The 288,358-nt window shown below is 40.0% G+C and overlaps 11 protein-coding genes and 1 pseudogene across 19 annotated transcripts; 5 read left to right on the forward strand and 7 right to left on the reverse strand.

Annotated features, from left to right (window-relative positions):
• The first annotated feature begins 36,681 nt into the window (after window positions 1-36,681).
• asic4a (acid-sensing (proton-gated) ion channel family member 4a) lies at window positions 36,682-112,347 on the forward strand. Its single transcript, XM_029458610.1, is given in 11 exon segments — window positions 36,682-37,332; window positions 37,334-37,457; window positions 96,399-96,543; window positions 96,914-97,041; window positions 97,155-97,308; window positions 100,958-101,011; window positions 103,368-103,521; window positions 105,430-105,521; window positions 105,687-105,766; window positions 106,304-106,414; window positions 107,933-112,347. Coding segments are annotated over 11 exon segments (1,626 nt in total). The 5' UTR covers window positions 36,682-36,880; the 3' UTR covers window positions 108,065-112,347.
• Window positions 112,348-113,161: 814 nt separating this feature from the next.
• chpfa (chondroitin polymerizing factor a) lies at window positions 113,162-121,508 on the reverse strand. The gene is made up of 4 exons (XM_029459373.1): window positions 121,005-121,508; window positions 119,050-119,614; window positions 117,318-117,500; window positions 113,162-117,198 (listed from the first exon to the last, which is right to left on the reverse strand). Exons 1-4 carry the CDS (start codon window positions 121,292-121,294, stop codon window positions 115,936-115,938), a joined length of 2,301 nt encoding a protein of 766 aa, XP_029315233.1. The 5' UTR covers window positions 121,295-121,508; the 3' UTR covers window positions 113,162-115,935.
• A 2,687-nt stretch (window positions 121,509-124,195) lies between these two features.
• LOC115026705 (pyridoxal kinase-like) lies at window positions 124,196-131,811 on the forward strand. The gene is made up of 11 exons (XM_029459635.1): window positions 124,196-124,469; window positions 125,164-125,218; window positions 127,428-127,532; window positions 127,855-127,938; window positions 128,339-128,373; window positions 128,702-128,787; window positions 128,932-128,977; window positions 129,076-129,187; window positions 129,680-129,816; window positions 129,933-129,999; window positions 130,459-131,811. The coding sequence occupies exons 1-11, from the start codon at window positions 124,389-124,391 to the stop codon at window positions 130,584-130,586; spliced, it is 936 nt and encodes a 311-aa protein (XP_029315495.1). The 5' UTR covers window positions 124,196-124,388; the 3' UTR covers window positions 130,587-131,811.
• A 1,540-nt stretch (window positions 131,812-133,351) lies between these two features.
• agpat3 (1-acylglycerol-3-phosphate O-acyltransferase 3) lies at window positions 133,352-151,940 on the forward strand. 2 transcript variants are annotated; one of them, XM_029458894.1, is made up of 10 exons: window positions 133,352-133,573; window positions 142,454-142,511; window positions 142,726-142,956; window positions 143,619-143,788; window positions 143,935-144,096; window positions 145,596-145,749; window positions 145,834-145,936; window positions 148,380-148,455; window positions 148,794-148,992; window positions 149,173-151,940. In XM_029458894.1, the coding sequence occupies exons 3-10, from the start codon at window positions 142,779-142,781 to the stop codon at window positions 149,262-149,264; spliced, it is 1,134 nt and encodes a 377-aa protein (XP_029314754.1). In that variant the 5' UTR covers window positions 133,352-133,573; window positions 142,454-142,511; window positions 142,726-142,778; the 3' UTR covers window positions 149,265-151,940. The 2 variants fall into 2 exon arrangements, with proteins under 2 accessions (XP_029314754.1, XP_029314755.1); XM_029458895.1 differs by lacking the exon at window positions 133,352-133,573 and adding an exon at window positions 134,463-134,482.
• Window positions 151,941-159,442: 7,502 nt separating this feature from the next.
• Window positions 159,443-160,569, reverse strand: LOC115026440 (olfactory receptor 11H6-like). The gene has a single exon (XM_029459286.1). It carries the CDS (start codon window positions 160,370-160,372, stop codon window positions 159,443-159,445), a length of 930 nt encoding a protein of 309 aa, XP_029315146.1. The 5' UTR covers window positions 160,373-160,569.
• A 2,410-nt stretch (window positions 160,570-162,979) lies between these two features.
• LOC115026459 (olfactory receptor 6N2-like) lies at window positions 162,980-164,170 on the reverse strand (annotated as a pseudogene).
• A 2,068-nt stretch (window positions 164,171-166,238) lies between these two features.
• On the reverse strand, window positions 166,239-167,162 carry LOC115026510 (olfactory receptor 4P4-like). The gene has a single exon (XM_029459359.1). The coding sequence runs from the start codon at window positions 167,160-167,162 to the stop codon at window positions 166,239-166,241; it is 924 nt and encodes a 307-aa protein (XP_029315219.1).
• Window positions 167,163-175,005: 7,843 nt separating this feature from the next.
• Window positions 175,006-175,941, reverse strand: LOC115026550 (olfactory receptor 10J4-like). Its single transcript, XM_029459406.1, has one exon. The coding sequence runs from the start codon at window positions 175,939-175,941 to the stop codon at window positions 175,006-175,008; it is 936 nt and encodes a 311-aa protein (XP_029315266.1).
• A 10,744-nt stretch (window positions 175,942-186,685) lies between these two features.
• Window positions 186,686-187,690, reverse strand: LOC115026512 (olfactory receptor 10J5-like). The gene has a single exon (XM_029459363.1). It carries the CDS (start codon window positions 187,631-187,633, stop codon window positions 186,686-186,688), a length of 948 nt encoding a protein of 315 aa, XP_029315223.1. The 5' UTR covers window positions 187,634-187,690.
• Window positions 187,691-201,060: 13,370 nt separating this feature from the next.
• Window positions 201,061-201,938, forward strand: LOC115026513 (olfactory receptor 10A6-like). The gene is given in 3 exon segments (XM_029459364.1): window positions 201,061-201,333; window positions 201,335-201,843; window positions 201,895-201,938. Coding segments are annotated over 3 exon segments (729 nt in total). The 5' UTR covers window positions 201,061-201,157.
• Window positions 201,939-211,744: 9,806 nt separating this feature from the next.
• Window positions 211,745-216,614, reverse strand: LOC115026234 (frizzled-7-A-like). The gene has a single exon (XM_029458954.1). The coding sequence runs from the start codon at window positions 216,016-216,018 to the stop codon at window positions 214,321-214,323; it is 1,698 nt and encodes a 565-aa protein (XP_029314814.1). The 5' UTR covers window positions 216,019-216,614; the 3' UTR covers window positions 211,745-214,320.
• A 13,367-nt stretch (window positions 216,615-229,981) lies between these two features.
• LOC115026305 (alsin-like) lies at window positions 229,982-266,070 on the forward strand. 8 transcript variants are annotated; one of them, XR_003834283.1, is made up of 42 exons: window positions 229,982-230,145; window positions 231,180-231,373; window positions 231,869-232,029; window positions 232,288-232,512; window positions 232,749-232,939; window positions 233,154-233,186; window positions 233,285-233,479; window positions 233,652-233,776; window positions 233,911-234,125; window positions 234,477-234,564; window positions 234,871-235,055; window positions 236,327-236,495; window positions 237,440-237,536; window positions 237,775-237,852; window positions 239,856-240,065; window positions 240,476-240,647; window positions 240,832-241,027; window positions 241,640-241,705; window positions 242,082-242,241; window positions 243,290-243,421; window positions 243,846-243,974; window positions 244,722-244,745; window positions 246,701-246,771; window positions 246,902-246,968; window positions 247,690-247,868; window positions 248,304-248,369; window positions 248,678-248,776; window positions 249,398-249,562; window positions 249,875-249,986; window positions 250,476-250,553; window positions 250,808-250,944; window positions 251,248-251,403; window positions 251,494-251,608; window positions 252,477-252,634; window positions 253,298-253,396; window positions 253,623-253,805; window positions 253,911-253,956; window positions 254,133-254,194; window positions 254,919-255,068; window positions 255,400-255,496; window positions 256,142-258,415; window positions 265,987-266,070. XR_003834283.1 is itself a non-coding variant. In XM_029459067.1 (41 exons), the coding sequence occupies exons 2-41, from the start codon at window positions 231,351-231,353 to the stop codon at window positions 256,178-256,180; spliced, it is 4,953 nt and encodes a 1,650-aa protein (XP_029314927.1). In that variant the 5' UTR covers window positions 229,982-230,145; window positions 231,180-231,350; the 3' UTR covers window positions 256,181-259,142. The 8 variants fall into 8 exon arrangements, 7 of the variants coding, with proteins under 7 accessions (XP_029314927.1, XP_029314928.1, XP_029314929.1 ...); XM_029459067.1 differs by lacking the exon at window positions 265,987-266,070 and having other exon boundaries at window positions 256,142-259,142; XM_029459068.1 differs by lacking the exon at window positions 265,987-266,070 and having other exon boundaries at window positions 253,626-253,805; window positions 256,142-259,142.
• Window positions 266,071-288,358: the final 22,288 nt, after the last annotated feature.

Below are 288,358 nucleotides of genomic sequence, written 5' to 3' on the forward strand. Positions count from 1 at the left end.
GCCCCCACCCCCTCTATGTATTTTTATGTGATTATGATTATAGTTATTTTTTCAGTTACACAGATGGAATACATTTCAGGGTTAGCACAAATTGCTTTCTCTCACTGTGTCTTTTTTAATACAAGCTGTAGGAGACGGGAGATGTTTTTAAAACCTGCACATACTGTATGCACATTAATATGGGAATTATCCTATGAATTTCAAAATGTCTACACAAAAATGTACATGGCATATTTTTCTTTCTTTTGACAGGGTTGCATTAAAAGTAGCACAAAGGCAAATAACAACTGCAGCTGCCACCCCTTCCCCACAATGTATCAGTTTCTGTAAAGAATGCAATTTGTTAAATACATTAACACCTCAGTGAAGGATCCGATGAGGAAATTCATCATTCTGCCAGATGCTGAAGGAGCACCTGATTACTTCTCTGTGTCTTGGAAAGGAGATATTATTTAGTCATGCATCCCAAATGCATAGCCAAATATTTTCACTGAGGAAAATGCATTTATCTTTCAACATCTGCTTTACCAGATCCCAGGTTCTGAATTGTGTGTCTACAGTAGAGAAAACTGTAGTTTTTTTTATCCTGAAATGTTGCATTTCAACTTGCCATATTTGAATATGAAATCATTTTCCAGTACAATAGTGAGCTGCTGCCTCAGCTTGTGTCACTCACTTGGCAGGGACACAGCATTTCACAGTCAATTTAATGCTAAATGCCACTTTTAAATGGCTATGCTGGCAGCTAAAACATAACGACAATAATAGATTATTGTGCTTCAGAACTCAGTTCTTGATGAGAAGAAATCAAGAAATCTTTGTTTCCTTCATATCTTTGGGTAAAGATTCAATACTTGGAAATACAGGACTGTTGCAGCTTCTGTGTTACACATTACAGCTTTTAAAATGGATTCAAAGCCTAATTATTGGTACAGATTGATGACTAAGATATATTAATCTCCGCTGAATAAAAAAGATAAACACAATGTTACTGTTGAGTTTTGTTGGTTGATCTGAATGAAACCCAAATGAACACATGATACTTGTACTCCCACAAACAATCAGGAGGACCCCCCCCCTCCCGCGATACACTATATGAAAGTGACTTTGAGTGATATCATTCACAGGCACAAACAAAGTTAATTTAGTTCCTGCCTTATTTTGCTTGTTTTAGTGTAACCCAAGGCTATTTAGAATGGATCTATCCAAGTCCCCTAACTTAATCTGCCATTTATAGGCTGAGTGGTGAGGGGTGAGGACAGGCATCCAGCTTTGTGATTGGGCAAAAAAGTAACCAAGGAAACCATACTGCTTTAAGTGTTGTAAATTGGTTAAAACTCGTTTATCCGTAATGTGAGTTGCGAGATGGGTGAGGTAAACATGATCAATCAGCAAGTGTGTCACAACTCAATTTGTTTAGACACCAAAGTCTGTTCTCCCGATTGCTGCGTTAGGCATGTGTTTTCAGGATGTTTTCTGTGGACTGCACAAGTTCTATATGTAAATTTGAGACATAATTAAGGAAAGCATTTCAAAGGTAGCCTCATAAATAATGCAAATTCTGTGTTAAATGTCCCTGACAGCCAATGCTGGCGCTGCAGTACGTGAACCTCAAGAAAGGCTGAGCTGGTCATCAGGTGCCTCCCTTGGAGTGCTATAAATTGACAGAAATGGGAGACAGTGCAGAATAGATGAGATAGCTCAAATGAGCAACACTCACTATTAATAACATTCTTAACGTTACACTACGAGACTCCAAATTGGGACATAAATACTTAGTGCAACACAAAACACATGAGGCTTAGCCAACACTACTTTGTATCGCCTGAAGCAAATCCACAATGCTACATTTATGAGATTTATTTGGAAAAGATATTTTTGAATCTATATTCCTCTACCTACAAAAACACTATACCAGCAGCCAATATGTCTTAGGCTCCGCCGTATACTACTAAGTTGCTTAATTCGCCGTTGCTGTTGCGGCTGTAGAACTGTGGATAAATAGTTTTGATCCCCTGCAAAATTACTTGTTTTATTAATATTGGCCGTATTCAGCTTTAGGCATCAAAAACACGGTCGTGGTGGAGCAGCAGTTACCTCAGCAGATGATGTCTGGTCTGGACTCAGCCTTTCAGTGCCGTGTGAGGTGTAACAGCCACTGCAGCATTTTTATATTCATACAATCAATAGCTCTCTTTATTTTGAATTACATTTATTCTTTAAGGTTGTGATGTTGATTGATGATTTTCACACATGCACACATGCCCTTTTGTCCGTGTGCGGGCGGGTGAAACAAATAACGCTACACACAAACACCCATAGACACAGACCTGCTAGATGTCACGCCCAACGGTGCGACCATTGAAAATATTTAGTCTCAGTCGACAGATTTTTGGTCGCATGTGTGTCTGGAGCCCTGATGGAAACTACCATTTAGATACAATACAGTGTTTTTAAGAATCGATACAGCATCGTAACACATAATATCGTGATACTCAAGTGTATCGGTCGTTGATTAGTCATTCACTCACAGAATGCACAAAGTAGACAGTCACTGATTACATAATTACCTGCTGCCTTACTTAATCACCACTAATTTCATGCAGACGGTGAGCACAAGTTGAATGAGAGGGCACAGCACTGATTGGGCCCAGGGTAGTGGTGTGGTGCCTACGTACATATACAGCTAGTAAAAGAGATCATTGTTGTCATTTTTCGTGCCCTGCTCTGGACTGGGTTGCGGCGTATTTGTCCGAGACTCCTTAGTTTTATAGCAACCATTTTTTAATTTATATCCATCACACAATGACCTTAAGTTAGGACGGCCACTAACAGTCTGAGATTTTACTCTAGAGTGTGGTTCAGCCTCTCCAATAGTTGGTTTAGCCCAGAGGTGTGTGACGGATGTGGGTGATGTCTCTGCCCCAGATCTCCAGGACTGTGTCCCCTTTGATATTCCTTGACTTCAGGGCTTGCATAAGCACATTGAGGGAGAAGTCAAGGTCACTCCCACTCTGTCGCTGGAGCCTCATGAATATTATGATTAATCAGAGTCTTTTGGCACAAATTAATAACAAACCCAGCATTGTTGTGCACGGCCAATAAATTCAAGGCTATCTGTTGAGGAACTGTTTGTGTTGTCCTCCCCAACTCACCCTCATCCCTTTTTACCCACACGCCCACCCAACACTCCCTGATGACACTTCTTACTCAAAACAAAAAAACGAACTGTAGCATTGCCCTTTGTCTAGGAATAATGTTAGATGTAACACAACAAGTGTTGGGATGCATTACTTATGAAATACAGTCTTGCCATGAAGCAAACAAAACCAGCGTGATTTTCAAAATGCCAAAACATAGAGCGATGCTTTCAAGTTTTGTAAATTCGTCTTTGTTGGTTGTAACTGAATATAACAAAGAACAAGATCAAATTGTGACATTTGTACACAGGGGTGTTTGATTATATGCATATTCATGTGGCCCATGTTTTGAATATACATTTTTCAAGTATGACATGTATATAGTGGCCCAGACATGAGACAGTGCAACCAAATGCTATGCTTCATGCACCAATTGGTAAGATCATCTAACAAGTCATTAGAGCTGTGAAACTGTTTGGTTTGCTCTAATACAGGATTGTTTTGTTTTACTTCCTGTTTGTTCACATGACTGTTGCAACTGTTACAGGTTATGGATGTGTGGATTTCTTCCCGTTTCTTCTTGAAGCTAACATATCACCTTGTCTGCCATGATGTGGCCAGATGAGAAGGTCTTGCTCTGCAGATAGATGCCACCCCCCTCTTTTTCTGTCACCATGTTACTGGAGTGGAAACAAGTGTTTCATTTGATGTTCTCTAGGCCTTCACTGACTTTACCGCGTTTATTTATTTCTTCAATGCTGCACATTGGCCCACTTAAAAGGAGTTGTTCCTCCCACCGGTGCTCTCTGCTGAGTGGCTGACAGCTCCTGAGATGTCAGGGGAAAAGCTAGATGGGCAGTGGAAAGACACACATACAGTAGCCCGCATTAATGTACTCAGAAGGTCACCATCACAAATTGATCAAATAGTTCACATGCAGTTTTTCACTGTTGATATGCAAGTTGAAAAGTGTGGAGAAAAAAGGCCCTTGCATGTGGCTTGAGACTTAAAATTATTAAAATACATAGTACAATTGGTGCATTCTCATTCTTAGCTACATCTTCTATTAGTATTCATTTCCTCTGCTCTGTGGACTGTGTTATGTGTCAAACCACGAGAATATACAGCTAATCTTAAAATTAGTATCTATTGCACCCCCACTTATACTTTCTCAAGTCTTGCCGGAATGCAGACCTTCACCTCTAATCTTAGATTGTTTTTGGTCCATTCTCTCAGTGTGAGAAAAAGCAAATGGAAAAATGGAATAGTTTGAAAAAAAACAACAGCTTTATCACAAATGCTGACCTTTAATTACAAAACCTTTGTAGCGGGAGACCTGAGCTTTTACTTAAGTTGACATTTATAAATACAGAAATGTCCCCGTGAATTGCTTTTTGTTAAAGTCAATGTATTGTTGAGCGAGATAGCATCAGTCCATTTGTCAAATATTGTAACTGTTGGCTCAGGGGGCTGGCAGGGTGTGTGTAGAGGACAATGTATCGCTGGTCTGAACTGTCCATGTATGTAGAGGACAGGCCTGTTAGCAAAGGGCCTCTCCTATCAGTCACAGCAGCGATGGAAAGTCAAGATAGAGATGGTACTCTACCCTGCTACTGTGTTTGTGTGCCCGGGACAAGAAATCGATACAGCTGGTTTCAGAGACTGCTTTACAGTCAGGACACCGCTCAGCTTAAATGTTTGTCTGTTTTATTCAATGACACTTCTGTGCAAACTATTATCCACAGGGAGCGGAGAACAAACGTGAAACAAATAAACTAGCGTCCGACCCATCTCGGCATTGTTTGCGCTTACAGATGGAACCTTGATAGTGTGGAAATGTTCTTTACACAGTGTCACAGCAAAATCTATCACAGCTAAGATCCAAGCCATTATATTACAGCCTCGGAGGAAATATTACTTCTCGTTTTATCCCTGATCTTTCTGTCCACCCATCATCATAGCGATATGGAGGCATCTGTGGGGACATGCGCCTTCCGTTGCCTCTCCCCTGATGAAAGAGGATTTCCCGTCTGATATGCAGTAAAGGTTATCTGGTTTGCGGTCATGTTGCTGTATAACATGCACCGCCAAGCAAAAACAGGAAAACATTTCTTTCCCAAAACTCATTTCAGCTTTGCTTTTCCTTATTACCACCACGAACCTACTGCACTTATGTGACCATAATGCTCTTCTCAGTGAGCACAACTCTGATGCCTTTTGGTCTGAAATGAAAACAAAATCTCTCGGTGATTCCAAGAAACCTTTAGGGTACCCCCCCCCCCCCCCCAACACACCATGAAGCCAGTACTATATAGAGCAACATTAGCTGGAAAAGAAATGATAATAATTGGAAGCCTGCACAAACCTGCAGATTATTGCCTTTTCACAACAGAACACTTTCACAGACTTACCAGAGCGAGAGTGGAACAGGATGAATACAAAATTAAATAGGACGCTATTTTGCAAGACATCGATGTGCTTTTGCACTTAAGCAATTATTTTTTAAAATTATTTTATGCAATTTCTCAAGCAAAAGCTTTTGCTTCTGACAATAGGCCTTATTTGGTAATTCAGTGTAAAGAAAAAAAAGGAAGTAGAAAATGGTGCCTGAGGCTGAGTAGAGCAGACAAGCAACAGCTTCACATCACTCACCTGGATTCAAAAAGCACAGAAATAGCACTAAAAGCACCCACTCTCACTTTGTAACAGCTCCTTTGTTTCGCTGTCTCTTGCATTAGGCTACCTTCATGGCAGCCTGTACAGCCTGTGTCTCATTTCCCAAAGGACTATTCACCATCACATTACAGCCAGAGGTCATTTATTCATTTAAACTGCTCAGACAAAATTTGCAAAAATTCTAATCTTGCAGGTTCACAGTTCAATAAATCCACTGTGTATATATATATATATATATATATATATATATATATAATCCACCCTTCGTTGTGTATAATGTACACTGTTGCATGTATACATATTTATATATTTTTCAGTTACAATATATAATTTAAGTTCAGTTCAGACAAACGTGTGCTTATGGGCTGCATATATAGGACTTGACTTCTCCACTTTCTGACAATGTAACACATTGTACATTATACACAACAAAGGGTGGATTAGATGATATACAGCTTGTGAGCCAAATTCAACCCACATTGTATAAAGGATCTATGACGAGCAGGTTTGTCAGTTTTACACATCCAGCCAGCATTCCCACACTTGCGGTGCAGATGCTGGCTGGATGTCTTCAACACTTTAAGTTTGTGAGTAGGTATTGGTATTCATATTGTATTTTTGGAATTAAATGGATTTATACATCAGCAATATTATAGACTTAAGAGATCTGACTGATGTGAATGGAAATTCATGACATTTTTCCATTAAGATGAAAGTCAGCACCTTTAGATAAAAGACGTCTCATTCAAAACCATGAAAATGAAAGGTAGCTAATAAAAACCTTGTACTGTCTGTTGTAGAGCTTCTTAAATAGCCAGCATGTGGTGCAGGAAGCATAGTCTCTGAAAAAGATTTATTCTTCCATAATTGTTCACGGTAATAAGGGCTGTCAAATTAATTAGTTGATTTTGATTAATTCATTATAAATATAATACAATGTTTTTAAAAAAAACAAATCATGTTATTTAATGTTTATGTTAATACATTGTACCAATGTTACTGTAAAATTCTGCATGAAAAATAACACTACCTATATTGCTCAATACCCGACTATTACATTTTGCAACAGTCAGGCACTCTGACAAACCGCCCTGCAGCTGCAGCGGGCGGCTCTGCCTCTGAGAGCAGCGCTATTCAATTCCAAACGACAAGAGAGCACTGACAACACATTAAGGAATATATAAACGAAACCCCTCTGACACTGTGCTGCATACAATTCCAACCGGTCAGTTATGCATGTAAATGGTATGTTAAATAGTTAAAAAAAGACTGTTATGGCCACATAACACATGTCCGGCTTCGATTTACTCATGTGCCATGATAATGTAATGTTTTTGAGTTTAAATATCTTCATTTGGGGGCTTTTCCAAACAAATATTGATATATGGGATAAATATATTTAATTAATCAGCATATCATGTAATTCATTTGATAACATTTTTTAAATCGATTTACAGCCCTAACAGTTGCGTAATTTTAATTGAGATTTACATTAGTTTTATATGTATATTGTTATATGTATGATTATGAAAATTGCTGAAAAGTTTGAAGGTGATCTGGATCTGATTTAATTGGCCTAAGCACAACCAGTACGTTGGGTTTTTACATGGTGTGGAATTGGTATCGAGAATCATAGAATTTCACTGGTATTGCTATGAACTAGAACATTTCTGGTCTCTTGACATCCCTAATATGCTGTGGGGAAAATAAAGGTGATAAGAGAGATAAATATACTGTCTGTAGGTAAAACATCTAAACTTGAAAAGACGGGGTTGAATTCAGACTGACACTGATGATTACGTATGTTAGTTGCAAAAGTGACTGTTAAAGCAACAATAAAACCGAACACGATCCTCACTGTGATAGTTTATACCATCTTAAGTTTCTCTCGGTTGAGTTGCAAACCATGCTTTTTATTTAATGTGCTAATATCCTAAAACATTATTTAAAAATGCCACTTTGTTCACACAAATGAATTCATACAATGAAGTCAAATATCGGGTGCTATATTTTTCATTCAGCTCCATACCTGCATCTGCTGAGACAGTTTTGTCAGGTAAGGACGATTATGAGCTGCTGAGAGCTTGACGTTCTGCTGTTACTGCAGCCGAGGCAATCACTTGTTGTGACAGGGACAAGGAAGCTCCCTCTCCCTGCAGGAGGCTGATTGATTGGGCAGTCAGGAAGAGGGAAATGTCCTTCACAATGGGCAGGGAAGGACGGCAGGCCTGGGATGCTCTCACTCTCCTCCAAGAACTTTGCGTTTTAGCGAAACTGATCCTCACTGATGACATCTAAGAACCGCCGCTGACGTGGGAATGAGCTCTACTGGAAATGCTTCTGTCAAACGAGATAGATGCAAGTGGTCCAGATTCATAAAGTAGTGCGTCCTGCTTTGACTGCACTTTTTTTTATCCTCATCCAAAACTGCCAAAATGCAAGGCCTTTGCATCAGAGTGTGTTTCTGCAAATCCAAACGGAGAGAATGCTGCAGAGCAAATACTGGATGCACATTGCACCGTGGGGTGGCAAGATTATGTCAATCCATGTATGTTATCCACTTTCTAATTCTTTCCCCACTGATTTAACACAATGCTATGCAATGCTTTGTAGACTCCAATACTGCCATGCATTCTACACCTTTATCCTCCTTATTGCTGCTGTTATATTACACAATTGTGTGTAATGTTGATAACCTGAACACAGCAATTTCCCTTACATCAGCTCTCAATATAAAGAATATTATATACTGCTGTAATTTATTTTTTGTACTCTTTACACTGACTGATCAATCTTTTTGTATTGTTGTATTCTGTAATGTTTTCATTTATTTTTCTTATTTCATTTTACTGGTACATTTACTCCTCAGGGCTTTTATTAAAACCTAACTCTTAACAGGAATTCATTATTGGATGATTGTATGTAGCTCCCAATTTTCCCAATGTGTTATAACTTGAATGCTACCATTACAACCATTAATACTTGTTGCCAGAAAGAATGTAATATCTACCATGCTGTAGCATGTCTCTTTATCATCATTTTAGCATCTCTCTAAAAACAATACTTTTTCTACGATATAAACAAGTGAAACGCAGACACAGCATTTCTTCTATGACATGAAATTCTATCACCTTCATTTTATTCATCCATTTCAGTGAGGACCTAGTTAAATGTTTGCACTGTGGCAAGTCATACAGAGCCACGGCACCATGGCCATTACCAATGAGGAAGGCTCCGCTTTTAAATGTTAATTGCCGATCCTCACACTTTCCCATTACACTCATTCTAAGTTATGTGATGTGAGCTCCATTGAAAGTGTTCCCATTTATTCTGAAATGTTTTTTATGATCCACACAGTCATATTGCATTCACATACTATATTTACCATGAAGTGAAAAATAATTGTTTCTGCTTCATTTTGTGTGTAATTCAGATTGGAGATATTGGACTATTCTGTGAAACAACGGTCAAGTCTTTATTCCGCTCAGTAGAGTGCATTAATAGAGTGAATAATAGCCACATGCACGAATGTGGATGTGGTTCGATCTTGTAGGTCTCCAAGGATACTGTCCATGCTGCTACTCAGCTTGTGCAAAATGAAGTGGACAGCGATATTAAATTGATATTGTATTTTTAGAAAAAAAGATGTAATACTCAGTATTTAGAAATAATTAAAAAATGCCTAATAAAATCTCACACCAACTAACCAATGATGATAGATACTCATCATAAAGACAGAAGGACACAAAGATGATTTACAATGTAAAGATAATAGGCGAGGTGGTGCAGAACATGTAACATGTCAAACTACAAATATGCCAAAAACAGATCCACATAGAAGTGTTTAATATAAAATAACCTCCCAAATAAACAATGTTGTTGATGGACATCAAATACTTACAAAAATAAATATGCCATAACTTTCAGTTTTTTCAGGTATTCAGTTTGTGAGTGTGCTCCACCAGTCGCCTCCTATCCTTCTGCGATGGAGCTGGTGTTACAGAATGACTCGGCCTCTCTCTGTCAGTGCTTTTATTAATAATAGTCACCTTCACAATTTCCTCTAAATCCCAATTATATATATATATATTTTTAATAAATCTGTAGTGTAAATCACTACCAAAACCATCTTTGTGGCCACTTCGTATGTGCTGTCTTGCATAATGTCTGAACAAGGCAATGAATACATAGCCAAATGTGCATTTAGACTAGGACGGGATTTACATAAACTAGGCATAATGTAACATAACGAAAAACTGAATAACATATAGATATGTTTTCTTTATGTATTGACTGTGACATTACATTTATTTAGATTGCAAATTTAATTGAAATAGTCTATTTACTATTGCGGGGCAAAGGACAATACAATGAGGATTTCCCCGTGGCTTGGTTTGTATTGTATTCCTACTGACTAATTAAACCGTGTGCGAGTATAATATTTTAATAGTGTCTACTAATAATCACCTCATGAATAAGTATTATTGAAATGTTTAAAATAGCTGTTATTTCTCCTAGCGTGTAACTTAAGTCTGTGGATAGACAGACCAGGAAAGATATCTGTGTGCAAATCCATCCGGGGGGTGCCTCGTGTCAAAGTCTTTGCAGAGAGGAAGATTAGTGTGGCAGTCACCAGGGACTGAGGCCGTGCACCCTCGTCATCCAACGTGGCTGAAACTCCACGTACTGTAACACCAACTAGCAGAAAGGTCATACCAACCTCATCCTCAATTTAAGATGCTGTTCACGCTAATGCTTTGGCTTTGTCTCTCTGTTTTACTTGATGGGTACCAACAGCATCACACTTTGTGAATCTAGTTCCTGGAAATTGTTGTTTGAATTTTGTTTAGACTTTTTAGAGTAGAGCAAAAGGCAAGTAGAGGAGGAATTTTCAGCAGGGTCCCATGCTGAGGAGGGGTTGTCTGCCACTTAGTGAAACCAGTTTGCATCATCTCCAAGTGTCATATCAGCTCTGAATGAGCTAGCTGAAGATCCCTTGCCTGAGGGAGATCCCCACAGCAGCACCGAGGTCAGCAGCACAGAAAGTGCCATACACTGACACCTCCTGTGATCTTTCTGAGATGGCATAGAGAGAGCTATGATTGGACATACTGCCTACCAGGTAGTACAGTCAAAGGTTTGACGCATGCATATTTATAGGGTGCACACTCACGTGCAAGGTAAGAATAATGAGGTTTTTTCACAGGAATCCACCCACTTCTCACTACATGTCTTGACCATGTTAGTCTGCACCTTTTTACATCTTTAATAAGTAATTAACCTGACTGAAATGCTCGAGTTGTGAAATGGCCTGAAATGGCAAAGCGCCAGCATCTAGCATGATGCCTTGTTGCCGTGGAAACATTGGATTGGAAACACCAAGCAGTGGGAAAGATAATGTTGGAAGGAGCATCAGCTCAGTGAGGAGAAGAAAAAAGTTAATTGGTTTTGCGATTCAACCATAACTGACCAACTGCAGCTTTTGTAAACACAGGACGGGAACAGAAATATTGAAAAAAGTTCCATCATCTGAACTCACCGGAAATAAGGATTGGTTCATGCCACGGACAGGAATATGCTGCCTTAGCCTGCGAAGGCTATTTGGAGCGGGAGCTTAAGCTTGACACAATGTGCCTATACAATGGGTGGATCTGAGGTCTTGAGGATCTGCGAAAGGAAGCGCAGCCATAACAGAAATCCCCACTACAAAGAGAAGAGGTGAAAAGGCAGTTATTTAACCAGATGCCCCACTCAGCAAAGAGAGGATTAAAATGCACTAGTGCTTATCTGGCATAAAGACTTTGACTTTAAAACTGCAGGTTCCTCAAAAACATGGTGTGAAGGTCAGCCTTTTATTAGATGCCTTTTGTGTGCTAATGAGGGATTTATGTGTCATTCCTCTGTTCTCCCACTCACTTCAAGTTGTAATGTAGAGAAGAACGAATTACAAGGCTGGGAGCAAGTGCTTTTTGTTTTCAACCATTTTGTAGCATAAAGTAGATTCTGATTGCAAAGCAAACACGTTAAAGCGTAGGTAACTGTCCAAGGTTGAAGTGAGCAGTTCAAAGTGTTATACAAGTGGTTCAGATATTGTATTCGGATTAAAACAAAATCAAATACATTGTTTTTCAGTAAAACTACACTTTTGTGTGATTGTAAAAAAAACTGGAACTTGAGATATCTTCTAAATAATACTGCCATGACAGGATTTGTGTCTATTTTTAGCACAGAACCAGTGCAGCTTGGCATTTTACCCAGAGCAGTGGCTTAGCTCACAACAGTTGTTATAACCACAATGCATCAGTTGATCCGTTCTGGAGCGTTTGTTTTACTTGTTTAGTTTAATACACCTGCGTGTCCCAGTTGTACAAAATGCAATTCCTAATGCAAACAACACATGTGCACACTTATTGATCACAGTTTCTCTAAAGATAGCTATCAGGTGTTGAATGAAGTGACGTGGGCAGCAGCCGAGAGGGCAGACAGCCTGATTTTGCAACCCTTGAAATTTACATTTAACCAAAAACTTAATATTTTCCTGTCCTTAACCACAGAGCTTTTGTTGTCCAAACTTAACCAAACACTCGCATGCTAATTATGGTCTTAGGAGCCAACATTTCTGTGTTTTGTAAGCCGATCATTTACGGGCGGTACAGAAACGTAGCCCATCCTCCGTTAAAATAAAAAGTTGCAACTGAACATAAGCCAGCCAAGAGCAATTACATTTCCTTCCAAAAATAATACACATAAATGTAATTTCTAGGAGACAGGTTTGGTTTGTTACTGAAAGTTTGCAAATTGTCAGAAAAGTGAAACTGATGAATGTTCTCCCCTCCGCAACAATTACTTTAAAGGATCCTTAGAGCAGAGGACTCTTCCCCAAATGCAGCAGTGAATGCTCTCTGTGTTCGGAGGTTTTACTGGGAAGCTCTCAGTAGACAAATAGCAGCAGACTATTTTTCACTGGCTGATTATATATGTTCCTTTTTACATTCCAAACATTCTGCAGCATCTGTTTTTCACCTCTCGCCTTTATATATAACATGCTATAGTCATTATGGAACCTCGTGACACTGGAAACAAATGTGCTATATCAGACCCGAAGCAGCCTCTTCAATTATATAGCCCCAGCGCTCGTGTTATTGAGGGTTGCAAGCTCCTGATCCTATGATTCAATGTGACCGTCAGCTATGTCACTCATCACTTTGCATTAGATACGATCCTATAGCCATAGCACAGAATCTGGAGAGGCTGGATTTACTGGCACTTAATTTAGGTAATCTCACCATTTTATCACAATTTTGCCTTTTGTCGAAACATCAAACATTACTGAATTATCAAGTACCAGCAACAACCTGGAAAATTAGTAATACTATTTTACAATCACTTTTCTCAACAAAATAAGTAACATATCAAAAAGTGGTAAAACACGTCCCTTTAGATTGGAGGCTGTAATTACCCTGTTAATTGTAGTGATTACAGATGTTCCTCTGACATGTTATCTTCCCAATACTGATTCTGACACCTGCATTTGTAAATGTATATAATGGGATTAAAATACAATGTTTACTTCTTTTAAACCGTATTTAATATGTACCAAATGTGTTTCTGTTTCTGTCTTAATGAAGCCTTTTGCATTTCCCTCAGCTTCTCAGCAGACGTCAGGTCTTTACAATGCCCTTAGTATTCCGCTCACATGCACAATAGCCTGTAAGCAATGGACATTGAATTAGAGGAGAGTTTTATGCTTAAGGTATGGCTCAGAACACATTCATCTTTTATTTTCCGTCAATAATGTGGCACAACTAATGATGAGGGAAACATCAAGCGCAGCAAACACAACATGTTGTACAGTATATAACGGCCACACAGCTGTGCTGCTGGGTTTATGGGTTGGTGCGGGTTACGATTATTTACAGACTCATTCTGTTGCAGTGCCGAAGATCTATACACTAATAATATATTGTATGCAGTCTATACTTATATTCTGTATTTAAGGAACACAGTATTTATAATTCATTACATCCTGCTTTACTATAGCAGTAGATGTTTCACATTACAATAAAGAAACTCAAGCAATAAACACTATTACATTGTGTTTGGTCACACCCATCTGTGGCGTGCAATCCGTACAGAGACCCTCTAAGGGACGGGTGAAAAGAAAAATGCATGGTTAGGGTCATCTGGCCCTCTCAAGTTCCCTTCTGCTGTGACATTAGGGTATACATTAAGCATGAAGGTGTGCGATTAGAGCATATACTAACTGGAGAAAGGTATTAAGATAAGGAAACTTTGGCACACAGCTCAAAGGGCAGGAGCACTCGCCCTCATGCTAGTGATGGCATAATTCTTTGAATGGAAATCAGCACAGTCTTGACCCAAGACAGCCTTTTGTTCAAGTTTAAGTGTGAGCCCTTGAACATAATCATCGAGTCCAGTAGAACATTTCTTTCAGAGGACTGTTTTGAGTGGAAATCTACTTAATGTGTTCTTGTTTGCTTCTAAATAGCAGATTAACCCCTCAGGCTTAGCCTGCAGCTGGTGTAGAGTATTGTGACAAGGTGTCTGCACTGAGCCTTCTTTCTGTCTTTATCTTGTTCTTTTTAGTCCAATCTGAGTTACCAGAAAGAGAGGTTTCACTTAAAAGGTCAGCAAAACTGAAGTTCAGAGGAAAAACATACAACGGCTTAAGAGAAGAGACACTTTTATATCATGGCAATGTTCATTTTAGGAGCCCATGTTGAATGTTGACAAGTTCATACTGATGATTAAGAGCTACAACATGTTTAATGTGAAACCAGAAAAGCTTTGTATATTTCAACATTTTTGAAAATTCAGAGATGAGATGGAACCATTCCCATGTCTATACGGTAAATAAAGCTGCAGACGGTTAGCTTAGCTTAGCATAAAGACTGGAAACACGGGGAAACCTACCAGCACCTCTAAAACCCACTAATTAATACACACACCAAAGCATAAAACAACATGTTGTTACAGGGGTTAGGTGCCGGACTATATTACTGTTTACAATTTCATCATGTGGTTTTATGTATATATATATATATATATATATATATATATATATATATATATATATATATATATATATTATATATAGGGCTGTCAGCCATTAAAAACATTAATCTAATTAATTACATGCTTTGTGATTAATTAATCTAAATGAATCGCATATATCAATATTTGCTGTGAGATACATTTCAGAATATTCAAATGGATTTTGGAAGATGAGTGAATCAATTAACTATTTCAATACTCTTTCTCCAATATCTTGTTTGCTACAATTATCTTAGCCAACACAGACTAACAGTTTGACATAAAGTGCAATTTCAAATATGGCATAACATCTTTCATTACACAATAAACCATATCTTTAGAAGTTGTGTGCGGTGCTAGCCAGCTCCGAGCTAGCTGCTACGTGCTAAGGGAGTTCATTAAATGTAAACTTTCCATTCACTGGGCCAAGTAACGTTTTCTCATCTGGGGGGGGGCGCGATACATTTTTTCTGTGTTAATTAATAGAAATTAACGCACTAATTTGACAGTCCTAATTATATATAGACACTCTTTAGAAAGTCATCAAGGTTTGTCTACTTTTGTTTAGCTTTGTTGTCCTGTATGTACAGAGCAACAAAAAAACAGTCAAATTTCTTGTATGAGTACACACTTAATTTACCATTTAAGTGGATTCTGATTCTATTACCTGGAAGTCACTGCACCTGGCCAAGAAACAGTCCCGCATATAACCCTTTGTAAAACCAGCGTAGCTGTTTCCTCTTGTCTTTATGCTAACTGGACAACTGGCTACATATATGCTCTACAGACCTGTGACTTGTATCAATCTTCTCATTTAACTATTGGCAAGTAAGCATACTGTGTATTCCTAAAATGTGGAACTATTCCTTTAACTATCACTAAATAGCTCTCAATCAGCATTTACAGTAACAATAAAGCTTCTACTCGTACAAGAGCCACTTCAAGATGTACACGATAACAGAAGCAGCTATATCCCAGTGGTAGGTCTGTGTTGATAATGATCAGATAAGGGGATTGTGATGTTGTTTTTGCTGTTAATGATAATAGCAGTGCTCTTCTTATTTACACAGTGATGTGCTTGAAAGGGTCAAAAGCAGCCTCATTTTGCCCGAAAAACCTAATTAAGATTCATTAGGATCTGTACACTGACTGCTGTCAGCCTCCGGGCAAGTCATTTATTTATAAACATGTTTACAGTAGGTGGTATGCGCTTTGTTGTACAGTTAAATGTTGAATACCCTTGGGTTACTGCAGAGTATTGGGAAGGCTTCTGTAAACATGGTTGGCGTAATTGTCTGAATATGACGAGGCTCACTGCAACATCTGAAACAAGTTTTTCAACATCAATTTATTCTTTGTCACAAAGCCTGTGGTGGTGTTCTTTTTACTCTTCAGGTGCTGTTTTTCTGATAGATCTTCTTTCATATGGTCCTTTTTACTAGAAATGCACTCCCTACAGTGAGAGCTCTAAAGTCCTGCAATGTGTCTTATAAGAGCACGAAGCATATGGGGGAGTATTAGAGGCCTTCCGAGGTTGGAGAGAAAATTGGCCATTTGTCTGTCACATTCGGCCCATTCTCCCATTACCTGTACAGACCCATTACAAGCTACAACCATAATAACTCCTCATGATCTATGACTGCGATGTGGCAACCAGCGAGACATGTGAACCCTGTGCACGACTATATGTGCAGGCTTATGTGAATGTATATTTTCCCGATGTGGGTTTAAAGCTTTGTTTATTTTCCTTTTAAAAGTGCAGCCCGTGGAGGGTTTTCGTGCGTGATCCCCAAATGACTTAAATTTGAACGTCATTGTTTTCGGCCGTACTGTAGTCTTACCTCCTGAGATTATAACGCAAATGACATATTCAAAACCCCAGAACTCATTCCTTCTGCTTCAACTTCTTGCCACAGAAGGGCAACTCATGCAGAAAGGATTTTCCCTATCCGAGTATTGTACCTGCTGTAAATGATAGATTTAGAGAGAGGCTGGAAAACGGCAAAAAAAATAATAATCTCTTTGACGTAGGACATGACAAGTGAACAGACATAAAAAAGAAACCAAGCACACAGAAAATTGGATTTTCAAGAGTGCCTTGTCTCAGAAAAAATGACCAGTCAGAGGGTGTTATTGAGGTAGACTGACTTTCATTAGTCTAGTCATTTGGCATCACTGAACCATGAAGATGGTTAAGTGATATTATGTTAACCTCCTGTTTTACATCTAAAGTCGAGATTAAATGTAATTAGGTAGCTTTTGTACTTCCCACATAGTCTTCTGGGTAATTGATGACTTGACTGAAGTCATTTACTGACTGTCTGCTCTATTGTTCTGATCTCAGCCCTGCCAGTTTAACAATGATTGACCAAGAACACAGACATCAGCGACTTTGCTAAGGCTTTGACTTTCACTGTGGCCCAGGAAAAGGGAAAAGTGTGTCCCGTTTAGCAATTTATGCTATCTATTTTTAGCACAGGATTGAATGAAAAGATGTGATGGATGTTAAATGTCTCTATACTGGTGAAAATCATCAAATACATACAAAGAAAAGAGGAGCCGAAAACTGTGCCCGACAGTATGTATGTGTATGTTTGACCTTTAAAATATAATTGATGGACCTGATTCTGATTCTGGTGGCTTTTTTATATCAGAAACATTTACTATGGCAACAGGAAATTTGTCACACATTTCAGAAAGGCTTCACATTATACCGTTGCTTGTGTCCAGTTTGTGGACTACGGTTTTGAAGCCTCGCGTCTGGCATTTTGGCAGTCGCCATCTTGTTTTTTTGGAACCAGAAGTGACACAAGAGGATAGAGTTAAGTACACCCGGATGCTGAGAAAGGTATTTTTAGGCGACCAAAATGTTCCAACTAACTTTCATGAACTAAAAACACCATATGAAGGGGGTTTCCACAATTTACAAAAATAACTTAATGCTGTATTGAAGAAGACTTAAAACTAGCGATTGAGAGCATGACCAGATGCATTTTCTAATAGACTTATTTACGATCAGACTTCTTTTGCAACCAGTGGAGTCGCCCCCTGCTGGTCATTTGCAATAATGCACATTTAAGGCATCGGCTTCACTTTTCAGGCACTGCCGGTTGCTCACTAGGCTGGAAGACTGAAAGCGATTCAGTAACATTTTAGTTGATTTGTCTGGTAAAGTTGTTTTTTAAATCCCTACAGTTCTATATAAGAAGTCCCTTTTTAACCCTAGAGAGGCAAGAAAAATATTCTTGTCCTTTTTGTCTCAACACAGAAACACAGAAAGTCCGGTACACAAATGCCAGGCCACACCATGCAGAGAGAGCTACTGTACCAATACTGGTTTATGAGACAAGTGAAATAAATAGGTTGGTTAAGCAAATGTGTGCAATTCCCAAAATCAAATCTGAATGCTATAAAGCAATTATTCACACAAAAGACTTGAAATCACATTCACACAGTAGAACCATTGTGTTTTGGGGTTAAGTTGTCACACTAGGGTCAGAAGTTATTTATAGATGGGCCAGGTAAATTAAACCTGAAATGAACAGTTTTGAAGTGGTACAAATGTTGAAATGCACATCTGTGTCGTCTTCAGTTATTACGTTACGCTCAAAGCAAAAGGCTTAATGAGCAATCTTAGTGATGCAAGATATTTTTTTGGGCCTGTGTTTTGCCTCTCAGGCTACATACACTTTGCTGCATACTGCCTGAAAGTAAGTGAATAAAGTTGAATCTATGTTTTGATTCATGGTTATGTTGTCCTAAAAAGAAGCAATAATAGGACATAAATCAAAGATAAGGCAGCAAAGCTTTGTGTTCTTTGTAGCAAAGGTGCAAATATATCATTATCCAGTAAACTAAACATGATTTGAAGTACCATTATAACAGCAATGTCATCATAATTTCATTTAATGTATATTCAATGTAACAATTATATACACAGACATATAGTTATGCTACACAAGGAGCTGTGGAACTTAATGCACTAACAGATGTTATTTTAAAGGTTTATTACGCATTTAAAATGTATCCATCAGTATATCAAATGCATGACATTCACAATCTTGTTATCCAAACTGTACATACTGTTTATAACCTACGATATTTATTAAATAGTTGCTGTGCTTGTTGAAGCAATTTCTCACTATATAGCTCAGCCAATAAAAAAACAAGGATTAAATAATTGAATGGAAAATGTTTAAAAGTGACAGTGCTATACATGTCTAGTTATGGCACTGTTGGTCGGATCTATCACTCGGATGAAGATTACCAGGAACTTTTGTACAGACATTCATGGTTTCCAGTAATAAACCTTAATGACTTTGGTGATCCTTATGACTTCTCCTTAAGCGCCACCATGAGGTTGACATTTATGGTTATGAGGATGGATGGATTGCCATGAAATGTGGTTCAAACATTCACGTTCCCCTCAGGATGAACTGTACTCACTTTGGTGATCCTTTAACTCTAAAGTGCCATCGTCAGGTCAATGTATTGTTTGTCCAATACTTTAGTTAAATACCTACAGAACAAATAACATTCCCATCACCTTCAACTGTACTTTGTGTTTAGTGATAATTATTCAATGTTAGCATGCTAACAGGCTAAGCTAAGATGGTGAAGAAGGTAAGCATTAGGCCTACACCTGGTTCTGCATGTTAGCATTATCATGCTGAGCAAGTTAGCAGGCTGATGTTAGCATTTAGCTGAAAGCACCACTCTGCCTGAGTACAGCCTCACAGATGGCAGCAAAGATTCGACACAGTTGTAGGAACATACAGCATTTTCAGAGGTTGCTGGCTAACCTTTCATCCAATGTTTCTGCCCTGCTGGATGATGATGATGATGATGATGATGATGATGAGAGTAGCTTTAGGGATAGAGGGGCAGATGGGCCCTCATCCTCCCTCCCCCCGCCGCTGGTCTGACCTCCACATCCCTTGAAAGCATGATACCTGTGAATACCGTGATTATGACCGGGTCAGACTGCATAGGCCCACGACCCCTCACTGTGCAGGTTGAGGCAGTAGAGTGGACTTGATTGACTCTCACGTCAAACCCTGTCGGAGAGGTGCATTCCGACAGGAAAAGACAGAGATGAAGGGAAAAGAGAGAAGGGGGGGAAACAGAAAGGTCGCCCTGCATTCTCTGGCTAATTAAGTGTTATTATCCTGCACAACAGGAGGTACCTGAGAAATAATTGGCCACAGCGACAGCTAAATGTTCCAATCTGGAGGTGAACCCAAAAGCACTATAAAAGGTCATATGCCATTATGCATTGTGCTGATCTTATTAGCGCTGCGGTCTGTCAAAAGACCCTCCATTAATTCATAGGCATAATATTTCCTAGATTAAAAATATTCTACTTCCTTTGATTTAAAGCCATTCTTGTTTAGGTGAGAAAATTAGATTTTTTTTGTGTGATTTTTGACCTCTTAGTCAAAGAGACAGTCCTCTCAAATGTCTTAACAAGTAAAGATTATGTCTCTTTTGTAGTGCTAATACCAAATTGGAAAAGAGAAGTTGTATCAGAGAAAGCATATAAAATTAATCTTAATAATAACCAAATTATGAAGTATAATATATCCTCACTAATACGTGAAATGTGATTAATTTTCTCCTATGTACAGACATTATCTACTGCAGCCGGGATAGCCAACATGCTGTACCAATATGACTTTTCACGAATTAACACCTCAAACTAGAGACGAGGAAGGAATCAGTGACATCAGCTGCTTTGTTCAGTAGCTGTATTTGTGTATTTGGCACTATAGTCAAGAAGTTCTATACTCTTTTTTAATTTAAGTACACGAGAATGCTGCATGTGGTACTTGGCATCAACAAGGATGAGTATTTATATGGGGGGGGGGGGGGCACTAAGGGTGGGCGAGAAAACAGCGGACAGGAGAATGAGGCTGGCAGGTCACTGCCAGAGACACAGCAAACTTGTGCTGTGGGAGCCAACACACGGGCACCGATCACGAGGGCGTCCCGCAATAACATACCTGGACGTACTCAGGAAAGATGCGGGAGCAGAATATACTGGCGAGCTAGCCAGATGCATGGAGGATCGGGATGACTGGAAGCACCGATGGAGGGCCCGTCTGAGGACGACCTAGTTGTAGTATAATGAAGTCCACTTCAGTAGTATTTAGGTCAGCTTTCAGTTGCTTGATTTATAAAGTTTTGAAAAAAAGGTAATTTTGATTAACAGCAACCTCCAGATTGCAAAGAACAGAGCTGAATATATGGCTCAATGTACGAGCCTGCAGCTGTTTATTTCATTTAGTTTTCATGCTAGAATGACTGCTTACAGTCCAGCTGTGTGGCAGAAATGTGTTGGAATAAATGTCAACAAAGCACAGACGGGCACAAACCTCAAACCAGCCAAACAACTGAACAACGCTCAGTAATTACCTCATATCAGAAATTAATAATTATGACTATGCACCATTAAGAATTGATGAAGTGTTTCTATTATTATTGTTTTATTTATTTTTTAATACAATTGAATATTAGAAAATCAGAGTAAAAGAGAGAATATTCGTCATTACAGATTGTGAGGCTGTCGCCAGATAAAACTGCATTCGTCATTTGATTTGTTTGTTGTCTGAAGTGGCACAACGTTCACATTTTCTGAGACTAAATGTTTACTGGGGAATCCATTTCTTTCTGGTTGATCTTCTGGACTGCTGTTCTTCTCTCCATATATTCAGGAATTGGAGTCAAAGCCTCAGGATTAGTGCAAATGTTTTCCTCAACTTGAGAATGTTTCAACTTTGGGTAAAGTTGTATCTCTGCATTGACTTTATATGTAATGAGAAAAGACTTAAAAATGTAAATTAGTTATAACATAATACCGCTGGATTTCATACATGCATCCTTTCCTGTTAATCCCTCCAGTTTGTGAGGCAATTTGAATCCAGTGCAGGAATGGCAGACTCCGCTACAAACAACAATAACTCCTCTGTAGAGAGGAAATGCAAATGGAAAGACTATTGCCATAGTAACAATTGGGTTTCTTAAGGATTATAACTTTATGTATGGACAACGCTGGCACATGTGTGAGGACTTTTCGAGAAATCCACAGTAGTAATTTTGAATCCAGTCTTCCTGGGAAAAATATTTTACTCTATTTTCAATTGTATAAAGGACCAAAACATGCCACTGTTGAGCCACAACATATTGAGTGAACAAGATTAGTAGACAGTGTTGTTGTGCATGCGTCCCTCTGTGATGGTGATGCGTCAGGAGTGTTGTTCTATTGATGCATCAAGGCAGGGTGCTTTGAGACACACATTATTCCCGACCATATGCGATTTCTGAATGCCTTTATCGGAAATCAAACTTTAACCCTTGACAACTAGCCCACCCTAGCATTTAATGTAGTCCGCATTCACTTCTTCACCGAGCCACATTTTCATATCAGAAAGTCAGATATTTCAAGAAAATAACCCAAGTGTGAGAGCTGTCATGGAAACTCTTTGATGCCGAAGCTTGATAAATGTAATGTAAGTCAGTGGTCTGCTATGGTGTAGACGTTTGCATAGCATTACTGTCAGCGTTAAGCAATACTGAAGCAATATTTCTAATGTTTTTTCCCAAACTCCGATCAGAATAAACAATAATAAATTGCAAGTCGGGTCTCAAACTACAGTAGAGACCGACTCACTATAGCATTTAACAAAAACACATGCTGTTTGCTAATCATTGTTGTTGTTTCTTGCATTGATGAAGTCGCTGTAGTTCTAGGTTTCCTCTAATGTTTCATCATTGCTCTGTATTGTATTTACCTGCTGCTAACTGAAGGAGTGGCTTTTCCTCGGTGGTGTATTTATGTTTTCAGGTTGCTTAACCAACATTTATATGGATTATAGAAATGTTTTTGTATCGAAGTTGTTAATTTGTTAAGTGTCAGGCTTGCTCATCCATCCCTATAGTCCATTTTCCACACAGTTTGGGAGTTCCCAACAACTGTCCACCCTAACCCTGAATACTCGCCTGCATTCAAAAGCTATTGGCTTATACATGGTATTCATCCTTTATTCATTTTATTACTTACCCGTGCTTTTCCTCCTGTGACGTGTCAAAATGTCTTTCATGTGTAAAGGTGTTAGTGAAAAACATGGCTCAGTTTTGAAATGAACCAATATGAGGCGATTAAAAATGTTAATTTTGTAAACCAAAGCTGAGTTAAATTTCACAAGTGATAACTGATGTGCCACCAACATATAGGGATTTGTTAATATGTCAATTAGACTCTAATAACAGAAAACATTTGCTGAAACACAAACATTAAAGTGATGCTGCCTCGAAAGTGAGCCAAATATGCAGTATTGCAAAATAAATACAAAATGATACACAGTGAAGTTCAGATGTTCCCTAATGAGGAAATAAGTACCTGTGAGATTGTAGAGTGAGACTCTTTGTTCGTTCTGTGAGCAAGTGTTTACATGAAATAATCAGCAACTAGTAGCACGGTGTGTTGTTATTTTACTGCTTTGATCAACTGAGGGATACTTTTTAATACAAAGGATTATTGCTTTCTTTATCTTTGCACCACACAACAAAATAAGAATCGACGTGCATTCATGAACTGACTGAACAGTATGAGGTGTTGTCAGATAACTGAACATCATGCTGTGAATAGCCAGATTTTGTTATGAACAGCTGACCCAGAGTAGGTTATTATCCAAAATAAATAATAAACAGTACCCATCTCTAGAGTTTTCACAGAGCAGATGGCAGATGTGAAGCTTACAAAATAATGTACAATTGATCTGTCTCTATTTGCGATTGCAAGAATCCTATTATTGGGAGAGCGTTTTGCAATATTTATGCTTTTCACCCCTCGCAGCCCCTGCTATAATTGCCCCCCATGCCCCTGCCGAGTCTCTTTGTCAGCCAATCATTCACCTGATGCTAATGAGCAGTTTCCAGCACTACTGTCCCTCAGATATCATGACCAAAGACGATGTATTGATCAGGCGAGATTGATCAGGGCAGGGATGATACAGCAACATTACATGATTTATTCATGTCCTAATATCTTGCGTCAGGACTTCCCGCTGGGACTTGGCTGTCTATGCCCCGTGTCATTTTTATCATCCATCCAAGTATCAGACCTTATTTACAGACTACAGCCTCAGTTTCTCCAAAAGCAAGAGGCAGTGAGAGTCTCCACTTAGTAGTGAGACTGACTATTTAAACAAATCCTAAAAAGTTTGAAAATTGGGGCTTTGTATTTTCATGATGTTGTCGGTAGAAGATTGTTTTTGCTTTCACTTTTCTTAACAGCCACATGATTTGCGTTCTGTGGATGGAATTTTTTTAAAGAAATCAAATAAGTAGTTTTCTATTATTCAAAAACAAGCCTTAACCAAAACAAGACAGTCTTCCCTTAAAATACCATATTAATATTCAGTTTCGAAAAACAAATTTGTGATGTATTAGACATACTTAGAGTACTGCCGTTTGTTTAGATAATCTTACAATCCTGACATGCAAAATCACAGTCAAACTGTGTTTCAGTGGCGAGCAGAGCATTTGTTCAGGCTTCAGTGAGGCAGTAAAGCAGGCTGTTCTGCACAGCTGACAGTAAATAGTTTCAGGTTTGCACAAAAAAAAGAGCCTATCATGCCAATGGCTCTTCAGTCAATTTAATGAGCAGCTGACACAAGTATAAACGTTTTAGCCTGTGACCTTCGTCAGTGCACTAGGATATACCTTTTATTCCCGCCACTAAATCACCTCCCTGGAACTCTACACATCAACACACTTTATACACACACATTAGAATTGACACTGCAGTTATATCAAAGTTTAAACCATAGATAAATAGAGAATATAACAACATAGGCTCCTTTCTGGAACCTTCCCAAATTTAAACAAAAACTCCCATTCTTACACATAAAGTTAATTTAGTTCTCAAACTACTCAACCTGTGGAAACAGTTGTGCAATGTCTTCTTTAGCTGAGGAAGAGTTTTATAATGATAACAGAAAAGGCTAGGGCCTGTGTTGCAAAGGGGATGTGTGGATCTTGAAAGATGTGGCTGTTTACCAGGCAAGGAGAGTAATGAAAAACGCGATTGAGTTGCATCATGGGAAATGTAGGCTTGAAGTTTGCCCCATGCTTGAGACCAAAAGTCAGGTTATCTCATTTAGTTGCTTCAATTTATTTCTATTTTTAATCTGTCTCTTGTGAGTCTCCCAACAATATGGACGTGCAATATTAACATTAGTAAAGTACCCCTTTAACCTCATATACCAGGCTTTAAATAAATGATTTGCATACAACTGTAAATTCTGCTTCTGTACTTTGCTGGATGTTGTTGTTTTTTTGTAAAAACATAAAAATAATATATATATATATATATATATATATATATATATATATATATATATATTATAATTTATTATTTAATTATATATATATATATATAAAACCATATTGAAAAGCTCATCCACAAACCTAACCCTAAACTTGTCAGATGTTAAAATGCACCTTTAAATGATATTGTGTATTCTCAGTTCGGCACATTCAGTAGCTTCCTTTGAATATCTTCTTAAAACTCACTTTATTGTATGACGTTTCATGAATTGATGGCATTTGTTGTTAAATGATTTGATCTTGTTTACATCAAAAAGAAACTTAATTACTTTTGTCATATGTTTTATAACAAAGCACTTTGTAACTTTGTTTTTGAAAGGTGCTATATAAATAAAGTTGTTATTATGATTAATATCATTATTATTACCAAGGATCATCTCAGTACCTGGCGTCTATCATTGCCTTTTTATTTCTCTCCCAGTCCTCTGAACATTTTCTTCCCCAACATTATTTATTCATGTCATTGTTTAGAAAATGTCACAGCCCTAATGAACAAGAAGTGTCCCAGTTGCTGGGGGAGAATTTGTTCAGGCTTCAGGAGGCCAGTGGTGCAGGCTGTTAGACACAGCTGGCAGGGGAGCGCTCCTTGTTGTTCTGGGGGGCTTGAGGGCAGGTGAGCTTCTGTCAGAGCAGAGGATGGGTCGGGCCCATGATGCGTGTGGCATGTTGTTGGTACAGCTGATGGGGAGGGGAAGAGGGTCAGCGCTACCTCCCAGGCTACCCATCCCGTCCCCACATCCCATCTGTCCTGCACTGACAGGCTGTGAGCAGAATAACAAGTCTGCATCTGTCCAGTAATGAGGTCCCCCGCTCAGCATCAAGATATCAAATGCTAACAGGTAGATGATGATAATAGTGTAGCCTCATCAGTTCACTCACTGTAATCACATGCTCCTCTACAAAGCACTCCAAACAATATTTACTGGACAGTTTTGCAATGCTAATGCAAAGACAGCAAAGATCTGTACTCTTCAGCTTTCCGTCATATTCTGTAATTCTCTCAAGACAGTCAGCGTTCACGAAAGAAATTATTATTCATAAAATTGACTAAATGTGAGCATGAGTGTTGTGCATGTGTATCCATCCAAGTTCAGGCCAACTTTCAGTTTCATTATAGGAATAGTTCAGCATTTTGAGATGCACTATATAGAGGCTTTTTTTTTTTTTTTTTAGTTAAAGGCTACCACTCTCTAAGCATTAAGTACAGAGAGGATGCACGTACTGTATTTACGTAGGTAAGTATTCACGTACGTATTCCGTATTCACGTATGTCTAACGTCACGTAACGTCTGCATATCTTATGAAGCACACGTCGGGTACGTCCGGTAATTTTGAACATGCTCAAAACATCAGCGTTCAACAACGCACCCCAGCGTAACACAGTGAGCTCTTAACGAATACTACTTATATCAACGTACACCAGCTGTGTTGCCGATATTTTGTATACTCCATATTTTTGTATATCTTATGCATTCGTTGGGTATTCATCTGATACATTTTGTATCAGTAAGTGATGCTCTATCAATAGGTTGGACATGCGTATCTGTATATGATCACTTTTCCGATCCGATGAAAAGTTGAACGTATTTGGACTCTGACAAATGTTCATATACGCCGGCATACGTTTCTGCCATACGTGTGATGTGTGTGACAGGGCCTTAAGGAAGCTAGCCTAGCCTAAAAAATATATTTTCCAACTCTAAAATTCACAGAACCTAACCTCTCGAAAAAACATTACATTTCTCTTAATGGACGGTTTCAACACACACAATAGAATACTTTAGAGCTTTAGAGGTGCTAGTCGGCTTGTTTCTGATTGGACAAAGCCAGACTGGCTGTTTTGCCTCTACTCATTATGGTAAGCTACTGTAGGTAATAACAATGTGACTGCAGGTCTGTACGCACAGACAGGAGATTTGTATCAATCTTTTAATCTCACTCTCAAAACGAAAATATATACGTATATTTACCAAAACTGTTTAACCATTCTTTTAATCTCAAAGTTTCAAAGAAAACACCCTCACAGCCTCCTTCCTGACTGCAAGATGAAAACATGTAGTTAATCACTGTGTGTCATTCTGTGGGTTTCTAAAAGTCTTCAGGTCTGTTCCCCGCTTCAGTCGACTCTTAAAAGTCTTTATCTCTCCTCATTCGTATCACAGCCCGTCCACAAAACCTGACCACATGAACTCTGAGAAGTGAGAGTGTGTTTTTATTAAGAGGCTGTAAGAAAGTAAGCTTGTTTATTATTTATATTAAACTACATTTATTCTAGATGTTTCCCATGAATGTTTTTTTGCTGAGAAAAGATTCAACTGGTGACATTTAGCTTTTGTTTTACTTGCTTATAGGAAAAATGGAAACGATTTCATTTTTCATGCAGGGGTCAGTTTAGAGAACTACAAAGTGCACTTTAGAAAGAAGCAACGGCTCGCCTCAGTTACCTGCTCTGCTGCTGTGACCTTCAGCTGTAAATGCAGATCCTTGCTATTTTGCAAGTCGATTATTGGGTGCCCTTTGTAAAAAGCCACCTTTTTTGAGTTTGGATCAATAATTACAGTTTTTGTTGTTCCCGTGGGAGTATAGCTGCAAGTTATTCTGTAGAAATCTTTAATCAACAGGTGACAGGAACAACACAAGTTAATGCCAAATTCAGCCCTCTTCATGTTCTGACACATATTTATTTAAAGCCTCTGGAGAGATTATGGCATATGCACAATTATTTTACCCCAAGCAAGTGACACAGTGGTCACGTTCATTGTTTAACTTTTTTCTCTGTTTTGCATACACATATTTAGGGTGTGTATGAGTAATATGTTGCACCGCCACATAAAACAGCGTGTGTGTGTGGACTTGAGGAGAAGTGATCCTCAGGGCCAAAAAACGAAAAGAATCACTGAACCCTGCTCTTTGCGCTCATGTGCAAAGCATGGCAATTCTTCAGTCCACTGCACAAGCTTCCCATATTTTTCTCTTCCCTTTGGGCAGTGTGTTCTTACATATACAGAAAAATGTGTAGCCATATGGGCCTTCAGAAGATAGTACAACCTTTAATAATGAGAGCTCTCATTGGGCAGTGGAACCTCTGACTTTCATCTCCTATTATAACATGCTAGCAGAATTTGTGCTCGCAAAGGCTGAACTAAGCTACTCAACCATACCATGTCCAATCTCAGCATTAATGCAAGCTGATATGATACCTAGCAAGCTACACCAGTCATTTCAGCATTTTCATAGTGATTAAAGCTACTGTAAAACTCAAGTGTTCTGAATTTGCAATGAAGTGAATGCCTCCACATCCCCCCCTGTAGTTTCACAGTAGAATCAGCCTAATCCCAAATCCCAGATGAACAGACATTTAGAGTGTGTGGGTTTGCATTAGGGATGCACAATAGTGATGTTTTTTTCAGCCGATACCGATAACCAATCATTCCCGTCCAATTTCCACTACACTAAGGTGTAGTGAGCAAAGATGGATGATTTCATATTCCATAGCTCTGACTTAATAACCACATCTAACAGGCATCACTATTGTTTACAACAAAAACAAACAACAGTTCTGACTCTTCAAATGTTCATTTAGTTTTTATTGTCCTCTGAGTGGTCCTCACCGGCGACAACATGTTTGGCTCTCTTGTGCTTAGCTTCTTCTTCTCTGTGTTAATTAGCGGAAACCAACTTATAAAGTAAGTAAGCATACCACCACCTACTGTGTCTCAGTGTGTAGATGCTGCGCTTGTTATGTCAATAAAAGCTCATTTGGCGTTGTATGATTGGCTGATAATCGGCTATAATTTAATTATCTGAATAATACATAATAAAATAAGTTTCCCATTTATCGGCCTGATATATGTCACACATGAGCACTTTGATAGTCAAGTCTCACCATGTGTGTAGTCAAGTCTTTTCACCAGGCATTATTATTTGATATAAACAAAATGTTCTATTTGCTTATGGACTTTATTATCTTTATTCTACTTATTTCCTCAACTATTCAACCACCTCATTTATAATAGATGGAATGCATTTTGAATTTGCACTCAGTTTGCCACACAAACTACTACCTTTTGTTGAAGTTTAAATATCGACAGATAGATGGATACTCGCAGCAGTACACAGAGCACATATATACACACTAACATCACGCACACACTACACTGCAAATACACATTACAGTGGACGTAAAGTACCTTGATAATTGAAGTTGAGGGATTTTAGTCATGTACAGTGAAGCCAGCCCTCCTGATTGTCCTGTACGTTCAGCTGAAGGGAGAGACAGTCGAGCGGCAGTAGACCAGGTGGTCGGAGTCCGATACTGCAGTGCACGCTCCCCGTGTTAGGGTTCAGGAGGTGAGTTTAAACAAATTAGGATATTGAGAGAGCGTGAGAACAATGATTTTGGCAGATGTATGTGAAATGTTGGGGGCTGTGTTTTGACTAGAACAAGCAGATAGTTTCATCGAACAGAGCCAACAGAGAGCTGCAGGAAATGAGTTTGCATTGTTGCACTTCCTTTTCCCTCGTCTCAAAGTCCATGCGTATTTTGAATGTTTTTAGAGGCCGTTAATAAGGTCTGTGGTTAGCACCAGTTTAAGAGATTTTAACGCTTTGTTCTACGACATAAAATTCATCAGTAAATACATCACTGAAATGTGAAGCTTTTACGTGTCTTAAAGAAGGCGGTTGCTACCAAGTAGCTGAACTAAATGTCCTCACGCTGAACACTAGTCCTCGTTTGGCTTCTCATTGGTGACGTTGAACTCATGCAACCGTGGTGTAGTTCGTTTATAGCCTAACGTTAGCTTTGTATTTCTGCCTATTGCATTTATGCTTCAAAATAATCAAAGTGGTGTTGATTTGTGAAGATTATCCTGCTGAATAAAATGTAGGTATTATAAACGTTTGTCTGTCACAGAGTTTATTTTCTGCAATAATACAAAATGGAAATAATCCAATGGAAAAATCTCATTAACTTTTTGTCGAGGGAACCAGTGCGACGATAACTTTTGTGTTGGCCTCCAGAAATATGTTATCCTTGCAGCGCTCCATACAGAGCAAATAAGATGTGACCAAAAATTATCAACCTGTCAATATGCAAGCTGACTGGAAATGTGACTGGCAGTTGTGCGGTGAGAATGGCTGTCATCACTGAAAGTCTGATCGTTTTGTGATGTTGTTTAGATAGGACCATTAAAGAGAGCGAGGAGGTCAGTGGGAGAGTGTCGCTAGGGCACTACCGTGTCATACATGGAGGTTAGAGAGGCCAGATATTATAAACGGTTTTCAGGGGGCATGAATGCAATCCCCTGTGAATTCAATTTACAGTTTACACGGTGATGAAGATGGCTTCTTGCATGTGCAGCGCTCTTTGTCATGGCTTATTTATGCACATCTTGGTGTGCATACATATCTTGTGAACAAAACAAAATTGCTTTGCTTTTAGCTCTAGTAACTGAGGCTCAGAAACGGCACACCATAACTATACTGAATTCAGTGTACAAAGCTATTCTCAGAGCGGCTACATACAAACAAAAGCAATGATGTTGATTAAAGTGAAACTATTACAATATTTTAGTGAACGGAGAAGTTGCGTATGAAACAGAGGGCACTGTTTAAACATGGGCTTTCTACATGCGACTTATAACATGCAAAAGTGGGCTCTATGTATCTGATAGAGACACAGAAAAGAAGAACACTACAATGAAACGCTTTGTGAACACAGACTGTGACTTAATTCACTCAATTACCCTTCAATACATTTTCTCATTAGAGGGCAACAGTTCAATCTAAAGTCTCCTCTCACTGAGCTGAGATCTCTTGTGTTAGCTCAAGGAAAACAAGAGCAAATAGCAGCCTGCTGCAGTTTCCATAATTCAAACCTTCAAATATGAAACATCGAGAAAAACAAGAAATACAATATTTTGTGGCTTTTATGCAAATTTGACATTTCCCCTGCCGGTTGCACAGAGCCAGGTGCTCTGTTGACCACAGATATCTGCCTGTGTTACTGCTGAGGTAGCAACAGCCTCTGTGGCATTAAGTCTTCAATATTTGTTATCAACACATTAATACCTGTCAAATAAACATTACACACATGCTAGTCTAAAAGTTGGGCTGCCTTTAACAAATCTGTATGTCAAATCTATTAGTGGACAGGCCTATCTCGTGAATGCACCTTTGTCATAGAATTGCAGTGCATAGATAGCTCGACTAATAATTGACTGCTGACAGTTTTCATTTCATTTGTTAAACACATTTAAAGTGGGAACTGCAGTGTTCCCTTGATGCTTTAAAATATCCCTGCCAGCAGCTTTTTGAAGGACATTTGCAAGAATGTAAGTAAATAGTAAATATTGATAGATATTTTCCAGCATTTTATCATAACAGTAACAGGTCAGAGCGAACCCGTAACCAGCACATCATCACTAAGTAATTTGCTCAGTTTAAGGTTCATTGTGTAATTCTGAGCCAGCTCCTCCAAAGAGATAGGGGGAGTATTTCACCTCCACATTGGGTCCATAACATCTCTAATGTTTATATTTTAGTTGTAATAGTTTGGCATATTTATTGTATTATAATTTATTCTTTATTTTGTTTATTGCTTTTATTCCTGTGTAATGCCTGTCAGTCAGTCAGTGAGCAAGAATATCAAAAGTCGACCAAACTGCTGAAACTTTAAGAGCCGATCAGAAAACCCTGCTGTTTTATAATCTTCACGTGGAGCTGATCATCTGTGTTTACTGAGGCACTGATGTTACCGGGGCTGTAGTCAGTGTGAACGTTACGTTAGTTTGTTTATTGGACTCAATCCAAAGTGGCAGAAACTAGAAAACGACCCTCATATTCATCTCATTTTAGCGCTGGCGGCGCAGCCAGGAGAGCAGCCCGCCGGGGGAGGAGAGAGGTCGGCAGAGCCGGCACTCGGCAGCCGCCTCTCTCAGACGGATCCCCAGTCAGCAGGCCGAGGAGACTTGAGCTCAGCCAGAACAAGCCCCAGCACCAGCAGTCAAGGGGGCTGCTGGACCTGTGTAACGGCAGCAATGGGGAGTTTGTAGTTCCCCGGTGCTGTGGCTGAACTCAAGCTAACTGCTAACTGAAGCTACGTCTCCCGGAGCTGCCGACAGCTAAACACTCAGAGAAACAGCCTCCTGGCTGCTGTGAGGACGAAGCGAGGTGATGCAGGTGGTTTTCTTGTTTCTGCCACTTTGAATGTAATCCAATAAACAAACTATATAACAGACATTATTATTATTATTATTATTATTATTATTATTATTATTGTTGTTGTTATTATTGTTGTTATTATTGTTATTATTATTCTGGCTGTAATATTTACATGCGAGTCAGGCAACTGTACTTCTTCTCCCTCTGTACTGAAGGCAGACTGCAGCTACACTGACTCACTATCACCTCTAGAGGAACAAGTGGTATTACAGAGTGGACAGAGCGGCGCTAGTCAGTTAGCATGCTAACTTCAGGAGATATCTCTGCAACACAACACATAGATGTCTTTGACAGAACGTCAACACTGTTACCTCTTCACATTCTGTTGATAATGTTAGTTCATTGTTTTAATGTTTTAAGTTTATGTTCTGGCATATCTTACACATTGAACCTTTAAAGCTGCATTTGTGATAATACATGTTTTACCTGTGACTAAATTACTGTGTTTGATTAATAATCCACTAAATGTACAAAACTGCCTTCAGCAGCACACATATCTTTAAAGATGATTGAATACATTTTCATTTGAGGAACACTGTCGAGATGATTCCCTTTGGACATCATTTATTCTTGTCTAACACAAAAACGTACTACGCTTGTTCAAGTTCTGCTTAAATTTACCTAAACATTCAATCCATGTTTGTTGACAAAGCTTGTTGGAATAAATATTTAGTCATTTAAATGATGTCAAGTTAAATTTAGGTTGTTCCGGAGCCTTCAACTGCACGTCACAATCTTCCTCAGCAGAGAGCACGATCAGATGCCGTTTAAAGATAGTAAGCAAACCTTGAGTCAAGATTTTATTCTGCTAGTGAGGCTCTAGTCTTCGGGTCTACTGTTTGATTATTAGTGTGCTCGCTTGCAGAGTGAGAAGCTGTGTTTTTTAGCCGTAGATATATATGGAAAGTGTCCCTAGTACTGCAGCTTTCACAGTCACAAACATCCATCAAAACGTTGCCACAAGCACCCTTTCTCTCATAATGTAAAAATCTAACTCACAGGAAATACACTTTTCACTCTTAATTGCCATAGAAAGTGAAGTCTGAATCCTTCTTTACTTTCCCTCTTCTTACTTAAAGTTTAAAGTTTACTCCTTTCATTGATTTTAAACACTGCGTACACATTATCCATTAAGTACCGCTGCTGCCCCTCACAGTGCACAAATACTAAAGTAATCAATTTTAGGCATTTACTTTCTATGTTTCTCTCACAACTTTTTACTCACAAAAGATTATCCAGCTTACATTGATGTATGGTGTTTGGCATCTAGTATTTAGGAGTCCTGTGAAAAGCAGCTGCGAGCCGTCTCATGAAGGCACAGGTTCAGACCGCGACAGTTCGCCTCCGTGTTTGATTTTTTCTGTGATTCCCTTCAATCGTCACTCTAAAATACTAAAGTATAAACTCCAGGTGTGTGGTCCTGCGTCTTGAATGAATCATCTGCTGTGTGCGTTCTTACGATTACAAAATTGGTTAAATGTGTCGTTATGTATGTGGTCTCCCACGTTTGTAAAACCAGCTAAGGTTTGAAAATCCTCTGGTGTGCACCAGGCATAAGAGACTGGCCTCACAATTGGAGCTAGTTAATAAACAAAGTAAATAAAGTGTCAGAAAGTTGTGCCTTTACTACTATAAATGACTTTTGCTTACCAATGAGGGGACATGAAAACACTGTATTGATTTTGATTAATAGTTCAAGATATAGTGTTTGCTCTTAGATAGCCCTGTTGAAAACAGAAACGTTTGGCAAGAAACCCGCATAATAGTTTGTTTCCACTGCAACTTTTCCAGAAGCTCAGGAACCTTTACTGTGTCCCTATTAGAGGAGCCAGGGTCTACATTTAGTCCCTTTGCTATAGTCCCTGGACCCAAAAAAGTCCCTGTTCCAGGGGGTATAACCTCTGTTAGAACTATCCGGACAGAGTTTTCAGGGCTCGGTAGCTTTTTATTACCAAAAATAAATAAATGTCAAGCTTTGTAGTTTCCATCTATTGTTCCGATCTAGGAAATGTAAGAAAATAACACCACAGGGGGAGTTACTCAGTAGATTCAGGTTTAATATGTATTGAATTTTGAAATCTGAAAATATCTACAAACAAAGAACATTGATTCATCATACTCACTTCATTTTGATTATGATAGGAGCATCTCTTCCCTAAACCATCTTCCTTGCATTTTTTAACAGTGAGCTGATTGTGTCTTAAACTTCCACAGTTTACATTAAAGCAACAATGACCACAGACATGTCCAATAGGTGGAGCTTTTGGACGAGATGATGAAACTGTCAGGCTGTTCTCTCAGGGAGGACATCACCCGGCTCCATCTTCCAGTTCTTCCAACTACTTATCCCCTTTTAAACCCTCAAACATTTGCATTCACAGAGGAGACTTGTATTCGGAAAGGATAAAAGCAATAATAAACTGTATTTTTTTTTAATTCATAGTATTTATAGTTGTGTTACAAGTTACCTTGAAAACCTTGCTAATACATTTGTACTGTAAACATCCCTGCTAAATTATTGTCAGTGTGGAAAATAACTTAAAGGTCAGCGACATTTAATCCATTGAATCTCATTTTTAGGGCATCAAACACAAAACAGGCCTGGGATTTGGAGTGTTATTGGCTCTGACAAACAAACATAATGCCATGCACTCCTTGAATGGTTTTCATGTGCCAGATGTGCCTGCGTGTTTTTTATTCACATTTGGTATTTAGTCATGGCGTGGACTGTGAGCTTTCATTTCCTCTGTGAGACTGTAAATAAGCCCAGCATCCTCTGGGAGTGTCTACATAAAACACTCTGTGGTTACCAGACCTCAGTGCCTGCCAGAGGCATAGCTAAACCATGGGCGCTTCACTTCCATCAAGTAAAGGCAATATCCTAGATATCTCTGTTTATCTAGCAGAAGAACACACCATCAAAAACACAGACCAATAAAAACAAATTTAAAGAAAAGATATAAACATCTGATGTCTGAGTCACTGCAATGACAGACAAATACATATAAAGGAAACAAAAATATGAATTACACAATTTCAATCTGATTTAGATCAGATTATTCTTTTATTATACATTATTCTCATACTGTATTTAGTGAGTGATTATTTCCCTTTTATTTACAGCATCATCATGCTGAGATTTTTGAGGGTAAGAAAAAGCTTCTTTTTAAAAACAAATCTTCAACTATACGTTCTGCGGTCTTCTGAGTAATCTCGCAGTTCTGATGTTCTCTCGCACTTGACTTGTCACGTGTGAGAGCGGTTGAATTCACTTTTAAATATGCCTTTTCTCTGGAGGTCCCAGCCCCTTGTGATGAGAATGTGACCCGCATGACTAATTCCATTTAAAGGGGAATAACATGCATTAGGGCTCTCACTTTTCTGCCTTGCATTTGCATAATTGTGTTTGGCAACTTGGAAAAGAGCCATTAACGGCACTAAAACGCACACGGTAAAGCATAGGGACGTAGGCAGATCAATACTTTATTTCAACATCTTTAGCAGCCTCGGGGTCCAGATCAAGAGGCATTCACTAATTCAAATGTGTGCAGGAGTCCTGTGATGCTACCATTAGTTCCTGATAAGAAAACACCGTTGTACTGCCTCTCTTAATCTCTGACAGACACGTTCATTCGATCAATAGTCTTCTACTTTTTTGTTGCAAAGACAAGATTGATTGCCAGGAGTCCCTTGTGCTCAAATCCACTTCTAGCTTGCCTCATTATTGTTTCAATTAGGCATTCTCTAGAGACCTTATTGGGGTTGGCATTTAAAAGCACTGACCCCCTGCGATGCACATCAAACACCGGATGTTCAGCAGAACAACCTTTGACACCAACTTTATTCAGGTCAAGAAGTGAAAGTCCAAACAAGTGGATTATGCAGGAGGGGCATGTCTGCGGGAAGCGCTGGGATGACCGGGGGAAGTTGCGACTCGCGCCAGTGAGGAGGAAATAATCACAATGTTACCTTCTCATGAATTATTAAGTACCATATGCCTATTTTAGTCCGACTGAAAATGCTGCATTTTCATCTGTGGGTCTGAGGCAGTGTGCAAGGGTGTTTTTTTTATTTGACAGCTGTATTACTGCTGATAAGCGAGACTGTGTGAGCTGATCAAGTAGTGAGACAAGCGTTCAGAGCAGTAGCAGCACAGCAGCAGCAGCAGCGCTCTAGTCACTAGGAGCCGTGGCGGCAGAAGAAGCAGCAGCAGCACAATCAGTCACAGCAGAGGCAGCAGCGGCAGCAGCAGCAACAAACTATCTCCTGTCTTTTTCTCTTCTTTCTGGAGTTGTTCCCTGCTCAGAGGACAAAAGCCAAGGAAGTAGGAGGGAAGTGATCCAGGGCTTGATAGCTGCCATCAAAAACAAAACCAAAACGCAGACCTGGCTGCCCCCATGCCTATCGAATTTGTTTGCAAAATCAAATTTGCAGAGGAGGATGAGAAGCAGAAAAGCAAGCAGGATGGGGACAAGGAGAGCCTGATCGAGGAGAGCTGCACACCTCCGGCTAAGGACTTGGCTGGGTTTGCTAACTCCTGCTCTCTTCATGGGATTAATCACATCTTTGTCTCTGGTCGCCTGGGCATCCGGCAGACTCTCTGGGCTCTTGCCTTTTTGACTTCACTGGCGCTGTTTCTATACCATGCGGCTAAGTGTGCCATCTCTTACCTGGAGCACCCTCATGTCACGTCTCTGAATGAAGAGGCGACCCCAGAGATGGTTTTTCCCGCTGTGACCATCTGCAACATCAACCGCTTTCGCTTCTCCGCGCTCACCGATGGCGACATCTACCACCTGGCTAACTTGACAGGTCTGCCCCCCAAAAACAAGGATGGGCACAAAGCCCACTGATTTAATGTATCCTGCCCCTGACATGCAGGACATCTTCAACAGGACAGGACATCAGTTAGAAGAGATGCTCAAGAGCTGCAATTTCAGTGGACAGAACTGTTCAGTCGAGGACTTCTCTGTGGTGAGTGAAAAAGTTTCTCAAAGTTCTGTCTATGCCGGACTCATATTACATTACTTCATCGTGATTTATTCGCCTTATCAAAACTTTTTGTATGAAACAAGTTCAGTAAAAGTAACATTTTCACATTTTAAACATTCCGAGGAATCATACAAAAGTAACTTTACGACACTCGTCTTGTTCGTACAAAACTATGAACTAAACTAATAAGCATGAAAGCAAAATTAATACTTTAAGCTGATAGGAATTGGAATTATCTTTGTGCGTGTACTCATCTCCAGGGGCCATGTGGTTCCCACAATACATATCTGCATGCAAGATTCTCGACTGTGCTCAGTCATCGAGCAGTATTTCTTCTCACTAAGTTCCAAGCAGCAACACTGCTTCTCTCCAGCCGTGCGTTTGAGCCTGTAGCAGAATCTGTTATGTCAAAGAACAAAGGCTGCTCCCGAAGAAGAGAAATAGAGAGCTGTCATATGTGGTTGTATACTTTTCCAAAGCCAACTGTGCTTTAATGTTGCCTCTAACTGCGGTAGCTGAGAGTGCATGGCAACAAAATTGTAATCGGAAAAAAACAAGTCTCTTCTCTCTTTTCCATCTCTCCCTGTCGCTCCCGCTCTCTTTCTGACATTGCAGAGCAGCTGCCTCTCTCTCTCTCTCGCCCTCTCTTTGAGCTCTTGTAGCTTTCAGGATGGAGGGAGTAATGCTTCTTCAATGTTGTATTTCAATCTTGCTGCTGTTAAGATTAAATATTTAAAGACAGACATACATGATTTTTGCATTAGCCAGATTGACTAAAAGGAATAAAACAATTTTCATGAGAGAGGGAAGCGTGTGTGTGTGTGTGTGTGTGTTTGTGTGTGTGTGTGTGTGGTGTGTGTTGTGTGTGTGTGTGTGTGTGTGTGTGTGTGTGTGTGTGAGTGTGTGTGTGAGAAAGAGGGAGAGTTTGTGCCTGTGTTCTGTGCACTATTTATTAAAGGCACTGTCCTTGCAAGAGATGGATTTCCCCATCTCTCCTGCAGGAATAGGAATATGCAATTGCTATAGTGATGATAAAGTGCGGGTGTCAAGTCTTAATAGGGTATGTTGAACATTGATATGCTCACCTTCCTGAGACCTAAAGATTCTGTGTTATCACAGAGATGGTGCTACATTACCTCTGATGTGCCAAATTACACCAAAGAAATAATAACATTTCCCAGCTTCTCATTTGGTTTCTCTTACAGCGTATTGAGGTTTTTCTTTAAGGCAGTCTCTCAGATGGAGACGCAAAATGTCCTGTGATATCCGAATGGATTTCTCAGTTCTATCAGGAAAAATAAAATGTCATGCTCCTCGGGAGCTGAAAAGTTTGCCAAAAAGGACTCTCAAAGTGTATAATGTGCTTCGAGCACGTTTGATGGCGATGTCGTCTGACACTTTGACGCTCAGTCCTCCCGGAGTACATTAATTAGCAGACAATTCTCACATCCAGGAAATGTCTGTCCCTTGTCAGTGTATGACGCGTCCTGTAGCTCTGTTTGGACACTGGGTGACTTCCTCACAGATTAAGATCCCGTTGAAAGTTCCCGAAGCTGCTGTTTCCTCTCTGTCGGCTATGTGATCTGCATTTTCGGGGGCTGTCAGTTAGATTTGTTACAGGCTACTTGCTGCCTCCACGCATGACAAATCACTTACTCCGAGTCCTGGTGGGGAACAAAACTGGAAGTGTATAGAGAGCAAGGTATGGGAGCTGTGGGACCAGGCAGGAGAGCAGAATGGAAAAGTAACTAACTCAGTCACACGCATTGCTCGTGTTAATGTCAGTGTGTATTTTGTAACTACAAATCGCACATCATCTGTTGCAGCAAGGAAAGCCATTATTACAGGTGGAGTGCTATTAATCACGCACAAGAATGTACAAAGCCACATGCACGTGCACGCATCGGCCATTATTCGTCCTCTCATGGGGCCCTCGTTCAGGTTCGGCTTCTTGTCATTTGTTTTCATTCGATTGATCATTCTGGGAGCTCCAGATGTTTCATTTTGGTAATAACTACTTGGACGCTGGGGTCTCTTTGGCAAAATTGCATGATGAAATATAATTGAAATATTTTCTGACATTTTATCTTCTTCTGTAATAGACCCCTGCTAGCATTGTGTTTTATTCCACAAAGATGAATAGATTAAAAGGTCATTTAGTTCATCAATGCAATTGAATGGTACATTTAGGTAAAACTCACAATCTAAAATTTGTGAATACTTGATACTTGAATCACATAAAAAAAAATCGGCTGCGAGTATTTCTTTCTCTCCATTTTAAGTCATTAGTTTATTGCAGAAAATCATTAATTGGCTTCTGTGCATTCACTGCTCAAAAGATTTAGATAAGTACAAGTCTCAGGGCCCAAACAAAATTGTCTGGCTGTTCTAATTTATGGCAAGAAAATACATAATCACGTAGCAGAGAAATTTGTTTTCCCATTCCCAGCATCGTGGACCAGCGTGATTATTTGACGTATGTAATGAGGCCATTCTTTATAATTAAAGATTACATTATTGACTTGGATTAATCACAGAAGATAAAGCTGATTCAACAAGCCATGAATAAATAGATTATTTCTCTTCCAGCCTAACTCTGAATAATTGTTCATCTATTGTGTTGTGCTGTTGCACAGATGAGCAGCGAGCCCTTTGGCTTTTTTTAAACTGAGCTCTGAATTGGCTTGCTCTGACGCTCAGCTGTGTTTGCTGCTGCATTATCAGATTTTGCTCTCAGCAAGGACAGATTCCTTCTGCATATATTCATTGAAATAACTAAACAGCTATAGGGTGGTATCCAAGGTGAGCTATAAAAAACAGGGTTAACGGGACAACACTGAAGACCTCTCCATCTGCGAGCTGTCATTACTCTGACTGAAGCCCCGTTTGTGTGTTTTATAGATAATTGAAAGTTTAATAGCTTAAGCCATAGATGATGTTCATCCCCCCTTCGTTCGTCCTCTCCTTATACTGGGATGAAATATTAAACTACATTAAATCATTACTGTGAACAAATGGCACACAATAGACATGATTGTGAGTTGATCTCAATAAGTGTACTGCCCTTGTGTGGAGATGGGCAGTGGATCAGGAGGAAAATAAAAGTTTTTACAGCGTAATTAGGAAGAGCAAGTTGATGTCAACAAGCGGCTACAGCATGAGCTTAAACCAGAAGATTGCATATAGAGTAGGGCAGCATTTGAGTGTGGTGTGTGTGAATTTTTCCTATGGGGTTTGTACCAGCAATGTACAGTATAAGACTTTGAGGTGCAATCATACAGAGATGATTTACCAAACCTAACATGTCTGATACAGAGACTTTCTTCTATTGCGAAACAAGTTCTACATTTCCCTGCCGTGCTGAAGCCATGCACAAAAGTTATTTTTAACTTTCAGGTGCAAGGTCGCACCACTTGTCGGTCTCATCCTCTGTGTGGTTTTGAGCAACTGTGGAAAACAGAGATACTTGAGTGTGATTGCCCCTGTAACAACAATAAATATATCCCCTGGCGTTGGCGTTGGCAGTGAGTCCTATGGAAGGGTATCATTCTCAGTTCCATATATGTTTGCGTGTGTATGTGTGAAAATGTGCTGTCTACATGTACGGATGACTGTGAGAGTGACACATACTTCCCTCCTGGGTCTAACGTCTGCACACACCTCTTAACAGCACACCCACCCACGCAGACACTCATACACACGTCTCGCTGAGCTTACCCGCCTTCCCCCTGGTGGAGAGCTTGGAGTGTGGGAGCGTGAAAGTGACTGGCTATCTGCACCGGCTTCGGCTCCAACAGCCTGTCAATTAGTCGTCTACAGTTCCACTGCTGTGGGTGTCCCTGCAGCTTAGCATGCTGTCTGATATCAGATCCACACACCCAACTCTGGAGACCATCTTTACACCCCCATAACCCAGAAACAAACAAATACACGCTCTGTCTTTTTCTCTTCATTTTACCATTCTTGCAAAATGCAAAAACAAATAACTGAACATTGATCCCATATCTTTCGAGGCTAAAGGGAGGACTGCTGCTTTTGCAACCCACTTCAGTTCGCTGCACTCCTTCCCCACCTTGTCCTCCTCCTCCTCCTCCTCCTCCTCCTATCAGAGGAAGATGAATTACGGTGCAATTGGTCGGCTGCACCTTCTGATATGCATCACCACTGTCTAATCAGATGAAACCCACCTGTGACCAGCCACTGGATAACACCAATATGCAAACAGTTTATATTTGGCAAGATTTACCTCTTCTATCACCCCCTGAGCCGGTTTTAAAAGCTCTCACTGTGCCACGGTTTGGAGCACTCGGTTTGATGGGGAGAAATCTCCGACTCCGGGATGGCTTTTAACTCAACGATAAAGGCTTCCGATGTTCTGGTACTGCTAAACCCCCCTCCTCTAACCCCTGGGAGTCTTTTACTCACACAGACATTTGTCTCTTTCTGACAAGTCATACACCAAGCTGTTGGTAGTGTTAATGTGTCTGCACACACACAAACATGTGTATTTAGAGTGTGTATAGTGTAGATATAATGCTTCCCTGTACAAACACACACAGGTTTCATCACAGATTGAGAGAGTTGGCCCGCAAGATTGATCATGACTCCTGACTGGGTGCCTCTCCCTCTCTGCAGGATCAATACATCCTTCAGTCAGATTGCTTCCCGGCCCTTCCTACTCCAAGCTTGGTGTGACTAATTATCTTGTGCCTGTGTTTCGGGGCCAATCTCAGCTGCATTTGGTAATGCTCCGAGTAGTTAAATAATTTAATCTTCAGAACAAGATATCTGTTTGTTTTAGCCTATATACAGCCCAAATCAATCAATATACACTGTCTACCTTTTGCCTAAAGGGCGCTGAAATTATCGAGCAACACGGGATGACTCACAGCGTGGGGATGGGGAGGATTGAGCGTTTAGATGAAGTGAAATCAAATTTAAAGTCGATCCAAAAGTCAAAATAGAAGTTTTTCAGATGTAGTTGATTGATGTTGAAGTTCTACAAAACAGAATCATCTGAATTAGGATCCACCTAATAAAGAGCAAGAGGGTATTTTGATGGAGATTGCACCCTTGGGCCTGATTAGATTAATTCAACAAACTCAGAGATGACTGAATTTGAATTAGTTCTTGCAAATGAAAAGTGTGTGTCTAGATGTTTCAGGATCGTGGGGGTAATGTAAGGTTCTTTCTCTCTTCTCGATTTCCATATTGAATGTTCTCCACATTAACAGGGCTAATACATTGTTTTGGCATTTTCCAAGCTGGGTTTATCTAAATCGTATTACCAGTTCACTTCAATGACCCTATAAGACAAATGCATTACACCCCATACACTGCTCACAATACCAGTACCATTCCCCAGGATCATTTTAAAAAAGAACTCACTAACATAATCACCTAAATACTTTGGTCTCTGTTTGAATAAAGCTATTAAATTATTTAAGTAGTGAGTAAGCATTTTTCTTAAAGAAATATAGTAGACAAACTCTATTTTGATTAATGAAGCATTCCAGCTCTCCTGCACATCGGTCACATTTGTATTTATTTTTTAACAATTTACATTGATGATGAATATCATTCACCGTACAAGATAACTATGATTACAAAAGCCTTTGGCCGAGCACACTTTAGTTGCACACTTATCTTCTTAGCTGCCAATGTGAGCTTTTTGTTTTGTCATGTTTCCCAGTCTCTGAATACATTAGTGGAAATACCTCTGAAATATTAACCAAGCTTGCTTTTAGGACACCGCCACATAATGGGTTTGTGCGTCTTCATTCCCCTCGCTCATACGGTTTAATTACTTTGAGAAAGATAGCACATTCAAGAGGTGAACAAAAAAATAGAGACACCTTACAGTGTCGGTTCAATGCAATAGTGTTATTGTTGTAAAGGAAAGCTGAACTAAAATTTCAGTTTAAACAACATTAAAGCCTTTTTAAATGTATGATGAAAACTGAAACGCTACAGTACAGTAAAATGGACCGATACAAAACAAAATGTGTTTCATTTCTAAATGCCTATGTCCAACTTCAATATGTATCACATCACTGCACATTTGAGATCATGGACTTGAGCAACCAAAGTAGAGGTTCCAAAAGCATTTGGGATCATTTTGAGTTCATACCAGAGAATGTCAAACTTAAGTGCTTAATGTTTTCTGCCAGCCCTTTGTGGATTTGAACTAAAAGGGAAAACCAGAAAAAACTCAAAACATACCTCTATTGTCGCAATAAACATTTATTAAAACATTGGATAAAGGCCAAAAGGATAGCTAACAATACCAGAGCTAGCATGAATGAGAGAAAAGCGGTTCGCCAATAGTGTAGCGTCTGTGGTCACTTTATATGTAAAGTCAGGGATGTCTACCACATTTTGTTAAACTTTTCAAAGACATATTAAGCCAAGCTTGGAGTTTATAATGTAAAGTGGTCAGCCCGTTTTTTGTTACTTGTTTAAATACAATTTGAGGTAATACTAAACTAAATTAAAATAAGACGAATAAACTCAAATACATATGGTCAAAAGTCTAGAAAGATGAACTCAAACTCTGAGGCAAAGACTCTGTCAGAGAGGTGTTGTATCAGCTCTTCGTTTCAAGAACACACCTTATAATCTAATGTTCCTACTCACTGTGTATATTTCATATTTTAAACACATTTGAAATGTAGAAATCATGGCCAGCGTGACCGGGATGAAAATGTCAGTCGGCTACAATTCAGCCGAAATAGCATATTAGAAATAGCGTACAGCACAAATGTCAGACTGAATATTTACCCCTGGCATAGTCTGAACATGAAGGCCTCGTCTGTCCGCTTGGCTGGACACTTGGCCCTTATTCTGAATTATGTCTAATGTCACACACTTGCTTGTGCCTCTTGCTGCTTTTTTCTACTTCGTTACCACACACACACACTGCACGTAACAAACATGCTTTTTAACATCCTTTTCGGTCTCTTTTTCCCTCTCTGGCTACATTACTGTTAGCTACAGTTACGCAAACAAGGTTTGAACTGCAGTACATAACCACTAAGGTGTCATGACAGGTGTGATATTTTGTCACAATCTATATGACTTTGTGGTGTAAGGGCCTTCCTGTATGATGACATTTGGCATACCTTGTAGCTGCCTCTCGGGAAATGCATGCAATGATTCGTCAAATGGCTTCGAGGTTGGATCAGCAGCAAATACACCAAACGTGTTTTTTCTCCTGTTTAATGTTCATACCAGCTGAAAATCCCTGACATTATATATATTATATTACTTAATATTGTACACCAAAGTTCTGGAACAATATGCTATGATAGGGAATGCTGAACAATAATAAAGTGAATGCCCTCCTAATGTCAGGAGCTACTGACTATCAGAGGGAACCCGGTTATGTCTTTACTCTGTTTTATAAAGACACGAGTCCCCAAACCTACAACATGGCAGATTTAACGTTTTCAGATCATTTAAATGTAGGTTTCCTTTTTTACTGTTGCTGTTCAAGAGCAATTGCACTGTTGCAGATGAAGCCAAGAACAGCGTAGGCAGAACAATGGAAGAGAGAAAAAGAAAAATTACATTTTCAGTCCGTGAGCTTCAGGTCCTGACCGACGAGGTGCGGAGGCGTTCCTCAAATCTTCAGGCAAGGAATAGAGAGAAACCATATTCGGGACGTAATATCCCAGTCTGTCAGTGCTGTTGGCATTTTTCAAACACACACCTTCAGACTCTAAAAGAAGATGGCATGATTTGAAATGGAGGACAAACGAAAACATATCATTCAGTGCTGCCAAGACTACTGGATAGTCTGGGCGTGACGCCACTTATTAGGTAAAGAAAGTTAAAAAACTAGTCCATTAATTGCGCAACATATATCATGTATATTTTTTCACCCAAATAACTGAAGGCGGGGCCCGCCAATGATGCATTTATGAATCTGATCGGACTAAACCCAGCAGGGTTCCCCCCTGAGTGTACTGACCAGACAACTCTTAGATTTATTGTTTGTTGAGTTGAATTGAATAAACTTTATTCCAAACATAAAAAAAAACACCACAAATAGCGTTGAACAACAGACTTTCAAACAAGCAACACAAATGAACATTTCATGTCCGAAATGGAGTAGGAAGAATCGTATTCCCTTTTCTCTGCACTTTCTACCATCTTTACAATAATATATACTTTTTCAATTATTCCTCTGTTTCACACTTTACAAACTCCCTTCATAACCCCACACGCGTCCACGTCTTGTTTGGGTAGCATGTGGACTGTAAATCTTTCAGCTGATGTTGGCAGCTTGGTCGTCAGGCTCTGTCCATGTTGACAAAACACTTGACCTTCAGGTGGAGCAAAATGTCATCTAGCACAGCCAGTTTGAATTGCCACCACTCATTTTGTCATCCAAGCGCTGCTTTTTGGTTAGACATTGTCAGAGCAAATGCATTACAGTATAATGATCATGCTTAAAGCAGGATAATCACACCCGTCATGAGTCCCAATACCATTTGGGCGTAGAATTTGCATATCTCTGTGTATTTCAGAGTAAATATAAAGAATATGAAAAAGGATAAACATCTAGACCTCTTTTGTCCTGCGTAACAGAGATACTACATGTATGCACTACAACTCTTTGAAGTGGCATTCATGCTGAAAACAATGACTTTATCCAAAATGACAGTAAGCGAAGCCATGATACTCTGAGGTCTTGCAACATTAAAGATAGTTTTGTGGATTGCTTTTATTATACATGTATATTGCAATGTTTAATTCATTTTCTAGAAAAAAATACACTGGTGTCTCTGCTCATCCCTTTTCTTCTTCATTTATGCTTCTTCTTAAGTTAGCTCAGTAGCTTTGTGTCCAGTGTTTAACGTCTGTCAGGCTGTATTTACCTACATTCCTCCTCATGTCCCCTGCTCACACGATACCGAGTCACTGTTAGGCGTGTTTGTTTAAACAAGCGTGTAACTCTGGTCATGTTCCGCAATGGTGTTGTCAAGATTAATTCCGTGTTTTCCTAATGCATGCTAATGAGAAAGTTGTGTGCATTTGATTGTCAATAATGTGAAATACGGCCCTGCTCCCTAAATGCTGGCTCCGTTCAATAACCTATTAAAGTTGAATCACAGATAACTTGGCGCACATCAGGAAAGCAATCTGAAATTTGTGCTGACATTGATCCAGCAGGAAGGAGACCTATTGCTCCGATTAACACTGTTGCCCCAGGAGAGGAGTCCCTTGGCCATTAATAGCCCACTGTCCTAGATTTTACTTAGACCATATGAAATGCTTATATTTATGAGACACGTAGGGGTAAAGCATCCTGGACATAGATGAATAGTACCGACCTTTTTAACTATCTCTGGGAGCTCTTCATCACAGTGTTTGTCTAATTCCAGGTAATATTCATACTACAGTTTGATGTGTCCGTGTAACATACTTTGCAGATTGTACTATGCACATACGACTGCAGTCAGTGTACATGGGTACATCTAAACTGTTCTACTTATTACACAGCAGCGCCAAGTGATGCACTATGAGATGTGTGTAAATGCTGAGACATTGGTTCTCACAGTGACGTGTTGTCGCTAACAGTCGATGTTATTGCACCAAATGATTTGAAAGAAACACTGTTAAACAGCTACTAAAGTAAGTGTGCACTGTGTGGCACAAAACGCCTGTTCTCTAAAACATTTAATAAAAATTAAACTCCCATTCAACTTAAATCTCTTTCTTTGTTGTTGTTGTTGTTGTTGTTGTTGTTGTTGATATTTTTGAAAACTACCTTTCAGGATCTTGAAGATGTGACATTTAAGGTGTCCTTAACACCAGAAGGCGCATTTAAAGTTAGGAGGTTTGAATTCCTAGCCACAGTTTCTTGCACTTTGGGTGTCATCTCAGAAGCAGCTAATGGGTGTCCTGACACATTTTAAACAGTGCACAGGAACATCTGTAAAATGCCATGGACCCTTTCTAAGTGTGCCAATTATTTGAATACCAGATGTCTGCGTGCTTCTGTAGTTTAATGCCAACTCATGGGAGGCTGCTATAATTAGAGCCACTCAAAGTGTGATTGTCTGATCTTAGCACGAGATGAAAAGCATATAACATGCATCATGGCTGGAACAGACAACTTAATCCATTAAACACCCCCTACTAAGAACTAAGAAGGAGAAAATGACAGATATTTTCAAAATTGCAGTCGCCTCCATTTAATTATAAACACTGTGATAAGGGCATCTCTTTAGAATAAATATGACCAGTAATGAGGTATGGCATTGCTGTTTACGCCTGTCCTTGACATTCACTTTGAGAATAAGGAAAGGGTGTAACGGCATCTTTCTAAACAGATCTTGAAAGTCCATGCGAAGGGATAAATGTCAGTGGGCTTCACTCACAAATCACTGTGCTTTTTTCTTCCTCTCTGACCTTCACTTTGTCTCCTCTAAAAAGAATTAGCAGGATATTAATAAATAATTGGTATGTATACTAAGATGAAAGTGATCCCCAGAGACAGATTGAATATGTCTTTCACAAAAGCATGCCCTTAAACTGACAGTTAATTAGTGCGTTTAGGTAATGATAAATAATTAATTAGCATGACATTGAGGGACTTCTGGGACGAAGCGACAACTGGATAAATTACCAACCCTCACCGTAAGCCAAGTAAGTCTGAGACTGTCGCCCACGCCACATACATCAATTGTGTATTTGAATAACAGTGTAATCTAATTGGTGTCATCATATCTCTTCTGGCAAGAGCTTCGCCTGAGGATACCATTTGGCTGCTCCAGTGGAAGTGTACTGTGAGCAGATCAATAGATGTAGTGGGCATGATTATGTTGCGATTATAACCGGAGAGAGCCTTGTAAAGCCTGGAGAAAGGTGATTTGAAGAGAGGCACCGCACCTCTTGGCACAGTTCCTTCAGCTGAAACAGCTCAGTGGGAGACAGAGCGGTCACTGAGATTGGCTGCAGCCCTGCTTTTGGACCAGCTGGCTTGAGAGCAGAATTAGAGCCTCCCCCTTGTTTCCACATGCCGTACGCTGCTCAAGTGTTCCAAATCAAGCCATTATTTGCTTCATTTCCTTGCTGAATGACTCAGCTTGCGAGTTACTCAGCTGCTCTCCCCTATAGCATGACTTCTCCCCGCTTAGGAACAAATCTAAGTTCCACATTCCAGATCATTATTAGTATGAGAATTAACTTTTACCAGCATAACAATAGAAAAAAGTGTCAACAGGAATTTTGCTTTACTTTAATATGACCACAACAAAGCCGGTTCTCTTTCGTAAACCTTTGAATAATTTAACTTAGCACTCTTAGAATTCAGTTTCAATGTAAATAAATTAATCAGACCGGATCCTTCCAGAGTTTATGATGATACTCGGAAGAGGTCACCTTTAACGTGCCTCTTTGTAATGCAGGTTATGCAGGACTACGGCCTGATCTCACCAGACATCGCCTGTATACAGAGTAGATGCCACTGAATAAATAAAACCCTCACCCCTCCAAACACCAGCGTAAGATGCCAGGATTAGCATCTCATTAGACACTACTTTCGCTGGTGGTTTGTGGACAAAAGAGTGCGAAGCCGAGCAAAAGAGGGACTGTTTGTGGTCCTTTCCCTGTATGTGGAAGAGATTTATGCCTTCCCAGTTATAAAGGTAGAGTGCAGCCTTATTTTTCTTGAAAAAGATCTCCTTCTTTTGTGCGTACTGTGAGCTTGTTGTGAGGCATGATCGCCTGCTCTGTTACACAGGCTGCATCATTACAGAATGCTGTGGCAGAGATGTTGGTTGAAGGTACGGACAAGTTCACGGAGGCAAAATTGTAGATTATTGCTGAAATCCGTACACCCAGGAAGACAGTGTAATCTAGAGAATACTCGCACTGAAAAACTTGGTGACAGTTTGCTTCTGAGATAAATTGGCCTCAGCAAAAGTGTGTCCTGCTGGTGGCCAGGCTGTGTTATCTGTGCCATGAACATGCAATTTCCCCTTGATTGTGCTCCCCACGGATAAGTAAACACGCTCAGCAGAGCAGTAAACTACAAAGGACAAGAGCCCAAAAGACAGTGGTAATAATCTGCCTGCAGGAGACAAATTCAAACCCTAATCCACAGAGATTGTGAAGATTTTATATATTCAGATTGTCAGCCTGAAGTAAACATGTGGTCTCTTTTGGAGCATCCATTTATTCAGATAAAACTTGGACGTCAGTTTGTTCTTCCTCCACAATACGAAGCAAAAAATACTTTATATCCACTCTGATTTCCTTGATGTCTCAGTGAGATGTACTGTAACTGACAGATATGAATGAAATATGAAACGCCTCTATTGCCTGGACAGCCCCAACTATCCCACACCATCACCTCTATTTTGCCGTACAAACAGCACTTTGCTGGATTTCTAGATTAATGTAGCAGACTTGCATGGAACGAAGTAAAAAAAAAAAAGGTTGCTGTTGGTATTTCAATGGCATTCGCAGGTATGCTTTGTGGCAAGTTGAACTAGAACTTTTTTTCCCATATGGACTATGAAACATATATTTAGTCTAAATGTTGATTGAAATGGCAGTAGTGTGTTTATTTCTGGATGTTGAAAGTACCATCCGACTCTGAGGACTGTTCCTTGTTACTGTGCAGCAGTAAGTGACTATGAGCAGAGCAAGAAATCATACTGTGAACTTTACTAAAGTTAAACTGCCTTTGCTCTGCCTCGACATCGTGACATGTAGGCAGTGTCTGAAATTAACTTATTAGCTCACTGCCAAGGGCTGTAAACTAAAGAATTACCTGTGAAGAATACCGCCCCTTATCAGCCAAACATTATTACTATATATATATTTCATAGAAAAATGTCACACTACACGTTCAAAGGCTTCTCTGAAGAGAGTCAGTACTGCATGTGGATTAGTTTTAATACTTATATTGCCTCTGTTTCAGAGTGGATACGTGCGGTGGAATCACAGTGGAATAAGGGTTAAACTAGAGATTACACTGATTTAATTAACCATCCACACAGTTGTACTCTATGGTTTGCTGAACAAGTGGCTTTCAGATAGTTGGATTTGCTGAAATGTTTCACAAGTTGATTTCACAGCAAGAAATATTGAGCCTCTATTCCTGCTGAAAAGGTTAGAAAGGTTTTGTTTTTTATCAGGCACATAGTGAACAGTCCATGAAAGGTTTTTGAAGCTGATACAAAAGGGCATAGACACGAGCAAAACCACAAAAAAAAAAAACTGTAGCAGAAATAGACTACAGCATGTGCACCGTCGTGTGTGTTAATACAACTATATGTTGCGTTATTTAAGGTGGCATATATACTAAAGTGGTATATATACTTTTAACAGTAAAGAAATAACAAAGACATTGAAATCATGTAAGTTGTAAACCTTAATATAGTTGTTTTTAACAGGAAATAGATTTAAACACTCCCCAGAGACGACAGTGTGAACACCACATCACCTGCTCTGTCCACAGTACAGGAGGCAACAGCTGTGACTTGCATTTTACATCTGTTTGCTTCCTTTAGTCTGGAACAAAGAATACAAAACATTGATGTCCTTCAGTTCTTGATCGTTTTGTGGTCACAGTGACTTATTAGACACCAAGTGAGGTAAACATGTAGTCACATGGACTGACAGGTAACTCATTCATTGGACAGTTTTGGTGACCTGTCATCCTGCATCATCAGCACCACACAAACCTGCAGGGGGAAGTCAAAACAAGGTTTATTTTGGTAACTGATAGAAGGTGTTGCTGCGCTTCACTGGGCTCTATGGCTTTTTTCATCGTCTAGGATTTCATAATAAAGCTCACAAAGAAATTGTTGGTCATAGGTGTTATTGTAGCAGACTACAACTGGACGTCATACTTCAGAAGTAATGACAGAAACTAGAATCAAAAAGTAACTCAATTCATCTCGATAAGAACTAGATTTTACCATCTAGTCATCATGCATTAGCTTCCAAAAATGAATACAACTAGTGCAGATACACGTCCTTTGTTTAAACGACCTACTGTTTGGTTCTTGTTGTTGTCTGAGTCGTCTCTCAGAGTCAATGGTGAAGTAACATGATGGTGATATAGCACCACAAAACCTCTGTAGCAAAGCTTGTGACTTTGACAGCTGCTGGCATCCCATGTCCCATGTTTAACCATGACCACAACTGTTCCTTAACAAAACAGTTTTCAGTTGAACCTAACCAAACCATATTAATAGCAGCGGCAGGTCAGAATGGGTTGTATGAACGTCCCCTATGGTTAAGGCATTGTCTCCCCTTCCTACGACTTTGCAGTAGTTTAACGTTATACTACTGTTCTTCTGATTTTGCCATTGAATGTATCCATCCATGATTTGTTTCAACAAATAGTTCATTAAGAAATGACACATAATTAGTAATCGAGTCGTTGGAACAAATGACCAAGGCTGTTGTGGACAGTCTTGGTTATCTCAATGTTTTTAATATCTGCCATCAGCAAATAACCAATGAACGGGAAGCTTTTTGATCGTGTGCACTAGTTCTCCCATCATAGGTCCTCTGACAGCAGTCGCCCTGTGTTCTGTTTATTGTCAGACCTGACAAATGTATCTATCTTTTTACATACATTATGTTTTACATTTGACAGTGATGCATTTAAAGCAAGTTTGATTACCGTCAACATGGTATGTTTGTGGGAAATAATTTGAACACTGTTTCATCTTTTCAATTCTCTACAGAGACAAGCCATGAGGAAAACCTCACACTTATTGTGTTTGTGGTACACATACTCATGAAGGAGCAGATGCATCAATGTGCAAACATGGATATAATTGCCATCTCAGATAAGAATCTAGCAAGTTGCCAGCCTTCTATTCGTAACTTAGCTGGTATTTTTATCATCGGAGATGTGCAGAATATGATTGAGTTCCTCGCTTGTTTACGCTGTTACGATTAGCAAAGAGGATGTTAGCAGTGTGATGTATTATTGTCATAATTTAAAAAGGAAAGAGTAAGAGCATGATCTTGTCAAGGAAAAGTGGTAGGAGGCACCATCATTCTCTCGTGTAATTTATTTTTCAAATTCAAAGGCACAGAGCCAATTGTTCAAACACAGCAGAAGTGAAACTAAAACGCTGCAGTTGCTCAGAACCACCAGGCAGCGCAAAAACAGAAGTCTGCAGCTTTGTGTGGCCTGAATAATATGAAGTTAATCAGAGCCAGTGCCTTTCTTTTATGTAACAGTGTGTGGAGGCCAGCACTGACAACAAGTTAGAAACAAGGCCCTCAAATGTTTCGATCTTTAATACCAGACAGTAATAAAGCCACCATATCATATTTATTATCATATCATAATTGCCTCTTTCTGATAGAAAATGACCGTTTTGGATAAAAATGCAACAAAGACAATGCTAGCTGTTTTTGTTTTCTGTATTTGACTTAAATTATTGTGTGCTTGTCTGTTAGAGGACACTTACAGAGTGTGATGTTTTGTCAAGGACAGGTATCAATAAAGAATTTACATTCAATTGATCAACTATACTGGAGGAAAATAATTACATGGAATATTTCACTCAAATAAAACAATCAATATCTGCATCTGCCTAAATTGGATATGAGTTCAAATTTAAATACGTTTCTATCAAGTTTTGCCATCATTTATAGTGAGGTTGGAAATGCACATTGAACATATTACTTCAGATGTTCTTCCCCAGACACATCATAAAGCACGATTCCGTGTTCATCAATGTGATTCAAACAATCCTGAATCTGTTAACTCCTCTTGTGAAATATTGATAAGTGTGTCTGGGAACTACGACTCCAACAGTCCTCCCCATGCTGGAAAGTTAAGATCATTTGATCACCCACCTCTGAGACATCCACAGCAGTGATTTACTCCCTGTATTTTATTTTATATTTTATCTGGCTGATCATCTATCTTGGCCCAGCCCATGGAGCCTGGATTTGCCCTCTGTATTCTGTCTTCCAGATTACAACAGGTTCAACAGCCTGTCCACAGCCCACCACTCAGCTGAAGCCTTTTGTGGGGCCTGTGGGACGTGGCTCTGTGCCGATGATCCTGAGATGTTGCTGCAAGTTTAATCCCTACACTGTGAGAAATGAGGTTCTCCTGCTCTCCCTCTTGCTCTTGCAACTTTGATCAAGCCCTAATGTGATTAGGCAGTGACCCTGGCATGACTGGCCCAGGAACTTGTAAAAGAAGCCTGGGGAGGGGGGATGGGAGAGGGTCTGATCTGACCAGTAAACCAAGAGAAGAAAGGAATTATTCTGAAGGTGTCTTGCCTCTGTTGCTGCTCTGCCTTGTGGGTAATAAAGGTTTCATGTATTCGTTTTACCCCGGCAAAAATTGCAATCTATAATGACCTGACATTTCTTTTTTTTAAACTAGCCAAGAGGCTCATGATTTGAATGTTAACCAGGACGCTACTTGATGTAAAGTGCAGTCTACTGGGAAGGAGGTTTCCTTTGATTTCTACAGGATCTAGGCTCCTTCAGTCTTCATTAATGTAAATGTAGCGCTGTAATATATGTATATGTATATGTATATAATGTGTGTGTGCATATCCCGTCATTGCAGTAGATCTGCGCACATAAGATATTTCAGTTATTCGCATGAGACTGTGGCTTGACTTTACTCATCTCAGACATCTCTTGTTCAGAATCATGCACTGAGCCTGTTTACTGTGTCGTGTACTGGACTGCTCCCTGCTCCCATATGTGCTGCACATTATTCTTGCCGTCAACTCACTGATGATGTGTGGGGGGGAGGAATGTGGTGCCTTAACTTGAGAGGCCAAATGTGTCAAGTCTCGATATATTAACTTCACTCTAATGGACTTTATCAGCCATAGTGCAGGAAGTCATGGAGATTAGAGCGAGAGGGAGTGGATGTTTGATTATTTTTGCATTCTGTTTGGTTCTCCGCAGCATGCCAGCAGTTGCATGACGATACTTAAAATGCCCTTTAGAATCCGTTGAATATGGCATTATACTTCATATTCAGGTACCTGCATGTCCTCTAGTGATACAGAGGCTGGCTGCATCCCTGTAACCCTCACTTGTAATGAGTTCACAGTAATTTAGGGCTATGTTTTCTCACTTTAGTGCCCCAAGATTTCATGTTCATGTTTCAACAATTTATGATGCTCTCAAGTTATGTGCAAATGTACAAAGTACAACATTGTTATTCATATAAATTAGAGAAATATATCTGACATGTACACCATGTTTTTAATAAGTATTCCAGTCAGATACTAGTATGAAGATCCACTTATGTATTGTGTATTCCTTGCTTGCTTTGGCAACCCAAAGGGGACAATGTCAAAGGAGAGACAGAATGTGAAAGATGTCCTGTACAATTGGCAGTGAGATGGAAAAAGATGCCGCACCACAAGGGATCGTTTGCCATTAGTCTAGAATCAGGGAGCTGGCGTAGAATGGGAATAGGCTGATTTACAGACATGATGGGACTTTGGATCAAGAAAGATGTGTGGAATCACTCACATTGTTGATTGCAATGAACGTTTACTTTTGATCAAATATGAGGGAAATGAGCTGATGTATTTATTGTGTTACAGGCATTTAAAACATGGATGTGCGCCTAATAAAGCAACATCATTTCCTGACAGCACATAACCATTATCACATTTGTTGAAGTTTGAGTTACTGCAGTGTGACTCACTCTATCATCACGGTTTGAGTCGGTTCAATTTAAATCTTAAATTGCATATCTATGACTCATATTAACGACAACCAATATAGGAACACTGACAGGTACCATCAGGTCTCAACATGCTACAACAGAGCACTCTCGACTGGCAGCCCAAACAGTCCCTCCACATTCAACAGCGTCATTCAAGGCTGTGTGGGGCCAGACAGGAACATAAACTAACATAGATGCCTGCATGGTGGCCTTGATAGATCGGGCAATAAACATATCATTTGAGCAAGGTTCATGTCTTTGCCTCGCCTATCTCAGAATTGTTTTTTTCTGGTCGGTATATGTAAGGAATACGGATTGAGTCAAATAGTGAAGGTCACCAGTTCAATCTAAGTATCTCTAGCACTAAGATCAACTCATTGTGGTGTTGTGTTTTGCAATGCACTTCCCAGAGTTCACTTGTCAGCTGTTTAGGCCAGTACTGCGTGCAGAGGCTATTTTTGTAACATGTTCTGCATTGCTTGCTAGTGGCTGGTAGCTCCTAGATAGAAACAACTGAACCATCATCCTGTAAACGGCAGATGGAGGAGGTAACGGCAGATTTCAAACTTGCTTGAATTACTCAATAACGCCACCAGAGCTTCAGCTGCTGGGCATTAAGTTATGGTGACCATGAGGTAATCAGCTTTTCAGTTGGAGGATCTTAGCATCTTATATTCAGATTTGACTGAGCTATGATTCCAAGAAGGTGTACATATACAGAATTTGCCAAACTGGAGTGTTAATGAATTAGTAATTAAGCAGTTAATTGCCTCCATATGCAACTGTAAAATCAGTGGACATAACTACAATAACTAGCTTCCTGTTGTTTTTTTACCAGCATGCACTCGGCCCTTTCACGTCACACTGGCATTGTTGCCTCAGGTCACTGCATTATAGTGTTCCCATATTTGAAGAGAGTTAAGGTGCCTTAGTTATTGAGTAAATTAAAATATAGTGGCTTATTATAGGCAAGTTAATTTGTAAAACTTGTATTGCATGGGATCTTAACCTCCGTGCGTATGTCATCTCTTTACCCTGTACACACTTGGATCTCTAGACATGTACTGCCTTACTGCTACGTTTATACTTCTCTCGTTGGAGCTCTGTCTTCAAAAATGAAATACAAAGCAGCTTTCCACTCCACCTATAATAGGAAAACATAGTTTACATCCCACACAGAGTGGGCCAGACATCCCACCTGTTGGCCTTTTGTTTCTCCTGTTCAACATTGCACACTCACACACACCTGCTGTTTTTTCTGCTGCATTGTGGACTAGTATATCAACAAAGACCTCAAAGTAGATCTAAGGCAGTGTTCCCCCCCAAGGAAAGTCAATCAAAGCCTCCCAGCGGTGAGCCATTTTTCCAGACCTAGCTGATCATTTCCCCCCTAATATCCTGAGTCCCGGCAGCTCAGAGGCTGATCAATGTTGTTGAAAACAGAAAACTGTTCATTCTGTCTGGGAGCGGTAGGGGAAGTGAAAAACCCACTAAATTGATGACTTTGTAAATGGAAGCTGGGGTGGACTTTGTGACACCCATGGTTTCCCCCCCCCTCTAAATGCGTTCCCGGTCGTCCTCATCACAAATGAATTAGCAATTCAGAGCGTGGCCCTGGGGTTGCAGAATGTTTATGTGGATGCCCAGTGTGATGAAGGCTCACATTTGTTTCCTGTCACTGTCCTGTCACTCACTCTGCCATTAAAGCCGAAGTCAACTCTGATTTTAACCTCAAATGGTAGCAAAGACGTAAACTGTGACCAAAGAAAGAGGGGCAGAAAGAAAGGAAAAAGAGAGGAGAAATGTTTACCAACCACACACACACACACACACACACACACACACACACACACACACACACACACACACACACACACACACACACCAAACAAAGCAAACGTTATACCATCAAAGCTTTCAGCGAGAAATGCCCTTCACAAAAGTGGCGAGCTGGCACCCTCAGTCTCACAGTAGATTACACAGTGAGAGACAGGCTCTCTGTTTTTAAACATTATTATATGGGATCATAATTCCTCATTAGCACTTCTAAAGCAGACTAAAGTATTTGTCAGATGTTCTGATTATATTTTCCAATGCATGTATCTATTATCTGTTTGAAGTGTCATCTCAATTGCTACAGTAGTTCTCACCTTCTGCAGCCTGACACAAATGCTCCTCTGCCTTCTTGGGACGTGGATGTACACCTATAGTCTTACAACTAACAGTAACTTTATATCGGGTTTGAGCTGGAAGATGCACACACACCTCACATTTTGTAATGTAGATCAGCGGCAGAGTACATTCAATTTAAATAGCATTTAATGCTGTACATCACGCTGATCCAAAATACTAACAGCAAGTGTTAAATGAGATTCAGTGAGATGAATGCTAGTGAATTGATCAAGGTGGAAATAACGCCTTGTGTTATGAGGGGGTTATTTTATATTCAGTACTCACAGATACTGGTGGCATTCAGTGTTACAGTAGCTGCTACAGTGAATGCATGCGGCTATAATGAGGCGTTTTAGTTTGTAGTGAAGTGTTTTGTAGACAACTTTGTTTAGATCCGGTTTATTCTCACTGAAACACATTTGAGTGTATTCTTGAGTCCTGATAAACACGTTAAATTCATTTCCTTCCTGATAAAACATTTGCAAAGCTGATTTTTGAAACCTAAATTTTACATTTAAATTGTTTTACATCCATGTGTGACTGCTAGCAGTCTTGTCTATAGTAGTCATGCCTATATTGACACATTGCTACAGTTCTTGGCATGGTACCACCACCAGCTGTCAATCGGCAGCGAAACCATCTGCAGAACTTTGCATTAGTGTGGATGAGTGGGTGCACGAGAACAAAACAATCCTCCATAGTGCTACCTGTCAGCGTACCTTTAGGTCTGCTTTACCTGCATTTTTCACAAGCATTATTTTTGGCCACATGGGTGCAGCAGAATCAGCTTTAAATAAAACATTGACTTATACCTTTATAAACATAGTTAAACATCCAGCAAATAACATTAGCAATCATTTGGAATACTAATATCCAATATTCAATCTTCTTTTCCTTTCCACTCGTATGCTTCTGAAAGACTAATAAATGAGAACTACTGGTGAATTATTGTTATAATGCATAACTATTACAACTGCACTCCTTTTAACATGCATTTGTATATGAATGGCATTCAGTGCATGTGGGCTATTATAAAACACAGAAGCTTGCCGCATAAAACAGACTAATCAGCGCGTTATTTACTGCCACATTCTTATCCACCGGTTCCATATAGGATGACAGCTCATTGTGGCTGCACAGTCTTATTAAATTCAATAGCGGTCATGTCGGCTCAGGTTTTATATATGTGGTGTTTGTCCATTTCTGACCCTAATTATTTAAACGTAGCATTAATCCTCCGAATCCGGGGGATTGTGAAGCTGAATTAGGGTCAGGCAGAGGTTAATGATGGTCAGAATTACCTGGGTGGTTCTCAACACAGTCTTTTTAAAAACCTGCCTTTAATGTGGCTGCTGCGTGATCATAGCTCGTAGACTCAGTTTTGCCTACCTTGTTCATGTCCTGTTTCGTTCCTGTTTGTAGATGTGGAAGCAGTTTTAACCTTTACTCTGTTGAAATATGAGTTGCATATTTAGGCCCACTGCCAAATGTCTTTTTTGTTGGTATTTGTCAAATGTTTTCAACTAATCGAGTGGTCCATCACACAGAGCTGTTTAATAGTACCGATCCCAGTGGGATGAGTGTCAAGCTTCCACTGCTTTTGATTTCTGTCAAAAGATAGTGAATGTCTGATCTTTCAGTGTGCTATAGCCTAATCAATAAGAACTTGGGTGGCCACTTACATGTTCTGCATAAAAGCCTTCACTCTGGTACAGTTCAGCACAAACAAAGCATCAAGGAAATTGAGGGAAATGAATAGTGAATAACCAATCGAGCTACTATAGGTGAAAGAATGTCAGGAATGCTAATTCAATACTTCTTGAAAGCTTTTGTTGTGATTTTGACGCAATATTTTCTCCAGGCTGCACTACAATCTTTATACATCAACAACTCAAAGTGTTACCGGAAGGTGTGGAGATGGGAAATGCTCTTAATGATAATAATCAGTCAGTAAAAATCCGTCCTTACAGGTATGTTTCTAAAGGCTGTTGACAGGTAAAATCACTGGTTGTCTCCTCTTCCTCAGAGTTTAACTCTCTGTGGTGGGAGGACAGTATATGCCTGCATGTTGGACCAATCACTGCAAGACATAATGATGATGATGATGATGATGATGATGATGATGATGATGATGATGATGATGATAATGGACACATTTGTATTAGTCTGTTATGCAGATAAACATAACCAGATGCCTGAGATTAAAACACTAATGAAAGTAAACCAAATCCAGACTGCAGTGCACACATATCCAAATAGTATTAAAGAAAACAATAAATCACAAATGAGATTCATGTCCATATTAATACTGTAATGAATACCTACAAGTACATTCTAACTAAAGACGGGAAAATCAATATCATTATCCTTCAAGTGGGATTTCAGCATACATCCTGCCTGCACAAAAGAAATGTATATAATTACTTTTCTAAATGCAACACAAACAATAATTGTATGGCTCATATATGCAGAACAAAATAGAGATCATGGAATTATTATAGCAACATGAAAATGTCGCTTGTGAATACATTTAAACATTTCTGGAAAACATCCAAATCGTTATCTCATTGCACACTCGACATGCTCAGAATGGCTGAGGAGCCTGAAGCCTCACCTGTTTGTGATCCTAATAAGGAGATCAGGCAGCCTGACAAGGAGGGCTTTAACATAATTAATATCGTGTCATGGCTTAGCTGGCATACATATAGTATCAGATGCCCTACGGCTCGCATAAGGTCTAACATGGCGGCACTGGTAGCCGTGACTTGGCATAAGCAGTATCTAAGGAGGAGAGCATGGGGCCCACTGGGTGCACTTGATTTGGTCATCAACATAATGAGGTAATTTTAAACAGATTGCCGCTGAGACAGATAATAAGCACATCATCAATGTGGCGGCCTGACCTTTACTAACAAAGCATAAAACTGCTCTGCTCTGGCTTGATGTGCATGTTCTCAGGGCTCTATTGTATTAAGCCTGCATATCATAGTTTTATACTTTTTACTCTTTTAGAATGGATGTTAATGAATAAGGATATATTGATTAATACATGCTTTCAAGATATCACATATTATTATTTGTGTGTTACTTGGGCAATAAATTGCTTATCCAAATATAAAGAAAAGGGTACCACTGTACGACCGAAATGGAAACCACTTTGAAACCCAGTTACCATTTCCCAATTTAATGCAAGGACTAACAATACACACTGTATGTCATGATTACTTTCTCATGTTGTTAAAGTGAAGCAGGCCTATATATTCAATTGTGTTGTGCTGATAAACACACAACATTATTATTTTAAATCTTTTGCATCATCTAAAAATCACACCCTTCAATTATAGAATAAAAGAAACTTTAATATAATGCTCTCAAATCATTAAACAACAGGCAAAGGCCGTCCTGGAAAGGTTAGAAATGATCTTCAAGGGTTTTAGGGCTTTGTATAAAATGTTCAGAATAACATTAATATTAATAGTTCGAGTTCTTCTTAAGTCAAACTGTATTAAGCGCCAACATTAAATCAAAATTGAATTTTATGGCTATTTATCCAAGATATTTCTGTCAAGAGCCAAATACAATACATTTCTCAAATAAAGCAGTTTTAAAAGATTGATTCCAGTTCCACAGAGAATCTATGAATATATCTCTTGATTTTTTATTTATTGTAAATGCTCCCATATTCAATATGGGGAAGGGTCCACTTTGCATTGAAGCTGCATCACATTAAATGGTGGAACAGTGTGAGCCTGTTATTTACTTCGTACAAATTGACAACCTCTAATAGAATCTCTGTTCTGACCTCATCGTACCGTGCTGCTCACTGAGAGATGCACACTGTGGACAGTGAACAAATGTGGAGTGCTTTTGGGTAGATATGCCAACGTGTATGCAACGTCAAGTCTCAGCAGAACTCAAACTCATCTGAGCTGCGGGCTTTCATTTTGAGGGTGCATGTGATTTTATTTGTTACCTCATCTGCACTGTTTCCTTGCTGTTGAGAACATAATACTTTCACAACGTCTACGTCTGTTTTAATAGGGAACATGTCACCCTGAGACGACGCAGCAGTATTAACAAATAGGACAAATTTAGTACAGTTTTAAATGAATCTGCCAATGCAATAGGTCTTTGTGGCCAATGGGCTCTGTGGTTAATCTCAGCATTGACCTCAGACTTTTGAGAATAACAATCAGCATCTTGTAAAATCATTTTGAAATACTTGGCCCAACAAATAAAATTGCCTAAAGAACAAATGCAGCATAATAGTCCACATGCATCACGGGTTGTTATGATGTCTGCTATCAACCTCCTGGTCATTAGTCATCATAGACAAATGCTCACTGTTGCTGGCAACAGACATTAGAGAGATGGAGGACAGCAGTGTGTTGGAAAATGTATTATCCATATTATTTTTCTTCCAACCAAATCTCTGAGTGTGGTGTACCCTTTCTTTACCTAGTTTATGTGAATAGGGATTTCCATTATGGATTTCTGTGTAAAAATATGATTAGATATGTGTTTTGCATACTAAACGTTGTTTAAACATATTACTTTAGACATGCAATTACCTGCCGTATTTTCCCCATAGAGGTAGTATATTGTCTCACATTATCAGTAACATAGACTTGGAAAAAAAACATGTTTTATGATTTCCTCCTCTCAGGGTGTGAACAGTCGATAACATCATGAAGGAAAGCACAGCAGATTAAAAATGTCAATTTCAAACGTCACTCTTTGCTCTATGATGTACAGCACAGGATTGGGAATGCACACAGGAATCAGAACAAGGACTCTCTACTTGAATGTCACAGAGAAAACACCTGCAAGAGCAACATTCATGTGCACACACACACACACACACACACACACATACGGGACGTGACTGTCTTGACTCCTCGTGACATGACAATACACTCTAATCTCCGATTGGGTTCACCCGGCGCGCTACGTGCTTCAGTCTGACTAATGTTTCTCCATCCTCTGCCTCCTAAACCACGCTGGCCTTTGACTTGTTTACACAGATTAAAGATGTGATGTTGAAACATGTGCGGATCAAACAGCAGCTCTGCCGAGGCGTAACAAATGTCAACATGATGAAGGTGAGGACTCTAATGCTGTATTATCTCTGCTACATTGTTTAGTGGGTATGAGGGAGGAAGCAGGTGTGATGAATGTCGGACACACATTTCTACCTGTCTCCACCTGTCCGTAGAGGGGGAAGGGGAGGCAATCCATTTAGCCGGCGGGTTGGGGGTTGGGTCAGGCAATCCAATCTGAAGATGTTTGCTGGTTGACGGGGTGGAAGCAGTGAATGGACATGACACAGTTTGGCCCTGGGAGATTTCTGTCTGACACTGCCAGGGAGGATAGACAGGAGCGGGTCGAGGACAAAATGGGAAGGTCATCACGGGACAGACAGGTGTCAGCTGATGTATTGTGGGTTAACAGCCTCCGAATGATGTTGCATCGGCACAGCCCACAACAGAATTCCTTCTTCTTCTCTGCATGCCTTTGATGTTACGCAACTGAAGCTTGTCTGAGTAGATTTATGTATGTTAAGTTTGAAACATAATACGATAAAAACAAGTCAAAAATGGAAACAGTTTAATAATTTATCTACTTTTCATAAAGTGATTCTACTTCCGCCTTAGATCCAAATAGAAAATAATCATCCGTCAAATAGCAGCTAGAGGTCCGGTAATGATTATGTCAGGTTTATGAACAAATGACACACACTGTAATTCTTCTTGTTAGGGACAGTCTTGTAAAAAAACTTTCATTCGATTCCATCACTATCAGTACACAGCTGATATTTTACTTTTTTTAGTCATCCATCACGAAGGCTGTATGAGTCAACAGATAATAAATCATATCATTTCTTCAACATTGAAAGCAGCTCCCTTTTATGTTATGTAGACGGACACATCTGGAAAGAAAGATCATTAGATCATGTTGGTGTCAAATTTCTGAGAGAAAAACAGGCTCTGGTTTAAACATGTAAAATAATTACAATATAGCACACTGACCTTTTCTCTGACCCTTTTTTTTAAAGACTGCTCCGCTGACAGGCTCTAATTAAGCCTGCAGCAGCTGACTGGTGTCTTCTGGGAAGCCTAGAACAATCCTGGCCAGGCTGTAGTCCTGTAAAACATGGCAAAAGGCCGTCAGTTCATCTGTTCACCCCCCCCCCCTCCCCATCTCATCCACCTCCTTCTCCTCTTCTGCTCCAAAGAAAAAACAACTGAAAAGATGCTCATGGATGCTGCCATTAAAGATGCTTTCTCTCCTATTTTTTTATATTAAATCTTTTCACTCCACATTTACACTCAGTCAGTAGCTGTAGTCAGCAAGCACTTAAGAGAACGTAGAACGTGGGTGACTCAGATGGACTTAACAACATGCTGATGATCTTGAGGCAGTAAAAATGTAAAGTTGGTACCGACGACTTGACATTTGGTTGGAACACGAATACCGTAGAAGATTTGTCTTTTTTGTAGTTGTTGAAATGATCTTGGAACCTGTTTGTTTTCTAAGTGAGTACAGCCAGCTTCAAGCGTCATTGTTGGTTGCTGCAAATTGTCACATCAGGGTACATCACTTTTCCCAGCATCAACGCTCCAGAAACGTAACAATTGTATCATATTCATTGAAGTATTGGGATAACAGTCTGTCCTGGAAGACGTTCATAGTTTTGAACTCGGTTGCTCACAAGAGCCACAAATAGTTGTGTAACAAAGAAAGAAAAGAGAGACGTTTAAAAAAACAACAACCACATTTCCTGTGCCTTTGTTTATTTTGACATTGACAAAGACGAAGAGTCGAAAATAGTCTTTTTGCACAAGTAAAGTCTGCCAATCAATGCTCCAGTACCTTTTCCCCTCAGTTCACTGTCCTTGATCTGAGAAGCACCTCATTCAGCTGCATATTGCCAGAACATGCCATAGTTTAGGTCCTGATATCACAAAAGGAGGCAGGTATGGATGACTACAGACATCATGTTTTGTTGCTGTATTTACTCAGGTTTCTGTTAACCCTTACTCATGTTGTAGTATCAATCGATTCAGTGTGTGTAAGTATTTGCTGTGATCTGAAGCTGCCAGACGAAGCACTCTGAGCTCTCTAGATTGTTTCTCCTTAAATACATTTTCTCTGGTCTGTCACACCAAAAAGTGTCTGCCATTTTTATTTTGAATGGAAAATAAGAATAATTCACAAAGTGACCCAAGTGAGTTTTATAATCTACGATTGGTTCAGATTTTTCAGTCAAGGTCAAAATACTTCTTCAACTCAAGGCATACAGCAGTATCCCCTCTCTGTGCAAGATACATTCAGGTAGCGTGAGAACACCTAGTGAAAACGATTCCCCCGTACCTTCAGCGATTGGTGTAGTGCCGACAAGTACTCCCTACTCACCTGCCATTTTTCAGTGAAAAAAATCAATCAGCTGCATCAGGGGGGCTCATTTTCATCATCACTTCATTGACTTTCTCCCCAGCTAAATTCTCTTTACAACTACCTTGTGATACAGCTGAAGGCCAGGGAGATCATAGCACGTCTTAATGAGCTTGTGTGTGCATTTACTTTTTTCTCTTTAGCCTTGTTATCTGACATTTAGCGAAGGCGCTTACATGTTGCTGACAAAAGCGTTCCCAGTGAGGCTCTTGCTAGGTGATGCACGTATGCTCTTTGCTTGATCTTGGCATCTCAGAGGCATGATCATCACACAAGCGGTCAAAAGAACAAACCAGGTGACAGTGAAGGATTTTCTGTTGATTTTGCAATTTTATGACTGACTTTAATGGTTCTGCTTATGGCAGGATGGATAACGCTGCAAAAAGAGTCTTGATTGCTTTGTATTTGATGTATATAACAGAGCCATAGTTGTAGCCAGTATATTTTTTTTGTACATTCACAATGAATTTAAACATGAAAATACTGTACCATGCAAATCAACATTATGCATGTTATTTTCTTATATTGTTTGTTCATATAATAATAACTGATAATGTGCTTTTGTGCCTTTTGATTCAGCATGCAACGGCCTAATGTATCCCAGGGTTCCTCCACATGTTATACTCTACTATTAAATATTTGATAACCAAATCATTATAAAGTGTAACTTCTGAAAGTGTATTATGCTGTCCCATTCAACGGGTCCAAATTGCAATACAACCTTCCATATTAATTAGGAATTATAGTATTAAAGTATTGTGTCAATTAAGCGGTGCGTTTCTTATTTGATGATGTCATTAGAAGATAAACCAAAAATGTAATAACTAAACTAATGAAAAGTGTTATCACATTATTAGCTAATATTGTTAAATAATCAGTTATAATTTCTAAATCTTTGCAACTAAGGCAATAAGCACCAAAGTATGTTATCAACAGCCCAACATTTTGTAGATATTTAATTTTCTTTTTTAACGCTTATTTCCTTAACCAGCTACATTATTGACAAAACATCTGTAGAGCTTTAGATGATCGGTAGGAAAAGCATTTGACATTATCTGCAGGGGATGAGGCATCTAACTGTAGGCCCAACAACCTGTTAATTGGCAAGATTGCGAGGGGGAATTATAACATATCCTGGGCCTTTTGTTGTTGTGGCATGATTCACTAAGAAACAGAGACATTTCCTTTCGAAAGTGCAACTATCTGTACTTGGGAGGCAGCTGTTGTCTAATAATCCCCCCATCTTGACTCAGCTTCATCCTTGTAGGTCATTCTACGTTTTCGATGCTGACCTTATTCCCAGTATGTGTGATGTGATCCAACATGACATTCAAGTATGTCCCCTGGACAACCGAATGGCTCTTAGTGATGTGTGCCTTCGTAGGAAGCATAGGATACTATCCTATAGGGAATTAACTTATCATCTCTTGTCTTCCAAATGGACCTAAGGCACTAGGATAGAGCTGCTAGGGTAGTCAGGCAGGTGGAAAAGTGGGAATGAAGGTCACTGAGGGAAAGAAATGGCTGTCATGGATTGTTGGATTTTTTAATCAGATCTACATACACTGCTCAGCTGAAGCAAGTAACCCTGAAGTGAAGTGCACCATAAGACTTTGTGGTCACTGGGATCTCGAAAGGCATTGAAGTGTGTTAAACTACCTGAGTGTTCAAATGTCCTGACCACCGTGGCTGTGGCCTTACCCAAGGGATGTGACCTGCGCTAAAGGAAATCAATGAAACCACTGGCATCTCAAATGTGGCTTGATGAGATGGGTGAATCTACCAGGAGAAAGGGATAATTGATCCAAAGAATAAATTGATGCAGGCTGAAGTGATAGATGTCTCTCGCTGATATTGCATAATGTTTCTTAGAGGGCGTGGATGTGAGCCAAACATGGGCTGAGTAACATGCAGCCTACCGTTGTCCAACCACCATTATGTAGACAAGACCCGGTGCAAAATGTTGCCGTGGGGGATTCAAAAAGCTCACAGAGTACTGATACCTCAGGGGGAATCACACCGCAGTTACAAAAGACAAAGCATCAGAGCAGGATACTGTGAAATGTTAGTCTGTGATATTATAGTACTAGCTGAGGTGCAGATCTTAAGTCGTAGTTATGTGGGTGTTGGATGTGTTTTGGAATGTTCCCCACGAGAATGAGAAATGTTCTTTGCCGAAGGAAAGGGAGGGAGAAAATCCTTTTTTACCTCTTTTCTCTAAGATACGCAAGTCAAAGATGCACCGCCATCCTCCTCATCTCACCTTCTCATTATTTTACAACAAATAGTATTCCTGCCATGTCGAAACACAAAGATAAAACATTTCATTACAAGCTTCTTTTATATTTGTCCAATTCTAATCCAATGAGCATACACAGTACACAGACAGTGCAAAGACTGGTTTCCAATGTGTAACCAGCTGACAGCGCAGGCTCTACAATGAGGATTGAGGCAAATCAAAGGTATATTTCCGTAAGGCACACTACGAGTTTGTGTTCTTTGAATTCCTAATTGTAAATATTCTGAATGAAAGTCGGAGGACTAATAGACATAATTGCAATGCTTTGCTTTGCGCTGATAGACCCTTTGTTATTGAAATGTTAATACGCTGATGGCTGATTATTTTGGCAGTCACTCTTAATTATTAAAAACTGCTGTTATCAGCAGGTTGCAGGGTCTGAATCCGATAACTCTTGATAAAAGTAAAAAGAGGGATTAATGTATTTCATTAGCTTCATGATTAACTAATAGGCATTGTGTTGCACTGCATGTTATCAATATATCCACATCCATTGCCTGATGAAGGTTATAAGAATATGTAATGACAGGTATGTTAAAACTGCTTTGACACAACAATGCCAGAGGGCCCTCATGAACAATGACATGGATGTCTGTAGAGTTAAATAAGTGTGTTGTTCAATACGATGACGGAGACCAAAGTAAAACAGAAACTTGAGAGGCTGAGAGCAGAAAGCCTTCCATTTGGCACAAAGGCAGCTGCTGTAGCAGCTTCTCGCAGCTTTCTGTAGACTCTGCCTTTGGCAGCCAGGGATAAGTGACCATTAAAGTCCCATGATCACTTAATACACCTGTCATTAGCCATCAACTGTGCATTAACACCGCTAGCTGGGGCTTACCACAGAGGAAGAAATACAGTATTGCCTCAATTAAAAATCTAAAAACATCACCTAACATTTTGCATGTGGCTTTCTGGTGTTTTTAATCTCCCATTCACCTGCCCATGTACCATCAAGAGAACATCTCGATCTGTTAAAGCACTCAGTTGCTTTTTCATTTGCCCAAACTTTACACTTTTTCAGAAGCAGTGGAAAACTAATGCACTAAAGGAACATGTGGTCCCCAAGTGTGTTCCTTTGGTTCATAGGAACTGTTAGGTTGAAAATTGCTATTTGTGGACACCGACAGCCCTTTTGTGGATTTTTCATGGCGGAGGACATATTTTTCATATCTGCAAATCTGATTTCTATTTCTGGAAATGCTTTATATGCCTAAGCAACATTGTCGTTGAATGACCTTCAAAAAATATAGCTCAATACAAGCACAGATTAGGAACTCTGTTCTGGTGGTTCTGGCATTTGCGAAAACAAATACAGTATCGACTGGGCTGTCCAACATCTCACACATTCTGATGCATATACACTGTTTTCATTGCACATTTTCTCTTTAAAGACAACAGGCAGTTTATCTCAAAACAATATTTTCTCTCATTTTGCTCTCCAAAAATAAACAAAACGGACAATAGAGTTGGGACCTTGGCCAGTCAATGAAATGTTATCATTAATAGAGTCATTAAAAAAATAGGAAGCTGTTTATGTATAAATGGATTTTCTGGTAATTGTTTTTGTAGCCTGAGGCTTGGGATGTGGAGTTGTTTTGTTAGTTTGTTTATTTTTTTCACTATCATAGCTAAGGGTTGCCCATTTTCTGTATGAATATTACTGTCTGAAAAGCGTGGATGCCAGGTTGTTTTAATTAGGTACCGAATTCTAAAACAGGGCATCTTTCCTGCCAACACTAGTTGTAAATTGATATGCAAAATTAGATTGTGTTAGAAACTTCCCGTCAAACTTCCGATCTCACCTGTAAACTGTGACATTGTACTCCAATGGCTTCTTACAGCGTTGTAATTAAAGGTTTATAAAGTTTTGCCGTGAATATATCGAGTATCTGTATGCAACTTGTTGCATTATATTTAGCCTTTTAAACATTCATTACAAATTAAAATAAATCGCATCAGATATGTTTTCACAATAGTCTTGCAGTGGCGTGAATAATCACGGAGCAATAGAGATTTGAAGGATGTTTTAAAGTAAAACATAATGGAGTGTAAATGTATAGCAGTAAATTACAACGCATTATGGCCATTCTAGGTAAAAAATAAATAAAAAATAACGAGCCAGGGGAGATGGGGTATTATAAAACAAAACTCTAAGATTAAACTTGTACATTTATGAGAAGAAAGATGTGGATATTCTCAGAGATTAAAGTTGTAAATTAACTCACAAATTTGAGAGAAAAGACTTGAATATTCTCTGAGATTGTAATGTCAGAAATATGTGAGAAAAAACTCTGAAGTTCTCTGAAATTAAAGTAACTATTTAAGCTAAAAGTAACATTGTGGTGTTTTTTTGACTGTGAACCACATTGCTTTGTTTTGCAAGGTTGCAATTTCTTTCTTGTAATTGAACCACCTCCCCCAGCCCCGCAATTAAAAACATTGTTCCCCTGCAATGGCCCAAATACATTATTATATGAAATAGGAGTAGATCAATATGAAATTGTCAATAGAAAGAACATACAAATAATGACACCATTTTAATTTTTTCATGAACTTATGGAATGGTTATTTTAAGGAGATGGATATACGGGAACAGGCGGGGTGAGGGAAAATCAAATGAATGTGAAAGTCACTTGATGTTGTCTCTCTCTTTATGATAATTTTTATAATTACTCCTTCTAAATCAGTGAACACAGTAATACCTCTCTCCATCTGCAGTCGTCAAGGCTCCTGTTTGTTACACTGAGCCCTCCAGAAAGACTTGTTGGATCCAAGGCTGAAACCTAAATGTAGGCTGTAAGGTTAAGTGGAAATCATCAAAAGATTTCTTTAGCTATTTTCCCTCTTCCTGGAAGCAGGTCAGTTGTTTTGTGCTGTTAATAACATTCGAGTTGAGGTTGCTGCAGGCCTTCAGTACTAGCTGCCCTGGTGCATATTATACTGTCATCTACTAATCAGACCCATGAGCTAAGATGCAGTGAGATATATCATCGCATATGAATATCCATGCTTCAGTTTTTCCAAATAGGAATATTAGCTAAAATTTATGCCCACGTGGGATTTTTCTTGTTTCTTTGCTGCCCGAGGGTAGTTGACAGCTGTTTGGTTTGCCAACAGTCTTGTCAGATGGCAGGCCAATAAGTTCCAGCGTTTCTTCGTTGGTTTCTTTCCTCTTCGCATTTTTACCAAAACAAATATGGAAAGGGAGGTTTTCAGTGTTCAGTCCCACAAGATGTTGAACCGAATCAGCGGCATCTAACTCTCTGTGGTCGTCACAAAGCTGCACGACAGGGCCTGTGGGTGAGTGGGGAAAAGTCTGGGTACTGGATGTGCCTGGGGAAGCGTTGGCACTTAATGTAGCTGTGGCTAGCATGTCTTTCCTCTCCCCCTTTAACCAAGCCAACCCCCACCACCACTACCATCACCACCCAGCGCTGAGTGATGTCAGAGAGTCAGGGATGCTGGATGCTGAAAGAGAGCGCAACGCCAGCAGGCGGTAGAGATAAGGCCCCCCCACCTCCACAGATTAAACAGCAGGATTAACTTCTCTACTCCACCACTGCCATCATGGTGTCTTTCACCCCCTTATCTACCCCCACCTCCCCCTTTTCTCCTCCAACATTTGCCGCCATACATTTGTACAGTTGTCATGAGGTAGGAAATTGCTTTTTAACCCTATGTGGCTTTGCTCTGTCGTTGGCAATTGAAACATAAGAAGATGGCGCAGGCCCTACCAGACAAAAAAAACTAAAATGTGTCCCTTAAAATGCTTTCTTGTCTCGTCCCAAGACAGTCTTGTCATAGCATGTCTGCAGAAAGAAGGAGAAGAGGAAACCCTGCTGAATATGTCACCATCTACAGCAATTTAGATCATTTTCTCAGTTTCTCTGCGTCTTTTCTTTGCGCATGCCATATTTAATGACTTGAAGATTCAACATTTGAGACATTAATTTAAAATGGAATGGTAATTGTTTACATACATTGTCCCAACGTTGTCTCAATCAGCAAACATTCAGCAATCAATGCATTTCAACTCTCTGTGTCAAAGGCTTATGCTGCAATTATATAAAACTACATTTTAAACACAACAGTGTTGTTATTGTTAAACCAAATTTATTGTAAACACTTGTTCATTTTCTGATATATATCCAAATCAGAGAGTTTGAATGTCCTGCAGTGTATTATAATAGAGCCTTGCTATTCACGGAAAATATATATTCAGTGTAAACAACACAAAATATCCTGTTAACATTTTGTCTTTGCAAAGGCTTTTGTTTGTCAGGTTACAACTATAATCAATCATATCAAATGTTTGGTTCTGGCCGCCAGACGTCAGGCTAAGATGGAGGAAATGATGATCCCATGCTCTCCAAACCAGGCAATTAGCATAGCATCCCCCTGTGTTAGGTACCTGCGATAAAAGGGCTAGTGACCAAGTGAGCTATGACATTCCATTGATCCAGAAAATTGCTGCAGAGCCAGCCTTGAAATTAGTTTAAATTGCTGAATCAAAAAATGTTATCCTGGATTCTGGCAAGGCCAACGTAAACCTTATGCCTCTAATCCCCAGACTGATGCGAAAGGTTGTCAGGGATCGTGTCGCCCACCGCCACGATTGACGGGGGAATTCGCATTCTGTGTGTCAGAGAGAGACACATGCAAGCAACTGGGATTTCACTTGGATGGCACTTATGGCTACTAGGGTCGTGACTTGGCTTCAAATCTGCAGGCTTTGGGAATTTCAAGTGCCATCTACCACTGGCTTTGTGCTTTTCAATTCAATTACACGCCAACTCTTTACTCTGTGACAATGTCGGATATCAAGCCCTCTTAGATGTGAGTTGAGTCATAAATCTGAGCTTTGACGCACAGTTCAAGGATTGGGGGGGAAAATGTACCATCAGTTAGGTGTCTCGTTTTATCCTCTTTGGATACTCTGAAAATAGCAAGAAAGAGCAGCGTTAGAGTTGTAGATTGATGGAAGGAGGGAGCAGGCAATAATATGTCAACTCTAAACACTCTTAATGTGGAATAAGTTCTGGTAAGCGGATCACTGAAGCTAACACAGGAGTGGATTAAAGTCAAATATATTCTGTTTTGAGTTTAATTACCAGTCTGGCTAAAAGCAGTGCCTGACCAAGAATACCAACACTGCTAGTGTTAGAAACTGTAGATCGCATTTGCTGTTTGGGCAAGAAAACGAACACTGCTTTCTCACGATGACACAAATACATGTCAAACTCAGAGGGAAGTTGTAGTTGCAACTTTAAACAGTCACCCACACATTAGTAGGCACATTATAGTTTTCACACAGTGATTAAACAGGCGCTCGACGCAGCCTTCTAAACCTTGAGTTCAGTGGCTGGCTGCAGCATGCTACTGCACAGATGTGCCAAGACTGCTCACTTATAAACATCTGAAATAAGATGTTAACACCACTGTTAGAGCTGTAGAAGTTGCTTTAACCTGTTCATACAGAAAATAGTGTGTAGCTGTTGAAATAAGAACTCAACCGCCCTGCTCCGTCTGCCCGACACCTCTGGTCCCCTCTCATTTATTTTCCTTTGGCACAATTGCACTTTTGAGGATTCACATTCACATTTTCGCATTCAAAGAATTGCTTTCATTTGAACCACTGAGTTAAGAAAATGTCAACAACCACAGAAAACAGAAGGCATTTTATCTGCCAGTTTCATGGTGCAATCTTTGCACGATGTCAGCAAATGTAAAACAGGTTTTTTTTAGTTTCTCTTTTTGCCTCATGTGGAAGAAAGTTTGACTCTAAGTGGGTGAAGCTTTAAGTATCGTACATAATCCCTCTTGCTTCTGACAGGAATAAGAAACTTGCCCTACAGACCACTCAACCGATTTTTAAGTTAGTGTGTGAAAATCCAGCAGGATAAGAGAATGCCCCTCTGGATACACCAGGATTAGTATATCTATTGATTTGTGTCATCTTGAGGAACACGCAGTATTTTACAAGCACATTAGAAGACAGTATCTCTCACATTAAAATGTGAAGCAAAGGGAACGAGCAAGGGCACTTCAAACAGCTGCTTATCAGCTTACTGATTTGCTGAGTGTGGTTCTTCCCAACAGGTATGTAGTAATATGTTCTCATTAGAGCTCCAACATCAAAGCCACAAACAAGAAACTCTTCATCTACAGGACAGGGCTGAGGAATTCACTTCAATTTTCAGGGAGAAACTTTAAAAAGATCAAGATTGGTGTAACTTCAAAAACAGCATGTGGGGTGAAGGAACTGGTTTTGCAGTGACCAGAGCTCTGCAGGAGCAGTTCCAAGTGCTTTGTCTGCTTGAAGTCTCCCACTGGGAGCAAAATCCACAAAGCCTGACTGTGTGTTGAGTCTGCAATGTGTTGACACTGTCCCGTATGTCACACCAGCACAGGTGCTGAGCTGGTGCAAAAATAGCCAACCATGGCATGGTCAATGTCCAGCAAAGCTATAAAAATGTTATCCTTATCCCAGCATTTTCTACTGCTTTGCTAAATGGACACTATCACAGCACACTGGTGGATTCTACAGCTAAAGTTAAAAAACAGAAAATACAAGTTGATAAAAAAAAAGATACCGTATGTTTTTATGATTGCGAATAGAAGGAAAATAAAATCATACACATTACTAACTCGTGAGAGGTTGTTTTTCAGCTTCTGTAGTTTAAAACACATACCCCAGCAGTATCTACATAGCTCTTCAGGTAGTTTCCTGACGGTTTGTGTGATTAGTAACACCACCTCAGCTAACTGTAAATACAACTTGAAGACAAGCAGACGTGTCCAAAGGCTTATGTTGCTTAATGCACAAAGTGATGATTGACATGCTGCTGCCACTCCAACAGTATGGGTTGCAGAAAAGGGTGTTGGACATATTTTATAAGACTGACAGTCCTTGAATTGTAAATCATGTGGTTGAATAAATACAGACTGACCAGCAGCATTTATGAGAAGTGCTCGGCCTTATGAGGCATTTTCAGAAGATGTAGAAAGGACTTACTGCAATATTCATCAGGCCTGTGAATCACAGACTGATTCAAAGTCTTAGTCAAGACGACGGATCAGAGCTGCTTCATCAGGTGGCAAAAGAGTGTTTTAACCTCAGACTGAGGTATGTGCTTTCGTAAATGAGCACCTGAACCATCCAAAGTGAACAAACTAAACTTATCACAGAAAGGTTAAGAAACAAAATCCTACAAGGTTACTGGGTTCATAAACAAGGTCAGGAGATGTGAGTAAGGAAATGTGAGCTGCTCAGACAGAGCTCCTATAATGAAAATAGTAAAAATGTGTCTCTCCGAGCTCCACGGTGAGTTGAGCTCATATTTGAGTGATATTGACAGGACATCTGTTATACCGGACCGGTACGAGGGACCCTTTCAGTAGGACTGAGAGGCTGCAAGAACAGTTGATGGATGTGTCCCCAGACTGTGGGCTAAAGATTAAAGACACAGACAGGACATTGTCGCAGCGTCCAGACTTGGGGAAATATGACCTTAATAAACCCTTATCCTTTGGATTAAACTTCTTGTGTGAAGTGGCGTCCGCAGCTTTGACCCAAATCAAAACGTAGCAGTGAAACAGATTCAATGTGGAGAAGAACCCGATTACAGCTGTGGACAAACTACTGTTAAAGATGTTGATGAAGGGTTAGTTGTGCATTACTGATAGGGCTGTGGAGTTGATCAATGCAACAAAGAAGGTCGGGAAATACTGCCAAAGAAGCCCCAAAAAAACTGCTGCCAATACAAATGACATCTTCATGAGCACCACATTTACTGGAAAGCATTGATCTGACCTTGAATCTCTTTGAGCCACCACTTTCAAATTAAGACAATAATAGTGTTTTATGTAAAACTTTTCAGTTTATCATCTAAGTTATAATTTTTTTAAATATTTTAAGTTTGACTTGATTCAGTTGATAATATGATGTAGCCTCGTGACCTGGAGCTGTGCACCACAGACACTAATTATGTTATAGAGATTCATTTTTTACTGAATATTTACGCCCACTTTCTGGCAGGTGTAACTGTCGCTTAGCTGACAGAACAAACTGGCAAACTGACGTTAGCTTGCTAACATATGACCTGGTAGATTGCAGAGTTTAATAAGTAATATGGTGCATGGTCAACACATCTAAATGTGACACACACTGCTGTTTAATAGTGATGTCAGCTAAGAGTATTTGAATTACAATGAGTTTTGGCCATTATTGCATGACATTTCTTGTAGTTTTGTGTAATTTAATGTCCTCCATCTCATTATGTAAAAAAGACTGAACTAAAATCAATTTCTTTCAAAGGTTTATGTCAATTGTGTTTTGAATTAGAAAACCTAATTATGGCATAATAATTAAAAGTCAAAGAATTAAGAACAAAGTTAACAGCATTCCAGAGTGATTGTATCTTTTAATTATTTGTCTATTAATTATTTAATATGATTTCTATTTGGTTGAAGTTGTATTGCAGTTTGTTGCAGCAGTGCTAAAGTGCATGTCCCAATGGAAGGAAAATAAGAGTAAGTAGTACTAAACTTTAAATAATGGCAAGATACGACAATGCAAATAGTTGGAATATTTCATGTAAGGGCCAGTAATAATGACAAAAGAAAAAAAAAGCATACCTTTTAGTTTGATTCAGCAAAGCTGCTCTATCGTTAAGTAGTTGCTGTGCAAGGACCTCCTGGGAAATTAAAAACATATTGTGCCACAATTTCCCTGTGACTCAGAGCGTCCCGGGGGAGGGCACTTTTAAAATTTCTAATAAAGGAGACTTCAAATTATAGAGAGGGGACCTGGCATTGATTAAACTGGGGGTTTCAGTAGGGTCAACTTCTCATATTTATCTGTTTATTCCCATGCTTTGGTCTTCTGCAAAGACTGTTTGGTGTATTGAGGTCACAGCTCATGGGTAAAACAAACTTGTGGATGTTCTCATGTATGATACAGAGATGATTCGTGTGTTACAATAAACTAAAATCAGAAGGTGATAAAAAAAATGTGTTACAGTGCAGAGGGCTTGGGAAGATCTGACAAAGTTCTCTTTCTGTTATTTTGCTTCTTTTAGTCCTTTCACTGAAGAAAATGTGCTGTTTGCTCTTTAATTATCATTGTAATGTCATCACCTCATTTGTCAGATTAACCTTTTAAGAGGGTGTGCAGTGCACTTCTGTTTTAACAAAGCTTTTCTTGCCTCAGAAAATGACCCGCACCAGTATAAGTCATTATTTTTGCTGTACCAATCTACAAATGATCTCTCACCAACTACCTGCGTTTTCACAAGAGAAGAAGATAACTGCTAACTGCTAACTGAAGCTACGGTCTGTGTCCCGGGGCTGCCGACCGTTCTACTCGCCTCCGGGCTGTGTCGAGGACAAGGCGAGGGTGCTGGTCGTGTTCTTGTTTCTGACACTTTGAATCCAATAAACAAACTATAAAACAGACGCAGAACATGGCTGTATTATCAGCAAGCGAGTCAGGCAGCTGTACTTCTTCTCCCTCTGGTCTGAGGGCAGACTGCAGCTACAGTGACTCACTAGCACCTCTAGAGGAACAAGTGGTATTACAGAGTTGACGGAGCGCAGCTAGTCAGTTAGCATGCAAATTCATTGTTATTAATGTTAGTTAATCGTTTTAATGTAATAAACTTCATTTCCAGCCATATGTTACACATTGCACCTTTAATGTCAAGATTTTATAAATGATTTATTTCTACAATATGTATCGTGGCAACATTCAGGAAAGATAGCACTACTGTCAGCTGTGTGTGTGTCATGTTATTTGTAATTTCCTCTCAATGACCAACATTTGCTGGCCGTGTTTACAACACAAGGATTTAATCAGCAATTTCCTGTTTTCATATAAATGAACAACTGCGATTCATTGTGAATATTACTTTACTTTACCACGCTTCATAGCAACAACATTTTAGACTCCCTGTCTTTACGTCTGCGTTCTACATGTGCCCCTCTTTAACAAGTTTTATTTTTGTCCTTTTCCTCTATGGGCTTTGTTAAACCTTGACAACTGTAAACATATCTTACAAAGGGCTTTGTATCACATCTTCTCAAGCATTATACACTATAAGGGCATAACTGCAGCAAACTGCTTAATATAGGCTAACCATCATTTAAATGACCCTCAAAACCTCCTGAACTCTGACATCTTGACATCATTTTCTAGGTGTCTGTTTGTTGTAAACTTTGTTGTAATCTATAATCCATTAGTTAAAATATGTTTGTCCTGTACAGTCTCACATGTCGTGTGCGAACCACACAAGATTGCGGTTGCTCATGTTTGTACAGCTGGCTTTTGTAACTCTCATCTTTGTATCCTCACATTTTCTCCAGGCTGCAGATCAGTTAGGCCGAGTCGTCTTGTTTTGTATGTAGAGTTTTTGTTTCTCCTGCCTGTGTACCTGGTACCTGTTCCCTCTGGAGGTTCAGGTTGCCACTTTTTTCAGCCTGTGTCCCATCAGCAACTGTGCTGGTGATAGTGTTGATACTACATCAGTGCAATGTAATAGTCGCCATTATTACATTCTTTTTATACAGTTCTGTCTGGGCATGGCCTTTGAATTCAGCACTGGCAAACTGAGGACCATTATCTGAGAAGACAGCATCAGGAATACCATGCATTGCAAAACTTATTTCACCGCAGAAACTCAGATCCTTTTTAGTGAAACATATCTGTCTCTACTTTCTCCCACAATCTTTCTGGTACTGGGTGTGACAGTAACGGTTCTCTAGGATTGCTGTTCCTGTTCTCGTGAACAACGAATGGCACACCGACACCCCATCCCCTCAATATGTGAAGTAATGCTTGGCCGATAAAGTCTGTCTCTTGCTCTTTCTTTACACTTACCAATTCCTCACTGTGACTCATTTCTTGTCTCAGCTGATGTGGAACAATGAGCTTCGCTGCTTTGAACATCAACCCAGACGTGTCGGAGATTTCATTAAGTGTCCATTATGGCTAAATTTCCTTTGTTACTGCACTTCTTCCATTCAGCCATCCATTCAGTGTCTCCTGAACTTGTGCAGTTTTTCACCTGAAATGGGCAGCTGAGGTGTAATCCAGATCACCTCCAATTCTTTCTCCAACAGATCTTCTTTCTGCTCTTTACAGAATGTTCAACTTAAAACGTTTGCAGTATTCAGTTCCTTGCCAAGCCGACAGGTGACTTTAGGGTGTATCTTTGCAGCCTAAGCAGCATCCTTTACAGCCTCATAGAAGCTCAGCCTAGCAGCTTTTTAAAGATGCTCTTAAGCGGTTGTTGTCTTTTCGGAAACCACACTGACGGAATTACTATCACCCATAGACAATGGTGAGTATCTCTTTCTATCTGAGGGTACCTCGGTGAGATCCAGTGATTGCTCTTGACCCATACGCTACATGCTGTCCATCATGCAGTATGACTGCTTCCGTGTCCTCTGAGCTGACATCTGCAGACAGTGTGATCAGTTTGTTGACATCAGTGTTGGTGACCAGCTGTTTAAGCCGCTTCTTCCCAGTGCAGGCGCTGATGTATCACAGGTTATATATGAACTTGGCATGATACTTTGATTCTCATCAACCTCAGCCCTTCCTGCTTGTCCTAGGGTGGTGCTAGCTGGGTCACTGTTTTATCTTTTTCGTCATCCAGTCTCAGTGCCCTGGACTGTGCGTCTAATATATTTTTCCGTTGTCGTGATTTAGCACTTGTTTTTTTTTGTTCCAGGCTATACTCCCTTGTTCTCACCAACAACTTCCTCAGCCTGTGGTCATGCTCTTCCCCAAACAAGCAAGTCATCGATGAGCTTTACAACTTCATCCAGACCTTCAATCATCTGTGCAATAACCTGTGTATCTTCCTATGGTATTAAATGTACAGAGTTTTACCTGCTAGAAACTCCCCATTAGCATCTAACACAGAAAAGTATTTGGCATTTGGCATTAAAGGGTACTACTTCCTCAAATGGGAGCAAAGGAGAGTGTTTTACAGTGTGGTCAAGCTGTATGAGGTGCTGACAAGGTAAGCAGCCTAGTCCATTAAATAAATCATATTCTTTAAGTCCTTTTCCTGTTCAACATCATGCACTCTTTTCACAAAACATAATTTCAGGTGAGTGGCACCTGAAACATCCTGCTGTGTAATTACAAACTCCCTCTTGTACTCGCATTTAGATGCTTTCTTGCCCAGTCGTCCTATTTTACGACCAGAGAAGGCAACATGTTTGCTTGTACTTCCCACTCACAGTTTTTTGAAGCTTTCGGCCCATTTTAGACACCATCGCCCTGATGTAGTTTCCATTCCTCTTTAACTGTCTCTAAAAACTTGTCTCTCACTCCGCTCAATTGCACACATGCATTCCAGGCCGATGCTGACCCTATTCTCTACACATCTTGCACACATGATTTACATGTCTGTTCAATTGCAGGACTTTTGTTCTATTGCAACTTGTTTTTGTTTTTTATTCATGATTTACTGGGTTTGCTTTGAATTGTGTCTAGACTTGACTGTTATTATTCTGTTGACTTCGACTTCTCTCAGTGCTTTGACTTGGCTTGATGTAATCTCACTTGCACGGCAGATATCGATCGCTTTTTCTAATATCAAATCTGCTTCCCTCTACAGTCTTCCTCTCAGATGGCTGTTAGTTAAACAACATACTATTACCAGAGAAAACGCAGCTGTCCAAATTCACAATCTTTGGCTTTATTTTAAGTCTGTAACGTATGTACCTATGGGTTCCGAAGGTTTCTGGGCTCTTGTTGATGATATATAATAATATATAAATGTATATATAAATATATATATAAACGTTTTTAATATATATAAATGTATATGTATATATAATATATACTGTATATTAAAAAATATATATATTTATATTTTGTTATATACATTTATTTATATGTTTTGATATCTGAAACCTACTGACCCTTTTACTTCAAATTAGCTGACTAAACAATTGTTAAAAAAATACTCAACACATTAGCATAACCATGGGTTCAAATGTAGGCCACTTTAAGGTTTCAAGGTATTTAATTATAAATGTTGAGATAAAACAGCTATGTAATGCCAGATATAAGAGGCTGTCAATTTGAAACAATAAGTGTCTTCTTGTAGAAACATAACAATTTAGAATGTGTGTCAGTGTACTTAACAGGGTAACCTGAGAAGAAGAACATGGCTTCATGTGCCTCAGTTATGGTACAGACCATGGTTGCATGACTTTAATTACATCGTCTGTTTGGCAGGGCAGTGGCACATCAATCTTATCTGTTAAGCTGCATGCAACAACCCCCAAACCCCACCAAAAATCTCTCAGCTGACGCAGAAGTTGGGCACATATTCGGCTCCCTGTTTTGTCAATAGAGAATGAAAATCTTTTTTCTTTTTATCATTTTAGAATCTCACCTTTCTGTTTCTGTCTAATCTGACTGAAGCTGAAACATTAAACATGTAGAAATGATCACAACTGGCTTTAGTGAGATTGAATGTAGGAAATTAAACTTTATACAGTGTGTATGACATTGGTTTATTGGTTTACATATTTGTATTCGGCATGTTGCAGCAGTAGCATTAGGGCTAATACTAATGATATGGATGCTGCTGTAGTTTCACAGCCATAATACTAAGTACATGTTTTATCAGTATAATTGATACTGTGCTGCAGACTATTGCATTACATTATGCCCATCATCGCAGCATAATAAACTTGCAATGTTCTATTAGTCAATTTGACAATAAAAAATGTGCTCTGTCCCAGACGAGCCTTTGTGGAGTATTACAGATTGGACTTTAACAATGTTTGATCAAGCTTAATTGAAGATAAGGCCATGTTTTATCTCCAGCTCAACAAACAGCAGGGTAGAGCCAAGTAGGAGTGATGGATGGTTCCTCCTAGCTTCTGTTGTTGTTTGTTTCATCCCTCGCTGTGTTTAAAAATGACCCTTCAAAACGGTACCAAGGGTGGAAACTAGTGTTCTCGGCTGCGCTGAAAGAGGACATGCTTGCTTGAGTAATCCTTTACCATGGCTTTTACAAGGGCCTTTCTTGGCACCAAGGCAACCCTTCAATATCGGGTATGTGCGCTATCCCCTTTGGGTAGGTTCAGTTGATGGCTTTCCATCCCTGTATGAGGGCTTGTTGGCATAGATGGAGGAGGCATGGGAATGCACAGACATTGATTTCTTCATCCCAATGCACACGCTGATGTATTGACTGCCGTACCGATCAGTTAGAGACATTCTGTTTGCCATTGTTTGGTGGAGCTGAAAGTCAGTGAACAGAATTTTTATCTGACTAAGCTACCGAGTCAAAGGCTATACTCATTTCATTTAACTGGAACACTGCTTTCTTTTTCTGATTCCTTCAGGAAAGAATTCTACTTTAACTGTTTTCTTCTGTTGAATGTTGCCGGAGTCATTTTTAGAAAAGCAGTCTTGACTAACTGTTCAAGCTATGATGACAAGCAATGTGATTATCCTGAGGGGTGTCTGAGTGCAAACAGTAGGCTTGCTCTTCTGTGTTGCACTTACTGTCATTCATTTGCAGTCAGCTGCTCATATTTAAAATGTCTATAGACCCTCTGAAGGGTTCAGACACGCATCGAGAGCCTCGAGTGGAGTCGGTTGGGCCTTCCCTCTTTCGTCACAGTGGAGAGTCTCTGATGCATGGGGCTTTGTTATCATAATTTAGTCATCTCAATGGTGTACCCGCTCGCTAATGATAAATCATGCACAGCACAGAATTCACAGACTTCAGGATGTTAAGGCCTCTGATGTTTTCAGAGGTATATTTTGCTGCTTGTTGTCACGGTGCGGCTGAAATAAACATGCTCCGTTTCTGACATCTGTCAAAGTGAATTATAGATCTCAAGAAGAGTTGCAGAAGTCACAATTCTTCTTCTTGGTTTACAGCTTTGTTGTTTGTGATAATAAGTCATGCGTTTCTAGTGCCTGACTGGAATCTGACTTATACAACACATGCTCTAGAGGCTGAATACAAGGAGAAACACACTGCAGCTGCTCTCCACCTTCAGGTAGTGCGTGTGTGTGTGTGTGTGTGTGTGTGTGTGTGTGTGTGTGTGTGTGTGTGTGTGTGTGTGTGTGTGTGTGTGTGTGTGTGTGTGTGTGTATGTGTGTGTGTGTGTGTGTGTGTGTGTGTGGTGGAAGGGTGCAAATGACCTTGCAGCAAGGGAAATAATCCTGCATACTTGATACTTGACATATCAAAATAAAGATAAATTAATTGTACGTTTTCACTCATAACCCTAAAACCTATTAAAGCATTGCAATTCAAATAGCCTGATGATTATTTAAAATGCAGTGGCTTCTAGATATGATAGATCTGTAAAGCTTTTGCATTATATCATCTCACTTCTACTCTGTCACTGGGAGCATCGAGGTTGGCTTTGTGTCCACTAAATGCAACAAAATTGCTCTGAGTTGTATTAATGGAACTCTGTCATAATCTGAGCAGTTCGGGACAAGGTCAAAGTCGAGGGTAGCACCTTTGAAATTGATTTGACACAGATTCATTCGCATGGAGCAAACGTGTGTTAAAAAATGCATGCGCTTGATATTTTCATATTATAAATGTTGAAGCCCTGTTCACCTGTGACACATAAATGTATTAATGTCTTGTCTTGCTGATAGAATTACAGTATAAATACCTCCATCAGCATTACAGATGACAAATACAATTCTTTATCCGTTTATATTGACAAAAATACTTATCTGTTGTGTTATGGATGGAAAAATAAAAATAAATATATATATATATATTTACTCTTCTGCAAGAAAAAAAGCAAAGAAAATAAGATTCACAGTGAGTACACAAGTACAATGTAAATGCATGTATACTACTGCAACAGAAGATTATTTATTTATATATAATATATATTATTATGTATTCCCGACATTTCGATTTATTCTCGAAATGCAAATGATAAAGAATCTTCCTCCTCATTTTTTCCCTTTATGCCTGGCCCTAATATTCGTACTTGCTATACTATATATGAGCCCTTTATAATTTAGCTTTTACGTACAGTATTTATGCTCAATGGTTCATAACACCAAGTGTGTGTCCTCCAGAGGGAAAGTATAACATACAATATTAACTTTAAACATTTTGATTTACTGTTCGAACATTCAGTGTTGCTTGTAACTTAATGTATGGCATTTTCTCATTGGGTTTCATGTTGTCACTTCATTAATAAACACAAGTTACATGTATTCAGTAGAATGTTAATAAGTATTGATAGTAATAAAAGCAAAATCTGTCAAATTTGTAATAAAAACAAGATTTAGCATCCACAGCCCCCCTCTGTAATGCTGCAGTGTGCATTGCAAAGAAAACTAAACTGTTAAATAGATAAAAGTCTAAATCTTGATTTTTGATCTTGAAGTAAATGTAATGTAACAATTGGCCAGAGGGTGGTGTCAAAATAAAGGTATTTGGCAACCTAGATCAAAGGGGTTCATCATGTTGTGAGCATGAAGGTGTAAAGAGATGTGCATTCAGATGCTACTCGTTTCAGTTGACACGATTACTGCAGTAATGGAGGTGAAATTATTTATATATTATTACATATATGTGTGAGGATGGTGTAAACAGAAACATCATCATATTGAGTCACTTGGGAGATTTAAGATAACATATCCAGTGTTAGATGAGCAAAGATGTCAAAATGACATAGGAAGATTTAACAAATATTGCTTTTATTGTTCTATAGTATCTAGAAGATGTATGGTACAGGTTGTCATTTCTGTACTGTTTAAACATACTCACTGTTTCCATCAATGGTTACCACTGGTACCATCTTTGTTTAGCGTGTTAGCATGCTGATATTGCTAATTGGCACAAATGAGGCAGATGGGAATGTCTTTAATTTTGAAGATATTTGGTCATAAATCAAATCACCAAAGTCATTTGAATGAATCCTCGGTGCACTCCTGACATCTATATCTAATTTAACTGCAATCCTTCCAGTAGTTGACAAGCATTTCACTAAAACAGAAAAATGTCAACCTCGGTCAGGGGTTCATCCTCTGGGCACCATGATCGTCTGTACAAACTCTCGAGGCAGACAATCCAATAGTTGGAGAGATTTTTCAGTTTTGATCTCAAACTGATCAACCGACTGATATCCCTAGGTTTCATAATTTCTCTTATTAAAGATGTGCCAGACATTTACATGAATTTAACACGTGTGTGATTTGGACTGCAGTGTCACGTTGTCGCACAACAGTTGTTGAGATCACATGACCGCCATATAACACAATGGCCTTGTGACCACTGTATGTGTGTTTGAATGTAACGTTTATGATGGTCTTTGTATCTGTTTGTAAGTGTTTCAATAATTATGTGTTAACATAATGTCATCAATCATCTCGACCTCCACCACAGCTCGGCCAGGTGTACATTGGCACAGACTCCCTCTGAGGCTTCGGCTGTAAATAACAACAAACAGCTTCAGTGTGAGTAAACTCCAAGGATATCAAATGCACTTTGGCAGTCAGGGCTGTAATTTTGAGGCCCTATCACAAGCAAGTTATTTTAACAGTCAGAGCCAAGGCAACAGGCCTGGGATTGTGACGACTGTGGGATATGCAGAGTCCAACATCAAGTCTTTCTAATCCACACTGAGCTTTGTGGCCTCGGATGCAGGGTATCAAAAGTGCCTGTAATGTTCACACTTTAACATTTAAAAGTGAGGCAGCTGTGTCATCAACTTCTAACGGTGTCTGAACCAAATGCAATAACCTTGTTAGCAAGGTGTGAAATTGATTTTTTTAAGAATGTTTTATGAAACCTCTATATAGTCATTGAACAGCATACATAGCAAACATAAACAGATTGATAGATTATTATAGACAATATGTAAAAAGAAAAAATGTTTTAAACATTTTGACCGCATGCTTGTCCTTGAAGTTTGGGAGCCTCAGATGCTTCCTGGGAGACATCCAGTGGTCTCATGATTCCCATTTGGCAGAACTGAAGTCCACATGCCAAACATCTGGGCAGGTGGCATCCAGCCACTCGGTTAATAGCAGGCCAGATATCTTGCCTGTCTTTGATGTGCAGACAGGGATTACAGTGGTTCTCTGCTCTCACTCTTAATAACATGGTATTAAAGGGGCATCAAATCATCTTTAATCTTTATCGACCTCCATTGGCGAACAGTAGGAGTTGCAACAATAGTGAAAGATGAGCCTCAGGCACAGAGAGAGAGGCGTGTGAACTAACTCATGAGAAAATAATGTCTAGTGAAGAAGTGATACACTACTGTGCTAAATATTAGAATAATTATGCTTTTGAGCAATAAAGATGCTTTGTTTGCGAGGGTGTGTAGCTTTCATAACTGAAATGGGATGCCAGTTGTTCATTTGTACGGTGATTCTGCAAGGGTGTGTGTGTGTGTGTGTGTGTGTGTGTGTGTGTGTGTGTGTGTGTGTGTGTGTGCGTGTGTGTGTGTGTGTGAGTGTGTGTGTGTGTGTGTGTGTGGGTGGTTGAATGGACTAGAGGCGTTTTTGTTGCGGAATGTAATAAACATAAGACAGTGAGTTTATAATGCCTGAAATGTCACCACCTGAATTGTAATTAATGAAATTAATCATCAGACCCCTGCAGATACACTGTGCAGAAATATGGGTATTTGTCAGGACAGGATCAGTGGTTTGAGGTTTTCAATTCCTGTTCGATCGGCCGGTCCTTTGTTCCATTGCTGCATTATAACTCAGGCATTTGAGAGCACTGTGATTAGAGGCCAAATTAAACTGGGCGTGTTTAGGTGTGCCCTTTAAACCTCTGTGTCTGACAAACTTCCTTGGGCTCTGGCTTTAGATCCAGCTCAGTCAAATGGACTGTGAGATCTGCTTTTGACTCAAAACAAGCTCTTTCGTCTGAGCAAAAACACTAATCAGACTTGTTTACTTGGATGATTTATGTAGCATGAGAAACAGAAATCCCCAGACTCATAAATGTTACACGGTTGAGAGGCAAATATTGTTTCACTGTTGCACTCACCAAAAGGGGAAGGTTTGGATAAGTGAGTCAGTAAATGGGTAAGTAAGTGCACTTATTGCACCATCTTGTGAATAAAGCAAGTGTTGCATGTCATTAGCAGTCCCAGGACATTAGACATGTTCCACTGGGGTACAAGAGGAGAAAAGAGCGTTTATTTATGAGTATCTCATGCAGTAGCTGCATTTTTTTTAATACTTGCAATCACAAGCGTTTGTATGTGTTTATGCATTTGAATAACTTGTCACAAAATGACAAGACCTAGCAGATGATATTTATTTTCATCTGTATCTCTCTCATATCCCTGAAGGGACATCATATTTTATTTTGATGATTCATGTCAAGAGATAGTAGATCCTGCTTTTCCTCTTCGGCAGTTTCATCAACCCCAACATGTGGCTCCAGTCCAACAGATATCATTTCCCCAGAGTTCCCTGGAAAAGAAAAACAACCAAGCAGGTGTCTTGGTTATGATGAATACTAAATAAAAGTTTGGCCAGGGAACTGTGACGGCGTTTCTTCAGTGGCAGTTGGGTTGCAGTGTTTGTGTTTTGGAGTGGGTGCCAGAGTCTGAGAGAAGCAGAGAGTGCTGCGAGATTGAGAGCTTAGGAAATGAAATCCTGTGTTAATGACAGAGGTACCTTAATTAAACCTGAATATCTAAATGACTGCAGAAAAACAAAGTTGACAGTTAGACAAATGCCTAAGGCCTAAGGACTGTTTGCCGGTGCAGTGCTCAGGGCAGGTCTTTCCTTCGGCTGTATCAGTGTCGACCATGCAGAATGACTGATCAGAACTGTGGGCAAAATGAGGGGAAGTGGAAAAGTGAAGCATATACTTGGCGCATGTATAGCGAGCAATATGCTCCTTTGCTATCTTGAGAGCCCTATTAGCTCATGCATTCAGCATGACTGTACTGTAGTCGTTTCTCTTCTGAGCCATGACCTTGAGCGCTGGAGTGGAATAAATAGCCTGAAATTGTTCCTAAACCACCATAGGCCAAAAAATAACCATAGCTTAACCAGAGGCAATGTAAGGGTTAGACGGGGAGGATCCGGAATGACTCAGATGAACCAGAGTTTGGTCCAGGTTGACTCATTTTAACATGGATAAATGGATAATGACAAGTATTGTTCCATATGGAGCATAATTAATAGGCGCTGTTCTTTTTTACTCTTAAGGTCAAGAATTATTACCATTTAGTTGGACCAGGCACAATCTCTCGCTGCAGGAAATGATTCATCTCAATTACACATGAAGACTGATTAGGGACCTGCCTCACTGTGGTGATCAAGATGAATTATCCCCATTATGACAGTGGTTTCTAATCACATTTATAAAACAGCACCTTTATGGGCCCATGGCCATGATGTTAGTGCAGACTGTACTCAAAGGAAGCTTCCACATCTCTGAAAGTGCTGAATGTAGTGGACTATTCTATTTGTGAGTTGCTGTATTGTGCTGGAGAGCCTGTCCATTTTCAACCTCTTTTTCAAGAGCATCTCTCACTGCTCCATTAGCTGAGTATGCTTGGATTTGCGGGGAAAAGCAGCATGAGGGGGGTGCAGCGGGCAGAAGAAAAATGGGAATACTAACATTTGAAGAGAGAGAGGTTTGCTAAGTGCACTGTTCTGACTTTGGTGCTCTACTTATTTTTGAGGCGTTGTCGGAGGAAACCAGAAAGGCAGAAAAGGAGAAGAGATGAGTCATTAATGTATGGTATTTAGTCAAACGAGAGAGCAACATGAATGACACACTACTTAAAATGATCAAGTAAGTTAACCCCCTTGTGGTGTAAACCTACCTCGGTGTTCGATCATGAACACAGTGTGTCATTGCAGAATTCAATCAGAAAAGGTTACATTTGCTTTTCTTCTTATTAATCACAAGGTCTGCTGGGAACACTCATTAAATCCAGCCTTCATTTACATTTCTTATGACAAATTGGGGAAATTACCACATTTATTAAACATGTTATTCTGCCCAACAGCAGAGTAAAGACAACTATGATGATAGCCCACTGATTACACAGTATTTACCTCACTTGAATGACTGTATTAAACATTTTGATCTCGGCACTCGGTTGTGTAATGAGGGTCGGAATTGATACACGATAACTGTAATGTGTTTAATGGCAATCCAAAACTGCATTCCCGGTGCCGACATTGAGACGGAGGTTAACGGTGCAAAACTTGTGTGCTTCACATTCCACTCTGCACTGTTTAGGATTCATGTCTGAGCCTCTGTTTAGCTAAACTGTTATTCTCTGAATATATCAGAAAGAGGTTGGGGGGGGGGGGGGGGGGGGGGGGGGTGTTTAGGAAGGCTATGATGTTTGCTAGATTTTTATTTACTCCCCACTCTTGTAGAGATCTCAAAGCGCTGACCCAGGATAAAAGTAATCTGCCTGCAATTTGATTGAGGATTATTTATGAATTATGCAGCTTAACCGTGGTGCATGAGAAGAAGAAAGATTTAGCAATGAGTTCTTATCACTGCTTGTCAGTTTTTCAGACATGTGTGCTGCGTTAACACATCTCTATCATTTTTCTTTCCTAATCTTGAGCTAAATACATCTCTGCAGCCTTGCTGTTGGCCTTGGTCATGTTTTCTGAAGACTCCTGAAAGTGCAGTCACAGTAGAGGGATGTTACGTCCCATGATCGGGTCCAACGGCAGATTGTTAAAGGAATTTTTATGTTGAGGTTTAGATAAAATAAGAAAATATACTGAGTTAGCAGGTTGTGTCAATTGAATGCAATGCAATAGCACTGTAATACACCGTATCTTAATGAAGCCCATAAATCAGTTTGTGTTGTGACTGTGTGAGGGTTACATGCAACTCTCTGGTCATTTATAAGGCTGTAAATAGTGTTGTTGTCGACTGTATTATATTGAAAGCTGTTGCTAATGTTTTGTCCACCCCATGAGAGGGTCAGAGGTTTCAGGGCCATCATACTGAATTGTGCAAGTGTACCTGAATAAATGGTTTACGTCTTACTCTCGGAAATGTGCTGAGAGAACCGACGGATCCAAATTATTATTTTTCCATATGTTATCTTTTCCTTGCCTAACACTTCTTCTAATTTTTGTCAAGCGATGTTGACAGCAGAACTGATTTATTGTTGCCTTATCCCCCTCTATTGTTCTTTTTGAATGCGGTTAAAGAATCTCCGTCTGTATTGAGAGTGTGAGAGGGGTACAGTCACTTCAAGTTTTGTAACACAAATGGGAGCATCGAGTGCAAAGTTAAAAGGGAGAAATGCAGCAAAAATGTTCACTCTGAAAATGTTATACTTCACATTTTTATTTCTCTGATTAAGACATCATGTCCTTTCTGCGTGTCCGTAATGTCTGTTGGCAACAACAGTTTTGACCGAACTGAGGTGTCTCCCTAAGTACGTTTTGAGGCATTTATTTGGCTTCATATTGTTACAGTATGTCCTTTTGTCCTCCAGTGCAGGTTGGGCAAAAATGATGACTGTCTCAGATGCATTATGTAACATTTATACATTGTCATAGGCATACTGATTTATTTATGTGGCCAGTCGTTTAACAGGGACTTTTAGACATTAAAATACAAACTACATGTATCACCTAAACACATAATCCATAAAAATGTGAACTGGGACAGTTTTAGCTGCAGTGCGAATGTGAGGAATGTAGTGAATTTAACATTTAGACGTTTACATTTGTTTGGCTCTATGTCAGGAAAGTAAAGAATGTTTTCTGTCAAACATCTCCCTCATGCAAACAACTTGTGTAGAAGTTACATTTTGTCTTATATTAGGTTTTGTTCTTGAATTATCACAGTATAATCTCACAAGTCCCTAGAAAACTGAATGGTTAATGTTGGATCTAGCTAGTTTTAGGAAGTTGATAATAGATTAAACTAGAAGGGCAGTCAGAAAGTGCAGGCCTCCTCCAAAGCTATTTCCATAAGTGATAATAATAATAAATAATGCATGTGTCAGCCCCGTAATTTGGATCCGCTCCAAAATATAATGGGTTCTTCCTTGCGACACCCTTCCACCAAGTTTCATGAAAATTGCGCCAGTAGGTTTTTCCGTAATCCTGCTGACAAGCGGACAAACAAACTAACCAACATTACCTTCCTGGTGGAGTTAATAACTCCTGAGAGAGAGCTTTGTGCAGTGTAGTATTGACTGACAGCCATGTTGCATTCATCATTGGTCTTGCGAAAAGATTCAGAAATACCATGTCAAGATTCAGTTCATGTCACATCGTGATTCGAGTCTCTCTGCTGGGAGGTTGTAATGAAGCCATTAAATCAAGGAATACTCTGTCTCAACCTTAAACCTGTGTAAACCAGCCTTAATGGTTTTCAACTGCCAATCAGTGGTCTGGCATATTCTACAACCCTGCGTAAATGAATTAAAATCCTCCTTCCTCATACTGTGAAAGCTACCCAATGACACGCAGCCTGCCTGGAAATGGTCCCTCGAAGAAGCACTGAAGTGATTCCTGCTGATTATTTAAAAGAGAAAGTGCCATGGGACTGTCAGATTATCGTCATAATCATAAACATTGTTTACTGTCATAAACAATGAGATCATTGTTGATCTCATGCTTTCAAAATATGGCCCTGATAGTTTAAAACATTTACAAGAATGGTGTGCCAATGTTATTTTAGACTATTTTAATTCTGGTATTTTTATCTGCTATTTTAGACTATTTTAATTCTGCTATTTTTATAATGGTACTTCAGACTCATTTACATCTAACACTGTGATTATTGTACTGTAAATGCTCTCATTCTGTCTAATCTTGTACTAATTGTTATGTTTTTGCTGTGAATCACTTTGGACTGCAATTCTTGCATGAAAGGTGCTATACAAATAAAGCTTATTATTATTATTATAATTATTATTATTATTATTATTATTATTATAAAGAGGGGTTTAAAGGGTTTCCCCCCACAAGGGCTTATGAATTACATGTTAAGGGGTTGGTCCCTTAATGCATTTCACATGGGGAGACAGAGAATGAAACAAGGCATTTTGTAAGAAAGAAACATAATGAATTGACATTTAGGACAGTTACGCTATAGTTGGTGAGATACAGTATATGCAAATGACAGGAAGTCAGACATCTTTCCAAAGTATGTTGCTGCTATAGATGCATTTATACTTTAGATTTTGACATAGGAATCTCCTGTAGGACTGAGCATCAAGATAAGGTAAACATGCAGGACCAGGACCTTAAACCAGCATTACTACTACTAGGTCGTCCTCAGACGGGCCTTCCATCGGTGCTTCCAGTCATCCTGATCCTCCATGCATCTGGCTAGCTCGCCAGTATTTTCTGCTCCCGCATCTTTCCTGAGTACATCCACGTATGTTATTACGGGACGCCCTCGTGATCGGTGCCCGTGTGTTGGCTCCCACAGCACAAGTTTGCTGGCTGGCAGCTCTTGGTGTCTCTGTCAGCCTCATTCTCTTGACTGCTGTTTTCTCACCCACCCTTAGCGCCCCCTCATACAAGTGCGTGTTGGTGACATGCTCATCCTTGTTGATGCCAAGTACCACACGCAGCATTCTCGTGTAGCACCCATCTAGGGATTTCTGCAGGGTGGGCTTCAGGGTCCAGCATTCACTGATGTTTTTGGCCACTTAAGGGCAGCAGAGAAAAGCTGTAAACTACATTGATATACTATCACCTATAAAGTTGTTATGGTGAACTTGTTAGCATAATCGATGCTTGTTTATTTATTCAGCAGATATGGATCAACAATACTATTCATTTAACCTCATGTTTGTGTCCTGAGAAAAAAATCTGCTAAATGATCCACAATGTTCACTAGCTAGATGCTAACTTTTTACGGAGAGAAATTTGTTTTGTTTTGCTGCAGCCAAAGACCTAAGAGTGAAAAGTGAGTGTTGAGACTGAAACAAAATGGTACAGTTGAAGCCCATAAAAAAACTAAAATATGTCTTTAAAACCAAACAGTTGGCCTTTTTCAAAGAAAAAACTTTGAAATGTCACTGTGGAAAAAGCAAAAGTGTAAATGATAAAATTATTGATGGCTGAACTCCATTTAGCTACTTTGGTTTCAGGGTCCTGCGGCCAAGTGACTCCCATCACATACAAGGCATGTGATTCATTATTAATATCAGAATATTCATCATAGCCCTCTAATGCCCTTCTCTTTTTCAGTTTATATTGTGTTTTACATTATAAACAACTAAATGATGAATTATTCATGCTAATTGCTACACAGACCTTTGGGACCCATGAGGTTATTGGGTCAGTTGTCCGATTTTGCCCAGCAGGTAATCCACCCTTGTATAGTAGAATTACAATAGGGAGAAACAGAATAATAACATGCAAATACAGTACATACATAACAGAACATATAATATTAAGTGAATATTAAGGGTAATAAGTTAGAGGGTTTCAGGTTCGAGAAAGAGTCTGTGTTCGGACTTAACTCACACAATAATACAGATCTGACACATGTTTGGATCTATTTCCCATTAACATCTAAAAGTCTGTCGAATGGAATAATATTGTTTTGGACCGCCAAATGACAACAACGTGAATAATGCTACATTAAGTGCAGCAATAATTACCTCTTGTAAACAATTTGAGTCACTCAGAGGACTACAAAACCTCTCTCCATATGGTTTGTAACTGCCATGCTGCTGCTCTGTTTCAGCTTGTCAACAGCAGTGCCAAGTCCCCTCTTGGGAATTGCCCAAGTCAGCCCTGTTACCTTTGCTAAATTTGGTGCAAGATGTAACAAGAGAAAAATGCTCCATCAATCACGGTGCAGATGCAGACAGAGAAGATTGGGGGGTTCAGAAAAACAGAGAAACAAACCAGTGGAAGCTCTGCACACAACCATTTCCATTGGGTGAGATGATGGGAAAACTTCACCGTACTCTCTGGGGATATCATTTGTGAACGCAGCAGCATCCTCCAGAGCCCAAAGTTTAAGAGCGGAAGCCAGGCACTTGGTCGGGATGTTTTGAGCATTTCTAAAGTGAAATCCTCCTTTGCCTCTGTTGCCTGCTCCATCAGATAAAGTCTGCCTGCCGAGGCTTAAGTGTGTCAATGAACTGGGGGGAGGATCAATGATAAGTGCAGCTTACCTTCTCGACTGCTCCGCACCAGCCAAATAGAGATTAAACCATTTCAGCCTAATAGCACATGTCAGTCAAAAGTCACACTTGACTTCTTCCCGGCCCCCACTTTGCCACCTCCTATTTTCTAATCAAACTAGTTGGAAAGATGCTGCCATATACAAAGAAATGCAAAGTGACTATCATAATTAACTGAACTAATTTTAGAGACCCCTTTGTACGGCTCAGAGGTCTCTGAATCTTCAACTAAGGGTGCTATCACACATAATAATTCGGTTCATTTGGTCTGGACCAAGGACCAAAAAAGATGTTGTTGCATTTCAGTTCTGGTCCAGTTCCTGTACACACTGACTAAACATGAAGTAGTACAGACTGACAGGTAACTCGTTGATTGGACAGTTTTGGCGTGTGTCATCCTGCATCATCAGGACCCACGTGGGAAAATCTAATTCAGTGACTGACAGAAGTTTATGCAGCACTTTGATGCTTCTGATGTGAATACTTATGTTTTAGTTAGTTTGGCTCACACCAGAGTGCGATTACTGCGTTCACACCAGCCCAAACAAACCACTCCAACTGGGCAAACCAAACAAAGTACATTAAAACCAAACCAAACAAGTTAGGGCTCTTCCACAAGCCAACATTTTGTCTGTTTTAACCAAACTCTGATGGCGATTCAAAGCATGGTGCAGTTTGCTTAGACAACTGTTAACGCTGTTAACCGTTCCCAGAGCGTTTGTGGTCTTGGGACAATTTCCAACGGAATCCTAGTGCTGTTTGATTGCAGTGAGAAAATAATCCATCCCAATTGCAGGAAGTAAACCAAAATTTGGGGGATCATACTGCTGTCTGATCGCAGTACGTCTTCTTTGGAAATAGAGGATCAACATATTGTTGCCTTACCGGAGGCGTTCTGAACATTTCCAAATGTGTTTGGTCGGAACACCAAAGCATTATTAGGATTACTGCCAGTACCACCAAATGTATCTGCAGCGCGTTCTGTCCCATGTTGCTCATTAGTGTTTATTCTGCGCTTGTTGATTTCCGTGTTTACATTTTTCTACCATTTCTGACCAATAAAATAAACATTTCCAGCCCTTCTCCTTCGTACACGTCACTCAGAATGTATTTTATTTTATTTGGTCCGCTTTAATTTGTGCACTTTGAAACGGAACCAGAGGTATAAATTGCACTCTGATTAGAACTAACCAAACGGACTATGGCTTGTTAGAGCGCCTTGAGACTCACTTTGAAGGTTACCATTTGTAATGCATTCAAAAACAAACTCAACACAAACACGTGTGCACACACATGCAGATCAAAAGCCTTGTAGGCTGTTATTGCATAAAATACAGCTGTCCTTCTAAACACCAAGCTTTTGTAAATTGTACTCATTTCTTGTTCTAATCACTGTTGTAGATATTGCTAAATTGCCACTGTTCTAGGGAATTACTGGACTGAACCCCACAACTGTGGCTTTGATTTGTTGTTCAACCATCTCAGATGTGAATACACCCTGTGGTCTGTGAATGAGAGTGTCTGTTGTTAAACCTGCATCCTTTACTTAGACATCACAGCACTCATTAGGTGGATCAAGCTGATATCAAAGTCAGAACACAGATGTTGATGTTTTGGAGAATGGTGGGACTGTCGCAGTGTCTCTTTAATGATATGTCTGCCGTCTATTCAGCTTGATCGTCATTTCTCCAGCGAGTTGTTAGTTGACCTCTCCTGCCATTTGATTGGTCCAGGATTTTATACTTTCATCTCTGTCTTTTTTATTTGCTCTTTGGACAAAATGAATTCAATAGATTACTTTGTTTGATGTATTTTAAATGAGTGAATTCTAAAGAGGGGAAATTCCCATAGAGGCACAAATATAATTGACCTCTCACCAAGCCCTGCCTCCCTTAGCACCCATGTTGCTAAGCCTTTTTCCCTTTTCGCATGGCATATATTCAGTTAACATTGAAAACGATAGCAGATTTACCTCTCAAAATTCTTACGAGTTTTTGAAACAATATGTCTTTACACAGTGACAAAAGCAGCCTTTTCATTTCTAGCCAGCAATCGTCAATGTTGTCTGCGGAAATGACAATTGTTGCTAGGAGATTTTATCAGCTGTAGCTAGCTAGCTAATTAATTTTAACGTTGGGTAGATTAGACTGTATATAAGAAGTAGACAGAGTCACCCATCACCCATTGTTTTGTGGAGTACAGTGTTTTGACTGTCGCCATCTTGTTTTGTTGCCGTTGCTATCTTGGTTTTTTGGAACCAGATGTGACACGAGAGGGCCAGGATAGGGGAATTACCAATATATTTGGCAAACGTAACATTTAGTAATCAAGTCCTTTTTCCTTATTTGGAGGGCAAAAACAACTGCACACACTGATTAAACATTAGCCAGCCATGCATGGTCACCGTTCCTAAATTATGATTGGATCATCACTGCTTGGGTGAGGGGTTTAGAACGGTCAATTGATTGATTTGAAATAAGCATTTTGTGTTGTGTTTTTCACAACATAATACTGATGCAATCTTCTTAAATACTTGCCCGTCGATTTGGAAGTGATGGCGAGTTCCCATCCTGTGTAATAGATTCAGGTGGTGGATCTACAGTATCTTTTTGTTTCCATGTAGATTACGGATTGTCCCTTTAGGACTCAAAGAGATAGCAGATAAAGGATTTGTAAGATGGGCATTTTCTGCAGTGCAGCAGTTTAAATGAGAAGCATAAACAAAGAGATGATGTGTCCCCCACAGAGACAGCTCCTCGGATCGGTGGTGACGTGATGTCTCTCTCTTATTATCTTTTGTTTTCTTTTGAAGGAAGATTAAAGAATCTCTTATGTCATTTGATATTTCAGTGGGATGGTAGTATGATTGAACAGCAGTCTGCAGGGTTTGTGTGGTGGGTGTTGGGAATTTATTCAAAATACAGCTCATCAAAGTCCATGAGGGAGTCAGCCAGCAGACTGCAAGCAGAGGATTGTGTGTAATATTGAGTAACTTGCTCAATCAGACATTCAGATTGTTTTTGTTTTTTTCTTCCTTATCTCTGTCTTTTTTGCAATTTGCCACAAGTATGATCTTGTCACAGCCATTGTGTGGACTTTGTCATGTGTATGGTGATGTTCATGATAACGATCTATTCTCTTCCAGGTGTACACCAGATATGGGAAATGCTACACTTTTAATGGCAACAGGACGACATCCAGGAAAAGCAAGCAGGGTGGAATGGGAAATGGGCTTGAGATCATGTTGGATATCCAGCAGGATGAGTATCTGCCCATCTGGAGAGAAACAAGTAAGCCTCAAAACTATTTGTCCTGTGTAATCCCATCGTATGCTACAGCCTGAGATACCTCTGCTGAGCTTTAAAATAACCTGCATTCATTTCTCCGGGTCACATACCGTAAATAATGCATTTTTTGATTGTATTTCGCAACCTGGAAAATGAGATTTGGAAGAGGAAATTCCTGAACACAATACATTACCTCAGATATGTGTTTGCATGGTGGTCACATAATATTAATCCCTACTAGCGTGTTTTTTCAAATATGAAATTTGAAATATGGTTTGCTGTTAACGTCAAATTGAGTCCAAGCTGTCAGAAGAGGGAACCATCTGACAATCTCTCGCAATGTTTCTTGCTTGTGCTTTGTTTCATCCTGAAGATGAGACGTCCCTGGAGGCCGGCATCCGAGTTCAGATCCACAGTCAGGACGAGCCTCCCTACATCCACCAGCTGGGCTTCGGCGTCTCTCCGGGCTTCCAGACCTTTGTTTCATGTCAGGAGCAGAGGGTAGGTCTTCTTCATTACAGCCCACCGTTCTCCTCCCCTCCAAGATTTCTCCTTATGCAACCATTCACCCCTGGTAGTTCAGACTGGGGTCTAATAAATCTCTGTGTGCTTAGCTGACCTACCTGCCCCAGCCATGGGGGAACTGCCGCTCCACCAGCAAAGAGAAATTCCCAGGATACGACACATACAGCATCAGTGCCTGTCGTCTGCTCTGCGAGACCAACGAGGTCCTGCGAGTGTGCAGCTGCAGGATGGTGCACATGCCCGGTAAGACCCCCTACCTCACATTTAAACACAGCCCAGCAGGTAGCATAGGGAGAAAAATATATATACACACATATAAGTAATCAATGGTGTCAGATTAATATGAAGTTATTGTTACAACAGGACCTGAGAATTAAAAACTGATAACTAAACTAAGATCAAAGTGTATGTACTTTAGAAACACCAATACAAATCCTTTTCATGTTGTGTAGCATGATATTTTGCAAATTCAAGGTAATGTCAATCAAAAATTTAAAATACTCAACAGAAATTATATTTTCAAGTATTTCCTGTTTTATTTTGTCATTGTTTGGTCTAGCGTGATTGTAAAAACAGCCGGTCCAGTTTTTCCCACTTGAATAATTCCAGCACAGACATAATTTGGGCTGCCACATGCCTGACCTTAATGCTTGATATCTGGAGTGGAATGCTCTTCAGCATTGCTGGCAGCTCTCTGGACAGTTACTCTTCGGACTACATGAAAGTCTCAATGACTTTTGCATCCATTTGTTCGTACATCCCAGCTGTTTGGGAATTGTTCTGTTGTGTGCCTGTGATGCTCATTAATTAGTTTGATTGATTATTTTTATCAGTCCTGGTTGTTCTCTGTTTAGTTTCCACTGCTTCATGTTTTGCAAAAAAGCTCTTAGAACTCCTGCCTTTGAATAGGATTAATTTAGCATCGACTAACACAATGAGAGATTGCCTCGAATGCACAATCAATTAAAAAATCTCTCCTGATTACAAAGATGTGGCACAGAGCAAGTTGTGATGTTTCATGATTCATACGGAGTGTTTTCAGATTTCTGTATTCATTATTAGGACAAATTTAAGATAAAAAAAAAACACATTATTTAACCGGTCCCTGTGTGTACTGTTACTTAAACATTAAACATTACCACGCAGATATCAGATTGCATGAATTTCCAATCTCCTTTGAAATCAGACTGAAATAAACTTTATACAACACAGCACAACACTACATTAATCAAGTAGTGACAAACAAAATACATCACAGGTACATCAACAGTTGAATTATGGTGAATAGAAAAGGATATGTGATAATATGAGCAGAACAAAATGATAACCAAACCAACAAAAAATACAGCACAAAGAAGACACGGCACACAGTTCTGTGCATCAGGTAAGATTCTTGTCACTGTTCAGCTCGGGGATATGTTGCAGAGGTGAACCAACACAGAATAAGATGTTTGGACCTACTCAGCGTGTGAATCATCATGGCCTGGTCAAAGAGCTGAATTACTGAATGCAACTGTTGTCGGCTGATGATAAGTGGGACATGTTTGAAGTGTTCACATTTAAAGTTAAGGCAGGAAACTCAACAATTCATGCAGAAGTCACTTTAGCTTCCACATTCACCAAGTGCAGCCGACATTTGTAGCCTTGTTTAGGACGATTGAAAACATGAGGAAATCTTTTGACGTGAATAAACAACACAGTTATGAGATATTTGAGGTAGAAACAAGTTTTAATACTAATTTAATCCAGTACTGCTGTAACTAAACTGCTGCATTATGGAGTTTGGACAAGTCCTTCACCAGGCTGTAGACTATAAACGCTGTGGTTACACATTCACATATCAGTCAGATATTTCAAATGTCCATCCGCGCTGTAATAGCGGCACTAAAGTGGTGGTCTGAGCTGTAGAAAGAAATTGCAGCTAATCATTTGATCTGGACGGGCTGGAAGTGGACACGTTCCTAATCACTTTGTGTGCTCTGCAGGTTGACAGTACCTACCTCGCTACAAGATCGTGATTGTGTTGCAATAAGCTCATGATTTTGGGAAAACTAGCTAAGATGGCTGTTGAGGTCCCATATCAAACTGGTTACTGCACCTATTTATCCCTGGGTTTGTTTTAGCCTTACATACCTGCAAACCCATATTATGCCAAGGGTATCAGATCCAAACCTGTAAAAAGTCCTCCGTCTCACCAATCACTCACAGGTAAGAAAAAGGGCTATTGAGTGGGAAACTTTTGAATTAGAAGATAGTGAGAACTGTTCACAGAGCAGAACTACTTTGCCCTCTGTGATGATGTATTACATCAGATATCATGTTTATTATATCAGATGTAATAAATATGGAAGCTTTTCCGGGCCATTTGCCCAGTCCGGCTTTAGAAGAGGGCTTCTGTCAGGTAGCTGGAAGCTTGCATTAGTTCACTGCCCTTATCAATAGTGAATACAATTTATTGTTGCATATTAAGTTTGCTGAAATTCCTTCATAAGGTTCCAGAGAGCGATATGAGTTCAAAAGCTCGCCAAGGGAGCATGGGGCCAGCTCGTGAATTGAAAATCTTTTCACAGGCTTGATGTGACACCACAGTACTGTATCATTGAAAGGCAGCAGTGCTGTGCCTTACACAAATAACAGTTTACATTTTTTTCTCCAGCAGTCCTCTGTAGCCGCAGTTAGTTTACAGTTTGCTGCTACAGTTTTGTGTTGCTCAGATTTGTATTCACTTTAATAGTTTGCTTGCGAGAGAACAAAAATGTTTGTTATCCATTTCCTCCTCGTACTCACTTACATAATCCAGCAGCTGTTTACAGTATACTTATCATGCCAGCAACTTCTTATCAGCATGTGTTTACATAATCCCCCATTTTCTTACAGTCTGCTGCTTCTAGTTTTTTGGTCTTTTGTATTAGTTTAATTGTCTTTTTGTGGTTTGTGGGTGAGACACTGAATTAAATTTGTGTTTGTGTTGTTTTCATGACATTCTGCTGTGGCCTCCACCAAGTTTATGTGACATATTTATGCAGCTCTGTTTGTTTGCAGGGTATCACAAAAACAACTTCACAGATTCCTCAAGTTTGGCCGAACAAGTGATTATTTTTTGAGGTGCCTATTTATGAAGCATTTTCTATTTTTGCTCATGACTCCTGAATTGCGAGGCGTAGAAGCAAAACTGTGTTTTTCTTGATTCTTTGGTTTAAGATTAATATTTCAGTATTTCGTCCTATTTCTATATTTGGATGACCACCAAAAAAAAGGCTTTTAAGTTGTTCTTGTCCTTAATGTGTGGACAGCATACAGAGACAGCGCTCAGCTTTTGCCTCCACACTCAAGAAGAAGATTTAAAGTTTCGTTTTTTTCTTCAATCAATAAAGTTTAGTGGTGGTTTATTTTGGGTCAAATCATTGCAGGTTATTTCTGTGACAGAACAGACTCACTCCTCAGAACATCAGACATTATTTCACTGTGTTTTAATTAACATTTCTTATTGATTGGGAAGGAGACTTCTACAAAACATTAACCCCGTGAACATTTTACAGACCGACAAACACACCTCTGCCAATTAATTGTGCTGCTGATGAATACCTGCCTTTAAAGGCCCAGACAATATGTTTGTCTGCCACGTAATGACTCATTGATTGTTTTTTAAAGACTTTCTAAATATGCGTTATGGGTGAAGCAAGCATGCTCCATTTCTCAGCGCAATCACAGACGTCCAAGGCGGCCCATGCTCCGTGGATGGAAGTCATCCTCTATGTGCCTGCCCTCATTTGAAGATGACTAATAAGCTGCGGAGCGTTGTTCACAGCCGAGGCTGCTCATTGCAGCGGACACGGGTCACTGATCATTTTGTTTCTGATTGATCAGACTCATTTTCTCTTCTCCTCTCCAGGAACTGCAGATATCTGCCCTCCCAGTAAAATCAACTGTGTTGACAAAGCACTTGGTAAGAAACAATCTTCCTTCATTTCTTTTCTCATTACAATAGATTCCCCAAAGGGAAATGGAAGCACACTAAATATGATAAGGATTTCTTTTCTTTCTGTAATACAAATACCTGGAGGTAGACTTTATATTTTTAAATTACTTTTCCTCATTGTGATTTAGTCACTTTAGAGCTTGATGGCTGTGCTGCCTCCATTGTTGAACTGTTAATATTAGACAGACTGGAGACAGACTGCATATCTGCACACCCTCCCTATCAGCTTTGACTCCGACCTCACTCTCCTCCACCCCACACCGAACAAAGGTGCCTTGGTTTCAAAGGCATCACAGTTGCATTAAAAAAGATTTTTTTTATGGTAATGACAGACAAACCATAAAACAGTACAGTATTAGTACAATTATAATTTCTTAACCAAATAAGCCTGAAATGTAATTATGTCTCTCTTTGTTGAATCTAAACCCTATTTAGAATATTGTTGAATGAAATCTTAGATATATCTTCATATTCATGTGGGTCATATTCCTTAACCGAATAGTGTGAATACATTCACCCTCCATGAAAGGTAATACATTTGAATATAATTTATATATTTATATTGTAAAGGTGTTTTGTTCCCATACCAGGCAATGAATTTATGCCACCGTGCTCCTGCATACACATGACCTTATTGTTAGAGTTATAAAATACAAAAATCATAAATTTATAATTACTGCTTTCAGTGCTCCCTCTCCTGCTTTTGTCTGGACCGAATGCATTTAGAATTTGAAAAGAGAGATTTTGCAAAGCTGTTTACTCTCCTGTGTACATACTGTTGTTTCAGAGTTAGGGTTGTGAATGTGTATTTGTTATGTGTGAGGTATGTGTGACTAATTTAATTGGTTGTAAATCTAGTTATGGTTTTTGCAGAGCCCTTAGTGATCAGCATTTATTCTCCAAACAAATGCTATGACTGAATTACTGTTAACATTTTGCCATGGTTATTGTCTGTTAAATAATACGGTTAGACTAACAAATCATTTTGTAAATCTATCCAGAACGATATTGGTCTGTTAATATCATGAGGTCTGTTTCTAATATGGCAGAGACCACTGCTGGAGGAGTCTGACGTGACCTGACATTTTGTTGCACATTTTATCCGCTAAATGATTTTTGCAAATTGTTAATTCTTTATTCAAAGGCTGTAATGAATTCTCTCATCCTCAAAATTATCCATACAACTGGGAGAAACACTAACTACTAGTAATTTTCTGGGCATAAAAAGTAATATAGTTTAATGATGATGAGTGCTGATTGCTCCTTCTCTCCTTTAGCCTTCAAAAAACATTTTTATTTTAATGACAAAGCCTCAGAGAAAAGGCCTATTTATCTCTACCAGCTGAGGTGAATATGTGTTGTACATCAGCACACAATTGTACTTATTTATACTTATACCATGGCCACTTACTGAAGGAAACAGGGTATTTGTGTTTAAAGTGTCATTATGGTCGACGGTAACATAGGTACTGTTGCTATAGTTACCTGCAGGCTATAGATACAGTGTGCATGTGGTGATTGAACTGTTGACTGGGGCTGTAATTTAAGTGTCCTGATGTTTTATACAATGTAAATAAACGGCTGCCAACCAATCAGAAACATTTCCTTTCTGTGATCATAGAATACATTTTATTAACATGCAACATCCAATCATTACATGACAAAGGATCAAATTATAATGTGCGATGTGAAAGTGGTTGCTGATAGTGACAAACCAACAGATAATTATCACCTGACTCTGCACTTCCCCTCGGCGCTACAGAGCATTTTAGCATCGTTTAGCTAATTGTTAGCTAATTGTTTTGGTCTTACTGTTTTCGTTCACTTGTCTACAGCAGCAGCAGCAGACAGCTGTTTTCAGTGAAGAAGTATTGATGAACCCACTGTACGCTACGTGCTCAGCATCAAACCTCACACAGTCAAGTTAGCGACTAGCTAACTAGCTGTTGGAGCATTTAGCAGCTAAAGAGACAGATATTGTTCTCATGGGTTTTTGGAGACCAAAACAGAGCTAATAACAGAATAAATAAATGAAACTTAACTTTGCCAGGTGGTCATGAACACAGCTCCATATTAATGCTTATGCTACTATAGCAATAACAGCTTTAATAATGTGTAAATATTGTGTTCTGCTGCACCCAAGTAGTAAAAGAAAAACACACTACTGTTGTATAGGACTCCAAACTTCACACTTTTTCCTTTGTTGCAAATAGTTTTTGCCTTTCTGTGTAGTATCGTGTACGGTCCTCTGGTAGAGTGCCAACAAATCATCTCTGAGACTGATCCAGTATATAGCTGCTAAACTGTTTCCATTGTGTTGCAGCACAGCTACAGAAGAACAGTGGGGATACCTGTCCATGCGAGACGCCTTGTAATCTCACACGCTACGGTAAAGAGCTCTCCATGGTCAAAATCCCCAGCAAGGGCTCTGCTCGCTATCTCTCCAGGAAATACGACAAGTCAGAGGACTACATCAGGTACGACGGGTACATTCAACGAGACTAAACTCACATATGGGCAGTGAAGTGGTGCTCAATAAAAAGGGCCATAAACTATGACCTCCAGTGTGTGATAACAAACACACAACCATAAATTTGACCAAAAATCAATTACATTTTCCTACAAGCATCAATTTATATTTTGTCTGATCTTCATGGAATATATTTAGTTTACTGTATTAAACAATAAGATGTTGTTCCTAGTGTTCAGCCTGGTCTGTCGGTCTGTCGGTTGTCAGATAGCCATGACATGTTAATGCCAAAAGCCAAAATTTCCCTTTAATAAACACTTAATGACAAACATATTTTTCAGATTACAGTGCATTTGTGTTTCCTCCAGCACAACCTTTGGGGTAAAATTTATACTGCAGTTTGTTGTGTAATTAAATACGTGTTAATGATCCTTAGAGGATAAAGGTCTTCAATTGTGGACACTTCTGTAGTACCACCAAAATGCTGTCTATGCCAGGGGGTCCAGTACCGGGCCGTGCATCATTTGGTACCGGGCAGCACAGAAAGAATAAACCTTTATTTTTTGTGTTGGTAATATTCATTGTAAAAAGATTTATGTATCATATTATATAAATTAAATTGTGATAATACTATAAATAAAGTGCACAATATAAAATGGAATAATTACTTTAAAATTATATATGTAATGATTAAATTGTGTGATTTGTTATGCCCCCCCGCTGGGGACCGCTGGTCTATGCAAACAAGATATCTCGTGTGGAGCTAATACTGTCGGCAGATTGGTAGAAAGTTTTGGGATAAACCTGTCTGACTTTGAAGACCCCATGGCCTTTCCTTTAGTGCCACCCTCAGGAACAAAACACCACTAAAGCTCAGAGAATAGCAACATTTCATAACACTGCGCATGACATTTCAAATATTAGTTTTACAAAATAATCATAAAGCTTAATCTTAACATCTTTATGTTATCTTTATTCCTCAATGATAACTGCACTTTTGGTACTTGCCCAACTTGCACAGGTTGGGCAAGTACGCACATTAGAAATATGAAGATTTGTTCATTACAAAATAGATCAGCTTTAGTGTAGGACACAGGTGCCCCACAGATTCCCTTTTATTAAGTTCTACCATTCTTAATGTTTTCAAAATCAACAAACTGTTGATTTATACGTTTTTTCCAAAAACATTTTAATGATTACTTTAGCATATTTAGCACTACACATAAAAAACACACTAGACAATAGTCAATCTGAAATTCAAACCTCTCTAATTTTGCAAACTTTTCCCAGAAATGTTTAAAACTGTGCTTAGAAATTCCTAATTTATTTTGAAAATATAGAGTCTGGTTTGCAACAGATTGTTGCTGTAGTTATTAATACCAGTGAGATGTGCCTAACAGCTCCAAAATAAGACCAAGTGGACATTGTGTTAAGATTAATTTGTCAAAAATGACAGGGCTATAACTTTTAATCATGTTTTATGGAACATTTACTAATATTCAGATAATACTGAACCTAATGCATTTACAAAGTGCTTATATTGTAATTCCGCTCAGTGCCTAATAGGCAGGGATGTAGCAGAAAGTAAACATGCCTAAACCAAAGAGCTCACAACACTTAATATCACCAGACTTTCTAAATCCAGAGAGATCAGAGACGTGGCGGTGACTGAGCATGCTGTCTGTGCTCGTTCTGCTCATCTCAGTTAAACCCTGAAACACCTCATTATCTCACAATCACTGGTTGGAACTGTGTAAAGCGCTGTAGGCCTGACTATCCCATCATAACAATTTACAGTGAGCATAAAGATGACTCGGATTGCTATTTTTTCAAATGATGTTAGATTTGTAGTGAATTATAAAAACAGTGCAAGTATCTTTGTGTTTGATATTCACACCAACTCTTGTTTTCCCAGAGACAACTTCTTGGTCTTAGATATCTTCTTTGAAGCTCTGAACTATGAAACAATTGAACAAAAGAAAGCCTACGATGTTGCAGGTTTATTGGGTAAGATTTCTGTCACTTTTCTGAATATTTAAATAGACTTGTAGATGCTGAGTGAAATGTGTTTTTATGGTAGCTGCACTTACTCTACATTACCATTAGCAGCAAACAGGAACTGCTTTGGCATTACGTCTACTGTGCTTCTTCTTAAGTGCACCTTGTTTTCAGGGGACATTGGTGGACAGATGGGCTTATTCATTGGCGCCAGCATCCTGTCAATCCTTGAAATACTGGATTATATCTATGAGGTAAAGTACCTGTGCAAACCCAGAGCTAATGTGATGTAATAAGCAACAATTAACGGCCATTGTCCTCAGCAAGAGATGTGTTGCAACCGACAATTGTAACTATTTTAGAAAACACAACATGTTTATTTAAATTTTCTTCAATATTGAAACATTTGTATTGTTGTGTGTGTGTTAGTACATATTCCTGTTCTTCCCAGACATAATCTTTAGAACATCTAAGGACTGGCAGTGTAAATGATATCACTTATGCATGTGATGAGTTTTATTTGATTTCCAGGCTGGAGAAACTAATATCCGCTCAGGTCTGTGCAACTAACGCTGATCATAAAATGAACTCCTGTCTCAGCTGTCTCCGCTTTAAGCTTTCTAGCCAGCTACCTGCTGACTGCCAAACATGTATGAATAAAGCAGAATCAGAGGAAGGAACTGTAATGCAGACATCGCAGTAATGAACTCTTCACGCTGCTGCGTCTCTTGTCTTCCTCGCTCATCTCTGCTCTTTCACCCTCCCTGCTGCTGCGCTTTTGGTGAAACCAGATGATGAAGCAACGGCTACAACGTCTGCTGAGGCCGCAGAAAGAGGAGAAGAAGAACAAGCAGCAGCCCAGCACTGTTGCAACTGTGGGTCTAGAGGAAATAAAAGCAAAGGTACAGCACAGACTCTACGGTAACAAATAGCTGCTGTGTACCACTTTCCCTGCAGCACTGTAACTGCATTAGGAAACTACAAGGGAATAATTTAGGTTGAAGCAAATTAATATTTTGTCACTTCTAAAATAATGAAGAATATATTGTTCTTAATTAGTCTTAACCACGGTACATGTACAAAGCATGTCCTTCCCTGGAGCTTGGATTTGTTATCTGAACAATACACTTATTATCTCAACCATAACTGTGTCTCAATTCCACACAACAAACTGAAACTATAACAGGGTTTTCACTTTTAAACAAGTCAGCCAGCGAAACTGAAAATACCATTTATTCTCTTACCGTTCAATATTTGCAGCTTTGATTAGGTTTGGCTGGTGTGTCACAATTTACTTTCCAGTGGAGATATAGACATCAAATTAGTTTTAGGATATGGGGAGAAAAGCACTGTATTTTTTTAGGAGAATCCAATTCAGCTCTATTAACTTAAAACACATGCAGCGAATGTAAAAGTAATTGACAGCTACTATTTACCTCGCTAGCTATCTTTCTCTTGGATACCGTGGCCAAAGATGCATCTGTGGCTGAGTGTAAGCGTTGCACACACCATCTTACACATGAGGACAGGATCACTGAGTTTAGTTTGACCATCTTTCTGAATTATCAATAATTTACAGCTGAGAAAATTACAACATTTGTGTTGCATTTGGACACACGGGATACAGTATTACTAAACTGGGATATTTTTCATAAATCTTTTTATATTAAATAATGAAATTTAAAAGGAATACGTCAACATTTTGGGAAATACACTTTCTTCAAGAGTTATATGAGAAGATCATTTCAGATCAAATGGGCTTAGCGTAGCTTAGCATAAAGAAGCAGGGGTAAACCGCTAGCTACAGCTAACCAGTGTAAAGGTCTCTAAAAACACTTTGTATCTCATTTTCTTCAATCTATACTTTAACAGAAATATTAATAAAACAATTTGTGGTTTAAGGGAAAGTTGCATGTAACTGTAACTTTAAATGCCAGGTGCAGTAATACCAAACTGTACTCAGCAACCATATCTGGACATCACGCTGCATGTTTTCCCTTCTCTCTTCCCCTTACATGATCTTAAGCTATACTGTCATTAAAGGCAAAAATGCCCAGAAAATTCTCTTTAAAAAATGAAAGATCTTTAGATGTAGGCATTTATTTTAATTATTTATTTTAACAGAGGCAGGCTAGCTTTCCCCCTGATTCCAGTCAGAGTTAGACTTACTGCTTCTTAACTCCAGCTGCTTAGCACACAGACATGACATTGATCCCAAAATGTTTAACTTTTACTTGAAACTACAATGTAAATATGATATTTACAGCATGATCAAGGTATTTCAGTGGTGTCAGGGTTTTGAATGACCTTGTGAAGAGATTATTCTGCATCAATGTCATTTCACTGTTCTCATCTACGTATTGTCACATATGACGTAACACTTGATCGTGAAGCTGACTTGTTTGCTGTGCCTTCGGCAGGAGCCCAACGACATGACCCGGAGTCACCCAGAGGGGGCGTACGCCAACACGATCCTACCCAACCACCACCATCCACACCCTCACCACCATCATGCCGGGCACCACGGTGTGTTTGAGGACTTCGCTTGCTAGAGCCAACCATCGTACCCAGTCCTGGTGACACCAAAAGATAAAAGCCGTCTGTGTTCAGATCAATAACAGACCTTGGCATTTCCCTCGGTCCTTTGCTGTCACCAGTGAAAAGCTACAGCCAAAGTCGAACACCAAACTTGTGCTGCTAACGAAGCACTTGTACGCACAGTATGTAGGCACAAATTGGACACTGCTTTTTGTTTTTCTCTCTGGATGGGACTCCTCTCATCATTGTCCAGCTTCACGTAAGAAGTCTTTGCGTTTTCAGGAGCAGTTTTTGGTACATACTCACTACAAGGGAACAAGAGGAGGACTGCATGTCACCTTGATCCAGTTTATACTCCAATGATTTATTTATCCAGCTAGCATCTCTGATTTAGCTTTGTCTATATCCCTCCTCCAACTATTCCTTCATGACAAACACTCTGTACCATATCAAGATGTTACACATTCTAAATTATGTAATTATTTAAAGAGATACTATTATCTACTGTATATGTTCTTTATTGTATACAAAATGAGAATACTTACAGTAAACAAATCTTACTCATGTTACATCCATCCAAAAGACGAGGGGAACTATTTAGGCTGAACTGTATGCTTAGAAGATCTAGCAGCATCTTTCCACATGATACACTCTGTCTGGTTTGTGGTGAAGGTGTTAGAGAGTAGCATTGTACCTGTACATAAAGTCCAACTTTAAAATGAGAAAGTTATAAAGTTCTGTTTCAATGGTTGTTGTTTATATACAGTTAATATATAACTTATGTAATATGAATTTGAGTTATTTATACATTTTAGAAAATACTTTTGTATGACAATAACGGTCACGATTGTAGCATTTACTACACTTACAATCTGCAGATATGTCCGACTGCGTCAACACATTTGTCCAGGTAACAAAAATGAACTGTATCGTGACTATTATCTCCATGGTTTATTTTTATTTTTAATATGTGCTTTTTCCAAGACGACACTCAAATTTCGGATGAGGTTTGGCTGATGTGTATTAGTTATGACATAGTTGTACATAAGTTCTTCTTCTTAATCAAATCAAATGCCCAACATCCACTCTCCACTTTGGTAAGCATCATAACTTTAAGCTGACATAAGCAATAAGAAACAGAATTTTATTTTTTGCCGAGTCATCTCAGTCAGCTTGTGAGCCAGTACCACTGTGAAAGTGTAGCAGCTATTTACAGTGTTACATCTGTGTGTGTGTGTGTGTGTGTGTGTGTGTGTGTGTGTGTGTGTGTGTGTGTGTGTGTGTGTGTGTGTGTGTGTGCGTGTGCGCATGTGCACGTGCACTTTAACGTTTTGCACACTTGACTGAGCACATTAGGCTGATCTGATCCATGTGAAAAGGGAGTTTGAAAAAATCGGAATAGTTAGCAAGCATGGAGTTTTATTGCAGTTTTTAGCTAATATATGTAGAGTAAGGACAGCTCAGTTTAATTAAAAAATTGCCCTGGAGGCTGAAATATTCTTACGGAGTAACTCAATCCTCAATGGGCGGGACAAAGACACAAAAGAGCACAAGTTAGCTGAGTGGTAATGAAACATAAAACTCTTACATTAATTCATCCTTAATCATGTTTGTCATGGAAGGTCAGCCTTCCGCACTGCAGGAACTAAACAACTGGTAACCTCTGGCTTCCTATAATCTGATCTTTAGGGGATTTATGAGGCTTTGGTTCTTCCTTGCATTAATCTTTACAAATATACACGTTTTATAATGTTAAAAAGGCAACAGCTGTACTAACTACACTATGCCATATAAGTGGAACAGACAACAATGGAAGAAATGATGCAGATATTGATTTTCTTATTGCTCAAGTCAAAAAGGGGTCCAGCACTTAGAACCACTTTGTTTTTCAGCAGTTTGATCCTTCTACATTATCCCCTGCATTGTTTGGTTGTGTGTCGTCACCAGATGCAGAGAAATCTTCTTGTTTTTAATGGTTCCTTCACGAAACGTCTTTGTTTGCATAACAAAAACGTTTTTACAGTGTTTTTTTTATTTAAATATTGATTGTCCTCCTCAATATACAAGCAGTAGTAAAATGGCAGTTGCTGTTATGTTTGTTGTAGACACTTTTGTTGCGACACGACGACACATCTGCTTGTTCGATCACCATTAACGGCATTCTCGGTAAATCCAGAAAGTACCTGGAATTTGCATTTTGTATCCCATCCTGCTCGCGGAAGGGCCGGTTCCAAGAGGTGGCACAGGGGGGCCGACAGCTAGTCAGGGGGAGTCCATGGGGAATCAGAACATTCTATCGGAAATAAATACCGCGTTGAAAATTGACTTAGAAGAAATTGGGCAAGATTTTTAGTATTCCTTTTATGTGGTATTACATGAAAAGTGGCCGCTCACAAGACCTGATGTTGCCCCTGGTACTGTAGTCCAATGGCATTATGGGGGCCAATCATATGTCAGGGGAACCCTTTGAGACACGCCCCCGGCTCCAGGAACTAATTTACGAAGCGAGTTGTCGAAACAAAAGTAGAACCCTTGACGATGGCTACACGTTACACGTTCAGTTAAGTTCCTGCAGTGGAAAACGGATGATTTAAATAACAAGGGGCTAGTTATAGATTTCTGACACTAGAACATTTGTCATGATTTGACAATGTGCTTTGTATTAGTAGAAAGAGTTAACTGGGCCTCATCATATAATTTCCTCTCTTCTAACCCCTTTGCCTTCATCACTGGGCTTCAATCTCATGTAACTGACAGTAACGGCACACTAGCGTTATCTTTTGCTCTATTTGTTTAGCTTCATATTCGCTTTCAGGATGATGCAATGCCAGGGATGTGGTCTATTTTTAATTACCTCTCACCCACAAAATATCCATTTGTACAATTTACAATTCACATTCAGTGTAACACAGGACCACATGTCCTAAATCACAAGTGTGTGTCTTGGTGGAGATGTTGATCACGTTTCCCCCATAGCGGGCGAGCAACTTATTTGCTATCATGCAGCAGTTTGGGCTTCAAAAACTGACATCACATTCTGTTTTGTTGCTTATTGTGAACAAATGTTGTTGGACTTAATTTGACTGAGAGTATAGCCCTAAACTGCACAAAGTCAAGCCTGCTTAAAGCCCCGTAACTTCTGACAGGCCTTTGACTCCACTCATAATAATAATTAGTAATTCATAACATTTGTCTGGGCAATGTATGATATACTTAACATCACAGGACATCATGTTAACAAATAACGACATCATTTTTCTGTTAATTCTATCGCTGCATTCTGTTGCCGCAATATTGCTATTCATCACTTTAGCTCACAATGAGATTCCACAGTCCTCCATCTGTCAAATCCCATCCTCCTGTCAAGTAATCATGGGTTATACATGGCTGTTTAATATTCATAATCATGTGTCACTTTGACATTTTCAAAAGGTTCCCAATCACAGTCTCTGATGGCATCCTGTACAGTCTATGCATAACAATCTTCTCCTCTGTCATCAATAATTGTAGCTATCCTCAGACGAGTCACACAGGGGCCAGTGTGCTGAGAGGAATACTGGGCCGCATTATCACTGTAGAGTTGTGTTTGAATGGTCGAGCCTGGAGTCGAAGTAGAAAGCTTGTCTATCCTCCAGATGCTGAGATGTACAGATGCAGATGTAAAACACAACCTGATTCATTCTGTATACAAAAGCATTAAAACACCGAAAAGTGGATCAGAAAGAGTTGATTTTACAACAGTTTGTGCGAGGTGCCACGGGACTGAGCGGTGGGCGGCAGGTCTGTACTGTAGCAGATGGGACAGCTACCCTGCTTGATAACATGTAGCTCGCATTCCTGGGATTCCTCAAGCCTCTACTCTGAGCTCGCTTCTTGCACAGCTCTTAGGGCATACCTTTTTATAGCTCCATGACATTCAGTCACATGTGCTTATTACATTACCCGTAGAAATCAACTTAATCCGAGCAGCCACCGATGTTAACTTCTGAAGATCTGCTGTTATGTCCTTCTTTTACAGCTGCTTATTTTTGAGGTCTGAGAAGTCATCTGAGAAGAGAGAAAAAATATGAGTGCAGGGTGACACACGCAGCTGTCAGGAATTCCTAAGTAGGAATTCCATCCCTCATCTGACAGTCAAGGAAATGGACCGTCACTGCAGCAACTCGGAACGCTGACATTTTGTACAGATGTGTGATCTTGTGATTATTTTCTCTGTTAGAACACATTTTATAAATGTTAAATATGGTAAATACAATAACTATTAAAGTTTAGATTGGTAAAACCAGTGCCTCCTAAATCCAGAGCCCATTCACTTTGTAACTGCATGTTGTCCATTTTGTTCTTCTCAACAATATTTTTTTATTTTGCCACACATTGAAGCCTTTCAACCACTGACTATAAGGCATTGCTATAAAAATGACGTACAAGGTAAAAAAAAGAAGAAAAAAAAGACTAACGGCATCGCAAAGGTAGGTTTTGGGGAGACAATATGGGACAACTCAGATGGCCTTTGAAAAAGTGTCATTATCTAGTCAGTTTGTGTGATTCTGCTTCCCTCCAGGTGAACCAGAATTGCCGTGAAAACTGAAAACTTCTAGCACCAGTTTTTGGGGACATGAAACCACTGTGCCCCTGTGTGGGAGGAGAAAGTACTGGGATTGAACGTAAAACGAAGTACAAAATAATGACTTACAATTAACTCCCAGCTGCTCTGTAGTTATGTGGTTTTACAGCATGCCTCAGGGTAGTGCACATGGACCCTTGAAATAACTAAAGCTGTAATTAAGGTTGCAACGTTTTCCGTTTTTACCAGGCCCAGACATCAGGAATACCTCTCACATGGGAGGGAATGTTAACTGCAGTCCTACTGAGCACACGCTGGGAACATGGATGAGATAACCTTACCCGTGTGTAGTAGAAATATCATTTGCAAATGTTGTTCAGTAAAGCTGATCAGCAGCGGGCAGCCAGTCCTGGTGTAGGACCTGTGCTGCAGACAGTAAACACGCTCTTCTGCTGACACCTAAAGGACAAACTGGATTCTGTAGCGGCAATACAAAAAAATCCATTTTCTTATCTTAAACAAAAAAAATGAAGAGGAAGTGTTTTTATTCAAATACTCTTTATTTAAAAATTACAATAATTCACAGTTCATTGGGGAATTAAAGCACACAATTAAATGTGATGAGCATTAATTAAAACGTATCGCTTTGGTTATACTAGTACCCATATGCATAAAATTATGTAAACCGATAGGTCCAAACATCAATGAAAAAGAAATGAGCCTATGTATTTGCCTGCTCTTTGAAATGAATTGATTGAAAGTGAGAGTGAAATACACACATTTTAAATTGTCTTTACGGTCAAATTACATGATTTTCAAAGCACAAAATACAAAAGGAAGATACAGGATGTTTAATGTTGTCACAAAAAATAATAAAAGTATCATTTGCTGTGTACATGAAGCTACTAAAGACTTAAAAATAGAATCTATAAAATATTTATACATGTACAGAGAATGCCGTGGAAGCCTCTGTTAGTGCGGAAGTATTCAGAATCTGCATAATTCATAGAGACTGATAAATAAGTTACGGACAAAATACTCAGAGACTTCGCTCAGCGATGGTGGTGGTGTTAACAGCACAGGGTGATTAATCTGCCACGCTCGCTTAATTTTAAGCTTCTCACGTCTACAGAAGGCAGAGACGACGCAGATCACCACAATAACTTCATATTGTAATCTAAGCCCTCCATCTTTCACAGTGGTTTTTTGGAAGATTCGGTTTCCATTTCCGCACATTGTTAGTGTCGTACTCTTCTGCTCTCGTCAAGAAAGAGATGCGTTATAAAATGACCTCTATGGTCTTTGTTTACATGGCAGAAAATACAGCAAACACTGTTGAGGATCACCACTGTGGATGTAGTGTTTCCAACAAATACTTTGAATCCAATTAAAGTTAAATAAAAAAGGACTTGCCTTAATTGTATGCATTTCAAAGCAAATGTGATGATGAAAAGTGTCTAGTGTCAGCAAAATACATTAAAGGTCTTGTCAAAAGAAATTACAGTGTATTTACTTACATTGAAAAGAAAGCACACGTTACTTTATGTAAAGCTATGAACAGTCATGTGATAAACACACAGCTGTACTCGCAGCAGATGTCTTTGAAATGAAAAGTCCATCGGACATCTAGCCAGTTGTGTAATCTCTAATATTGCACATTATACTATACTAATAACTTTCTGGTGTCCAGTACCGCTACCTCCACAACCACCACTCAATAATGGAGAAAAGGCCTTTTCTAGAACCATTTCTAAAACTGAGCTCAGGAAATGCAGGACAATGACATCATTCAATAATTTAGAAAAAATACATTGGAACATTTAAACATATTCTTTAAGAGTATAAAAAATAGTCTGCTATTCTTGATGTGGAAAAAAGGTTCCATACATTGTTCATTTAATAATCATTTCTAAACTAATTAAATCCTGTTTTAAAGTACCACTTCAATGAGGACTCACCTGGGCAATCACTTCAGACATTTACCAAGGTGATTTATTTCCCCCCCATTATTCATGATTCTCCTTTGCCTCCTGAATGAAAATGTTCTTGCAACATCAAAAGGGTTCATGGAGAAAACTTTAACTCAAATACACACTGCTGGCCTACTGGAATACACTAGTCTTCATCTATGACCTCTGAAGACTAACGGAAAATACTTTCTACCGACTCCTTCCCTGCTTTGAGGCACGTATACAACCTGTGGATTCAAGTCACCTTTAAAAAACGTAAGGTTCGCCGACTAGCTATTTAATTCTGCCAGCTATGGAACAGACTTTATCCACAGTGAAAGATAATATATCCCACCCATTCAGAGTTATGATTCGTGTTGGAAGTTGAACTGCAAAACTGTGTAGCAAAGATCATTTCAGCATAATGAAACAGTCAGTGTCAAGGCACGTAAAGAAAGATGCGCTTTTGTAAAACAGTATATATCAAAAGCTCAATGTTTCAATGTGAAGGGGCACACAATCTGTGGTGCGATATACTAATGTATATCCATTAGAGCTATACACTAAAGGTCCATTTCACAATATCTTTGATATTAACATTAAAAGGCACAATGAGCAGGGTTTGTAAACACAACATTTAAAGTCGGCCCCTCTTCCCCGGCTCAACGAGGGTTACTGGTGCTCGCCAGCAGTTGAAAGCCAACCCCAGAGTCGCTCTTGTTTGGGAAGGAGCTCTGTCCACTTTGTACTCGCTGTATTGTCATTTTTTTCAGCGCTGTGTACACCATTTGTGTGGCTTCCTCTTGGATCTGTGCTTACGATCTGGTCTCTGCTCGCTATGTTTTTCGACAAGAAACAAAATCTTACTCATTGTGCCTTTAAATCAAATGGCATTCTAGAAATGTGAAAGCGTTGCAGCTAGTAATTTGGATCCCACTGAATATTGGAATTACACTGGACACATGAAGAGAAAGGTGACTCCAAGGGGTCACCTATGCGGCCTTGTGTCCACTGGGTCTTAAACATAACAACTGGATGAGCCAGCACCACGTCAAGGTGCTCCTGTGGTGAGTTTTGCCACCTAGTGGTGAACAATTGTTAAACACAGCTTTCAGAATCGTCCATGTAGCAACAACATTTGGTTCTGGCAACTCACCTGTATGGACAAGTAATGTAAACATTAAAAAGGAAAGGTTTCATTAGGGAATGTACTGCATTCATTTTCCAAACTAGCTAAAACCTCCAACAAGAAAATAATCCTCGATCCTTGTCCCAAGTTCTGCCTCGCATCAAGAGGCCATTACAACAAACACACAGCCTTTAACATCCATTTAAAGACATACAGTACATGAGCAGAAGTTCACTGCTGGTTTCAAGTGCTGTTTCCTTGTTCTTGCTCAAACAGGAGCATGGCGAGCTGGGAACAAGAACCGAGACCTTCCAAGTTGCTCTGAACACATCTATGATAGATGTCTTCACTGAGACGTGGGTTGCAGGCTTGGTAGCTGTACTGCTGGTGCAACGCTGGCTCTACTGCCCTGAATACGTGCAGGCCTGAATACTTTAAGAACATGTCGAAGATGTCCAGGGTATCTAAAATCTCCTCATTCTCTTGGACGTCTGCCACCATTCGCGTGCGTGTCGCCATGTAGTCCGAGTTGTAAAAACACGCTTCTTCAAATGACCTGCGGTCAAAATGGCCTGCATCCTTGATCAGATCGACTGTGGCCGGACGCGGCTGGTTGTGATAAGCTATGTCAGGATTGAAGTCCTGGAAATGGAGGGGGAAGAACACCTGCCAGTTGTTTATGGAATTCATGCGGCAGCGGTTCAGAAATTCTGAATTGACATGTGTGTTGACGTTAGCCAGGAAGAACAGCGAGTCAACTGGGTGCTTCTTCGAGATGATGTCCATGAATTTGATCTGGGATGGTGTTTCTGTTTTAACACTTATCCATGGGATTTTTATTGTAGGGTATTTACGTTCATAAGTGTTTATCTGAGTCTTCACGCTGGCAAATATATCATTCTGGTTGACTTGCTGTGCCTCCACTGGGTCATAAATAAACAAGAATGTGAGGATGGCATTTTCACTGGTCTCAAAAGCATTTGAGGCAAAGACTTGTAGGAAATGGTCAACAAAGCTCCGGTCCTGCAGAGTAAGAGGTATGATGATGTGAATCCTTGTAGCTTCAGTGACATAAGGCATCGGGATGATTTCAGTCCGACTCAAAGGTCGCACCAGATGAACTCGCTTAGTGATGGAACGGCTGTGACCTTTCTGGTTCACCACCTCCAGCTGAAGGTCCAAGGTGTACTCCATGCCCCTGACGGGGTCGAAGCGTCTGTACCCGTTAATCAGCTGCTGCTTCTTCAGTTGAAGGACAGGCTTATACTTCTTGTTCAGCTCTACCATGGCTATGTCAATGACATCGGCCACATCCATGCGGTCAATACCTTGCAGTTCACACTTTGGAGAGCCATCGATACATGAATAAATCTCCTCCTCCGTGAAGTATTCCCACTTCAGAACTTCAAACCGAGATTTTGGTTCAAAAGGTGGATTGATCCCCACGGGCCACTGTGCGCTTCTGTTGCCCTCGAAAGCAACCACACTCACGTTCTTTATTTCTGCCTGTGGAAACACAAGAAGTGTTCAGATCTAGCTGACCCGCCAGAGGCAAGCAAAGAGAAGCCAGGTTTTTATTTTTGACTGAACCATGGGTGATTTGTGGCACTTGAAAAGCAGCTTACCTGCAGTTTAGCAATCTCATCGTAAGTCTTCTGGAGTTCAAGCTCAGTGAAGTATCTGTGCAGCCTGTACATCTGTTCAGGGTCAGACACTGGATGGACGGTCAGAGCTTTCTTGAACTGTTCACTTTGTTCTTTACTCGGATCAGAGTTTTTTCCCAACTCATAATAGTGGTACTGAAGCCCCTGCGAAGAAAAAGAGTCTTTTCATGAGGCATCTTAAATCCGGAATGACATAAACATCCATAATGTTTTCAAAGCATAGTTGTTATGCTGTGCTGCTTCCCTTCAAACAGACATTATCTAGACTGCATCTTTGGCTTATCTTCACTGCAAACAGTCTGATTTCAACCATAATTGCATAGTGAAGGGAAGACAGGGATTCATTTTGTAAGAATTGAACACTATCAAAGTTAAGTGCATTTTAAGAATTTAATTTGTTCTGAGAGTATGGGGTTTAATTAAGAGATGCTTTATCTCAATTAATTTCTCCCTTTGTTATGGTCACTGCAGCATCAGGTTAAAAAGCAACAGTTAAGAATTTAAAAGGTTGAAACCTAATAACACAAATGACCACTTAAAGACACAGTCACTTAAGCTGAAACCCGCCTCACCTAAGGAGCTTGAGTGATTAAAAAAAGTGAATCCAATCTGATCAAACTATTAAAAGAACAAAGAGTAGAGACGCTGCTTAACTGAGCAGTGAAGCCACTCTGCTGCAAATGTTTGCCAACAGCCTGTAGTGGTACACTTAGTGAAGCATTATCTGTGCCTAATGTCATCAATGTTGTCTCTTAACAGAAAAATTGATGTCTGGCTCTGTGTTCAGGCTGTTTTCTTCGCCCAACCAGGCCTTTTAACTTTTCCCCTGCTTCCCTCCCTCGTTTAGGGGGGCTCTGCTGGAGCTCTTCTGGCTCAGGGCACTTAAGTTAGCCATGCAACTCCCGCTCAACTGTGTAACAAGATGGTATCCTGCACTGTGTCATGGCCGAGGAGGAGGAAATGGAAGCAAGAAAACAGTGGAATAACTCAACAAGATACTGGCCCACATGTATATTGTATAAATAGTAAGAACACATTTACATTGATAACCTTCTGACAATATATTTGAATATGTTGACAAAGATCACAAACTTTAGCATAAATGATGCAAACTGAATGCAACAAGCGATCGCCTGAGAGGGCACTGAGACAGATCAGAGCTCCATGGACCTTGTTTGACCTTAAATACTAATGACATTACAGGAGCCGAGCGTGTTGACCCACAGAGGATTTTCACACCATTGAACCTCAGTAAGAGTGAACTCAGACTCTGCTTGCCTGTGTACCTATTCCAAGTTGCTGCTTGAGCTGTGTTTGGGGGGGGTGGGGGGGGAGAAAGGCTAAAGGTTATTAGCAATCTACTCTGTAATATAAATACCACCTTTGTGCTACAAAGGTAATTACACTTTTATATAGGTGTCTGTCAGTTTTAAGTGCTGTCCCTGAGGCAAAGCATGATTTCTGCCATGACAGTTTTCTTTTTCTGTCTCACTGCTGTTCTGAATGACAGCCTGAGCATTTGTTCCCTTTGTAGCTCATCATTCATTTTAACTATGAACTGCCTCATCTCCTTTAAATATCAGAGTTAAAGAAGTTTTATGGATTAAAAAAATAATGTGTAATTGAAAACAGAGGTGACTGGTGTTGAATAAGTACTGTGTGATCACATACCGCATTATTGCACTCAACCTACCTGAAATTCACTGACGCAGTTTGTGTGTGTGTAATCAATGATGCATCTTCCGAGCCACTCGTCAGGCCTCGCGCTCAGGATGTCATTCCTGCAGTTTTCCAGGTAGGGCTGGAGTCGGAGGAGCAAGGTACGTGACAAGAGGTACCCGTACCCTCCGTAGCAGTACTTCCCTTCCATTTCTCCACCTATGAACTCCTCAGGTTTGCCCATGTAAAGCTCTCGATCCATACTCAGGTGATCCACCAGGGCTCTGATCCTGTCAGCTTCTGTGTAGGCGTCATCTTGGACAAAGTAAAACCAGTCGTATTCATTGATGTAATGGTCTAAGATGTATTTGATGTTCTGAAACATGTTCCATATCAGCCTCTCATCTCCATGAGAGACAACAAACATGCCGTGAGGGACTTTGCGGTTGCGCATGCCGGTGAAGAAGAGCACAGAGTCCAGGTGATGGCTGATGGTGCGATTGACAGCTACGCCCAGAGTGTTAATGGTGTTTTTGGATGTCAGGACCCCGACGAACAGACGCTCTCGTATCCCCAACTCTGTGCTTATGTATTTAGCTCTGAAAAACAAAACAAAAAGCCACTGAATAAATGCTAAATAAACATTTATTTCAAAATATATTAAAAGACAACAAAGTTTCACCACAATGACCAAATCTCCAACTTACTGTCACACCAAAAGACATTATTTTGACCAACAACAGTAGTTTATAAAAAGCCATTTTGGATCTGTGGGTTTGTCTACCAAATGTCATGGACATTCTGGGAGTTATTACACTATAAACAAGAAAAACCATAAGCTCTTCTACTATTCTACTGTTGCAAAAGCCAACAGGCAAGGACTTGAACTGTGATTCATCACTTCAACCAACCTAACTTATGCCTTTAGTATACTGTGAATGGCTTCTATTATGCCTCTTAATAGAGCTACAACAATTTGTGGATTCATTGATTTGCAGATGAATCAGCAACTATTCTTCCAAGCAAAAATGCCAAACATTTGCATGTTCAGGCATCTCTAATTTAAGGATGAACTACTTTTCTTTAACATATTTATTAGTAAAATAAACATATTTGGGATTTGAACGGTTGGTCGGACAAAACAAAAACATTTGAACACAGCACTTTGGGCTCTACATAGTTATGATGAGCTTTTTTCACAACCTTTTGACATTCAATAACCTAAACAATTAATCAATTAATCTAAAAAAACTATCTGTAATCAATAATGAAAATAACCTTTAGTTGCAGCCCTAACTTTTATATTACAACCCCACAGCAAGGCACTGGTTGCCAGTGAAACCTGGATAAACCTGGATGGTGAAATGCTTTAAGATCTAACCTCAGCAGAACTTCTCCACAGGGAAAAGTCTCTTTCTCGGAATTGCAACGCAATGCCACCACTTTGGGTGTGAGGGCTAACATTGGAACAAGGTCTCTAGCTAGGAAATCTTGGAAATGTCTGCCTGTTTACAAAGAAACTGTAAGTGGAACTCATTCAGCATGGAGACATGGCACAACACGTAGCTAATCTTAGCTCTGTGGCAGGGAAAGTTAGCAGGTAGACATCACCAGAGAAGTTGGGCTGTAGACCACTTTTTATCAGACTTTTTGTGCCATTTGGGATCAAGGCCAGTGACATCAGGGGGAGGGAAAAAAACCTCCAGAATTAAACTTAGTTATGGTTGCCATTTGGTTTTGTATTATTAGTCTTATTCATCATGTTGTCGGTTTAAAATATCACGCTCACATGACACCCAGTGACACCTGTACATCTATCAATAAGTGAACACATTGATTATCAGTCCTCTACTACTGAGGATGAGCTACGGCCTGTAACGGTAGTCTATAATGATGTGGCCTGTATTTAAAACCAGTATAAGCCATATATTGTAAGCCTAGTTACAAACTGTGTTCACCAGTTAAAGTAAACGGCCATACATAGCTTACCTGAAAACTTTCTTGGGGGCACCCTGTTGGACTTGTTTATATGGGACTATTCGCGGTTCAAAATCCTCTTCGGACTCCACATCGTTGATAGTCGAAATGGAGTTGGGCTTTCGGGCTCCTTTGAGCTGTCCATCCTGACCAACAGTCACATCCTCACCCTCCTTACCTTCACGGTAACACGCTTCTTCCGTCCAGTTTACACTCAATAAACTCAACGTGAATCCTAAAGAAATACCGATTACCACCGGGCCGACCGACCGCAGGACAGAAATAAACGCTGAAAATCTCATCTTGTGCGTCGGCTCCTCTGTCTGACAGCACCGCGTCGCTTCAAAAGCGTCCAAACAGGCCTCTGGTCCGGGACGGGTCAACTATACATCAAGCCTGACTCTAAGCGGCAGTATCGACATTCAACTTAAAGAAAAGATGTAACTTCTTCCTTAAATTTTTACGCAGGATTCTTACGTGTCAGTGTAGCTGCTACCTGGCTCCTCCCCGGCCAGACGTTAGCATCGGAGGCGGGTCTAGTTCCAGAATGTGTGGATGCATTCAGGCTACGCAAGGCGGATGGATATTCAACAACGCTGAAGGCAGGAAACTGTGAACTGGAACATAACCAGAGTGCCTCTGTCTGTTTACACCAGGTGATGACCTCTATTCATATATGCTGTTATATTCACTGAATTGTAAAGGGTAATGTTTTTTTTTATTATTTGTCTGCAGTTTTTAATGTTTAATTATAACAAATCAATAAAAGATATCAAACCATAACATTTGTCAGTAACTTAACTGCATTCACCTACAATTTTTAGGTATTTGTACTTTAAGGATTTACATTTAATGCCGAAAAATAGTTCCACTCCACTTCAGTTAAGAGGGAAACTTTTTACTCCACTAAATGTATTTGACATCTCGGATTACTTTACAAATAAACTCCAACGCGACCAACTAACAGTAGTATGCTAGTTACTAATTAATGCATTAGTAATAATAATTTAAAAAATATATAAATCTTTAGTTTTTGCTTTTATTTTTGATACTTTCATTACATGTTGCCCATCCATATTCTTTTGACTTAAGTAACATTATAAATTCAGGATAATAATGCTTTTAATTAAGTCTTTTTGGGTGTGGTTGTAAAAGGATGTGAATACTTTCTCCGACATCCTGGGACTGACATGCACCTTCATGCTTTTCTGGATGAACACCATTATTAGCAGACTGATAGTCAAGGTGTTAGGTGTAATTTAAGATATTTAAGTTTATTCTGTTTTTCCAGGTCACTTGTTTAGTCGGGTCTAGCCTCCTTTGATGATTGAAAACAAAATGGGCTCGTTAAACAGTTTGTTATCACACATTTTACAACCCAATGAAATCTATTGTTTCTTCATAGAGTTTACCTTATAACCCAATTCATATCACATTACGTTATTAAGGATGAATCCAGAGTTTAAAATGAGTACAATGGTGCACTTCACAACTTCAGTCAAGTTTCTCCAGACCATCATTATTAACGATCCACGAGAAAAGTAATCTCTCTGCAGCTGCTTGATGTGTATTTCAGTGATGATTAGCTAAGTGTTCAGCTCGTCCAGCTGGCTCCAGCTGTTCTGTATCCAGCCTCTGTGCTCCTCATGTCAGGGCCAGTGTTCTTTGTGATCTGCTCAGTTGATCCTTCAACTGCATCTTTTTGAGTTCTTATCTGAAACTGGCTGCCCCTGATCTCACCCATCTCACTTAGACATCCGGCCTCCCCATAAGCCCCACACAGCCCGAGCAGCAGAATAACAGAACTCCTCAGTGGCCAGTTAAAGGTCTTCAAAGAAATGTCTTCACTTCAAAACCTCATTTATGTCCCTCTCTGTGATATGCAACTAAAATATAAAAAGTATCCTCTTATGGAATATTGTGATTGTGCTTGACATCCTCTTTTATGTGTTTTTATGCTTTTTCATTTAGTAAGGTACAAATAAAATCTCAGCTCTCTTGTGCCCTCTGGTGGAAACCAAAATACTAACCTCAGTCAGATCATATAAAAGGGTTATTCAAGGTGATTAAGGTCTAGGGTCGGGGTTTAGAGAATAAACTATTACTGACAGTATTTTACATTTTACACACATGTGATCTACTAAACTATTATACATGCATCCCCAGATCACTTAAAGCTCTTGAAAAAAGCAATATTGAATTTCACACTAATAATTATTTTCTTTGCTAACAAATCTGCTGAATAAATACATTTCCATTTACTACAAGATTCCCTCTTTGTGTTACTGTTACTGTTGCTTTGTGTTTCCTTGTGTTGCAAGGAAATACTTTCCGGGGAACACTCAGTACTAAAAAGACTGTAAGATATCGACTTGATTAGTATAAGTGACAATGCTGTAGCCTCATATCAACTTCAGGTAAACTGTGGAATGTATTTTTGCACAGAGAGAGAACTGTGGATGATTACAGAAAGCAAATCTTTTTCCAATGTTTTATATGGGCCCTGGATTAGTGGTGAGAAGTAACTAAGTACATTTACTCAAGTAATAAAGTATAACTTTGAGGTACTTGTACTTTACTTGAGTATATCCATTCCATGCTACTGTATACTTCTACTCGACTACATTTGTTTGATAACTTTAGTTGGGCCTACTAGTTACTTGAAAGATGTAGATTCTTAATACAAAATATAACTTAACTAATAAATTATGACATATTATTTAGGATTAAGATACCCAGCAGTGTATAAAGAAATTAGTTCCACCTTTACCAGCTGTAACATTACAAGTGATGTACACATAAATGCATCACTAATTATAATGCAATGACATAATATGATACTGAAATGGGCCATTCTGCATATTGAATACTTTTACTTTTGGTAATATACGGACTTCCTGCAGACAGACAGTCTTGCTGTCTTGCATGTAAGTATATTTGGATGCTAATACATTTGTAACTTGAGTAGGCTATGATTTTGAATGCAGCAGTTTTACTTGTAACATAGTATTTGCATACTGCAATATTGTTACTTTGGCTTAGGTAAAATAACTAAATACGTCTTTCTCCACTACCCTGAATATTGTTATAAGACTAAATTGCAAAACCTATACTCAACTCACTGAAAGCTGAAGTAAACGTTTTTTTCTGGCAGGAGCTAGTATCTCCCACATTATTAATGAACCTTTGAATGCACTAGTTTGGGTGTCCTTGTAGCTGCCTGAAGAAAATCTAAATGTCACTCGCAGCGGCGACTGCCCCTCAATGCTGGAGTTATTCCTCACGTGCTAAGTGTCCGCGTGTAACAGCCTGCACACATTTTTAATGCAGCGTTAGGATTCATCACGCCTGTTGTCTGTGTTCAGTGTTTTAAAGGCAGTTGGTGTAATCGCTGTAATGGAGTGTCGTGTGTTGTCCATTCAGAGTCATGTTGTCAGGGGATACGTTGGGAACAAGTCGGCAACATTCCCGCTGCAGGTAAGAACCGGATCTTACATTCAGAGGGACGTCTCCGTGCAGGCAACTAAACAGAGAAAACTGCATAAAACAAGATATAACAGGATATAGGGAATTCATTTCCTATAAAACGTGACTTCCTGATTTGTGAGAAGAGTCTTGCATGAATTGTCACGTTATTTCCTGCCCTGTCGAAACAGCATAGGCCGTTTTCCAATTTGTAAACTTTACTGACCTAGCTTAATATAAAATGGTTGTTAAATCAAATACTGAAATATCCATTAACTCAATGAAACAAAACTGATGTAATATGACAGGGAAATTAATTTCGAGACTTGAGATGATTTATCTCCGCTCCTTACGGAACACGATGTGTAGCTACAGGTAGCGAGCAGTGCAACTATACATGTGAGAGCTTTGTGTATGTTTTGCCTTGTGTCTTGAATGTAATGTCCGAGAGGACAGTGTGGAGTTTTAACATGTTTGAAATCATGGTAGAAATGATTTATTTCCCATGCAGAAGGCAACGTTTAAAGCACCATACCCCAATGAGTGTTGTTTATACTCAACTAAATAATGTAACATTATAACTGACAAGTTAAAGAAGCACGTTGAATTCCTCTCACAGTATTTCATCGTGCTGTTCCCACAGCACAGTGACATTCAGACGTCATTGTTGTCTGTTTTAACAGCTGCTTCATTTCTCTTCTCTCAGGTGCTGGGCTTTGAAGTGGACTCTATCAACTCTGTGCAGTTCTCCAATCACACAGGTTGACTGATTGCTTTTAAATTGCCTGGTGTGAGAAAACTGAGTGATTTGTATTCTGTTTCACAAAGTATATTGAGTCATTTGAGTAACAACTTCACCCTTCCATCTTTTCATTCAAATATAAAGCTATGAGTATGTTTTTTTATTACTGGTGAAGAACATGGCTGGTGATGCTTTAAGTCTTTAGGCAAACACTTTTAAGTTGTGATTCATGTGATGTCATACCTGTATCTGAGAGGATCTTCGTGTAGACTTTGACCACTAGCGTTTATTTTTATTTGCATCTTGTACTCTATCAGCACACACACACAAGCAGGCACAAAGAGAGTTAATCACTGTCTGAAGCTCTTGTACTTTAGCCTGCTTGTACAGAAACCTTTGGATGAGCTTTGTATGCATGCTTGATCTGACTCAGTGAAATATAATCTTAGAGGAGGGGTCTCAGTTACTGTGTTTTATGTTAATGTTTTCTAAGAAGCGGTCCATCTTCCTTCTCACTGAACTTTACACTGGGTATATCTGTGGGAGTAGGTTGCCTTGTATGAATACTGTGTCGTATGCTATTTAATCTTTTAAAGGACAATTGATACAAATTCCGCTACTGTATGAGAATCATTTAAAAAGATGTAACAATCACATACACATCCTGCACACTGGGGCTTTAATTTACGTCAATGTGTTTTTTGTTTCTTCTTTAAAGTACGTTTATTAGAGATTTGCTTCTACAATTATTCCCTTTTCAAAAAAACAAATGCGTATAACATAGATTGCTTATAGAATCCGTAAATTAGTAACAGTTAGTAAAACAGTGGATAGCAATGCATTCCTTAGCTGCCAATAGTGCAAGATCAATATATATTTACATGTTTAAGGCTAGGAATGAATGACGCATCATGATGCATGTACAGTGATAAAATAGTGACATATTTCCAAAATGGGTTGAGTCACAAAACCAAAACATAAAACGATCTCCTTGTTTCTTACGCCAACAAAAGACACTTCATCATTCATCTCATGCATCCTCTCTGGGGTGAAATACGTTCAATATTTATATAGCAAACAATATTTTTCCTTTCAACTTTTACATGCTTTAAAGTAGCTAATCAAACACAACAATTGAGCAGCTGCCATTAAACAGATATCGTATGTGAAAGGAGTAAAATCTATACAATGCAGACATTATACATATAGCCTTATCAATAACTGTATAACTACACTGAGATTAGTTTATAGTACGTAACACATTACATTAGTGAGTCTGGACTTTAGACACAGACCAGCCATGTTTTGCGTTGCTGATTATTAATTTGTTCATTCAAATCTTGATTGTTTTTTTAAATATAATAATCGCCAATTCTATCATTATATAAAACTACTTATCCATTAAGAAAACTTGATGTCTTACATTGAAACATGTTGACTGAAACGCCTGCAGAGTTGATAGGATTATAATCTGGGCTTCATGTGCCAAAGTATGTGAAGAATGTTCTTTCACCACAGGGGCAGGAGACTTTTGCACCACTTGTATAAATATAATATAAAGATTCTGGCTCTTCTGTGAGAAGAAACTGGTCAGTGTTGAGCGTATGGACAAAATTCCTACTTTTAGTTTACACTAGTATGTGTAAACAGCATTCATATTCAGAAATGTACACTTTAATTGGAGGCACTAACACACACGTTCCCCTCTCAGCACATGCCTCTACTTTTCTTTCTGTTAAGCCCTCACTGCAGGAGGTTCTCTCTCGCTGGCTCAGGGTCAGATTTGGGCTCTGTGCAAACAGTATGAAGAATATCACAAAGTGTGTTTGTGTGCGTTTCCATTCTGTGTCCAATCATTTGCAGTCAGAACAGTTTTTGAGGGTTTATTCTAGGTCAGTGGTGAATAAGGGACAAAGAAAGGGGGAAGCTGCCAGCCAGGATACAGGCATCCCATTCAGTCAGTGTGGAGGACATGGTTTGGCCCTGCACACCACAGAGGAGATGAACCTCCGCAGAGAGAGCGGGGGGATGGGAAGACTAAAGACAGGAGGAGAAAAACTGTTTGATTACACAGCAGAGCTAATAAAATAGTGTTTTTCTTAGTTTAAGTGTGTGTCATGGTTCCCCACGGATCCTCAGAAAGTCTTAAAACATTTACATTTTTGTTTCCCAAATGTCAATGTCGTTAAAATGTCATTTAAACCCCCAATCTCCCCCTTAAATCCTAGGCTACGCCCATTGGAAAGGGCAAGTGCTGACAGCAGATGAGCTAAATGTGCTGTATGAGGGCATTATGCTCAATAAGGTGAATCGCTATGACTACATCCTCACAGGTGAGTCTATGCAGTGTATCCCTGTAGAGTAAAGAAATGTGGGGATGAGGAAGTTCAAACGTGGCAGCATGGATCTTGAGCAGCTAAATAGTACGACAGCTTTGTTTTGCCCTTTTATTAGAAGAGATACTAAATGTTTTCCCCCCAAAGTTATTGATATGCAGTCACCAGCAGTGACTGACTGTCTTACTCACTCTATTAAATTTGCCTGTTAGTTTGCATGGGCTGCTCTAGATTGATAAACTTTGATTAGTAGTTGTAGTACTTGAAGAGGGAACAGCAAAGCAACAGACTTACAGAAGGTTACACTTTCATCCCCAAGGGTACAGCCGAGACACGTCCTTCCTGAAGACGGTGGTGGACATTATTCAGGAGCTGAAGAAGGCCAATCCCGGCCTGGTATATGGTGAGTTTACATTGTAACATTGTTCACATTTCAAATTGAAAAATGGTGATAATCAATTGTTACAAGCAAAAGGGCTATTTCCAGCTTCTCAGTTGTGACAATTTGCAGCTTTTCTTTGTATTAAATGATGGTAAACTGATATCTTTGGGCTTTTAAACAGTTTGTTAGACCAAATGATTAAATTGAAGACATCACTGTTGGTTTTAGGAAATATTGATGGGCACTTTTCAATCATTTCTGACATTTTACAGACCAAACAGTTGATCTGTTAATGGATAAATTAATCTTAAATTTAAGATTAATTGATAATGAAACTAAGCATTAGTTACAGCCCTAACAGAGTGTAACTTGTGTTCTTAAAATAAGTCCAAAGCTTAACGTTGACTTGTCTTTTTCACAGTTTGTGATCCTGTTATGGGAGACCAGGGTGCTATGGTAAGCTTCTGACAGTGAATTTGCCTTTTTTCTTCTTCTTCCAAACTTAACAGCTGATGAGGGTTTACTGTACTATGCACTCTTTCTGCTCTTTTCCATGCACGCCATTCAAAAATAAGGAACTAAAGAACTATATACATCTATTTACATAATATTTATTCTATACAACTAATTGTGGCAAATTAATCTTTGATCTTTCATTTATATTGTAATTTATGTTTCACTTATGGAAATCCATAATTTAGATAAATATGTGTCACTTGTAATGAGATTAAAAGCTGTATGGAAAACCATGGAATGAAATTCTTATGTTTGCTGTCTGTATCAGTACGTCCCAGAGTACCTGCTGCCTGTCTACAGGGATAAAGTGGTGCCTTTGGCTGACATCCTCACCCCCAACCAGTTTGAAGCAGAGTGAGTGCACTTCCAATCATCATAAATGCAACGTAGAAATAAAACATAGAAAAACATCCATAAAATAGATTAATCATTAATCATTATTCGATTCAGTTAAATACTCATTGGGTCATCTGTGACTACTGTCCTTTTTTTCCACAGGCTATTAACCGGAAGGAAAATCACCACAGAGGAAGATGCGGTTGAGGTGAGTATCAAACATATTTCTCACTCTGCTTTATCTTGTTTAGTTTTTTAAGAAACAAGTACAAAGCCTGAGGAAATGGGATCCCTCCTACTCTCCAGGTGATGGACTTGCTTCATAAAATGGGTCCCGAGACCGTCGTCCTCACTAGTACTGACCTGCCCTCTAAATGTGGGGACCAGTTCCTGGTGGCCCTCGGGAGCCAAAAAATAGGTAAAGTACCAGACCAGTTTCTGATCCAAACTGTTTTCTCTCCTGTGTTTATGACTTAAGATAAGGTGAAAAGAAAACATTTAGCCAGAATTATTTTGCTAAGTAACTTTTCTTTCTATCATCTGTGAGAACAGGTGGGGAAAAAAGGAAATATTTTCATCTGCCAAAACGGTTTGTTGTTGTAATACTCATTTTGGCCACTAGTGGCTTTACGTGCACCACTAGCTCATGTTCTAGGACTCAAAGCATTTGTGAGTTTTATTTCCGCCATGACTTCTAAACACAAGGTACATATATGTTGCGTGTTAGCAAGTTATGTAATTATATTTAATCTTTAGTCCTATTAGGAACAAGGGGTAGTGGTTGTTCACCTTCCCAAAAAAACATTTCACCTGTTTTCACAGATGAAAAGTACTTACCTCTCAGGGCTTCCGTAGCCAACATTTGTCCCTGACAGTTTTAATATCAATCCCCTGTATCTCGTCACTGTAGTGAAACCAGATGGGACCAAGACCAATCAGAAAATCTGCATGGACATCCCCAAAGTGGATGCTGTATTTGTGGGGACAGGTGACCTGTTTGCTGCCATGCTGCTAGCCTGGACTCACCATCACCCCAAAGACCTGAAGGTCAGTAGCACACTTGACCTTTCAAGCAAAGAGCTGATGGAATCTGGGCTAATTATGTTGCTACACAGCTTAATAAATTGATCCAAACTTGCTTGTCTTCCTTCTGTTTTTCCCAGGCTGCCTGTGAAAAGACTGTTTCAGTCATGCACCATGTCATTAAGAGGACCATTACCTATGCCAATGGTAGGGATTGTGTGTGTTTATTGACTTCAGTTTGTTATGTGGCGTCTCACAAACAAACAATAACAACAAAAAGCAACACTGTTTGCTCCCTTCTGCTGTCCGTACTATACTTACACAATCAATAATAATATGTCAACCAGTAGTTTCCGTTATGTAGAGGCCTCTAGCATTATCTTAAAAGAACACTCGTCAAGACACACAGTTGATTACATTTCTCCACATTTCAAAGATCTGGTTTTGCTATTGTTAGGTATTGAGTAAAAGTAAATTACATGTGGAAGGAGGCCCACAAGTTATATCATAACGGTTACTCATATAACTGCATGTAAAAATCCACAAGAGGATTAAAAGCCTTAGCATTCACTGAGACAAGAATGACTCTTTTATTGCGAGGTTAGCCAGTAAGCCAAAGTCCAAAATAACCTTGTGTTGTCTTTCAACTGCTCTTCTCTCTTCCAGAGATGGCTGGCCCGGGGAAAAGGCCCAGTCCTGCACAACTGGAGCTGAGGATGGTTCAGAGCAAAGCCGACATTGAGAATCCTGCCATTGTAGTTGAAGCTAAGGTTTTACATGAGTCTTCACAATGAAGACCGTAACGTTGTCGTAAAAATTCTAATTTCACTGGTTACCAATCAGCTTCAAGTCTGGGCGGTCCGCCAGACACATGTAGAATTTTCACATCAAAGACTGTCACGTGTCTCTGCCTTGCAGAATCTCTGAGGGAGTACAATGTTTTCATGAGCGGGGTCAGCAGGATTTACTGTATGTCCATTCTGCTCATAACACAGTGGAGTCACTGCCATATGCGTCCGTTCTATGGCCTGTGTAGACATCATCTGCCATTCAAAAGAAAAAAGGACATTAGCCAACAATGTTTAGGTTTAAAGATAGTGTAAATGTACTTGAATCCTTCCTAACATAGTGAACATTATTTAATTATCTCCATTAAGCTGAATAGATGTGTGCATGACCATGCCTCTACGTGTACTGGCTATGATTGTAAGTAAGGAATAGTCACATGTACTTAAAGTGTGTATCTCACAAGGCATTATAAGCACATCAATATACGATTTATAATATAATGATTTAGACCAGAAGTAGCATATAATGCAACATTTTTAATGCTGTCAGATTTAGAGCATTATTGCGTTTCTGAAATAATTATAATAGAAATGTATGAATCAATGCATGCAGTGTGCTTATAATGCATTTGGGTGTTTTATCATGCACTTTAGGTTAAGTGCTATGACCTTATAATGCAGATAGGATGCATTATAAGTGCTGAAATGTGTATTATGACTCACAAAATGTCAAAACATCTTATGCAATCAATATGTAGTCTATACAGTTGTATTACCCCAATTAGTTTCACTTCAACTGTAGCTTAATGATAATCATAAGAATAGTTGATGTCTAAAATTGTTCTTTTAATCAATTTTCTGAAAAGGTTTTTCACCTTTTTTAATTATGCATTGATGTATTGAACTAGCAGATGTATAACATGTTAGAGCCATGTCTTAAGCATCTCAAATTGAGGTATTTGCACAGATAATCTTTAATATATGTATTAATGATCATTGTTTTAATTTTTGACTTGTCATATCTCAATAAAAGAGTCGGTATGAGAGACCATGCTGTATAAATTGCCTTAACAGGGTAAAGAAGAAGAAAATTGATTGTGAATGTTTTTGTGTACCAATGTTATAGTTGATCTTCACACATAATGTTAGAAAGTCAAGTGCCAAACCTTGAGCTGCTGCCCTGTCAGCAATATAAGAAGAGAAATAATAAATGTTTAATATTTTACTGAAACTGTGTTTTTTGATTTTATTTTTATTAGGCCATTTGTTTTATTGATATGTTTCAAGATGATTCCCAAGTATTCGATATGTCTTTTTACTGATACTTGTTTTTCTTTTAGGTCTATTAATGTAACTGGGTAAAAGAGCATAATAAAGCCAAGGTATGAGGAATTTACTATGTCCTTTTGTAAATGTGAAAGATGTACGGACCAATAATCCCCAAATCAAGTTCAGGTTGAATAATGGTAATGATAAGAGCGGATAAGAGAGGAAAACAATTCCAAAATAAAATAAACATGCTATTTGTCAAGATTTACACTACAGTGATGTAAAGTTACACATTAGTCAATTGAATACTTTGGCACATTTAAACCTATAAACTTAAACTACTACAAGATTTACTTCAGTAAAAGGAAAACAAAGTTAATTTATTTATGTATTCAAAATAAATTCTTATGACCTACTTAAAAAGTATATGATTTAATTTGATCTTCATGTCTTGCAAATCAGACTAGGTGCTTTTAATTTGAAAGGGTAAGGAAATAAATGCAAGAAATTAACAAGAAGACAAACAAGTCAGCGTCCAAGTGCTTACTATATAGTGTGATTAGGGCCCAGTGACAGCCAACACTAATCCACAGTATGAATAGCAAGGATTAACCCAAATAACCAGACAGGCCAATATGTCTGCCAACAGCAACCTAGATAAGAAACTCCAGGTTTCATGGTGAAAGAGAAAAGATGATTTGTCATAGGGACTGGTTCATGTTTGAGACATTATAGTCCCGTAACATAAAATGCCATATGTTATCAACAGACAGACAAGTTTTGTCACACAAAAGGCCTCTGGGTTTTTTTGTACAAATTTCAGATCCCTCAGTTTATCTCACTTCCAATTTACGCTGCAGCTTTGCAAACACACCAGCAGAGGGCTAAAGAGATCTAAAGTTGCTCCAACATGCACACCTATTCGGGGAATGAAATGACTTTGAAGACATGTCACTGGCTGTGTAAGGTTGTGATTTGGGAGAAAAATGACTGGTTTAAATGTAATGCCTTGTGCAGCATTTTTTTTCAGACATAGTGACTTAGAATAATACATTTTCAGCGCTTTAGACCAACATAACAAACTTTAAGTAGAAAGTTAAATATATATAGGCCTATATATATATATATATATATATATATATATATATATATATATATATATATATATATATATATATATATATATATATATATATATATATATATATATATTAAGTAGTTATTAAGTAGTTATTGTCTACATGTTTTGAATACTGGAGATTCAATTTGGGGGTGACAATGGGGTTCTTACAAAATCTAAATTACACATGAAATAATGTCTCAATAGTTTAACCTGGTCTATGAACTGATGTATTCTGGTCACTGGGAATCATTATATACTACACAATACATAGCCAATTTCAGTAAATATACTTAAACTTGTAATACGTGGATCGGCCCGTTATTTAAAAAGGTTATGTATTTTAATTATTTGAGAATAAATGAGGGGCCGGACCGGATATGGGGCATGCCACCTTCAGATGGGCTTTGAGGAAATGTGGGGCTTTAACAGACAAACAATAGCGCTCCTGCAAGTCGCATTACCTCAAGTCATTTTTATTGCGTTTTAGAAAACAGACGAAGTAACAAGGGCTTCTTAACCGAGTTACTTTACGCTCCTGAAGGCAAGAAAGCAGCAGGAAAGTATAACCAAATCTACCGACTCTCAAGCGAATAATTTCCAGGTAAGCACAGAGTAACGGTGCCATTACTGACACTGACGGCTAACGTTAGCTGGCTAACTAGCATAGCGTAACGTTAAACTAGTCAGGTCAGTTGACTTTTACAGATAACATTAATCTATGAAAAGAAGTTGGCACTCATTAGCAATTGAACTATGCAAATAGACGACACAGTCCATCTCCCCAATTATAATGATTACCCTGGCTACACTGGTTTGTTAACTTAGCATGCTAGCCCGTACAGTTAGCAGCCCACTCTGTCCTTGTGCTGCTGGGTTGAGTTGCACACTAACGTCAGGGTTATGCTCCTGTCAGCTGGCGTTAACTTATTTGCCGTCACTTCTGGCAACAACAGGACGGATCGGTTAGATTTATTTTCTCATGTAAAGATGTGGAATAGTTTGTGTTTGCAACTTTGTGTTCACCGCGCAGCTAGCTTATCGTGCGTCCCCCGGCCGCAGTCAAGACATGTGTCAAACGAGAAGCACAGTCGATGGATGGACTGAAGGAGCATGCTAGCTAGTTCGTTATTAAGCATTTTTAAGATAGCCATGCCGTACAAATGCATATAACTGTTACTCCATTGGTGTATTTTTATTCGGGGAAAACTGAGCTGCAAAAAAACTAAGACGTGTAACGTTAGCGTTACACTGAAATAGTACACAGTGCGCCATGCCAGAGTAAATGTCAAATATCTCAGGGTTCATTTGAAAACATTAATTACACTGCGAGCAGTCTGTACGGCATGTGAAGCAGCTGGCTCAGAGTTGACCTGCGTAAAAAAAAAGTCGTACCACACATCAGACGTCAGGTTACTGGAGTTCATTCAAGTCTGTGGTTCTTTCAGCCAGTGCCAACTTTAGACGTGAACCTTCATTTTAACCATCGAGGCGAGCAGTACGTGCGTGACAGGCAAGCAATTATTTTATTCCTGACAGTTCCTGCTAGCTATGGTGTAGCTAAAGAATGTGTTGACTTGTACTAGTGATCGTATTAATGCTTTGTGCAAGAGGCACTCATTGGCTCCACACTGATGTTGTAGAGCCTCTTGTAAGGTGTGCCTGCATGCAACAGACCTTGACAGGGAGATGTGTTGCCTGCTTAGTGCTGGGCCATGCTAGTGATTGTTTATTGTTCTAAGTTATTATGTAGTACGGTACATTGTGTGTATCATGTTGGTAATCTGATTTTTATTTAAACCGGACAAATAGCCATTTATCTAAATTGCAATCTGTTAAAATAGAATTACGCCTTGCCCGTCTCTTTTTTACAGTAGTGGTGTGGTAATCAGTTTTATCCTGCTGACCACATCCTATTGGCTATTTCTCAATTAATTCGATAAAAAGTGTTTGATGTACAGTAAGTAAGTAAACTACAAACATCAGTGAGTAATCTTTCTGTGCAACAAGAGGTTGTCAACTATTTACTTTTTATGTGTGTACGCAATTATTTGTTGCTTGCTCATTTTCTCCTTAAGAAAAAGCTAATTATGTTGTATTTTAGTAATCCCTGCACAGTCCACAACATTTAAAAAGTATTTGTAGGGTGGGTTTTATGCAGGGGGAGGGGATTATTTTTAAGTGTTGAACTAATTATTAGAAAACTAACAGTTTTGGCGTCTTAAGCCTAAGTACAAACAGAACTGAAGTTTCTATGTAACAAGACATGCATGTTTTGCAATGGTGGCCAAATCAAAGCATCAACCTCAAAACTTATAACTGAATATTACATGTCATAAAAATGCAGTTATTAATTGAACTCTTGATTCAAAGTCCAGTGAGATAACTGTTTGCACATAATAACCTATTGAACTCTTTATCGGCTAATCAAGTCTTGTAATGTAAGACTTTGAGACATAACTATGTAGATAAGCCTTTATCGATTCTGAGCAGTGATGTCTTGCACGGTAATCGCACATTATGTATAGGTTTATTAACCTTTTATAATAATTTGTGTGACTGCAAAGTAACATTGAATGTTTATACTCAGGCAGACAATTTTACCCATCAACTCCCCCCTCCTCCTTTTGCCTTTAGTCCTCTTATTTTGCTGACTACAGCAAGAATAGTCTGCCTTTTTATATGACCTTGACTCCTATCAGTCATCACTTCATATTATGCTTTACATCCAGAGCCCGGAGGAAGCTTTGAAAGGGTTGTAACTGTGTTTAGGGCAAATCCATTCCACGTCAGCCAGAGCTCTTTATCTTATTTGTTCAAGACTGTCCTTTCTGAGATACCCTTTTGTTCAGGCTTTGTATGGATGTTTGAGTAGTTTTCAAGATTTCCTCCATCAAATCCCATCGTTTTAAATGTAATTTGAAACGACTCCACATTATTGATCCCTGGAGAATATCTTTGTGTTGAACTGTTGCCACTGAGCATGCTTAAAGCACACAGTTTACACTGCTGAGAGGAATAAACTACACTCACTGTGACTATTGTAATAAGTAATATAGCCTATATCACCCAAAGGCAAAGTTCTTGAATGTGTTTTTAATAGTTGGACAACAGTAGATTTCTAAACAGACGATACATGTTAGGAGGATCAATTAATTGCTGGTTTTGGTCTTGTCATGTTGATTTATGATAATAAATACATTATAAATGTAATGTATTGTGCATGTTGGTTGTATTATTGATATCAAGACCATGAACGTGGCCACGATGGTGATTAATTTATAAACTCTAAAAGCCAAAAATTGTGATTCAATCTGGGCAAATCCAAATTAAATCTCTTCTGGTGTATCATCATCCTCAATGTTAGTTTTTTTTTTTGGCCCATGTGTGCATGTTCGTAATCAAAGGAATTGAATGCACGATCAGTGTTATTTACCTGCCGTAGTAAGTGGTGTGGCTTTGAAATATCACACTTGGCCTAACACAAAACTATAACTGAAGTTTCAATTGAGTGTTCAGCATTACAGTGGTGCTATGTGCAGGATTGAGAGCACTTCATGCTTTAAAACATGAATGACCTTCATTGTCAAGCTATCACAATGTATTTTTATCTCTATTTATATTTGGCTTTATTGCCCAGTGGCAAGGCCTTAGGTCTGTACTCTAACCTTTGACCTTTTTGATTCAGTAAACACTGGAGTTCATTTCTGCATCTCTCTGCCAGCTTGTCTGAACCACATCTGACATTGGGCTCTGTGAGGGAACCCAAAAGGCTTTTGTTGGCTTGCCCACTAGCCCTGTTTGCCATCTCTGTGTGGTAGCAATACAGATCTGTTGTAAATAATTTTTGGTACCCAAAGTTCTGTTAAGAAGGCAGACAGCAATGATGTAGGATAAACTTAATTGGCTTTGGGTTAATTCATCCCTAATTACACTAGTCCAAAGAAAAACGAAGCACAGCATGGCAACGCATATGAAGAGGTTGTCCAAGGAAACTATTGGCCCTCTCTTTGAGGTTGTCACTTCTGCCTAGCTGTTTACTAAAAGGTGACCAATGGCAAGGTGCGGCAAGAAATTCTACATTATGATTGGTTCCGTTAGCACAACGGCTCTTCTAACTCAACCTTGGTTGGAGAGAGCCCAGCCTACTTCTTTGTTAATGTTAATGGAATGAGACATATCCAGGGTGCCCATAGCCTGCTAATCAGACCTAATCTGATCCATTGGATTAGAGGATGGGAATGCTGCATGCCTGTAAGCCACTGCTTATATGTACCTCACTCCTTCAAGAAGTGAGCCATCTTTCAGTCTTTCTAGCATTCATTAGAGGACTCTTTTTGCACTCGCTCTTAATGAAGATCCAATCTTATTGGTAATTTTTCTGGTGATATTAAATAATTTCTCCTCTGTAAACTCTTGCACTGATTAGTCAGCTCCTACAACAGGATTTGGGATCTCTGTGTTCTTGCTGTCATCATCATAAACTCCCTCTTTCCTTCTGTGGGATTATCATGGCGATGAAGCAGGACAGTCTGTGACTAGCCACTGCTCTCTGCAGGATTTTACTTTATGTTTTTTTATTCCGGCTTTGATTTGGTGAGATACCAGGAGCCAAAATGCTGAACCAGAGTGCTGTGGTGATCTTCACTGGGATTTGTGGGGCATTGGTGGTCATGGCAATGGCCTACTATGTCTACTGGTAAGTTAAATGTGAGATAGGTGGTTTGACTGTGCTAGAATGGGGCCTACCAGATTTATTAGAACTTGTAAAAAGACGTAGAAGTCAACATAGCACTTCAGGCTCAATCGTTTACGGTGGTGTGTAGCCCTTTGCAAGCCAAATGAAGTAGCATTAAAATTACTTGACAAAGGTGCAGTGCCTGCCAGGATATGGCTCAGGTTTACCTGTATTTAGCTGCTGTCTTTTAATGTACATTTTAACAGTCTTTTCTCATATCAGATATTTCTAGCAAGCAGTGGTTATTTGTTGGCATAGAAGCTGTATACAGGTGATCTAGAGTAGAAGCAGCTGTCCGGCCTTAAGCAGCTTTAACCCAGTCAGCTGCTCTAATCTTTGTGGGGTTACAGGTGGGTTGCACCTGCAGGGAGGTGGACCTCCACTGGCTGTTTTTTAAGGGTTAAACCCAATGTTTTCTTCTGAATGTCTTTTATTCCATCTTTGTTATTGAAACCTCAACACAAGACAAATATGGTCACAAGAGAACACGTGATGTGTGGTTCGACCGACGCACTACAGGGAAAAATGTATGTTTGATCAGCACAATAATATCTTTGAGTTTTTTTAAAGATCTTCTGTTGATATTCTGATTTGGCCGAGAGAGAGGTTAAATTTTTTTTTAAATAGGGTTTCACTTTTTTCTGTTAATACTGAACTAATGACCTGAATAGCTGATTCAATCAATTGCGCTTTGCAACAAAGAATTGTTTATTTTGAACTTGGATATAGAGCCAAAAGTGCATTGGCATAGTTACTTTGATCTTTGTATAAAAACATTAAGTCATTATATACTGTGGGAAAAGTTCAAACTTAATAGAGCAGCCTATCATTTCTTTATTGCAGTGAAGTCAGTGTCGCGGTATAAGGCAGCCAAAACATAAAAAGATATTAGTGTAAAGCCATATCAAAGATATTGAGGTAGGCTAATTTAGAAATGGTGTCTCAAACAAACTGCTTGTTCACTAAGGAGTGCTGACGAGTTATTTTTCAACTGTTCTGCAAAGCTGTATGAATAAATGCTCCTCAAGACCCAAGCCAAGTCCCTGTGTCTTGCTCACTTAAGGTGGGCGGACCTTTTAAGGTGGACTAGCTTTTCTCCTTTAGAGACAAACCGCTCTTCCGAGTTTTGCTTCAGAGTTTCTTTTTTTCCACTGTTTAACTGATGGCAATAATCAATGCTTTTTGTTAAACTATTAATTATTAATATCCCTAGTCAGTGTTTCCCCTAGGTTTACTGCTTTGGAGGGTGCGCTTTACAGCAGAAATAATGTTTACATCCTGGTACAAAAAACGGCGGAGTCTGCACTGTCAAGATGTCGACACATGCATTGAGTTTCTTAACGGCTCTTCGGGAACCTTTGGGTGACATCACAGTGACTACGTCCTTGTTTTCTATAGTAAATGGGTTGGACTAATATTCCCTTGAGACCTTTGTTGGCCATTTAACCTGAAATCTCAAAGCAAATGTGTTGAGAGTTGCTGGTTAGTTGTATTTTTGCAAAGATGTTATTTTTGGAGGCGGTATGATTGCACACAAAGTGATAAGAAGCACTTTGCTCTAGGCACTTTGAATCAAGGCCTCCAATTCAACTTGAATGTAAATGTGTGGTTGTTCTGAGCTGTATGACTCCATGTACAGTAACCTAAAGAAGAGAATGTGGAGGAAAATTAGAACAAGGGTCATGGTATGTTTTGTTTTTTTTTTAAATCTGTCTGTCTAAGCTCTCTCACAGAGTTGGTATGTAGCTCTGAAAAGACTGTAATGTCTTGTCTTAAGGGGGAAGGGATAATTCACCCTAAAGCAGGATCCATGGTGAGGTGGTGGTGGTCTAGTGGTCATGCTTCCAAATAGAACAGAAGGTTGTGAGTTCAAACCCAGGCAAGGCACTAAACCCCAAGTTGCTCCAGGGGGACTGTCCCTGTAGTTAGTTCATGACATGTAATGTAAAATATGTAATGTTAGGCCTAATGCTTGTTTCCACAGCATAAGTTGGTCAGGGTCACTTCTCTATTGGCTGCTTGTGGCCAAACAACACAGATTATAAAATGTAACGATGTCCTTTCTCTACCAAGTTTTAAAGTCTTTGTGACCACATTTTAAACCATATGGACAAGAATTGAAACCAGTGGCTGATTGTAAATGGAAAGATAATTCCAACCAAAGCACTACATTGACCAAATCTTTTCTTCAAAATCAATGGAAAAAGAGAGCTTAACAGAAGCCTACAGTTGGTGTCAAGTCACACGCATAACAAGTGTGTTTACATTGTTACCCAAGCATGCATGTTTCAACGTAATACAATGACTTTAACATTTACCAGTCATTTTGACCAGATGTTTTGTTAACTACTTTAGAAACCGAAAACTATAAATCGGACAATTTGACTAGCGAGTAACTTCACACTGTCTCTTCTTCAGTGTTGTAGCGCTCCACGCTTCCAAAATCGGTTACACAAGCCACGACTGAAATGTGCAATAGTGTAACTTTACCCCTCCAAGTCACTCTCTCCCAGTCCCAGTAGAAACAAAGGTCATATCTGTAACACAATGCAGAGACAACTGTGGATGTTTGGACTGATATCTATCAGCCGATAGATGACGCACACGTGACAGTATTTCAACACTTCAGTGTGTCTTAACCACAGAGATTTAGAAATGTTTCTATGTCCATTTGCCCAAGAGACTGAGCTGAAGTTCTGTGCATGTGCATGTAAGATTTCATTTCCTTTACACCAAGGCTACTTTGTTATTCTATGTGTTGAGTTACAGTGTTTGAAAAAGATTGATTGCATTGGATCAGACTAGTTAACTATGTGGATTAATTTTAGGCTGCTCCGTTTACTCTTTACTGAGATGGTACTACAGACTCGAGGTAAAAGATGGCTGTAAATATATTTGGATTGCTTGAAAATGAAGACATATTGGATTTCTGGTCTTATATATTTAGAGGCTTTTTCAACTGTTTTTTTTTTTTTTTGTCAGGTTAGATAAAACAACTTGGGTTATATTGTTTTAGACTGTTTTAGAAATGTACTCACTGTCATCCAGTTGGTTTGTTTTATCTAGTGGCAAAAATGTAGCCAGTATTTGAAGCAACAAGACATTACAGACGCTGTGTGAACAAGACAGTGTCTGTGGTTGGAGACTGTTATGTCGGTGTGACACGCAGCCTGGCACACAGTTTCTCTCTCCCTTGTTGTCTAGCATGCAGGCTGTTGTTCCAAAAGAAAATGCCATATGGCCTCTTTTTCCTGCTTTGCTGACACAGTTGAATCAGTGAATGCAGGGGACTGTACATGCGTTGATGTTGCAACTAGTTAATCGTATAGGCCTAGATATAAACCAAAATATGACTTTGATATGATACCTGCCTTTAAATATCCATACTGAAACGATACTATGGCAAAAACCTAAAACATTAGGAAAAATATAAATAGGAGATGGAACATTTGCTGTGACGGCTGTTGTAGATGTGGTTTAGACGATGGAGCCTCCCTGCTAATATTGTGTTACCTTCATAAGGCCGGGCGCAACTCCTCGGTATACCGTGCAACACTAATAAGCCTAAAAAATTAAAAATTGTTATCTTCCAGAATTAATTGAACTTTAAGTGCAGTAGACCTGCAATGATTAGTCGTCTAATTGAACGAGTTTGAACTCAGTTTTATATTACATTAGAAAAGTTATAATGTAAACTAAGCCGGTGGAGGCCCACTTGGCAATCCTGAAGTGGATTGGGTGTCTACAGATCGCTGCATAGATCTGCAAAAGGACAACCCAGATTAGAAATGTTTCTCAGAAAAGCTTTAAACTGGCTTAACCTACACTTTAATGGGCTTTGGTGCAGATGTGGGAAAAGTCTATTAATGGCCAGGTGGCCTAACCTATGCCTGCATGGGACAGATCCATCTTTTCCTCATCCATTTAGCTCTATACCTGCATAGTCTTATCATGGAGTGTTGGAGCTTTTCCCAGCATGCTTTGCACAAACACAGAAACATCCTAGATAGACCCCCAGTCGGTTGAAGTGCTAATAGTCAGACAAACTGTCACATCCTTGCATACCTAAATATAATACAATTCAATATTTTCAGTTAAATTGACCTGTTTGAGGAAACAGGAGCACCCATAGGAAACTCGCACAAACAAGAACCTAAACTCTACAGGCAGCATCATTGAGTGGAATACGGTGCACTAGGGCTGCAACGTATCATTTATGTACAATTAATTGTTTTGTCCGACCAACCATCTAAAAGATACTAAATGTATCTGTTCTGAGGTCTGTGCTTTACTATGGAATATAAACCCTAAAGCAGAACTTTTATGTACTCTTCGTTTTTAAGAAACGTATGTCAGAGTGTAATACAATGTAATGGCTGTATTCAAGTAGTGTTTTTCATTGAAACGTGTGAAATGTGGCACGCCGTTCTCGTAGCCTTTGTAAAAGGTCAGGCTCAGGTCAAAATGAGGACGGCCACAAAAAAATTTAAACTCAGTAACAATGGTCTTTGTCACACCGATGAGTCATTTTTCAACACGGCTATAATGGCACATTACTCACCACAGCGTGTGCCACAATTTAGTCCTGCATCTGTCTTCTGGTTTGTGTTAACTTGCCAGCCACACTTTCTGACGTTCTCTTGTCTTTAGCTAACACAATACAACCTGTTTGATGAAGCATCCACTGTACTGTTGCCTTTTATGTAATTGCTGTTCGCTCATCCTCTGTTCTTCTGTCTTCATCAGGTCTGTAGTATTAGCTGACGGGCCGTGTAAACGCGGCTTGTAAAAGGATCCCACCGTGGTAAGAAACACTACGGTTTTATTTTTTCATTTCTGAATGCATTTTGCCTGCAGAACAATAGACTGGCCACATCCTTTTGTCTACATGTTTCAATCTCTGATTCCCCTTCACATTATTTTTACCCTCCTCCCTTGTGCTCTCAAACCCCCAAACCTCTCAGTAAAGTTGTTTTCATTGCTGTGGCACTGCCTCTTCTGTTTCTGCCCTCTCTCAGGTTTGTCGTAGTGTATAGAGAGGAGCCTACTTGGCTCTCCAGGCTCCTCAGCCATGGCTCTGCTGGCCAACCTGAAGAGCCTTTTCATCCTGCAGTTGCTGATGGGCTTTGTGTTTGTTGTGAGCGGCCTCATCATAAACTTCATACAGCTCTGCACCTGCATCCTCTGGCCAATCAACAAGCAGCTCTATCGCACAATCAACTGCCGGCTCGCCTACTCGCTCTGGAGTCGTGAGTGCATGATACTAAATTTCATATTTTTAAGTAATGTAAACAAGAAATGGCACCAGCTAGTGTGTCACACTAGACCTGACCACCTGCTGAATGCATGTGAATTAATCAGTTTCCTTTTTAGCTCCGAGATAAATCTAAAGTCCCTAGCTACTGGGGGTAACGATCCATCGATCTGGATCATCGCTTCAATGATCATCAATCCAATATCATCGATGCAAAGTGAAAACATCAGTGCATATCATCATCTTTAAGATACGCCATTATTTTGAGTTTTCCATGGCACGTCCTAAACATTGAGTTTTCCATGGCACGTCCTAAACATTCAAACAGTGCTAGCGCTGTTAGCGAGTGGTGCTAGTGGGGTAGTGCTACGGAGTGTGCGAACAAGAGATTGTGTTTAATGGGCAGATGATATTGTCTCATATCCATTACAGCCCCTGAAGTTGGGGCAGACTGTGATATCAGCAAATATCCTATGATTGTCCAAAGAATCAATAAAATATCTTCGATATCATAGATCCCCGTTATATTAATCAGCGAAACTGAGAAACAAACCTGACAAGGAAAATGCCTTCAACTTAGTTCTTATAGTCAATACACTAAATGTTGAAGAGTTGTCAGTTCCCAGTGCGCCACATGATGTGTTGTGTGTTGTGCAGAGCTGGTGATGCTGCTAGAGTGGTGGTCGGGCACAGAATGCACGCTATACACCGACCAAGCTACGGTGGACAAGTTTGGCAAAGAGCATGTCATCACCATCCTCAACCACAACTATGAGATCGACTTCCTGTGTGGCTGGACCATGTGTGAAAGATATGGCATCCTGGGGGTCAGTAATGTTGCAAATTATTAGTTAAATTATTTGCTTGTCAACATCAGATCCTGATCTTAAAGACAAAGTCGGACTTAAATCCTGATCGTGAGAAATTCAAGCTTCATGATTATACATATACCTGTCCCCCCCCCCCTCTCTAGAGTTCCAAAGTGCTAGCCAAACACGAGCTACTGAAGGTTCCTCTGATTGGCTGGACCTGGTACTTTTTAGAAATAGTCTTCTGCAAAAGAAAGTGGGAGGAGGACCGAAATACCGTCTTCAAAGGACTGAGCAGGCTAAAAGACTACCCTGAATATATGTGGGTAAGTACACGTCTGGTGTGACTGTATAGGTGTAGCACTAAGCTGTGTATAAGGTTCAGCAGTTTGCTTAGAATCATTTTCATGATGCAACACATCTATTGGCATAAATACCACACCATGGACTTTTGCAATTGGTGAACTCTAGCCAGGTCTCACAATAGTCTTCTTACTAACAGACAGACATGTAGTTACTTGAGTACAACATTTCAGTGACACGTTGCTGAGATGGCTAAAACAAGGTCCTACAGAGAACATGCGTTGAGTAATAATCCCTCATTGCTCAGAAAAAAACTGTATGAACACACAGCAAGTATAGCAGGTCAAAGGTTAACCTTAAACTTGGCCTGTAAGCGTTTTATGCGGAGCAGTTTGTGTATTGACATTACAGATTGCTTTTGTTTTTTCTTCCAAATGAGTTTGACCAACCAAGGAGTTTTTTAACAACCTGAACAATTGTGTGACAGCTTGTATAACCTCAGCTGTTAACTTGTTGAACACAATGTTCTTTCTACTAATAGGGACAATGGTCAAAACTTCAAAAATAAGATCTATGATAAAATATTAGAAAATCCAGATGCTGCCCTTTGACTCAGTCTCTCTTACTGTACGTAGATTGAGCTCAGTGGAGGTATACACACAAGTTCTCCGAGTCCACCAGCTGTATTTAAAATCCCTCAACAGGAGGGTATGTGTTTTTTCTGTGAAACTTCATGAACTGGACTTTCCACTGTGCATAAACAGCCACAGGCTTTCACTGTACTTAAACAAGCAAGTGGCTTACATGCATTGCATCCCACCTGGTGGGAGTTTGGTGTGCAGCTTTTACTGAAGCAGATACTTACTGTGACTCTACCAGTTCACCTGCTGAGATTAGGCAGATCAGCAGTTGATCTAATTACCGCTTAAAGTCAAGCATTATGCCACCGCTCATGACAGTTTTTTTTGTGTTCAGTTTAAGTGAACACTAGAGCTGCAATGATTAGTCCACCAATAGCAACTGTTTTGATAATCAATTAATTGTTAAAGTAATTTTCATCCAAAGATTGCAGAACATGGTTTTCAGCCCCTCAAATATGGAGATGATGTGCTTTTCTGTTTTATATCACATTAAACAGACTTTCTTTGGGTTTGGGTCTGACGAAACAAGACATCACCTTGGACTTGAAAAATGTCCATCCCAGTTTCTCCAACTATTTTCTGACGTTCTATAGACTAAACGATTAATTGGCAGATTACTCTATAATGAAAGTAATCGTTAGTTGCAACCCTATTAGACGCATCTTATTAGACTTATAAGATGCTGTCTTTATTTAGCATTGTGTCACATTAAGGTGATCTTGATCTGTAACTCAACCAAGCAGAAGTAGGGTACTGGATGGGACAAGAGAAAGGAGCTCGCCTCACGTCTGTGATTCTTCTTTTATAGGTCTGTGTGTTTGTGTGTGTGTGTTTGTGTGTGTGAGTGTATGTGTGTTAACGCAGCTCATCTCCCTCCACAGTTTCTGCTGTATTGCGAGGGTACCCGCTTTACAGAGACCAAGCACCAAATCAGTATGCAGGTTGCAGAGAGTAAAGGCCTGCCCAAGCTCAAATACCACCTACTGCCCCGAACCAAAGGATTCACCACCACACTGCAGTGTCTTAAGGGCACAGGTAGTGTATACAAGAACACAAAGTTCATCATGCTCAATTCACAGCAAGTCTTTTATTCTTAATCTGTGCTTTTCTCTATTGCAGTATCTGCTGTGTATGATGTGACGCTCAACTTTAAAGACAACCAGACTCCCACTCTCCTGGGCATCGTCAGCGGCAAGAAATATAAGGCTGACTTGAGTGTTAGGTGAGTGCCACTGATACCCTTCATTTACTTTTGAATTGTCAGTTATTGTGATAACGATGTCTTACGATGTCTTACGCTGCCAGCTGTACTGTATTTTTTCAAGTGGAAAGCTATGAATATATTCTAAAGTTTATGGCCTCCTACCAACTGCATTTGTACCCATAACAATGAAAGAGACGGTGAGAGCGCTCAAATGTTGGCTAGTTTCCAGCACAGTTATGGTTCCAGAACAATAACCGTAATGGCCAGAACACTCCTACTGAGTGAAGAGCTGGCCATGAGACAGAAACGGATCGGGATGGCTCACTCTGAAACGTCTGAGAAAAGCTTATTTCTGGACAGCAAAATATAGTTTCTTCTATTTACTCAATTAAACACATGGGAAAAGGAGAATACTGGGGGATACTTTTTATTAGTTTTATGCTAACATGGTTGAGACGGCTAAACATACGAGTGAGTTTAAAAAAATCCCTCCACACAAAAATTGATGATCTGATGGTGCAGAGTGGAAGAGAGTTTTAGGTGAGGGTGCCCCCCGGTGGTGAGAAACTGCCCTAACGGGACACAAGTGATTTACTATGTGATCTTGAAATATTTTCTGTTGCACTCTGAGAAGACTGGATTTATCATGAAATGTTTTTTGCATCTTATTGTCGATTTTATATTATGATTTGAGAGTCGTACTCTTTATTCAACTCTCTAATGTCCTCATTTGTGCATCGATTGTAAGTAAAACGAAGTGTTTTTAAAATACATATTTTTGATGAGGTTGTATGTCTATGAAAGATGTGTGAATATTTAATAATTTACAAATGGTACTTTTAGGTTGGTTAGCCATGAGTTCAATATTTCTCTACTTCCCTTTTTTTCTTGCTGGGCTGAAGATATCATGCTCTTTCAAGGCGGGGACATACAATTAACCTGATGGATAAATTGAGATGCACAAACCATAACTATAAATTGGTCTGACTAAGTCTGTTCAACTCTGGATCAGTTAGTGTTGATAATCTGGAGACATGCATACAGAGTGTCGTGTTGCAACACTCTTCTAATGCTAGTCTTTCTCATATAATCAATCATTTTCACAACTGGGACGTAACCTGTGTGAGCAGGAGAAATGGTAAAATTGTGTGGTGTGCCAATCCTACTCAACAGGTATCTATGCACCTAAAGCTCACAGCGTTCTTATAGAAGTCATTCACCTTCAGCTCTCTGTGCAGAATTTAAATTACCAGCTTCTCTATATCTGCGTTTCCACCGCATGTGTGGCTCTACTCGCCTCACATAATTTTGTTTTCCACTGCGGATGGTACCACCTCAGTGTAGGCGAGGTGATCAGCTGTTCTCCATAGCGACCGTTTGAAACGTCCTTGTAAACGGGAAACTCGCGGAATCGTTTCATTGGCAACCAAACGGAGGAACGTCTGCACTTAATAATTTGTAAGGCATAGTGTAGTTGCCATTTCTTTTAAATCTTGCTTGAGTGAACAAAAGAAAATAAAAATAGTTTGCTATTTAAATATGCTGGGTTTGTGCAGGATGTGACGCGCTAGTGACGATTCTCTCTGACTAATCAGTGTTCTGCAGTGTTTTAACGTCACCTTTTTAATATCGGCTCAGCTCGCTTGGAACCACGGCTGAGGTGGAACTAAAAAAATATTTTTTATAAAAAATTAAAAGTACGTAGTACCAGGTACTGTGCCGTGCGTAGTACCAGGTACTGTGCCGTGCCTAGTACCAGGTACTGTGCCTAGTACCAGGTACTGTGCCTAGTACCAGGTACTGTGCCGTGCCTAGTACCAGGTACTGTGCCGTGCCTAGTACCAGGTACTGTGCCTAGTACCAGGTACTGTGCCGTGCCTAGTACCAGGTACTGTGCCATGCCTAGTACCAGGTACTGTGCCGTGCCTAGTACCTGGTACCAGGCACGGTACCAGGCACTGTGCCTAGTACCTGGTACTAGGCACTGTACTAGGTACTGTACCAGGTACTAGGCACTGTGCCTGGTACCTGGTACTGTACTAGGTACTGTGCCTGGTACTAGGCACGGCACAGTACCTGGTACTAGGCACAGTACCTGGTACTAGGCACGGCACAGTACCTGGTACTAGGCACTGTGCCTGGTACTAGGCACTGTGCCTGTGCAGTGGAAATGTGGCTTATATCAACATCTCAAGTTAAATTGTTTATGATGGACATCCATTTTTTTGTTTTGTTGCATGTTGCTGAATTCTTGTTCTTACGGGATTCCGGTTGTTGCTTAGTGATGCAACAACCTGTCATCCAGTGTGTTATCTTTTGTATTTTCTCACTTGTTCATTATGTGCTCATTCCGTCATTGAGACAAAGAAAAAATATCTGTGAATGTTGGCTGAAAAAAAATACTGTCTAATCTCTGTAGTTTCAAGAATCTTAAGGTCCAGTTTTTCTCTTTCCCAACCAGGCGGTTTCCTGTGGAGGATATACCAGAGGATGAGAAGGAGTGTGCCATCTGGCTGCACAAGCTCTACCAGGAGAAGGTAAACTGAAGAAAGATGACATTAAAGCCATAATCTGTAAACAAAATGCACAAAGTATTCACAGATGTTTTGACGAGTCAACACTGTCATTTAGCCAAACCAAAATTCTAGTAGTCGCTCCATTAAACTAAAGGAGCACGCACACCTTAACTTACTTGTTGTGCATGATAATTGGTTACTATTCAAGCAGTTTGATTCGTCACTTCAAAATGTATTAGTCTGTACAGTATATTTAATGCAAGCATGCAGGAGGTTACTATTGTCTCAGGTCAAATGAGGCAATGGCATACATGATCAATAATGCAGTACAAACCAACTATTCTTTCCGTCGTGCTCAGGATGCTTTGCAGGAAACCTACAAAAAGGAAGGCAAGTTCCCCGGACCCACAATAATCCCACCACGCAGGCCATGGACGCTGCTGAACTTCTTGTTTTGGGCCACCGTGCTGCTTTCACCCCTCATCAACTTTGCTTATGGAGTGGCCGTCAGTGGCTCCCCCCTCCTCATCATTGGCTTTATCATCTTCCTCATCATAGGTAGGTACACACTGCACCAGTGGCCCTTAGAAGGAAACACAATGAAGCTTCTTCCTCTTGTGGATTGACCAGGAGACAGTGGTTCTATAAATACAATTAAAACTGCTGAAATCACAGTGTTGTTTAAATCGAATCGCTGTCCTTATCCCCGTTTTTTTTCTACTTTATTCTCTCCCCCAGCCTCGATAGCTATCCGCCGCCTCATAGGAGTCACCGAGGTGAAGAAAACAGGCTCCAGTTACGGCAACCCGGGGGTCAAGAAAGAAAACTAAAGTGTCACCCCCTTTCGTGTACGGCCATTTCTGTACGGTCACCCTGCGGTCTCTCACCCCTACCCAACTCCATTCTCCTCCTACTGTTGAGTCAGTTGGGAGGCTGGGGAGGAGACCAGAGTTAGAAATACCAATGGCACTAGAGGGAGAGGGAGAGAGAAAGCATGGACGGTCTGGGCATCAAGCTCTCTGGTGTAACACAGAACACAAGGAGGGGGAGATGCAGCATTATATTCCCCTTGTTTCTTTCTTAATTAAAAGTCCTGTTAGTTTTTGGTAAAAGCCAAGGTTAAGCTCCTAACCTGTCTGAGGTCACATGGACAGCCAGTCAGCCGATTTCCTGTTCTCCACTTCCTGTCAGAGTCACCAGCCAATCAGGGAGTGGCTTATTCTCTTAGCCCACAGAACACAAGCCGATCCGTATCCGATCTTTTAATCTTAACCATCCAGGGCCTGTGCGTTTGTGCAACAGCAATCTGTAACATGCATAACTCCCTTTTTTTCCACTTAGTGGGACTTGTATTTGGAACTTGTGTTTGAGGCCCCGCCTGAGCTCCTTAATCTTAAAGGGTCAGTTCACCAAAATAGCAAAAACATTTACTTTTTAACTTCTAGGTATCCACCATGCGGATAGTGTGCGTTTTTATGTGCCACTCCAATACAATGCAGGCGAGTGAAATGTTGTCCATTGAGTTAAAATCATTGCTAAAGTACATTTGAAAAACTAAACCGCAGTGTGTCTTTCCAGAATAAATGTCTCTGTTACTCTGGACAACTTCTCACAATTTTCATCAGTAACTATATGTCGATTGTAAAAAACAATATTAAATAATCCAAGTAATTTAATACATTGCTTCTGGAAAGGGACATTGCGTTTGAGCTTTTCAAATATCAGTATTTGAGCACCACCAATGACATTCACTTCACCTATATTGTATTGGGTTAGCAGCAGAAGTCTCAGGGCAGAGATCTCAAAATACAAATCCCACATCATCTCCAGCTAGACACCGCAGTTTTTATATCTTGTGATGTGGCTCATTAGCTTCTTTGCTTGGAGAGGCTGGTGTCTGCTGAACTGCAGAAAGGGCTCCTATTGTGAAAACTGTTCTCATCAAGGACACCTACCATCTGTTACAGGTCTCGTTTGTAGCCTGCAGCACCCTCGGATTCATCCCGACACATTTTGATTATTTTTCCAGTTTCTATTCCTATTTTCACTTGCTTAATAGGAATTTGCATACATGATATCATTTCTGTTTAAAACCTCATTGGACACTTTCATACCCCCTAAATGTGACGTTTATTCAACCAGCAAACACTGAAGCAGTTCAACCCACCCACCCCCTGCTCTGATGCCAGTGTTGACTGTTTAAATGCAGTGCACACTGCTCTGTTCTGAAGAAGTGGAACCAGATTCCAGAAAAAGGTCACCAACTGTCTTCATGTGGCTTCGCAGCTGTTGACATAATTTGTCTGTCCAGATTTAGACTGCAGTAGTAATGTTTTAACCTTTGCCTTAAATCAAGCTTGCTCAGGCAAGGGATTGCTTATTCGCCACCCCTTTAAAACAGCACTTAACGCTGCGTTCTGTTTGAATATTCATCCTTTTCCTCCCATTACAGGAGCAGTGTGCATTCATTTGGTTTAATATCCAAAGCGAATCAGTAATTGAGAAACACTTTCACATTTTGGAAAGTTGTTGGTTTGTTAAAAGCATCCTTGTACTTGTACATAGTTTGTTAGTTAAAGAACACTACTTGCGCGCCGTGTGCAGGCAGCTTTGTGTCTCTGGATGTCGTAGCCATTGTTGGTTGTTTATAAATGCAACAAATTCAACTTTGGCTGCTGCAGTACCTGAGTGGATTTCCTCCCGTGTGAAAAGCCACATTTCCTAATCCAAAATGCAAACAATGGTAGCAAGAAATGGAGAGGATATTTTGTGTCCTGCTCTCCCCCCCTCCTCTGCCACTTGTAGTGTTAATCATTTATTTTGGTTTTAGTTTGTCACTCCTCAGCAGCAATATCTTGTGTTCTTCCTCTCTGTGTAGAGTTATGTCAACCCAGACAGATTTCATGCAAGCCTTAATAGACTGCTGCTTAATTTTTTTGTGTGAACATTTAGAAGCTAATGAGCCCCTGTGGTAGTGAAGAAAATGTCCTTCAGTATAGCAAGCAAGTTGCTGGGATTAGTTGCCAAGCAGCTCGTTTAACATTAAGAATTAAAAAGAAACAAGAATGGATAAAGTCTGCTCTTATGCACAACGAGCTACGTTTGTAATCAAGTCACATTTTTTACAAGAAGACACTTTGAGTTGCTTTACCTCAAATATTAGTTTAAAGCTGGCCTGGTATATTTTTCCTCAAGAGGTCGAAGAATGCCGTGCAACTCATTCTGTCATTCAGTAAAAGTCATATTCCAAAGCAGAAAGGATGCGGAGAAGTTCAGACAAGTATTTGGAAAAAGTTTTTACACTGGATTTTTTTTTGTTTTTGTTCGAGGTCTCCAATGAAATCAAATAACATTACAAATTGACGACACTTGAGGACTTATTCAAATCTCAAACACAATTGATTTAGTGGCACCTTTTGCGTCGGCTTTTGTTTTGTTTTCAAACGCTATTTTTATGTTTTCTTCAATTAAAACACTTGAGAATATTAAAGGATTTAATCACAAAGCAACGCTTACTCTTTTGACTTATTTGGATTTGTGTGAGTTTCTCTGTTTGCACAGCAGGTCAGATACAAGGAGTATAGCTCAGTGTGATTCCAGGGGCAGGGGAGCTGAAGCCACACGTTTCCTCCCTCCATCTTTTCTCATCTTTCAGACACATTTACATCCATCCTCCTTCATTCATCATGACGCATCCAAAATGATACATTAAGATGCAGTATTAAGTCACACGAGTGTGACGGTATGTAGACTGTGTAAACTGAAAATATGTATATATGTTAATGACGAATGTCACATTCCTCTTTTAGAAATTGTAGAGATGTACGTAGTTCTTTTGCAGTAGACTTTTTGAATGACACATTGACAAAATTTTCCCTCAAATGTCCTGATGACATTTTGGATATATAGTCACAGGACATGTGATGGGATGTTGAGAGACTGTATAAATATGTACATAATGTAAACTATGAGTATGATGTTCACTTTTAGAAATGGCAGCGACGCTCTTCTTTTCAATTCAGTTGTTTTGAAAGACGGGCCTTGCATTCAGGCTACAACCAAATGTACCACTGATGGGGAACGCTACAGCCGAAGGAGATTCAAACGGAGTGGGCCTCCGGTGCAGTTTACCAAATGATCTGCAAAGGTTAGAGCTGACACTAGCTCACCTTTCAGGTTTGGATCTGTAAATGCCTTCAGCGAAGCGTCTCCTAATTAAAGCCACAGACAAAGCTGTAGTCACAGATGATGCTTACAAAGCATTTTTCCAACTTTGTAATTAATCATGGTTTCTTACTGTAGTTAATTACTTTTTGCATGATGTGCACTATTGCACAGTCACTGAATCGAGTTCATTCTGACTCGGGGACTCTTTTAGACTGGCAATGCAACAGCTGTGGCATTAACTCTGAATTTGAACCTGAATAAAAAGGCGTTCTGAGGAAGCTGAAAAAGTGTGATTCTTTACTTTGTTAAGATATATGTGCTGCTCAGACTTCATGACTTTTCTTTAAAGCCCCTGAAGACTTTTCAAGTCATACATTTTTCTATGCAATATAAAATATTCATGACTAAATAATTTAAAACCAATGCTAAATTTGAAAGAGTTTAATGTAGAAAACTGCTAATCTTCCCTGGGACAGTGTGGGTGTGGTTTAATCAGATTAGATTTAAAAGCTTCAACTGATCAAATGTTACTCTGGTGCACGACAATACATGAAATACATGACCTCACTTTGTTCCGACTTTTCAGTGCCTTCAATGACCAGTCGATGTCATTATAGTAAATTACCGTAAAGATTCAATTCAGGCTAAACGTGTGTGTGTGGCTAAACGTTTGAATTCGACAAATGGTAACTTTTGTGGACACGCTACACATCGTTTTCATTTTCCACAATTTAATTGTTCAGTTCTTTTTACATTTTCGTTATACCTTGCTGGCTACAAAATATCAGCCTCCCCACCTTTCTGTTTAGTTTTCACCCCTTTTCCTTTTCGGTATGCCAAATAGGCAGGTGTGTTTTAAGAGGATGAAGAGAGGTGTTGTGTCAGTTTGCCAGGTGTTGTAAAACAAACATCTTTTGTATGATTCGTAATGATATGTTATTCGATGGCCTATTTTTTATACAATCAATATTCATACTGGTTAAAATAAACACTTTGATAGTATTTCCATTTTTTTGCTGAGCAAGAGTTTTGTGCGAAATAAATGACAGACCTGTCCCAAATAAAGGCCGGTTGAGTAAAGTGATTGAAACAAATAAAATATCTTGGCTATTACTCGCAGTTCTACGGTAAACAAACACTACACTCAGACCCTGGCATTACATATAGTGGTTGCTTAGTGTAATTACACGGTTAGACATGTGTTGACTGTGATGATTACATCAGATATCTCTCCTTAGAGTCACATGACTGGTTGGGTTGGCTGGACTTTACCCAGAAAGCTGAGTCAAACATTAAAGCACAGGTGTACTTGGGACCAACAATGTGGTCTTTGAAAAACATTGACAGAATTAAAGATGGGAGAAAGGGTTTCAGTGGGCTGCAGAGCACAGAAAGGTATGCTGTTGAATTACATTTGCTATTGAGTATACATGTAGCATTGTGTCTTTTTCACAGTTGTATCACAGTTACATGTGTTAAGCTAATGGTTGCCAGAGAAGAGTGAACTAGAACACAGACCTGACTAAACAATCTCCCAGCACAGTCGCTGTCCTGGAGCTTTCCATCGCATCAAAAGATCCTCCTCAGCAGATGGAGTATACCCAGTTGTCCTGTTCAGTACTTTAAGGACTTCTCATCTATGCTGGTTTACAAGTTGAGATTGAAATTTAATTCTTGACCTTTGAAAACAACAAAACCATCTCACAACACAGTTAATGTGTGTAACTTGTAACTACTGTGTCCAAGGTCCTGAATTAACTTTCAATTTCCTTAATAATTCTTTCAAATGCTTAAATATTTGAATACATCTTTATTTATTTCATGTGTATTTAATTAAGCTCTATATTTGCTTCTTATATAAAGTTTTAAGCTTTTACAAGACAATCATATGTTGACATATTTGCACTGCTGCTGAATACTTTTGTCTGCCACCAGGGGACAAAGGCTTTCTTCAGGAGCTCAGGATTGTCCTCCTTGGGCATGACTGGCTGGAAAAGAGTTTGGCAGGAAACGCCATCCTCGGCCGACACATGTTTGATATCAGCAGAGACGTGAAGATGTGTGTTAGGAGACAGGGCGTTCTTGACGATGGCCGTACAGTTATTGTCGTCAATAGCCCTGAAAGGTGGATCCACTACTCTGTTCGAGACACCGGCCTGGTGAACGACAACATGGCAGCATGCATAGACATGTGCCCGCCAGGACCTCACGCCTTCCTCATGGTCATACCCATCAGCCCCCACCGAGGCAGGGAGTGGACAGTCGAGGGACCTTTTGAGCTGCTTAATGACACAGTGTGGAGAAACACGATAGTAATATTCACCAGATGTGAGCGACTGAGAGGGTCGTCTGTAGAGGGCTACAGTGCAAGATGCAGCTTTTTCAAAGCAGTTTTGGAGAGGTGTGGACATAGATACCAGCTTTTAGACACTAGCATTTGGGGAGAAGATGATGATGCTCAGGTTGGAGAACTTTTGCAGAAGATCGATGCAATGGTTGCAGGAAACATAAAGGCAGGAGCAGTTGGTTATGTGTCTACAAATGAGGAAGTCTCCAGAATAACTGTGAGGGAAAGGAAAGAGGTAGAAGAGAGGGCGATTCTGAGGCGAATGAATGTGCAGATGGCAAGAAACACACTCAGATCTCTAATGGGTAAGCATCAATTAATCAACCAGTAGGTTTTATAATAAGTCAAGTCAATTTTGTTTATATAGTCCAATATCACAAATCACAAATTTGCCTCAGGGGGCTTTACATCCTGTACAGCAAAGGACACCCTCTGTCCTTTTCAACACTGGCTTTGGAAAAACTCAAACAAATACCCCTTTATTGAATGAGAATGTGTATTAGAGTGAAAACAATAGAATTGTGTTTAGTTTAGCAGTCTGGAGACTTGTTGATACATGAGCTTCAAGTTTCAGAGTTGTGTGCATAGTTCAATATTATGTGTGAAGACAATGGAGAAAAACAAAGCTTTCTCATTTTTGAAAGAGTTCAGTTACCCCTCACCTGCCCTAACCAATCCCTTTGTCATTGTTCAAAGTGCATGCAAACATGAGATTGTTCCAAGATAATATTGCAATTGCATTTCTTTTTAAACCCAGGAGCGTCTCCCCAGAGCTCAATGCTTCGAGTTCTCATCGTGGGACCAAAGCAGGTTGGGAAGAGCTCCTCTGGAAACACCCTTCTTGGAGAGGAAGTATTTCCTCCTGGACAGCCAACATCACAGTGTACTGAGAGACGGGGTGACGTTCACAAGAAGCGAGTCACTGTGGTTGAAGCTCCTGGCTGGCATGGGAGATACTGCTCAGAGGACACTCCACGGGAGGTGCAACAGCAAATTACCCACAGTGCAGATCTGTGTGCCCCCATTCCCCATGCTGTCCTGGTGGTCGTACGCTGCGATGAGACTTTCACTGAAACGGACCGGTTGAAAGCGGAGGAACACTTGAGCTTCCTTGGAGCTTGGGGGTGGACTCGTGTCATTGTGCTGTTCACTTGGGGAGACAAACTGGGAGTCACTCCCATTGAGGAGCACATTGAGAGATGGCCTGCCCTTCAGTGGTTAGTGGACAAATGTGGGAACAGATATCATGTTTTTGATAACTCAAACAAGGTCGGAGATATTCAGGTTAGAGAACTGCTGGCAAAGATTGAGGAAACAGAGGTGGGGAATGATACTGGACACTTGTTACATAGTTTTATGAAACTCCAAGAAAGCAACAGGAAGCTGAATCAAAGCTCGAAGAAGAGAGCAAGACAGCTGAAGAAGGCAAGAAGGGCCAATGATCTGCTGAGGCAAACAGTCGAGGAGAAGGAGAGGATAGCAGCGGACATGATTAAAACAGCTAAAGTTGAGAAAGATGAGCAGATTGAAGGTCTGAAAGTGGCAAGGGAGTCTGAAGAGAGGAAAATGAAAGACTATGAAGAAGAGACTGGCAGAAGATTAGTGGAGGCTGAGAGGGAGAACAACCAGCTCAAACAAGTCGTTATGGAGAAAGACAGAATGATAACAAGCCTGAGTGAAAGATGTGCTGCGAATGATGATGTGATTAAACATACAAAGCAAAGCAGTGAGGTGGAAAAGGAAAAGCTACGGGAAAGAGTGAAGGTACACGAGCAAGAGACAACAGACTTTAAGAAAAAGTTTGAGAAGAAAGATACAGAGCTGGATCAAATGATGCGGAATCACAAAAGAAAAGCAAAAGAGCTTCAAGAGACAATTGAAGAGCTGAAGAGACAAAATGGAGATACAAAGAAGGTGTTGAAGGCCACAATTGAAGGGATACAAAGGCACTATCAGAAAATAGAAACCGACAGAACTAATGAGCTGAAAACTGTGCACTTCAACAAAAGTAACCACCACAGGAAAACAACGACGGATGTGAAGTCATTGGAGGAGCTTGGTCGACAACATAAATGGACGTTCACGGTGCCATTGAGCCACAATGGAGACATTGTTCAACCAAGTAAGTAAACCTAATCAGCAGCACAGATCTTGAGTGTGGTTATTTAAGCTAATGTCTTTAACCTCTTAAAGTTACAGAGAGAGAACAGAGAAGGCTGGAAGTGTTGGACAATGACATCATGCTGCATGAGAAGGTGAGTAAAAACGGCTGTTTTACATATTTTTGAAAGATAATGAATAAGCCCAGACCGATGAGTTAAATCTTGGTTGAAAACTGGAATTTTGGGAAGAGTGCAATACAGGCAACCTCTGTGAAATGTATTTACAAAGATGTTGCAAAGCTCCATTGTAAGTATGTCAGCTGGAGAAGTTAGTTTTCAAGGAGCATTTATTGTCATTGTGCAACAATGCAATACAAAACACAAACAGTAGTGCATTCCTGTAGGGCAATTCTTTTATTTGCATAAGGTGTAATGTAAATAGCAACAACAAAAACAATGGTGAACTCTCTGAGCAGATTATATGGCCAGCAATTTATTATTAAAAATCTTTCAGCAGGGAAACATTGTTCATGAACTTTGACGTTTGAGCACCAAGCATCATTCATGTACACACAGAGTCCGCCCCCTCTCGTCCCACCGGAGTCCTGACAGGGAAGCCAGTTTAATCTGGATTTACCACTAATTTAGCCATATTGACAAGACTGGGTTTTCTGGGGCGTTTCCTCCTTCTGCACATCACAAAGATGTATCCTCTGGGGAGCGTGAATGTATAAAGCAAATGCCATAACTCATAACTTCTTGAAGTTTTTTATCCATGATGTGAAATTTTAGCCCAACTGTGATGCTACAGAAAATGTCTCAAATATCTGAAGTTCATAATCAGTCAGACAACTCACTAAATACACATACGTACATATTTTAATCAGCTGCAAGATACTGTGCATTTGATATTGCTGAATGTAGGGATGGCTTATTAATACAATGATCATAATTCTACATCCATAGAGAGAGACTGCTAACCAAGTGTGGCAACTTGAGTCTGACTGGACTCCGTCATGGCTGAGGGCTGGAGGTGCTGCGCTGGGAGCTGCAGTTGGGGCCCTTGCTGGCTCCTCCAGGGTAACTAAAGGGTTAAGTACCAGGTCAGCTATTGGGGCTGCAGCTGGGGCTCTGCTGGGCAGCTTACTGGTCCAAGGTGCCAGGCCCCGGCAGGGGAAAATGGAGTCAGACACCAACAGCAAGTGAGTCTCTACCATAGGGACATGAGATGCCTTTTTAAAATGTCCTCATTAGAATCTGGATGAGACTCAGACTGAAGACCTATGACGGATGAGGAGCAAATTGCAGTGTGAATCCAGAAGTTTTTCTCAAAATTCTCAAGTATTTCTCAATCATGCAATGTCTGAATCTTCCCACACCATCCCAAGAAGAGGTCTGATCACACAAAATAAATAAAGTTTAGTTTAGTTTAGTTACTTTGAGAAAAGACAGTGCTGATTAATATATACACATGGTTAAAAAAAATGCCAGAATTAGCCAAAAGGCTATTTTTCATCTGTAATCTTTAGCCAAGGTGTTACAAAAGGCTTTCTAAAATACATCAAAAAGATAACAGGGTATGCCATTTAGAAGGCTTCCTAAAATATATCAAAGTAAAAACAGGGCATACGGTTTAAGGTTTGGAAAAGGACACGCAGCAGTAGAAGCAGTATAGTGACATACTATATACATATAGAACAAGAGCAATATGCACGTTTGTTCGGAGGTTAAAAGGTTTTCAAACCTTTAAGCGTGGCTTTACTGGAATATTTGCTTAAATATATATATTAAATATGATAATATCATTTTACACAGCAAAATCAGTTTACTAGTTATAGGGACTACTTAGCCTGTGAAAGTGTATAAGTGTAAATAACTCTGATAGAGACATCAAGATCATCTCATCTTGTGTGTTTTTAACATTAAAATGTAAGGGCTGCTCTATGTTGTGTGGTGATCACTAAAACATCCAATAATAACATTTACAATGAGGCCCAAACTAAAGTTTCCCAGAGATCCGAACAATGTTTGCATGTGATTTATCCTGGCAAATGTCGTCACAGACATCCAGTCCGTAATACTGAAAATACAATCAGTCACAATTCTGTTACCTCATTCGGCGTAAGAATATATTGAGGCCTTTAGTCCTCATACATGTAGAACAAACTGGGACATTAAGTCAAACTCAAACATCTTAACATATCTTCAAGCAAATAAATGTAATTGTTCTTTGTCACATTAAATGTAATTGTCCATCCAGGGACGGGGGCTCACATTACATCTGTTGCATTACTTATTCCTATCAAGCAATGTTTGTATTGTCCCTGTTAAATAAATGTTTCAAAAAATAAATAAGAATACATAAATCAGAGTTGAAATTGAATGGAAAAGATTATTTTCCTTCAACATACACTAAACCTAAAATTCTGTTTCGTACTTTGGTCAGTTTAAATCCATATATTAGAGGATTCATCACAGGAGGAATAAGCAGAAATCCTATACCGATAAAGTTTTCAAGGCTTTGAGGTAAATTTGTGGAGCCAAATCGCATATGCATCAAATCAAACACTATTACAACAAGAAATGTGACTAAAGAGGTCAAATGGGGCACACATGTCTGCATAAACTTCACCCTGTCTTCTTTGGACCTCACACAAGATCTAATAATATGCATATAAGTCCAAATTATGAAAAACCCATGAGACACATAAATGACAATTGTAAAATATGCAGCTACCTTGTTTGCAAAGGAGTCTGCTTCAGAGCAAGCAAGCTTAACAATTATCCAGTTGACACATAACAGTCTCTTAATGTTTGTACCACATAACTTTAGTCTTGACGTTAGCAGAACATTGACGGAGAAAATACAGAAAGGTGTTAGCCAGGAGAAACATATCAGCTGAGAGAGCCTCCTCTTTGTCATGACAGAGTGGTAGTGCAGTGGTTGACATATAGCCAGATATCTGTCGTAAGCCATAACTGCTAGAATGGACAAATCACAGCAAGCAAATGAATACATGACAAAAGCCTGTAAAAGGCATCCTTCATATGAAATTTGCTGAGAAGAAGTCAGCAGATCTAAGAGGAACTTTGGGAAGAAACCTGTGGTCCCATAAAGTCCATTAATGCAAAAACTGCCCAATAGGATGTACATTGGTTCATGCAGGGTGTCATCTAAGATGATGATCATGACGAGAGACATATTAACAAACAAAACCACACAGTAGTACAGTAAAGTGAGGGAAAAGATAGCAACTCTGTAATTCAATGTCTCATTTATCCCTGAGAGAGTGAACATTCTTACAACAGAAACATTATCCATGATCAGAGAGCAAATTATTCACACTTTTCAAATCTTCAAATGTTACCTGTGCTGTGCTTACAACTCTGATTAGAGTAATGGGCTCCAGTGTCTGCTCTGACTCTTGCTTCCCTCCACGCCATCTATTTATAACAGCGTCGACTACGACAACACAACATTTGGGAATTCTGATCACTGGTCCAGTAACACTCATTAAAACAACCACCAGATAAATCCGTCCAGCGTACAAAAAAGTATTTGGATTATCTGTTAAAAATTATTTCCCAATGCTAAATATGCATCTCATTAGTGCTGCAACCATTGATTATTTTCACAATAGAGCATTTTACTAATTACTGTATTCATTGATTGAATTGTCCTTTCACCATGACACATACTGCACATAGCTGCTGCTAAACTGAGCGCAGAGAGATACTTTATCAAGCCAAATTCAATACATTTTGTAAAAGTATATTTTCATTGATTTACTACCTGCCCACTGTATTTTTAAATTACACTATGCCTATGTTAAAGCTCTAAAATTGGTAATTAATGCATTAATTTTAGCTCTTTTGATGTAAAGTCCTCCAATTTGAAGGCAGTGTATCTGGACATACATCTGTTCCCGTAGTTTCACATGCAGTTATTAATGGCAGAAGTGTTGCACCATCAGTGACATTCCTCCTCGTGTATCTGAGCACCTAATGTTCCAGGGTAAAGTGATCATTTGCTTCTGTTAATAGAGCGCCTGTTCACAAGAAGAGAAAACTGCCTCGCTGCCTTTAATCATGAGTGAAACACAGCTCCCCACAATATAAACATTGATTATAGCTGCTCTAAGTAAATGTAATGTGCTTTATTATATTAATGAAAAAAACATAAATATGCCCAAAAGTAATTTTTCATGCTCTTTTCACAGAAGACAGTTTTACACGTCACAGTAGGAAATGTACACGTGTCAATTATACAATGAATGATGGCTGAATTCCATTTAGCTGTTTCAGATTCAGGAAGAAAAGCTTGCTTTCCTTCCGGCATGCTGGATGGCCTGTTGTATGTTAATGACAAGCTAAGGCCCTTTATCTAGCTAACTTTAGCATCTTTAGGTAAATGTAAACACGCATGTAAGACATTGTGTAATGGGGAGTTTATAGTCTTTGCAGAAAGGTAACTGTGTGCACATTTCACTCTATATTTCAGATTTTATGAGAAATGGAGAGTATCTACACAACGGATCATAGCTCCCAAAACGTCCTCCTTAACAGTTGACTGTTTTCTCCCACAATAAACACCGAGGTCATCTTGAGGTCATACCTTCACACAGTACTATTTGCCTCGAGTACCATGCCATGACAATAGATAACATGTCAGTGAAGCAATGCAGTATTTTTCCATTACAGTAAGTTGGCTTTTGTTTTTTTATACTCACACTCTTCATGACGAGTGCCCTCAACAGAAAGGTGACAGAAGCAGATATGGAGTTGGTTTAAAAGCAGCAGTCAGCCAGAGAGCGAATCATTAGGATGGAAATGTTAATAAAACATCTCTGTAGATTTGATAGTTTTTATTGTCATATGCACAACAATAACAGAGAAGCAGTCTTGGCAGTAAACATCTTAGTTCTCAGGCTCCTTCCAACGTGCTCACTTAAATGTATAAAAGAACACACAAGTAAAAATGTGAATCTAAGATATAAAATAGACCAGCCGTTAAAATAGCAGGGATACAATATAACATACATTAAATATAAACAAAAAGTATTTGTGGTAAACAGTAATCGCAAAATGAATACACTGTAATGTAACAGAGATGTAGTAATAATGCGTAATGCAAAGTAAGAATCAAAATAGCTAGTAAAGCTGTACGTGTGGCTGTTCTTTACATGAACAAGGTTGAAATGCACTGACCTGAAACACAAGTCTCAGGTTTCAATCATTTTAGTCATATATGTGCTACTATAAAGTTATTACAATCACAAGTCTGAGCCTTAAACTATCCCTTCGTTGTTAATTCAAATAATGTGTGTTATACAGTTCCCCCAGGGGGCAGATGGAATCAATAGCTGGTAAAGCTGTATCTTGTGGATGTTCACAAGTTTTGTAGACTAAAAAGGAGGACAATAATTCTAAACCTCTTCTAGCAGACAGATAGCAGGCACAAAAAGATACAACTTCGCATATTCTTAAACATGCCTTCTTGATATTGTGGAACATTTACAAAAGCATTCGTCAACATAAAGAAATAGATGCAAACACTCAGCTTGTTTTGTACATGATTAGATACTGCGATGCTGTTGAAAGTTATATGATTGATGGGGAATAAATCAAATGAAAAACAATATGTTTGAGAAAATGTACAGGTTTGCAGTAGAACTGAATATCTTCTCTTGAGTTAAAACATGTAGATGTGGTGTCTGTAGCATTGTTTGCTGCAATACACCTCAACAGAGATTTAAAGATTGTTGACTTTCCATTTTCCTGTAAGGAATCTATTTGTCCACATTTTATCAGGGAGAGGCTTAAGATACATTTATAACTAAAAACAATGATTTACTTAAAAACTCCTATTTCCAGACAAATCACAGCGATCAATTAACAACAGTACAGTTGTTGTTTTTCCAATATGTTGAAGAATTAGAAGTCATGTCAGGTAATGGGCCAGGGCGAAGGTTAAAACACATGTTGTGCCTGCATTAAAGAAAATCAAAAAAGAACTAGCCATCATGACATGTATGTGTGTATGTAACATAGCTCATAGACAGTCAAATCTCACATGAACATGAATTTTCAGGGAATAACTATATTTTTTTGAACACTGTGGTAATTATGCCTGTAATTATTCTTTATTTATAATATGTTTTTGAGAGAGGAACTTTCACCTTGATATCCTACACACTTTCTTTCTGTTCTTGAATACAACAAAGAATTCTGTTTCGAATTTTGGTACATTTTATCCCATATACCAGAGGATTCAAAAGTGGAGGAAATACAAGAAATGCTATTGCCATGAGGTTCTGAAGGTTCTGCGATATCGTTCTTGAACCAAATCGTGTGTACATTAAATCAAAGAGCACAGCAAATGCGAAATTGAATAAAGAGACTAAATGTGGCACACATGTTTGCATAAACTTCTTCCTGCCCTGTTTGGATGTTAGGCATATTCTGACCAGATACATATAAGACCATATGAGAAAGAAAAAATGGACAACATAAATAGAAATGTTGAAAAAGGCAATAGTATTTGTTAAAGAGGCAGAGCAAGCTAGTTTACTAACTAGTGAGTTTGAACAGTAAAGTTTAGGTATGTGTGAGCCACATAACTTGGACTGAACAATTGTCATTGTGTTAGTGAACATACAACAAAGAGGTAAGAGCCAAGAGTAGGCCACTAACAGAGATATCCGTTTCGTAGTCATAATAGAGTGGTACATTAGGGGTTGACATATAGCCACATATCTGTCAGTAGGCCATAACAGCTAGAATTGATAAGTCACTTCCAGATGATGAGTGTATCACAAAACTCTGCAGAAGACATCCATCAAAAGAGATGACATGAGTGGCAGACAGAAGATCCATGAGGAATTTTGGATAAAAGCCTGCTGTCCCATAAAGTCCATTAATACACAGATTACACAGGAAGATATACATGGGCTCATGAAGCTTTTTGTCCACAATGATTGATTATGATAACAACAACATTTACTGTCCAAATGATTAAGTAATACAGTAAAGTCAGAGCAAAGAGGATGATTCTGTGTTGCACTGTGAAATCTAATCCTGAAAGTGTAAACAATGTGAGTACAGAAACATTATCCATCATACTATGTCAGCTGGCACAACTTCATTCATTTAGCTCTAGTATTATAGCAAACCTCATATGTGCAGATCATCGTGTGTCTCTTCAGAGAAACATCTTCCTGACTCACATGTTGCTGAGACGCAGGAGCGGCAGCGAACACTGTGTGTGGAGTGATTCTAACACTACCAGTGGGTTCTTTAATCATCTCTCTGATGACTGAGCACAGGCTGGGAAATCAAGGAGGAGATCTCAGAGAGAAGTTATTCAAATATAATTGTTTGAGTTCTCAAATTATATCAACATAGAGTCAAAAAGAGTTATGTAATGATGTCAGTTAAGATGCAGAACAAATGCATATCAGTGTGAGATGTGAACATTTTAAAGTGAGTTTGGAATCTGAAAAAAGGTTTTATTTTTTAATAACTTAAGCATTTGATATCACGTTTAAATATAAATACTGCTTTATTGCAACTTGGGACTTATTTTGTAGTTTTTGTAGTTAAAATATATATAGGCTACTGTATGTTGTAGCTCATATATATATATATATATATATATACAGGATATATATATTCACTTTGTCCTGTCAAGTTTATTATTACAGGGAGTTTTCGGTTTTGCTGCTTCAATGCATTGTCTCACAATATTTGCAGTACTGGCATTATTAGTTATTATCCATACAGTGAACACCGTCTCTCAAATCATTGAAGTAAATGACAAAAAATGGCAACAGATAATAATGAAAACATATTTTATTGTACTGTAAATTACTTTCACAGTTGCCTTATTGGACAAACAGGCCGATAATAACAGATGGACAGAAATTTCAGTGTTTTATAAATGAGAAATTAAATAATAAGTAATAGCCTACTAACTGTCTGCAATTTACAACATATTTGAGGCGTTGTATATTAATATTTGTATGTGGTATTATCATGTACACCGCAGCCTCTTTCCTCCAGGTCTCAACAAATGTAACAGCAACATCTCTTTCTGGAATGAATACCCATTACAGAGGAGGTGAATGGATAATCCACAGAATCAACCGTGTACAATTTTATTGGAAATGTTAAGAAGTAGCCTCTATGAAAACTGTCCACAGTGAGGGCCGGGCCCCTTGCACTCCCCCAAGAGTCAGAATTAGCCATAAAAGAAAGTTTACTTCTTGCTGTTGTTCGATATCTGGGCTCATAGTTTCTTTGCACTTTATCAACAAGAGAATACGATAATCCAAGACAAGACATTAAATGCAAACAACATTTTTTTAATTATGCATCATAACCTTTCTACATTTGTGTATGTAAAACTACCACAGACTGTTCGCTCAAAATGACAGTGAAAAGTAAAATGTAAATGTAAATGTAAATGTAAATCTCAACATCCAAATAAAGTAACGTGGTGTTAAAGAAAAGCACACACACTTGCATTTACCAACATGACCATTTTAAAGCACTAAATACAATATTAAAGCAAAGAAACATTTGCATTTACTCACTTTTACATCCATCATTTACAGTAAATGTACATAGTTAAGATTTACAATCAGTGGCACTAATGAGACCAGGTTTTCAAGCAAATCAAATAAATGTATTTGGAGGCTTTATGAATTGTTACTTCTGTGTAAATTCATTCACCTTTTCAGCAGTTACATAATGCGACTGCCTCACATGTGTCCCTTGTGTGGTTATTGTAAGGGCTTGAATAGCTTCTCTTGCAGTTTGTATTGTTTGCTTCAGTTTGACATATTGTACAAAGTGTTAATTTCAAACTATAATATTAGTATTCAAACAGTCTGTGTTCAGGTAAGTGTGTTTTGGAAATTGACTTCCCTGAGTTCAGACAATATTTACTAATTTAAACATCCATGATTGGGCAACAGATATTTCTAATACCACTAAGACATCTGAACCTATTTTATTGATATTGAAATACATACATTAAAGATTATGATATATATTTTGTGATTGGGACAGAAGAGTTTCAAACTACAAAAATCTTCTTCGGGTCTACTTTATTGATATTAAAATACATTTTGTGGCTGTATAATTGCGCGTCACTATGAAAAACAAACAATAGATAATTATATAGTCTAGTGACATTTACCACACAAAAACTCTGTAATTCTGTTTCTTATTTGTGTCAATTTAAAACCATATATGAGGGGATTGATAATTGGAGGAATAAAGAGAAATTCTATCCCGATAAAGTTCTGAGCACTTTGTGGTAACGCCTTTGAGCCAAATCGCATGTACAACAAATCAAATAACAAACACACAAGAAAGGTAAGTAAACAGAATAAATGTGGCAGACATGTTTGCATAAACTTTGTCCTATTCTCTTTGGATGTTAGGCATGTTTTGATCAGATACATATAAGACCAAATGATAAATACGAAATGGCAAAAATAAAATGTATAATTAAAAGCAGGAATAGCAATGTTTGCTATGGAGGCAGAGCAAGCTAATTTACCAATCAACCAATTAACACAGTATATTTTTGGTATGTGTGAGCCACATAACATCATTCTTGATGTTGTTACGGTACTCATGAAAATCAAATATATGGGTATAAGCCAAGCAAAAAGCACAAACACCCAAACTCTCTGTTTAGTCATCACAGAGTTGTACACCAGAGGTCTACAAATAGCCACATATCTGTCGTAGGCCATTAGCACTAGAAGAGAGAAATCCGCACAAACTGAAGAATGCAACACAAAACCCTGCAGAAGACATCCAGCATAAGAGATGACATGAATGGCAGACAGAAGATCCATGAGGAATTTTGGGTAAAAGCCTGCTGTCCCATAAAGTCCATTAATACACAGATTACACAGGAAGATATACATGGGCTCATGAAGCTTTTTGTCCACAATGATTGTCACAATAACGGTTAAATTTACCAGCCAAATCACAGAGTAACACAACAAAGTGAGAATAAAGAGTAAAACTCTGTAGTTTGTTCTCCCACTTAACCCTGAAAGAGTAAACATAGTAATTACTGAAACATTATCCATTGTAAAATGTTACGTTTCACCGTTTTTCAGATGTTGATGTCACACAGAGAAGAAATTGCAATTGCATTTGCATTGAACCCTACTAAAAAGGAGAGCCAGCCTTTTATAAATCCAGCAGCCTGAATTTGAATAGATAATGAACCATGGGGAATTAAGCCATCCAATCAGTGAGCTGCAATGGAACGATGGAAAAGACCTTATGAAAGTAAAGTCAAATATTTAACCCTCGTTTATTCAACCCATGTTTTTTATTCATCAAATGGTCTGAAAATAATGGGGGCTGGTCCTTGGCTATCTTTGAGCCCTTGTGAGACCATCGATGGACCCACTTCAGTTCACCTACCAACCTGGCATCAGGATGGATGACGCTGTCATCTACCTGATGCAGAGATCCCTCTCTCACCTGGAGAAGGCTGGGGGCACTGTGAGAATCATGTTCTTTGATTTCTCCAGTGCCTTCAACACCATTCAACCCAGGCTACTGGGGGACAAGCTGGAGCTCTTAGGCGAGGACCATCATCTCACCAGCTGGATTCTGGACTACCTCACCAACACCACAGTAAGTGAGGACCCAGGAGAGTTTAAGAAATAGTTTTTAAACATGAAAACATCCTGAAAATGTGCCTTTGTGTTTCTGGTAACTTCAGGCCATACACAAAACTGTTCAGACCGTAGACCGCGAAGGGTGAACCGAGCAGGTCTACGAAATGAGACGGTCCGGTCTACGGGGAACTTCCTGGTACGTCACCAGTTGTTCACGCCCTTACATTTTGCTGCTCCCGTCTCCTAGCAACTCTCTGAAGTTATCAAGCAGTTACGGTTTACTTTAACATTTTCCCAGAGAACGGAACCAGAGATAATTGTCAGGACAGACAGACGAGGACCCAGGAGCGCAATTTCGAGATCAAGGATTTATTGAAACACACACACAACAGGGCCGAATGAGGCACGGCAGTAGTACAGTTCAGGGATATTCAAAACTCGTAGTCGTAAGGCGGAAGGCAAGTCGGGTTTACCGGGGCTGGAGATCAGAGTAGTAGTAACAGGTCCGGGATCACAGATCAGGAGTCAGAGTTGAAAGCAGACAGGCAGGCAGGCAGGCCCACATGATGCATCAGGAGACACCAGGGGCTTTATTGTGGCAGCCCATCCCAAGTCCAGCAGCAAACTTTATCTGTATACTGTAAATGTTATATTGTTTTATAATACTTTTGTTTATAATAATCATTCAATCATTTTCTTTGTTCGATCATTCATTTCCATTCATTGATATATCCATCCATCGTCTACCGCTTATCCGGGGCTCGTTTCAACATAAAGGAGCAGCGGCTCTACTCCGAGTCTCTCACGGATGGCTGAGCTTCTCACCCTATCTCTAAGGGAGACGCCAGCCACCCGTCTGAGAAAACCCATTTCGGCCCGTACCCGTGATCTCGTTCTTTCGGTCATGACCCAGCCTTCATGACCATAGGTGAGGGTAGGAACGAAGATCGACCGGTATATTGAGAGCTTTGCCTTCTGGCTCAGCTCTCTTTTCGTCACAACGATGCGGTAAAGTGACTGTAATACCGCCCCCACTGCTCCGATTCTCCGGCCAATCTCTCGCTCCATCATCCCCTCACTCGCGAACAAGACCCCGAGGTACTTGAACTCCTTCACTTGGGGTAATGGCTCATTCCCTACCCGGAGTAGGCAATCCACCGGTTTCCTGTTGAGAGCCATGGCCTCAGATTTAGAGGTGCTGATCCTCATCCCAACCGATCCAGTGACTGTTGAAGGTCACAGACCGATGATGCCATAAGGACCACATCATCTGCAAAGAGCAGCAATGAGATCCTCAGGTCACCGAATTGCAACCCCTCTCCTCCACGACTACACCTTGATATCCTATCCATGAAAATCACGAACCCGAAGGCGTAGGGAGGCGACCCTCTCGTCCACTCCAACTCCAACGTAGCAGCGCTCAGCTGGGGGCTAGTGAGTATCCCCACCCCGGCCCGACGCCTCACACCTTGGGCAACTCCGGAGAAGAATAGAGTCCAACCCCTATCCAGGAGTACGGTTCCAGAGCCAAGACTGTGCGTGGAGGTAAGCCCCACCAGATCCAACTGGTAGCGATCCACCTCCCGCACTAGTCCCGGCTCCTTCCCCCACAGAGAGGTGACGTTCCACGTCCCCAGAGCCAGCCTCTGCTGCCCGGGTCTGGTCCGTCGAGGTCCCTGACCATCACTGCCACCCGTGTGACAGCGCACCCAACCCCAGCGTTTTTTCCCATGACTGGTGGGCCCACAGGATGGATGGATGGGAGGCACCACGTAGCTTCTTCGGGCTGTGCCCGACCGGGCTCCGTGGCAAACCCGGCCACCAGGCGCTCGCTGTCGGGCCCTCCCTCTGGGCCTGGCTCCAGACGGGGGCCCCGGGCTTCCTCCGGGCAGGGTCTCTCCCTTTCCTTTCCCTTTCTTTCATGAAGTCGTTTTTGAACCATTCTTAGTCTGGCCCCTCACCTGAGACCAATTTGCCTTGGGAGACCCTACCAGGAGCACTAGGCTCCAGACAACACAGCTCTCAGGTTCATAGGGACACACAAACCTCTCCACCACGATAAGGTGATGGTTCCCAGAGAGGATATTATTATATAGTTCATGTAAATTAAATGCACAATATATTCATCATTATAATTATTTATTTATTTCAATTAATTTACATTTCATTTGTCAACAAGTTTCTCCAGCAGAGAGAAGAGTCTCTCTATCCTCTCCCTGCTCTCCATCCTCTCCTCTCTCCTTCTCAATAAAACAAAACAAAATGTTAGAGCAAGTGTATTACACCACTAAACAAAAGAGATTAAGTTGCAAAATAAGTACACACATTATAAATAATAAAATATGTATAATCAAACATTGCACTGGACTTTTTAAGTAATATACAACTGTCAGAAAACCATGCAGGTAATATGAAGTATACATTATCTATACAGTCGCCACAATCTATGTAAAATATAAATCAACATTTACAACTCTTAGGTTTGAAAATTAAGGTCTTAAAAGTTCTACTTTAAAAGGTTAACTTAGATCGGATGCCAGCAGCCAAGTAGCCGCTCCTAACAGCTGCTCAGCAGCTAGCTTAACTAGCATCGGCACTAACTTATCCGCCATTTTAGCGAAAATGTTATGTTTTAAGTTCCTTTGATTTTATAACATTTGTATTGTTAGCTATTCGAGTGAATCCATTTGATGCTACTGCTGGGTCGAGGGGCGCCATTTTCCATCCAAATTTTTTTCTCTGGGCGCGCAATGAATCTTGGGATACCTGAGGCCGTGTAGGACACATCAGATGTATCCTGCAAATCTTGCAAAAGAAGACCGCATTTGTAGGCTGCATCTCAAGGAGTCGCGCTCAAATTGACCGCGCCGATCATTAATGACGTAAGAACGTAAAACGAACTACGTAGCTGCGGAGGTTCGTTTTACGACGATGTGTCTTGAGCGGTCAACTGACAAGATGGATTGATGGCTAAAGACAGGGTCAGTTAAAAGAAAATTAAATTAACAATCTGACGCGACAGGCAAGGTGCATCGTCCTGATGCAGGTGCTTCGTCCTGATGCAGGTGCTTCGTCCTGATGCAGGTGCTTCGTCCTGATGCAGGTGCTTCAGCAGCTTCAAGTGCTTCAGCCGCAGCAACAAGTCATTTTGTGTCCGTTACTGAGTCCCAGGAGAGCGGTTTGCCGTCCAACCACCACCCGCCTGAAAGCTGTGAAACTCGGCTTGAACGTGGAAAGTCTAAGCGCTAAAGTGAAAAGAAAATATCACAGCGACTACATAAGATTTGGATTTTTTTGGACTGGAGATGAAGAGGATCCCTATCCACACTGTGTCTTGTGCTACGAGTCGTTGGCGAACGAGCCTATGAAACCCGTCGAGCTCAAGCGACATTTTGAGAGCGAACACAAAGATTACATTGGGAAACCTTTAAGTGTTTTTGAGAAAATTCAAATTCAAAAGTCAGGAGGTAGTTCAGGTCCGTCCCTCTTTTGTTTACACAACATGGTGGTTTGCAGGAGAGGCAGATGGTCTTCTTATCTGGAGTTAAATCGCATATGAACGAAATGCTTGTAGAATCCGTAGTTGTATTTGTATTGTTGATTTAATGTGTGAAGGAGCGATATAGAGAAGGTCACATAAAGCTCATTATTAGGCTGTCATTTGTGATATATTGTTGGAGTGGTAAGCAGGCCTATTGTTTTTGGATATTTGGGGTCACGTGGTCCGTGAGTGTTTGTTTTATTGGTTAAGTGGTCATTGGTCTGAAAAAGTTTGAGAAAGACTGCTCTAAAGCCACACCCCCAAAATGATTGTTATGAACCTAAACATATGATATAGAAAGTAAACAACAACAATGGCTATTGTTAGTAGCTGTCAATGTAGCAGCTTGTGGAAGACAGGCAGGTAGGTGGACAGGCAGGTAGGTAGACAGACAGGTAGGTATGTAGACAGGCAGGTAGGTAGGTAGACAGGCAGGTAGGTAGACAGACAGGCAGGTAGGTAGACAGGCAGGTAGGTAGGTAGACAGGCAGGTAGGTAGACAGGCAGGTACAGGCAGGTAGGTAGACAGGCAGGTAGGTAGGTAGACAGGCAGGTAGGTAAACAGGCAGGTAGGTAGACAGGCAGGTAGGTAGACAGGCAGGTAGGTAGACAGGCAGGCAGGTAGGTAGACAGGCAGGCAGGTAGGTAGACAGGCAGGTAGGTAGGTAGACAGGCAGGTAGGTAGACAGGCAGGTAGGTAGGTAGACAGGCAGGTAGGTAGGTAGGTAGACAGGCAGGTAGGTAGGTAGACAGGCAGGTAGGTAAACAGGCAGGTAGGTAGACAGGCAGGTAGGTAGACAGGCAGGTAGGTAAACAGGCAGGTAGGTAAACAGGCAGGTAGGTAGACAGGCAGGTAGGTAAACAGGCAGGTAGGTAAACAGGCAGGTCGGCCGTAATTTCATTCGGGCCGAATGAAAGGTTTGGAAGGACTTATTACAGCTCTTCAACAGCCACAGATACCAGATTTTTGTCAGAACATTTGATGTATTGATTGCTGTCTGGATGTATAGAGTATTTTGTTGGGAATTCAGGTGTAGCAGGCTCTTTCTGATCCACATCTATAAGGCTGATAGCCACTGATTATGCTTAATCATTAGGATAACATTCAAACTATACAGAGAGTTGATAAAAATGTTCATAGCCTCATATTATTTACCTGCCACCTTCAAGTGTTCAATACATGTTGCTGGAGAGTCCCTGATTACGAGTTCATTGGAGGAGCTGAACATCTATATTTTACATTGGAAATCAGAGATTTGCCGACTTCATTGCCACCGAGACAGAGCCCATCTTTTCACCAAAATGCATGGAGCTTTGTCCACTTAATCCTTAGTTAAGTATGTAGCATGATGAATGGTGTAATTATGAGTTTATTCATCCCTCTCACTTTTAGGGTGTAAAATGCCCTAGCTTGCAAAATTTGCAGCCATATTCAAAATGCAGTAAATGTCCTGTTCCTCATAAAAGTGACCTAATTCAACATTATTCCAGTTAATGCATGTGTGCTTAGATCTGCTCAGGATGACGAACTTCTGCACATGGTACGATGCAAAGTTAGCCACTTTTTCATTTTCAAGTTCCCACAGCAACGTCAATGGGACTAATTAATAATAACTAAAAATACCCATTGGTAATTTTTGTGAGTTTTAACTAAGCTGCTTCACAAATGAAAAGGTTTCTACAATCACACCAATTCTGCAGTGTTTGACCTACAAACCTCCCGTCTCCAGTTGTTTTTATACCGTCAGGGTCTGTATATTTTGAAGGAGTAGCGTTTGAGTTAATATCAATATCAATTTAATATCAATTCAATGTATATAGTCACAGTTCATATCACAGTGATAGCCAATTTATGAACACTGAATTGCATTTTATTGTTAACAAAGCACATAACATAAATCCTTCTTATTTCAGTATATTGCTTAATGTTTGTAGTTTGTAAACAAATAAAAGGAAGACCATACAAATGAATGCTACATGATAAGACCAATATATTATGAATTAACACTTACTCATTCTCACTTGGCCTGAGGGCCGGAAAGTTTGTGAAGTGAATGAGGCCACTTTTTTTGTTATTTTCTTTATTTAAGAGCTTTCTTTATTTATTGTTTATTCAAGGATAACCAAAATCTTTCCATGATACTTTTTTAGTTACCAAAATGTTTTACCTTTTTGTTTAAATTTGACTGCAGGTTGTCTTCAATGCCGATGAGGTCAGTATCTCAGTTAAAGAGGTCAAGGTCCCTTTTTAATTATTGAAAAGTTAAATAAATGTATTTTATTGTAAGTGTATTGTGATGAGTGTGATAACTCTTTCTCTCTGTGGTTTTGCCTCACTGTATCGAAAGGTGTTATTGGTGGAACAGATTACAACCAGAGTAAAGTGAACCAGTGGACGGCCAGACTAGTGGAGCACTCTCTGACTCGCCTGGTGAAACAGCGACAGCCGTTCCAAATACATTGGTGAACCAAGTACCCGTCATATACAATACCATGGTGAGACCTCAGGATGTAATATTGACATGTGGAGTGTCTATGTGATTCATAAATATGTGAAGTGTTTTGCAGTAAACTGCGATCATGCAGAAGAGCAGCGCTGGTCTCCACACAGCCACCTCCTGCTACTGGGATACTGCCACTGATGGTGAGAGATGACCTATAGAGCTGGTATCATTATTACAAGTGTTTGATGCCAGGTTAATATGATACCTGAGTTTCAGTGCAGATACTTTTACAACACCGTACTTAAGGATTAGAAGAAAAACATTTGTTTTCATTAAATAAGAGAACGAAATTATCTGCAGTTGTACAAGAACTTAAAATAATAAAATGCATTTAAATCAGGAACTATTTGATTGAAAAATACGCAAACAAGATTATGGATCTGGGTTGGAAAGGCTAGTGTGAGACAACCCTGCTCTCACCCAGATAAAAATGACGGCAGGAGAAGGATGTTCGGTATATAAAACAGTTTAATAGGGTGCCATGGTGGCCTTTTCAGGCAAAACAAAACACCGTTCCAACGCGTTCACAGCCGAACACTCTTTCTGCCGGCTCTGGCTTCTTCGTGGTCGTATGAACCCAGCCTACTGCAAGAAAACAGCACCAGGTTAACACCATGCTCATATTGTGTGACTGATTACCTGATTCTGTCCAACTGTTTGATCTCCAGCTGAGACACTCCCATCTCCTCAGCAACCGGTGCCGTAACCACCCCCACTGCCACAGCTAATATTTAATATTTATATTCTTTGAAATAGTAAACAGTATATTTTATGTGCGCTATATAAACTTCATCCAAACACAAGTTTATAACATCAGGGTTTCTGATATGTCTCCTACATTATTGTTCTCTGCCCTCCTAGCATTTCTGGGAGAGCTAAAACCAATGATTATTTTCATAATCAGCTGTGACAGAAATGTGAAATAACATGTTCAGTTTATTATAGTGTCATTTAATCCAGTCCACAGTGAAGTAAATATAGTAATGTATGTCCACAACCATACTGTAGTCATCATCATTTCATTTTCCATTAAAAATGTGGCCATAATATTCTCACTCTCAGATTATTTTGGTAGCCTATGTCTGTAATCTGATCTCTATTCTGCTTTACCTTTTTATTGTAAGTTACCTAAAATGTCAGATGCATTTGATTAGCATCATAACACTATTCTTAGCTTCTTTAGACTGTTCCCATAGTTTGTGTTTATACAATCACATGCATACAATATGCTGTGGTGTGGATCTAATTTCCAATTTTAAGAGATTATTTTGTCCCATGATAACATCCTTAAAATGTGTTTTCTAATTTCTGGTAATTTATGGCCATACACGAGAGGATTCAGAATAGGAGGAATGATGACAAACTCCAGTGACAGAAAAATAGCCACAAATGGATTCATCTCTGCAAAATCAAACCGGCTCAAGGCAACATCACAAAACGCTGTGGTAGAATAAATCACAAATGAAACAACATGTGGCAGACAGCTCTGGAAAACTTTTCCTTTGAATTCTTCTGAGCTTTTCCAGCAAACAACCAGAATTTGCAAATAGGTGTACAGGATGAAAAAAAGCGGAATGTAAGCTATAGTTATAGTCAAAATCAGACCTACAATGTTGTTGACAACAGTGGTAACGCATGATAATTTTACAATATTCCAGTTGGCACAAAACACTTTTTGTATCTCATTACCACATAAAGGAAGCCGGGCAGACAAATAAATTAATGCTTGAACAATTAAGATTGGAAAAATCCAAGCCAGTGCCATCAAATTAACAACTGTTTTAGTGGTCATCCTTCTGTGATAGTGTAAAGGATGACATACAGCAATATATCTATCATATGCCATAATACTGAGAATGGTCATTTCATAGGAAGCATATGTGTAAATAACAAAGATCTGAGTGAAACAAGCAGGACGTGAGATCATATGAGTATCAGACAGAAGGTCTGCGAGGAATCTGGGGAAGAAACCGGTAGAACCATACAGAGAGTTGACACATAAACATGCAATAAACATATACATGGGCTCATGTAGTGTTCTCTCCCGAGATATCACAAGAATTATGACAACATTTGCAGAGACAATAAAGCTGTAGAGTAGGAGGCAAAAAACAAAGGCTGGATAGCGGTAATGACCAATGTTCACAAACATTGTGAGATTAAAATAAAAGGGAACAGTGCTGTTCTCCATTTCACTTTCAATAATAACAACAACAAATATATCAGTATTTTGTCTTTGTTGTTGGAAACTCTCATTCTTGTCTTGAGAAATCAGCGGCCTGATTTGACAGACATCTGTGTAAAAGAAGATTTAAGCAGTTGTTTGATAAAATACATAATACAAAATACATAATGTCATATAATATTGGTCATACCTATAGTAGTTTCACTATACTTACTGAAATAGAGATGATAACTCTTCAGGTGTGTTCTACATTTTGTTCTTGGTTAGATCTATAGAGGTAATGGGAGGAGTTTACAGTCTTTTATGTTGTCTGACTACTCATGTCATCACAGTTTTTTTACTGCAGAGAAATTATGATGGTAACACAATCATTTTAATATAATATATGACTTACCCATAATGCATCCTAAGATTTCTACTAAAACATTAGTTGTGTAAAAACTAGTTTTGTACAATTTAATTTCCTCCCTCCCACTAAATAAATACAAAAGTAAAAGGAGATAACTTTTAGGATAAAATACATTGTGCATCCTTGCAGATGTTGCTTCAACTTTCAGCACTGTCGCCAACATAGTTGTGACAGCTATGGTTAAGACATGTAAGGGCACTGAAAAACAGTTCACTACTGTGGTCCGGACAGAAATATTTCAACAACTATTGGATGATTGTCTGCATTTTTCAGCACTGTCGACCAGGGCAGGCTCTCCTCACTCACTGTGGCCAAACCGTGTTGCGTTGCCAGGGCGGGGATCAGCCAACGTAAAAGGATCTGTGGCGATTTTGGCAACCCCCCTGACCTATGTTTCAAGATGGAGTCTAAGACCTGTTCAGGCCCGACCTGTGTATAGCGGGCAAAAGATTAATCGAGCAGCTGGTTCCCTCCGAAGCCTTGCAGTTTTATCTGGTCAAGGTTCAGATCACCAGGCAGGCTAATGTGAACGTCATAATATCCGAAACAGTTTTATGAGAACATAAGACAAGCTCTGAGTAAAACTTAAAGAGACAAGAAATAAATAGCAATTCAACACAAGCAGCCGAGAAATTAGCTTTTTACTAAAGAGTGAGGATATAAGGAGCCAGTACATGAGGAAGTTACACAGACGAGTGGTCAGGAACAGGAGCATGCAGAGAAATACTGGATCTTTGTCATTGTATTGTTTGTTGAAGTGAATTAAACCTAAGAAGTAATGTTTCCTCATATCCATTGCGTTTTGACAGTCTGGTCATTTGCCAGTTCATAAAATGTGTTTTCACTTTGCCATTATGGATAACCGTGTTTAGATTTATTTATCAAATTCCAAATCAATTCAATTCTACATATGAGCTTTAAAGTGTGCCAGAAGTGAAGGGAGGAAAGCAAAACTTTATCCAAGTATCTCTTTTTACAGCAGCAGCGGATTTCAATTTCCATGTAAAAAAGTGTTGGTCGATATAGACGGCAGGATGGTGGCCATGGAATTCGGAATCCACTATCGGGTCAACACCAGGAGCCACGAGGGTTATGTCACGACAAGAGAAGAGGAAGAGATAAGAGGACCGCTGCAGTGCACACAGAAGCCTCTGGTGTGGAGAGGCGCCGCAGGGAAAGATCTTGGTTATAGTTGCAAATAGGAACTTTGAAGGCCAAAGTGAAGAAGGGTTCCATGTGAACAGCAGTTGAACATCAGGTCAGCTGTTCAGGAGGGTGGGGCAATGATCTATGTTGCCCTGCGGGCGACCAAGTACCCGCGGGCACCCTGCTGTAAAGGATGACATATTTCCTCACAATGCATGTTAAACTTTCTGGTAGAGCATTTGACTAGGCCACCTTCCTAAAAGGGGAGGCTTGGCCAGTAACAATGTTTATTCATAAACCTGAGGCCTCATTTTATGCTCAGTGACATGTGGATGACATTGTTCGTAAGACTCAGCCAGATAACACTGACCATTACAGACTCTGCCTTAAAAGTGCCCTGTGGAGTTTTCTTGTAAACAAATCTAAAGTTATGTTTACATTCAGTGTTACTCACCAAAACTCATTGTATTTGTCCTTATCTAACAAATGTGTTGAGTATATTTCCTTTTTCCTAAAACATTTTCAAAGCCGGGTTTTTACAGGTACCAACTCATACAAGAACAACTTCATAGCGTCTGACTGAACATATAATATGCTGTTATTTCAATCAATTCAGATCTCTGCACAGGTTTATGTTTACATGTGTAACTTCAGTGATTGTGTGTTGAGTTCTGAGCTTTCCCAAAACAGGGATGACCTACACTTAATACCATGCCTGAACACATCCTGTAATGACAAAGACAACGGACTGAAGATGCTGCTGCTGCTCTGCTAGCTTGCTGCTCATGCTACACCTCCTGTGTAGACACAGCGTAATGAAACAAGGCACAAATAGAAGTTACCTGAATGTAACATACAGTTGTATGTGTGTAGACAATTCTATGCCACAACATGTTATAGGGGGGCTATCAACTGCTCAAATCCCATGTTTAATTAATAATCAAATCCTACTGCAACCCTTTGCAAAAGGTATAGATACTGCTTTTGTACTTTGATGCAGTTTTCAATCTGCAATAGATTAAAAAAATGTGTAGCAAACCAAAAAGGAAAACCACAATTGCACAACTGCTCCACTCCTTATACCTCAAAACAAGCAGATTTGTTTCAAGCAGGCACTGTCTAACGCAAAATTGCACTGTGCCTGCGTTTGAGCTAGCGCTGGCTGGGAACACTGAAGATGCAATCACAAATTAGTCAGACATGTCTGTCATGTATGATAAAGAAAGTGTCAGAACACCACAAAGTTAATTTGGATTAATATTTGTTGATGGTATTACATAGTTTAGCATCTAGTGATGAGTGAGGAGCAATCATATCTGCTAAGAACCCAGTCATGGGATGATCTTATTAAGATAACACATAGATAGATAGATACTTTATTTATCCCGAGGGAAATTCAGGCATCCAGTAGCTTAAAACATGACATACAACAATTTCTCTCTGCTACTGTCACCAGGGAGTCCAGCTCTGTGCCCACTACAGAGCCAGCCCTCCTCACCAGTCTGTCCAGCTGCCCAGCGTCCCTCTTCTTGCTGCTTCCTCCCCAACACACCACAGCATAGAAGAGAGCGCTGGCCACCACAGACTGGTAGAACATTAACAGTAGTTTTTTTCAGATTTTGAAGGACGCCAGCCTTCTCAGGAAGTACAGACGACTCTGCCCTTTCTTATGAAGAGTGTCCATATTTTCCGTCCAGTCCAGCTTGTCGTCCAGCTGCAGGCCCAGATATTTGTAGGACCTGACCACCTCCACGTCGACCCCCTCGATGGACACAGGTTGCAGGTGTGGCCTGATCTTTCGGAAATCCACCACCTGATTACTAATACAATATACGTAATGCAATCCAATATATCTGAAATACAGAAGCTTGTGATGTTTACTTGACATTCTGTCTGAGAGTTGTTGAATCAACTCTATGGACATTTTAAGGGAGTAGTGTTCCTAATTTCATTATACCGTAGGCCTACACACAATCCTGTTGCAAATAGTTAGAATGCAACTTCAACAGCTATATGTACTGAACTGTATTAAAGCAAACTAAAACATTAATTTGGTTTATTGTCTTTATTTCTGGTTTCAGTGGGTAAATCAAACTGAAGGAATACTGGCTAAAGAGTTTGTGTGACTCTCCAGAGTGGTGTTGTTTTATTAATTGCTCTCGGAGGAGAGCTGAGTTAACGACCTGTTGACCACTTCTACCATAATTACGGCATGTACTCTATGGAACTCCTTTAAAATACCAGCTACAGTATCCCCCCTGAGGTATTTCTGATTCTGAGTCAATCTCTTTCACAGCTTTCGGTGTCCACAGGTAAAGTCACTAATAAATGAGAATCACAACGCTGTCAGGTTCTAAAACATGACATTCTGAATCATTTAAGTTGTCCTTACTTACTAATTATACAAAGCAACAAAGCATTTCCTGAGCAGACCATCTCTATAGGCCAGCATACATTGTCCGTTGGATCATAATTAGCTGGCTGCAGCCATCCCTGTTTCCTGAGGCCTGTTTTTTTTCCACTGAGGCTCACCAGGGAGGTCACAGTAATGATACCCGTTATAGCAGTGTTTCATTAGCAGTCAGGAGATTGGTAATTACATCAATTGTATTTCATCATTGTGATTGTAAATTGCTGTCCATTCATTCCTCTGAGGCATAAGATAAACAGTATGTGTGTTGTAATATACCTGTATTGATAATAACCATGATATTAAAAAATATATATAAATATTGATATCATGTTAATTACACACATATTATAATATTGTGTAAATGATTCAGCGTCTCGAGACTAACATCATGAGTGCAGGGAACGCACCTTATTTCTTCCCTAAAAATACATTATGAACAACAAATCTGTGATGAAATCAGCATCAGGAGAGCTAGTTCACAGTAGCTTTGAGCTGTTAGCAGGTGGTGGAAATAACGGAGCTATCGGCTAACATTCACTGAGTGAGGTGCAATTGAGTTACATTATGATATTTTATTGGGCGAAGGCAACTGGAAAAAAGAAAATGGCCAAAACATTGTTGTTTGGCATACAGCAGCATACAAACAATGTAAAGTATGATTGTATAATAGAAATACTCTATGTTTATTCTTGCAGTTATGCTCAAAGATATACCAAACCTGTCATGATCGTGATTTTGTATATCCAGTTTGAAGTGTTCACTTCAGTAGTCATGTCTAGTTATACTTCCTGTCTGTGTGTTTTTATTTATTTATAACCTTTATTTTACCCGGATAGGATTAAAAATCTCTTTTTCAAGAGTGTCCTGGCTAAGATAGGCAGCAGCATAGCATTGTGTCACAATCACAACACAATCACAACATTAATTAAAACATTTACAGACAGAGCGGTCTGCTTCAATGTCTTTAAGAGTTGCTTTAAGTCTGTTCAGAGAGACCAGCTCTCAGAGTTTCAGCTCATTCTACATCTGGTTCCAGGCAGCCGGAGCAGCGTAACTAAAAGCCCTTTTCCCAAGTTCTGTAGGGACCTTTGGAACAGTTAAAAGAAACAAGTCCTCGGAGCGAAGCCGATATGGTCCTCTACATTTCCGACTAATGTAGATCCTTAATATGGAGGAAGAGCACCAAGAATAGCTTTATAAATAAGGATGTGCCAATGTTTCAGTCTACGGGTGGTCAGGGAAGACCATCCAACACGAGCATATAGGGTGCAGTGGTGCGTCAGGGTTTTGAGGTTTGTTATGAATCTCAGAGCCCCGTGGTAGACGGTATCCAGAGAGCTGAGACGATGCATTCATATAAACAACATCTCCATAGTCTAACACAGACAGAAACGTTGCAGAGACTCATCTCTTTCTGGCCTCGAAAGAAAACAGGACTTGTTTCCTAAGTAAAAACCTAATTTTATTCTTAATTTTTTTTTTTAAGTTCTAAAATGTGAGGTTTAAAAGAAAGACAATCGTCAATGATAATACCAAGATATTTGAACTGAGACACGATTCAATCTCAGAACCCTGTGAAGTGGTGACAGGAGGGAGGTTCAAGTGTTTGGTCTTTTGCTTTCAAGATCATCATGAGCTTAGTCTTTCCAGCATTTAAAACAAGTTTCAAATCACACAAATTACATTGTACAATGTTAAAAGCAGTCTGGAGCTGACAGAGAGCCTGATTTGGGGAGGACGCAGAGCAGTAAATGACTGTGTCATCAGCATAAAAATGGAAATTTGCATTTAAAACATTGTGATTAAGATTGTTTATATAAATGATAAATAACAATGGTCCTACAACCGATCCCTGTGGCACACCCTTGGATACATTAAGAGAACTAGAAGTTATACCTTCTGCCCGCACACACTGTGATCTGTGATAAATAGTTTTCAAACCAACAGACAGCTTGATCTGAGAGACCTATACTATAGAGTCTTTGTGACAATAAGGCATGATCTACTGTATCAAAAGCCTGATTGAAGGTCAGATAAAATATTATTAGTCGTTAAAAAGTTCTTTAGTTGTTGACTTACCAATGATTCCAGCACTTTATTTAAGACAGACAATTTGGAGATGGGTCTGTAATTGTTTAGGAGAATGTGGTCACCCCCTTTCAACAGTGGGAGAACAAAAGCAGATTTCCGAATAAGGGGAATTTAGTTTGTCTCCAGAGATAGATTGAAAAGATAGGCCAGGGGCAATTTGAGGAAATCAGCTGCTAAGGTTGTCAGGACCTACTGATTTTCTTGTGTCTAAACCTTTAAGGGCTTTATGCACCTCTGAGACTGTTACTGGATTAAAAGTAAAGGGTTGACCCTGCCATACACGACCTTCAGAGCGAGCAGGGGCTCCTTGAGGTATGTTCTGAGATTCAAACAAGGAACCAGAGTCAATAAAATGTTCATTAAAACAACCAAGCATTTCTGCCTTGTCAGAGATTTGAAGAGAGTCTTTGACAATACAAGGTGGAAGCTCTATCACATTTTTATTTCCAGCTATTGATTTAATAGTTTTCCAGAATTTAAGGGAATTATTTAAGTTAAGTTTTCCCTCTCTGTGATTGTTGATTTGTTCCTCCTGTGTACGTTCACCTTGCCCTTGTGTTTTAGCTTCTCTCCCAAGCTGTGTCTCGTTCCCCTCGTTTAGTGTCTGTGTGTATATATCCCTGTCTGTCCCAGTGTTCCGGGTCAGTTCGTCATCTAAGTGTCACCCTGATAGTAGATGTCTCCTTGTGCTCCTTGTGCTCCTTGTGCTCCTTGTGCTCCTTGTGCTCCTTGTGCTCCTTGTGCTCCTTGTGCTCCTTGTGCTCCTTGTGCTCCTTGTGCTCCTTGTGCTCCTTGTGCTGGTTTGTGTTTAAAGTTTTACTTTTTGTCTTATTTTGTACTTTAGTAAGATTTTTGGAATAAAGCCCTCTTTTGAAAATCTGCATTTGGGTCTTCACCTTTTCCCCACCATGACGGTATGAATTGACCTGAAACATGGACTCAGCAGATGTCTGAGCCTCTGCCGGCCTCCTGAGCTTCTCTGCCCGCATCCAGCCCGGCCTCTCCGCCGGTGTCCTGAGCGGCTCCGCCCACTTCGCCGGCCTCCAGAGCGGGGGGCCTCCTTGTTTGCCCTTTGTCTTATTTTGTACTTTAGTAAGCTTTTTGGAATAAAGCCATCTTTTGTTAATCTCCTCGTCTGTCGTCTTGCATTTGGGTCCTCACCTTTTCCCCACCGTGACAAAACCCTTGATGGACATTAACCCTTTCCTGATGATAGTATTTTTTTTTCCATTTCTGATTTATTTACAGATGTCCACCATATGGAGAGGACATCCTCGGAGGTCTGGTGGGGATGGCTGACAAAAACATTTAAAGAAGGGTTAGGGAGATTTTGTTAATGTTTGCACAGTTTTCTTGTTGTTTTTGTTATTTTCCTTGCAACAATCATGTTCAATTTGTTCATATATTCAATTTACATTGAATATTTACATTGAGTATTTAACAGGTGTTTAACGGGTGGACGGGCCGTCGAGGAGTTTTGTTGCGCCATGTACATTTTATAATTCTGAAAAAAAAGAATAAATTATTATATTTTTGGAAAGCTTAGAATCTCGTCTATTTAGATATTGAGATGAAAATCACAACAGCGGTACAATCAGCTCCTCAAACTAGCAAGCACACTCAAAATCAAAATCCTAACTTTTAGCCCACTTACCTATAAATCCTCATAAATATCCTCTTTTCAGCAATAATTTTTAATAAAATGCTCCTAAGCCATTGCCAGAGGTCCACACGTTCGTTTCCGTTAAATAGATATCCACCGTGAACATCGTCACATCGATAAAAGCCCATGAACAGGTGTTGCGCTCTGTGAAATCAGCTGATCGATTTTTACATTGTGTGATCATAAACAGTCATAACTTAATATCTCGTGCGCTCATCGCGGTTCAGACACTTCCTGGTTGTACCACGGACTGTTAGCGTTAGATTGACACTTCATTTGAGCCAATCGGAGCTTCTATGGTTTTTTTTACAACCTTCATGAGCCAATGAGTGTCAACTTTATAAGGAAGTCCCAGTCCTCTTCTTTTGTTACAGGCTGAGCCACCAGCAGATCAGCCTCCCGGTGGCACGCGCATTGTATAGACAATGAACGCCTCGTTCGTTACATGTGTCACTTCCTTTGGTTTGTTTTTACAAAATACATTTTATTAAAAAAATTATATTTATTATTTATTGTTCAGAAGAAAATACAAAATAAACCTAAAAATATTAGAAATAAATGTGTTTATACTTCACTTACTCTGTGTAATTACTAACAGGGAATATGGGTATATAACAGCTATTTATAAATAAATAAAAATAATATTTATTCATAAATATTCTAATATGTACAAATTGCACAGTTTGTGTACGCCTCGTGTTACTCTTAGAAAAATATGTCTAATAAATTAAGTTTTTATACCTTTTATCTGAAATTTGTTCTATGTTTTTATTGTGTTTTCCAGTCTATACCTACCAGCTATACCCATCTTCAGGCATCCTTTTCAACAACAAACTTCAGACGGAGTGTATTTTTTTCAATTTCAGTATATTCAGGCCACTATTACTCAGTGTCAGAAGCACTTGGAGTGATTCTTCACTGTTTTGCAAGAATTATCTTTTGAATGTGACCAAAATCATGCAGCTGGTGCAAATGGTTGAAGAGCAGCTTTCAATTTACTATGTATGTACATACTATTGTATGTCGTTTGTAGGTATTTTCGGGTAAATTCCCCCACCCTGTAAGAGGTTAAAGAACATTATCCATGTTATGTTAGATTGTTGCTTAATAAATACAAATTTATTGTAGCTTGTGTAACATGGTTTTCTTTGTATTTTAAGTAGAAGCCTGTTAATGTATTAGTGTGACTAATTATGTAACTTGTAATGTGTCTATTGTTATCCTAGGACTTTACAGTGGGCATTTAAGATTAATAGGCGCTTAAAAAATGATGAGTGAAAAGATGGTCAAGTTAGTTTATTCAGCAGCTATTTGAAGACATTGATAAAACGTTCACACTTAGACCATATTTTAACATGGATATGCAATACTGGCTTTCAACTGAGAAATGTGGATGTGGTTTCTTAGTAAGGCTGTAATGTATTGTAGAGGATGAAAAATTCCAATATTGCAAATACTGTTGAAATATGGTTTAAATGTAAAAGTTGAGTCAACGTCTTCAAATAGTTGTTGAACCAATTTTGTACCGGTGACTAGAGTCGTTTTTAAACGTCTTTTCAATGGAAAAATGCTCACTGGGTTGTTTTCACAGAAATATAAAATAGATATTAGAGCGGGAACTACCTGTTTAACCTGTTTAACTTCCAAACACTAGCTGTAAGAAGCTTGTAATACATTATTAGAACTACTAATGCCAATCATGTTTTTAATCATAGCAAATATACTATACGTGACAAAAAATAAAGTAAAAGGATAACATTTAGAATTTTTTACGGTTAACACTGACTTCAGGAAAGTTGAAATAATTATTTGGGACGCGTCTAATATACAGTTATGCTTACACTCGCTTAACATTCCTGCACTCATATTTTGATTGTTATTCATTTGCCAAAAAAGAGATTACATGTACAATAAACAAAGTTGAAAATTAAATTGACTGATAGCATTATTATTAGGATTATAATTATAACTATAATTACTGTTAATTATTATTTTATTTTATTCTGATTATAATATTTGTGATTTTTATTTTCATATTTTTATGGATATCCCGATAATATCATTAGCAAGAATTATTTTGGCCATGATAATTGTGTAGTGAACATCTGATATGCTACAGACTACAGACACACACACAAATCAAAACAATATTTTTCATCAGTTTTAAGATGCATTTACTGTGTTTAATGCCACATTTTACACTTAAAGTTCACCCAATAACAGACAGAGGTCAAGGCCAAGGACAACACGTCTTTACTTTAGTAACATGTTACCCAACATTATTAAAGTTTATAGATCCAAGCTTTAAGCTAATGCTGAAAAACTAAATGCAAACACATAATATCCACTGGTTAGAAACCCTGTCTTCTAAATGTTATCAAAATATCATAAAGATAATAAAAGCATGGTGCTACCTTGAATTTGTTCGTATGTGTAGAAATAGAATAGAAAAGTGTCTAATTTATGTGGAACTTTGGCTGACGGAGGAGACAGATCATGAGTGGAAGGTTATTTTCACAGGCTGCTTACACCATGGGACAAAATAAATAAATAATAAAAACAAGTGTAAGTTTTGTCTAATATCCATTTTTGTCAAAGGATTAAATCAGGTGAAAGACACATTTCAACGCTATTTCATAGTTTGCTTAATATTCCAAAAGACTTCAGTCCCTTAAAGGATAATATAACACCAGTCGAGTCAGAATTGGACCATTTTGATGGAGTTTGAAAACTTATCTGGGACCAAATGAGTCTTATTATTCTGGCCTGGTTTAAACAGTTTTTTCTTTGAGCTCTGCTCCTGGGACAGAAAAAAGGTGATTTCCCTGTTTGGAATAGCCCCCAAGTATTATACTTGATTCAGGAGCTCACATACTGCAAGCTTCATGTATTGCTTCATACATTTGATGTCTGAAACCTGCCGGTCTGATAATAAAATGTACAGGATGGATGACAGAAACTGCGTACTTACTTTGTACATAGACCTCAGACCAGTGTTTTAGACTGGACAGTATGCTCATTTTAAAAATCAAACCTTACGTCTCAACTTAAATCTCTGACCTGCCATCATACACAAAGCTGCCATTCTGTATCGAATTTTAGCCAGAATCAGTCCATAGATAATAGGGTTGAGAAGTGGGGGAATTATGAGAAATTGTATGGCCATGAAGTTCCTTACACTCTGTGAGACAGATACTGATCCATACCTTGAGTACATAATGTCAAAAAGCAAAGCAGCGGTGACATTAAATAAACAAAACAAATGTGGCACACATGTCTGCATAAACTTTCTCCTGTTCTCTCTGGATTTTAAAGCTGATTTTACCAACTTCACATAAGAACAGAAAATGAAAAGAACATGCACACAGTAGAAAATAATAACAATCAATCCAATAATGTTGTTTCCTGTCGTTGAACTACAAGAAAGTTTAACAATTGACCAGTTCTCACAATAGAGTTTATCTATATGAGAGCCACATAATTTTAGTGTAGATGTCAAAGTTACAATCATTATTTCACAGATGAAAGGCACAAGCCAGGAGAAAATAATTAACACAGCAGTCCTTTGCACAGACATTACAGAGTGATACTCCAGGGGTCGACATATAGCCACATATCTGTCATAGGCCATAAGAGCTAAAACAGAGAAATCAATTGATACATAAGAGTATATAACAAACACTTGTATAAAGCATCCCACATATGATATCACTTGAATATCAGACAGCAGATCAAAAACAAATTTAGGATAAAAGGCTGCAGTCCCATAAAGTCCATTGATGCACAGATTACACAGAAAAACATACATGGGTTCATGTAAATTTATATCCAAGATTATTGTTAAAATGATAGACATGTTTACCACCACAATTAGACAATAACATAATATAGTGAGAGCGAAAATTGTGATTTTGTAGTTGACAGTGGCACTGAAGCCAGACAGAGAAAATAGAACAATATCAGATGTATTACTCATTTTGCAGTAATCCTCCAAAACCAAAACTGTCAAAGTTATAAACAGTATTCAGAAGACCAGATGCAATTCTGTTAAAAGTTAAAAACCACTCACTATTAGCCAGGAATATGTTCTGTTTACCTTTGCTATTACCTGTCCAAGCATTTTACTGTTGCAAAGTGTCAGTATCGGACATTTATAGTGAATGTTAAAGAGAACTCCCTCTCTACTGCAGGTGTGTCCTTGACTGGCAGCTCAGAGGTAAAAAATAAATAAATAAATGAAATATATTGATGGAGACAAAACAGTCTACCAATTCAAGATAATTTATCAGAATTGTTAATTATTGAGTCTTGTAAAGAATTACATTTTCTCAAGTTTCAGGAAACATATTGTCACACAATGACATGTCAAAGACAGTTTTAGGGGTGTTTTAAAAGGGCAGCCCAACTTGCAAACACCCTATTGAGAGTATTTTTTGATGTGATGTTTTTGTGTCTTGTGTGACAGTTCCTAAAAGGAGCAGGCTCCAACTGTTAGTGACAGAAGTGTATTAAATATGATGCACACTTGACCAGAAGCTAAAGAATCGTTAGTTAGTGAAAACCAAACCAAAGCTCAAAGGACAGGGAACTGTGGAATTACACTGAAATTTTCAGGTGGACAGAAGAAACATTTTCAAACATGCTTTCTATATCAAATGTATCATCAATGCTATTAATATATTTACAGATCTCGGGAGTTACTACTGCATATCTTTTTTAAAGTGTGTATAGCCTTGTGGCAGTGGGGTGTGGTTAGGGCGCCGGCTGCTGGGGAGAGACAGGAGTGTCCCAGCTGGAGGCCAGACAGCTGAACGGAATCAGGTAATCAGTCACATAATAAATGCATGGTGATGGCCTGGTTCTGTTCTCTTGCAGTAGGCTGGGTTCCAGAGGAGACGGAGACGCTTGGTGAGCCAAGACGCAGCGCAGCCTGGAGAGCGACGAACAGCAGAGTGACCGACTGGAGAGCGACCTGTTAGTGTGCTTGTGATAGAAAGCTTACCTGTGAGCGAATAAAGCGGTGTGTGTGACCCTATACTCTCTCTCTGTCATCCCTGAATCTGACTGTGGACAAGAGGCTCCACAAGTGGCGCCTGAATAGGGACATGACAGAGGAGGTAGCTGCGCGGAGCCCGCTAGGGCTGATCCTCCAGCGTCTGGCGGCCATGCACGAGGGCACCGCGGCCCTCCAGCAACAGCAGAGCCAGACGCTCGTAGACCTGGCGGCGTACCAGAAGGCGGACCGAGACCTCCTGCAGGGAATGCTCCGGTCATCGGCTGCCCCGGAGGTTGAGTCGGGAGGCGGGCCAGCCCAGCTCCCGCGGGTCGCAGTGCAGAAGATGATGATGACGGCGGAGGACGACCCCGAGGCCTTCCTGGACATCTTCGTGGGCACGGCAGAGGTGTGCGGGTGGCTGCAGGCGGAGTGGGGGATACGACTGCTCCCCCTGCTGTCCGGGGAAGCCCAGCGGGCCGCCCATACCCTGCCTGCGGCCTCCAGATACGACTACAACCAGCTCCGGAGGGCGATCCTGGACCGGTTGGGCAGCACACCAGAGGGACATCGCCGCCGGCTCCGGAGCCTGCCCTTTGAGGACGCTGGCCGACCCTTCGCCTTCGCCCAGCAGCTCCTCGGCTAGGCGCTGGCTCCAGCCGGGAGTCAACTCAATTGAGGACATCGTCGGGCAGGTGGCCCTTGAGCAATTCATCGCCGGACTCCCCCTCTCCTCGGCGAACTGGGTCCAGTGTCACCGTCCGGCCAGCCTTGAAGCCGCCGTCAGACTCGCGGAGGACCACCTCTCCCTGCCCCGGCGCAGCCTGGGGGCCGAAGCCCGGGCCATCTCTCCTCCACAGCTCCGGCCCGTGCCGCTGGCCCGGGCACTACGCCATCCTCCGGGGGTCCTGCCTACACCCCTGGGACAGCTGGACCCCAGTCGCTCCCTAACCCCCAGTTTCCTTTGTTTTCCCCTCCACAGGACCCAGCCTACGCATTTGGTCGCCCGGCACCGCAGAGGGCTCCTCAAATGTCAGGGCTGGGGTGCTGGCGGTGCGGCAAGCTCGGCCACACCCGGCGGGACTGTCCAGTCATGGAGGTGGGGCAGCTGGTCCGGATTGTGGCACCGCCAGACTCCTCCCCCGGTCCGGAAGGGATGTACCGGTATGTATACAGGGGGGTATTCACCAAGCTCTGTGGGACTCGGGATGTACGCAGTCTGTTCGGCTCATATGTGAGAAAACATTTTCTGTTAACTCTGAACCAAAATGACCGATGTCCTTCTTATCTCAACCACCAAACTTACTCCTGACCTCCAGCATCCTTCAGTCCAAAGTGCAGCAACGCTGTTCCCATTATAGGAGTTAAAAAATATATTACAGTATTTATGTTAATAAGCTACATTTTTCAATAAATTCAGTCAGTTAAAGTTGATAATATTTTCTAACTAATGTTAGTTGATGTGTTATCAAGCCCAATAACTTATTTGTTTAACAAGCTTGATCCAAGGACCACCCCCCTTTATACAGGGCTGTGAAGGGATCACCTGATCGATTCCAGAGCAGACAAGAGTTTTATGGATGAGGGAATGGCTAAGAGGTTGGGTTTGAAGTTACACTCATTACCCGAGGTGTTGGAAGCCAAGGCTCTGGACGACAGTACTGTGTCGAGTTTCCCATATCACTCAACCTGTGCAACTGGTCATGGCTGATTCATGGACATGGACATTTGGAACAGATTGAGTTCCATGTGTTTGAAGCTCCCACACACCCGATAATTCTGTGGTATTCGTGGCTAGTCCAGCACAACCCACACATGGACTGGGCCGGAGGAGAGGTATTGGGATGGCACCAGAGGTGTTCTACCACATGTTTTCCAGACTGCAAGGAACGAGGTCTGGGAATGACTACTTTGGACAAAAGACCCAGTGGAAGACTGGTGAGGGACTTTCCGGATTTGGCCAAGGTTCCGGTGTGCTACTTGGGGCTTAAGAGGTCTTCAGTAAGCCCCGGGCCATGGCTCTGCCACCTCACCGAGAGTATGACCTCCCGGTTGACCTTGCATCGTTAAAGAAATAAATTGCTGCTGTGTTTCAAAGGTGCTACATCAATAAAGGCTTGCCTACCTTTGACTTGTGGAGCAATTTATACTCCAAACACAGTTGCATTACATTGGAAGGCGTAGCACCACTAATATGATAGCTTCTTCCTTTATGGACTTTTCGGTTGCTTCAGTTACCTCACAGGTCAGCATTGTCAGAGTTGGTCAGTGACATAAATGTGTGCATCAAAGTTCACCAAAGCTGAACTTCACTAAGAATTAATTTGGTCTCCACTGAATTGAATTGATTTTGGTCAGATATTTTGGTATTTCAGCATTTTTCTGATGTGACAGAGCACAAATACAATTTTTTTTAATCATCCAGGAAACCGAGGCATTTTGTTTTTCTTAGCGTTTGTCATCCAGTATCTAACTTTAGCAGCCTTCTCTCGGTGTATAGGGAGTTTGCTCACAATTGCCTGTTTGTTATGCATGGAGACTGCTGGTCCCAGTGCATGACATCAACAATAGGTTGATGTCCTGGGGATACAGCGATATAGTGGACTAATGACCCTGAGGCTTAATCATCACGTGTATTCTGTTTTTCCATGTAGATGTAAAATTGCATCAGAACAGATGGGAGTTACATCAGCAGATCTTAATTGTCTTGGACTGAACACATCGGGATGTCTCAAATGAGTTGGCTGATGTCCTCAGTGTCTCAGGCCACTGTTTAGCCAAGTTCAACTTTTAAAAATGATTTTTTTTTTTGCCAAATAAACACTTTTAGGAAAGTACTTAGTAAAGACAATCATCTTAATGTAGTCTGGTGCCATAGAGTGTAACTTGTATTAATCATATTGTTGGTATTAGTTGTAATAGTAAATAAAACAATTAAATCAGCTTTTTCAGATTATGTCACAAATATTTATGTAACGTAGTCTAAAAAAAAGCCTAACAGTCATCTTTATACTTTGTTATAATAAATAACAAAAGACACTATTGCTTTGCATCATGGGAAGTGTTTTGGAGCTTGGGAACTGGTCAGGATATCTCTGTCTCTGCTGCTTTGATTTGAAACATTACATTTTATTATCTTTCCACTAACTTTATGGAAGTGCAATGAAAAAATTACTTGAGTACCCCTTTCAGTCTTATTTTCATAGCTTCGGTGACCTGTAGTATCAGTTAGAATATTCCAACACTAAAAAGAAGTTTGACCATAGCAACAAACGTTTCCTTAATTAAAAGATATCAGTATGTGATAGGTCCTTTTTGTTTCTTTCTATAAACGCAACATATTGGTTCTCGTATTAGGGCAATGGTTTACAGTACTTACAATACTATTACAGGTCCAAAGCATAAAAAGCTTCAATGCACTGGTTTTTATTAAGCATGACTGGAATGAACAGAGTCTAAATGTGTTTATGTGTATGGCCTTTAATACAAGGCTTAAGGCTTATATAACTTCCATGGCTTGGTGGAGTTTACACTATCGCTTATCGTGTATGGTCAGGTTTTATACACCTTCCACAGTGACTACATGTCATTTCTGACACGTGTAATGTCCATAGCAAAATGTTGGCTAACGCACTTGGAAATTAATGGTTCTCTATCTATATGCTACCTTGACCACGAGGTATTTGTTTACCCCTCTTTTGTTGTTTTGTAGGCTCACCAGCAAGAACTATACTTCCCCATATGTTTTCTATATGTTTGATGTCTTTATATCTTAATTTTGTTTTTGTCAAAGAGGACACTATTTTGATAGATCAATATCCATATTGTTGTGTGAAGGTAAGAGAATTATGACATTGAAGTCGATTATGACATTGATTGCATGAGCCAATGTCAATATTTTATTGGTTGCCTTTTATATCTGCATCTAAAATTTCCAAAAAATCAAAACCGCTTCGGGGAAACAGTCAATCAACTCATCCCAGCACAGTTTATCTACCTCGGTCTTCCAGCCACTCATCGCCAGATTGTTGTTTCTACTACCCCGGATCACTGCATAACTTGTCGCTCAACTCCTGCCTGCCTGCCTGCCTGCTTGCCTGCCTGCCTGCTGTACCATTATTATCTCACCATCTGCCTACTGGAGAGTATTGCATTAATAAACTATTTAAACTTACTCCGTTTACAGAGGCTAGTGTTCTGTGCCTGGGTCTCCTCTGGACGTACCCATAACAGAACAATCTGGCCAACATGAACCCAGCAGACACAGACTCGCTCCGTGAGGCTCTCGCTAACCAGGGTGCTTTCGTGGGTCACCATGACCAAGCACTCTGTGAGGTAATGGCAAATATTCAATCACTATCTACCAACAAGGCACAGCTGGGACATCAGCTGAGCCTGGTTTCTACTCACCTCACGTCTTCTTCTCCGACCAACCCTCTGGAGACTTTACCCTCTCCAGTCCGGCCTCATCCTCCAGCACGTGAGCCTAATATTCCCACTCCCAATCGTTATTCAGGAGACTTAGGGACATGTAGGTTTTTTTTTTTACAGTGTTCGCTAGTCTTTGAGCAGCAGCCCGCTACATATGTTTGTGACAGGGCCAAGATAAGTTACATTATTGGGCTACTCACTGATAGCGCTCTAGCCTGGGGTTCAGCTATATGGGAGGGTCAGGGTCCTCTTTGTTTTTCACTCCCAGAGTTTTTATTGGAGATGAGGAAAGTGTTTGATCACCCGGTCAGCGGTAGGGAGGCGTCACAACGTCTTCTTGCCTTACGACAAGGGTCCCGTAGTGTAGCCGAGTTTTCAGTTGAGTTTCGTACACTAGCAGCAGAGGCCGGTTGGAACGACTCAGCTCTCTAGGGAGTTTTTCGTACAGGGTTAGAGGATGCTGTTAAGGATGAGTTAGCGGTGAGGGACGAGTCTGCCAGCTTGGACGACTTAGTGTCGTTAGCCATAAGATTGGACAACCGTCTTAGGGAACGACGCAGGCAAAAAGGGCTAGTCGGTCCTCAAGGTTGTCTTCTTCTCAGGTAGTTCCTTCTTCTCCAGCTACACTCGGTGCAGATCTTGTTGTTTACCCTAATACCAACCAGGTAGTCTCCTCTTCCCACCTATCTTTTGTGGAGCCAATGCAACTAGGCAGAGCCCGACTCACTCCTGAGGAACGTCTCAGGAGACTCATGGAGAGACTCTATATGTATTGCGCTCACTCCGGCCATTTCCTGGCCTCCTGTCCCCAGAGATCAAAAGAGGGAGCTCGTCAGTAAGGATGGGGATACTGGTGAGCAAGACCACTTCTTCTGCCCCACAAGACCGAAGACCCCTGCAGGCCACATTGTTGGTGAACCAACAAGCGCTCTCCCTGCCAGCCCTGGTTGATTCTAGAGCAGATGAGAGTTTCCTGGACGCCCAATTAGTGGTCTCGGCCAGTATCGCTACTCAACCTCTGTCAACGCCCTTATCTGCTAGAGGGTTGAATGGAAGGTTCCTGGCCCAGGTCACTTATATCACTGAACCACTTCATTTCATCCTGTCAGGCAACCACCATGAAGAGATAAGGTTTCATCTTATGCCTTCTGCCCACACACCACTAGTACTAGGCCAGCCCTGGTTGAAATTGCACAACCCCCACATAGACTGGTTAACTGGTCAAATCAAGAGCTGGAGCTCTTTTTGTCACTCCTCCTGCCTGCAGTCTGCATTTTCCCCAGCGGGTTGCACCAGACCCACATCCAAACCCGAGTCAGTTGACTTGTCTGCAGTTCCTGCTGTTTATCATAACCTGGGAGAGGTCTTTAGTAAACAGCGGGCCCTGTTTCTGCCTCCTCATCGACCTTACGACTGTGCCATTGACACTCTTCCCGGCGCTCCTCTACCTTCAAGCCACCTATTCAACCTGTCCTGACCTGAGCAAGAGGCCATCGAGGTCTACATCCGGGACTCTCTCGCGGCTGGTCTCATAAGACCATCTTCATCCCCTGTGGGAGCGGGCTTCTTTTTTGTGGCTAAGAAGGACAAATCGCTTCGGTCATGTATTGATTATCGGGGTCTGAACAACATCACTATTAAGAAGAAGTATCTCCTGCCCCTCATCAATTCAGCCTTCGAGCCATTACATGGAGCTACCGTCTTCTCCAAGCTCGACCTCAGGAACGCTTACCATTTGGTCCGCATACGGCAGGGGGGATGAGTGGAAGACGGCATTCAACACCCCCCTTGGTCATTTTGAATACCTGGTGATGCCATTTGGACTCATCAATGCACCCGCCGTTTTTTCCAGGCTCAAGTGAACGATGTCCTCCGAGACCTGCTGAATCGTTCTGTATTTGTTTATCTGGACGACATTCTGATTTTTTCCCGCACTTTGGAGGAGCATGTACAACACATGCAACAAGTTCTCCAAAGGCTTCTGGACAATAAATTGTTTGTGAAGGCCGAGAAATGCAAGTTTCATGTGGATTCGGTGGACTTCCTGGGGTACATTATCGAGAGGGGGCAGGTCAGGACGGATCCAGAAAAGGTTCAAGCGTGGCTCAGTGGCCCCAACCTACCACTCGGAAGCAGCTTCAGCGTTTCCTGGGTTTCGCTAACTTTTATCGCCGGTTCATTAGGGACTACAGCCGGGTTGCCGGACCCCTCAATCAACTTACATCCTCAGCATTATCCTTCTCATGGACTCCTCAGGCTGAGACTGCATTTACAGAGCTGAAGAAACGGTTTACGTCAGCTCCGGTCCTCATTCATCCCGACTCAGCTTTGCAGTTTATCGTCGAGGTGGATGCCTCCAACTCCCGAGTAGGGGCAATTCTGTCCCAATGCTCTACGACTGACCAGAAGCTCCATCCTTGTGAGTTTTTCTCCAGACGCCTGTCTAGGGCTGAACAGAACTACGACGTCAGCAACAGGGAACTACTTGCGGTTAAGCTGGCGTTGGAGGAGTGGAGACACTGGTTGGAGGGGACCGAGCAGCCGTTCATCGTCTGGACGGATCACAGGAACCTGGCTTACATTCAATCCGCCAAGAGACTAAATTCCCGGCAAGCTCGCTGGGCATTGTTCTTCGGCAGGTTCAATTTCACACTGACTTTTCGTCCAGGTTCCAAGAACAGTAAACCTGATGCTCTGTCCAGACTGTTTTCCATTGACCAGTATTCGGCCGCTCCTGATACTATTGTTCCCTCTTCCAGCATAGTGGTCGTTGTTACGTGGGAGTTATCAGGAATGCTCAAAAGGATCAACCTGATCCTGGTAATGGTCCTAATAACCGTCTGTTTGTTCCCGATTCTGTGCGCTCCCAGGTTCTTCAGTGGGTTCATGCCTCTCGTTTTGCCTGCCACCCAGGGGTTAACCGGACACTTTCCCTGCTTCGCCGTAACTTTTGGTGGTCTTCGATGGAGGTTGATTCCCGGGCCTTTGTTCTTGCCTGCATGGTCTGCGCCCGCAGCAAGGCCTCCCACCAGGCTCCTTCCGGTTTGCTTCGGCCGCTCCCAGTTCCTAGTCGCCCGTGGAGTCACATAGGTTTGGATTTTGTTACTGGTCTGCCACTTTCCCAAGGAAACAGTCATTCTCACCATCGTGGACAGATTCTCTAAGGCCATACACTTCATACCCCTTCCCAAGCTCCCCACTGCCTTCGACACTGCCGGTCTCCTGGTCAGCAATGTGGTCCATTTACATGGCATCCCCAGTGACATCGTTTCTGGCCGGGGACCACAGTTTTCGTCTCAGGTATGGAAGGCATTCTGTCGTGCTATTAGTGCATCTGTTAGTCTTTCCTCTGGTTATCATCCACAGACTAATGGGCAGACGGAGTGGGCCAACCAAGACCTGGGGTCGATGCTACGGTGCGTCACAGCTCAGAATCCCTCTTCAAATCAAAATCAAATCAAATTTATTTGTATAGCCCAATATCACAAATTATACATTTGTCTCAGTGTGCTTTACAGACTGTACAGGTTACGACATCCTCTGTCCTTAGACCCTCGCATCGCACAAGGAAAAACTTCCTAAAAGAAACCCCATAATTAAAGGGGAAAAAATGGAAGAAACCTCAGGGAGAGCAACTGAGGAGGGATCCCTCTCCCAGGACGAACAGACGTGCAATAGATGTTGTGTGTACAGGATAAACAACATAGTACAAATACAACATTTGACAGAAATTATGTTGTGTTGGAAAAAAAAAGAAATAGAAAGTTTGGATGAATCCAGGAAAATGTCAATAAGGCTTCCCGGTGTCCAGCAGGACCAGGTCAGCAGGCGCTGTCACGATTCATGATCCTGACGTAAACTTTATCAGTGGCAACCTGCCACATGAGAGACAGACACTCCGGGGATGATACCCCAGATGGTGAGTTAGTAACATACATTTACATAAATGCATACAGATAGAGAGGGAGAAGAAGAGAGAGGGAGGGGAGGAGAGAGGAAGAGAAGGAAGAGAGCAGGGAGGTGTCCCCCGGCAGTCTAAGCCTATAGCAGCATAACTAGGGGCTGATCCAGGGCAAACCTGAGCCAGCCCTAACTATAAGCTTTATCAAAAAGGAAAGTCTTTAGCCTACTCTTAAATGTGGAGAGTATGTCTGCCTCCCGAACACAAACTGGAAGCTGGTTCCACTGGAGAGGAGCTTGATAGCTGAAGGCTCTGGCTCCCATTGTACTCTTAGAGACTCTAGGAACCACAAGTAACCCTGCAGTCTGGGAGCGTAATGCTCTAGTTGGTTTATAAGGTACTATGAGATCTTTAAGATATGCTGGAGCCTGACCATTAATTGATTTGTAAGTCAGGAGAAGGATTTTGAATTCTATTCTGTATTTTACCGGGAGCCAGTGCAGTGCAGCTAATACAGGAGTAATATGATCCCGTTTCCTTGTTCTAGTCAATACACGTGCCGCTGCATTTTGGATCAACTGAAGAGTCTTAAGCGACTTTTTGGGACAACCTGATAACAATAAGTTGCAGTAATCCAGCCTTGAAGTAACAAATGCATGGATTAGTTTTTCTGCATCATTTTGAGACAGGATGTGTCTTATTTTTGCAATGTTACGTAGATGAAAGAAGGCAGTCCTTGAGATTTGTTTTATGTGGGAGTTAAACGACAGATCCTGATCAAAGATAACGCCAAGATTCCTTACGGTGGTGCTGGAGGCCAAATTAATGCCATCCAGAGCTTGTCATTAGAAAATGCGTTTCGGAGGCGTTTAGGGCCAAGTAAAATAACTTCAGTTTTGTCTGTGTTTAACATCAAAAAGTTGCTAGACATCCAAGTTTTTATGTCCTTAAGGCATGCTTGAAGTTTAGCCAATTGATTGGTTTCATCTGGTTTAATTGATAGATATAATTGGGTATCATCCGCATAACAATGAAAGTTTATAGAGTGGTTCCTTATAATATTGCCCAAAGGAAGCATATATAAGGTGAATAGAATCGGTCCAAGTACAGAACCCTGCGGAACTCCAAGACTGACTTTGGCTGTCATGGAGGATTTATCGTTAACAAGTACAAATTGAGATCGCTCAGATAAATAGGACTTGAACCATCTTAGTGCGGTTCCTTTTATGCCAACACAATGTTCCAGTCTCTGTAGTAAAATGTCATGATCAACAGTGTCGAAAGCAGCACTGAGGTCTAACAAGACAAGAACAGAGACAAGTCCTTTGTCTGATGCCAATAGAAGGTCATTGATAACTTTCACCAGTGCCGTCTCTGTGCTATGATGAACTCTAAATCCAGATTGAAAAACCTCAAATAAACTATTATTATGTAAAAAGTCACACAACTGTTTTGCGACTGCTTTCTCAAGGATTTTAGCGAGAAAGGGTAGGTTAGATATCGGCCTATAGTTGGCTAAAACCTCTGGATCAAGACTAGGCTTTTTAAGAAGTGGTTTTATTACAGCTACTTTAAAGGATTTTGGTACGTAGCCAGATAATAGAGACAGGTTGATCATATTTAATAACGAAGTGTTAATTAAGGGTAAAACTTCTTTAAACAGTTTAGTTGGAATCGGGTCTAAAAGACAGGTTGATGGTTTAGACGATGAGATTGTTGAAGTTAGTTGGTTAAGGTTGATTGGAGTAAAACAGTCTAGATATATTTCAGGAGTTACAGATGTTTTTAAAATTCCAACAGTTGAAGTTAAGTCATTACCAATTGAGGTCAGGAGGAGATTAATTTTGTCTCTAATAATTATAATTTTATCGTTAAAGAAACTCATAAAGTCGTCACTACTGAGAGATATAGGAACAGAAGGCTCTGTAGAGCTGTGACTTTCTGTCAGCCTGGCTACAGTGCTGAAAAGAAACCTGGGGTTGTTCTTATTTTCTTCTATTAAGGAAGAGTAATAAGCTGCTCTGGCATTACGGAGAGCCTTCTTATACGTTTTAAGATGATCTAACCAGTCTAAACGAGATTCTTCCAATTTAGTGGAATGCCATTTACTTTCAAGATTTCTCGACATTTGTTTTAGTTTGCGGATTTGTAAATTAAGCCATGGAGCTTTCTTTTTCTGTTTTATGATCTTCTTCTTTAGAGGAGCGACAGAGTCGAGTGTTATTCACAGTGAGGCTGCAGCGCTATCAATAAGATGATTAATTTGGGAGGGACTAAAGTTAGCATTGGAGTCCTGTTATATTGATATTGAGTCCTGGTATTGAATTAAGTGCTGATGGAATCACTTCCTTAAATTTAGTCACAGCACTTTCAGATAAACATCGAGCGTAGGATATTTTGCCTACTGGCTTGTAGTCCAGTAACAGGACTTCAAAAGTTATTAAAAAATGGTCTGATAAAAGAGGATTATGTGGACACACTGATAAACTTTCAATTTCAACACCATATCCCAGAACAAAGTCCAGAGTGTGGTTTAAACAGTGAGTTGGTTCATGTACATTTTGACTGAACCCAATTGAATCTAATATTGAGATAAATGCATTATTAAGGCTGTCACTATCAACATCCACATGAATATTAAAGTCACCTACAATAATTACTTTATCTGTTTTAAGGACTAAATTTGATAAAAATTCTGAGAATTCAGATAGAAATTCAGAATACGGACCAGGAGGGCGGTACACAGTAACAAATAAAACTGGCTTTATTGTTTTCCATGTTGGGTTTGAGAGCGTAAGAACAAGGCTTTCAAAAGAGTTATAGTTTAGTTTAAGCTTAGGACTGATCAAGAGGTTTGAGTCAAATATGGCCGCAACTCCACCTCCTCGGCCAGTACCTCGAGGAATGTGAGTATTAATATGACCAGGTGGAGTAGATTCATTCATTCTTCCTGGAGTGTTCATCTTCCCTGGATCGAGTATGCCCACAATTCGCTCTCCTGCGCCGCCACGGGTAGGTCTCCATTTGAGTGTTCTTTGGGATATCAACCACCTTTGTTTCCAGTCCAGGAGGACGAGATTGCGGTGCCCTCAGTCCAAGCTCATCTGCGTTGCTGCAGGAAGATTTGGAGGGGTGCTCGCTCGGCTCTGCTGAGGACCACTAAGTGTAACCAACGCATCGCCGACCGTCAACGGACTCCCGCACCAGAGTGGCAAATTGGTCAGAGAGTTTGGCTATCTTCTAAAAACATTCCATTACAGGTGGAATCCAAGAAGTTAAAGCTTTGTTTCATTGGTCCATTTGAGGTAGAGAGGGTAATTAACCCATCCGCAGTCAGACTGAAATTACCATAATCCCTGAAGATTCATCCCACCTTTCATGTATATCAGTTGAAACCAGTTTCATCTAGTCCTTTGTGCCCTCCTACCGTCGCCCCTCCACCCACCCGAATTATCGACAACCACCCGGCCTACACGGTCCGACGACTGTTGGACATCCGCTGACGGGGCCGTGGGTACTAGTACCTGGTGGATTGGGTGGGATACGGTCCAGAGGAAAGGATGTGGTTGTCCCGCCAGCTCATACTGGACCACTCTCTCATTCGGGATTTCCACCGGGACCACCCGGACAAGCCTGGTGGGTCGCCTGGAGGCTCCCGTTGAGGGGTGGGAGGTACTGTCACGGTCCCATCTGTATCCCTAGTGTTTCCCTGACTCTGTGTGTGTGTGTGTGTGTGTGTGTGTGATGGGCGTGGCCAAAGACTTCAGCAGCTGATCTCATTCAACCCATCAACTAACTGTAAAATGTTCATTTGATTGTTCATATACCGTATGCCTAATGTTGTTCTGGGATTACTAATATGTACATCCTGATATTTTGTTGCAGGTGACTGAAAAGACTTGTTGAACAGTTGTCTACATCATAATACATTATCCAAATAAGTGATGTTATATTCCTCTATGACCATAATCCATTTAGCTGTGTTATTTTGACCAGGGTGGGAGGCACACTGTGCTGCTGTTGTACTCTGGTATGCAGACATCCGTGTTGTTGAGATTTTGCTCGGTTGTTGGGAAGATAAGTTTTGACAAACTCTGAGTAAGATTCAAACCAATAAGATTACTTTGTGAGTCTTTGTGTTTAACTGTGTGGTGTCCATATTACACAAGAAAGAAATGGAGAACTCCACTAAAGTTGTGTATTTTGTGCTGGCTGCCTATGGCAACATTGGAAAGTTAAAATACCTGTATTTCAGCTTAATGCTGTTATGGTACCTCTCCATATGTGTGGCCAACACAATTCTTATTGTGGTTATATATGTGAACAGAAGTTTGCATGATCCGATGTATATATATTATGAGTGAAATAGGTGGCAGTACATCAATTTATCCTCTTCTGCTCTCACAGATGTTTTCAGATACCCATGAAGTGATTCTGCCATGGTGTTTTCTGCAAATGTGTTGTCTCTACACATGTGGTTCTGTTGAGTTTTGCAGTTTAGCTGCCATGGCCTACGACAGATACGTCTCTATTTGTTATCCTTTACAATACAATGTTATTATGAACACAGGGAGAATAAGTATGATTATTCTGTTTGTATGGCTGTATTCATTTCTTAACTTTATATTCTTATTTTCATTCGTCATCCGTTTGACATTTTGTGGAAATGTCATTGATAAAGTGTTTTGTGACCATCACTTAGTAATTAAACTTGCATGTTCAGTTTCAATAATTATCAAGATATCCGACCTGCTTTTTGCCTTTGTGACTATGGTTGTACCATTTAGTCTCATTTCAGTCTCTTACGTGAAGATTTTGGTTGTTTGTCTGAAAACATCCAAAGAAAAAAAGGAATCAGGTAGTCAGTCACATAATAAATGCATGGTGATGGTCTGGTTCTGTTCTCTTACAGTAGGCTGGGTTCCAGAGGATATGGAGACCCTCCTGCAGCCATAACACAGCGCTGCCACAGAGCCACTGACAGGGGAACTACCTGGGAGCTGGGACTGTTACAGAACTTTACCAGTAGTGAATAAAGCTGTGTGACTCTCTGTCTGTCCTTTGTAACTGACTGTGGATAGGAGTCTTCCACAATATTGTATTTATTTACTGTGCAAACATTACAAAAGGGTGCAAAGGCTTTTTTGTGATATGTGGATTTTTTTATTGTTGCAGTGGAATAAATGGATTGCTTTGGTGATATGCAACTACTGATTAATCCTGAACTCCTAGAATTATCAACTTTCAGTAAAACTGAAAAAAACTGCCAAACAGTATATTACAGCCAAGCACAGAACAATATCTGAGCATTACAATATTATAGCAGTAACTTTAAAAGTCATTGTAGGTAAGTGGTGTAAATACATATATCCTACAAATGTGCCATGACTTTTGATGAAACAATGCTTTTAGAATCAGTCAACAAGCTCATTTCTCAGCTTGGCTGCTGCTAATCAGAGTAAACCTGAAGTTCCCTTGATTAAAATACTTTCAATTTTCTGACAAAATCTTTACTCATGAAGCACCTATATGTATAGACTTTGAAAATATCAGACTTTCTGATATTAGATTCCAAGTGTGAATAATGACACTGTGCCAGACAACAGTAAACATTGTTCTACCAGTACTCAACTGCTCCAAAGAAATAGAGGCCAGCATTTCACCTTTACAATTGGGTCTATACAATCTAAATTTACAGTCATCAGTTATAAAAATAAATAAAAATAAAGAAGCCAACTAACTAACAGCAGGGCTAGAATATGCACAATTCCACCAAAGTGCTGAAACTCTGAGATAACCGGGGTCAGACTGGCTCTACAGTGACTCACTATCACCTCTAGAGGAACAAGTGGTATTACAAGACTTGGTATTTGACACGTCAACACTGTAACCTCTTCACATTCTGTTAACGTAAGCTCATATTTTTTTATGTTATAAACCTAAATTCTAGCCGTATTTTACACATTGCACCTTTAAACTGCTAATTACAACTACTGTTTTGCTGTAGTATGTGTATTGCAATGCTTTGTCACTTTTAATGCCCATACATAAATGCCTACACCGACAGAGCTGTCAAATAAATAGATTTATTTACGTGAAGAGATCAAAAATAGTACATGACTAAGTATTTGTTGCTGGCAGCAGCATCAATAATACTGCACTGAAACACATCTCCACTGGATAAAATGTTGGTGGGTATATTTCAGCTTTCCTGAAAGTTGGTGGGGACTCAAACTGAAATCTATGGGCAATGTGCATGTTTTCATAAAAGCTGAAGGTTGAAACACATTAAATGGACTTCTATCTTGATAATCTGAAACATGGAGTTTCATCTACACCACTCTTGTCTTGCATAGGAAAGCTGTGATATTTGTGAATCTGAACAATAAAGCCCGTTGAGCGGATTTGTATGGAAGCCTATTTCCGCCAGTAAAAAAAAGAATTATGAAATACTAAGTCATAATTATGAGATAACAAGTGTGCATGCATTACAGTGGCGCTGTCTTCAATGTCCCTTCATCACCTCGCTGCTCCACCATGCAAACGACATGCAGTGCTAAATAAGGTAACTATTACAGGTGACTTTTGTAAACGTTAGATCAGGGACGTGCGGTCAGGGGAGGCAGAGCGTGTAACATATTTAGTCTTGCTGATGTGACATAAAACCACATTGAAAAAACAAAACAAATAACCAGTAGTCAATGTTCATACTGCCAAGAAAATGGTGAATAAGCTACTCAGTTGGGTTCATATATTTGTAAATCTGACTCTGAAAGAGTCAGTGCCTCCCCAGCCATGAACCTCACCGCACGTCACTGCGTTAGATAGTACATATAGCCTAATTGTAACATTAATTAGCAGTCATTGCAGCTAAACTACAGTTTGTATAACAATGCAGTTCATGATGCTCCAAAAATACCTGTTATAAACTATAATATGCCTCTAGTGTTGTGGTTCACATCACTAATGAAAACAGTGTAGGTAGGCTGACTGCTGCGGTGAGTTGCTTCATGTTACTCAGAGGCCGCTGTATCAGCATAGCTCTTAAATTAAGAGTCGGCAAGTGTTATCTCAGCTACAATACACCTCTAATTATTGTAGCCTACGTGCAAGGTAATGGTTAAAAAGTTGTGCGAATATTGTAAATGAGCACTGTCGTCCTTTGTCGCTTTTCAGTTTGCTATTCTATTGAAAGTGCTAATATCAGTGATTATTCTCAGTGACATCACCTCGTAACCCTTGAAGTGGTACAGTTAGCATGGATATCATTCATTTTGCATGGATATCTCGGCACCGTGCAAATCTAGAACTTAGTGAGGCTGTTTAATGCGGGCAGGAGTGTGCAATATATGAGTTATATTAACCCAGTGGTTCCCAAAGTGGGGGCCGCTCTGCTAGTATCGACGGAATCGGAGTTTCAGGCTTCCGGTGGAATCGCAATGCATGCTGGTGTGGCTAGCCTGGAAAAGTGAGCACCAACTCTACAAGGGCCGCCATATTTGATTTCTTCTCTACGTGTTTACATTGTATTTAGCTTATTCATCAAGCGTGTTTACATTGTATTTGGCTAGTTTTTAGTGTGTAATCATGGCTCTTCTAGTTATGGGATTTGGACACCGACATTGTGTGGTGAAAGGATGTTCAAACAGTTGGAGAAAGCTAAATAAATGGACAGAATCTCATTGTGAGCTTCACGATTGCAAAAATTGCGACTGCAAGCCCCCGTTCGAACTATTTCCATTTCCAACAGCACTAACGAACAATGATAGAAGGCTAGCATGGACCAAAGCTGTAAAGAGACAGGACTACAATGGGAAGTCTTGGGAGCCCAAGAAATCTTTGTGGATTTGCAGTGAGCATGTCATGCAAGGAAAACCAACACATGAATTCCCTGATCCTGAACTCGACCTGGGGTATGTAGTTTATCTACTTGATTTATATATTGACAAATGTACTTTCTATATATTGAGTTTTATAATAATTAACAAACACAAGTTAGGTATATATTTATAATAGCTTACCCTGCAACACAACTGCAATAAGCACTTATGATATCGCCAGTTTTCTTGACTGTGCAGATCCATGCTGAATGTGGCGTATGGGAAGTTTTCATTGAATGAGTACATTTTGCTTTCAAAAAGCTATTCTCAGAATCTGCGAGAGGATTGAAAGATATTTGTTTCAACCAGCCAGAGTCAAACAGTCTAAATGCTTTGCCTTCTTTGTATTCGTTCAAAGTTCGTTTATGAAACTCAGCATCGTTCCCTGGGTGGTCAGACATTAAAAATAATGTTATATCGCTGAGGTATATCGGCGGCCAAGAAGTCCTGCTGTTGTTTTCATTGACTCAGCCATCCTGCAATGTCAAGGGATCGGGCACTGAAACGCCACTCGGCATAACCAAAAGCTTAGTCTTTTCTTTTTCTGTGATTGAAATTCTTTCGTTAGCTGTTGGTTGCTCCTCAATGCTCATCTCTGATGCAGCAAACACCCTGGCAATAAGCTCCAGTTTTGTTCCTGAAACCTTTAAATTCCGCTTGCGGCAAAATACTTTCAAAGCTTCGACTTTCCACATCTGAACCTCATCATAAGAAAGGAGTTCAGAACTCATTGTAGAGTAGTAGGTTTGTTTACAACACGCTTGAAGAATAAGCTAAATACAATGTAAACACGTAGAGAAGAAATCCAATATGGCGGCCCTTGTAGAGTTGGTGCTCACTTTTCTAGGCTTGCCACCCCAGCATGCATTGCGATTCCACCGGAAGCCCGAAACTCCGATTCCGTCTATAACATGGACACGTTTGTGACAGGGGGGGACTCAAAAATATTCTTATTTACAAAAGGGGGGCCCAAGCAGAAAAAGTTTGGGAATCACTGTATTAACCCATTAGGGCCTGCGACTAAAATTGTGAATTTCCTTTGGAATTGTTGAGAGGAGAGAGTGAGGAAGTGTGGAAGAGGAGGGACAAAGCAAGAGAGGAGATGATGAGGTAGAGAGGATGAGGAGTAAAAAAGAAAGAAGAGAGGAGGATATGAAAAGGACAAGAAAGAGGAGGAAGAGGAGAGGAGGGGAGAAGGAGGCAGAGGAGGAGAGGAGAGAAGGGACCAATTAGAACAGATGTTGCATTTTTCCTTATCCTACTAAATATCGTCTTGCATGCAACAAGATGTTTGCTGTTGAGATTTATCAACGTACAATGAAACGTTTTGCACCTCTCCTTTTTCCTGCACAGGATCAGATTTGTTCACAGGAAAGAGCATCACTGTCAGCTTCACACAAGTTCAAGGATTTCAAAGAAGACCCGTTGCTCATACATGTGGCTGTTACTTGGAGTTGCCAGTCAGTTACGGTAGCTGCCCAGATTTTCGACATGAAATGAACAAGGTGTTAGAAAGCAACGTGTGGGTAATGCACATTGTCTAAGACACAAAGATTTCAGCTGACATGAACACGTCCGTACGGAGTGTCACAGCATCAACATCTTGTCAATATGTTTTAATACTTTGTCACTTTTGGTTTTTTTTGAACATTGTTTTCAGTTTAAGAACATGTTACTTTAAGTTTCGATGAGCACTTTCTGTGAATACCTCTAAATGAGTTATTTTCCATGATGCTGTAGCAAGTTCAATTAAAATGAAGTTAAAATGAAAACAGAAGTTTTTTTATGCTGTGATTGTTTAAATGTTTGAATAAATAATTCAGTTAATACATGTGTGGATTTTGCATTTCTACCCAGTATTTACACATAGTCAATCTAACACATTACTTTGTTTGTGTGTGTGAAAATATTTGGTACATATTTGATGCGTCTCAAACAGCCACACTTATATTTTCATTCATCACAGGTTAAAGTATATTATAATTAAACAGGAAACAAATATAATAATATAATATGAAATATAAATTGTGACTGTAAAAGTGGTCATAAATATTTAAAAGTGTTGTGGTGCTGATGCATGAATATAAAATAAAATGTGTACTTAAAATATAAATGTACTTTATATAAATACCATATATACACTCTATTAAATATATACATTTAACAGTTCTTAGAGTGGAGTTCACATTGCTCTGGAGAGAAGTTATTTCTGGTTCAACAGTCTGACGGTTTGGGGAAAGAAGCTGTTGCAGAATCTGGTTGTTCTGCTCCTTATGCTGCGGAACCTCTTACCAGAGGGCAGCAGGGAGAACAGGCCGTGGGGGGGGGTGAGTGGGGTCTTTTATAATGTTCTGGGCTCTGGTGAGGCAGCGTTTATTAGCAGTGTCTCTGATGGAAGGAAGAGACGTCCCGATGATCCTCTCCGCTGTCCTCACCACTCTCTGCAGAGACTTCCAGTCTGAGGTGTTGCAGCTTCCAGACCAGGTAGAGATGCAACTGGTCAGTATGCTCTCTATGGTGCCTCTGTAGAACGTGGTGAGGATGGGAGGGGGGAGCTGTGCTCTTTTCAACCTGCGCAGAAAGTGCAGGCACTGCTGTGCCTTTTTCACCAGGGAGGAGGTGTGAAGGGACCAGGTCAGACTGTTTGTGAGTTGCACCCCCAAAAGCTGTCTGTAGTCTTCACTGCTGAGCCGTTGAGGAGGAGTGGTGTGTGACAGTGCTGCTTTTTCCTGAAGTCAACAATGATCTCTTTTGTTTTGTCAACATCCAGGATCAGGTTGTTGGTGTGACACCAGTCTGTCAGATGTTTCACCTCCTCCCTGTAGGCCAGTTCGTTGTTGTCCCTGATTGAGTCCCACCACAGTTGTGTCGTCCGCGTACTTCAGGATGTGGTTCATACTGAACATGACGCAACAGTCGTGGGGTAACATCAGTGGACGTTGGATGTATAGGTCAATGGTTTCAAACACATCATTTGTTAATGTCAGGTTATACTCTGACATGAGGTCCACACAGATATGGAACACATCTTCATCACATGGGAAGTCCTTGAACACACGTCAAGACAGACGTGAACCTTCTCCAGGTCCACAGACTGCAAACACTCTCTGCCTCCGTACAGATGAGGGACTGCATGTCATATGGAGGGACGTACATGGGGTGATCGTGAGTTATGGACTAGACGGACTCTGTGCCTTAGTCAAGTTGTTTGTTCTATTTGAGAGTTTTATCTTTTAGTTGTAATATGGTAGGTTGGCACAATAATATTAATACCTATAATGTACTGCAGTCGTGCAACTAATGTTATATCTTCACAGCTTTAAAAATGTGGTGGATAAACCCATAAATAAAAATGGCCGTTTAGATTGTTATACATACAAATTATTACACGGGTCAATTCTTAAAGCCCTACTTTTTTGACACAGAGCTACACTGAATACCCACATTATTGTTTTTGCCAACTAGAAAAATAACTTATTATTCATTCTCTGCACGAGAACACAGGAAATTACTTCTTACACATTAATTTGTGGCTTTAAAAATATTCAACACATTCAACAGTTCTTCATTTCATAATGTGTCATCTACCTGTACTGTTTGAATAAAGCAGAACTGGATCAGGGACTTGTCCAATAAGTTGTCTGAGAAGTAGCCATCTTCTCTCAGTTTGTCAAATAGGTCTATCCAAAACTGGATACACTCACTTCGTAAGGTCAGCCACCATCTTTCAATACGCTGGTTTCCAGCGCTTGGACCAAAGGTGACACTGTCGGTTTGTGCTTGGTTCCCAGGAAAATGCAAAAACTGCTGCATTTCAGCCATATGACCATTTTCTGTTCCTAAATCAAGTGTGATTCTGGCAGGGCACCCACCAGCATTGATAACAGCATCAATGAAGTAGCCAGCGATGATCTTTGGCTCATTGTTTGTTTTGTAAGCTTCAAGCCATATCATCTTTCTGGAAAACCCCTCAATGCATCCACTGATTGCGATTCCAAATGGCTTCAGCTTGTCGTAGCCATCAATGTGCCATACATAGTTTGGACCACCGCTGTGGTAAACGCGCCTTCGCAGTCTGTTTCTTGACCTCAGATCAACACCTTCACCATCCAATAACTGCAGCAGTATTCACACTGTTTCTCTGTCAGTCACAATTCCATGTAACCAACATTTTCGGTGCATCCATCTGTAACCATGACACTGACCAGATGTTTCCAGTTGCTGTTCAATGAAAGTTGCCACCTCAGCTACATCAGTTTTATTCTTTCGACGCCACAGCAGCTTCCTGCTCAAAACTCTTTCAAGTGTGTGTTTGCTTAGTTCAACCCCAGTATTTTGTCTGTTGTAAATCCACGCTTAAAGTAGTCCTCAATGTGCTCACAATCCATTTCTTTGTCAAGATAAATAAAGAGAACTTACGCCAAAAAGCTGCTAGCTTGTCTGTTCTCTTTTCTTATCTCATAATTATGACTTAGTATCTCATAATTTCGACTTTTTTATCTCATAATTATGACTTTCCATTAGGATAAAAAAACAAATTTACTGGCGGAAATAGGCTTCCATAGATGTGTCATAATTGGGCTATATAAATAAAATGTCCTTGACTTGACAAAAGTGTGAAAAGGGAAAAAGGTTTCGCAAAGTACATGTAACAAACTGAATAATACAAAGTTCATAAGATCGAATATAAGTCAGGCTGGATAACAGCATAGAAACAGACTATTGTATGCATTTCTAGTTGTGGCCACCAGAGGTCAGTATCATCATTACAGTCTTTCTCTATTGTATCGATGCACTTCTGCCACATGAGCTTAAAAGAACATATACAGTGATGCAGTGATCAAAAAAACAAATGCATTTAATTAACTTTTAATGATTTCTCTATCTTTTTTATGCTGTTGTCTTTCAAACAACCATTACATAAAAATAAATCATGGTCCTAATTTCTTCTGTATCGGTTTATTTACTGTGTGAAATTAAGCAGAGGTTCAAAACTTTTGACTCTATAATCAGTTTGAAGTCACGTGTAACAGGACACACTAAGTTGTGACATGAAGGATCAGATTTGTCATACAAAGATTTATTATTCAAACAATGGAGAAAAACTGTAAAGTCAAGTTAATGAAACAGGATGATTAATATAAAGTTAATACCGTAATACCGTAACAGCAGGCAAACACAGTACTGCATGCATATTTAGATTTGTCCATCAGAGGTCAGTATCAGACCAGAGTGTAAATGTGTGAGCACTCTCCATCCTTAAATTGGAAAACCACCTAAATTCAAATATGTAGTTTCCATGACCTAGGAAAGATAAATATTTGTGAATATGAAGTTTAAAGTCAGGTGCTGCTCCGTAGACAATATATGGGAGATTTTGTGAACCCACAGAAAGTTTGTTTTCTTTTTGTTATAGCCAAAGTAGCTTCATTCTATTGTGATCTCAGTTCTGAAACAGATAATGAGAGACTTGTTCATGGTAATAGTTTTGGACTATTTTATACCATACCATTTGAAAATGGGCGTAGTTCCTTATGTCTGCTCCAGGCTGCATTGTGGGTAATGTATGCTGCAGGTTTTGACAAAGAAGAAAAATGCATGGAATAAAAAAGGTGATATATATGGTTCTGCTGCATTTTCTTTTTTACCTGTCCGTCGTTAGTCCGGGAATTTTATAGGAGTGCAATGTTGAATCAGTGGAGTTATCTTTAAAGTTTTATTTTAAATGTTACAGTAAATCAGCTGTCTCCAGAGCCCAGATATGTTTCCTACATTTCTAACTGAAGTAAATTGAAGCTCAGCAGAAAGTGTTATCTGAGCAACGACTGACACAGAATCCTCACTCATCAACATCACCATGTGGTGCTGTTGCCTTCTGATGTGTACAAAACTGGATCATTCATATTTGATCTAAAGTGGAGCATTTATCATAAGCAATGATATATTGAAAGATTGTTAATTAATTAGTCATATTTAAAAAATCCCTGGTTCAATAGAGACACTGGTGTTATTTATAAAATGTATATTGTTTATCACCCTCAGTATATTTTTTAATTTTTAATGCTATGTTTATTTATTTACAGCATGCTTGACTTTCATCAAGTAACAGATGTTTGGCAGGTAAACAGGATTTTGCTCTTTTTTTAGGTTAGAGCCTAAACAGCCGCCCAAAATGTCTGTGCACCACGCTTCTTAGTTTTGGTGAACAACATGAACAAGCAACACAGACCCAGCACTCAGTGAAGTTCTTACTGCAGCGTCCCGGGTTCAAGTCTGACCCAGGGCCCTTTGTTAAACATCTTCCCCTCTCTCCCCTGCTTTTCCTCTCAGTCTCTCTTGCTAATAAATAAAGCAGAAATGCCAAATATATACATACATACATACATACACACACACACAGGGTTAACATTTACACATAATAACATTCTTGTGTGATTAAAGTTGCCCATGAGTCAAATTCCTTATATGTGCAGACATAACTGGCCAATAAAGATGATTCTAAAAAAAGTACATTATTATCAATAGCATTTAGGATTGTAGGACTGTGTTTTGTTCACTTATTGGCCAAATGTCCTGCTAAGCAGCATCACAACGTTGCCTGTGTGCCATGGCTAATGACTACAAAGTCATGTCATGAATAAAAGTATAGTCACTGGCAGGCCATGAGGTTTAGTTGGTAAGTAAAAGCAATAAGGGCCAAACTTGGTCTAGGTGGTGCAATTTTTAACAATAAATACCATGCATATGTTGACAAAACAACGTGAAGTCAAGGTCTTCTTACTCGGAGATTGAAATTGTTTTGTCAACGGTTGTTTCCAATAATTTACTGTGAAGCCCCACATGCAGACAAGTTCACCTTGGAACACAAACCACAGCGATCAATGCATTACAAACCTTATCGATTTTATTCAAACTGTACACATACAACAGGCTTATCTCATTTTTAAAAAAAGTAAAAAAAGACAAAAATGAGTATCCCCATAAATACAATATGCCTTTACAAAACAGAGTCTGTGTTTACTTGGTAGGTTGCATATGTTCCAATAAAAAAACCTCACACACACACACACACACTCATATTCCTTCTGAAAACTTAGTACAAGACAAACATATCAGTTTGGTATCATCGACACCGGCAGATCTCCGCTGCCTGATGGTAATAACACAGAATATTTCTGCCTCGTTAGGGTAAATCATGGACGAGAGATGACTCGTGTTGTGTCGACTGATTCCTAACTCAATCCTACTCATTTAACCAGGATTTGAGGTATGTAGTACATTCACATAAGAAATGTGACACATTGTGTACAAAAACTGCTTAACAGTATACTATGAAGATTGGTACCTAAGTGTATATGTTATAGTATTAGTATGTGAGGATTCAGGACGCAGTTTTGAAGATAAAAAATAACTAGAGTACCAGGTTTACAAGTTCATAATGTTGCGAGTTTACCCTTGTTGCTGCAGGGTTTTTCCATTCATCATTTACATGTGAAGTGTGTAGAGAAAATGTGCTATATGACAAGAAACAAAACCTTCTGGCGAACATATGCTGCCTTGCAGCTGACTCAATCATTATTTTCTGCTCAGGTTTCCACACAAGATGTCCTACTGATTTTATTATTTTGTCAGAGAAATAAACTGTAGTTTGCTGATTCAGTTCAAATAGCCAGAGTGCCGCATGCAACAGAGGACAACTAATGGGACTAAATCACTGGTTACTGTTTTAAGTTGATGCCAATGTTACCAATTATGTATTCAGTACTGTTAGGTGAGGACATTGTTTTTCTAAATTTAGTTTTTACTCACTTGAATTATGAGTGTTGAGTATTTTAAAAGCTACGTAGGTTTCAGAAAATAAATTAGCAGTACTTAAATACAAGTTGGGGTTGTCTTGTTTTAGTTATGAGGTTTCCTAATTAAAGTTTTTAAAAAAGACAATATTACCATGAACTGGTCACTGGGCAATGTTAGTGTTTAATTTCATTAACAGTTTTGTTGTAATAAATTGATGTAGTCTCCAGTGATTCAGTCCCAGATAAAAACACCTCTACTGAATACTACAGTCTGTCTCTACTGCGCTCTCTCCAAATAAAAAATATTCCCATAAAAGGTGTTAACCTTCCTTTGTGTTTCCACCATTTAGAACATCAAACATTTGTACCGTTTCCAGACGCGGAGAAAATAAATGCAGTTTGAGTTATGATGCCTAGACACTGAAATAATGATTCTTAAAAACTCTGCTTGTGAAAACTATGTAACACTTCAAGTGAGGGAAAACTGGGTAGAATACAGGTGTACAGTCATCTTTATCCAGGATAAAATAACATCAAAAATCCTGAGCAACCATTTCCACTCGGTTTGGATTAAATCTGGATCCTTGAAATGGTGCTTCGGATGTCTTAAAAGCTTTAAAGTCTTTTTGATGGGGGAATCCAACAGTCGAGGGACCACACACAGAGACAAACAATGAGCTGTTGTGTCTTCATAGCAGAGAGTGGAGGCCTGTGTGTGTGTGTGTGTGTGTGTGTGTGTGTGTGTGTGTGTGTGTGTGTGTGTGTGGTGTGTGTGTGTGTGTGTGGTCTCTTTGACTGTTTGATCCAGGTCATCCTGTGATGATTCAGTCCTTTTTAAACACTTTTAACCTTTAGGATAGCTGTGCAAACCAATACATAACTTCATTCACCTTCGGAGTGAACATTCAATATAGGAGTAAATACTCAACAGTCTGAAAAGTTAAAAAATAAAGTAAAAAATGAAACAAAAGTTTTAGATTTCTGGGCAGCCACTTGGCACATAATGGCATGGTGGAGTCACGTGTTGATGGACTTTTTCTCAGATTAAAACAGGCGAGATTGTACTCTGCAATATCTAACACATATTAAAGCATTTCAGTCTTTAACTAAAAGAGTAATTTAACATGTACATGTATAATTAATCCAGACATCTCTAGTTAATGTATTCACAGTCAGAGGGTGTGGCTACTGTAGGGATCAAACCTTTGACCTTTTTGCTGCTGCATGGACAGAAGGCCACACTGCTTGAGTCTTTTCTGTTATGGTGTATTCCACAGAGAAACTATCACCATTGTAGACAGGACGTACATTCAAATTGTAATATTAAGGATATAATCAATAATACGCATGGAGTTTCATATGAAAAGTAACCTCACCAGTCTGGCATTACAGTCCCGGGACTAGTATGGCCATTTACACCAGTTTATAATCCAAAAATGCAAAAGCCAGAAGTGTGGGCTGTCTGATAATGAAAAAGAAAAAGAAAAAATCCAATATAGTTTAAAGTTTGGTTGTGTGTCCAAAAGCCTGAACTGTTGTCACAACCTGAAAAAAACTCTTTAAAAATAGTCCAAAATTGTATTAAAAATGAAAGCTATTTGACCTCATGTACATGGTTGTTAAATCCTAAACCCCGGGGGCTTTGAGCCTTTCCTCGAAACTTCACACCGTTGTCTCGCCATGGTTACCGTTGCTAAGGCGCTTGTAGAACCTCCGCCATGATTGAAGGGTCTTTCCGGACCAAACCCAGAAACCCGAAGTGATCCCGACTATCATGGTCATCAGGTATTTGATCATGAACACGGTGAAATCTGGGGTCATGGGGGCGAAGTTGTGAACCGGGCATTGTACGGCGAACCGCTTGCAGGTCTGCATGTGCCAGGTCCGCTGCCAGTGCTCCCTGAAGGCCTGCTCGTAGAAGTAACAGGCGATCACTATGGTGGCCGGTACCGTGTAGAGCACACTGAACACACCGATCCGCACCATCAACTTCTCCAGCTTCTCCGTCTTAGTGCCGTCATGCTTCATGATGGTGCGGATCCGAAAGAGGGACACAAAGCCGGCCAAGAGGAAGGACGTGCCGATGAACAGGTAGACAAAAAGCGGAGCCAGGACGAAGCCGCGAAGGGCGTCCACGTTGAAGATCCCAACGAAACACACCCCGGTCAGGACGTCGCCATCCACCTGGCCCATGGCGAGGATGGTTATGGTTTTAATGGCCGGGACAGCCCAGGCAGCCAGGTGGAAGTACTGGGAGTTAGCTTCAATCGCCTCATGGCCCCATTTCATCCCGGCAGAGAGGAACCAAGTCAGGGACAAAATCACCCACCAGATGGAGCTGGCCATTCCAAAAAAGTACAACACCATGAAGAGGATAGTGCAGCCCTCCTTTTTAGTCCCCTGAGCCACTGTCCTGTAGCCGTCATTATTGAATTTATCTACACAAACAACTTTATCCTCCAGGAAAAACCCAGCAGCGTAGGCAACCGCCACCATAAAATAACACCCGGACAAGAAGATGATGGGTCTCTCTGGGTATCTGAACCGCCTCATGTCCACTAAATATGTGAGCACTGTGAATAAGGTGCTCACACAGCACAGGATAGACCAGATCCCCACCCACAGCCGGCCGAATTTCACCTCATCCTCACGGAAATACATGATACCGGTTGGTTTAGTGGGCTCACATGGGGCCCCGCAGTCGTCGACCCCCATAAATCGGTAACCCAGGTAGGTGGGCACCTCCAGCTGTAGAGGGCAGGAGAACTGGTACTGGTTGTGTTGGGGCGGGCGTGGGTTGGGGCGCCCCATGTTTGGGGGAAGGGTCACAAGTTCGGGTGAAAAGGGGGAAGACGAGGAGGAAGGACTGCTAGGTTCGGATGTGTTCTGGCCGACGCAGATCTCACCGGCTCCGTGGACGGGGAAAGCCTCGCAGCGGAGCCGCTCCGGCCACTGGAAGCCGAATTTATTCATGAGGGCTTCACATCCCTGCCGTGCACGCTCACACAGGGACCGACATGGGGGGATGGCCTGCTCCAGCACCGTGCAGACTGGTGCATACATGGAGCAGAGGAAGAACTTTAGATCCGCAGAACACTGGACCTTAACCAGAGGGTAGAACTGGTGCACTTCTAGTCCGGCGTCCTCCTGGTTCGTGTGGCCCAGCAGGTTCGGCATGATAGTCTGGTTGTAGGCGATGTCGGTGCAAAGCGGGATGGAGATGGGCTGGCAGAACCCGTGTTCTGGAATAGATATCCCACTCTCACTGTTGTAATGTTGAGTCGATGAGAAGGACAGCCCGCACAGCAGCCACATGATCCGCAGCAACACGGAGCCACTGGTGGACCTGGCCGCCGCCATAGTTGAAGAGGAGGGGGGAGGGAAGGAAAAACTTTGATCCAAGTAGGGCGACTTGAAAACGGTCGAAAAGCAAGTAAAACTACATTAATTGTCGCAACACTTAGCTTGTAGTCCGAGTACTTCGGGTTGAAATTGCCGTAATTGTCTTTTCCTCGTGTTTTATTAAGATAAATCCAAGTGAAACGTTCGTCGTGTCATGACTTCTTGATGGTCTTTGTAAGTGACTCCAAGCAGCCCACTCTCACTCCCGTCCCGGGGAAAATAACACTTAAAGTCCCATTTTCTTGAAGTAATGCAAACCCAAGGTATCCCAGCGCGTGTATCACGAAAACGTTGTTACTTTAGCGCAAAACAAGACACGCTTTAAACTTAAAAATGCTTATATTTCCATCGTTTTTCGACTTGACTTCAAACGGAGCGTCGGTTCACATGTTGAGCGGTTGGAAGTCCAGAGGCTCGCTCTCCTCGCTCCGTGCAGATTCCACCGGTTTCCAGGCGCCCCCTCCATTCACAAGACCCTCCAACAGAACGCAGGGCGCCTTGAAACCGACGCAGCGTCTCAGCCAATCCTAGCGTTTGTTTTCCTACAGGACTCGTTCTTGATTGGCCTTTACTCGCTATAGAAAGAAAACGTGTTACAGTAATTACATTACACCAGATATTTTACAATAATAAAAAAAATGTTGGTAAGGGTTTCAAATTGTAAACAATGTGCCTCTCGTTATGTTTTTATAGAACTCTTACATTTTTAGATGCTACATAAAATGTATAAGACTATACTTTGCTTGCAATAAAAAATAATAATAATAACCATAACTTTTTTTTGGTCAGTCTTACAGAGAGTTAAGATAAGCATAATAAAGACAAATAAAGTACTGTTACCTTTGTTGAGATGACACAAAGGCTATTTATTCTTGTAGGAATCACTGGACATTTAAAGTGCAAAAACACAGTCCCTCTGAATTGCTGCCCACATCTCATATTTGTTCAGCAATTCATATAATTAATGTAATGGGGTTAAATCATACAGTCTAAATGCAATGGTGGATGAATCTGATTATCAAGCATACAGATTACCCATCTTGGCAGAACAACTGTAATGTCTGTACAAAGTATGCATGTTGTAATAGAGCAGCAAGATAAAGCACAACATTCCATAACTTGATTTTTCTTTCCTATTTTATCATGCTTTATCTTCTACATAAGCATTCCCACCCTGTAGCACATGAGGCATTACAGAAAGTTTACATCTGTTGAAGTTTGAAGCTTTTTCCCATCTACACTTTTAGTGTGCAGCTGTGAAGTTAAGCTCTCTCCATCTCTTAACAGAATACCTTCACACACACAGGCACTCACTGTGTGCAGGACATGTAAACACATTGCAGCGCAGTGAGCAAACCATGAAAAAAAAACTAAATGGATTCCAGCGTCTTAACCACTCGACCACAGCAAGCCCCACAAGTACCTGTTGCTGTTTACTGCTTAAAGGGTTTCATTGCAAACAATCAGATGTGGCTCCTGAACTGATCTGTATTATTGTGGGATTTAACAGCAACAACAGTCCAGGCAGCAGTAAATTGGATTGACAGCATGATCGATCTGCCTACAGGCGACCAAGTGTGGGAGATAGTAGGAGGTTCCTGGTGGCCTTGCTGCATTTGGTGTGTTTCTACCCTGAGTGGGATAAAAGAGGGTGGGGTAGGTTGGAGTGGGGGAAGGGACAGGAAGAAGAGAGAAGGTCGAAGAGGGCAGGGGGAGAAAGAAAAGGAGAGAGAGCAGGAAGAGAAGCTGAACCAAAAGGAAAATGTCAGTTCCCCGCTGTAAATTGGTCTATAAAACAGAAGGCAAGTAAGATTGAAATAGGCTAGTAGGACAGTTTCATGACCTACCACAGAGTGATATTGATCTAGAAACTGATTCAGGCAAAATCTCATTCCTAATCTTAAAGAATCTTTGAGCAGCCTGTGACAAAGATGACCACAATGCAACTAAAAGACTGCAAAATTGGGTTGGACTTTCAAAGATGGTCCTTTAGGATAGAGACTACTTTGTCTTATTCATCAACTACAGCCCCATGAAGTTTTTCTTCACAACATTGATTAAATACATTTTCCTGAAAAAAAACCCCGTATTGGCAGCAGTGTCTATTCTATCTACCCAACCTGTGCTTCTAACACAGACCTCAATCTTATCACAACCACCAATGCACTGATTACTAAGAGGTGAAGTATTGATGAGCAGGAGTGGAGGAGGCTCGTCTATCGGAAACATATGTGATGCCTGGTTTGAACAATTTGTTCACTTCACTTTGAGACATATCTGTGACCTCTGTGTTAAAGTATGCTAAGAAAAGGCATTATAATTACATGGATATTTGAGCTGAATGACAAACACACAGAGACTATAGCTGGGAGCCTCATAGCTCAATTATCAGATAAGATGAGTCAAATTTGCCTGCCACTGCTTCTGATAAGAGGATTAGTTTCACTGGCTGGGGTAAGCCTCGGTATATAGAGCTGATGGGCAGCTATGTAATAATTAAAGACCTCAGCTATTTAAGCTATTGATAATAATGTTGTTAACACACTGATTTCCCAGGAGGTTATTGGTCAAATCACCATCTGAATGTTACAGTCCGCAGAACCACTGATGTTAGACACTCAGATAAATGAAAGCAAGGGTTAATAGGTCAATGGATGGATAGTGTTTTGTGGGCTGCCGGTGCTCTGATGAATGAAAAGTCCAGTGAACCCATAAATAATTACAAAATAACCGACTTTCATAACATTGCAATCATTTTACAATAATTTACTGTATTCTTTATATTGCACATGATTCAAAGCATTTAATTGCATGTTTTTTGTACATGGTAAACCTGATTCCAGTACCTAACCGGGCCTCTCCTCTGTTGTTCTTTAATGTGTGCACATGTAGGTGCAGCCATGAAGAACCAGGTCAATACCTATGATTTGACTTCCTTTCTTGATAACATTAAGGGGAATAAATACAGGTTCTTATAAAGAATACTGCAGAGCGAGTAAGCATTAAAACATTGTAACTTATATGATGATAATTATGTTGTCAACATAGGTCCAACGAATGTGGAAACAATATAAACAACTAGAGGTAAACCAAAAACGACTTATAAACTGGTGGTAGGGTTAATATCATTATCACAAAATTGAAGTTTTCCAAAGTCTCTATCACAGTATGGAAGATTTGTGCAAAATTGCATCACCATTTGGGATTAATATTGATATTATTTATATTGTAGATACATGGATTCATGAAAAATGCCTTGAATTTTAATTAGGAGCTTCAGGATTTTGATTGAAGACTACACACCACTAATTGGTGACTACTAATTTGCAGGATAATTGATGATAACATATTAGACTTTCATGCTAATAGTAATATTAATGAATTTCTCCAGTATACCCACACAGGCACAAACATGTAAACACATACTCTTTATTCAAATGTACAGTTAATTATGGAGGCAAGATGAGGATTTAAAAAATAAATGTGCTTAAAATTACCCCCCACACACACACACTTGTCGTTTCTCCCCGTGGTGTAAAACTCAGCAGTTAGTAGCCACACCAGGTCAAATGGACGCACTTCATCGCGTTTAACTGTAGCCGTTTGTTTGTGTGTGTGTGTGTGTGTGTGTGTGTGTGTGTGTGTGTGTGTGTGTGTGTGTGTGTATTTATGTAGATGTCTGCAGTGGTCAAGCAGATGTGGGCAGTCCAGCAGCTTTCCAGACAGTCAGTCCCTTTTTGGACCGCGGTCTGCTGCAGCTGGCCATCTGCTGGAAGTGTTACACAAACAACAACTAGATTTACAGTAGACCAAGGTGAAATAAACAAAACAAAAAAGATTTTGATGGTTTCGACAGTGCTTGCTCAGTTCAAGCATAGCCAGAAGCGTGACCGCCATGCAAAGTATGTGAGCTACCGTGTGAAACCCAATACTGAACAACTATTTAGATGTGGAGTTGAGCTGGAAAAACACAAGCCTTTCTGTTTGGTCTGACAAGGTTTTCAAATTTGAGGACGGCTTACAGGACATGTTGGCTGACCACGTTGGTCTAACCAGCATTAAGTGTTTTCGAGGAGTGAGAGAAAAAGAAATGTAATGCATCATGTATGTTTGTAGAGACTACTTTCTGGATCTGGTTTATAGTATTTTGTTGTTTCTTGTAAACCCATGCGGTATGGCCATATATATGCAAGACAAAACCAGGACTTAACCATCATTTATCTGTTTATCCATTGATTTATATGAAGTCTGCAGGTATAGTGCAGATACTTTACTGAATAGTCAACCAATTATTTCAGGAGTTTTTGGGCCTAGTGCCCTCTGTGTTACTATAAAATCACTGCGCCTTATACAGTTACTATTTAACTATTTCCTTTTTATATGAACTCTCTGCTGCACACTGTCCCACCAAATGCAAGGGTGTGAGGTTTGACATTTTGAATGCTTACATTGACCTTTTCTGCTTCAAGTCTGGTTCTGTGAGATTAAAGCAGCAATAATTAATATGTTTATGTTTATAGTGGTTCACATGTCTTTTGTATGTTAAAGGTGTTGCCCGCAGTTAAACACCCACAGAGAATTTTGCTCCGACTCTGCAGCTCTTCTCTGCTTGATGGAGCTTTATAGTGGCTTTCACCTCATTGTTTAGCTGGTTAACTTCCAACGCTCTGATAGTTGTTTTCAGCAGAATCAGGTAACAATTTTTTGTTATTTAGTTTGATAAAGACACTGTATGCTACTTTTCCTGCACCAAACAGCAGACCGATGAAGTTAGCATCTAGCTGATGAACATAGTGGATCATTGAGCAGATAAAGAACAAGATATTTTCTTCAGGAAATGATAGCAAAACAGAGCTAATAGGAGAGAGAATTACTTGGGTTTGCATTCCTCCGGTGGACATAAACATAACTCCGAATGAATAATAATGTCGCTCCATATCTGCTGGATCTGTAAATAGGCGATGATATGTTAGTTTTGTATACACAGCCAAAAGTTTTAGCAGGTTTAGTCCAAATATACATGTACACTCCCAAACCAAAAACTCAAGGGTAATAGAAAGAGTACGACTACCAAGGTGAGACGAGCACCCACAGAACAGGTAGTCATGGCAACACCAATGAAGGAAAACAGAAATAGACCAAACAACTGAAGTTAAGGTGCTGAAACATAGTGGAAAAAGGCTTCTGATTGGCTGAGGAGGATTTTGTGATGTCAGTTTTCAGACTCAGGAGAAATGGTAGGATGAGTGACGAGTGTTGAATACGGCAGGTTTAAGGCCAGCTGTAAAAGGGGCAACATACAAAAAAGACAAATTATACTTGTATTTACTATACATTTCTTCATTAAGCTGAATCCTGCCCAGTTTCCTTGTGTGTGTGTGTGTGTGTGAGTGTGTGTATGTCTGAGTTATGGGTCGGTATATATATAGCATTATAGAAGTATGTGTGGGACACTCGTTTGAATGGGGGAGGGGAGATCGACCTTAAGAAGTCAGCAGAGAGAGAGAGGAATGCAGGCAGCTGGTTTGTGTCTGTCAGTGCAACACAGAGAGCCTACAGTACTAGACTACTCATACACACACACTGTGATGAAAGAACGATTTATTTGGACCAACAGAGTGTGTGTTTGGTCCAGTGGCAGGCAGCAGGAAGCTCGCTAGCTGACATCTCAACTACTTGGACAAAAACTCCACACGAGAGAGTGTGTGGCCAGAAAAGTCCATGCCGTAAATTACACACAAAAAATGTTGTATGCAATAATAAAGTAAAATCATATCAAATACAGTCAACGGTGGAACACTCTGGGTGTAGGTCAGACTTGTGGTAGACTCAATATTGCTGCAGACTAATGTCTGGGAACACACACATACAGTGCAGTCAGAAGGTAAAGCACAGTGACATTGTTTTTTTTTGGGCTCTGTACTTCAGAACGTTGCATTTTAATTTAAACAAGGACTATGAAGTTTAATTTTGAGCTATAAATTAATCTTATTATTAACATTTGTTGGAATTCACATATCTGCTAATACGACTAGGCAAGAAACACTACAGTATGGAAGGAATTATATCAGAATAACAAGACTGCGAGTCTACAGCCATGCTATCGCCATTGTGATTCTGGGCTTCATGCTAAATTCTAATGTCACATGCTAACATTCTCACAATGACAATGCTAACGTGCTGATGTTAAGCAGACAGAGCCATGCCCCCAGCAAAGTTGAGAAGATTAAATGTATAAAAGTATAAAAGATCAATAAGTATATAAATAGATCAGTACTATAACATGGAACAGAATTGTACAGGACATCAATAAAACATGTTATATTAACTTTGATTCATATGGTTTTTGACATAATTGCACATGGTGAATGAGTAGCAGCAGCATGAAAGTACTCAATTGCCAGATGAGTATTCACTGCAGGTCTTCATGTTATGGAGCCTTTAGACCTGAGGATCTTCCAGCCCGCAGGTCTGTGCTCTGATACTGATACTCTCTGCCAGATGGCAGCAGGGTAAACAGTTTGTGCACTGGGGTGGCAAGAGACCAAGATTATCATTTGGGCCTTTCACGCAGACATCATGTGTGGTATGTGTCGTGAATAGCAGGAAGCTCCCTGCCAGTGGTCTGATCCACTGTTCTTACCAATCTCTGGAGAGCCTTGGAGTTGTGAGCAGAACACTAAACCAGAGATGCAACCAGTCAGGATGTTCTCAATGCTCTGTACGAGTTTGTGAGGACGGTCAGGTCCATACCAGACTTCTCCGAAAAAAGAAAAGGTTTGCAGTTTGTACCACCATGTCTGTGTGAACACCAAGGAACGTGAAACGTCTGACCCTCTCAGCAGGGATGTGTTTGCCTTCTGCAGCTTCCTGTAGTCCACTATCATCTCTTTGGTGTTGTTAATGTTGAGGTTCAGGTTGTTGTCATAACACCAACTCACTAGGACTTTGACTTTCTGCCTATATGTTGACTGAGGCCTCGGCCGGCTGTGCCATCCACAAATCTTCTAATAATGCATTAGCCGTGATTGTGACGTGATTATGTTGTTGTAACACAGTAGTGGGCTGAACACCAGTGCTTAGGGAGAAGGTGGGGTTGTGAATTCTCCGCACCTAAAGACGGAGTCAGGAGATCAAGGACCCAGCTGCAGAGGGAAGTGTCAAGTCCCAGGTCCATGTCAGCAGAACTGTAGGCAGTGGGTCACACTCCACTAGATTAAAGTGGACTTTACCATTAATGCATGTTTTTTGTTTGGGAAGGAACTGTACATTCATTTTGATAGAGTATTCAATGTACTTTGTGATATAACTTATGACAAAGTCAGTATTACATACTGAGGTTGCCATCAGATGAGTCTGTAGTCTCAAACAGTCCTGGAGAGTGACAACTGCGTGGTCACTCAACACTACACAGTTATCTAGAACTGGTTTTTCCTGTTTCAGTCTTTTCTTGTCTGCTTGGAGCAGGAGAATGGAGATATGATCTTCTCTTCCAAAGGCAGGGCGGGGGACGTTTATATAGCAGTGGTGCAATGTGCATTAACATCTAGCAGTTATGTTAACATGCTGTTAATATTTTTTCATGTTGGCACTGTTGAAAGGGAAAAACTGCTTCCGCGTTGGCATCCTCCAAAGCAATGATAAAATCATTTAGTTCCTCCATAGCGTCAGCTTTTTCCACTTGTTGTATAACTAAACTATAGTTAGAGTAATTGAGCTGACCTCTCAGGGGAGGTAGAAAAGTCTTACATTTCAAGTTATGAACTAAAGCCCCATCTATTGTTAACCATCTAACAGAGTTGTGTCGCTGTGGTAAACATGAAATCTGGTTATTTAGTAATCCAAGTGTTCAGCTAATTGTTGTCTAGGGACTGAGCATTAGCCAGAATAATACTTGGAAGAGGGATATAAAGTATTTTTGGTTGATACTCATTGTGAAATTGGTCCAAATTAGTAAAAGTCTGTTGAGCCTGTTAGTCGATTATATTGGGCATCAGTTATAATCATTCATGGGGGGTAACAGAATACATGGAACTGCATTACATAATTAGGGTACAAAAAAGGTTACTGTATTCTAAGACGTCAGATTACCGATACATTCAATCAAAATCGAGATTTCTTTATTTTTTTTATACATTTAAAATCACACTGCACATGTGAACACATTACAACACTTCAGGACACACGTCTCACTCCAACGAAGAGCTTTCACTGGGTGGAAATTGTGCCATTTTTTTATATATAAAGCAGAACATGGGAACAACATCACAAAGCAGGATGGTTTGCATACTTTCCAGTTAATCAAGATTATCCTTTTTACCGAGAGGCATCCCAGAGTGAAAAGACGGTGCGTAGGAAATGAGCGAACTGCTTAAAATGTTTGGTCCGGCAAACATCACACTGGACAATGTAGGGTCAATTAAATCAAGTTACGTTATTTTATTATTGTGATGCTTGGATTACGTCACTGCCTACATTTCTAAACAGGTAATTGTACCGTAACACATTTTAAAAGTATAGACAAAAGTAACTATCATGGAAACTTACAACGATATAAGACTTTAATTAACTAACAACAATACTGATGCTGCATATGCACCCCTCAGATAGACTGGCTTTAACAGAATGAGTTAAGCAACACAGTCATTTTCTTGACTACACACAATAGTCTTTTACTTCCCCTCCCCCACAGCACACACACACACACACGCACACACACGCGTACACACACACACACACACACACACACACACACACACACACACACACACACACACACACACACACACACACACACACACACAGCAGTCTTGGAGGTGATGTGCTAATTGATGCAAAGTAATGGAGGAGGTGAAGCCACAATAGCTGCCCCACTAAGCTTTACGCAGAGCTCTTTTTGATTGCATGGCTTGTATTCAATTAACTTTGTTTTCTGAGGGTGTGTTTTTGATTGAGAATTAATCAAGATGTCGGAATGAAGAAAATGTTGGAGTGGAGGAAGAGGAAGATAAAGGATAGGAGCAAAGGGAGGAAAAAAGGAACATGGAGAAGGAAGAGGATTAGGAAGGGGGAGGCCTCCTGCGGTTTTGAGGTCAAACACATAGCTGTGGTCATCACCTTTCACTGCAGGGGACACACACACACACACGCACACACACACACGCACACACACACACACGCACACACACACACGCACACTACTGTGATTATCAACCTCTGTGGGACTTTGACCTGGGCCAGATGGTCACCGCTCTCTCTTTTTATGACTCTCTTTTTTCTGTCATGTCCACACTAAGCCAGTGTTTTTCACACCTAAAAAAACGGAGCTTTTTGAATACACTCTCCAGAGTGGTATATATTTCAAAACACCAGTCTAGCATTGTAGTGTGAACGAGGCAAACAATGCCAAATCAATGATGTATCAATAACATGCCTTCACGGGGAGTTGTATACTTTAAAAGTGAATGTTAAAAGGTTTAGTCCAGATCTGGTTGAGCCTTGTTTATGGGGATGATGCAGACCTCTATTGAGGTTGATGTTGTCTTATGTCTACTTCCCCTGTCCGGACAAACAGCGCTATTCACTCTTTATCTTGTTCCTGATCCAAATTCCAAACTCGGCACTGTACCATTTGTCTTAATTCCTACCATTGGCCTGTCATGTGCAAGTACTTGTAATAGTTGAATGAAAGTAATGTGAAACTCGAATACATCCAAATCCATTAATAAAACTCTTTCCAGTTAATGCATTATGATGTGTTTTTCTGCATCCAAAATAAATGAATAAATGTCATCTCCTTTATCTTTTTAAGAGTTATCTTCCCATGCTGCCTAACCTAGCCCGCCTAACAGATTTAGTTTTCTAATGCATACTCGCAATTGTCCGCATATATCTGCCATTGTATACATGTCAAAATACTGTATGTATCATATAGGCTTACTGTATGTCTTATATAGATTGCAGCCTATGCAGGACATAGTGGTGGTGTTATGCTCGTGATGGACACTTTTTGGGATTATGGGAATGTTTTTAAATTAACGAAGCTAAATTAACTTAGTTTATATTGAAGTTGTCCAGTGTTTGTGGTCCAGATATGCATGTAAATGTTGCTTCACAGATGAAGGTCAAACTTCCTCCATCCCAGGGAGCATGTTTGTGAGCTTGTGTGTGTGTGTGTGTATATGTGTGTTAAGATCATGCCAAATTACCCTGTGCCTAAAATGTTTTTATCAGGCCCCAGACATGTGTTTTCAATGTTCTTTAAATATGCTGCCTACACACACGCACAGTACTTCCAGTGCCAGATAGTTAAAATCAAACCCCTCCCTTGTTGTCTGAGACTAAGTACATTTTTTCTTCTTTTGGCATCAGACTACATGCGAATAAAACACTGATAAAGACCGCAATTCAATGCTGTTGGAGTGTATCAATATAAAGAACATGATGTTGGATCTTACACATGCTGCTACATAATTTAACTTTGGAAGATTCACCTGTTAAGAAAACAGCGGTGCATCACTGATCACATTTATGGTTTACCTTTGTGTCTGTAGTTAAGTACTTAGTAATTCAACAACTCAGAGGAAGCCACAAATAATTGAATAATAATAATAATAATTAATTAATAATTAATAATAATCTTAAAAGTAAAAAATGTTTATCAATAGAAGATGTTAAGTCATAATTACAAGTAGTATTTTATAGAAAAACATTGTCATTGAATGTAACCCAGGATTTGCAAAAACAAAAAGTGTGTGTGTGTGTGTGTGTGTGTGTGTGTGTGTGTGTGTGTGTGGTGTGTGTGTGTGTGTGTGTGAGTGTGAGTGTGAGTGTGAGTGTGAGTGTGAGTGTGAGTGTGAGTGTGAGTGTGTGCCTACTCTTGTACCTTACCTACTCCTTACGACATTGTGCTCAATCAAACCACTCTCTCAGACTTGCTGTGTCTCTGTGGCCTGGCTGCAACCGTGTGCGGTGTTTTACACACACACACACACACACACACAAACACACACACACACACACACACACACACACACACACACACACACACACACACACACACACACACACACACACTGCCTCTGCAGTCTTGTAAACCCAGGTTGGGCATGGGGTTACTGTGTGTCTGTGTGTATTTTGTATGTGTGTGGATGGGGGTAAAATAGGGTACAGGGTCTCTTTTTTGTTTTGAAAATACAAGGATAACTACAGACCATCTAGCCATAAAAGCAAACCAGTTGCAACACCAGGCCAGGTGCGTAAAGTGTTGGGGCCAATGTCCCCTTCCCCACTTCCTACCCTTCAACTGTACTTCCGGCGCCCTTGCTTGGATCACACCCATCTTTGGGCTCAGCATTCATTTTGATCTCAACTACAAATCTGTAAAGTTTCATGATTGCATCTTGTTGTGACAAAATCTGTCCACAGACAGAAACCAATATGAACACCCTGTAAAGTACTGAAAACCTCCTCTGAGGTAGTTCCCGCTACAGTAGGAGTCTCAAGGAGCACATTTTGCCATGATGACACACACACAGAGTCACAAGCTGAAAAGATATCAGCGTCACTGTTGCCGGTTCTGAAATAGCAGGTTAAGTCTGATTTTCTATAAACTGCAACAAACATGACGGTTGCAAGTACCACTTGTATTTAGTAGCATTTTGCATGACCATGCAGCCCCAATCTTTCTTCTTTCTTCTAAATAAGTTACTTGGCAACCAACCCTTTTTCATGGTATGCTTTTTGTTTCCCCTGTCTCCTAATCATAGTTTCCTTTCTTTTCTATACAGGTTTGACAATTATTGTGCAGAGAATAATGTAGATTATTGCCAAAGTTAAATTATTGTTGCATAGAAACACAATTGAAAACACAAGTTAATTTCAAAAGTCAGCTGAGTTGGTGAGTTCAAATTAAGGTGAGATTTTTAACGGGGTATGTTAAATTTACAGTAATCCAATATGATACAGATGGTTTGAAAATAGAACATGAACAACAATGACGTGTCTCTTAAGCTGAACTTCTCAACACTGAGATGTTTGTGTGGTGAACACTGAATATTAGATTATGAAGAAAAAGGAGCACATGCTGCATTTAGGACCCCAGAAGCTACTGCCAGCAGCTGTGATCCTTTAATGCCTAGTGTTCAGCTCCAAAAAGGATAAAATATTAAACCCTCTTTCTCTGGTTTTCCTGCTCTTGTTCCTTTTTGTATTTTTTTTTCAGTTTTTCCCCTTGTTTTACTGCAGGCAGTAAAAGTCGGAGCCAAAACCTGCTGGACACTTTTATATAGAGAGTACTAAAACGCAAACAAGAGTTGATCACGAACATGCGTGAAAGGAAGGGAAAAGAAAGGAAAGGGAAAAAGGATGTTGCAGTGGAATATATATATATATATATATATATATATATATATATATATATATATATATATATATATATATACACTGTGTATATATATTAATGTAAATTATATGTAGTGTGGAAGCACGAAGGGGAGATACATTGTAGATAACATGATACAAACTATTAAAAGAGAGTCCAAAACTTCCTCACTGAAAGGTTGTAGATGTCCAAGGGGTTTTTGGAACCACAAGGTATGTTAATAAGATTGAGGACTGAAGTAAGACATTAGGACAATTGTGATGCTATTCACTTTGTTAGTGTCAAGAACCACTGCTGTGATCATCTCTGATACTCCAACTGGGGCTTTTGCAACAGAGAACAGCAAAAAGCTTGTTTTAGTTTAAATACTTTTATAATTGGAAATATATCAAAGTCATTCTTAGTCAAACATACTCATAACCCTTTTTGGGCATCGGTGGTGTGTGAGTCAAGAGCAGTAAAATCACATTATAATGTTGAGGAGCAAATGAGCAGATGTTGCACTTACCTTTAGGTATTTCTCCAGAGGCTGACTCACTGAACCTCCAGACATCAGATCCATGGAAAAGTTGATGTAGTCCTTCTCTGCCAAGGACTGCACACCATCTCTACACGATAAAAGGATGATTCAAATAAAAACAGAGCTTAAAATCCTGTTTGAGAGACTTTGTAAAACACTTGAACATTATCACAAACATACTTGGTGTTTACATGTTATACAAAAATCCTGTGTTGTCTTTTGTTGTATCAAAGGACATTGTTTCAAATGGTGACTGTATACAGCCTACATTTCAAACATTGGTAAGTTTAAATCTGTCAGTGGTCATTTCTTTTGTAGGTCCTGGTGCTCAACATCTGGGCGGCAATCTTAGCCATAAAAGGGAAGGTGTAGCCGTTGTTGCTTTTGCTGCTCAGAGGAGGGAGACCTCTGCTGTTCCAACACACAGCTGAGGAATCCATGGGCTCACATACATTCACACACAAACATAAACATTAGTTGTACTATAACATTAGCCATCATGAAATTAGGCTAATAAACAAATCTACATTTACAATTTACAGCAATACATTGCTGCAATTATATATAAGATAACATAGGCCTGTATATAGACATTTACATCTTGGAAAATTGCTGGATATTTAGTTTTAAGAAGTTAATGTTGAGTGCTACAGTTTATATTGTAAATGTTTTATCGATCAATATCGATTTGGGTTTTAGTAGGCTATCACATGAACATACTACCAATAGTAAACTGAATTTACATACAATCATGTGTAAATTGGGGGAAACGTTTAATATTTGCACATGCTGTTTTGTGTGAAGCCCATATTTGCCAAAGCAAAGAAGGACAACTGTCTCTGAAAAAGGTGATGCTGGCTGCCAGACTCCAACACTGGAAATCTATACCGAGTGGAAACTCTTTATTTCTCTTTCGCCTCTTCGACATACCGCAGCAGCCACAGGTGTGGCACCGCCGTAGTGTTTGTCCCTGCCCGGCCTCCGTCAGAGAGGTGGCTCCCATCCACAACATGTAACTGTCAGAGGCAACTTCTGCTTTCACTGCGCTGCACTGATTGGAATATAAAAATTGTGCCATTGCTCGGGCTTCTGCCGAGACAGCTACACACAGCTATCCGGACTCATTCAGAGGGACAGTACCAAACATCTCCGCAACGTGCTCCCGAGTTCAAACCGTCAGTTGGTAAGTTTCGTTAGCTGCTTTAGCAGCGGTAGCATTAAGCTAACCAACTTCAGTTTTGTAGCTTAACCCCCACTTATAATACACGACATTCCTGTTTTATTTAAGGGGGAAGTTAATTACGCTATAGGTATAAATGTTGACGAATGTATACTTCACAAGACAGTTAAAATAGTCTCTTCTTCCAGTCGTTGACAGAACTTGTCTGTTGTTCATAGCTAATCTCTGTGTAAGTATCTAAATGGTTTAACGTTAGAGCGATTACAAGCTTTGTGTTATTTTGGTGTGTGTTACCACAGATACCGAAACAGGGTTGTAATAATATGGCTTAGCTTTTTATAAAGTTTAATGTAAAGCACGTGAGGAGCATGGAACAACAATGACACATCTCTGAAATAGTTTTACTGAGTATTGAGTTGTTGTGACTTGTCAGCAGAATCCAGTAAAGATCTAAATCAACCCCTCCTGCTCCCAGTGGAGCCATAACAAACTAGCTAGCTCATGACTGTAATGAAACATGAACATGGAAGTAGTCTTTGACAAAATATTCTTAACTAAATGTTTCTGAACAATATAATAAAGACTGTAAAATGCAGTTGAAAAGTTGAAAAAGCTAGTAAGTGGATCACGAGTCTTATTATTTTTGGCAAACAAGATGATAGGATCATATTAACAAGCATATGTTTGCAATATGTATTCATGTATCGATAATAAGGTGACTAAATATTCACTGTGATGGATTACCAATCGTAGTATGTATGTATGCTAGTTTTAGCGTTGTGTTGATTTTTGTAGAGCATCAAAATGAAATGAAAGCTATTCCTCTCTGGACCGTTAGAAATTAATAAAAATATATATATATATATATATGTATATATGTATATGTGTATATGTATTTTATTTGAAACCAGTCAGCGCTGTGGTCCTTGAAATTGCATTTATTATTTGCAAACATGATGAAGAATATTATTGTAGTCTGTCTTAAAAGATGTGTTTTTAATGCCACATTTAACAACTGTAATATTGTTTTTGGACAGACAGTTGTTGACAAAGAACAAGCACTTGAAGCCAGATGAACAGAAGAAGTGTCAAAACAGGACAGAGGATTTTTGTTCCTGGATTTTTTGTTGGGAGTGAACAGAAGGCAAGAGCTTTGGAAAAATGTTGATAAAGATGCCTTCACTGTCCTGTGGAATGGGGAGTCTGAAATGATGGAGAACAGAGAGGAGAGGTAAACACACACACACACACACACACACACACACACACACACACACACACACACACACACACACACGTTTGTCCTGATTATATCTATATATACCATGTCATGTTTGCGCCTCTACATTGCAGTTCTGCAATATATTTTTGTCCAGTTCAGTGGTAGTGAGTAATTTACAGATGTTATGTTCTTCCCTCAAAACACAACTTCATGTCAGGGCCTGCAGGTCCTGAACTAACAAGCCTTGGTAGACGGATGAATGAACTGGAATTTAATCCAACTTTGAGAGAACTCATGTTTGTGTCACTAAACCTCAATACATTCCAACATTACAAATCTGAGGTGTTTTTTGGAACTGAACGTTGCCAGGTTCAGAATTTGGTAATGTTTTTCAGCTGGTATGGGTTTGGACAAGATTTTTAGGCTGAGCTGAGTTCATGTTATGTCTATTTTAAGGCCCATTTCAGGCTAACAATAGTGATTAATTTACATGCATTATTGCAGCCCTGCAAATGAGCGGGCCCCCACACCTACAGAGCGAGGACTGCTCCACATCTGGCAGTCAGCGGGCCCCAGTGCTCAGCTCTGTCCAGAGAGAGTGCTGCTGTCCAGGCCTGTCCTGCAGGCTGCCCTGGGAGAACACCATGGACTCCTGCTGATACAGGGTGAGTGTGTGTGGGAAAGTAGAGCTGTGCGATGGTTCAATGCTATAAAATGCATAATTGTGTTGAAATTTTCATTGTCAACTTAGTGAATATGATATGATGTTGTTATGATGAAGCAAGCTATTTCTGTCCAAAGGAGAGACTTTCCTTCTGTGCTTTTCTTTCACAACTAAATATTTCCACCCTAAACTACACATTCTATCTGAATTAGAGACCTCTTTGATTACCCATTTCCACTCAGTTGTTGCTGTCTTCCAGGTGGACAGGTGTATTCCTTCGGAGAGCTGTCGTGGAGGGATCTGAGCATCCCGGTATCTGCTCCGGTGCTGGAGGTCTCTCTGCTGGGGAGGATGGTGGTTCGTGTGGCTGCTGGTGGTTTCCACTGCGGAGCACTGAGCGAGCAGGGCAATGTATACATGTGGGGGGAGAACACTGCAGGACAGTGTGGGCTGACTGAGAGGGGCACTGTCACAAACATCACAGGTTGGTCAACACCTTACCCCCCTGCTTCCTTCTCTATTTTCTTCCCACATTCTTAAATCTCACTTTTGTAGAATGGCTTTTCCTAGAGTTATTATATATTGCTTATGACCTTTGAAAGCAGTTTGTGCTGATAGCTTGATCTATATTGCTCTATAAATATATTTTCTTATAGTTTTTTACTATCAGTTAATACATCTGTCTGGGAAACACAAAATGTGTAACACCTCCTCTGTCAGTCTCAGAGCCTTGCCCGGTCACTGTGGTGGACAGTGATGTCGTTCCTCCAGTAGTGGTTCGGGTTGTGCATCTGGCTCTCGGACGGGAGCACAGCCTGGCTCTGTCGGCCCAGAACGAGCTGTGGGCTTGGGGCAGCGGCTGCCAGCTTGGCCTGGTCACCAACTCCTTCCCTGTCTGGAGACCAAAGAAGGTAATCTGTGTAATGCTCAATAAATTTCAGCAATGAAAATTCAGTCACATCTCAAGTCAGAGTGAAAAGCATTGACTCAACTATGTTGTCTTTCAACTGGTGAGAGAGAAAATAACAATAAATGTGTGTACCGATTGATAGTGTTTTTTTTATGTGAACGCATGTGATCAAAACGGTAGTGTTTTAAAAAGGTTTTTTTTAAACACTGGCACAGGTGGAGCACTTGGCAGGCAGACATGTAATTCAGGTAGTTTCTCTTCCTGCTATCTTCCTTGCCACATTTAAATGACTATTTTACTACTATTTTCTATGTCCAGAAATAACATCTCTATTTATTTCGCACAGGTGGCTTGTGGTGCCTACCACAGCCTGGCCGTGGTTCGCAGTTTACCTCCACCGAATACCCAGAATCCTTCTGAGAAGAGGGAGCGGGGTCAGTCACCTCACTATTCAGTGACAGAAAGGGAGGAGCCGTTTGCAGTTGATGCAGGTCACTACTGTCCGCTGGGGGTGGAGCTGACTGAAGTCATGACAGGCGAGGTAACTCAAACTCAAAGAAGGGGAAATTACAGAAAAATATATGTGTTTGGGCAGCTCTAATATCCTGTTGTTACCAGAAAGATTACAGAATGTAGACGCTGTACAAATGCTTTAGGATAAGTATCTATGCTCACTTTTCTGGTTGATGTCCCTCTCTGGTTTGCATCCCCAGACCTCTCCCAGAAGAGGAGGCCCCAGACGAAGGTTTCAACCTAGGGGAAGGTCAGTTGGCAGCAGCCCTGGCTCCGCAGCCAGTTCATGTCCATTTTCTGAAGATGGCAAATCTTACACTAAACAGTACGGTATTACATACTGATGAGGTTTTATCTTCTATTATTATCCCTCAATATTCACCTTTTTTTGCATTTAATATTTTTCTATTTCAGTTTTTCTCTTCTTTCTTTCTCTTTCCATCCATTGCTAAACTTCAGGACAAATCTTCCAGTTGGGCACACTCACCCTCGCACTGAGACAGACGGCAGTCCCAAGTCTCACTCGCTGTCAGGCTGGAGATCCAATAAGAACTCTGCGTTCTCTGACGAAATGGAGATTAATAACCTCCTCCAGAAACTCTCTAGTCACCCGTTGGAGATGCAACACACCGCCGGGCCAGGAGATACTGACTCACTGAGCAGTTACACTTCAGGTTGGTTATTCAGTTCTCCTTCTGCCTTTGTATTGAAGTTTCTTTTTTCTTTTTCTGTTTTGTGTATTAACTCACTAATATCTTTATCCTTGTGTTCTTTTTGCCTTTTTGTTCCTAAACCTATTTATTCTTTTTCACCAGTTTCTTTATTTGTTCATGTTAGCACCTTGTTCATTTTGTTTTTCATTGCTTTGCTTGTTCCATTGTGTCTTCTTTTTTGATTCTTCCTTCATTCCTTCCTTTGTTTTCTTCATTGTTTGTTACTTAGTTTTTTAGTATTTCATCTATTTTCTTTTTCTAAACATTTCTAAAATGTTTTTATTCCTTCTCTCCTGCCATTGTTCTCTCCAGATGACAGCTGTGTTTCCTCAACTCCTTCCACGGATCTGTTGACTTCAAGTTACAAAGAAGACTCGCCAATTAAGAGTCAAACCAACAAGTAAGACCAAGTTTACAGTAGTTTACAATTGAGGCAAAGATTTTAGGCAGTGCAATTGATCAGTGTTTCAATAATCTCATGGTAAGAAGTTGTAACTCAAATAACGGTAAAACCATTTTGATCTAAATGTATTCAAGTGATTCCACTTCATCTCTGTTCAATTACTGGGAAAATAACCAACAGTGATTCTACTAATGCAGATAAACACTGAAAACTAAATTAGTGTGCAGTATCCACATACCAAGTTGATTCTCATCTACAGTGTATTTGCTGCCTGATCTTTGACCTTCCTCCCTCCGGTAACAGTGGAGCGGCCGTGCCGTACTCCTCCTCCCCAGTGGGTTTGGAAGATATTCGTCTTTGTCTGGAGGCGGAGAAACAGGCACTACAGGGGCAGAAGAGCACCAGTCTCACAAATATAAACCAGAAGGGGAAAGCAGCAGCAAACAGGAGACGCTCCCTGCCTGGAACACCCACCCGTGGTAGGAATGGTAGGGTGTGAACAACTTGACCACATGTTTGGGAAATCTTTACTTTCTTACCAAGAGTTAGATGAGAAGATTGATACCTGACCCCTAATTATGAAAACAGGAGGTTAGTATCTTAGCTTAGCATAAAGACTGAAGAAGCTGTTCACAAAGAAACATTTAGCTAATTAACATGCTTCTGCATAATCACTGAAATGTGCTCCTCTGTGAAGTTGCAGCCTGGCTGACAAAGAAGTAGAATATAAATGTTATCTCCCAAACACACAATACTTCTGCCTGTGTTTGCTTTTCCCTTTGGCACACTGAACAACAATGGGTTCTCGGAGATCTGACGTTATCATCTCGGATGAACTGATATAGAAGTCAAGATCACAGCATACACATGCTCACATATTAAAATTAACGTTGTTATCTTGAGATAACATTATTTTCTTTTGTGAGATAACATAATAATTAACTAGTTCTCAGGAGAGAAGGAAAATTACTGCACTTTTAGTCGCATAACTTAATGTGAATTATTCTGCACATTAGTAAAAGTTGAGAATGAATCACAGTTTCTTCTGTATTGTCATTATGATGAGCTAAGAATCATAATATATAATCATTATATATATATATATATATATATATATATATATATATATATATATATATATATATATAAAAAAATATCATAGACCTGTTTCAGTTGCCACCAAAATCTTTATGTATGTATTGGATATTGCAATAAATAATTTATAACCTTTGTTAACCTGTGTGGCTGCACAGTAGTGTTAATAGCAACATTAGGATCTTCCACATAACCCTTCTCATGTTCTTTATTTTGACTTAAGCTTCAGTGTTTCTCTTTTAGTTCTACCTGCTTTTCTCTGTTGCTGAGATTTCCTGCTCTTTGCCTGCTTACCTCATCTTGACAGATTCACACAGCTCACTGTTGGCTATTTCGAGGATAAAGGTTTTACAAGTTTGTTCCAGAGGAGCTCACTAAGTCATTTGGGCGTGTTCATATCAAACCAGTTTGCTGCAGGTTTATTTGTGTTTGCCCATGTAGTAGCTTTTATTTAGGCTGGTGAGAAGATGTTAACTGTGGTGTAGTATGTCTGTGGAGAAAAGGCAACACTGAAGCAGCTACAGACTTATGTTACCCTCGTTATATGTGACACTTTGTGTTTAGGTTTTTTAGTTGTTAGCCTTGGCAGATGCTCAAATGGAGCTTGTAGGTGATGGTTCAGTTGGTTAACACATTTACCATTACATCATGTGTTTTCTTTCAGGGTCTCCACAGCGACGGCGGCCTTGTGCCTGTAGGCCGTCCCTTGCTGGTCAGACCCAGGCTGCAGCACCGGAGGAGGCTGGAGACGGGCTGCCATCTCTAGAGACAGAAGTGTGGAGCTGGGGCCGGGGGTCTGAGGGGCAACTGGGCCACGGAGATCGGCTTGCCAGGTGTGGAGACACGCATGCTCTTATAGTATAGCCCCACTTATATATAATATATAATACATTTCAACAGAAATCATTCTAGGATCAAATATTTACATAATGCACCGGTGTCACAGTTTATCCTGCAACTGAGGTTCAGTCCTTACTGCTCTATTTCTCAAAAGTGTCTAATGACATACTTTTTGTATTTGTTGTGCTTCTCTTTTTGAATTGAATATACTTTATTTCAAACATTTCAAAAGAATAGAATGAAAATATATTAAAAGCAACATACATGAACATTGTTCTGTCCCTAAGGCTCACATTGAAGGGGCAAACAGGCGTTTATGTTGTCTGCCCCTTGCAGTCAGATTTGCAGCCAGAGGCTTGTCCTAATTAGTCTTTAAAAATGTAAACTGGTTTGGAGGCAAATTCTTTTAGTAATTTGTAATTGCTTCCTTTGCTAGATCTGTTTCCTCTTGTCTGTCTTTCTAGGCATATGATTCTGTAGTTGACACTGTTTGTTTTGTTTTATTTGTTTTAAATGTCATGTGTTTTAAATGTTTGCGTGTATATCGTTTGAAACACTATATTGCTGCTATCTTGCCCAGGGCTCTCCAGGAAAAGAGATTTTGTAATGTCAGTGGGATTTACCTGATTAAATACAGGTCTAATATTTTTTTTGTCTAATAACTATAATAACGCTGTAATTGTGTGACGGTACTAACTTTACATGGGATAAGATACTAAAATAAATGATGTGAAATGACAGAGAAATAAAAATACACAAGACTAGAACTCTTAGACGGTGTGTACACAACCCGTGTAGAATAAGCAGCAGTCACTAGTTGTGTGCAAACTTGAAGTCTAAAAATACACTTTGGTTCGCTTTTATGCGTTTGTAGTGCAAGTGAAACTCAAGCTGTGCCGACGTGTGTGTGTGTGTGTGTGTGTGTGTGTGTGTATAGACTCCAGCCTCTGTGTATCAAGTCTTTGACCGACGAGGAGGTGATCAAAGTTGCCGCAGGGTCACACCATTCGCTCGCCCTCACCGCTCACTGCCAGGTAAAGCACACACGCATGCGATTGAACCTTTGTATGAGGACATAGTATGCTCCCTAGCCGCTGACCTAATATATCTTAATCCTCACAACTACAGGCCTTCACCTAACCTAAGTCTAACCTTAAGCTTTAAATGTAGTCTGATACAATACTTAAAAGAACTGACAACTATTGTCATGGTTGTTTATGTCTAAAAGCGCACACACATTTACACCAACTTACTTATCTCGTGTTTTGTCAGGTGTACTCATGGGGCAGCAACATGTGCGGACAGCTCGGCCACGACAACAGTCCTGTCACTCTACCTCAACAGGCAAAGGTACAGCAATCTGTCAGTCACTCCTGACATCAATTCAGTCATTCACACAAACAATTATTCAGAGACAGACAGAGAGAGAGAGAGGACCGACAGAGAGACAGAGAGAGAGGACCGACAGAGAGACAGAGAGAGAGGACCGACAGAGAGACAGAGAGAGAGGACCGACAGAGAGACAGACAGAGAGAGAGGACCGACAGAGAGACAGAGAGAGAGGACCGACAGAGAGACAGAGAGAGAGGACCGACAGAGAGACAGACAGAGAGACAGAGAGAGAGGACCGACAGAGAGACAGAGAGAGAGGACCGACAGAGAGACAGACAGAGAGGACCGACAGAGAGACAGACAGAGAGAGAGAGGACCGACAGAGAGACAGACAGAGAGAGAGGACCGACAGAGAGACAGAGAGAGAGGACCGACAGAGAGACAGACAGAGAGAGAGGACCGACAGAGAGACAGACAGAGAGAGAGGACCGACAGAGAGACAGAGAGAGAGAGGACCGACAGAGAGACAGACAGAGAGAGAGGACCGACAGAGAGACAGAGAGAGAGGACCGACAGAGAGAGAGGACCGACCGACAGAGAGACGGAGAGAGAGGACCCAGAGAGAGACGACCGACCGACCGACAGAGAGGACCGACCGACCGACAGAGAGAGAGGACCGACAGAGAGACAGACAGAGAGAGAGGACCGACAGAGAGAGAGACAGACAGAGAGAGAGGACCGACCGACAGAGAGACAGAGAGAGAGGACCCAGAGAGAGACGACCGACCGACCGACAGAGACGACCGACCGACCGACAGAGAGGACCGACCGACCGACAGAGAGAGAGGACCGACAGAGAGACAGACAGAGAGAGAGGACCGACAGAGAGACAGACAGAGAGAGAGGACCGACCGACCGACCGACAGAGAGAGAGGACCGACAGAGAGACCGACAGAGAGAGAGGACCGACAGAGAGACAGACAGACAGAGAGAGAGGACCGACCGACCGACAGAGAGAGAAAACCGACCGACCGACAGACAGAGAGACAGACAGACAGAGAGAGAGGACCGACCGACCGACCGACAGAGAGAGAAAACCGACCGACCGACAGACAGAGAGAGAGGACCGACAGACCGAGAGAGAGGACCGACCGACCGACCGAGAGAGAGGACCGACCGACCAACAGAGAGAGAGAGAGAGAGGACCGACAGAGAGAGAGGACCGACAGAGAGAGAGGACCGACAGAGAGAGAGGACCGACAGAGAGACAGAGAGAGAGGACCGACAGAGAGACAGAGAGAGAGGACCGACAGAGAGACAGAGAGAGAGAGGACCGACAGAGAGACAGACAGAGAGAGAGGACCGACAGAGAGACAGACAGAGAGAGAGGACCGACAGAGAGACAGACAGAGAGAGAGGACCGACAGAGAGACAGAGAGAGAGGACCGACAGAGAGACAGACAGAGAGAGAGGACCGACAGAGAGACAGACAGAGAGAGAGGACCGACAGAGAGACAGAGAGACAGAGAGAGAGAGGACCGACAGAGAGACAGACAGAGAGAGAGGACCGACCGACAGAGAGACAGAGAGAGAGAGGACCCAGAGAGAGACGACCGACCGACCGACAGAGAGGACCGACCAACAGAGAGAGAGGACCGACCGACCGACCGACCGACCAACAGAGAGAGAGGACCGACCGACAGAGAGAGAGGACCGACAGACAGAGAGAGAGAGAGAGAGAGGACCGACCGACAGAGAGAGAGAGAGAGCGGACCGACCGACAGAGAGAGAGGACCGACCGACAGACAGAGAGAGGACCGACCAGGTCCTTTTCTCCATTAGCAGATACAGTAGTAGCCCCGGTACTAGCCACGACTTTTGTCATGCCGTACCGTGCAGAGGAAGTGCAGGATAAGAATATACAGTAAAGTAATCACGTTGTAGTTCCACCAACAAATCTACAAAAAATCAGTTAATAACCTAATAGCATATTGTGTTTTGTCCCTGTCTGGCCACTGTAGCTGTCTGATGGTCTTCGGGTTTGGGACGTGTCAGCCGGTCAGAGCCACTCTCTCCTCCTGGCTGATGGAGACTGTGTCCAGCCGGTCCTGTTGTATTGCGGCCAGCAGCAAGAACCAACATCAGTGCTGAGTGAGAGGTCATGCCAGAGGTCACCCAACAGAGCAGATAGTTATACAGTCAGACCCACCCTGCTGCCCTTCTGCATGGAGGTGTGTATGTCCAAAACACAACTGTTTGTGGTTTTCCTTCAACAGGACAAAAAGAAGATGATAGGTGGAGCACTGGTAGTGTGGAAGTGTATTTATGTTTACATATAACCTCACACTATTTCAGTATGGTTAAAGTTCAAAAAGTATGCTTATAAAGGTATATGGGTGGTATTGGCAGGAATCTTACAACACAAGCATACATCACACAGAGACAAGAGTCAATCACAGCTGCCATTTTGAAATCTGGTAGACATACGTTGAACAAAGGCAGGAAGTCAATTAAAAGCTGAGAAACGGCATTAAAAGCAACAGAGAGAAACAAAAAATACTTAAATGAAAGAGAACATAACTAAAATCATTATTATGCTGTTAATGTATGACGAACATTTTCTTCTTGTGTGTGTGTGTAGATGGGTTACATCAACAGCGTGTGCAGCGGTGGTCAGAGCTGTGCGGTGTTGGCAGACCAGAACGTCATGGGTTTTATCTCGGCTATCCATGAGCTGGCCTCCAGAGAGAGACAGTTCGACTGCTGGTTGAGCAGCATTAAGAAGCTCCTCCTCACACCGCTACGTAATAGAGGTGAGAGGGTCTCAGTACTGGCTCCATCTGTGTTGATTAACACCAACTGCTGTGTTGTATCTACTCAAAATATAAAGAACTGTGTGTAAAATACAACTAATTATCTGTGAAATAATACATACATGATTTGAGCATCTACTCAGTGTGTGCATTAATGTGCAAGTGTCTGTGCCCTCCTCCACAGAGAGTGTGTGTCCGTCGTTAGGTGAGCCATGCACGCATCTCTTCTTCTCTCTCTGTGAGAGTTTTGTTCGTCTGAGCGTCCTGATCGGTCGACACTCCACGTCACTCAGCTACTTCCTGCATGATGTGCAAAGCTCTGATGTCACTTCCATTCCCCTGGTGACGCACACTGAGCACTTTATGGACATTTATAAAGAGTACGGTTCACTTTTTTCGTCTCGGCACACACAAAGCCCATACTGTATTTATTAATATGGACATTCTAATATTTGTTTTATTGCAAACATACAATTTTCTTGCTTTTGTGGATTTTTCTATTTTTTTATTATGTGTTTTACTTAGTGTCACCCTTTTCTTGTGCTTTAATGTTCCTCTCATTAGTTCCGTCCCACTTTATCTTTATCTAACTTATCTGTGCAATTTGTTTTGACAGAAACTGAATTCAACTCTCATATAACACAAATCCCTTTATTGGCAAATACTGTGGCTCTAATTATTTCTGCAAATGCTTTAACAGTTAAAAATGACATTAAATACAAGCTTGTATTATTTGTCTCAATGTTGAAGTCCACTTCTGTAACAACAGGGTTTAAGACTCTTTTTCCAGAGCAAATAAAATGAAAGCTTACAGAGTTTCTGTTGTAGATGGAGCAACAGTAAGAATACCGTTGATATGAGATACCGGGTTCAAGTTGTTTTCACCAAGGACTTAATAGTTAATTTGACATTTTTATATTGTATCTAGTATGTGAATTCAAATGAGACCCACATAAACATCTCTCTCCCTCTCTGTGTCTGTCGCTCTTCAGGTACTGTTCTTCAGTGGGTAACTTCCAGGTGATGGGTGGATTCCGATCACTCCATAAACTCTCACTGTAAGCTCCTTTAATGTTTTCCTTATGTTTTCACTTAAGGAGCCCTGCTCACCTCACTTGGCCTTGCCCCAAAAAAGTGCATTTATGAGACCTCTGCGAGTGCCACCGCTAGAGCCTCTTGCAACTCTGCATTTTTGGTTGAAACACAGCCTTAATGTTAGCATAGAACACCTTCATCATTACTACTGACGCTCATGCTAGAAAAACAGTTATTCTGTGTTTTACCCCAAAACAAACCATAAGCTTAAAGCACAGGAATGGATCTTGTGCAGCCAGAAAGAATGACCAAACGGCAAGTTTTTAGAAAAGCTCCCATCAACTGAAAACATTGTAGATAATTGAGTCATGAGTTGTATTTCTTTTTGTCTCTGTCCAGTGAGTGTTTAGGCTCTCAGCAGACCATGCTGGCTCAGCTGTGTGTATCAGACCAGTCTGTTAGTGGGGATGTTGATCTGGTCTCCTTGTTTTACTGGCCTCTGCAGCAGCTCCACCAGTACAGCCGAGTCCTGCTCAAACTGGCAGCCTGCTACGATGTGGTGAGGAGAAAACTCTCTGTTCTCTCTTCTCCTTTCTTCCTTCTCTTTTGTGATCTTCCTTCTTTTACCTCTCTTCCTTTTTCTACAAATGTCTTTATTTCTAATGTTTGAATAACTGGAAAATGCTTATTTTTTTGTAAGATTATTCTGCTACACTTGTGTCCTAGACATAGTAGGAATGATTGAACAAAACAAGCTTTCAATGTATTGTCACATTTAAAGAAAGTTACAGTAGCTTAAATAATATAACAAAAATACTCAACAAAAAATATTCACATTTGTAATGTATAGTTATTTAGCAGTAAATAAGCATTAAAATCAAAAACTAAAGCTTAACAGTCTGTTATTTCCATGTACAGCTGAAGAGATTCAGCCTTAACTACTGAATGTATTTTGCAGTTTGGTGCTTTCCAAAGATTTAGCTGATAATAGACATGTCTCCATTGTTTTTCAGTCTCTTTAACATACCTAGACTCCTGTCATGCTCTTGAGAGTGGTTTATTTTTGGAGCAGTGTAACATACTGTATACTTATTTTCTACTATTATTATTATAACATATTTCAGCAGTCGTGGAAGAGGTTTCTGTTCTTTGGTGTTATTTTAATGAAGTCGGTTCTCATCATGTTTACTACAGAAGAGTAGAAAATAGGCCACTGGCTCGAGGGATAGAGTAGAGGAAGGGAGAGAGATAATAGATAGATATATATAAAGAAGATAGATAGATAGATAGATATATAATAAATAGATAGATAGATATATAATAGATAAGATATACATAGATAGAATAGATATAGAGAGATAGAGAATATATATATATATATATATATATATATATATATATATATATACACACACACACACACACACACACACACACACACACTACACACACACACACACACACACACTGTCTAATTATAACGGCCATATTTGTTCCAGTGGTCTACTACTGTCGTAATAACTGGCAAAGTGTACTCTTCTTTATGTTCTTAGAAGAAAAAGAAAGAAAAGCCAGTTAAACCTCTAACTTTTTCTTTTCCTCCCCAGTTAACTGCAGAGTATCAGTCCCTCCATCAGGGCTGTGGTCAGTATGACTCCCTGTCTTTGTCCCTGTTGAGGAGGAAGAAGGAGGCTGAAACCACCTTCCTCTTCTGGAAGACCCACTCTGGAAAAACTACAGTGAGCACAACTCCGTGTTAAGTTATTTAATTCAGTGTGATTGAACTGATTGAGTGAGAAAAGGTTCGAACGTTTTTCTCAAACTACGATACACAGAAGACAAAGAGAGTCTCTGAGGTCTTAAACCGCTTGTGTGGCATTTATTCCACTACTCAGGGATAACTGCTGTTCCTGCTCACAGGATACAGGAACATTGTAATTGAAAAAACATGGCTGTCTGTTTGCTTCTTTTGAATCCCTTATTACAAAAGAATAGCACAGGGTGGTGTTATGTGTGTCATTAATTAGCTAGCTGCAATAGTTAAAGAGCAAGTAGATATGTTGAATAGTGAGGTGCTCAGATGGAAACCATGTCCATCTACACAGTTGTTTTCAACAGTGTCAGATTTTAATAAGCAAATATACATGTGTGCTTGTTCATCAGGAGGTCCTGCGTCTCCCACAGCGCCGTGTGTTGTGTGAAAGCAGCAGCAGATCTCTGACTCTGCAGAACGCTGGGCGGTTCTCCAACCACTGGTTCATACTGTTCAATGACACCCTGGTGCACACACAGGTACGCACACATGCAAACACAGATCGGTACTAAAACATTGCCACATTATGGTATATTTCTTCTACTTGTAGGTAGTTTATGGTGGACACCAGTAATTATCTACAGTTTATATATAAATAAGATTAGCTAACAATATCTACATTAACGTGGTCACATCTGTTGAAAACTAATAACACACACTTTTCTTACATTAGATGCATCAATAAGTCATTACCTTTTTAAAGTAATGACAAACCAAAGAAGGTGTAGGCTGAAGCCTCAGCTTATTACACCTCCCCTTTTTACATGAATTATTTTCTACAGTTCGCTTTAGTTGTATACACTGAAAATATAAGAACAGAATACAATGCATGTATTTTATGTATATTTTATGTGTTTAGACCATATTTTTGAATCTATTTAGTGTTTTACACATTTTCATTTCCTTTTAAAACTGTTCCACATATTAACTCCTTTGACTGTTGGACATCTTTGTTTTGCATTTGTTCTAATCTTTGTTTTTGTAAAAATGCAAATTCCTTTGATATTGACTCACTCTAACTTGGAACAACCTCTGGATACAGTCTGGAAGCATCTAGTTTTTAACTTTATATATTAATTGTGCAGTTTTAAAGTCCACCAAATCTCTAAATTTGAGAGCATTTGAGATCGCTTCCACTCGATCTGTCTTCCTGGTGTTTCTGGACTTCTACTACCATGTTTTTCAGATAAAGTTCAATGTGTACATCGTATCTTTCATTCACTCAGGGGGCCATTCCCTCTCAGAGCCTCGTAAGTATATCTGACACCAGTTTACCAAACTTTACCCACCCTGAGCTTTGTGTTGCAGCGGCATGGCTGGCCCCTGTTCAGTGCTTGCACTCTGACAGGTTCACATGGGATTAGTAAGCAAATAAATAAATGTTAACACAGGATTTAATGTAATGTTAAAGGGACTGCAAAACCCAATACATTTTTCAGTTGCCAATTTAGTAAGCACATCTAGCTCAAACTACAGTGCCCTCCAAAACTATTGGAACAGCGAGGCCAATTCCTTTATTTTTGCTGTACACTGAAAACAATTGAGTTTGACATCAAAAGATGAATATGAGAAAAAAAGATCAGACTTTCAGCTTCTATTTATAGGTTTATTTGTATAGGAACATGTGACTGACAGGTGTTTTTCACAAAACACCTGTCAGTCACATGTTCCAATACTTTTGCTCACCTAAAGATTTGGTGTTCTGTTAACAACAATGCTATCTTCTAAGTTGTTTATCAGATCTAGATGTAAATACCTGGAAATAGAAGCTGAAAGACTGATCTTTTTTTTTCCTCATATTCATCTTTTGATGTCAAACTCAATTGTTTTCAGTGTACAGCAAAAATAAAGGAATTGGCCCCGCTGTTACAATAGTTTTGGAGGGGACTGTATGTATTTCAGTCCAAGAGCCCGTCAATAAAACCTTCTCTCATGGAGGATTATATGTTTTTGCCAATTTTGTGTTGAAATCAATCAGTAATATGTTGTCCACCCCAACGAGTGGTAGACTAACTGAATAAATATCGGGCTTTGTAATATTGCACACCTTGGTATTGCATCCTGTGTTAACATGTATTTTGTACATGTTGTCTCGATAGAGTCTAAACTTAACCACTGCCAAACAGGCTGCTGTATTTGTGTTTAGATGTGTTTGCAACAGTGATCGATTAGTGGGGAAAATTGAAGAGGTCATAGTTGCAGTAGTTTATACTGATGAAAGGATGCAACTCCCTGCTGCATTATAGCTTTCAAAAGCATCTGATCCAAGAGACAACCGCTTCAAAGAGCAACTTGGAGGACAACATACTTACTGTTTACTTTTCCTGTGCGTCTCTCCTTTCCTACTTGGTGATTGTTTCAGTATACAACAGTTTGCGACTGAACACTGACTAACAGTTTTCCTTCCTGTTTGGTGTGGGGTGGTGTGTTAATATACAGCAGAAAGTGCTGAAACCTGTCCTGCGTCTCTCTGTTGGTTTTGCTTCATGTCCTGTGTTGTGTAGTAGACCTTCGACATAGTGTTAATCCTGCATTGCACTTGAATACGCATCTTGCCTACATTTAATAGTTGATCTTTGCTAAACTGGACAAAATGAAAGTAACAGGATCAGAGGTTTTGCATGTTTATGTTTAGGCATCTAAAGCATACTTTTAGATTCCCTACCTTCAAGGCGGCCTTGTTGTTAGTTCCAGTATATAGTGAAAATCAACCGGCACGGACTCGAAGCCGACCTGCGATAAGCTTTGGGAAATATTCGTAAGTTAGGTTTGTCTAACTTATGTGTAGACATTATTAATCTTTATTAGACATTGTAATTATTATAACCTTTATTTTAAACCGGGAAGGCCATTTAGGCCTTTTTAGAAGGACGGCCTGATGCATATAAAGTAATAGAAGCACACAAAAGTTACACAATACAGCAACAATGTATTGCTCTCTCTCTTATACTCACACACATATGTGATCTGGATTTGGTCATTTCTCAAAAGATTGATTTGAATTAACAGTTACAGTGAATTAACTACAGGGACAGTCTCCCTGGAGTAACTCAGACCTTTGTCAGGAGCACAATGGGGGCAGTTCTGGTATTGAACTCAGCAACCTTCAATCCAATCTATTCGGAAGCCTAACCACTAGACCACCACCATCCATCTGCAGGAGGATGGTGATAAGTACCTGACCCGCTGCTCTCTCTCTTTGCAGTTCTCCACACATCATGTCTACCCTCTGACCTGTCTGTGGGTGAAACCAGTTACTGAAGACAGCAGCGGACTGTGAGTTTGTTGCTTTTAAAAATCCAAACTACGAATGTCAAAGCTAACATGACTGATGCTAAAAAAAGTAATGTTTTTCAAATTTACAGATCAAGTTAATTATTATTGTCATTGTGTTGTATGTCTTCAGCTATGCCATCAGAATGACTTGTCCAGAGGAGAGTTTCACCCTGGTGGCCTCAACGCCACAAGAGAAGGTACATTTATACACTTATCAACCTCTTTTTTTGCAAATTATGCTGCAAATGTTTTCATTGTTTTAGAAGTATTAAGTATTGAAGTGACCAATAGTGATGGGAGTTGTGAATACATAATAACTCATTTAAACATCAATGGTTCGACATCATTACTAAACGGCAAGAGGGGCATATTTCTAATCAATGTTTCACACTGCTAACAACAGCTTTTTTTTGGTTTTGCCCATCAGCCTGCAAACATCAAATACAACTAGCTGACACCACAAAACAACGTTCCTAAAATGCTAATGTTTACTTTCAGTTTTTCTCCTGGGAGATTTTCTTGCTAAAGAGGAATAAAATGTATTAATTCCTGTCCAGCTGATGTAAAACATCAATAAACTGTTTGACTGCTCAGTTCTTCAGTATTATGAGTTTTGACATACAGAAGATTAATTGTCTTCACCTCAGCAGATGGAGACACACCACTTATCTATCTCTAATTTGAATTTATTTAAAAATCTGATTTAACTTGTTTTCTGAAACTGGAAATGCAAACTGCCGCATGTGTCACCAGCACAGTTAGGAGGCAATGACCTTTATCTCTTTGCATAATGATTATCTTGTTCTCTCATGACGTTGTCATCTTTAATTCAGAATGCTCTGCTCTTATTCCGCCTCTCTCTCATATGGCCTTTTTCCTCTTTCTTAAAAACCTATGTTTTGTTTTCTCTCGCTCCAGAACAAGTGGCTTCGGTCTCTTAACCAGGCGGTGGATCAGGTGCTGGGTGGTGCAGGTCAGGGGTCGTCGCCGGGGTTAATAGCAATGTCTCGCACGACCTCCTACACGTTCAACGGAGACGGTCGGTTTAAAGATGCACAGTACACCGGGGGCTGGCTGGTAGGACGAGTTCATGGCAGGTTAGAGAGCTTGTATGTCTGCGTGTGTGGGTGTGTGTGGGCGCGCCTATCATCGCCATCTCTGCAGCTACATTGTGTACTGAATAATGTTTGCATATGGGTGTGTTCATTAAATGTATTTTTAAGTGTGGATAAACTCTTGGATATTGGAGTGTCCTTGAATGCACCATGAGGAAGAATATTGAAAATGTTCCTAACTCACTTATGGTACTTATAGTGCCATAACATAAGTATTAATAAGCTAAGCATGGAGAAACCACGGGGGAGGTACCACCATGAGATGGTTTCAGGATGACGACAGCGATCAGTCGAGGAGAGACCTGTGAGGCGAAGAGTAACTGTGAAAGTAAAATGTTAGGAATGAATGATTCTACTCAGTAGTCATTTTGGGTTTTGTGCAAATAGTTGGATAGTTAATTGTATTTGCCTTCACAGAGGCACCATGAAGTGGCCAGATGGACGGACCTACAGCGGGAACTTTAAGAATGGACAGGAAGATGGGTAAGCAAGTTGACCTGGTGTAGTACTATAAAGAGCTGGGTAATGTGTAATGTTGTTCATTTCCAATATGACACATCTTTCTAGCTTTTAGGAAGACCTGTGATCAGAAGATAAATATTTAAATACTTGCAGAAACAGAAAATAGTGGTCCTTACCGGCATTCACTCTCAGTCCTGTTTTAAACATCCAGCATCTCCAGAAACTGTGAAACCAGTTGGTGGTTTTTCCTATTTATATCTGTGTTAATAACTAACAAAGATTGAACTGTTGTCTCAACATTTCTGTACAATTGTTCTTTCTCTTTCCAGCTATGGAGAGTGTATAATACCTAACAAACTGCTGAATAAGCCAGACAGCTATCAAGGACACTGGAGAGATGGCAAGATCCATGGTTTCGGCAAGTACAAGTCAGTATACCGTTTTCTACTGACTTTTTAGTAAAGTGGACCGTAGCGTAGGAAAAGTGAATTTAAATAGTGCATAACCGAGTCACAGGAGACATGTCTTCATCACAAAGGTCATATCTAAATCACAGAGGTCATGTCTGATGTTCAGGAGACACTACATACAAATGCAAATCACAATGAAACTTCTCCGGTTAATTACCAACAATAAGACCATTTTTTCGATACCGTAAGTTTATGGAAATTAGACATTTTCTTGTTAGAAATGCACTAATTTGCAATCTGAACATTGTATGAAGCCAGATTAAAAATTCTTGTTTCATTTTGTGGACATATTAGAGACAAAGGTTTTTACTGAGGAAAGAACATTTCTTTGTATCCCTACATAAATCTGAAAATATTATTTCAAAAAGAAAAACAATTGCCATGTTTTGAGGAATAAAAAGTTCTATAAATCAGGCGATGAATGACATATGGAAGGACACCGCTGTAGAAACCTTCGCAATATAGAAATGAAACGTCATCATGTCTGACTCCCACACCCAACACGTCAGGCTTAGTGCCATGTTCTGCACATACAGACTTATCTGTGTGTGTCTTCATGTCTCTGTGGGTTCCACCCAGGTACGCCAGTGGCGAGGTGTACGAGGGCTGTTTCTGCGATGGACAGCGGCACGGTTACGGCATGCTGAGCTCCGGAAAACTGGCCAAAAAGTCCTCCAGCGTTTTCATTGGCCAGTGGGTCCACGACAGGAAGTCAGGATACGGAGTCTACGATGACATGACCAGGTCTGGGTCTTTAGGGTTGAACTCAAACCTAAACATTCTTCCAGTGACTTTGTTGATCAATCTTGAGAATATATAATATATTGAGAATAAAAATGAGATAATTTCAGGAGAACATCCTGTTTCTTAACTCAGTTATTTACTCAGTTTGTTTTTATTATCAACTGTAGTTTTATTTTTCAGTCCAAAGCATTTCAGTGGAATCTTGCTTTCAGTATTTGCAAACTGAATACTGAAAGTACAAATAGTGAATTACATGTTGTTCATGAAGACACACAACTGTCACTAGTCCCTGCTCTCATGTGCTCTTCCCAGAGGTGAGAAGTACATGGGACTGTGGCTCGACGAGCAGCGACACGGCAGCGCTGTGGTTGTCACCCAGTGCGGCGCTTACTATGAAGGGACCTTCAGAGACAACAAGATGTGTGTAAGTTCACCCTAAAGTAGGGCTATTCAATTAAAATTCAAAGAGATCCAGTTACTAACATTTAAATGGAACAGTCACTGCAGTCATTTGGTGATGTCCGGCCTGATGAATGTACTTCATTGTTGTGGCAGTCTGCGTGAGTTCTCCACTCTCAACCTTTGTCTGAGAGATTTAAACCTGGATTACCCAGTAGATTTGGGGCCAGTAAATGGTGCTTATGATATAATATAATTAATCATGTCATATCTTTTATCATTCATTCTATTTTAAGCTACAAACGTACTAAATATATCAAGAAATAAAAGTTGGTGGATAACAGCAACTTGTATGGGGATGCTCTGATGGACAGGAGGTGGTGCCACTGAGCTTTGATTTTCTCATATCAACTGTCGGTACCAAATGGTCTCAGGCAATGATATACTGCAAACAACGTGAATAGAATAATTTGTAAGTGTAATTATTGTTTATTTATTTATTGTTTTCTATCAGGGAGCAGGTCTGTTGGTGTCAGATGACGACACAGCTTTACATGGGGAGTTTTGTGATGACTGGACTGTCAACGGGAAGGTAGAAAGCTCCGTCTGCTTTTATCTGTGTGCTCTCGCTCTATGTTTGTCATCTCTGGCTTTATTACATGATTAATCAGAAAATCAGTTACTTGTCTTTTTGTGCTAAATTCCAACTTCAAATCTCACAGTTGTTAATGCAAAATGGTTACATGACACTAACAAGAAGCCCTAGTCACCAAAAACAATGACCTATCCAACTGCGTTGAATATAATTTCATACACATCCATTTCGCCCCCTCCCTCCTTCTTCAGGGTGTTTTATCCCTGTCTAACGGTGACTGCCTGGAGGGCCTGTTCAGTGGAGAGTGGACCGCAGGGCTGAAGGTGGTTGGAACGTACAGCAAACCAGCTGCAGAAGAACCAGAAAACAAAGAGAGAAACCGCCTGCTGTGAGTATTACTTTGTACTCTGCCTGCATCTGGAGCTGATGGTTTTGTGCTGTACAGAATGAGATTGTATTGAGGTTTGTAAATGAAGTTTTGAATTTGAAAAAAGGGATTCATCGGATTCAATAAGCAGGTCTTTGTTTTTTATTAAATACACTTTCTTAGATGAGTATAACTCATCAGTGCGTGCCTCTCTTTGTGTGCGGCAAGTAGGAGAGCAAACTGTTATTTGTATGTTCTTGTGTTCTTGCATGGGGAGTTTTCTGTGTTTGGTATTTAAAAATGTTTTAACTTGTGCCTGTGCAGCAGGGTGGGTCAGTACGTGGTGCCCGCAGGTCAGAGGTGGCTCTGTGTGTTTGATGAATGTTGGAGTCGACTGGGCTGTGACGCTGCTGGGAGAGGAGAGAGGACTGCAGCCTGGGACAACATCGCTGTTACTATAGCAACAGCACGACGACAAAGGTTCATACAGCGCACACAGAAGCAAATGTAAATGGTATCATACCTTTCTTAGATATACAGCTGTATATTTAAGTGTGTGTGTGTGTGTAGCCCAGTTCTCAGTAGGTCTCAGAGTAAAGTACTGGAGTGTTTGGAGTTTATTCCCCAGCACGGAGAGCCAGTGACCTCCGCAAACTACGACAACATACGAAGATACCTCATGAAGGTACAAGTGGGTGGATGTGTGTTTCTGCACTTATTAGAATCTGAACATTGATTTGTAAAGTACAAAGCATAAAGATGCAGCCAGATACAACAGCCCTGCAATACATTAGTTCTAAGCTCTTAGAATAACATTAATACAATTCAGCAGCACCACAAACTAGTTGAGTCAACACCTCTAAAAGAGTTTCAACAAAAACATTTTAACCTTCGTGAATGGAGGATTTATTGTACTAAATATTATATTACTAAATTATAAAACAGGTAAATGGAGAATCCATCAGGCTTCTAATGAGAACAGGTAAAGCAGGAACCTGTAAGAAGTACACGTAAAGAAATGTACTTTCCTTTGTGAAATATACCCAATTTTTGAAGTATATTAAGAAGTGTAGGTATCAGGGATGGGACGATATATAGGATTTATGGCGAATCAGAATAAATTCACAATAAATTGATCGTATTAATAGTCTTGAATATCCTCACGAGTGACTAGAAGAAGCTGTTCACTATAATATAGAGAAGTGAAACTTGTGTTCTTTATTTATGAAGGGGGGGGCCTTAGGATTCATGATTACCTCATATACTGTACCACATATTCACTAAAAAAATCTTTCTGTAATGCAATAGAAATATTTGTTAAGGTAAAATGATTCCTATATGTTTTTAGGGCTGATTATCAGGATAATATTGTGAATCGCAATTTATTTTGTCCACCATAATCGTGACATGAAGTTTTCATATCGTCCCAGGCCTAGTAGGTGCTGCCTTCGTCTCAGACTGAATCAAGGAGAACACTGTTTGCTCCTTTACCTGTGGATTTGTGGTTTTAATACTTAAGTGTGTGTCTGTGTGTGACTGTGGTTGTATGTCAGGCGTGTGAGACGCCTCACCACCCTCTGGGCTGGCTGGTGGAGACGTTGGTGACGGTCTACAGGATGACTTATGTTGGTGTGGGATCCAACCGCAGGCTGCTTAGACAGGCCGTCCAGGAGGTTCTGTCCTACCTCACACATTTCTACAGCATCGTTAGGTAGTTCAAGTTCTGAGTCCTCTCTTGTGTTGCCTCTTCACTTCTCAGCCCCCAGCCTTCTGCAGATGTGCATTGAGTGTACTTTGTAGGGCTGTACCGAATACCGAAGATTCAAAGCTTCATTCATAAACATTGACATTCAAATCCTAAATCAACATTCTAATGCTGCGCAGCTTCTTCTTTTCTTTTCTTTGCATGTCTATTCATTCTGTGTAAACCCGCTATTTCTGCACAGTTGCAGATAAAGACTAGGCTACACTTATTGATAGTATTATTTGTAGAATGATATTGCAGCGGTGGCTGCGTAGATTGGTTCCGACTCAAATATTTTCCAATAATTCCAGACCGTCGTTCAGTTAAAAAAACTAAACAGTTTACTCTCCCTAAAGGGAGGCACGCAGCTGTATTAACGGGGCGGTGTAGCATCAATATAACAGCAGCATAAATTATATTTATATAACCACAATAACAACAAAAAACTACATTTACGTATTTTTTATTATTTAGGGTGATGATGTCATAACATTTGGCGACTGACATCCAAAGCTAAATAAGAAAACCTCAAAAGAAGCTTTGAATGTAAAATAAATAAATAGATGATATTCGGTCCAGCCCTGCAAGTTATATTTAAAAACATTAAATAACATAAATTGTTGCCTGCAGGTTTCTGTTTCCGGGGTTACCAGATGATGGGGGCATCATCCCAGACCCCCCTGCTTCTCCATCTAAGAGCAATCACAACACTAACATAGCAGAGCAAGGGTGAGTGTCAACACACACACACACACACACACACACACACACACACACACACACACACACACACACACAGACCTAAAGGCAGTGATGGGAATCTGAGCAGATACAATGTTTATCTTATAAGATCTGTTTGTTAGCCGGTCCATCTCAATGCTATTTAAATAGATACTGTATTGTACATGGGACCCTCGTCTCCCTTTCTCTCCTCATCCTCCTCTTTGTCCTCCAGCAGTGTTATGGTGTTGAGCTGCTCCTCGCTGCTCCTCCCTCAGCTGCTCCCTCGACTCTACCCTCCTCTCTTCACCATGTACTGTCTGCAGGAGGAGCAGGATGAGGCCCAGTACTGGGAGCGCATCCTCCGACTCAACAAACAGCCCGACCAGTCACTGCTCAGCTTCCTGGGAGTGCAGGAGTGAGTGTGTGCATTCAACTAATGCACAAACAATTGGTTGAAATACTTTTTTTAAATTATGACCAACTCTAATCCAGAGATCTGCACTTTTTGTTTCTCTTGTAGGAAGTTCTGGCCCGTGTGGATGTCAATTCTTGGAGACAAAAAACAGGTCAGATACTAAATGTACTATTTTCTCCTCATGTACCTTTTTCTCAATGTCTGCACTCCCTTTCTACAGCTTTCAATGCAAACGTCCATCACTCCCACTCATAAGGGTTTACATGTGATTCCAACATAATGCTAAAGCGTGTGCATCTCTTGTTTTGTTCTCTTTCTTTACCACAGATTGTGTCCAGCAGTAAAGATGCCTGCTTTGTTTCAGCTGTCGAGACACTCCAACAAATAAGGTATCTGCCATATAACGTGACATAATTAATCAGTGATGTCACTAAATGTGACAATAGTGTGATTAGCAGATGAACAAGCAGGAAATCCAATCCAGATCCATGGAGCTTGAGTTCATGTCCAACATCTAATGTTTTGATTCAGTTTAGTTTGTTATGTCAATATATTTTTTGTCATGGAGTGCTTTCTCCCACGATGTGAACCGCTCCGAACAAACTCCAAAAGTGAAAGTGTTAGGTAACGGTTGGTCATGGTACAGTTTAGTTACACTATTTGAAATGGTTTGCGTTTTTGTTGTGTATTTTGTGATACATGTCCTTTCACAGCTTTTGGGGCATATTTGGAAAATAAAAAAACTTCATTCAGAAATGGGTCGTAAAGTTTTGTATGCAATCTTTAACAGTTTCTTTTATTATTTTTCATTTTGCAGGAATATTTTGATTGGACAAACTTGCAAATAATGATTGGGTTGTTTAAATTGTCATTAATTCTTGTGATCACAAGATTGCAAACTGACACTGCAGGATTAAGTGTCGCATTTTAAAAGTTTTACAACCCGTATTGAAAAACTTTAGCCCCCCCTCCCCCCATCCCCTCACTATGCGACAAGCTATGGCAGGATATTTAGCACAAATCTTATTTGTGTAACAGTACATCTCCGAACATTACCAACATTGAATGTGCATTATTGTGTTTGAATTAAAAAATGTCTCCCTACACATGCAGCACGACCTTCACTCCGTCAGACAAACTCCTCGTCATCCAGAAGACGTTTGAGGAAATGACCCAGGAAGTAAAACCTATGCTGGATGGTAACTTCCTGTGGTGCATGGATGACCTGCTCCCTCTTTTCCTCTATGTGGTGCTCAGGGCAAGGTGTGTTACCGCACACACACGCACACACACACACACACACACACACACACACACACACACACACACACACACACACACACCCACACACACACACCCTTTCCTTATTCATTGTATACTGTAATTCAGTTATTACTCTGATAATAGCTGATGTAGCTAATGTGTAGCTTTTTAACAAAATCAGGCAACAGTTAAACTAGCTTGTTGACCTGTGCGGTCCGGGTCAAGGATACACTTTGAATCAGAGGCTTCGGTATCATGACGATGTGTCGTGTTGCAAACCTGGAGTGGAGAGCGGACGCTGCTTTCTGAACATGTTTGTGCTGCTCTGCAGGATCAGGAACCTGGGAGCTGAGGTCAGTCTGATAGAAGACTTAATGGATCCCAACGTTCAGCACGGAGAGATGGGACTGATGTTCACCACCCTACAGGTGGGATGCCCCAACACACACAGATATTGCTTGACATACGTTATAAGCTTATATAGAGAGTATACTTGATATAAGGATTCTGTTTAGGAGTGACGTACTATATCTAGACCAGCTTGTAAAGCATAGTTGCAGCCTATTTTAACAGACTCTATTAAAAGGATGTATTATGTAATGGAGAAAAGGACCCTTTAAAGCTGAAAGTAAGCAGATACAATACTGAGGTGCCAGTGAACAGCTATTTTATTTTACACATTTACATTACACCCTAAAGGAAATCAATGAATATTATGTGTTCTGTGCTGACAAGTTGTCTTCATTCCGTTCCCTACATCTTCTTATCTGTTTGTTTTATCTTTTGTATTGTTTGCTTGTTCATTTATTTGTGTTTGTTGTGAGTTTGTGTTTATATATTTGCAAAAATATATGAAAGAGTAATGATGAGAAAAGGTCTATGGTGTAAAAACTGAATAACTCGACTCAATAAAAAGAAACAGTATAAACACAATTCCTTTTTTTTATTCAATAACTAAAATGATACATTTCAGGATTGTGCAGCCCTATTGTGCTTTTTAGATTCTATAATATAATCATCATCAGCCGTTAGTTCTTCGTCACTTAATGATCAATGAAATGACTCTGCTGCAGGCCTGCTACATCCAGATCCAGCAGGAGTCGGAGATGTAGGAGCGAAGACGCCACACAGACAAACAGCAATGAAAGCGCTGCCAGGAGCGGCGCGGTGCTTCACAAGCACGAGAACAAAAACCAGTCCAGCCGTACTCTACTGGAGGCTGCACGGACAGATGGAGGGACTCCTTCTGTCAAACAGGGAGAAGATGTCCGACACCTCATTCACTGTGGATCTTTCAGTATGTTTCAGCTCGCCAAACTTCAGTCTTTTCTATGGATAACACATCGCCCTCTTCTGGACATGTCAGAAAACTGCCCTCATAACAACATTTGGTAAGATGTTGTCACTGTAGGTTTTCTGTAATGCTTTGTACGAATACATCAGCTCGAGTTCAATAATATTCATCAAAAGTATTTAATGAAAATCCCAGACAAACGGTGCAGTTCTCATTACTTTACATTATTTTCATATGTTTGTCCTTAAGGGTAATTAATTATAAAGTGAAGTCCCGGTGAGGTGTTCTGTATATTGTACTGTATTGTCTGTATATATATTACGCCAGGCAAAGGGAGCTGACGCATCATGTCACTGAAACGTACTGTAAGTGGCTAGTTACTGAAAATCTTAAAGAATAATGTAGATTTTATTTGAATGGCCAGACACTCCTCAAAGGGAACTTTTGTTTCTGTCTTTCCACTTGTTTAATTTAACAGTAAATGCACTGTTGTAAAAATCCAATTTGAATGAAGCCTTCAGCGTTTAACCGCCTACAGTACACTGGATATGGTAACTGCAGTGAGAATGCTTTAGCACTCGTACAGATTAATGTGAGCATTTTGATGACTGTTCTCTGGTCCCAGAGCAGCAGCAGGAGGTCAAACTGAGCCTCATCAGTAAACAGATGAAGGGTTCTGCTTTTCTAACGAAATACAACTCAAACGTTGTTGAGTTTTACTGTCTGTGTGAGAACAGAGCAAACGGCTTTTAACGCCTCGGATGTGATTTGATATTTCTTCATCAGAAGCCAAACCAAAGTCACAGGTCAGAAATCCTGTTACATGAGAAATGAAGCTTCGTGACCTGTGATGTTATGTTACTCCATTTCTAATTTAGACCCTTTGTTAGCAGGAGAATTAGTTTAAAACCTCACACTAAACAGACTTTCACTTTCTTGACTGTTTTAAATCATTTGTATTAATGCATTTTGAGCGTTTGTATTCTCCTGTGATACAAACCCAAACTGTTCATGATCCTGCTGCATGTTGAAACGAACCATGAAGCCGTTTTTCTCAGGTCTGAACTTATTATTCACAACTCGTGTGCAGCCGACCAGTAGGACAGTGACATGTCACTACAGAGGGAAATGGTTCTGTACTTTACTTTATATAATTAATGAGGGAACACTGATTAGCTAAGCATTAAGAAAATGAGTGTGTGCACTGTTAGCGTTTTAGTTTAGTTCAGCCAGGAGAGGGTTTGAAGACGGATTATATTCACTTTGATTATATTGTGTTTTCAGGCCTGTGAGTTTGTGAGCAGGATTTGTTAAAAACTGCAGATTTCAGTGAAATTTGGCGGAAGGTTGACTCCGAAGAAGTGATGATTTTATAGATTAATTCACATTGCTAGTTAGGACATTTTAAGAATTGTCACTATTTTCTTATGAACTGCTGCACTTCCTTAAATGAAAGAGAAATGGCACATGTATGCCATGATTGTCTATCACTGTGTGAGTTTCAATGCAGCTAATTAGCCAGCTTACAAAAACATTAATGTACTTATTAATTAACTAATTATATTAGTTAGTTTTGATCTTTTGAAATGACTATTTTTTAAGATATTTTCAGAACATCAAAGTTATAACTTAAAAAATAAAAGTTTATGATCCTAAAGCATTTTTAGCTCCCAGAAATTTTCCCTATTTTAAGAACCTGAGGAAGCTTCAAATCACTTTTAAAGGAGCAATTATTTATTATTAGAAGCCATTTCAATTATTTATCAGAGATATATAAAAAGTATAAATCCTATGGAAGAAATTTCCACAACCCTGTCTGGATATTAAGCATCCTCGAGCTTTTATATTACATCTGAAATACGGAAAAAAGGTCCACTGAGAACTGACGTGGTGAAGATATAGACCTGCCTCCATGTTACTGAATATTGACGAACTGAGCTTGTTTTTTATGTCGTCAGGGTTAAAACGGACAGCCAACATAATATAAGTTCTCTTCAGCGTTACTGACTTGTGTACTGTATTTATTGTCACTCACCGTGTGTGTGTGTGTGTTGTGTGTGTGTGTGTGTGTGTGTGTGTGTGGATAGTTCTCTTTCTTTTTGCGATTTAAAACCACTGCAGTGAAGTGTAATCCAGATGTAACAACTAAGGATGGAAGCGGACCTCTCTGGTTAAAGGGCAGTGCAGATGTTTCGCATGTCAAATGACCTGCAGTGTTCAGCACGTTACTGAAATGGTCTAACACTAATGACTCAGAAAACTTAGTTATGATTTCTAAAATGGTCATATGTAGCCTAACATAAAGCGTACATCATTTCTCCTTTTTGGGCTCAAACATGTAAAACTAGTCCTGATCTTTTGGTAGAATCCGACATTTCGAGAATATAACATGACTGGATTGATGACTTGTGTTTATTATTATTTTTTAAGTCTGTGTTTTTGTAACTTCATACATTTGTAGAAATGGATGATCAGCGGTACTGATTGCAGAATGTTATCCAATGCCGATGGATTAATGAGACATAAAGTGAGATCAGAAATGTAAAATGTGTTTACTCAAAGGGGCAATAAATCAGGTTTAATTCTGGAAATATCTCCTTATCAATTCTTTATTCATTTGAACAAAAATGTTGATTAAGTTCTTGACTGTCACTGTATAGATTACTGAGTATCTGATCATATTAATCCGTTTCATTGGAGATGTTGATTGAATCCAAGACCTTGTACATGCAAAGCACACGTTCTACCACTGAGGTGAATAAACTCCTCTGGTGACATTATGAGGCTTTTACAAAGTATTCTGCTTTGGTACTTAATAACCAACAACTTGTCTGACTATCTTTAGGTTTAGGACTGACAAAACAAGACATCACCTTGGACTTTGAGAAACTAGGATGGATTTTCTTTTACAATTTTCTGACATTTTATAGACCAAAAGAATATCTAGAAAACACAATCGTGATTATTTTCATTATTGATTAATCTGCAAATCATTATCCCGACTAATCATTTAGTCCATGAAATGTTTACAGAAGTGAAAAACACCCATCACAACTTCCCAGAGCCACTCGCATGCACTGATGTCCACCTGTTCTGTTTGCACGCAAGTCTTCAGCTGGAGGTGACGCGATCAGAATATTATTATTTGGACATTAGGTTGATACAATTGTTTCCACGCAGCTTCACCTGTTTCAAAACATGAAGCTTTTTCTTAATTCACAGGGTTTTCTTTTGGGGGTTTTTTATACCAAAGGGATCCTTTGTGACTATAAAAGACTGATCCGGACTGATACGGTTTTTTATAGTCACACTTGTGGTGGTCGACCCATATGAGTTATCAGCAGATGGTAGTTTTTTTTTTTCTGAGAGAAAGAAAATGTCTAAAACTGACATGAATAAAAAATAAATAAACAATATTAGTGTATTGGCATTTCCTGTTGTTGGCTCAGTGAAATACTCAAATAAATATTCGGATATCTGAAGATCTAAGCAACATACTGTCATGCCTTGGTTTCTAAATGCAAAGGTGAAGGGTCAACGAGTCAAGTTACTGCTTTTTTAACATTTATTTATGATTTTCTTCAGCCAATTGAAAGTTGCCACTTAATCTAACCTGCATGTGGAGGCCACCACTGGATGAGGGATTTAATTGGCCTCCAGAGTATAAAGTGATGTGGTTTACAGGGAAGGAGTGATTATTCAGAGCTGCTGTCAACATATCATGGGTGCATCACCTCATGGATGTGATGCACCCATGAGAAGTGAAGGTGGTTAAGTGGAGAAGATATGTTTACTGTATATGAACATCCCTCTTCACGCATCAGTGTAATCACTCTCCACATCACTTCCTGTATCACTTTCAACATCACTTAAAGGGACGTCATACCAATCCCATTTGTACCTTTTGCTGTTTTCCTCATCTTCGCGACCCTCTGCCTGCAACATGTGGCCCTGTGTAGCGTCAAAGCAGTTTAATCCTCTTGTTCCTTTATCATTCATGAATGCCTCTTATCTAGTTCCTTTTAAATTGTGACTCCTATCAAATTCTTTTTTTTTTCTTTATAGCTAATCATGGTCCTTTATTAAAAACTCTTATCAAGTGTTTTCATTAACCGTGACTCTTATCAAGTTTCTAGTCTAGTGGAGTGCTTCCAAGCAAAGTGAAAGATACAGTCCATCACAGATCTGCAGCCTTCAGCCCTCGAAGCTCGAGCCCTGCCGTGATGTGCCTTCATGTGTGCGTCAGTCTGTCGTGCATAGAGTCTAAATATCAATATAATGGATAGTAAACCGATGTTAGATAGACCATGTTTAGCTGTGTGACTCTTCTTAGGATGTTAATGTCAGTCAGTCTGCCACTTCAGTCCAGACTGAAATATCTTGACTGTTGGACGGATTGCCATGAAATGTGCTCCACACATCCATGTTCCCCACAAGATGAGTTATACTAATAACCCTGGTGATCCCTTCACCTTTCCTCTCCCAGAGCTCCATCATCAGGTCACACCTTCAATGTATCCATTACTTTAGTTTGTGACCAAATACCTGCAAAACAAATGACTAATTCCCATCAGCCTCAGCTCTACTTTGTGTTTGTTGCTGATTAGCAAATGAACTAAGATGGTGAAACATGTTGAACATCTTACCTGCTAATCATCCTCATGTTAGCATTATGATTGTAAGCATGTTAGCATGCTTACGTGAGCATTTAGCTAAAAATACTGATGCCTTAGTGCAGTCTGGCAGAGCTGCTAGCATGACAACCAGAGCTCTGCAGGTTGGCTTACTATTGAACTATTTATTTATAAATCCCTTCTTACTTTGATTGTTTTGAATACAGATAACTTGTGGTTCCTAGAGTCTCTAAAAGTACAATGGGAGCCAGAGCCTTCAGCTATCAAACTCTACCGTGCTCCCCTTGAACACTTAACAAAAAGATGCCTCCTTTCAGGAGAAGGTCTCTGACAGGATGTTGATGATGACAATCAAAAGATTAGGAAGCTTTAATATTTAAAATACACAGTATAGCACAAAGTAGGGGAATCCTGAAACGTATAAGACTTATATTGTGTGAAACAACTAACTCAGCAAGATGACGTAGGTTGGGTAATGGCACACAACGGACACAAGAGGGAACTATTTGCTTTTATTAATGTGGGACACAGTGAGCATATGCATTGGCACAGTATCTAGAGAGACAACATGAGAGTGGAGACTTATACATATACACAACTGTGGCAGTGCCTAAAACAAAAAGCTAAAAGAGGCTAAAGATCTGCTTAAAGCTTTCCTTTCCACTCAACACTTGATTCAAGGTTAATATAAGAAATACAGATTAATGCAAGTTATGTAGTGAAGTGATTTACTGAAGTCTTTCAGTAAATGTGTTTTGTTCACTTCCACCACTGAACAAGTTACTGAAAATATGACTGGTACTACAAGTAACACAGATACAGATACAAGTAAAATCATTTCTTTCTTTTGTTGTAGTTTTACTCTTTAGCTACAGGATGACGACCCACAGGTGGCTTATTTTACAATAACTGCTGCTATCACAGAATTATGCATCATTATTATGCATCATGAAATAGTATATATGTGCAATAATTAAGACCTTGATTAAAGTTACATTCATGTTTCTTTAGTTTGCATCAATCTCATGGACGACCATCAGGACTGTGTGCGGCGTTCTTGTCGTAGATAACTGCTTGACTGCAGATGTAACCAGTGTGTTGATTCCTCTTACAACAGATGTTGTCGGTGCCACCTCAGCCTCTTAATGTCACGCCTGCCTGTGGAGTTTGATCATAGATCAGCACCTGTGCTGAAACAAGAGACCATACTCACTTAATGACAGCTCTTGCATGGGTGTGACAAAGACATTGTGTGTGTGTGTATCCTTATTTCAAGGATTGACCTCAAAAGACACCCAACACCTTTTAATTATGTCGGTCTGTCCGAGAAGCGCATGAAGTGCACATTTCAAGATTAGGTCAGGAGTTTATTTTTTAATGGTTTGATATGATTAAACTGGCCACTGAAGGAACATTGAGTTTCCCTAAAGTCTCAAGTCATCGCTCTCTGCACAGAGAAAACCTCCAAATATGGGTTATACTACGAGAAAGGATTTTAACTGGGTGAATCTGCTGAGTCTCAAGAGTGAGCAGAAGAAGCTATTCTCCTGACAAGACAGAGAACAGATGAATAACAACTGCACGTTCATCCTGCAACCTTTTTAGTTTTGCATATTGCTTTTTTTTTATGTGTTTACTGTCCAGTTGAAACATGCTGGGAGAAATGCAACTACAAATGTGATGCAATGTGTGATTTGGAGCTGAAGTTCTAAACTTTTTAATTTCAGAGACCCACCTTTGATCTCACAGCAGTTTGTTTATGTATACTTACTTTAGTTACTATTTAGTTTTAAGTAAAGTATCCAAAAGACTCATTTGGTGAGTAAACCAGTGACTCAAATGTAAGCACTGCTGCCATTGAAAATGGTCATTTGTGTTTATCTGAATCTCATGGTGATGCAACAGGTATTGTTTGTTCACACTTTTGCTCTTTCCAGGTGTCAAAGGTTATTCAGGGAAACACAGGAACTGCAGAGTGTTTAAAAAATATCAAACCTGCTGGCATGTGTTTTGGAAAGACAGACGCCAGAGAGACAGTGGAAGCTGTTTTTAGTAGATGTGGGAACAGTGACCTTTAGGAGCTGCAGCAGAACAAACATTCACAGCTTCTGATTCTGATGAAGATTTACACGTTTTATCTGCAGCGGTGACCAAAGGATACATATATTTACGCTAGTGTTATCTCGCAAGTTAGGGTCAGGGCGGGCGGTGAGAAACTATAGGAAATAAAAATCTTTGAGGATGTAGCAGGAATAAATATAGTACATATGAGAAATGGCCAAAGTTAAGAAGAACATTTTTGTTTTAGGATACATCACATTTGACGATAGCTATTTGCTCTCATATGACAGAGAAGCACTGCCCACACTGATGGTGGACCCACCAGATTGTAACACCACTGAATCATCGAGGACGGAGGAGGAGGCCCACAAAATCTGGAGCAAATGGCGTAGACTCCCGTCAACCACCTGGAAACCCAGAGATGGTGAAGTCTCGGAGGATTCACTGGCACGACGGCTGTGTTCAGAACTGAACACGGTCACTGACAACGACAGTGTCCCAATCCTCCGCAGAGATGAAGGCTTATCTGTCTTGAATGTAAGAGGGAAAAGCAAACACAGTACTTTTTAGTATACAGTACATTATATCAGCTAATTGTTCCGCCCTGTTTCAATATTGATTCCATGGTTTTAATCATGTTTGAACAATTTCATGGTATTCATGAAAATGGCTTCACTGTGTGTGACAGAGAGGAAGAGAGTGAGTGAATACAGTTAACTCCTCTTATATGGGTCAAAGCTCACAAGATCTTTCTGCGCTTTACTGATTTCCCAGACGAGCTGAATGAGATCAGCAGCGTGAAAAAGGGATGTTGAAATCTCTGAAATGTGTTAATGCAGTGTGTTGTAATCTTCATGATTTTATTTCATCTCACATCCACACTTGGCTAAAGAGACACTTCCTTTAGTAGGGATGTGTATGTGGTGCCATAGCAGTCAGGTCCAACCTGCTTAGTTTATCTCCCAAATTAAGTTAAAATACATGAAATAAGGTGTGACAATATAACAAATGGACTTGGTTGTGTTTCTGCCTCTATCACACAGAGAGTGCTGACATCCAACCTACCTGCAGAGAGAGAGCTGAGGGACTGTCAGAGCTGCAGTTCAGCCGGTTCAGGTTGGCACAGCTTCTCACACACACACACACATTTTGGTGGTCTGCCCGTACCTCAGCCATGTTTGTCTGCAGAGAGGATGACAGAAAGTAAGGTGGGAGAGAGACAAACAGGGAGAGCACAGGAGAGAATGCAAAGCAGGTGGAGAAGAAAGAAAGAGATATCAAGTCTCCTCACGTTAACCCTCTTACTTCTACTGCAAAAAATCTTCCTGCAGAATATGTCTGGGAGAGTGAGTTCTCATTTAATTGAAAGATTAGAAACCAGGTGTAACTAATATAAATTCAGACTGAAAACCTGGATAACCTCAACCGCCTGTTTAAGGAAGAAAACTTTGAATAAGCACACATCAGCTCCACATGGCAATGGAGACATGCTATAAAAATGTTTGGATTTGTTTTTTATTTGAAGAACTGAACTGTTGGATGTAAAGCTGTTAGAAAAGAAGAAAGCATACAGACAAGAGATGGAGAGACATCTGCAGCACTGAGCTGTTGCTGGTGCTTATACAAGAAAAAAAGGATTATTTGTCCTCTTTTGAGTTCTTCTCTGTCCCTCCGTTGAAGGAGGACACAGGGGATTCTGAGCTATTGACCCAGTTACCTACCGTGACTAAATGCTGGCATGCCTGTTGCAGTGGCCCAAGCCATCCAGCCTGCAGTACATAACTCTGCCATCGCCAGTCATTCACCAATAAACACTGAAATAGGTGGACATTAATGACGTGCCAGGGACATAAATTAAGTTAACTTAAAGGACGAATTATTTCCACTGAACCACCGAGAGTATGCACCTCAAGATAAATCAGTATGTGTTTTTGAATCATATCCTGCGTAAACTAATGCCAGCGTATACGAAATATACGGCAATACGCTGGTGTACGTTGATATTAATTAAGGGTAAATTGTGATCGTTCGAAGGACGCAGACGATACGCCGAACACGCCAGACATATGGTCCTGTCACACAGCTCCGTATGGCAGAAACATGCCGGCATATATGAAAAGTAGCTCAACATTTGTTAGAGTCCAAATACATCCAACCTTTCCACAGCGGTGTTGTAGCTGACGTATACATAACGAATACATAACAAATTATTATACGTATGTCAAACATTGATAGCGTATCACTTACTTATTTAAAACGTATTAGAGCGTCTGGCCAACGGAGCTGGAAAAGTGCCATCTGGTTCACGTCATGCTGATGCTGGAGAACGGCTAACATGCTGAACGCTAGCTGTACTGTAGAAACACGTTTAATAAGTTACTCCGTCGTCAGGCATCATCTTAACAGGGTAGGAATAGGTTATCCACTCGTTATCAATGAGTTGGCTGTAGGATTCACCGTCAGCCGACTTAGCCTATATCTAACATATCTCTAACGTATTCACGTACTGTATTCACTTATGTCTAACGTAACGTAAGTGTAACGGCTCCATAATTTATGAAGCACACGTTGGATACTTCCGAAAACTTTGAACACGCTCAAAACATTTTCACAGACATGCGTATCTGTATACGTTCACTTTTCCGATCCGATGAAAAGTTGGACGTATTTGGACTCTGACAAATTGTGAACTATTTTTCCTATACGTTTCCGTCATACGGATATGTGTGACAGGGCCTTAAGAAGTCCATACAATAAATGGTTCTTTTAAAGGCTTAAAATGTCTTATTAGTCTTTTCTCGCATCTTGTTTTAATGAAAACAATTTTTTGTGGTGACCATATTTGCATACTTTATACGTACTGAATGTGTCCCAGCGAATGCCAAATTACAGGAGAGGGTTCTACAAAGGACTGATCGTTCGAGCAAAGTGTGTGTGTGTGTGTGTGTGTGTGTGTGTGTGTGTGTGTGTGTGTGTGTGTGTGTGTGTGTGTGTGTGTGTGTGTGTGTGTGTGTGTACAATATGTCTTTATTTGTGTGTAAATAAATTAAAAATAAAAATAAAGACAAATTGTCAGAATGCACACACTTTGACGTGCAGGTCAGATCTAATTTGACTTTACTTAAAATCTAGTATTGTTACTGTTGTTGACCTCAACATGTTTTAATGAAAGGTTTATTAAATTAAAAGTAGTTAAATTAAAATGCCCAAGAAATTGTCATTTTTGTAAGATAGGCTACTCTGCAACCTCACCAATTTCTTAAGGTACAGACCACCAGATAACACCACTCCACTTCTAAATGTGACTCCGTAAGCGCAGCAGTACTCTGAGCTAAATGCTAAAATCAGCATGCTAACAAGCTGATTTTAGGCAGTTAAAATGCTTCTCACTGGTGTCAATCATAAGTTAGTGTGTTAGCATGCTAACATTTTCGAATTAGTACCAAACACAAAATACAACTGAGGCTGATGCAGAATGTCATTATAGTTTTGCAGGTATTTGATCATAAACCAAAGTATCGGACCAATAAATATTTTGATCTGATGAAGGTGAAGTACAATTCATTGAATATGTGAACCAAATTTCATGGTGAACCATCCATTAGTTGTTGAGACATTTCACTCAAAACCAAAAAGGCCTCAAGGTGGCACAAGAGGAAAAGTCAGAGGATCACCGAAGTCCGTTGGGTTCATCATCTGGGAACCATGAATGTGTCCAAAACTTCATGATAATCCATCTAATAGTTGTTGAGATAGTTCAGTGCCACGCTGCTAGCGTGGCTTAAAATCAATCAACATTTTATGAGTAATCTAGGTACTCGAGCTTGGTAGTCCTATGTAACATTAGACGGTGGCATCAGAGCTACCAAAAATAAAAATGGAAATACCATGTCAAACTATAGTGAGTCCCTGTAACGCAACACTAGTCAGCATTATAATATTTTAGAGGACACCTAATGCTATTGTTAACAAAACGTTTATATAGAATGTATTTGCAAATAATGCAGGATTCCCCCCTGCAGCACTCACTCGTGCATGAAGCTAAAGCAGGTCAAAAGTTTTTATTGGTATGTCTATGCAACTCAAACACTTGATTAAGGTCTTGGGTACATATTAGAAAGAAGAAAAAAGAAAGGAATACTCTGATTTGAAGCACAAGATGGGACACAAGTCCTGCACTCTGCACGCTAGACTGTCCTCACTGTGGCTTTTCACTGCACAAGTACAAAATGTTACTTCCAGCAAAGGAACAACATGTTAACAGGGAACACAAATCAAGTTTAGATTAGGGACAGGCAATTTTATTTACAGTAATGTTATTGACTTTGAAAAACTTGTGTAACCTACACATTACGAGTCCGAGAGAGAAATAACAAAAAATATTAATAATAATAAAAAAAAGTATTCAGTGTGTATAATATATATATATATATATATATATATATATATATATATATATATATATATATATATATATAATTATTTGGAGCCCTGTGTATGGAAGATCTTCTGTACCTTTGGTCCACTAGAATGTAATGCATTTCCATGTGTAGTTCAGCTGTAGGCTGTAACACCATTGAAAGTTTGGGGTTGGTTTAGCATTAAAATTGTGTTGATAATAATTGTATTTATTTAATCATTTTTAATTGATATCAGTATTTGCTCCGATTGTAAATGTATCACTTGTCAGACATGAGCAACTAGAAGAAAGGAATGAGAGACAAAGAAGGACTGTCGTCAGCTGGTCGCTGTGCATTAATTAGCTGTTCCCACGCCATGTGCATTGCCGCTACTTTCAGTGATGACTCGGGGTGTCGTGTATCACTCCCAAAGGACACACAGACGCAAACACACACACACTCCACAGCCATATGAGCTGCTGGATAAGAGTCATGTTTGTGAGCGGTGTCATCTACACAACAGTCTGCAGCCACAGTAGCTCTTTGTCTGCCCGAGGGAAACCAAAGCACCTAAACATCACACGAAAGACTTCGCCTGAGTTGGCACAGCTCTGTATGTCTGTGTGCATGTGCAGGGGATTGTTAGTGTAGAAGGAAGGACATTATTCTCCACAATGAAGGTTTAGCAGAGCTTTTTCAAACGCATACCATTCAAATTCTTAGAATATTTTCTGACTCTCCAAGTTTCAGTTATTTTGGCTGTGCTGTGTATGCAACGTGTCAAAAATGGCAAACAGGAGCAGGTTTTTAAAGAAAAGGCCCTTTTACACAATCCACATCACAAATAAATGACATGAAAGTTTGGTTTGTTGTATCAAGAATATTTGCTACCATGATAGGAGCCTGTGCACCTTCAGATACCACATCCATTTATAAGAGCTTTGGCAAAGAGCTGTGAGACTACAACATTGAAGTAACATGTGCGGCTCCTTTTCTTGTGACTGGCTGAACAGATCTTTCTGCAGGCAAAAACATCAGAAAATGAACACAGGAGTGACAAAATAAATGCAAAATTTCCCTATGCATGTGATATGTATTGTTTAAATCAGTGTTGTGTTTTAAAATGGCATGAAAATTGACTACCCTAACACAAGTTGTAGACACCAGTCTGCTAGATGGTGTCTACAACTTGATGTAGACGCCATCAATTGCTCGTTGTCTGCTCGCGGTGACCTTCGTTTTTTGTTCCAAGTTACTTTATTATTATGTGTAAAGGCCCTGTCACACATATCCATATGGCAGAAACGTATGCTGGCGTATATGAAAATTTGTCAGAGTCCAAATAAGTCCAACTTTTCATCGGATCGGAAAAGTGAACTTATACAGATACGTATGTCTAACCTATTGATAGCGTATCATTTACTTATACAAAATATATCAGATGAATATCCAACGAATGCATAACGTATACAAAAATATGGCGTATACAAAATATCTGCAATACGCTGGTGTATGTTGATATAAGGTAAGGTATAAGTAGTATTCGTTAAGAGCACGCTGTGTTACGCTGGGGTACGATGTTTTGAGCATGTTCAAAATTACCGGACGTACCAACGTGTGCTTCATAAGATATGCAGATGTTACGTTAGACATACGTGAATACTTACCTACGTAAATACAGTACGTGAATACTTAACTACGTAAATCCATCCATCCATCGTCTACCGCATATCCGGGGTCGAGACTCGGGGGCAGCAGCTCCAGTAAGGAACCCCAAACTTCCCTTCTCCGGGCCACATCCGCCAGCTCCGACTGGAGGATCCCGAGGCGTTCCCAGGCCAGTGAGGAGATATAATCTCTCCACCGAGTCCTGAGTCACCTGGGTCACCTCCCTAGGGAGGCGAACAGGTGGCATCCATATTAGATGCCCGAACCACCTCAACTGGCTCCTTTCAACGCAAAGGAGCAGCGGCTCTACTCTGAGTCTCTCACGGCTTTGCCACTGTGGAGTTGTTTGACTACCTCAGTTACGTCCAACAAGGAAATTGACGATGGTCCCCCATCAGCTTCCAGGTCCACCTCTACAATAGAGGTGGACGTGGAAGCTGATGGGGGACAAGCGTCAATTTCCTACCACGTGTTAGTCGGATTCAGGAATTCCTCAAAGTGCTCCTTCCACCGCCCGATAACCTTCTCAGTCGAGGTTAGCAGGGTGCCATCCTTTGCTGTAAACAGCTTGGATGGTTCCCCACTTCCCCCTCCTGAGGTTCCGGACGGTTTTCCAGAAGCACCTTGGTGCCGACCGAAAGTCCTTCTCCATAGCTTCTCTGAAATTCTCCCACACCCGCTGCTTTGCCTATGCCATGGCTGCCCCTTCGAGTCCGTCGATACCCTGAAACTGTCCTCCCGGATAACATAACCCGGAAGGACTCCTTCTTCAGTCGAACGGCTTCCCTGACCACCGGGGTTACCACCCCTTGAGGCACCTAAGACCTTGAGACCACAGCTCCTCACCGCAGCAATAGAGGTTTTGAACATCGCCCACTCAGGTTCAATGCCCCCAACCTCCACAGGGATGTCTGAAAAGCTCCGCTGGAGGTGTGAGTTGAAGATCTTCCGCACAGGGTCTTCCTCCAGACGTTCCCAGCTCACCTGCACTACCCGTTTGGGCTTACCAGGTCTGTCCAGAGTCTTCCCCCACCCCTTGATCCAACTCACCACCAGATGGTGATCAGTTGATAGCTCCGCCCCTCTCTTCACCCGAGTGTCCAAAACATGCGACCTCAGATCAGATGATACGATCACAAAATCGATCATTGACCTTTGGCCTAGGGCACTCTGGTACCATGTACACTTATGAGCATCCTTATGTTCGAACATGCTGTTTGTTATGGCCATTCCATGACTAGCACAGAAGTCTAACAACAAACGACCATTCGGGTTTAGATCAGGGAGGCCGTTCCTCCCAATCACGCCTCTCCAGGTGTCTCCATCATTTCCCACGTGCGCGTTAAAATCTCCCAGCAAGACTACGGAGTCCCCTACTGGAGCCCCCTGCAGGGCTCCATTCAGGGTCTCCAAGAAGGCCGGATACTCCGAACTGCTGTTTGGGGCATAAGCAAAAACAACAGTCAGAGTTTCCCCCCCCATAACCCGAAGGCGTAGGGAGGCGACCCTCTGGTCCACCGGGGTGAACTCCAACGTAGTGGCGCTCAGCCAGGGACTTGTGAGTAACCCCACACCCGCCCGACGCATCACACCTTGCGTAGAGGTAAGCCCCACCAGATCCAACTGGTTGTGCTCGACCTCCCTTACTAGTTCTGGCTCCTTCCCCAACAGAGAGGAGACGTTCCACGTCCCCAGAGCCAGCCTCAGCTGCCTGGGTCTGGTCCGTTGAGGTCCCTGCCCATCACTGCCACCTGTGTGACAGGGCACCCGACCCCAGCGGTTCTTCCTGTGAGTGGTGGGCCCACAGGATGGATGGGAGGCACCACGTAGCTTCTTCGGGCTATGCCCGACCGGGCTCCGTGGCCCTCCCTCTGGGCCTGGCTCCAGACGGGGGCCTCGGGCTTCCTCCAGGCAGGGTCTCTCCTTTTCTTTCCCTTTTTTTCATGAGGTCGTTTTGAACCATTCTTAGTCGGGCCTTCCCCCATGTGACCAATTTGCCTTGGGAGACCCTACCAGGAGCACAAGGCTCCAGACAACACAGCTCTGGTTCATAGGGACACACAAACCTCTCCACCACGGTAAGTTGATGGTTCCCGGAGAGGTACGTAATATAGTACGTAAATACCTACGTGAATACAGTACGTGAATATGTTAGAGATATGTTAGATATAGGCTACGTCGGCTGAAGGTGAACCCTTCAGCCAATTTATTGATAACGAGTGGATAACCTATTCGTAACCTATGTTAAGATTATGCCTGACGACTGAATAACTTATTAAACGTGTTTCTACAGTACAGCTGGCATTCAGCTAGCGTTTTGGGAGCTTATTGGTGTTTGAAGCATGGAGGATGCTGAGAGGCTGCGACAAGAGTACATTCTAGCCGTTCTCCAGCATCAGCATGACGTGAACCAAATGGCACTTTTCCAGCTCCGTTGGCCAGACGCTCTGATACGTTTTGTATAAGCAAGTGATACGCTATCAATAGGTTTGACATACGTATAACAATTTGTTATGTATACGTTATGTATACGTCAGCTACAACACCGCTGTGGAAAAGCTGGACTTATTTGGACTCATTTTCATATACGCCGGCATACGTTTCTGCCATACGAAACTGTGTGACAGGGCCGTATATCTGGCGTGTTCGCCGTATCGTCTGTGTCCTTCGAACGATCACAACTTACCCTTAATTTATATCAACGTATTGCCGATATTTCGTATACGCCAGCATACGTTTCTACCATACGGATATGTGTGACAGGGCCTTAAGACAACCATTCAACAGTTTATATATCAGTCCCTGCTCACAGCTGCATCACCACGCAATGTAATTAAAATAAAGACATCTTTCCAAACTTTAATTACCTACTTCTGTATATCTGAGGCAAGTTTCAAGTCTGAGCAGGAGCCAACAGCTGGTCTTCATTAAAGTGTAATACAACAGGGCAAAGGTGATGCTGCAGTTTACTGTGACAACACAACATGTTGTCACAGTAAACTGTAAGTGTGTGTGCATTCATGCACCTCTGACTTTCTCGTTCAATCTGAATGTACCTATTAGACATTTCATCACTACCTGTACATATTCACCCAAATCACATTCAGCGGCTCGGGAAGGACTTTTAAATTAAGTGGTGCACCAGTGGTCGTACAAGCATGACTTGCTGTATATTCTGTAATAGAAACATTCATGTTGATCTCAAACATCAAAAACTTGATCACATGTTAACATTTTAGGGATGATGGGAATATAACATATCAAAAAATGTAAGAGGATTAAAGGAAACCCAATTCATAAAGTTGATTTTTCTTTCTGTTCCACCTTTCTTTTCCATGTTTATACAGTGACAACAGGAAAGAGGGCGCTGTCTGCCATAGGGTTCACACTGCAAGTTTCCAGAGATGAAAAAGAATCTAAGATAAAGTATGCAGAGTTTTAGATATTTTTTTCAAATATATTTCCTAACCCATTTATCTGGAAAACCTGTAGATAACAAAAACATTTAAAATGACTGAAGAAAGCACGTACAGTAGATTAGCGGTTGATGGAAAATGCCAAGACGCCGGATGTTTGAACTTTTGTTGTGTGTTAATGTTGGTGGTCGAATACCTGGGCTATTCTTTGCTGCATACACACTTTCAAATAATGCTTCAAAGCTGCCAGAAAGCGCTTTGCTCTACATTTTTCTTCCTCTCATCTATATTTTGGCACAATCCTGGATCCAGCCAGTGAATTTCTGCAGTGTGACTCCTTTCACTTCCATGAAAAGTGTCGAACAAGCATTTTCCAGAGATGCTTATCAATTAATTACACACGTCTCTTTCTGTCTTATGTGGAGGCCTGATGAGAAGCTTAAGTTTCCTAAAACATCCACAGACATAAAACACTGGAAGAGGAGATTCCCTCATACACACACACACACACACACTCACTCACTCACTCACTCACTCACTCACTCACTCACACACACTTACATCACTTGCGAAATCCTCTTTCACATCCGTATGAGGAATGTTTGATTTAACCATCGCCACCACACACACAAATAACCAAGCTAAATATTACCTCAGAGGTGCCACTGCTATCAATGTGCTGCTGCTGAGGAGAGGCCATTCAGGTTAATCACAAATCTTAGTAGACTAGGGTTGCAACATCTTTATTTAAGCAGGAACATCTTCACATGAATTTGTGACCTCACCTTCGTTTATGTCTTGCTTTTTTCTTTGTATGCATCTGTGCTGACAGTAAATTACATAATATCTAACACATTTTCTATAAAGGCAACACTTAAAACATTTTAAATCCTGCATGACAAATGGAATAGTATTGGTCGGTATATAAAGTTACTTCTTATTCTGGTACCACCATCTGGAGGTCTGTTGACATGTTCCTCACATCAGGGTGAGAGTAAAACGACAGGATGATGTCACCAGGACAAACACTGTCCTCTGTGTTTCCATAGTGGTTTCTCGCCAACCTCCAAAACACACCAGGGGAACTTCACCACACACAAACAAACACACTCTCCGAGGTTTTTACCACATCATCTTCTTGGAAAAAAAAGAAACAGAGTCACAACCTCCTCCTCACCCTTGGATCTGGATGTGTTGTTATGGCTGTGGTCACAAAACACAGACTTTATACAGCGTATAATGAGCTAAAGCAAGGATACTGAACGTGCTCTGCCTGGGGGCGACTCTTGCAAAATGACTTTTGGTTAATAATATTTGGGGCCTATCCCAGACATCTCTCTGGGCACTTTTTCTTTGTTGATAAAGCTCTTTTTGATGTATTTACAGTAAAAGTAAATAATATAATTTGTGATTAAGAAAATGGTTGAAATAGCCAAATTTGGCCTATGGGCCGCGCGTTGAGTATCACTGGTATAGTGTGTCCTAACAAATGTGATAGTTTAGAATATCATTAAAAATCATAGTATATTATGTCATAAAAAGAGTCAGAAGAAGGTGATAGTAAAGTATGTTGTAAAATATGTCATTATCATGCAGCACTGGCAGCCAGCAGAAAGAGGACTCAAATGCACGACTCACAGACGAAATAAGTTCAAGTCTTACTTGACGAAAACAAAGTTCTGTACATTCTGTAGGTTGACAAGTTTACAAAACACTAGGCAGGGTCTAAGTTGAAGAAACAAATGGTTTGTCTGAAAGAAACTGGGAAATCTCGTGGACCAACAATGCTAGAACGCTCACTAAATACAGTAAAGAGGAACTAGCACAGACAAAGGGGAGCACACAGAGAAATACACAAGGGAGGGTTAGGGTAATGAGGGACAGGTGAAACTAATCTGGCCGGGTTAGGTAATCACACAGGCGGAAAACAAATGAGGGCATGATGTGAAGTATCTGAAACGAGACACAAAGGTGAACCAAAGTAAAACAGGAAATGATAACTGAAAAACATAAGTTTAATCACTGGACCAGAATGTAACAGTCATAGTAAAGTATGTCAAGAAGTAATGTTATCCTGAATGAAAGAAAGGTTGGTGTGCCACGAGGCAGCAGTCCGCATCACTGAGCTACAGCAAACAATCCACATAGTGTTGTATTTATTTAGTGTTTCTAGGAAGAGGTGCTTTTCTTGATCCTCTACCGCAAACTATTGAATGAAGCTCAAAGGTGAACATTCATTAAGCCGATTCTTAATAAGACAGTTTGGGAGAAGACATCTCAAGATTTCCATGAAATTCACTCTGGCTTTCAGCGCCAAACTATAATTTACAAACACGATTGTCATGAGATTTAGTGAGCACATTTACCCAAATGAAAACAAGACATTACCAGTAGCACCTAAGCAGAAAGAGTGTGTCAGTCTGTAACATTTCTGCAGCTAACCCAATACAACTACAAACTGCAGCAACATGTCATTCAGTTAATTAAAATGTTGGTTTTTGGAACTACTTTCTACTAAATAAATAGTTCCTATGAAAACTGTTGACAGCCTCATGAACCGCTCGTACAACAAATTAATTCCTAAACGGCACGCACAAATGTGTGCCATTCACCATTTTTGTGTATTTTGAACTTTCTGTCTCTCCACAGTAAATATAAAAACACTGACAGTTGACTTAAGCATCCCTGAATCTAAATGTGTTTAATAATTTAACTATGATACAGAAATTAATTAAAATGAAATGTATATAAAACTCACAAAAGTACGACATTTTGGATAAAACATGAAAATGTTCTTGTATGGGGCACAATGTTTCTGGAAAACTCTGAGGAGAACACATTTGATTAACCTCTGTGGTACTATAGCAGCATAGGTGTCTGATACGGAGATCTAAAGACCTCAGTACATAAAACCAAAACTATTTGCATGACAAGACAAACAATTTTTTATCATGAGGGTGAACTGATCCTTAAATGGCTCCAAATGTTTGTTTGTTTTTTCTCTTGCACCGCACCCAGAGCAAAACCTTCGGCCTGTTTTTCACTCTATCACTGTTTGACTGTGGAGCTACAAGTGGGGCTTTTAGTCTTGTACTTTGTTTACTTGTTAACTGTGCATCTGGTGTTGATCCAATAACACCTGCCTCCAATGCATGAAATCATAAAGTTCACAATGGAGGCCTCCGAGTGCAATCAGTGTGTGTGTGTGTGTGTGTGTGTGTGTGTGTGTGTGTGTGTGTGTGTGTGTGTGTGTGTGTGTGTGTGTGTGTGTGTGTGTGTGTGTGTGTGTGTGTGTGTGTGTGTGTGTGTGTGTGTGTGTGTGTTGTGTGCTTTAAAAACAAAAATATATTAGTGTGGATGTGGCCTAAGATCATTGGCTGTGTCCTTCCCACACTTATCAGATGCAGAAGCTGATCGCTGACTCCTCTCTCCCTCTGGACGAGGATTGTAGAGTTTTAGGACACCTCGCCTCAGGAATAGCACATATCCTGAGGCTGTTAGCAGAGCAAGCATCACACAACAAGCACTTCAAAAGTAGGTATAGGTGGCAGCAATAAACACTTTAGGACTTTATCATAATTCCTATCCCCTGTGTTGACGTGGCAATAAAGTATTGATTTTAATTTTCATGATTCCCTCCCTGGGCTCTGACAGCAGCGGAACGGAGGAAGAACAAAATCTGAAGGACTGTGTGTGTGTGTGTGTGTGTGTGTGTGTGTGTGTGTGTGTGTGTGTGTCTGTGTGTCTGTGTGTCCTTGGCTTGCTAAATGCTGACCCAGTTTATTATCGGCTGCACAGAGTCATTCCCACAACTGCAAACACACATAAACCAAGAAGCAGCAACGATTGTATTTGAATCTGTACATCCACAAGCGCGAGCATGTTGTGAGCATTTTTATGCTTCTGTGTGTGTGTGTGTGTGTGTGTGTGTGTGTGTGTGTTAACCTTGGCTTTCTGAGAGACTCAGCGCTCTTTGAACAATTTTTGGCTATCCTGTGAAAGGCCTGAGTTGCCAGGAAGTCGCCATTTTCCAGCACACACACACACAAACACTAAACTCCATTTGTCATGATAAAAATAAGCACCTTAGGTTTTGATGATGATTCAGTTTGACTCTTGTTGAAGCGCCCAGCGCATGTATGTTGTGTGACTCATGGTTTTATCACTGGGTGTGTGTGTGTGTGCGTGTGCGTGTGCGTGTGCGTGTGTGGGTGGGTGGGTAGAATTCCTAGAGGAGGAATATTCAAATGATGCAGGAAGATCAAGCAATAAAACTTTTTTTATTCCACATAAAAATGCAAAATGAGACTTTCACGTTCCACAGAAGGCTCTCAACAGCGGATAAATAAACAGCATCCAGTGCCCCTTTATTCACATGCTGCTGTGTGTATTGGACTTTAACAATGAGCCGGTTGTTCTTGGATCATAAATACAGTCGAGTCATTCATCTTTACTCACTTTATTGTTAACGTCATAGATGGCGGTGGCGGTAGCCGCAGGTGGTTTTGCTAACGTTACATCAACAGGGTCCTCGCTGTTAGGGGTGCCGCTAACGTTAGCTTGCTGCTCCCGACCCTAGTAATGTAGAATTTGACTTTCAAAGCTCTGTTGTGTCATTTTGTGACTCTGTTTGTGTTCTCTTAGAGAAGAACTTCTCCTTATGTGTGTGATGTGGGATTTAAAACTCATGTAGTCTGAGAATTTGAAACCGCATTACAGCATTATGAAGCGTTCACTGTGTGAAGGTGAACATGTGAATGTCTCTCACGTGACTCAGAAATTGTGTGTTTGTGTACCTGTCTGGGATGAACATCGAGACAAAATATGACTTTGTTTCCTTGTCACAGTAATTGTACACTGTTAAACAAAATGACATGCAGCAAAAACTTCTGTGACACTGCAGGTAGAAAATGCAAGACTGAGAGATAAACCAGAGATAGCAGAGCGCAGGAAAGTAAAGAAAGTGGAAATACTCAAGAAGTGAGGAATGTTGTTGTTGTGAAAAAGAAGCTTGGCTTCCACAAAGCCAAATATCAACGCAGCAAATCATGTTTTGATTCTGTTTGAATTGTGCCATGAATTACACGTATGATGTATGTCAATTTAAAAGTGTTGAAACAGTTTGATGCATTTCTTATAAGAGGAATAGTTGAGTGCTTAGCGAGTGTGTGGTCGAGTGACAGAGAGCAATAAAGTGAAGCGATCTGAGCAAACAAGAAATTAACAGTAAAGTTGTCCACAGGTAGGAAATGGACAGTGCAGGTTTCAGATGGTCGTCTGTGAATAAATGCTGCTGCTCCTCAAGACCCAAGTAAAGTGAATCCCCGACTATGCCCTGGAAGTTGGAGCAGGAACATTGTCTTGCTATGTTTTCCATAAGACCAACATATCAGGCTGTGGGTATGTTCATAATTGTCATGGGATGTAAAGTAACGCAAACCATTCCCTTTCTACTGTGCGTTGGCGACTAAAACAGGACAATAACACTTAAGAAGAGTAATCCAGAACAGTCCTCTATTGTTTGTCTCAAATATAGCTTAACCATGTCATATGATATGCTACTTCTGTACACTGTGGGTACAAATAATACTGGGACAACTGCAGAAAATTTCAGATGAACATTTAATATCCAGGATATGTTCATAATTGTCATGGGATGTAAAGTAACACAAACCATCCATGAAATTTTCTGCAGTTGTCCCAGTATTATTTGTACCTACAGTGTAAACATTATAGAGTTTACATTAGACCAAACACGGTCCAGCCACTGGTTTACACCCTTGTTCATTCACAACATTCATCCACTAAACAATGTGGAGCACACACACACTTTGGAAGAGAATGAGTTGAAAGTGTTTGCATGACTTTCTGCGGCTCATTTACATTTTTGCTGGCTTCTGCATGTACACTTTGGGCGTTTCCTCACGTGTGAGTGCATGTGAGATGCGTGTGTACATCTTTGCCTTCACAAACATACTGCATGTGTGTCTGTGCCCTTTGCCCCTTGTTCTTGTGTTCTCTCGGGTGTTCAGGCTTGCCGTCATTGTGCTTCTTTTGTCTGCGGCCGCTTTGTTTATCCAGTGTTAAAACAGCAGCGCTTAGCTGCTAAACCAGCGCCCTGGTTTTTTGTCTCAACACTGCAGCACAAAATGAAGCGAGCTGCAGTTACATAACTGACATGAGATTCAAACAAAGAAGTGTTTGGAGCACTAATCGGCAGGACGAAGAGGGATGAGCAACCACTCCATCACCAAAGACCTGAACCCAGCTCCTGGCCCCTGCAGGAGATGGGTTTCCCCCAAGAGAAGTGTTTTGGAATGACAGCTTTGCTTTGAACCATTCTTAGAATTTATGTAGTTCAAATCCTTGTGGATGATAGAGTTAGAGTTACGATGCCTTGGCCTCTGCCCTGTGTCTCTTTTGCAGGATGTGAGGTGAAATAGGCAAACTCAATGATTGAAAGCCCAGGAGGAAAAGCTAGTGAGACGACCTTGAGTGAATTTTCTTTGGGAGTGATTCAGTGAAGAAAGACAGACGAGAGGATGCTTGAATTTGCTTTGTCTTAACCACACAGATACAAAACACACACACGCATGCACGCACGCACGCACGCACGCACACACGCATGCACGCACGCACACACACACACACATTACCGCTACCTTCACCTGATGAGTGGCCAGCTAGACCAGTTTTCTCCCCCCATATATTTTTGAAACCTTTCTGCTAGCAGGTATGTATAGTATGTTGAGCACGGTAACCTTGAGGTAGAAAACAAGGTAGAAAACAAGGTCACCTTGGTCTCATACATCTCAACACAGCTTCCATTATTCACTCTCTGTACGTCAAAGGTGTCCTGGAAGTACAGCGGTGATATCAGCTGATATTGATCAGATTCTGAGTTCATTTCGCAAACTGAACTTTAAAAAAATTATTCACCATGGCGCCATATCTAAAACATTTATGTACTATTGAAATTCATCTATTTAAATGTTTCATTCATTTTTACTCTTGTTGTTTTGTATATAACTTAATTTTATTTGTATTTCTCTGTATGTATAATTTATGTTCATAGTCATTTAGATTTTAGATTTTTATTGGTTGATATTACTTCTTGTGTTTGCCTGGTGTGTGTGTGTGTGTGTGTGTGTGTGTGTGTGTGTGTGTGTGTGTGTGTGTGTGTGTGTGTGTGTGTGTGTGTGTGTGTGTGTGTGTGTGTGTTTGTAGTGGCATAATTTAGGTTCTATTGTTATTATACATTTATGAGAACTGTTTTGATGGAGAGACTGCGAACACACTCTCACACACACGCACACACTCAAACACTCACACACACACGCACACACTCAAACACTCACACACACACACACACACACACACACACACACACACACACACACACACACACACACACACACATCTCAAGGCAGTCCTTGGCATTCAAAGTGGGTCACATAGCTGGAGAGGGTGGGGGTGGGGTGTATAGCACTGCTACACCTCTCTCTCACAGCCTCTCTGGGGACATTTGAACCAGTTTAGGTAAATGTGATTTCAGGTTTTATTCTGCTCCTCTTGGTTTTTCTTTGTGTTGGGGAAATCTCTCCATGTTGGAGTTGCTGCATCCCCCATCATCTGAAAAGTGCTCTATTTGTATAGGCATGCTTTGGTTTAGGAAAATGTATACAAAATAAAAGTCAGGTTGAAGGTGCTTTCTTTTTGAGAAATATTGCTTAAAGTTTGTAAGGTGTTCTCAGTCTAATAAATGCAGACAATCATTAACCAGGTAATAAGTGACCGAGTTCACCAAAAGAACACCAGCTTCCTTCAGTCAAAGTGACCTTCATTAATGCCTCTTCTCCTGTCTGCCCTCAGCTCAATGTTATTGAACGTGTATTGATCCAAAAGCAACGTTTATTTATTGAGAGTATGTCATAAACAGAAATGACAGAGGGGATTGTTAGGCTGACCATGAGCGGTCCAGACCATAAGCAAGGAGGCAGAGGCAGGAGAACAAGCAAACCACAAACGTGGGCATTTATTTGCAAGATATATATATATATATATATATATATATATATATATATATATATATATATATATATATATATATATATATATATATATATATATATATATATATATATATATATATATATATATATATATATATATATATACAGTGTCACAAACCAGTGGTCACAATTGACTGCATTCATGCCTGAGGCCATCCTACTCTCCCTCAAGTTCCCAAAGAGCAGCCTTATATAGTCTTTACAGTTAGGCTGTACCAAACCCAGGGGTGTTAACTGTTCTGTGGGAAACACAGAACAGTTAGAGGCAAATCGAGAAATAATAAACATGAACTCTAAATATTCAACATAGATTCACTATATAAACCATAATTATTATGTAAAACAAACTATATGGCTACAAAATCCACTACGCACACATTTACCACCCCCCCACTTCATCCGGCTCTGTGGTAACCCTTCCGGGACAATAACAATGTGTTGTTTCCACGGGGACTCTTTTAGCCACGGACCTTGGGAGTTGGAGACAAGAGAGAACAGGAAAGTGTCTTCCTTAAACAAATTAAAACATGCGTCTGTGCATAATATGAACAACAAATATATGGTTGTGAGCTACACAAACGTAACGGAGACTAAGACCAGACAGCTGCTGGGATCACCTTCGTTACAGTGATCTTCAAAAAAAAGATAAATATAAACAGGGATAAAAAATTTTTCGAAAGACACAGGTTACATAATTATGCCCTGGTGAATGCCAGCGCTAACTTCTAACACTTAATGCTGTTCATAGTGATCAGAGATTCTTTTTAAACACAAGATTCTTCCCCTTCATGTTTTATAATAAATGTGCGACAGAATTAACAGGTTGTAACTGCAAATTGCCAAATTGCTCAGTTTAAACAAGGTGTGTTCTCATGTCTGTAAAATAGATTTTAGCTACAAATAATACAACCAGCAGATGTTTCACATTTCAAGTCTTTATTTGACAGATGTACAACGATTACAGTTATTGTTGCCACGGAAATTCTTGTTCTCTCAGATGGTTAGCGTAGCTTAGCATTAAGACTGGAAACAGCGAGTCTGTCTACGTCGAAAGGCAACACAATCCTCCACAGTGATGTTCTGCTCCTCTTCTGTGCTTGAACGCACAGTAAGTTAGAAAATATTGTATTTAAACTTCGGCTTCGCAATAAGGAAATATTTGATCATTCTGGGTAGAAAGCACGTCTGTTGTAAAAAAATACCTTCAGAGATCTGGGGAAAAAAAAGGGACCCCTACATTTAGATGGGAACGATATGTGCTGGTGACTGTAACCTGGTATTCCACTTTGAATAATATAAAACGAGATTTACTGTTACTGTATAACGCACAAAAAAACATATAACACATATACACGTATAACAACATTGCTCCAAAGTGGTAATTATGGTCACAAACTCCAACACCCGCTTTTCCTAGTAAGCTGGTAGTGTGCTCCATTAAACTTTATGTCAACTACTAATTGCTACTAATTAACATGAAGTTGAGGCATTGCATCACAAATACAATTAAAAAAACACTCACCAGGTTCTAAAGTGATCTTTTTCAATTGACCTGAAAAATGACCTGTAAGATTTTTAGCATAAATGCTTTACCTATCCAGAAGATGATCAAATGATGCGTGCTGACGATCTTTGTACTCTGAGAACATGGATATGTTATTTCCATGGTCAATATCGTGTCGTCCTATTTTGGAGCTCACTGCAGAATTTTGGTTGCAGTTTTTCGTAAATATTTGCACATTTATTTGACAGTGTTTTAGAAAAACAACATACAGCTGGAAGCTTTTAAAGACCTGTGCTTGTGTCGTGTTGTTTCCCATCCGTGACAGCAGCACTGAGAGATTTAGAGAGCGAGCAGACAGCTATGATGCTGAACATCACTGTTTGCTGTCATGAAATAAACTGAACGTCACAGAGCTGCTGGTGTGTTGGATTGAGTTACTGTATATGAACTCACAGATGAAGCTCTGTCTGGCTTGGCAGCATCGAGGCCAGCGGGAGGGGGCGAGCCAAATGAGCCTGGCGATCAGAAGAAAAGAGGGGGGCTTGTTTGAGTTTCAACCCAGCGACCTGCCTATATGTTTTCATACAGAGCTTATTTTGTTCATCTCACACCCTCACATGTGGCAGACATCAAACATTTCCTCCCCTCTTCCACCACTCCACCCTCCTCTCTCTTTACCTGAATTCATCTCCCGTGTGGTTTATTTTGCTAGCATTAACGACTGTTTGCCCTTCTCTCGTGAGGTGGTTCAACTACATGTTTCCGTTCTTCATGCTGCGTTTAGAAGGTAATTAGGTGAGCAGGTTTCACGGGGAAACAAGCCAGAATTTAGGTCAAATATTTTCAATTTCACATTCCAAAACAGGACTGCTGTGGGTGGGGTTTCACATAAAAGGACATGCTTTGTTGTGACACAGATTTTGCACTAAAGGAGAAACTCACTTTACATTATCTCCTGTGTGTTGTTCTGCATTGTATTTGTGTTCACATATTGTCTTAAATATGGCTCCCTGATATGAAGATGACACCTCAGGTAGTTCTTCCGTTAAAATCCGCAACAGCTGCTGTGTCATAATGTGTGTTCATGTAACATGACTTTCTTTTGTGTAGCGATCATCCAGAGCGGCTGCAAACTGCCTCATTTTGTTTGGTCTAACTAAGAGAAAAATATACTGTATGTCACTCTGTACTTACGTCTGTGTTAATATTGGCACGTTGTTTTATCTTCATGTGTATGTAAAACACAGTGTGTTAAGAGATGGAGAGATTCTGCCAGTCTGGTTTTTACATTTAGCCTTCTAAAATGAATATGTTGCACATTTTGCATTGCTTGTTTCTTTGTTGTCAGCAAGAGCATTGCCCCCTCACATTCTTTATGTTATTGTATTCATTTCCTTTTAAGGCCATTTTGACATTAATGGGTTGTTTTGAATAAAAATGGTAAACATGGAAAACATCATGAGTTTGAGGAAAGTTGTAAAGAAGAATTTACAAGGAGGCAGGAGCCTCGTGTGTGCGTGCGTAGGAGGGAGATTTCTTTTTTCAGTTAAAATCATTCAGGCTCTCTGAACACCAAAATGACAATTTGAATATCAATTACTCACCCGATGTTACCTTAAATTCTCAAAGAAAACTTGTTTTTTCTCGCAGGCCTCAAAGGTGAATAAAGAATCCCAAAACTGAAAAAGATTCTTGGTGAATTTAAGTAAATAGTGGTCGCATTTAACAACTGCAAAACTATATCAAAACATCTGTTAACAAACTACAAACAAAGTTTTCTTCCAAAATTCAAGGTAAGACGGGGTGAATAATTGATAAACAAATGGTCATTTTGTGGATGAAGTATTCAAATCAAATCAAATCAAAACAAATTTATTTGTATAGCCCAATATCACAAATTATACATTTGTCTCAGTGTGCTTTACAGACTGTACAGGTTACGACACCCTCTGTCCTCAGACCCTCGCATCGCACAAGGAAAAACTTCCTTAAAAGAAACCCCAAAATTAAAGGGGGAACAATGGAAGAAACCTCAGGGAGAGCAACTGAGGAGGGATCCCTCTCCCAGGACGGACAGACGTGCAATGGATGTCGTGTGTACAGGATAAACAACATAGTACAAATACAACATTTGACAGAAATTATGTTGTGTTGGAAAAAAAAGAGAAAGTTTGGATGAATCCACGGCCATAAGATAAATATTGATCCTCTCATCTCACTCTCGGAAAGAAAATGTTGAACTATTCCTTTCCATCAAATAATTTTCACTTTCCTGTTCAGGGTTCAGAGACGCTTGAGCGTATCCCAGCATGCACTGAGGGTATATGATGTCTTGTGATGCATCATTTATGCAAACAGTCATCAGTACAAATGTTTTGTCGCTATTGAGACAGCCAAAGGAATCCTGCCCTTGGACTAAAAGCAGTGTAACACACCTGTCAATCACACTTAATTGTGAGTCGGCTGTTTCGACAAGTTGGACGTCTCTTCTTCTCTCCGTCGGTGGACCTTTCCTCCCCAAGCAAACCCTTGTGATGCAGTTGCTAGGCAACCTCTGCTCTCTCTCTGCCCTCCCTACTCTCCGAGCAGCCGGCTCGCTCGTCTTGTCAGATGCAGTGAATGATGTAAGTCAGCCGTAACTGATACAGAAACATGTGCACATCATACTGAGTAAAGTCGTCATTCAGCACGTTAGCCTGAGTTTAGGATTAATTGTGGTCCTTTTTATTTGCATTAATTACAATAACAGTGGCAGGCTATAGTCTAATATTTAAATATGTGAAAAAAGTGGCAGTTTATCACTGACATGAAAAAAAGATCTTGCCAGCGAGCAGTTATTGCACCAACGTATTCACAGAAACAAAGGATATAATTTAAGGTACTTTCGAGGCTGGACGCTCTTGGAGTGTAAAGTGCTTCTGACTATGCGTACAGGAATTACTGCAAATATGGGATGGATAATTCATTAACTTTTAATGATAATTAATAATTATGTCTCATTAAAAATATTGCACCAGGGCTGCAATTTCCTAATAAGAACAATATTATTGTAGCCAATGCTGGAGGATATGAAATATGTAAAACTTGATGGTAAATACACTCACCAACATCAAACCAATGCAGTCTAATACAACCTATCATCCTATCTTTGTGAACATCACAATGTTGGGGGTTTGCTGTTTAGAGAGATATTGATTGAACTTTATGGTTTTAACCTTCATGAAGTAGCACTGTAGTAGTTATAGTTACAGGTAAGTGTACTTGATAAACTGGTAACTAAGTGTATAGTTAAATGAAACTCACAGTGTGTACTTCTATTACTGCTTTATCACTTACCTATAATTTTGGTATCTCTTGTTTTTGTTTTTCCGTTCTTTTATTTTCTTTGTTTTTTTCTCTCGCCCCTATTACTATGGAAGCCTATTTCCGCCAGTAAAAAAAAAATCTCGAAATTATGAGATATTTTACACAACAGACAAGCAAGCAGAGGTGGCAACTTTCATTGAACAGCAACTGGAAACATCTGGTCAGTGTCAAGGGTGGCTGTTACAGATGGATGCACCAAAAATGTTGGGTACATGGAATTGTGACTGACAGAGAAACAGTGTGAATACTGCTGCAGTTATTGGATGGTGAAGGTGTTGATCTGAGGTCAAGAAACAAACTGCGAAGGCACGTTTACCACAGCGGTGGTCCAAACTATGTATGGCACATTGATGGCTACGACAAGCTTAAGCCATTTGGAATCGCAATCAGTGGATGCATTGAGGGGTTTTCCAGAAAGATGATATGGCTTGAAGCTTACAAAACAAACAATGAGCCAAAGATCATCGCTGGCTACTTCATTGATGCTGTTATCAATGCTGGTGGGTGCCCTGCCAGAATCACACTTGATTTAGGAACAGAAAATGGTCATATGGCTGAAATGCAGCAGTTTTTGCATTTTCCTGGGAACCAAGCACAAACCGACAGTGTCACCTTTGGTCCAAGCAGCTGGAAACCAGCGTATTGAAAGATGGTGGCTGACCTTACGAAGTGAGTATATCCAGTTTTGGATAGACCTATTTGACAAACTGAGAGAAGATGGCTACTTCTCAGACAACTTTTTGGACAAGTCCCTGATCCAGTTCTGCTTTATTCAAACAGTACAGGTAGATGACACATTATGAAATGAAGAACTGTTGAATGTGTTGAATATTTTTTTAGCCACAAATTAATGTGTAAGAAGTAATTTCCTGTGTTCTCGTGCAGAGAATGAATAATAAGTTATTTTTCTAGTTGGCAAAAACAATAATGTGGGTATTCAGTGTAGCTTTTGTGTCAAAAAAGTAGGGCTTTAAGAATTGACCCGTGTAATAATTTGTATGTATAACAATCTAAACGCCCATTTTTATTTATGGGTTTATCCACCACATTTTTAAAGCTGTGAAGATATAACACTAGTTGCACGACTGCAGTACATTATAGGTATTAATATTATTGTGCCAACCTACCATATTACAACTAAAAGATGTGTTCAAGGACTTCCCATGTGATGAAGATGTGTTCCATATCTGTGTGGACCTCATGTCAGAGTATAACCTGACATTAACAAATGATGTGTTTGAAACCATTGACCTGTACATCCAACTCAGACAGCTGATGAACAATGAACTAGATCTAGATCATTAACTTTCCTGGGCTAGTGTCACAATTTATATTTCATATTATATTATTATATTAGTTTCCTGTTTAACTCCCGGCAAATTGACATACTGATTGCAATTGTCAGAATTATAATATACTTTAACCTGTGATGAATGAAAATATAAGTGTGGCTGTTTGAGACTCATCAAATATGTACCAAATATTTTCAGTTACCAGTCTAACAAAATAAATTGACACACAAACAAAGTAATGTGTTAGATTGACTATGTGTAAATACTGGGTAGAAATGCAAAATCCACACATGTATTAACTGAATTATTTATTCAAACATTTAAACAATCACAGCATAAAAAAACTTCTGTTTTCATTTTAACTTCATTTTAATTGAACTTGCTACAGCATCATGGAAAATAACTCATTTAGAGGTATTCACAGAAAGTGCTCATCGAAACTTAAAGTAACATGTTCTTAAACTGAAAACAATGTTCAAAAAAACCAAAAGTGACAAAGTATTAAAACATATTGACAAGATGTTGATGCTGTGACACTCCGTACGGACGTGTTCATGTCAGCTGAAATCTTTGTGTCTTAGACAATGTGCATTACCCACACGTTGCTTTCTAACACCTTGTTCATTTCATGTCGAAATCTGGGCAGCTGCCGTAACTGACTGGCAACTCCAAGTAACAGCCACATGTATGAGCAACGGGTCTTCTTTGAAATCCTTGAACTTGTGTGAAGCTGACAGTGATGCTCTTTCCTGTGAACAAATCTGATCCTGTGCAGGAAAAAGGAGAGGTGCCGGGTGTCTGACTCTCTAAGATATGCACTAACATACTTAAAGGGCCTACGAAATGATAAACATGAAATTCTACTGATGATAGTAAATGCTATTTGTGGTGCAACATAATGTGTTATTTATGACACTAAGCCCGCAGTATTTAATAAATCACGATTTAGTATGTCGATCCACCGATGTTGACATTGCTGCTACCGGAAACAGCCGACGCCGTGTTCTGACGTCACAAGTAGAAAACAGTCCACCAGTTGAATACACAGACAGCACGGCAGACGTGTCGGACTCTGGCTCGGATATTTCGACAGAATCGAGTGACAGTGAGTCATCCCTCGTTGCACCTTCAAGAAGAAGAGTTTATTAAAGAGGATGCCGGTGTCGTGGATTTAGATCATGCGGGCGAGTTTAACAGTGGTGGAAACAGAGCAGCTCGAGAGCTGGGTCATTCCAGAATTGGAGGACCTGTCCCACATATAAGAAATCTAATAATCCATGCCCAAAAAAGCTAAACCATGCACTTAAATATACTTGTCTTGAGAAAAACGTATATAAAGTTTTTTCAAAATATTATTTAAAATAAAAACTTGTCCCAGCTTCTTGGTGACTTGCATGTCAAATATAACATTTAAAATAGGGTTTTTATTTACTTTTTTGGTATTATTCTATTGATATGTCTCTTGTATTGGTAAAATCAATTTGTTAAATCATAAACATATTTTAAATAACAGTAATTTTACACTGACAGTGTGTCCCACAACATGTGCGCTACCCTGTTACCGAAACCTTTTTAGCATGGCA

This window comes from Cottoperca gobio, chromosome 21 (genome assembly GCF_900634415.1).
Source record: "Cottoperca gobio chromosome 21, fCotGob3.1, whole genome shotgun sequence".
Classification (NCBI taxonomy): domain Eukaryota; kingdom Metazoa; phylum Chordata; class Actinopteri; order Perciformes; family Bovichtidae; genus Cottoperca; species Cottoperca gobio.

Excerpts from the sequence above, each read along its gene's own strand:
- chpfa (XM_029459373.1), bottom strand. The coding sequence starts at position 121,294 with ATGAGATTTTCAGCGTTTATTTCTGTCCTGCGGTCGGTCGGCCCGGTG. Across the intron at positions 119,615-121,004 it reads GCCCCCAAGAAAGTTTTCAG|AGCTAAATACATAAGCACAG; the intron begins GTAAGCTATGTA and ends TTTGTTTTTCAG. Across the intron at positions 117,199-117,317 it reads ATGAGATTGCTAAACTGCAG|GCAGAAATAAAGAACGTGAG; the intron begins GTAAGCTGCTTT and ends GTGTTTCCACAG.
- LOC115026705 (XM_029459635.1), top strand. The coding sequence starts at position 124,389 with ATGGAGTGTCGTGTGTTGTCCATTCAGAGTCATGTTGTCAGGGGATAC. Across the intron at positions 124,470-125,163 it reads CGGCAACATTCCCGCTGCAG|GTGCTGGGCTTTGAAGTGGA; the intron begins GTAAGAACCGGA and ends CTCTTCTCTCAG. Across the intron at positions 130,000-130,458 it reads GACCATTACCTATGCCAATG|AGATGGCTGGCCCGGGGAAA; the intron begins GTAGGGATTGTG and ends TCTCTCTTCCAG.
- agpat3 (XM_029458894.1), top strand. The coding sequence starts at position 142,779 with ATGGCTCTGCTGGCCAACCTGAAGAGCCTTTTCATCCTGCAGTTGCTG. Across the intron at positions 143,789-143,934 it reads AAAGATATGGCATCCTGGGG|AGTTCCAAAGTGCTAGCCAA; the intron begins GTCAGTAATGTT and ends CCCCCTCTCTAG. Across the intron at positions 148,993-149,172 it reads TATCATCTTCCTCATCATAG|CCTCGATAGCTATCCGCCGC; the intron begins GTAGGTACACAC and ends TCTCTCCCCCAG.
- LOC115026440 (XM_029459286.1), bottom strand. The coding sequence starts at position 160,372 with ATGGATAATGTTTCTGTTGTAAGAATGTTCACTCTCTCAGGGATAAAT.
- LOC115026510 (XM_029459359.1), bottom strand. The coding sequence starts at position 167,162 with ATGGATAATGTTTCAGTAATTACTATGTTTACTCTTTCAGGGTTAAGT.
- LOC115026550 (XM_029459406.1), bottom strand. The coding sequence starts at position 175,941 with ATGGAGAACAGCACTGTTCCCTTTTATTTTAATCTCACAATGTTTGTG.
- LOC115026512 (XM_029459363.1), bottom strand. The coding sequence starts at position 187,633 with ATGAGTAATACATCTGATATTGTTCTATTTTCTCTGTCTGGCTTCAGT.
- LOC115026234 (XM_029458954.1), bottom strand. The coding sequence starts at position 216,018 with ATGGCGGCGGCCAGGTCCACCAGTGGCTCCGTGTTGCTGCGGATCATG.
- LOC115026305 (XM_029459067.1), top strand. The coding sequence starts at position 231,351 with ATGATGGAGAACAGAGAGGAGAG. Across the intron at positions 251,404-251,493 it reads GCAACAGCACGACGACAAAG|CCCAGTTCTCAGTAGGTCTC; the intron begins GTTCATACAGCG and ends GTGTGTGTGTAG. Across the intron at positions 253,806-253,910 it reads AGCTTCCTGGGAGTGCAGGA|GAAGTTCTGGCCCGTGTGGA; the intron begins GTGAGTGTGTGC and ends TTTCTCTTGTAG.